We start from the raw sequence: 283,240 nt of genomic DNA on the forward strand, positions 1-283,240 counted from the left end.
TGGAATCTGCATTATCTAAATCATTGGTTGCCCGAGATTAAATTCAGTTCTAAGTTTCAACATTGATCCAGACCGGTTCTTAACCGTCTTTAGTGTTTTGTGTTTAACATTAGATTTCTGTCATTATATATAATTGGTACAATCTGATCGCGATAATAAGGTTACGGAATCTACCGAAGTAGTGTTGGATGACCTAATAAAGGACGTAAATATCGATGGTGATTTCGTTCTACTTATAAAAGAATGTCTGTGTTAAAGCGGTGTTAGCAGTCCTTCGTGTACAACAAAATATAACTTTTTTTTGAGGGAAAAATAGAAATTGTTAGCTGAAATCACTCTATTGTAAGCAACTGGAATCATCGCCCAGTCACACGCCCGAAAGCTGACTACAACAGTAAATGTAAAACCACTCCGAGTTTGTTTCTACAATGGCCAGGTGGCTTTCACCGATGCATCCACCACAGCTACGTTCACCATATAATATTTTACACGAAGATTGACTCAGCTGAGACAAAAAACAAATGTGACTGTTATTAAACAATGATGCACTTGGTGGGGTAGCAATTAATGGACAAATACGATGGTTAAATGTAATAAGGTGATAGTGTAATCAGTGTGTTTTGTATGCGAGAGGTGCCAAACTACCAGAAAGCACACTTGCCAGAGATGTAAGTATTCAAAAGGCAGAGGTTTTATATAACTGCATGACAATTGTGCTTAGAAATATGCGTTGTATTATTGAAAGAAGAACTATGATGGATCTTAAAAATAATCAAAGCGGAACCACAGCTCCGAGATGAAATTACCTAAAGAACTGTGTTAATCGTGAAATACAAACACACGTATCTTGTCGTAGGAACTCTTTGTGGTATACCTGCGATAACGGTTGTGGTATTGGTGTGGCTCAAATCACAGCAACATGAACATTTTAAGCTGCACCAATCGGTACTATTGTCGGAGCTATAGTGATAGTATTCGATTTCTCTGACGGTAATGACAAATTACTTTCAAGGCGACCGAATGCATGAATATGCACCTACTCTGAATTACTTGCGGCCTCACAATTCAGTCTAAATACGGTCAGGCAGTTGTACTTTGCAGCAATCGAGGATAAAATAATCAGTGAGACCGAATTTGAGATTGTACTGGAAGATATGTACGACCACAAATAAGAAACAGCTCGGATCTGCTGCCAGCAAAAAACCAAATAATCTTCATCCCAAAAAATGGCTATTGATCAAAAACATTAGCTACATTCACAGAGTAGAATGAAGGGAAGATGTTAGCTCTTTTTGAAAGCCCTTTGGAGCACTTCCATCCGGACTAGTCTCTACCCTTAATGACTTGATCAATTATGTGGTAAGCTCACACCTCCGTTGGCAAACTATAAAGTGAGCAACATGCAACGCTCTCGTTAGGGCTAAATATGTCGTGGAGGTAGAGGAGAGAACAAATGGAATGACCCCAAAAGGGACAAATAAGGCAAACAATTCTTCAGAAATAGCTTTAATTCTCAAGAAGGAGACTAAGATGACGAACTATACCTGCCAAATTGGCACTTTAAGACAACTTCAGTTCTCCCTTGATAACACGGTTGTTTTCCTTAACATTCAGCAAATGAATTGCTGGACCCTCTCTCCTAATTAAAAAACCTGATCTGCATTTGAATTCGACCTATTGACACTTGCGATATTCTGTGAACTTGAACAAAGTATGAAACGCAAGTGAAATACCTTAGCAACAAATACAACAAGCTGTTCAGTATTACGTGTACTAAGACTCGAAGCGAACAGGGAGCCATGCTTAATCGGTTATAGAACGTCGGACCATTAATTTAGTGGTTGCCCGCTCAAACTCCATCTAGGACAGTTTACGTTATTTGCTTTGAGTTATATAATAGTCAAACAGTTACTACATTGTAATCGAGATTCTGATAGAATTTGATATATTATAGATACATACCAATTCTATTTGACTTGCACATGCTCAGCAACATGTATATATGTCATTTTGACACCATACATGATGTGGAATATTTTAAGGGTGGGGTCATTTATTCATATATCTGAGAAGTGACAATACGAGCGGGTTATATACGTATGTAATAAGTGACATTAATAAGTAATTTGTATAATCGAGAAGGGGAAACAGCAAGGGGGAGATTGACATATTAGAGACGGTACGGTAACAAGGGGTTTGATCACATGTTGGAGAAGTAACAGTGGCAAGGGGTTATTCACATATTTGAGATATGAGATTACTAATGGGGTTATTCACATATTTGAGATATGAGATTACTAATGAGGTTATTCACATATTTGAGATACGAGATTACAAAGGGGATTATTCACATATTTGAGATATGAGATTACTAATGGGGTTATTCACATATTTGAGATATGAGATTACTAATGGGGTTATTCACATTCTTGAGATGTGAAATACCAAAGCGGTTGCATATATTGGTGAACTGAATCATCAAGGCGGTTATTCTCCATTAATTCTGAGCAGAAACTGGTGTTTAAATATTCTTAAACAAAGGAAGAAAACTCCATGAGAAAATGGTTCCGTAGAATGTTGAAAACAATGTTGATCTCAGCTTGCTGTGGTATTTGGTGTAATTATTTGACAATCGGGTTTAATAATCTAATCGATATATGTATATATATGTGTGTGTGTGTGTGTGTGTGTGTGTGTGTGTGTGTGCAAACTTTATACAAGAGAATTTCTATCAAACTCTCACCTATTGGATTAATCACTTTTAATCTGTAGCCAACATTAATGGATCTAATCACAAAAACATCTCTTTTTTACATAAGTGGTTAGTTCAAAATATTCTGTAGCCACCTGAGAAATTCAGCCGTCAATGGCAACAACACGGGAAAGAAGATATCTCACAAGACACGTCGCAACAAAGGCGTACCGATGAATTGATATTACCTGTTAGTACTAAACAAGATAATGGCTTGCACTTATTTAGTTCATTATTCCTTCTCTGCATAAAAAGATGTATACGTACGAGATATATAAGATGGGTGTATACAAATGTAATTTGTATGTAAAAAGCTCATTTTGCAGGTCCAAGATACGGTCACCATACACAGCGGAGAGCGAGCACAGGGGCGGCAAACAATAAAGCTTGAATTGATAATGTATTTTGTACTGTTATTAAAAATTGTTTTATTTGTATTATTAACACAACACTAGGAAATGAGCATGTTACCCTGCAGTTCTAGACTTATATCCGCACAGGTATAATGCCTAAGGAATTATGAATAGTGAAACTAGCTTGGGAAGAAAGATTTTTTTCCACGAAATCTCCTTTAATAATATCGGTAATAAAAACTCATGATATATAATGTACATTATAATTTTCATTTGTAAAATGTATTGCTCTCCTCCGGGTCATTCGGACTCTTCGTTTGTAAACTGCCAAGAGTTTCCAGCCGAAAGAAATCACTCACTATACGTGTCTTTTATTTAAAGATGCTATGATTTCTCTTAACTCCGTTTGATTGTTTTGCGAAATCACAGTACGCTACATACTTTGTTGACAAATCAGCTTTAAAGGGGTATGTTATTCGTAAAACATTCTTTCTCGTGAACTTCTGAATAATTTCTGTTTAGAGGCAGCAGTCAAAATAATTTATTGTTATAATTAGTTTCCCTATGTCATACATTGTGTGTCTAAGCATGTTAGAATTAAACATACTTTTATGTGCATCGAGTTTGTAATTTGCTCATCAAGTATTAGTTCAAGTTTCATTATGGAATATGTTACATAATAGTCGACAACGAGATTTTCATATATATATATTTGTACAACTTCAGGCTTGTGTGGATAAGGAAGTGTGAAACAGGTGATAGCTACTCTCCTGAATGTTCCGCATAGTTAACCCATGTTTATTTCATCCTGAAATATAATACATATCATATGTACAAAACACGTGTGAAGAAACTAGAATACAAGGAAAATGTAGACACGAACTCACATAAATAATGAACAGATGTGCCATATTTCCGGTTAATAAGGTTCTCATTATGTACAGCTCGAATCAAGAGGAAGACAAAAATACGACTATCGCAACAAAATTTTGCGGACGCAGGGATAGGTCTCCTTTCGCTCACAGCTGTCTGAGATACGGATATAAACGCAATGTTTACCAAATCCCAAAACTCAACTAAAAATAATGTAATCACTTTAAAATGTTAAGAATTGAGGGAAACATTTTTCAATAGTTATTTTTCTTAGATTGGAGGACATTAAATTCCTATATGATTTAAACCAAATGCTATTATTGTAAAGGAATAGTCATGTAAACGATATCTTCCATTCATTTCATGGACAACATAGAGAGCTTTGCAACGCTAGTATGGTTCCAAACGATATTTTGTAAATTGTTCTCTGTGTGTTTAACTTTTGTGTATGATTATTAATAGTAAGTTTTATTGTCACCAACATATTACATAGCTAACTTTTGTCCATGATTGTAGATTGTACAATGATAAGTTTTAAATAGTATCCTACCTGTATTTGAGTTTAGAACAATGTTTTTTTTTTCTTGGAAAAAATTATGATCATCCTGACTTTAGTCAACCTTTTTTATGCAAATTTAAATTTTCGTTATAAATGGCCTAAGTACAAGGCAGTTTCTTGTGTACCGTATCAGGTGGCGGTATGTATGTTGGTTGAAAATAAACAAAACTGTTTCCTTCCTACTTTACGTTCAGATGTAGTCAGACACAATATGAGAAAATCGTTTATGTAAATAACAGAGAAGTCAATATTAGTCTCTCCTCTTCTTGGATTTTAAAGACCTCTTTGTAGTCCGGTTTTAAAGATCCCCTTATGTTTGTGTCTTAAAGACCTCCTCATAGTTGGTTCTTAAATAACTCCTTATGGTTGGTTCTTTGAGGCGCGAAAGAGAATAATCTGACAGAATATCTTGACGATGTTTTAGAGCACCCGGGTGGAATGTTGCTAATTTTGTATTTTTGGACACTGTCTCGGTTAATAGTCATGGTTCTCTTTTGCCGAATCTATTTTCTATTTTGCTTGTATCTCCTTGGCTGTACGTTTGATTTAAGTTACACAAGTCCATAGTTTGAACAGATATGGTGGACTAAAGACTTTCGCAAAGTAGAAGCGATGTACAACTTGATCCGCGATCTAGATTATGACGAAATTTATATCATAAGTACGTTTAATTACCTTTGTTGCTTTCAAAGTTATAATAATAATAATAATAATAATAATTACAACAACTAAGACATTGTTGAAATATTCTCTATGTGTATGCGTTTAATATTAGGGTCATTATTGACAGTAGTAAGCATGTATTTTTGGGACTGTGTCTAGATTATTGGAACGCACAGGGTCTTCCTGACATACTCCAGGTTCTATATTTTAATCTCAGTAACATACCTTCAAATTATAACTAACGATTTATTTTGTAAAACAAGTTCGAACTTTCCAGATTGTAATGTTCCATAAGGTAATAGTTTTTATTAGTAAATGATAATTGTGACCTGAGGTCAAGCAGAATACTATATAATCTTGGTACTGGAATAATTATTCAGTTGTGCCTTAAGATATGGAAGGAACAATTGTATTATTGTTCTGTCCAGAAATTCATTTGTCTATAATTTATTTATTAAAGTAAATTTATTCGAGTTATTTTATTCTCTGGAAATACAGAGAGTTCATAACAAAATTACATAGACATTCGCTAGGATTTATTGTGAATTCGAACTTGGAATTATATGACTGTGTTTCAAGAAAAGACTATCGGGCCAATGCCATGACAAAGGCCACCACAGACACATGAACACTTTCAGCGTTAGATTTAATTTTGATTTCAACTAAATTTATTCAGAACTTTTATTATTAGGACCTGTGTATGTAATGCTGTGAATATTTTTAATTTAAATATCAAATACCTAAAGTTCTCTTTAAACGTTCACTCTGTATTCTAGGGAAATAAATTATTTGTTGAATTTTAATTTTACAAAGCTTGTTACATCTCACTCTTTTCTATTACTTATTTTAAGACTATACAGTCGTAATAATAGCAACATCGTGTATGAAAACACATGTTCCTCGTCTTTTTTGCTTAACTGCCTTATAATGTATGGATAACTAAATGAAGAATTTACGTCATGTTTCAGACCAGGATTTAAAAATGTTATCATTAGTATCACGAGTCAACAAACTGTCATGATTATTGTCATCTCAGCAATGAATTCGTGATCAGAACATGTGAAATTTACCTTGATGTTTCTAAATATAGCATATACATTCGATTGTATCCTGAAACATGAATAAAGTCAAGATATGAATAAAAAAATATAACAAAAGAGAGCTGTAGATTGAAGTCACCTGAGATAAGTAGCTAAAAATGGTGACGAGTATGCAGTACGATATTTTTCCCTCGTTTGTTTTGTATTGCCACCTAGATATTTCGATGACCTTCGCCTAATTTGACTAAATGATATACGTAGATATGTTAATATAGTAGAAACAATACAAGAATTTATTTAAGATATCACCTAACGTTGGCATATTGGGCATTTCCCAGATTTGAGCAATATTTCTAGCGATTATCGTCGTTATTACATGTATTATGTTTAATTCCATTTGCAATCGAATCTAGTTTTCAATGAACTTTTGTCTAATATTATCAACAGAATCAGCAGAAGAGGAAGCAGCAGTAGCAACAACAATAACACAAAAAGCAACAACAGCAACTACTACTATTACTGCCACTACTACTACTACTACTACTACTAATAATAATAATAATAATAATAATAATAGCAATTATACTGTTACATTAAAATACGAATGCTCGAATTGTCTAAGGCTCTAGCCTTAACCAATCGCTGCGATCTTAATTGCCGCGTAGGTTCGGGTCTGATACTCGGCCAAATTGGGCATGTGAGAAAGCTGTCAGTAGCTTCCTTCGGGTTGGGGGTTCTTACCAGCTTTCCTTGGTTCTTCCACCATCTTGCCTTTCACACACACCCTATAAAAATGACAATACTATTACTATAAAAAATGCAAATGTTATTACTTTCAAATTACTAAAATTATTGTTATCAGAACGTTACTACAAAACTAAATAATGTACGATACAAGAACTCCTAGTTAAGAAGTTTTATTGCATGATGATGAAGATGTTTCTTAAGAGCCTGAATGTCCCTTCCGCCATCTAACCAACATCAGCGGTCAATCACAGCTTAGACAGAACCTATGATAAGTCATCAATTTATATTTTTAGACTTAACTGCACACGCCTTCTATATTTCTGACCGCAGTTACGTTGAATTATATTGTATCTATGAGCAGCAATACATTGATATATACAATAATGCAAGAAGCCGTAAAGTTTATTGACTATACTTAATTTTTCAGCATCAAAATGCCAAATACGTAATGGGTAGAGCTATTGCAAAAGGGTCAATGAAAACTATCCTCTGTCTGCCCGCTTGTATTTGGCAAACTATTTCAAAAGGAATCAATTATTTCTCTCCCTTGTGTCCGCTTGACTATATATATATATATATATATATGTATATATATATATATATATATATATATATATATATATATATATATATATATATATATATATATATGCACATAGGGCCCCCAAAGTGACTCTGTGATTTCAAGAGTTCACCGTTACGAATCAGGTGAGAAAGCTTGCCTGTAACTAATCCTAGGTAGTTGGTTCTTTCCTTGGTTTTCCCGGGTTCTTCCTCCACCATGTATACAGGCCGCCATGCATAGCCTATCTTGTGCTGAAAAATGGTGTTAAAACCCTACAACCACAACAACAACAACAACAACAAAACAAATTATATAATCATATATAAATTATATAGTTTATCTTTATGTTCCCCAACGACCACTAATCATTCTCTCTTTGTTTGAAGCTATATGTCGTCGAAAGATAAAATTAGATGTATACAGTTCAAGTAATTGGATACATGCTCCATCCATTGCCTTCAACATGAACACCGTTTCGCGTTTGTTGTTTTTTCTATTTTGGAAAGTCCTAATTATTCGTGCCTGATAATATTGGGTATCCTCTCTATTTACAAAACACGAATGCATTAGTTCAGGTTAATGCGCTTACAGTTGACATTCAAGTTTGGAAATGAAAAGAAATGAGATATAACATGTTACGCAGATGTCGGGTACAACATATATGTATATTCAGTCAGCATACACAGTATCGCCTTACCGGAGTCTATATAAGTCGTACGTTCTATTTCCTTCATACAATAGCCAGGGTGTCTTTGCGATGTTGAGACTTTAGGTAAGATCATTCTTTTATTATTTGGTATGAAGTATGAATAGGTTGACAGATGTTGAATTATTTTGCAAGAAAATCAAATGTGCTATATCGCGGTAATATATTTTTTGCGATTAAGTGATATTAGTAACTGCAGGTTGGAACGAGTTCGTCCGTATTTATAAAAGGGTTTTTCTTCTTCAACCTTGGTTAAGTACTTGCACTACTTTACCATTTCGTCCTCGTTTTTATGTCATTGTTTATTACCATACTGGAATGCTTTAACCACGTAGGCATTTTACAGATATAAAAAATAGTCAGAAGACTTCATAATACCATAACAACTGGGGTCGTACATTTGAAAAAGACTATCAACCTCAAGGCACAGTTCCTGTAAAACATTATGATTCCGACATGTATTTATAAAGCAGAAATTGCCTTGCATCAATAATGAATGTGAACTTCTAAAATGTCAAAGCTTTTAATTATAAAATATGAAAATTCTTAAAACGTAGCATTTGAATGTATTTCGGGTTTACACTGAACGTTTTCAACGCATCTTTTACTTGTATATATTACCATTTTAATTACAATAAACCACAGAAACACACAACCTTTTTATAAATATTTGTCAAATCATGATTGCGTCATTTAGATTCTTTTGTTTTGTGCTATTTTTTTTTCATTGCATGAAACCCAAGATTGAAAAATATTTAGCATATAATAACTTATAACTCAGAAGACCCCCAACCAAAGCCAGAACGAATAAATGAACAGAAAAAAGTCCCAAACATAATGAGAAAACATCAGTAAACACGTCATATATGTTTCATTTCCTGAATAATTTGTAGTTGAAATTTATAAATTAAGACACGACTTCTACAAGCAGTATATCAGGTGACTGGCAGTCTCGGCCCATAACGTACTCGGCCTGCAAAGGAGTCGGCCATAACAACGTCGGATCATTACAGATTCGATCGATAATATACTCCGCTCATTAAGGAGCTGGCCGGTCTTAACTTTGTTCCTGTATGGCTTCGTAACACTTGTTCTTATTGAACACTAAAAAGCAAACAATTACTTGTTGTGGATCTTTGACAAAAATATAGCATGTTTATATTTGTCCTTATTTAATCTTAGACATAAGGTGTATGGTCATGTGGCCTCATTTACTCTGACTACTTAAATATTAATTGTTATTCTACAATTTAATACTTACATATCTTAACAAAATCAGTTCAATCTCGATTGTTAATTATTCGGTACCTGACATGTCATAAAACAATTAAACTTTCAGAAGAAAAGGTTTACTGCTGATTATAAACTTTTCTTTAAATACAACGGTTAGTATTGAGAGAATGAATCTGATAAGGCAAAGTGTGGCAAATAGATAACATTTTGACTAACTAAATAAATACAGAAGAATGAGAAATGTATGCTTTCTCTCTGTGCTTATCTTTTTGTTGTATTTTAAATGCCATTTTGACTCAGTTAACTTACAAGGAAGAGAAGTTTTAAACTTAGAATACTGGAAAAAAATATTTACTGTTGATACAAAATTTACGGCATGCATATGAGAAGTACGACTGTAAGCACGTGCCGGACCATGTCTGCAGTCACAAGTAGCAGGATAAACACGTGCTACTTTCAACTCAATTCAAATTAATATAGCGGCACGTAAGCTTTTGATTGTGCATTATAAGTTAATTAATCTGGCGCTATGATTTTTGTCCCTATATTTATATTGCAAAACAAATGACCGTTGAAAGAAACGTAAAAAGATTTTAATATAAACATATAAATGACTGATGACAAAAAAAATATTTCATCCACATTACTATTATATAAATCGTGGGACCACTAATGTATGTAAAATGACGCTCTAACCACTAGGTCACCGGACCGGTTTGTTCAAGGCAATGGTTACAATACGATATATATATATATATATATATATATATATATATATATATATATATATATATATGCAGATTGTTCTTTTACACTACCTGTATCAAGTTTCAAAGTCACATTTTCTAGTGTTTTCAATCAACGGTTGTCAGCTAATTCAATTGTGGAGCGCATTTTGTAAATTGGTGTTTATTAATTCTTTTTTTCTACACATCTATTTCATGTAGGTAAATATGTTTTATATCATTCAATATTTGGTACTTTGTATTCTCTTTACTACTTTTTTCAACACCTGACACGGACCTCATATGTAAATAATGAGCACAGTGGTACTTAAGGTACTTTATGGGGTAGCGCCCTTAGATGGTTTATTATTAACCTGACATTTAATGATATCGAGACTTTCGAAAAGCAACATTTCCTCGACTCAAGTACGTCTGCAGGTAACTCGTTCCAACGCACCTACCTACCCACCTACTTACCTATCGACCTACTTATTTCAATACTTAAACTTAATTGATCTGTTGCTAACTTCAGTGCATGGTTTATATTTCAGATGATACCTGATTAGCTAACAATGAGGACTGGCTCGAATGTCTACCTTGTTTTTACTTTATTGTCCTTGACAGCGATGGTTAGAGCAAAACTGTGCGCACCAGCGTGTCAGTGTAGAACGTCTGGGAACTATTCAAGTGTATGTGTCTTTGATAAACATGTTGGTGACAACGTTACGGCAGACGCTTTCTTTGACTTTCCTGTTGAAAATATTACAAGTTTAAGACTTGAATTCAATAACAATGAGGATGTTACTTCTCTAGAATTTCCGTTTGAAGCATTTTTCCAGTTAAATTTTGTGTCCTTGAGAGAACTGTACATTGTCAGTAATAGAACTACCTCTGCAAGAAACCTCTCACTATTCCCAATAGAAGCACTAGAACCTTTGCCGCGTCTATCAAGGCTTTCTTTCCATGTAAAGAATGCGAAAATTGTTCCGGTCAAAATGTCGTTAAGGCTCAAACTTAGATACCTAGATGTAAGTACCTCGAGAGACCTAAATTTTGAGCAGCTCTGCAAAATTGCCATCATATCAGGGTCATCTTTAGAAGAAGTTTACGCAGAAGGAATAAATGATGGTGATTTTTGGACATTTAAAGGAACGCTTGATGATGCGTTTTTCTCCTGTTTTCAAAATACCAGTCTTCGAGTGTTGTACATACCCGAGTCAAACATAAAGGTACTGGCAAGTCCAAAACTAAACCTTTACATCCCATCTTTAGAAATTCTCGATGTGTCACGAAATAATGTTTTCATCGACATAGACACCTATATAGCGGTAATACAGTTAAAACAGTTGAAGAAACTCATTGCGTCTGATGTTCCATTTCCCAAAAGTAAAATGGAGCAAACATGCGAAGATGACAAATCTGTGCGCCCTAGAGATAATCATCTCCTTTGCGAATACTTTCAGGATGAGACAATAATACGACCCTTGCAGAGTCTCGAAGTGTTTAACATTGGGGGCAGCACTGACTGTCACAAAATCAACACTTTTTATTGTGTACGTCGAAGTCAATGTCTTTTTGCCAATAACACTTTACTTCGCGAACTATACTTAGATCACCTTTGCATTATGAGAATGGACATGCTTGTTAGCGGCTTAAACCGACTTGAAACATTTGATTTTTCTTCAAATTTGTGCGAATATCTTTCTAGTCGAGCTCTTTCTGAATTGACGGCTCTCAAGACACTACTTTTAAACGGGAACTCTCTTTCAAAAATGGAGACATCTAATCCAGATGAACTGAGCATTCTGTTCCGGGGTAACCCTAACCTTGAGGTATTGGATCTTTCAGCAAATCGGTTCACTCGTCTTCCCGGAGGTATATTTACATCAAATACAAAGCTGAAGATTTTAAATCTTTCAAATAACTTATTATACAATACTGACTGGCTGTCAGAGAGGTTGGTCAATCTGCAAACAATAAACCTAAATACAAACAGTCTTACGACCATTGATACTCGAACAAGACAAGTGGTTGACGATTCTGCACATGGGTATAATAATTCGATTGGCAAGGCCGGCGGAATTCATCTTAAATTAGCTAATAACCCAGTAAGTTGCGGTTGTGACCATGAAGACGTTTTACGATGGCTGTCAGCTAAACGTCAGTACATTTCTGATATGAATGGGATTTTTTGCGCCGAAACTGGAGGTTTAATTTCGATTTATACGGACGACATTGATTCCTATAGTCATAACTGTAAGTTTCTGAGGTATAGAGGTCTTCTTGCGCTATGTACCATTCCTATCATAGTGGCCATCTGTGTTGTTTTGTACCTCCGGCATTACAGGAGCATCCTCAGAATCAGACGGATCCGTAAGCAACTCGACGAGTTTGTTTATGACAATTTCCACGTGCAGCGACGATTTATTCTGTACCTTGCATATAGCTTTTCTGATAGTGACGTTGTGTTAAGAAATATGTTTCCTGAACTTGAAAGAAGACTCAATAGGGAATTCGGGAAGAGAGACAATCTCGTGTGTATATCAGATCGAGACTTTGATGTTGGAGCAAGTATCTCAGATGAGATCATACATGCCGTGACTTCATCGTGTGCTGTACTATTCATCATATCAAAGGAGTTTGCGCGCAGTCGATGGTGTGAGTTTGAGGCGGAAATTGCCCTGTATCAAGGGAAACCAATCATCTTGGTAACCTTGGGAGACGTGAAGATCAGATCTCTTCCCGCTTCTTTAAGAAAGGTCTGTTTTAAATGGACAAGACTGGAATGGCCAGGCGTCGTAAATCGAGATAAATTGGAAGAATTCTGGAAGAAACTGGTAAAAGCCATCATTAAATACACAGCTGATGCTAAAAACACACCTGTATGATCTACAGTGGTAAACTGACAAGTGATTTGCTTTCCATGTGAGGTAAATTGAAACAGATTGTATCCCTTACATTTAGAACTATGTTTGAGTCACTTCCCTTGAGAAATAAATCTCTGCATTTTCAGGGGAATAAAGTCTAAGGTACGTGATGCACTGAAATTGGAGACAATCGGATCAGTCTAAAGTTTTATCAATATGTTATAGTTATAGTGTTCATTTAGTTTTATTTGTTACTTTTTATATGCACATTAAATAGAGTCTGCACGGATATTGCACACTTTGCTTTTGTTACGAAAATGACGTGAATCCGGAAACTTTAGTGATGAATAAAATATATATCTATTGTACCGTTTGTCTTACATTCAATATATACTCTAGTGAAGAGGCAGTATTGTTACCAGTGTAAGAAAGCTATTCGTTAGATAACATTCATATCAAACTTTCAATGTGAATAAAGTGGATTTGGTCTAAATGAATACAATAATGCATGCCTTCGAGCCCCAGTTAGTCTCTGTGCCAGATTATTGGTAAATCTCGACCTGTTACAGTAATCTGGACTGAGTTCTAACTGAATTGATGCTTGACATTCATCATTTTGAGTCACGGATAGTCTTGGCCAACGAAAAATGGCGAAACGTGATATGTTCAGTAACTATGTATGTAGACAATATTAGGACAGAAAGAAATGTATCTATTCCGAATGTAATACTTTAATATTTAATCCGTGCTCGCGGCGAATTGGTGGAGCACTAAATATTCCGATTTTGAAACAAAACTAGTTAAATAATTAAATAACTTAAAGAAACAAAACTTACCATGATATAATGTTCCTTTAATTCGTTTCGTCGCTCAATAACTATACGTGAGACATACGATAGTTTAGGATAAATTAAGTGAACATTTAGGATCTCCAAGCTTTTATGTATATATCTAAATCGACAAGACCTTCAGCTAATGAAACAAAATTTACCTGCATTTCTAGCGGCAGGTTATCCCCCACTCACCGACCCCATTGTGTTTTTGTTTGCCACCTTGTGATATATTCCTCTCGCTATAGGAGCCGGACTCGCGGCAGAAAGGTTACGTGTTTGAATCCTACCATCAGAAAAACATGGGGAGCTACCTTGATGAGTCCTCGGGCAAGGCCATTAATTCCAATTCCTTCGGCACTAAAAAAGATCTACTTGAATTACTGTGAAATACCAAACAACATCTTCCCTATATGAAGTAAACATATATTTGTCAGCAGTTTATTCGTTAATCTATAAATAATGATTTTCTTGCCTGTGGCAACGTTTGTAAAACAAACCAATTCGTATTTATAGTATGGTATCTGTTTATTACGTATTTAAATATTAACACAAAACGAAAGAAGATATAAACTCTAAGCAAAACATGCTGCTTAAAATATCTAATACAAAATGGGACCTTTGAAAGCTTTGACTTTTCTACCCTGTTAGCTTGCCTTTTTCGATGGAAATTTAGTATTTCTAGACCAGTTGCAACAAGCGTTCTTATGTCTCTTTGATCGGTGAAATGAAATAATTCGATGAATAAAAAATCATCACTTAAACCTTTCGACCCTACTTTAGCCGTCTACCATAAAGTCGAGCGAATGCAGAATTTTTTTAACGACTTCTCGAATTCGAATTATAATATACACATTTCATCACCATGATATCTAGCTCCGTTGAATTCAGTATTGTTGTTGTGGGATTAACACCATTTTCAGTACACTATATCATATACATGGCGTTAGAGGAGTAACTCTGGAGATTCCCTTAAGAGAGAATGCGAGTGTCGGAATAGAAGTGAATGTTTTCTTAATGAAGCTTAAAGTCAGATAAGCACATTGGACTGGAGCTAGTCAACAAAATGAAGCATAGTGTGTTTGATTCTGGATAACCAATGAGTTTACATAGGAGGGTGCAGTGGTCCATAATGTCGATCGCTCTATATCACAAAATACATGTACTGTCACTGTAAAGTTTGTGTGTGTATTGAAAATGTTCAATCTACGACATGATTTTCATATTCTTGACCACCCTTACCCACCCTAAAAGTCACATCCTTTCAGATTTTAACACCCTCGCCCATTATATCAGCATGCATACCACTTAAAGGTCACATTCATTCTGATTTTTGAACACGTTCATCCGCTGTATCAGCATGCATTCCGCGTAAAAGTCACATTCTTTCAGATTTTTGAACATCCTCCCCCAATCTTTATTCCTCCTAAATGTCACATTCTTTCTTGAATACTGTATCGAAGTCAACTTCCTGTATATTTCATAGGGACATGCGCATAATAAAATTAGAGGTCAATTAGAGTTATCTACAATTCAGTTTATATTATATCTGACCAACTACACTACGTAAAAGAGAGAGAGAGAGAGAGAGAGAGAGAGAGAGAGAGCAGCAAGTGTGTGTTAGATATAAAGAACAATGGTTATATTTACCGGCAGGTGGATGTTAGATTTACAGGAGAGTGGATAGATTCACTAATATATATATATATATATATATATATATATATATATATATATATATATATATATATATATATATATATATATATATATATATATATATATATATTCTCCCAGTATGAGCTTGAATGGTAAATTAATATTATGTATAAAGATTGGTAAAAGGTGATTCTGAAACGTTGTAGAACCCATTCATATACACATACAAAAATCAATGACTCTAAAAGATCTCCCAGACAGATGCCAATAGCAATTAGACAGTAGTTAGATTCACGGGAAAGCGGTTAGATGTACAGGCAAGTTGGTGTTGGATTTAAGGACAAATGGGTGTTAGATTTACAGGCAAGTGTTTAGATTCACCTGCCTGTGGATGTTAGATTTACAGGAAAACAGTTAGATTTACCGGCAAGTTGGTGTTTGATTTACAGGCAAATGTTGAGGTTTACCAGTAGGTGGATGTTAGATTTACAGGAAAGCGGTTTGATTTACCGGCTTGTGAGTTTTGGTTTTACGGATAAATGGGGGCTGCATTTACAGGCATGTGTTTAGATTTGCCAGAAACAATAAGAATTAGACAATAGTTAGATTGACAGGAAAATGATTAGATTTACCGGCAAGTTGGTGTTGGATTTAAAGAGAAATGAATGTTGGATTTACAGGCAAGTGTTTTGATTTGCTAGCAAGTGGATGTTAGATTTACAGGAAAGTGGATAGATTTACCGGCAAGTGTATCTTAGATATACATGACAGTGGTTAGATTTACTGGCAGGTGGATGTCAGATTTACAGGACAGTGGATAGATTCACTAATTTATCTATATAAAAATACCGATAGCTTAGAGGTGATCGCAGAATAATTTTCCTTGTTGGGGGGGGGGGGAAGCAAACATATATGGGTCAGATATTAAATTTTAGGAGTGTATGCCAAATATGTTTTAAGCGAAATGTGTGTGTGTGTGTGTGTAAGTGTCCCCACCCCCGTGCCCCTATGTACGGGTACCGATGAAATAGTTTGTTTCTAATGGATGATTGAGTTACGATATGACATAAACAAAGCAGCTAACCTATCTAGAACTTTAGTGTGTAGCTCTGAGACATCACCTTTTCCTTTTTATTCGAAATCACTGCTCTGGAAATGTGCTCTTTGTTGCTTTAAATCTGGAGTTGTTCCTTTGGAACGAATTGCTATGCATAAACAGGACACAAGTAAAAAGAAACAGATTCAGCTGTATAAAAGGTTAAGTAAAGCGACTCTTTCATACATTCACTGCTACTGACTGGTGTTCTACGACAAATCAACACATGAAAGGCTACATCTTGCCGAGGTAATAGGAGTAAAGCACATTGCCTAGACTTGTACCACGGTCACAGACTAATCCTGATCTGGGTAGGATTCGAACCCTCGCCCTTCTTGATGCAGATCTGGGTACTCTAATGTGGAAAGATTAATAACCTGATAAAATAAATGAAAACTAAGAAGAAAAAGAAAAGTCGATGGGTTAAAGAAGACATGCCGTTAGACATAAGATTGTAATGACATATGCGAGCAGATAAGATGAATTATAATACAAAGTCGGAATAACCTGGTGGACAAACATCAGCATTCTTAAATAAACGCTGAAAACAGATATCTATGGCTCATACTAATATATCCAGTCGCCAAATATCAAATATCAGGGTTGGTGGAGGGATGATAATGAATCTATTTTAACAGCATTGTTTTGAACCTATGCAGAGCTTTGGCGCGTGTTCATTTATTCATCAGAAATTGTTTCTCAGAAATATACTGCTTAAAGAGTGTTAGAAGCATGGATGAACATGAGAGTAATTCTGTGTTTTGTTTCGAAATTATATGAAACAAAATATTGTTTATTGACACAGGTCTTTCAAAAACATAAATTTAAATATAAATGAAGATGAAGTAATAACTGATTAGTTGACTAGGAAGTCCAGGAATTAAAAAGAATCATATAGTACTTCTGAGTTCCAAAGAGCTATCTGTAAACATAGAAAAGAGCTGTGAGTAGTTAATTGGGGCGATATATGGTCACGTAGACCTTATTTTAAAAAAGTGGACATGTACTATGGGGTCAAAATTGTTAGTCATGTAGACTTCTATGGCATAAACAGACTGGTGTGATATAGGGTGAAATGAAAATGAATAGGGTCTATATAGGTTCGAAAGCAAATGGATTGGAACGATATAGAGTCAAATGAAAATGGATAGGGTCTATATATGGTGAAGGGTTGTATTGGGACAAACACAACATATACATAGACATACATATAAATATACAAACAAGAAAAGAAACATCTATACAATAGAAAGACAAAAACAAATGGGCAAAGAGAATATACAACTTTTGTCAAAATACAGCACACGATCTCCTAACAGTTCTAAAACTTCGTACAATTTTGGGCGAGCATGGGCTGTCACGTAAGCCGCAATGATGACATTTCTAAATTCGTCGGCCTCTACAAAGTCTGGTTCTTCCTCGTAACTGACTAAGATTAGGTCTTCGCGAAGGACGTCCAATTGTTTCATATATTTAGTTTTGTTGTGAATCATCTGGAAGTAGCGGGAAAGATCGGACAAATACTGTGTCTTGAGTAAACACAGTCGTTGTTCCATTTTGCCCCACAAACAATTCAACATCACTTTGGCAAACGATCGCTTTCCTTTGTTTTTCTCCATGTGGTCTAAAGTAATGCCTTCTTGCTCCCAATATTTCTCTTTGAACATATTTTGGTCTTCGGGAGTGTGGCAGCATGAAGGACGGCCGTTGACGTCTTAATGCAGTTTGAACAAAATTATCCTCGTAGTCTTCGAAATTACCTTTTTGAGTTTGGTGACCCTTGTGATATTTTTCTGTCTTGGAATAGTCGCAAATTTCGTACACGTCTAACAATTGGTATCCCAGATCCAGAGCTTTAAACAATTCCACGATGACACAGGTTCCTGTCACAGGCATTCCTCCTGGTTGTGCTGACAATCCTGGTCTTGATTGTACGTTTGAGCACAAGTACGGCACAACAGAAGCATCAGCTTTCCTTGGCAATGGTGAGGTAAAACGGGATGATACAAGTAGGTGGGAGACAAGACTTTACATTTAATCAATCCTTCGTATTGTCGAATGTTGTCCAGGTCGATATGTTCTGTCAGCAATTTCGGGTGCCCTGCGGGAAAGTGACAATATTTGCATACTTATGGATTCAGCGAACACACGTTCAGGTATGTGATTTCTTCTCCGTTCTCATCGTCGACGTGGTACAGCAAACAGGTAGCATTCGTCCGTCCTCAGTATAAGCTGTCCCGTGGGTTCAGAAGGTCCACCAACTTGTAACTTTCCACGATACGTTTAAACTTGGGATCGGTTTTCAAACGGTGATCGTACTCGTATTCCCACATTACCACCACTTGTTATCTTTGCTGTTCTAACTTCAAGCGCCGCTGAAAAGTGGTCTGGTACAAGTCTTCCAAGGTTCGTTGCAAAACTTGATTTTTAGTGCCACGTTGAGGGTAACAGAGGGGGCATCCGTGAAATAAGCTTCTATTAAACTTGTACACGATCTTGGGGTCTTCTAAGTCCCAGCCATCCACTGAATACGTTCAGATGGTCTTTTTGCCTACCCGGGTGCGGGCATGTTGGATCCATTTGTCTGCCTTGTCGCACAAGTAATGTAGCTATCGTAGGGTTTTGACCGAGTATTGACGTTTGACAAAAGTCGTCGTTCGAGGGCTTATGACAGCCAGGCGTCTTCGTGCATGAATCGTTGGTGGTACACTAAGGAACACGTTTTGGCAATGGTGCAGGCTTCTTTCAAAGGATCTATCCCTCCGTGCTCCATGAATAATTCTCGAAATGTTTCACAGGAACGCCGTAAAAAATCCATGTCGGAACGACAATACTTTAACATTTCTTCCTGAAAGTCGAAGGATTCCGTTACGTGAGTCTGGTACCAAGCGTAGAAAGCTTCTCGTACGGTGCTGATGTTGTTGGGGCCGTAGTAGTGAGCCTCAGGCAAATAGGGTAGAATGGCGTGTTGATTGGCTTTGGTGTTGAAAAAGTGCGGAAATAGCCTTTGTCGATTTCTGTCATTCCAAACGTTTTAGGCATTTGACTAAAACTCATGGCCACGTAACTCATTGAATCTATAAACTGCACTTGTCCCCCATTCAAAATCGAAAAGGATGAGATCCACTTTCTTCTTGTGGTCATCATCTTCCTCTTGATATTTGGAAAGGTATTTTTGAATGAATAATTTGTGTTCCAAGTCCACGATTTGGTGACAAATGTGACATCGTTTCTTTCTTGAACATGCGTGTACCTTGGCATTATTGTTACGTATCATTTGTCCACAAGTAAGGAATATTCTCAGCGGTTGACAAGCACTTTTCTTCTGTGAACCTTGAGTCTTTAGATGCTGTTGGTAACAGGCAGGGCTGACAAAAGTACGCTGACAAGCGGAGTAATGCTCTTGTTCTTGTCCTTCGTCAAGACAGGGTTTAGAGACCAAACATCCCTCACATTTACCGCTCCGGTAACCTAGTGGTTAGAGCATCCGCCCCGGCCGCGGGAGGTCGTGGGTTCGATACCCGGCCGAATCATACCAAAGACTTACAAAAATGGTACTAACGGCTGGCTCGCTTGGCAGCCCAGCATTAAGAGGTTAGTATTAGGACTGGTCAGCCTGGTGTCAGGATAATGTGACTGGGTGGGACATCATGCTACATGTCTGCGACATTATGCCCCAGTGCTAGACATCACTATAAACTGCCACACTGCAGACATCGTAGCGATATGACTGAAATTTTCTTAAACCTACGTTAAAAATCCTAATCACACACACACACACACACACACACACACACACACACAGTTACTCATATTTCGATCCACAATGCTTGTGTTGCTCTCGATTGTTATAGTCATAGTCACATTTCCCACAGTAATAACCGTATACCAGGAATGCGGGGGTACTGTTAGTGGCATCGAAATATTCATTGTGGTAGTAAACGTGAATGTATTTTCCGTCTTTGAAATGTGTGCCTCAAACAACAGAGGTCAGCGCAGTTCTTGACGATGTACATTCAAGGTGTAGACAAGGAGGAGACAAGACCTCTTGTAATATTTGCATTTCAGTAATACCGTCAGGGTGTGTCTTTGGATATCCCCACTTACTGAAACAGGAGTTCTGCTTCTCTTCGCTGTTTGACTCCTTTCAATTTTTGAATAGATTACCAGGCTCTTTGCCATTCTACCGTGTCGTTATTGTCGGTATACGTTCTTCCTACCACGATGGCACGGGCTAAACACATCTTGTCCTGAGGGTTATGAATTTGGACGAGGCTCTTTTTGATGCTGCGAAGGCCGTCCACCAAAAATACCTTTTTGCGTCCGGTCCCTTGGGGAAGAGAAACGTGGGTCATGAACAGTTTTTTTCCATCGGTGATGTGAAACTTGTCGTTGGAATGTTGCACGTGTTGAATCTTCTCGATGACTTTTGGAAGGTGTCAGTTCTGTCGGGCTACTAAACTCGATCCAAACAGGTGATTTCAAACTGTCGTGATGAATGGAAAGTCTCAAGCCATCGTCTTCTTTGATATCACATTGCCGTTTCAGTGTGGTTAACAAAGAATCTCACATATCGGTGATGAACTTTATTGCATTCTCGAACGGTACGACAGACTTGAAATCTTTAAACTTCACCGTGTACGTGTAAGCCGTAGTTCTAAATTTTCTGGAGGAGCGCTCTTCCGTCTATTGAATGTCATAGTAGCTTTTAGGGCTTACTAGTGGTGGTTTGATAGTATTTTTGAGGGCTTACCAGTGGTGGTGGACTTTGGTTGGGTGTTGACTCTCTGGTTCTGGATTCTGGCTCACTTATGTCATCTTCAAAATCGATGGCATGAATCTGAGTCAAGACCTCAGCTCCTGCACGAGGCGATAAATCCCGTTTCTGCCTCTTACTTTCTTCTCCTTTCTATAAGAAATGATGTGATCGTTTCATCTTGACTGCAAAATGTCAAATGACTACATTTTAAACGCCATGGGTCCCTATATCAACGTCAAACCAGTGTCTACACTATATAAATGATCAGTGTCTTCCCTCCTATTATTCATTTTACTCTCAAACCTACCAGAAAGATGGAAGAGCCCACACAGATCGAACTTCTGATCATATATTTGCAAGGTGTGCTATAAAGGTTGTCTTCAGACAAGCCGACGGACTACTCACCCTTCTTTCGAGATAAAAGTCCAGATACTTGCTATATCTGTCAGAAAAAAAGGACTTTGGGCTATAGAGTGTTCAGACCGCCAAAAAAGTAAAAGACGTGTCATAAGAAATAAAAGTCAAGATATATGTTGTCATTGTCAATAGAAAGGACATTGGCCTTCAGATTGCCTCAAAAGACTCCAGGAGCAAGTGGAAGAAATGGGTTCCGAAAAGGAAAAAGAGGAGGTACCCTCCAAACAGGAAGAACCCCGACACGTCCAGAAATAGAAAGATAAGAACAGAAGACGAGATGAAAGTAAAGAAGAAGAGGATGAAAAAAATTGAAAGTGAAACAATTCATAAAAGGAGAGAGTGAACAAAGACGCAAAAAGTCTATGAACTTTTTAAAGTGATGTGTTGTGAATTGGATTGTAAAATTTGTACCGGAATAGACCAGAGAGAAAACGTAAGTGTCTCTTGGTTTTGATTTTTGAGAATATGGACCTACACTCACACACGTTTATCATGGGGAAAAAGGATCTGGAGTTTTAATTGATTTTAGCAAACGTAATGAGCTTTAACGGCCTTAAGCTTTTGCCACAGCCAAGGCCTACTTCTGGATTTGCTCCTGTGGATGATCTGTTATAAATCACCAGGGTGAGTATGTCAGGCGTAGTAACAGGGTTGAACTGTTTGGCTCTGGATGGTCTTTTTATCATGGGTCGTATTAAAGAAGTCTGATACATTTGTTTCAGACTCATTAACTCTGCCAAAATGTCTAAGAGTATCGTCACCGTTTGACTTTCACTGTTCTCCTTCTCTCCTAAACATTGTTTCTTCTCTACTGCTGATTCTTCATCATGTAGTTTCCTTCTTCGTGCCTCTTCTCGCTGTTGCTGTTGAAGGAGAAAAGCTTGTTCTGTTTCTTTCTGCTGCTGTAAAAAATTCTCCAATTCTTCTTTCTGTCTCTGTTTAAAATCCTCGACGTGTGGTAAGGAAGGAGAAGGTGTCGAAGGTACTGGCACCGGAACAAATTCTTGCGAAGAAGAGAGAAAATCCACTAAATCCCAATTTAAATCGGTCTCTTCTGGAAGTAGGACCGTGTTGACTTTGGTAGCCGCTGCTATACCATCGCTTCTCGTCTCCACAGCCGGTGCACTCCAATCCATCGTCGTCTTAGTTTTCGTCATATTTCAAAACTCTGTCGCATTGATAACTGCGCAAAGACGTTAATGCATCTATAAAGGGAATGTGACGTCACAGGCAGCTTTCTTCGGATTGGAAGACAGGCTCCACACTGTTACTGAATTTTGTAACGCGTGTTAGGATTGGTGAATAAACTCAATCGTCGATCCGCTCTTATGCAACAAATAACTGCGGTTCACTTCATTCCCTTCACCTGTTAGTAGTAAAGTGGGATACTATAGCGACAATGGGAATTAGCATTACAGACCCCCCCTGGGAACATATAGCGACAATGGAATTTTAACATGGAGAAAAATCGTGGGAACATATAGCGACAAGGGAAATTAACATGGAGAAAAATCGTGGGACTGTTGAGCGACAAGGGAAATTAACATGGAGAAAAATCGTGGGACTGTTGAGCGACAAAGGAAATTAACATGGAGAAAAATCGTGGGACAATCTTTCGACAATGGGAAATTAACATGGAGAAAAATCGTGGGACTGTTGAGCGTCAAGGGGAATTGAACATGGGAATAGAGTGTGGGTCTGTCTAGAGACTAGGGGAATTTAACATATGGAAATTGAACATGGTGGGTCTGTATAGCGTCAAGGGGAATTGAACATGGTGGGATTGTCTAGGGACAATGATGGTAGAGGGTCAAACACAACAGAGACAGAAACATACATACACTAGTACAAGCGTGAGATTTATATATAAAGCACTACCAAGACCTGAAATCTTGCTGGGGTGTTCAAAAATTTGCATAATTGTAATGATGCTATAAATAGCTATAATCAAGGAAATGCTCAACGACAAAATGGATGTGACTAAAAGTAACGTTAAAATGACGAAATTGTCCCAGAATTTAAAGGAAAATAAATATATCCCCGAAAATGAAGTTACAATGGTTTAGGCTAAAATGGATAAAATTAGTAACTACTTACAATATCAACTTGTGTGACGATCGTGGATAAATACCTATGTATCTGTAATCAGCTGAAATTCCTATGAAATCCCATTATCTATTTATAGCTCCAACTTGTGGGTTATTCCTTTGGAAAATCCCACTATCTTTGTATAGCCTCAGCTTGAGTGACGTTCCTGTTTATGAACTCTAGTATATATGTATAGCTACAAAATGTGGAAATCCCCAAGTCCATATTTATAGTCTCAAAATTTCCAGCGTCAGTGACGTCACTATACTGAACACTAGGGGATAAATGGCAACAGTGTTGCAAGTGGCTGACCTGAATACGCGCTACTGTAGGTAGGTAGGTAGAGTGTATCTGATAGTGATAAAGTGAGTTTTATAGGGACAAACAGAGACCAATACACACACACACACACGCGCGCGCGCGCAGACACACGCACACACACACACACACACACACACAAACACACACAGAGGCAAGAGGAAAAAAGCAAACCCCAAATATACTATCAACACAGAAGGGAGATCATACAAACCCAAATAAACTATCCACACAAACGTACGCGAACGCATACAAACCCTAAATATACTATCCATACAAACGTACGCGAACGCATACAAACCCCAAATATACTCTCCATACAAACGTACGCGAACGCATACAAACCCCAAATATACTATCCACACAAACGTACGCAAACGCATACAAACCCTAAATATACTATCCATACAAACGTACGCGAACGCATACAAACCCCAAATATACTATCCACACTCGGGAGAAGAAGAAAAAACAACCAAATATACGATCTACACAACGTACGCGAACACACACACACACACACACACACACACACACACCACAGAGGGAAGAAGAAAACCATTATACACTATCCACACGGAGTGAAGAAATAACCCTTTATATATACTATCAACAGAGAGTGAAGAAAATAACCCATTATATTCCATCAACACAGAGTGAAGAAGAAAAAGTGTTTTGAAAGCACCTAAGCCCTCACCTGCAATGACCAACTCTGCCAAACATCTACACCCCACCCCCCACTCCCAACACTACAAAACCCATTTAACCCGTTATTTTATGGCATCAGTGTGTGATTTAGGAAACATCAAGACACAAAATGATGGATGAATAGACTAACTATTGTTTACGGACTTACATGCCTAAAGAGCGTGCGTGAAGGAAAACATCCTTCCATTTCAATTCTAACTAAAACATGATCCAGAGGGATAGAGAGAGGTGAAAGAGCACAATTTCATAAAGTGTGAGTAAAAACAAAACACGCCATCCTTATTATACAATGTCAAGACCAAGAGACACTTACGTTTTCATTTCTGGTCCATTCTCTTTTAGAAGGTAGTATGAAATTTCACATCAGGTCCAACGCATCGGCTCACATTGTCAATTTTTCCATTTCCATGTCTTTTCTGGCACAAGTTCTTCATCATCTTCAATTTCTTCTTCTTCTTCTGAATCCCTCTTCTCTGTTTCGTCTTGTTTCTGTTTCTTCTCTTTTCTCGTAGGGCACTCTGAATTCCAGTGTCCTTTCTCCTGACAACGATATTAGGTATCTTGACTTTTGTCTCTCTTTCTTAGACGAAGCAGGTATTTTGGAGACATATACCCATTTACCTTTGCAGATATAGCAAACTTCATTAGCACACACTTTCGTATGACTCTCATCAAATCAACGACCAAAAGAATAGTTTTGTTGCCACTTTCGCCTGTGAATTATGCTTTCGTATGACTTTTAGCAAATATTTGACCAGCAGGTCGATCTGTGCTGACTCTTCCATCTTCTTGATCGTTTGAGAGTGGAATGAATACTCCGACGCTAAGACACTCTCCTTATATACAGGGACCTGCTGCGTATGAAACCTAGTCAAATGTAATTTTGCAATATGATGAAACGATTTCACTGAGGAAGTAAAAGACAATGATGTAGCGTATCGCCTCACACAAAACCTGAAGTGTTAGCTCAGATCCGTGTCATCGATTTCGAAGACGACATAACTGAGCTTTCATCAATGCTCTCCATTTATGCCACAAAACCACGAGTCCTGATTCACGCCAAAAGAAATTTCGTTCGGTCCATAAAAAATAGTATCACATCTGAGAAACGCAAAAACGAACTTCCAGAAAACTGAGAACGACGGCTTACACCTACAACGTGAAATGTATGAGTTCAAGTAGTGCGTAAAACTTAGTCAAATTAAATTTTTATAGTCAAGACGAAATGATCTCTTTTCGAAGAAGAAAGCAGACACCAAGCGACAATGGCGATCCGTGTCACACAACACTTTTCAAAATGTATATGATCAGAGGTTTGTTCTAGCGATCTGCACGGTTAAATTAAATGTTGATGTATTTTGCAATAAGACGGACACAATTTCCATGGGATCGCCCATGGAACCATTGTTCGTGCATTAGTTTAATTTTTTAAAATATTTTTTTATATAAATGGCCTATAGGATAGACCCAGTAAAGCATGGCCATTCTCGTCACTGTGTGAATAGCTACTCAAGTCAATTCGAAGTGAACGCGGTAAGAAAATAAGTATAGCCAATGAAATGGCTTACAACCGGTGATGCATTGTTTTGTTCTAGGACTGTGTGGCATAATAATCCCTATGTTCTTGCGTTGTTACCATTACAGTGCAGACAGACTGAAATGTGAACTTACAAGCCCTCTTTATCTGTGTTGTACCATTTCTTCTTACCACATCAAAATACTGAGCGTCACAGTATTGGTTCGCGTTTTCAAGCTGACCATTTTTTATATCTCACTTAAACATTTTAACATAAACACTCACACTCACATCGATAGAGTCAGAACAGACGTGTTACGGTATTGAAGAGCATGTTATCTTTTTTTTTCAAACTAATAAATTTGGGGTTTGTATGAAGTAAAGAACCGAAAGTACAGTGAAACTCAAGGATGATGACCCAATCTGTCTGTCTATTGATGCGTGTATTTACTTAAGAAGAAATATGACCTCTAAAACACAAAGAGATACGGCAAGCATGATTAGAATGAACATAACGATGTTTTCCTTCACGCCCGTGTAATTTAGAGTTTCAATCCTCTTTGAAGACAAACTTGGTCTCCTTTTGTAGGACTTGAAATAATAAAAAACCTGAAAAAGTCTTAAGCACTTTGCTATAGATAATTTTTCATCAACAGACTAAACAACATAAATACCGTTACAACACTAGAAAGCCTTAAATCTTCTATCAAAAAGAAATGCATCAAAAAATTAAAGATTAACGATAACTAACCAATGAAACCGAATTTAACAAAGGCAGTGACATGTGAAGAAATGTCTCTCACTTTGGAAAGGTAGGCGAATGTACTCTGTCATGTACCATCAACTTGAAAAAAAATATAAACAGAGAGAAACCTGAATTCAAAATTCAGCTGTTTTTTTCTTCAAAATTGTTTCGTTTCTTTTTTCTTTTTTTTTTTGGAACAAATCTAAGCACTAATATAGAGTGGAAAAGGGAAAATGCACATACAAGCTTTGATATTTCTGAAAAAATGAGGGGATATTCCTAACGTTCATAACCACCTATGGACTTGGACTTGTCTGTGACTTATCCACAAAACAAGATGTACATATTTCTGGTCAAGCTGCAAGTGTGTGCGTGTTTTTGAAAATGGTAAAAACTGGATATACAATTTTCTCGTGACACTTATAAAGTGAAGAGTCTGTGCAAGTGTCAAAACCCAAAGTCATATAAGTTTTGTATTTTGTACGGCTTGTAAAGATTTCCACTTTAGAAAATGTGAAGTATCACAAGTTATTATCACAAACAGAAGTGGAACATAGGGGCTTGCAAGAAAGAAAATAACCCAGACAGTTGGTGTCATCAAGAGTGCTAGAGACGGTACCCGAACTTGCTTGCTTGCTTACTTGAATTAAAGTGATTTTCGCTTTAATGGAGCATATATCACTGGTTTAATAACGCACCGCGTGATTTTTAGTTACTCCTGGGGAAGGAAAGACAGCCTCATCTCCCAGGCTTTTATGTACTCACAGACTACTTTTAAATTTAGCCACTCAGGTGTAGGACTAACTAGTCCTTAACAACCTGACTGAAAGGCTTTAAACATGAGTGGGAATAGTCTCACCACACACTCATTTTTCTGTCCGAGCGTGGTAAAGGAGGAAAAAGGTGCTCAAAAAGACAGCCATGGGTGTTAAGTACTCAACAAAACGCTAGCCCGTACTTATTTCAAATCAAGTCCCGTTTTTTTGCTAATGGACAGTAAAAAGTACCAATAATGTGTTAACCACTTGTGCAATTAGTTCAAATCTAACGAGTCTGTTAAATTTCCTACTTCCTAACATATATATCTAATATTAGTACTTAGTGTACATAAAAATAGCCATACTGATCTTATTTAAATTATTATGTCTAAGAGACATATACCAGTTTGGTCACTGTTAGGTTTAGAAAGTTAAGTTTGTTGCGGTGTTCCAATGGGTCAAGTTTGTTTCGAGAAAAGTTTAGTCAAGGAGGAATACCAAGCAAATATGGTTCCCTAGTTAATAAAAAGCATACTTTTGGAGCCCTAAAATAGGCTGTTTTTTCTGTTAGAAGGTAACACGTCTCTCTTTTGCTTTCACGTTCTTTCCCGCACTCCTAGTCTCATGATTCTTGATATCAGGAAATGCGTAGCCATGATGGGCGGCAATGTAAGCAGCGGCTTCTACCAGTTGACTGAGGGGATATCCAGTGTAGGTTTGTCTGTAGAATTGGGGAAGAACTATGACCCTAATCCCCATTGAGAAGGTCTTGGTTTAAAGGTGTCTAGAGATTTGTAGGCAACGTATTGTATGGCTCTAATAAACTACCCTGCTTTGTTGACGTCATACAATGCTTGATCTAGTCCCATTTCGGTGTACTTCTCAACGAGGGTCAGAGTCCCCCTCCTCCTCCTCCTCAACCGCCTCAATTTCCTCTCCTGGTTCTGATACTAATTCTTTAGTTGAGGTAGATAGTTTCAAATCCGCTGCTATGGTGTCTGTCGCTGTTATTGTTGTTGTGGTTGTTCTTTCAGCTGAGATTGCCTGTAGTATCGGAGTGAGAAAAGAACGTTGTTGTTGTTGTAGGGTTTAACGCCATTTTTCAGCACGCGATAGGCTATACATGGCGGCCAGTATTAATGGTGGAGGAAGAACCCGGAAAAACCCGGAAAGAACCACCGACCCACGAGAAGCTACTGGCAAGTTTTCTCACATACCCACATTAGCCGAATCCGAGACTCGAACCCACGCAGACAAAGGTGAGATGACAGTGATCCGTAACGGAGAGCGCTTTAGACCACTCGGCCACTCTGGGCCCCAGAAAAGAACGTAGTGCCTCCGATAATTACATTTGAGTTTGCCATACCGTTTGTCTAACATAATTGGCCCTTTGTTTTGCCACCAGTCTTTCCCGGGCAGGTTGTTTGTTAGGTATAGTCGGCTGTTGACTAGATGTTATTTGTGTTCTCGAGGTGGGTGGAGTGCTAACTGGCTAGGTCTGCATTTCTTGCTCCCGCTACTGTTGCGTATATTTCTTCCCTCCACACCGAGTTCTGGGGCTAATTCTTTTAATTTCGTTGTACCCAAACTTACATTATCCATATTATCACCAACAAAAAAAACCGCACAAACCTAAAAGAAACACTCACTCACTTTTTTACAGAACATTACTATTTTTAAAATCTTGATAAGCGACGGAAACGAAGGACTTAGAGTCGCACTTTCTAACCAAGATAAAGAAATCATGTGCTGATAGACTCACTTCTGTATTTTTTCTTCTAGCTGACTAACATATCATAGGCAATGGAATGTTATTTCTTTTCGAGAGTATGGGGTAGCCCTGAAATTTTTTTTTTTGGAACTTGAAGCTATAGCGATCGCTTAGGTTATAAGATGGCGGCCTCCTCTGACGACAGGCTTTCTCACAGGATAAGGTCTGCTTCTTCGGAAAAGAGAAGAAGAACTCTTTGGTGTCGATACAACTGTTGACAAAGCCTCTGTCAGGTTCATGCTGCTGCTGTTGCTGCTCTCTCTGCTGTTTATGAAGTCTGTACTTCTCCATCCATTCTTCTTTCTCCTTCTTGAATTCCTCCTTGAAGAGCTCTTCTTTCAGGTCTTCAGTGACTTTCAACATTATGATATTGTCTATCTCTTCAGGTCTCGGTATCAGACTTGTCATGACCCTATGCAAATTCACATAGGCTTCGTTCAACTTGGCTAATTTCGAGCACATCTTCGTAGGAAGATGAGTTAACAATGGATGGGCAGACTGGGGACTGCCCCGTTTTTATTGTCAAAGTGCGGACGTGAAGGAAAACATCCCTCCACGGTTTTCTAGCCGCAACGTTCAATGAGTGTCATGAGAGGGATAGTAAGAAATTAAAGAGCATCAATCAAACATTCTTATAGCCAAACAAAAGACAAAGGCATTTTTTTTTCAAAACACATTTTTTTTATTCAAAAATCACTTAACACTAACCAACAACTCAAACATTTTTTAACAATAATCCAACACTATAACATGAAACATTTTTTTTCAAATCACAAACATTTTTTCAATTCATACTCTACTTTAAACAGGGCTGACAACGTTGTGAATGAAATTGTGATTTCCACTGTTGGAAATCATTAGGACATTGATGGACGCCACGTTTCCTAGCTTGAGACAAAAGATAAGCATAATGGTCACAAAACCATCGATCTACTTTCACATCGTTTCTAGAAGAAGAACGAGGATCAAAATGAGTCACTAAATGTTCTAAGGAATAGCCCAGGCTGCGATGATGCAGAAAATACACACAGGACTGTCCACACACCAAGGAATCTGTGCCTTGTTGTTTCACATTATTGAATCGTGTGCTCTGAGCATTTCTTCTCATAAAGTCAATGATATCGTCTTCGAAAGGGGGCAATCCGTACGAATCGAAATATTCCGCACATCCTTCTTGAGGAAAGTAAACGGCTACCCAGTGGGTTCCTGGGAGATGACTGTCGTCCGTGTTGATCACATAAGCTTGATGGTTTTGAGGTGTGCAATGAGGGAGTTCATCTTTAGCACAGACGACAGGATTCCAAGAAGCAGTGTACAAACTGTGGTTCAAAAGGTAATAAAGTTCTCAGGTATCCATTTTTTTTTTCTTCACAGGTAATGATAAGTGTTCAATTCGATCCTGACTTTTTGCTTGAAAATGTCTGACAAGTAACCGTTTCTTCGCCTTGTCTCCCAACTCTGATCCAACAGAGCTTCGATGCGATGGATCTCTTGAGTTGTTAATGGAGGACAATAATGTTCACGCAATCCTTTATACCACTGTTGTAACACGTCTTCTTCCGAGATGAGACTCCAAGGTTCGTCCAGATATTCGTCCAATTTTTCTTCTTGACTCAGCATCAGGCATTTATCGTGTTGAATTTGACTGGGATGATCGTTATGACATCCATAGCAATCTTTCTTGATCAATTCCTTAATTTTTTTCTGTCAAGACTATAGCATAACAGGAAACTAAATGTGATTCTTGTTCTGGCCATCTAGACTTCATCATGATGACTTCTTCGTCTTTGTCTTGGGGTTCTCCTTCCTCAGGATCTTCACATTTCATGTCCAAAGAATCCCTACTATACAAACATTGATAAAAGTCTTCCATGACTTCTAATAGTCTAGAATGACTTCTCTCAAACTGTTGGTTTATCTCGTATTGTCCAATTCAGCATACAGGATGACGTTCACCGTATTATCTGCGCGTAGATTTTCTGCAAACTGAAATTCCACACGCATCTGGCCGGATTTTATAGGGTGAAAATGTCCCTCCTCGCTGTCTTGACTTACAATTTGTTAGAGAATCGTTTTCGAAAATGGAGTTTCACTGTAACTTTCCCTTTGGAGAATGGAATATTTTGTCCCAGATCTCCTTTTATAGCAATGTTGACAGTGTCTAAATACGACTTACTGACGGGCAAATAGTGAGGATGTACAAATTCACGGTGTACGTGATAGGTGTTTGCACCTTCCTGGTCATTGTTTGTGGTACTATCCACTTTGAAAGGAATGACACGCAGTAACGGAACAGAGGTGTGTCCCACCACGTTGTACTCCACCACATCGGAATACACAAAGATCAAATTAAGTCCTTGGTTCAGTTCTACCGGGTTTCCAAAAGCTCTGTAAAAATCCATATTACTTTTGATCTTGGGGCTCATATTGTTTGCGACCATTTCTGCATGTCCACCCAAAATTTCAAACAAACTACCATTAAATCTGAGGGACAATGTGTCCGTATCTTGAAATTTGATCACGAGACGATGAGCCACTTTATGATACTCAATCTTCACACTTTTTTTGGCTCTGTTCAGTGCTTTGCCAAAGGCTAAGTTGAACCTGTCCGCAATAGTGTTCACCACTAAAATAATAACCTGAAGGAATTTTCAAGGTGTAGATAATGAAGGCTGGATTGCTGGCTGGTCTTGTGTCCCCTAAAAACCCGATTTTGTTAATTTCTTCCTCCAATTGGGCATTCAGGATTTCCACCTCGAAAGTGTTTTGCTTTTCGGTGATGTTTTTGATTTGTGTTGGGTGAATGATTTCCACTAAAGCCACTTCCCAATGGGCTTCGTGATCTAACTGGATGGTCTGAGGTAATTTGACCGTGTAACAGCACAACGTGTTCTTGGGAAACACCTCCATGGAACTGTCACTGGGTAAGGTTAAGTAAAATTGGTTGTTATTGCTCATAATTCCAGAGTTTTGTGGCTCTCCGAGGCGATACTGGAAGTTAGAGGAGTGTCTCCGCCAAAAATGGGGTTGTTGGAGTGGTGACTGGCACTGACACTGGACACAAGGTTCCCGTTGTTCCCGTTCGAGGAGAATTTCAGGGAGGGATTAGGAAGCGGGTAACCGATGTAACTGCTCAATACAATGGTCCACAAGTGTTTGTCTCCTTGTTGCAAACTCAGATTGGCAATGGCTGCACCGATGACACAATACACCACGAAGGTTTGGCAGAAAAAGACGATTTGCGTTTTAGGCACACGTTTTCCATACCACACCCACAAGGGTTGTGTTTGTAAATCTTGCAGAGAAGAATTGGGTGAAGGAGTGATCGCAGTAGCTGAATCTGTGTAAAAGGGCATGATGGTCACTTCTTTTTATAGTGTGAAGCGTCGATGCAAGAATGAAAACTGGGTGGATATCCTTTCCAACGTACTTTGACTTCTTTGACACGTCGTTTGCCCACTTTACGGTTTCTGCGTTTGACAATGCCTTTGATGTCGTATACGTCGTCTTTTTTGGTGACACGACTTGATTTGAAATAAGTACGGGCTAGCGTTTTGTTGAGTACTTAACACCCATGGCTGTCTTTTTGAGCACCTTTTTCCTCCTTTACCACGCTCGGACAGAAAAATGAGTGTGTGGTGAGACTATTCCCACTCATGTTTAAAGCCTTTCAGTCAGGTTGTTAAGGACTAGTTAGTCCTACACCTGAGTGGCTAAATTTAAAAGTAGTCTGTGAGTACATAAAAGCCTGGGAGATGAGGCTGTCTTTCCTTCCCCAGGAGTAACTAAAAATCACGCGGTGCGTTATTAAACCAGTGATATATGCTCCATTAAAGCGAAAATCACTTTAATTCAAGTAAGCAAGCAAGCAAGTTCGGGTACCGTCTCTAGCACTCTTGATGACACCAACTGTCTGGGTTATTTTCTTTCTTGCAAGCCCCTATGTTCCACTTCTGTTTGTGATAATAACTTGTGATACTTCACATTTTCTAAAGTGGAAATCTTTACAAGCCGTACAAAATACAAAACTTATATGACTTTGGGTTTTGACACTTGCACAGACTCTTCACTTTATAAGTGTCACGAGAAAATTGTATATCCAGTTTTTACCATTTTCAAAAACACGCACACACTTGCAGCTTGACCAGAAATATGTACATCTTGTTTTGTGGATAAGTCACAGACAAGTCCAAGTCCATAGGTGGTTATGAACGTTAGGAATATCCCCTCATTTTTTCAGAAATATCAAAGCTTGTATGTGCATTTTCCCTTTTCCACTCTATATTAGTGCTTAGATTTGTTCCAAAAAAAAAAAGAAAAAAGAAACGAAACAATTTTGAAGAAAAAAACAACTGAATTTTGAATTCAGGTTTCTCTCTGTTTATATTTTTTTCAAGTTGATGGTACATGACAGAGTACATTCGCCTACCTTTCCAAAGTGAGAGACATTTCTTCACATGTCACTGCCTTTGTTAAATTCGGTTTCATTGGTTAGTTATCGTTAATCTTTAATTTTTTGATGCATTTCTTTTTGATAGAAGATTTAAGGCTTTCTAGTGTTGTAACGGTATTTATGTTGTTTAGTCTGTTGATGAAAAATTATCTATAGCAAAGTGCTTAAGACTTTTTCAGGTTTTTTATTATTTCAAGTCCTACAAAAGGAGACCAAGTTTGTCTTCAAAGAGGATTGAAACTCTAAATTACACGGGCGTGAAGGAAAACATCGTTATGTTCATTCTAATCATGCTTGCCGTATCTCTTTGTGTTTTAGAGGTCATATTTCTTCTTAAGTAAATACACGCATCAATAGACAGACAGATTGGGTCATCATCCTTGAGTTTCACTGTACTTTCGGTTCTTTACTTCATACAAACCCCAAATTTATTAGTTTGAAAAAAAAAGATAACATGCTCTTCAATACCGTAACACGTCTGTTCTGACTCTATCGATGTGAGTGTGAGTGTTTATGTTAAAATGTTTAAGTGAGATATAAAAAATGGTCAGCTTGAAAACGCGAACCAATACTGTGACGCTCAGTATTTTGATGTGGTAAGAAGAAATGGTACAACACAGATAAAGAGGGCTTGTAAGTTCACATTTCAGTCTGTCTGCACTGTAATGGTAACAACGCAAGAACATAGGGATTATTATGCCACACAGTCCTAGAACAAAACAATGCATCACCCGTTGTAAGCCATTTCATTGGCTATACTTATTTTCTTACCGCGTTCACTTCGAATTGACTTGAGTAGCTATTCACACAGTGACGAGAATGGCCATGCTTTACTGGGTCTATCCTATAGGCCATTTATATAAAAAAATATTTTAAAAAATTAAACTAATGCACGAACAATGGTTCCATGGGCGATCCCATGGAAATTGTGTCCGTCTTATTGCAAAATACATCAACATTTAATTTAACCGTGCAGATCGCTAGAACAAACCTCTGATCATATACATTTTGAAAAGTGTTGTGTGACACGGATCGCCATTGTCGCTTGGTGTCTGCTTTCTTCTTCGAAAAGAGATCATTTCGTCTTGACTATAAAAATTTAATTTGACTAAGTTTTACGCACTACTTGAACTCATACATTTCACGTTGTAGGTGTAAGCCGTCGTTCTCAGTTTTCTGGATGTTCGTTTTTGCGTTTCTCAGATGTGATACTATTTTTTATGGACCGAACGAAATTTCTTTTGGCGTGAATCAGGACTCGTGGTTTTGTGGCATAAATGGAGAGCATTGATGAAAGCTCAGTTATGTCGTCTTCGAAATCGATGACACGGATCTGAGCTAACACTTCAGGTTTTGTGTGAGGCGATACGCTACATCATTGTCTTTTACTTCCTCAGTGAAATCGTTTCATCATATTGCAAAATTACATTTGACTAGGTTTCATACGCAGCAGGTCCCTGTATATAAGGAGAGTGTCTTAGCGTCGGAGTATTCATTCCACTCTCAAACGATCAAGAAGATGGAAGAGTCAGCACAGATCGACCTGCTGGTCAAATATTTGCTAAAAGTCATACGAAAGCATAATTCACAGGCGAAAGTGGCAACAAAACTATTCTTTTGGTCGTTGATTTGATGAGAGTCATACGAAAGTGTGTGCTAATGAAGTTTGCTATATCTGCAAAGGTAAATGGGTATATGTCTCCAGAATACCTGCTTCGTCTAAGAAAGAGAGACAAAAGTCAAGATACCTAATATCGTTGTCAGGAGAAAGGACACTGGAATTCAGAGTGCCCTACGAGAAAAGAGAAGAAACAGAAACAAGACGAAACAGAGAAGAGGGATTCAGAAGAAGAAGAAGAAATTGAAGATGATGAAGAACTTGTGCCAGAAAAGACATGGAAATGGAAAAATTGACAATGTGAGCCGATGCGTTGGACCTGATGTGAAATTTCATACTACCTTCTAAAAGAGAATAGACCAGAAATGAAAAGTGTCTCTTGGTCTTGACATTGTATAATAAGGATGGCGTGTTTTGTTTTTACTCACACTTTATGAAATTGTGCTCTTTCACCTCTCTCTATCCCTCTGGATCATGTTTTAGTTAGAATTGAAATGGAAGGATGTTTTCCTTCACGCACGCTCTTTAGGCATGTAAGTCCGTAAACAATAGTTAGTCTATTCATCCATCATTTTGTGTCTTGATGTTTCCTAAATCACACACTGATGCCATAAAATAACGGGTTAAATGGGTTTTGTAGTGTTGGGAGTGGGGGGTGGGGTGTAGATGTTTGGCAGAGTTGGTCATTGCAGGTGAGGGCTTAGGTGCTTTCAAAACACTTTTTCTTCTTCACTCTGTGTTGATGGAATATAATGGGTTATTTTCTTCACTCTCTGTTGATAGTATATATAAAGGGTTATTTCTTCACTCCGTGTGGATAGTGTATAATGGTTTTCTTCTTCCCTCTGTGGTGTGTGTGTGTGTGTGTGTGTGTGTGTGTTCGCGTACGTTGTGTAGATCGTGTATTTGGTTGTTTTTTCTTCTTCTCCCGAGTGTGGATAGTATATTTGGGGTTTGTATGCGTTCGCGTACGTTTGTATGGATAGTATATTTAGGGTTTGTATGCGTTCGCGTACATTTGTGTGGATAGTTTATTTGGGGTTTGTATTATCTCCCTTCTGTGTTGATAGTATATTTGGGGTTTGCTTTTTTCCTCTTCCCTCTGTGTGTGTGTGTGTGTGTGTGTGTGCGTGTGTCTGCGCGCGCGCGCGTGTGTATGTGTGTATTGGTCTCTGTTTGTCCCTATAAAACTCATTTTATCACTATCAGATACACTCTACCTACCTACCTACAGTAGCGCGTATTCAGGTCAGCCACTTGCAACACTGTTGCCATTTATCCCCTAGTGTTCAGTACAGTGACGTCACTGACGCTGGAAATTTTGAGACTATAAATATGGACTTGGGGATTTCCACATTTTGTAGCTATACATATATACTAGAGTTCATAAACAGGAACGTCACTCAAGCTGAGGCTATAAAAAGATAGTGGGATTTTCCAATGGAATAACCCACAAGTTGGAGCTATAAATAGATAGTGGGATTTCATAGGAATTTCAGCTGATTACAGATACATAGGTATTTATCCACGATCGTCAAACAAGTTGATATTGTAAGTAGTTACTAATTTTATCCATTTTAGTCTAAACCATTGTAACTTAATTTTCGGGGATATGTTTATTTTCCTTTAAATTCTGGGACAATTTCGTCATTTTAGCGTTACTTTTAGTCACATCCATTTTGTCGTTGAGCATTTCCTTGATTATAGCTATTTATAGCATCATTACAAATATGCAAATTTTTGAACACCCCAGCAAGATTTCAGGTCTTGGTAATGCTTTATATATAAATCTCACGCTTGTACTAGTGTATGTATGTTTCTGTCTCTGTTGTGTTTGACCCTCTACCATCATTGTCCCTAGACAATCCCACCATGTTCAATTCCCCTTGACGCTATACAGACCCACCATGTTCAATTTCCATATGTTAAATTCCCCTAGTCCCTAGACAGACCCACACTCTATTCCCATGTTCAATTCCCCTTGACGCTCAACAGTCCCACAATTTTTCTCCATGTTAATTTCCCATTGTCGAAAGATTGTCCCACGATTTTTCTCCATGTTAATTTCCCTTGTCGCTCAACAGTCCCACGATTTTTCTCCATGTTAATTTCCCTTGTCGCTATATGTTCCCACGATTTTTCTCCATGTTAAATTTTCATTGTCGCGATATGTTCCCGGGGGGGGGGGGGGGTCTGTAATGCTAATTCCCATTGTCGCTATAGTATCCCACTTTACTACTCCTGTTCTCGTCACAAGATGTGGACTAATGTTGAATCATCTACCCTCCTATCGTCGATGTTGTTCCGAACGGACTCACCAATGTATGTCAAATCATCGTGGACAAACATCCGGATCACCGATACGAGCGTTTGGAAAAGAAGGATCTATATAGAGAGACAAGGCTGACTGAAGAGATTCCTCATCTACGGTTCAGAAGTCAGACGAAGATTAAGGGAGAGAAGAAGATCTATGCGATGCCCTCCATGTTAATGGAATGGTGTTGACAAAAAACCAACAGCCCTTTTCAGGGCCACTCTACTGTCTAGAAAAGATTTACTCTCTTGAATACACAAATTTTGTAGTCGATTTCATATTTTATATGTGATAGATTCATGTTCACCAATCTATGTATATGTGTTATATATCTATATATCTCTAATAAATTTATCTCTACCTAGAGTAGCCCGTATTCAGGCCAGACCCTTGTCACATTGTTGCAAATGTCCAGTACCGTGACGTCACCCCACCTGTTCCTTTCCTTTTAAACCCAACTTTCCCTTGTCCGTATACAGTCCAAATATTCTCCATGTTAGATTCCCGTTGTACGTAAACGTTCCGAGGGTGATCTGAAAAGTCGTGTCCGTAAACGTTCCCAAGGTGGTGGTGGCGGTGGGTATCCGTAATGTATTTCTCCATTGTCCGTAAAGTATCCTCCTTCACTGCTATCGTCTACCGTACTCCAACCGGTACTATATCATACAATGTGACATTAAACGCATTTGACATTTTCTGTTGAAAAAAGATTTTGTCTGTATATAATATTTTATTTATCCAGAAAGACACTTGTTCTTTTATTTAAATTCGTGCAAGAAAATATATACTTTTATATGTTAATGGTTGTGGAAATGCGTCTGGGGCTTTTTTTTTTTAAATACTCACAACCAATTATAAGGTGCATACCTCAATCAGAATGAACGAAATTATTCCTTCTTCTTTCACGCTAAATAATACAATGATTTAATATTGAATTTATTTAATTCGTTGAATAATTCCAGCTTATTCGAGCCTTGGCAAGCAAGCACAAGGTAATATTCAACTCGTTCATAAATTCAGTATGAAATCATTACCCATTTGAGATCAACTATGTGAAGTGTTCGCTACTTTGTTTCTCCTACTTACTACGCAAAATGTTTACATTCCGCACTAAAACCATTGCATACGAAATATCATAGAAAATGAGTTTCCTTAACTGAGAATTAAAATTTAAATGGTTAAAAAAATTAATCATAAAAGTTATATGCACAGTTGATAAAACGCGCAGTGTTTTGAGTGTTTGTATTTGTGCGGATCCAGGAACAACTTCACTCCATTTGGTCCACTTAAAATGCAGATACATTACACTCCTAAAGGGAGGTAACTCACTTAGAATGCTATGACTAGTTTTATTCGTTCCGGTCATTAAAGAAGCTACCAGTCTGCAACCACCTGTATGTTGACGTCATAACGCAACAACAATGGCGTGATCAACATTTAATAAATCGAAAGTGGAGAACGACAATGTTACTTCATGTGCATTGGTTCACATGATTTAATCGGCGTATTTTTGAGTTTAAGGTATTTATGTAACGTTTTCCATATAACTTACATGTTTAATATTAATGACAAATTTTGTATTAGGCTACGATAAAGGGGCTATGTTTGGCAAGGTGGGTTGGTGGAATGCTGCCGTAACGCTGGTATGTGAAAACGCACTGTTGATTTCATTGTTGCCATGAACGACCGTGATGTCACTCTAGTACTGTCCTCTAACAAATAATCGCATTATTAGATGTGTTGTAAATGTATCTTAACTTTTCTTTTTTATTTTCTTCTTTTAACCGATTCCTAGCACAGGGGCTCGCACAGGGGTTATTACAAAGAAAATTTGGAGTATCCGTCCTTGAATCAGGTTAGAACCCCCATCCCTTGATTCAAGGACGAATACACCAGATTTTCTTTGTAACGAATCCTGGTGGGGACTCGTATCATTGCTTAAAATTGACCTGTCATACATGTACTATATAATAATTACAAGGGAGGACACTTCCCTCCTTTCTCGCGCGACCCATTTAAGAATAAACGCTGTTATTTCAAGCCACATTTCGCGGAGCATAATAAATTTGTTACCGATGTTTAGCTCAGGCATTCTACTGTGTATCCCTATCAGAAGTTTGTCTTAATATTATACCTTTAAGGAATGCCAAATCATTTTCCCATGGCACCGCTCGACATGTACCTGATCGCGCCCGCTTAATATGCAAAAACAACTCCCTGATTGGAATACTACTTTCCCATTGGCCAACTGAAAATAAGTTATAAATAAATACAGGACGTCATTTTCTTTTAACCAGTGAAAGGACAGTATTCTGTTCAACGCTTTGTTCTTGCATTTTAAGCGGGCTGTAGCTTCATCTTCCACATCTACATATACATAAAATTTTCCCAAGCAATGCCAATGTGTCCGTATTTCTGAATGAGACAATGAAATCTGATCGAGTATTACATTTTCCATAGTTGTTGTTGATTGGAAAAAATGTATTATCTTGCAAGTTTCATTTTCAGCATGTTAATTATAATTTATATTGTTGATAGCATGCTTGTATCATCATAAGTGGTGATATCTTCAAAAGAATAGCTCGTAGACGAAAACACAAGTCACGTGTTTAATCAACACACACACAAAAGTAACTCCTTCAAGACCACTACAGAATAGAGAGTAACAGTTGTCTTTCTTAGATCATATCAACATCCCTTTTTCTCTAACGAAACTAATTGAGATCTAAACAAAACATCAATTTATGAACAAGTTAACAGGTTATAAAATTTACAGTTACAAAAAGTACTGGCTTTGGATTTTTTGACTTAGATAAAAATTATTGACTAGACTTTAACTGAAAATGATTTAAAGAAGACAGGATTTTATACTATGCAGTCATCAAAATGCAATGCAAATAAATTCAACTAATTTAGCTAACAATAACTGTAACACTTGAAAACATTTCTAGATCACTACAGGGGATTATTATGTCCCTCACAACTGCATAAAACTGACTCAAAACCTCACATAGTCTTTGAGATAGGTTGGCGTCTTCACTTCGTGCCTGGGTCTTATAACTGGTGTAGTCGCTGATTCCAGGCATGTCGACTCTGGTACGGGACGCCTCTGATCAGGTTCCGTTACATGCGTGTCAGCCGTTTGCTCCTGTACAGTTGTTCTTTCCAGTGATTTATCGCGGATTTGTACTGGGATTGATGTCGGTCTTATGTGTTCACTATTTCTCTTGTATTGAACACCATCCGTTGAAGTTACAATACAGTTTCGGTCGTTTGATTCTGTAATAACACCTTTTCTCCAGGGTTTATCTGGTTTGTGTCGGAAATATACAGGCTGACTGTTTTCAAGTTTTAGTTTAATTCTAGCACTACGGTCATAACTTTTCTTGATACAGTCCTTCCTAGCATCTCGCTTCTTGTTTCTGGGCGACTTCTTTTGAACCAAAGGTAGCATTGATCTTGTTTCTCTCCCAAACATCATTTGGGCCGGACTTAGACCAGTGTCCTGTCTTGGAGTATTCCTTAGTTCTAGCAGTGCTTCGTACTGATCAGTCCTAGAGTTCAGGCATTTAACCATCATGCCTTTTATAATCTTCACACCGGCTTCGGCTTTGCCATTTGACTTTGGGTGATGAGGAGAAGTCACGTGATGTTGAATGCCCCACTGTTTCGTGAACTGACTGAATTCGTCAGACATAAATTGTGATCCACCATCGCTGATGATTATTCTAGGTATTCCAAATTGTGCAAACTGCTTCTTGAGTTTGATAATAACTTGACTTGATGATGTTGTGGTGAGTAAATCAACGTCTATAAAATTTGAGTAATAATCAATCGCCAGCAAATAGTTTCTACCCTGTATTTCAAACAAGTCTAACCCAATTTTCTCCCATGGGTAGTTGCCGTCATCATGTTGCCGCAGGGGCTCTTTCTGGAGTTTTGGCTTTCTCTCCATGCAGTGTTCACAATTGTCTGCTAATTGTCTTATTTCTTGATTCATTCCCAGCCAGAAAACGGTTCCTCGTGCTCTCCTAACCATACTGTCAAAGCCAAGGTGGGCACTATGTAAACGTTCTTTAATTTGTCCTCTCCAAGCTTTTGGAATTAAAACAGCTTCCCCTTTCAGTATTATACCGTCATAAAAGCTCAGTGTGTCTCTGATAGAGAAATAAGGTCTCACTTCAGGCTTTAGGTCATTTTTGTTTTTGGGCCATCCTTCTATAATACGGTCAATCAACAACTGACAAGTTGTGTCTTTGGCAGTTTCTCTCCTGATTTCTGTAATTCGCGCATCCGGAATTTTATCAAACATTTCGACCTCACATACTTTCAGCCTAGTCAGTTCAGTGTCATCTGACAAACTATAAGCACGACTTAGTGTGTCCGCAATGATTAATTCAGATCCTTTGACGTACCGAAACGTAACATTGTATCTAAACATCTTCATTAGAATGTCTTGTAGCCGCTTTGGTGCTTGACTGAGTGGTTTCTTCAGGATGGTTTCCAGAGGTTTATGGTCGTTTTCAACAATCATTGGGCGACCATATGTGTACTGATCGAACCTCTCTAGCCCATACAATACTGCAAGCGCTTCTTTTTCTATTTGTGCCCAGTTCCTTTCAGCTGGTTTCAAAGATCTTGATGCAAACTCAAGTGGGTGTCCATCTTGCAGCAGAGCAGCTCCTAGGCCATCTTTACTACTATCAACTTGTAGTACCAAGTCCTTATTTGGATCGTAGATTGCTAACACATCTGTTTGCTTTAACAGTTGTTTCACTCTTTCAAAAGCTTCCGTGCATTGTTTTGTCCATTTCCACGGTGTGTTCTTTCTAGTCAGGTTTCTCAATGGTTCAAGAGTCTCAGACAGATTTGGCACAAATTTAGCCATATACTGTACCAATCCACAAAATTGCTTGATTTCAGTAATGTCCGTCGGAGCATTCATTTCAAGAACAGCTTTGATTTTATCGTTATCTGGCTTGATACCTTGTGGCGTGATTCTGTGTCCATGGAAAGTGATTTCAGGGCCCATATCCTTCTTTCCTTCATTCAAAACAATGTGCCTCTCTTCACAGCGTTTGTAAAGCTTTGCCAGCTTTTCATCATTGTCTTTCTGAGCTGCTATTTCATTATCACCACAACCAACGATGATAATATCATCCGCAATTGTAAATATGCCTTCAAGGTCGCTAAGAGCTTCATTCAGTTTCTGCTGAAATATTTCACTGGATACATTCAGTCCGAATGGTAGTCGAGCCCATCTGTATCTTCCAAATGGTGTTATCATAGTAGTAAGTAGACTGGATTTTTCATCAAGTCTAATATGCCAATATGCTTCTTGCACATCGAGTTTCGTGAATACTTTGGCATTATGTAATCTTGGAACTACGTCATCAAAAGTTGGAAGTCTATATCGTTCTCTCACTAACACTTTGTTCAGCGGTTGAGGATCTAAACATATCCTCCACGATCCATTGCTCTTCTTTGTAATTGCCATCTGGCTAACCCATTCAGTTGGTTCTGTAACTGGTATTAAAATGCCGCGTTCTGTCAGTAGGTCAATTTGTTCTTTCACCTCAGTTCTCACTGCCAGCGGTATGTTGCGAGCTGGCAATGCCCTGGGTTTTGCATCATCTGTGAGTCTGAGGTTCACTTCACCAAGATCTCCGAGGTGGCGTTTGACGCTTCCGATAAAATTATCGGTGTTAATTGTGACCAGTTTCAGTTCTTGAACCGCTTTCAAACCTAGCAAGCAATCTAGCTCATTTGGCACAATTACAAAAGTTACGTTATAAGTTTCATTGTTCACTGGGTTTGTCACTGTCAGAGTTGCCTCCCCTAAGGATTTCGCTGTTGACTTGTTCCACATTCTGAGATGTGACACTTTCTGTATTCTCTGAGATTTTCTGACAAATCTCTGTTGGATTGTATTTACCTGGGCCCCAGTGTCAATGTGAAATGTTACATCACAGTCATTTACAATCATTTTGGCTTTTGCCTTTGAATTGATCGAACTGTCAATGTAGTTAAGCCAGAATTCTTCTTCTGTAGCTTCTTCGGGCTTGTCATTTTGGTCAACTGTTTGCACTTTCTTGCAGCATGATTTGAAATGGTTCTTTACACCACAGTTGTTACATCTCTTTCCCCAGGCTGGACATTTTTCTTTGCTTCGTTCATGAAACAGTCCACAGAAACCGCACTTAAGTTTCGGTCTTACCAATCCAGTACCAGATACACCTGCTTGTGATCGTGGTTTCGCGTTATCAACTTTGTTCACCGAATCATGTACTTTGTCTTGTCTGATTTCTTGCACATGTCTATTTGACTGTTCAAATGCTCGGCAAGTTTGAAGACACTTGTCAAGTTCAAGTTTTTCTTCTCTCAACAACAATTCTTGGAGCTTACCACTTGTGCTGAGTACAATTTTATCTCTTATCATTCTGTCTTTTTCTTTGAAATTGCACGACTCTGCTCTTCTCCTAACTTCGGTAAGGAAATGTTCGAACGATGTAAAGTCATCATATTTCACACACCAGAACCTGTGGGTTTCAAGAACTTCATTCCTCCGTGGATTACAGTAGGCTTCAGTCTGTTGCAGAACTTTGTCTGGATCGTTTTTGTCATCTTGATTTGCCCATACAAACTGGTCATAAATGTCAGTTACCTTCGGTCCTGCACAGTGTAAAATGATGCTGGTTCTAACTGTCTTGTCTTTGTTTTGGGAACCACTAGCGGTCAAATATATTTCTATCTGTCGCTTCCATCTCTTGAAGTTTTCACTTATGTTTCCTTCGGTAATATCTAAAGTCCCAGGTGGCTTTAACGAGTCCGCCATGTCGAACGAATCAAATCGGGACGAATGTTCAATTAAATGTGATCTATTTTTGCGACCTGGCTTGGTCAAATTTTCGGAGTTTCTTCAACTCTGTGCGTTTATCCAGCGAAAATCAACGTTGCAGACGTTATCAGGATATGCGTTCACCGCTGCCACCATGTTGATAGCATGCTTGTATCATCATAAGTGGTGATATCTTCAAAAGAATAGCTTGTAGACGAAAACACAAGTCACGTGTTTAATCAACACACACACAAAAGTAACTCCTTCAAGACCACTACAGAATAGAGAGTAACAGTTGTCTTTCTTAGATCATATCAACATATATATATTACTCTATTCTGTAATTCATGTGTGTTTTAATTAGCACAAGTTTTACTTGTACCTAATTAATAAAAAAAACTTGTTGACAGGTTTTCATTTCACCATGAGTAGCATTTTCCCCTTTGTAGTCTCATTAAAAAGTTTATGATTATTGTTTCTGGCACCGCATCATCACTAAAGTCTATGTAGATAGGGTAACACGTACTAACTTTGGCTATAGAAGATGCTTCTAAGGCAGCCTAAAATTTAGGTACATGTAACAACCTAACAGCCTCATGCTGCAAACAATGCATTTCATGGTTAATTGTTTGTTTATGTGAGGAAGTTGACAGTGGATTATACAGTACATAAAATGAGACATTTTGTTTACAGTATATTGAATTTATTCAGTTTCCAAAAATCACTGAATTTCATTTTTTTAAATTAAAAGAGCTTAATAATAAATATAAATTATTTGGTTGTTGTTGTAGGGTTTCATGCCATTTTTCAGCACACGATAGGCTATACATGGCGGCCAGTATTAATGGTGGAGGAAGAATACTGGAAAACCCCAGAAAGAACCACCGACCCACGAGAAGCTACTTGCAAGCTTTCTCACATACCCACATTGGCTGAATCCAAGACTCGAACCTACAAAGACAGAGGTGAGATGGCAGTGAGCCGTAATGGAGAGCGCTTTAGACCACTCGGCCACTTGGGGCCCCTAAATTATTTGGAGCACACACCTAGCTGCTGAATCAAAACACTGAAAGAATATATTAGAGTGTTTCCATTGACCCATACAAAAATTTTGAAATGGACCCACTCAGTTTTGCAGTAAGTGAGGTATAAACCTCTTTTTGGGTAAATCCAGATGAAAACATTCCAAGAGCCACCCCGAGATTAGGGCGTATGATGTTTGCTTGAATTTAGTTTTGTTGTTGTTTTTACAAGTTTCAGCAGCACATTTAATGCAACATTGGCGATATCATGCTTTAACGCAACATTGGCTTATCATGCTTTAATGCAACACTGGTAATATTATGCTTTAGTGCAACATTGGTGATATCATGCTTAGGAAAATGTAACTAAGTGAATTTCCCAAGGATAAGCATTGCAGTCAACCTGGGTTGGCCTTGGTGAGTATTGAACCAGTACTCATCAGATTAGGAGTATTATGCCATGCCACCTAATCTACCATGTTTGCTTGAAGTCATGGAGACAATGAACATGTATGTCTTCCCTTGCTATATGTAGGCCATAATGTGAGAGAGAATCTGAGATTTTCCTCAAGCTAACTATATACATCCTCATGCATAAACAGTAGTTTCAGGAAATTAAGGTTACTGTAAGAAGTTCAGGCAGCTTTAGTCAGTTTCCTTGAAAAGAGGCCTCATTAGGAAGACAGGGAATTTTGTATTATTCTTCCCCATAAACAGAAATGTAAAACTTAGCAAAGTTTTCTTAGATGCTGTACATTGATTTTGATACATCATATACATATAGTGTTTATATAAGTCAATGACATTTATTTCTCATTCTGTGGCTGGCCTGTAATATAAAAGTATATCTATATTCAGTTGAAATAAGTCTGTTATTATTATTCTATTAAAAGAAGAACCTTTTAATAATTAATATTACTTTTAAACGAAGATATTAAATGAAGATATTAAATGCTTGGAGTTATGAAGCTTTCTTACTATGTACGTTATATATACTTCTCACAAAAAATTTAGCCCCCCTCTGGAAAGGCCACCCGTCTTATAAAGTTATAAAGCCACTGTTTGGTGCATAAGCCGTATAAGAGGAGGACCACTGTACATGAATGTACTTTCTCCATTCATAAATGAAGGTCATTGCCAAGTTTATGTCGACAACTAATTCGGTCAAAGTACACCACACATTAGTTGAATGGAGGTCATGGCAACATAGCATGTTCTGGGGAGTCCATTCTGGATATGTCATGACTGCCCTTGCTGCTAATTGGATAATAATAATAATAATAATAATAAATGTGCTGTTTTTTAAGAGGCATTTCGGTGGATTAAGTGAAACACATAAGGACTTTAGTGACATTCATTTTTCACTGGATTACCTTGAAGTTAAACCTTTGGATATTAAAACATTGCTTCTTCATTTGTGCTAGCACATCAGCACTATAGAACCTTCATTCATACTACTATTGGATCATTTCTGGGTTACTGTAAATTTAATATTACATATTCTAGGAATTTATACATTACTATGTTATTTTTATTTATTTCACATTGTTTGATTTTGGGAAATAAATTTGTATTTTCGAAAATTGAATGCTTGTTGGTTTTGACCATGTCTTGTTACATGGTTTTAGACCCTGGGATGTAACAAAGCAATGTAGGTGACAGAATCACAGAAAAAAATATTTCTGCTTTTTTGTATTGGGAAGGCAAAAGTGACTTTGCCCTATGATTTTTTAGATGTACACTGAGGGATGGTATTTTTTGGCTTCTGACACTCCATCAACCCATCCGTGTAGGACCACTTTGATGACCTAATGCTTAGAGTGTCTGCCTTGGAAGTGGGAGGTTGTGGGTTAGAACCCCAGCCGAGTCATACCAAAGACATACAAAAATGGTACTAACAGCTGTCTCGCTAAGCACTTAGAATTAAGAGGTTATTGTTAGGACTGGTTGACCTAGTGTCATGATAATGTGCTGGGTGGGACATCATGCTACATGTCTGTGGCATGATGCCCCAGTGCTATACATCACTATAAACTGCCACACTGCAGACATCAAAGTGATATGACTGAAAAATTGTTAAAGCTACGTTAAAATCCAAAATCACATCCCCACCCCCACCCCATCCAAGTAGTTGAAGTATTGTATCCCCAGGCAAGTAAGATTGCATGCAGTCTTTGCATGGGTTAATATCAACTCTTGGACATCCATAGGCATGTATTTTAATAGTTAATTGATGATTAAAACAGATTATTAATGGGTGTATAAGTATCAGCAGCAGAAATTATACGCTTCCAAATAAGGACATTTTAGGGAAAGACCAGTTCATTGTGGGGTGGTTGGGAATTTTAGTATTTTCAATTTCTGCCTCAAATAGTGTGAATAAAAAATACCTAAACTGATTTATAACCAAAAAAATCCTGCCTTGCAAGAAAATCTCATCTGCCACCTTCATCCACCCTGCCCCCATTGTATGGTTGGTCTCTTAATGTTTATATGCCCTTCTTCTATATGCCTTGCATTTTGGTCACATGGGTACAGTACAAACTGTATTATAATTCTGACTGATTCAGGTAACAAGATCAATTGCCACTTTAACAAAAAAACAATTCTACTTTTCAAACATGCAAAATGTGACGGTTCTAAAGATCGATTTGTAATTTTGAATTAACTTACTAATCATATATAGACATGCCTACCCTTACAGTCAACTTTAAACAGTGGGTAACTACTCACTTTGGTCATTCATATTTTCCCCCAGCAAATTTCCTATATAAATGTCTTGCAGGGCTGAGCAAATCCCATAGCCCGACGCCCCGGACTAGTAATTTTTGAAGTCGGACAAGTAAAATTTTCCAAGTCGCTAGTCTGGGACAAGTGCTTTTTAAAAAAGTCGGGCTAGTCCTTATTTTCGTGCTTTAATCACTATATCTGCCTTTATTTGGCCAATCATGCCCTCTGGGCGTACTGAATACTTGATTCTACCCCTCTTCGTGTATACATTTACATCCTTTTACCGCTTGACTGCATATTGGGCTAAGCAACCAAATTATCGGCAAATCAAAACACGTCAAACAAAGGAATGCCATTATGATCAATTAGCAGTGTTGTAAGCGGTTTCGTTGCAATGAGTTTACCTAGTCTCACTGATGTGTGTGTTTGTTTTGGATTTTTAACATAGCCTTAAAGAAATTAAGTCTTTGGTATGATTCTACTGGGGTTCAAACCCACGACCGTCTGCATCTGAGGTGGACACTCTAATTGGTATTAAGGGTAATAAAGGGGCAGATAATGATGCCCTGCATTCATCTGTTTTGGATTCAATAATGGACATTATAAAATAAACATTTTTCGCATATTTGACAAAATATAAGGACTGAAAACTCCACAAATTTGAACAAAAAATGCATGAAGTTTTTTAGTTGAACTCGCAATACGCCATAGAAACATGTAGTTTGAGGTCCTGAGCGAAATTGGGGCCGATCTGTTCTCAAAGATGGCATTAACGTAAGCACCTCTTGCAATACATATAAATATGTAATTGGTTGTGACCTCCAACATACCAACACTGTTGTGAACAAATCGGAAAAACCAGACCTATTCTAGGGCATTGATTTGGAGAATCCATGCTGGTTTCTAACATCTGCGCTAAAAGAAATCAACCAATTGCATGAAAATCATGCATCATATTTGCAAGCCTTTTGTTTCACAGTGTACAGTGCTGGAGGGGAAGATCTCTCCCCAAAAATTAACATTTCTTGAACAGAGCTGTCATTGTGATAATTTTGGGTTTGGTTATTGAGCTTTTAAGAACCATATTGTGCATATACAAACTAATTTTCACCAGTCTTTTCTTCATTGGTTTGAATACTCTGACATTTGGATACATGATAACACGTACAATTATGTATTGATTCACAGTGTACCATATGAAAAGTTGTTTTTGTGCATTTTTATAGAAGTTGATTATTGTGGTCTTGTTTTAAATACGTAGCCTTGATTATTCAATTGGAACAACTAAGGAACTTACCATTTAATATGGGGTGGGGTTTGCTGGGATTTTCTTTCAAACCAAGAAATTCTTTACCTTTTACCTGAAGACAAAAATGTGTTTGCAGCAGATACACGTATATTGGATAGAATTTGTTTTGTCTATAAGCAGATTTTGCAGGCTTTTGTTAGGAGCTCACAGGTTCCCCACTCTTGTAATTTATGAAAATGACGAGTCCCAAAGGTAATAGTTTTCATTATAGAAGATGTGTACATTAGACCTGTGCATGCCACAATCAGTGTACTCATTCCTCTCTATCCAGTATCTGTTCTACAACATTTTTTCACAATTTTAGAAATGCTGTATCTAAGGTTGACCAGAGGTTTGTGTTGCACGTTATTATGCTTTTATAATCTGAAGTGTAAAAAATAGCCAAGTCCAAATTCTGCCTTGCTGTTGGGAAGCATATTTTAGCAGTATACCAGGAAGTACCTACTTTCACAATAGCTTTTAGTATTGGTGTTGTATACATTACAGTCATTTTCAGTAAATGCTTTATTCATCATTGACCTGGAAAGGGTTATCAGGTATATAACTTTGATAAGTATTATATCTATACATGTGTTTGTAAGTCTGACTTTGGTTTTTGTTGTTCAGATGATAGGCATGCATACAGCAAACAACATTGACTTTACTGTGCAGTGTAGTGGAAGAACATTCTAGATATGTATAGGTAGGTGGAAAACAGATGATGGGCTCATATCTAAAACTTAAATACTTACAAAATATGAAAGTTAAGGAAGGGAAATTCAAGTTCAAGTATTACAATTTCCAGTGATGTTTTGTAAATCATTCATAATGCAGTAGTTAGTAATTAAGATGCTGGATGTAGCTAAATGGTAGTAGGGTGTGATGGTTCTAGTAACATTTTTTAATCTACTGGTTATAGACAGGATGAGCTTATGGGATGTTCTGTTGTTCATTGTTCATCTTTTAACACAAAAAAATGTATTATTGCACTCCTCCCACCTACTTGGAGGATTGCCTTGAAACTTTACACACACATTCATCCCATGCTCTAGTTGGTCTTAAATGATGATGCTTTTCCATTTAATATGGCCACCACATTGTACATCTTGAAATTCTTGTTATCGCTACTCCATCTGAATGGATTGTCACATTAACATGATGCTTTCACTAAACAACTTCTTATGATGTCTGGTTGGTGATATAATGGTGACAAGTTGACAGCCAATATTGCCTCCCATGACATGCATCCTAAAAATCTTGTTATTACAACTCTACTTGAACAGAAAGTCATATTGATATTGGGTTTTCACTAGAACACTTCTTGTGATGTCCAGTTGGGCTTAAATGAAAATGATGTTGATCTGAGAGCCGATATGTCCAATTATGTGGCCATCTTGAAGATCTTTTTTTATTTTGTTACTCCTGAGTGGGCTGTTATATTAACATGTGGTTTTTAATTTAAAAATATTCTTAGCATGTCTAGTTGGTTCTGTATGAAAAATGTATTGATACATTGTCCAATATGGCTGCCTTGGCAGCCATCAAAAAATCTTGTTATAGCTGCTTCTCCTGATCATCAGGACAGTAATTATGATGCCCAATTGGTCTTAAATGGTGCCAATCTGATGTCCAGTTTGGCTGGCCACAGCAGCAATTTTAAAAACTTTGTTATTGCTTCTCATGACTAATATAAAGTTGTTTTGAAAATATTTTCATCTCCCCCATAAATGGATGGTTATATGTATCTCAGTTTGGCATTTTCAGCAATACTTTTTAAGATACCTAATTGGTCTCAGTTGAAAATGGTGCCAGTCATGCATCATTTAGGGTTGCCATGTCTTAAAATATTTGTTGCTACTGCTTCTCCTGAATGGATGATCATTACAACGTGTATCAAAAGACTTTGAATGATGTCCATTTTGTTCTACATGAAAATGATGCCAAATAGACAACCAGTATATGTACCACAACAGCTAACTTGAAAATACTGTTACTGCTGAAGCATATCACATGCGGTTTTAAAATGAACAAATGGTCTTAAATTTCTGGAAATTCTTTTTACCGAGTGGATTGTCAATCCCTTCAAGGGATTCTTGTTTGAAATCAGTAATGTGTAGGTATCGTACATTGTATCCAGTGCATTGTTTTCACTGTTTTTGGGGAAGGGGTCATATTAGGGACAGTCTGTCAGGAGAATGTGTTGAGGATTACATGGTTTGATGTCATGTTTGTAGTGTGTGGGGAAGAGAAGGGGGATATTTTTGAGACATGTGAAAAGTGGTTTATTGTGGCCCAGACTTTGATTAAGGTTTGACCAACAGCATATATGTTTTATTTTGAGTTTCATCTGTATTGGATAAAAAAGCTTCTGTAATATATTTGTTCTGTTGGTTATATTTTTGAATGTATCCCTTCCCATTCATCTTGATGCATTAGTGAAATGGGTCTGTTAATGCTTTTATATGGTTTTTTTAGTTTACATGGTTTTTACGTGGGTTAAAATTTGGCTGACCCAGTTTTTATATAGATTATTTAGCTAACCTGGTTGTAAGCCCAGTTGAGAATTTGGCATCATCATGCATCCAGTATGCATTGTTCAAAAGCATTTGCTGTTTTTTTATCAGAGAAAGAACTTGAGAGAATTTGACCAAATTTGATAGAGGCAGCCTGGTACCAAGGTCATCATTTTCTTGTTTGTAGAAATTATGCCACTGTTTAATTAATTATGGCAGCTAATTGAAACAGGAAAACTTTTTTATGACTATATTTAAAAAACCAGTTTACAGAAATAGATCAAATTTTTGATTGAGAACATATGTAACAAGAATAAAGGATGAAATAGTTGCACATTTTTGTTGCCTACCAGCATATAGAGACAACGCTGCTTATCTCTGTCCCTTTTGGGTCTGTAGTGGAAGGGTTGAAATATTCTCTGTGCATGTTTCTATCTAAATTGTAAACATTTTATATTTTATTTCCAACAGGTTCAGGATTAAGAGGTTGGTTTCTTTGATAAATTAATGGTGGCTTTGCAGGAATTGATGGCAGGATGGCTTATCCACCACCCATATCCAACCCACCTGAGTTTTCTATGCGAGAGAAACTTCTACAGTTATATCCGAATCTTGCTGACGGTAAGTATTGTTACACTGAATAGAAAAACTCACTTGTATTCTACTCCGAAGAATGGAGAATGTCTTCTCTCAATCAGCATTAGACTGTGGCAGTGACAAAAAACCATGCTCAGTCTGCTAAAATTTCAAACTTTTGTTTTTCTTTGACTGGGTATTTAAATTTGCTGACTGCTGTCCAGTATTCCACCAAGCCAAGTTCATCGTCAGCAGAACGTTTCAGTGCTGGACAGAACATGAGATATAATCTTGCATTTCATGTTTCATTGCCAATACTTATGTTTTAACATGAACTGAACTTAAACATGTATCAGTTTCCCTTAAATATTCCTCTGTAAATGTCATGAGCAATGCAAGAACAGGTCAACAGTTCATTCAGCAATACAACAATACAAAAATCCAGCATCAGCAGATTTTATTTAAAGACATTGATCCCTTTATTACTAATTAACACCTCATAAAAATCCCACATTTGCCCTCATCCCGATTACAGCACTAAGGTAAAATCAATTAACAGCTTGTTGCATACATGCATCACTATTTGTAATCTGATTACCACACATTTGAATTGCACCAGTATTACCGTACTTACCGCATATGTTGGGACACCGTATTTGTTGGGACACCATAAATTAATTTTAAAAGTAATTTTTTTGTGCACTATATGTTCTGAGACACATAGTTTTTTTCGAGTCGTAAGTTGTGGGACACCTTTTAAATCATTCAAAAATGACATGTCAGAAATTGCAATCCAACTGAAATTTTATTTTTTAAATATAAAACTGTACTTGAGATAAAACTCTTTAATCCAATGCAGCAGCATCTCATCAACACAACCCTTCTCCTGCACACGTACAGTCTATTATTTTGGTACATGAATACTTTTTTTAACTTTCTCATACCGTGAAAAATTGTTGGAGGCAACACACCACCTGAAGTGGAAACTGCAAGAACAAAAGGAAGATTTTTTTTCAAATCTGCACTAGTCTTGCTAATTCTCACACTTTTGATGCCCATCTTATCGTCAGTCCATCCAGGAATGCGATCAAAGTACACCAGAGTTTCATCCATGTTAATGATCATATTGTCTGCGAAATGATTTGTTTCTCTTCTGGCCATCACGAATTTATCACGTGATTTTATTTTCTCCAAATCTTCTGGATGATGCTGGGTCATCGATGTTCATGCACAAAGCACTATATTGTGCAACTTTAAAAACTGTTCCATTGTTTTACTTTGTTGTCAAACTTTTTGTGAACACCTGAAAAGGAACCAAGGTTAGCTTCCATATCTCGGCCGTCTTTGTATATTCAAAGCTAAAACAATAAATCGGTACACTTAAAAGAATCTAGTAGTCGGCATCTGAGGTCAGCTTGCTTTGCAATAAAATAACCTTTGCATTGATATCCTTTTAAAAAAAATCGGCTTCCGAGTCCAAAGTCAGCTTCCAACGTCTGCTTGCTTTGTAATAAAAATAACCTTTGTCTTTGATGTCCTGTCGGCAAGTTCAAATAAGTTTACTGCTGGCTGCTAGTTGTGTTTATTTACCACCAGGGCTTATATGTGCTTGGCATCTTTAGTAATAATTAATACAAAGGTGTACTGATGTCTGCGGGTAAATATTAACGATACTTATATACCCCTTGCTGGTGAAAAGATTGTCATTTGCACTCAAGTGAACGTGTTTTAAAAAAATGATTTTTATTTACGAGATACTGACATGCAGTATAGTTCTCTTCTGGCCTTAACGAATTCATCACATGATTTTATTTTCTTCAAATATTCTGGGTGACGCTGGGTCATCGACATCTTTGCACAAAGCACTTTATTGTGTCACTTAAAAATTTGTTCCATTGTTTAAATTTATTTTCAAAATTCCCGTGAATGCAGTTGAAAAGGAACCCAAAGTATGCTTCCATATCTCGGCCGTCTTTGTATATTCAAAAAAAAAAATAAAATCGGCTCACTTCACAGAATCCATAGTCAACTTCCGATGTTGGCTTGCTTTGCAATAAAATAACCTTTGTATTGATATCCTTTACAAAATAAAGTAACCGGGGTCGGCTTCTGAGATCACATTCTTTGTAATAAAAATAACCTTTTGTTTTTGATGTCCTGTCGGTAGGTTCAAAGAAGGGGTTAACTGCTTGCTGCCATTTGTGTTTATTCACCACCAGGGCTTATGTGTGCTTGTTATAGTAAGGATAATTATGTAACCCTAGCTGGTGAAAAGACTGTCACTTGTACTCAAGTGAATGTGTTTTCAAATGATGATTTTTTTTTTTTGCGAGATATTGTCATACAATAGACCTGGATATAATTCAATCTTGATTATTTTACACCCAACACCGTATCATGCGTGAATGGCTTATTCAAGATATCAGTTGACTATTCCCCTCTTGTATGCGATTTTGTTGGCTCCAGTTTTCAGTCGGATAACATGTTCAAACCTTTGAGCACAACCACACACAATTGTTTCTCAGTGTTCATGTCAGTGAACAACATGGTGTGTGGCATCGGATATAATTGATACACTCTACGGTATGGAAGCCTACGCTACTTATACGGATTTCGTGGAAATGTTTTATTCTTTAATGCTCATGTTGAAAAAAAGGAATAAATGATAACAACTCAAGGTTAGTTTCTTTCTTTTAATGTCAATTAAGCATTTTATTTATCTATTTTACTTGGGACATATGACCAAAGTGAAAAAAATGTTTCACCATAAGTTCTGGGACAGGAAAAAAAATAATTATTTTATCGTGTCCCAATATATGCGGTAAATACAGTACATTTAGGGTCTCCAGTAGACTGTATCCCACTGGTTGCTGTAATATGGGGATATAGCACAATAGACTAATTTTTATTGTTTTTTAAAAAAAAAAAATTTTTAATTTTCATAAGCATTAGATAGTAATCAAAATTGGGATGTGATAGATGGCCTTTCAAATGATATTTTTGTCCTACCATGTAGTATGGACATGGATGTTCATAGGCAATCATACAAATAACAGTATTTGGTTCAAAAGTTCATTCAGTGAAGTCATAATTGATTCCCTCTTTATCTGTCGTAAATGTCAAAGATAATCTTGAGACAATCTAACCTTGATTTATCTATGTCATGGAAGCTTTTACATCAGTGGGTCCTGGTACATATAGTCAGTTTATTATAGACAGTGTGTCAGTATGCTTGGAAGATTGATGCTCTGGTCAAAATCGATGGGTCATAAAAAGGCATGGGTTGGAATTTACGGCCATCAGAAATGGGTAAAATTTAAATTCCACACATCAAAACCTGAGGTTCTGTTGAGAACTCCAAGTGTTGTTGATGTGGTATTTTTCATGAATACTATAGAAAATGTTGAAATCTCAGCACAGACAGCTGCACATGATACAGTAGTGCCTTTGACTTGCATTGATATGAGTCTTAAAAAACATCCCTATCAATCTATAGTTCAGGACTTGAAATTTCACATTCTCTTGAACTGAAAGCATACAAATTCTTTCTGCACAGCTATATTCACATAACTCATCCAGACTTTTGTGGTTTGGAGTAAGGAAGAAACCTGATCTGTGGGCCAAACAATCAAAGATCAATGAGGTGCAAAAAGATGTTTCTGTTTGGTTGACTGTCCGTTTTTTGGCTGACCCTAGCACTCCCCCTCCCCCCAACCCTTGGTTAAAAAGAAAATTAAAGAAAACATAATACTGAAATCGATTTGTACATCTATTAGAGGTGGTTTAGTCCAGTACTTGAAGTGCTTAGTACGTTATATATACTAATCATAAGATATATGTATTGTATAATTTTTAAACATCCAGAAATTGATTGGTGCATCAAACTGAGCTGGTTTAACCCAGTACTTGCAGTACTTAATACATATACTTAATACATATATATATATATATATATATATTAGTAGTATTATTATTATATATATGTGACTACTATAACAATGAGATATCTGGCATATAATCTGTGCTTACATAAATTTACATAAAATAACGTTATGGCTCATCAATTTCTAGGTCAATACAAATATTTTCCGGTATCAGTAACAAGCTGAAATAAACTAGTTCACACATAATAAAGTTAAAAAGTTCAATTCCTGTTGAAACAGCTAGGTAAATTTTTGCAAACGTAACCATTTTTCTGTTTTATTTGTTTGTCTTGTCTATGATTTGTATTTCCCTTTGAAAAAGACTCATTAGAGTCGAAAGCGCTCAGGCTAGCTAGATACTAGTTTCACACTGTTCGTTGTCAGTTTATTGCATTTATCTTATATCAATCCCTGACATACGTGATCCCTTGCTGGATCAACTGCACTTGAAAGGATTGTTATTCGCCATATGTTTTGTATATATATATATATATATATATTTAAATGTTTTAAACAAATCCTACCTTAAATTTAAAACCAGTGCAATAGGAAACATTTTTTTTTGCCTGACCATGATCACTTGAGACTGAAATAATAAAATGTTTCATCACAACAGTATTAGTTGTACATCACAGACCTGGACCAGATTTTGTGGATGGCTTGCATGGGAGAAGCCTGTTGTTGTCTGGATCAGAGGTCAAAGGTCAATCTGAAGGAAGAGAAATGGTTTCGGCATATTATCTGTTGAGAGGCCTCTTAAAACTGACAGGTCTATAATATGCCATTTGGGGTGCTGTTGTTATTAATTGCTTTTTCAGTTGTAAAAATGAATTGAAGTTTAAAAAAGCTTAAAGTGGTTGAATATGAATAAGAAACTATTTTCTTTAGACATATTTAGAATAAAAGAAAAAGAAATATTAAAATTTGTATAGATTGATGTATGTCCGCTCTTATTTTACAGCTCGAGAGCTTGCTCGTTTCATAAAACGTCAGAGAGAGATCGCTGACCATCATATCATTGAAGAAGAATACAGGGAAGCTTTGAACCGGTACAGCTTAGTCCTCAATTGCCTCTCCAGTTTTGACCTTGAGAATCATTTACATGAAGACGATTTTTGGAAGACACTGTCTAATCGTTCCTTATGCTTTTTCAAGTTGGAACAATACCAGGAGGCATTAGACAGTGCAGAAAATTGTATTGCAATAGCTCCACATCGGCCAAAGGTGAGTTTGGTATTATCCTAATTGAGACTTCTGGTATGTTTGGAATTGGTGCCCAGGGCCCATTTGCTTTGGAAAAAATTTGATAGATTAGGAACAGATTTTTCAGGAGTAAGTTGCCAAAATTGATAATTTGCTTGATTTTGAAAAATATATTTTAATTTATAGAGGAGACCATTTTTTGGCCCATGGGGGCCTATACAGCTATTCAGCGGACTACAGGTGGATGAGTGGTTTAAGTTGCTCACTTTTTAAGATCACTCATACCTCACCTCTGTCTGCAAGATTTCAAGTCTCAGGCTCAACCAGTGTGGGTGTGTTTGAAATCTTGTCATTAACGTTCTGTGGGTTTATGGTTCTTCTCAGTTTTTTCTGGGTTCTTCCTCCACTAATTATATATTGGCCACCTTGTGTTGAAAAATGGCATTACACCCATCACAACAACATCAATTTAGAATCAGTGACTTGCCATATTCAGGATAGTCCTTCCTGGTCATTTGAGTGACAATGTAGAAATCCATATTTTATGGTCGAATGGCCTCGAGATTATGTTCTTTTAAGGTGCATTTGATCTATATAAAACTTGCAGTCAAGGCAAGATTTTGATGTTTAATACTCTTTTGAAATTATTGTGCATGTTTATAGAGAATCTTTTCCAAGCAGAACAATATAATCAAGTGCATCCTTAATTAGTCTTGGTTGCTAGTCCATTGGTTCTTTACTTACAAGCATAATAAATATCAGCCTGGTATTGTTTTATTTTACTCATTGGCTGTAACAGTGAATGTACTTATAATCAACGCCCAGTAAACCATACTAATTAGGGGATCAGCTGGTCCTGTGCGTGTCAGAGATGTTGATTTGCAGCCAAAATAAGCTGCGATTGAACTGCTTCTGTGTTGGGAAAGTGTGCTCAAATATGTGTACATTTCACATAAAAAATGCTCCCCATGCTGTCTATCACTTGAATTTAGCATGTTCAAGGAACAAGGTTTGCACAATCTTGGAAAATGCTTTAACTTTGGCTGTTTACTTCAAAAGTGCTTGGAATTGGGGTTGGCTTCAAAAGTATTGCAAGAAAGCTTGATAGTACTCAGTAGTCTTTCACAAGTTTTTAAATTTTAAATAAAAGGTCTTTCAAAAACACCAGTTTCACTGACATACATTTCAGGATAGAAAACCAAAGATCAGTTTCACAATTTGGAAACCTGATCATTGTGAAATTTTTATTCATTGTGGGGTTGCTAATATATTAATTAAGACTTACGGATAGAGCAGTATTTTGTCGCCAGTTTTCAAATAGTGTCACCAAAACAAGTAGTGTACATTTTTCCAAGTGTTAATTTTGTCTATTAATGTAACAGGCAATGAAAATTATAAAACATGGGTTAGTTAATACTTTAATTACAACAAGCATTAACAAAATGTTACAAAGTGTTACATGAAGATCCATCGCGATTTTAGGGCTGCCCACTTGTTGAATGCAGTTTCAAAGTCTAATTTTTCACATCTGTACATGCTGATTCTCATTAAATTCTCGAGAGATGAGATGCAGAGCTTATTTCTGATGTCAGTTTTTATGAGGTTCATCTTACTGAATCCACGTTCACAGTCTACGGTGCTGACAGGTGACACCAGTAGTCTCTCAGCAGCCCCCCACCCCACCCCCCTTTATGGCTAGTTTCACAAAGCTTGTAGCGAATTGCTTCCTAAATCCCCAGAATGATCACTGAATGCTGTATAAATTTTCTCGACAAGCAAAATAGGATCTCCATTCCCATGAATGAAACTTACACGAGTCAACACCTGGCAGTATTGGATCATATATATAAGCATAAATTCCCAATTTAGAGATTCTTTCACGCCTGTATTTTGAGAAATAAATAATTATTATTAATTATGCAAAACTGTTGTTTTTTTTTTTTGCTATTTCTTGTTGCGGAATTTAAGTCTCTGCAGCCGTAACACGGGATTGATGGCAAAAGGAAATGATCAATGAGTAAAATGCTGCACTGGTGACAGATATAATTGTGATTGAGATTTTTTCCATTTGCTTTGTATTTATACACAGTAGTCGGTACTTCAAAGGTTATCAGTTTTCTATAAAGGTTCAGCAAAACTATTGTATTGGTATATGTAAAAAAAAAAAAGACAGAGGATTAGCCATACAATTAATTGTATCTATTCTATTCGCGTCTTCAGAAGTCGGTCAGTTGTAGGTATAATGCGGTAGCATGATTGACTATTGCAGCATACAGTACTCAGCCCAGATGTCAGCATAAGCAGATTATGATGTAACAATGCACTGTAAAGATGGGGTTGTCAATACAAACAAAGGATCGTTTGTGTAACAGGTTGATTCCAATGCATTGCTTAGTCAAGTTTGTGGCTTCCTTTCGTTCTCCCTTTTAATTTATCCAGTCCAAATCCATGATTGTATGTACAAATTAAATAACCAAAAAGTATGTCGCCAAAAAAATCACCAGATGGGATATTTTTGTCGCCATAAAGGTAAAAATATCGCAATTTGCGACATTGGCGAAGCCCAGGACGATCCCTGATAGAGTAACTTACATGCTAAATATACCCAGACTTGTTTGAGATTGTAAGGACTTCAGTACAGCTCATGTGTTTTATGTTTGGTACCCCACATGTCATGGTGGGGGACTTAGTCTCTCCACTTTCACTCCATTGTAAATATCTACAAAATCACCTCTGTGCCTCAGCCAGCATGCCGATGGCATATTCATCATGGAGGGGCTGGTCAACTTACTGGATTGACATTTTAACAGCCATTGAATGAAAACCACTCATGGAAGACCGAGACGTCATGAGTGATTTGCAGTCAGATATCATTATAACAATTAATGATTTTTATTTTGTTCCTATGTATTGAAAACAAAAAAGAATTCAAAAGTCTTGTATATTAGATATATTTAGAAAATGTTGATTGACGTAGCATGTAATAAGGTAATGATTTTACTTTTTTTTAAAGAAGTAAATTTATCTTACTCTTCAAACATGTACAGCTTGAGGTATGGGCATTGATATCCTAATAACAGCCACTTCTTTTTTAAAATTCCAAGAACAAAAGAGAAAACACTGGATTTACACTTAGATTTGAACCACATTTAGGTCTTTAGTTCATTTCTAGCTCTGTGACCACTCCAGCGGGAGGTTGCGAGTTCAAACCCCGAGCAAGTCATACCGAAGACTTACAAAAATGTTACTAACAGCTGCCTTGTTTGGAGATCAGCATTAAGAGGTTAGTGTTAGGGCTGTTTGGCCAGGTGTTAGTATAATATGATTGAGTGGGACATGGTACTGAAAAATTGTTAAAGCCATTTTAAAAATCTAAATCACATACACAAAATGGCTGCACAAGTACTATAAGGGACTGGCCATTCAGTTTATGGGGTTGAGTTGCTCTTTCCAAATAAGGTATTTTTTATTTCTTTCATTCATCTTCTCATGGGTCGGTGGTTCTTTCCGGCGTTTTCCAGGGTTCTTCCTCCACCATTAATACTGGCCACCATGTATAGCCTATCTTGTGCTGAAAAATGGCGTTAAACCCCACAACAACAACAATCTTTCATACATCACAGGATAAATTTCTTTCAGATAAAACAATAAATTGCAATGTTCTTGTTATTGCTACAAATCAGTACAAGACAATAGTTTTCAAGCATTTACCCACCCCCAACTTTAGAAACTTAAGTGTTCTCTCCCTACTAAAGACTTGGCTTCAGTGTTATGTTCAGCAGAAATCAAGGCAGTGGCCATTGCAAACACTGTTACAAAATGTTATCATGTCACTTTCATGTTGGAAAAGTTGCATTTCAAACACACGAAGCCATCTGATTTGGCGCATTGTACTTGACAGCACAGAGTATGGTCCTCTCATTAACAATGGAAGTTCGGTAATTGTTCTTAATTAATCTGACTTCAGTGTATTGTGAAAATGAATGCTAATGTAGAAATTTGTCAAATCTTAGATGTTTAAAGATCTTAATTTCCAGTAAACATTTAGGACATTTTTGCATGGATGTCTCCACATGTATCCTATTATTTGCTTGTTCTTGTAAGGGAAAATAGAAATACAAAATTTGTATCATTATGAAAAAAGAATAATCACAAGGAAATGATGTGTCAGTGACAAAATAGTAACGTAGATTTACTTATAATTATTTTGATGCAGATATTGAAGTATGCAATTTCCAGTTTGTGTCTTTAGGAGTCTCTGGCTATTGCGATACCCTCTCCTTCCCAGATGAAAACCTATCATTTTGAATAATATTTAGTGTGTTTCACTATGTGGTATACACATATGCAGCTACCTCTCATGGCTAAGCGGATTGAGTATTGCAGACAACACACACATGACACACAAGGTCATGAGTTTACACCCACTGGTGGGAATATACATTCTTTCTATTTCCTCCATTATGCTCTAATTTTAAATACTGCATTAATATCCTTTCAACATTCAGAACGTTTCCAAATTTCGCTTTTTGCACATGTAGGTTTATATTGGTAATGTTTTTAAAAAAGTTAATTTGGAAGATTGACGAAAAGTGGCAACATGTCTTGCATCAAAGAAGAAAAATTTGTAAGCATTAATAATCATTGTAGCAATATGTCTGAATCTAAAATTGGTGAAAAGTTCTTCACACATATTCTGAACCATGAAGAACTTTCATGGCAGAAACATCTTTTAGGCTTGATGTCAAAGACACAGAAAGTTTGCAGTCAGAAAATATTTGAAACTGATACCAAGGCATGTACGAAAATGTTCTTAGTGATATGTGCAATTAATTATGATAGCTTGTGCATTGATTTATATTGTGCAATTCTGTTTGTTCATTGTAATCAGAGATCAAAACTCAGCACTTAATTAGATTCTCATAGATGCTTATAAACACAGCTGTGACAATAGGTTGACACTTTTCACTTTGGAATACAAGAAGGCAATTATGTTGATTGCACTAAAACTATATTAAAAGAAGTAAGCCATGATTTTTATTTGACAAAACTTATTTAACTGGTATTTGTTTCTTTATGTGCTGATACCAGTAGTCATTACTGACATTTTCATGAACTGAATTATTGTTGAATACCATATTGTTTTTTTTTTTTTATAGCATGCTGAGAATTGTTTTCTGTTTAAAAAAATTAGGAATATTATATATATGAATTCTTATAAAAACTTGTGAATTTTTTTATGCTGATTAAAATTTCTGGGTAATACCTGCTGTTTTCAGTGATAAAACAAGTGATATATCAAAGTTTCATTTATAGTTTTGATTGTAATTTTTTTCATATTCAACAGATAGTGGCTTATTCTTTGGTTATTTGTAGGAAAAAAACGATAGACTCTATGCCACATCCCATGCTCTGAGCAGGTTCCCAAGTTACCAGGGCACTTGTTATTAAGGGAGAGATGTATATAGAGACAGAGTATAATTTTTGCCCAGTTTAGAATTATGTTGAATAATTCTGTATGAAGCGTTTTATTGTATTATTCAAATTGCATGCTTTTTTTGTTTATCAGGACTTTGCATTGCTCTGATGTTACCTAGAAGTATTGCTAAGGGATATGTTACAAAAGGAGAAATATCAATAAAAATTAATATCTTGTGATAAATATTGTTACACCTCTGGTGATATTGCAGAATGTTACATGAAGGAAACCAGTTGTTAGGGCAATAACGATAATGAGCTTGAACTGTCATGACTCTGTGCTTATCTTGCGGGACTTGCAACTGATAGGTTACAGGTTTAAATCCTACCATTGGACCAGCCAGGGACAGCATCAGGGGTGTATCCTTGAGCAATATACTTTACTCTAATTGCCTGTTTTTATGCTATGAAGCACTAAAATCAATAAATGTGAACATCTTCAGGGATGAGCAAATCCCATAGCCTGACGTCCCAGACTAGTCATTTTTGAAGTCGGGCAAGTAAAATTTTCCAAGTGGCTAGTCTGGGACAAGTGCTTTTTAAAAAAGTCGGGCTAGTCCTTATTTTTGTGCTCTAATCATTATATCTGCCTTTATTTGGCCAATCCTGCCCTCTGGGTGTACTGAATAATTGATTCTACCCCTCTTCGTGTATACATTTACATTCTTTTACCGTTTGACTGCATATTGGGCTAAGCGACCAAATTATCGGCAAATCAAAACACATCAAACAAAAGAAAGCAAGTGTGATCAATTAGCAGTGTTGTAAGCGGTTTTGTTGCAACGAGTTTACTCAATCTAGATCATAATGAGCAGCTCACTATGATTTTAATCCAGCGAGTCAGTGTAATTAAATTAATGAAAGGTACTTTATCGACATCAGTGTTGGTTTCCTTTATGAACTGATTAAATGACAGTAATGATTTTTTAATTTATAATTGATTATACATATGATTAACTTCCATGTGCGATATTGTGTTTGAAGCGAAACAATTACGCTAATTAATGAGCTGTTTCAGTTCGTATTTAAAAGAGAAAATTGATGTTATGATCACTTTAGAAGTAGTTGCCAAGCAAGCAAGCTGATAGTTGCTCTGAGGATAAAATGAGTTTGCTAAATTATTTTCGCAAGTAAGGTAATTTCGGCGAAGGTAAATTTGTTTGAAAATGGAAGGACAAAACGTAAGATGGATACTGAGTGTGCGGTAGCTATTTCTGAGTGTGAACGAGGATTTAGTTAAATGAACTTAATCAAGACTTCTTTAAGGAATTCCTTAAACCAAAAGAGTTTACAAATGCTAATGAACATTTCTGCAAATGGACCAGACCTTGAGGACTTTAACCCAGACACAGCTATTAACTGCTGGCTTAGTGCTGGTGCAGGTGGCAGACATATACATGGACATATTTTCAAATCCACCAGCTAAAACATATATACATGAACCTGAAGAAGCCAAATATATCACAACCAATGTTTTTGAAAAATTAAATTCATTTAAAAAATAATTATGTTGTATATTGTTTTGTTTGTTTTTTCTATGGATTAAGCACAAACGCCTCATCAAATCTTGGCAAGTGATTACCATTTTGGGACCAGTGAAAAATAAGGTGGGACTAGTGACGCGTAAGGTGGGACTAGTGAATTTTCTGAAACCACTTGTCCTGGACTAGTGGTTAAAAAAAAAATTTGCTCAGCCCTGATCATGTAATAAATTTTGTTACACTTTGTGATATTTGCGCACATTAAAGAATGGGAAATCCGATGTTCTGAAGTCAGTAAACATGAATATCTTGCAATAAATGATGATATAACCCTAGTTTATATTTTTTATTCTTGTAGGGTTATTGGCGAGCAGGGATGGCCAGTAAAATGTGCCAGGGGGTGGAAGCAGCTCTTTCTTATCTTGTCAATGGACTTCGGATACTTCACGAACAAAATCCGAAAGGGAACAATGATACAGTGTCCTTTCTGGCAGAGATTGTCACACTTATTCCACAAGTTAAAGAACCTGGTATGTTTGAGTTGTTTTTGACACATTATGTTGTTCATTTCTCTGCAGAATTTTTCACCAAAATGCATGTAATGGTTGAAGATACTGACCTTTATGGAGTCTTTTTGTGCAGATACAGGGGTGCTGCCAGGCTGCTGGATTGCATTTTCTTAAAACAAAAATAGTTAGTCATGCAGCTTCTAAAAGCCAATGGTGGGAAGGTCACACAAAGTTTTTGAAGTTACTGCAATTTATTATTCCCAGTGCATGTTTGTTTTTTAAATTGTTTTAAACAGACAAAATTAAAAGTAATGGTTTGTCAAATCAAGATTCAATCGACCATTTGGGTGGTATCTCAATCAAGCTGTACTAAGGTAGATTTAGCATTTGAATACAAGCATCTTTGTGATTGAAATCTGATATGGTTTTTGCAGAAACTATCCAGGGGTTCAGATTTTATTGTCTCTTAGAGGTGTATGACAAATTATTCGATTGATCAGTCATAACTGAATTGTATGCGGTATATCAAGCAGGAAGTTTTATGAATGTCCAAATGGTTGACCGATTTCTTTACAGTAAGATCTTCTTCTACTGTTAATACTTTACAGTATAGAGCAAGAGGAAAGCCGTCATGTTCCGACACAAAGTGAAGATGTGACACAAACTGATGACACAGAAATAGTAGGCACCTCTTCAGCAGCACTTGGAACTGTAGAGTGAAAAAAAAATCAAGAAGGAACTGAAATTTCAACACTTTTGTTGATTACCTACAGCTGGTTAAGGACCAAACCCAAAAGGAAGAATATTATGTGTTCACTGTAGATAATATAAGATAGATAATCCATTTACTAACAAACATGGTTGCACCTATGTTTTTCAAAGGCTGCATTCTTGGCTTGATACAGCTTTGCAATAAATGTGATGCCACAGCAGAAATATCCTGTTGACAAAATGAGCGAGTTGTGAACAGTTATGTTCGAACATCATAAAGACTAATTTCCTAGTTTGTTTTAATTGGCCAAAATAGCTGTGGTTCTCCCATTACAAACTTAAGTTTGTGAGAGGGAATCTAGTTCACAGAACAGCATTCACATCATTCTTAACATCAGAAACTGAATAAATTGATGAACTATTCAGATACAAGGGGGTCATATAAACATTTTCCCATTTTGAAAGGCTTTGAAGAAGTGGAGTAATGAGAAACATAGCAGAACAATATGACTCTAGTATAGTTGCTAATTGCCGTGAGGATATTACTTTATTGTCTAGTTTTATCTTGCCTTAGAATGAGAAAATATAGGTATTACTATTCTTAGGCAATGGCATCAGCATAATCATCATCAGTGTTAAGGCCATGTTTTCCAGTTCTTTTAAAGCCACTTAACTTTTCTGTTGCCATATTTAGCTGAAACTTGGGTACTGTGTTACGATATGCCATTAGTTTGTACACTGATGTGCCAAATTTCTTGCTAGTGTGACCGCAATGCAAACTATACAACGGGCTATAATTATGATTGCTGCAATTCAACTTTTTGGAATACAAACAACTTACCTATTACCTATAATGCAAATATAATATTGTCCATAGAAACTTATGGAAAGCATCTGCACATTTCCAGAAACAATGAAATCAATTATCAATCTTTAAATTTGAACTGATTCCCATCATCAGTCATCTTAACACTGTTCACAAGCAAGACTGTACATTCCAATGAACACTATTTTGTTTCTTAAAGTAAAATATTTGAATACTGTTTCCCAGTTATAGCATCCTTCCACTGGTTGCCAGAACCCAACTGCAGACTACATAGTTGAGAATACATATACTGGTAAACCTTAGGTACGTACGACTTGACCATTACCTAGTATGCACATTGACACTGTCCATGCAAAATTGTGGAAAATATCTCCATTGCTTCATGTAATTAAGATTGATGGTTGACCATTGATGATGAAACCAATTATGTCTTTATGTTCCCGACATCAGTGATTCTAATGCTTTTCACTATTTCGTTTTCTTAAAGAGAATTGTTTTTTCAGTAGACAGTATTTCAGTGAACCTCATCAATATGATTATCAATTCTGGAGGGATTGCAGTTGCATGTTTTTCATGATAACACCAAGCCAAGGCAATGTTGGTGTTATAAGTACCATTTTAAGCAGGGATAAACTGAATCAGCAAGAAGTGCATTATTGAAATTCACTTGTCAGAACTTCAGTAATTGTTTTCTAATGCTGCAAGCTAAGAAATTTCATGAGGTAATCACCACTTGGAGACATGCATAGGTCATTCTGAGTTATTAACCTTTTGCTGGCTGCGATATAAAAAATGAAAGGTGTAATAACAAACTTTTGAAGATTATTTGAAGTCAGCAATGTAGAAATAAATGTACCTCCTGGTTTCCCAGGTTCTTCCTCCACCATTAATACTGGCCGCCAGGTATAGCCTATCATGTGCTGAAAAATGGCATTAAACAACAACTACAACAACAACAACCTCCTGGTTTACCTCATGATACATTTTCAGACATTTTTATGTGTTTACGGGTGCATCAGTGTGCAAATTTATATATCCAACTAGCGATTACTTTCCCATGGAAGCAATAGGACCTCATTGATATGCATTGAACTAAAGCACTGATGAAAATGAGATTTTTTCCAAAACCCTTCAGAATTGTTACCCATAAAATGTCAGTGAATTTCCAGTTTATGCACAAAGTGGGGGATTTATAAATTAATAAATGTTCAGCAGGCAAAATGAAGATTCTATGATAGAAGTAAAATTTGATAAGTTGTTTATCTTAACATTAATGCATCTGTTATTATTTTTGTTGCTGTTATTATTATTATTATTAATTGTTTTTACTGCCACTGTCCAGACATATTATGAGATTGGTAGAATTTATACAAATTTATCTGACTCAATTCAAGACCCATATATACCTTATAGAATGTGTACCAATATTTTCACGAGGCATTTTTGCAGTTTAAAAATGAAGATTAAAGACAAATACAAATGTATGCTTGCTAGACAGGAATAGTTGGACTTAATCCTGTTGTTAGTTAATGCAGAGAAGGACATATTATGAATATATGCTAATCTGCATTATTCTAGTCCCCATATTTTATAAAATATGGAGATTTTATTTTAGAAATATATTTTGAAGGGTTCTGGGTAAAGTGGTGGCTGCGATCACAGTTGTCAAATAATTCTTCCTAGTTGTAATCATGGGGACGTGTACCACAGTTGCCTCGAAATATTTGGTGATGATTGAAGAAACTTAAAATGATTCTTTGTTACAGTTCTGGTAGAAGAAACTTTAGCAGAAATCAAATTGATCGAGGATCCCCATTTTTTATCAAGAGTTATCCAGAAACTAGCAAATACCAGCAACTGGGAAGGAGTGTGTCTTCTGGTTCTTGGAATTCATGAGTAAGTCAAATAATATGCACATATTGTCACATGATATAATAGAGAAACACGATGCATTTTCTGGCATTTATCTAGTGATAGCTTTAGCTCAAAGTTAAGACTATTTTGAGTCTGCAAAGTCCTATAGTTATCCTGTTTGCCAGGCTGTCCTTCAATCACCTACACCACTCCCTTGTTATAACACAGTTGGAGGAGTCATGAAATCACTTATATCATGGGGTTATGTGTGGATCACACTTTTTATTGTAAAACATTACTCCCCATCGCAATAGACACCCATGTGCTGAAGGTGAAAATAATTACAATAAAAATTGGTGAATAAAACTTTGTTGTGTTGAGTGTTTTATCTTTGAAAACCAGTTAATGACCTAAAAATTCAGAATGATGACACTTGTAACTTTTATTAAAAGTTGTATATTTATCTTTTCAAAATATGAACAATTCACAGCACTCTGTAGATAACAGTATGCAAAATGAGCCAGACAGTTAAAAATTACTATTGCATACTGGTGGCAGTACTTTAAGAAATAAATACAAACCTGAGAGTGTCATTGCACTTTTGCAGTAATCCTGCAAACATTTCCATGAGAACCTAAATAAGTTCTGACTGTGCTCTTTCCCATTTCCATGAGAGCTGAAATAAATTCTGACTGCTCTTTCCCATTTCCATGAGAACCTAAATAAGTTCTGACTGTGCTCATTCCCATGAGAACCGAAATAAATTCTGACTGTACTCTTCCCCATTTTCATGAGAACCTAAACAAGTTCTGACTGCTCTTTCCCATTTCCATGAGAACCTAAACAAGTTCTGACTGTGCTCATTCCCATTTCAGTGAGAACTGAAAAAAGTTCTGACTGTACTCTTTCCCATTTCCATGAGAACCTAAACAGGTTCTGACTGTGTTCTTTCCCATTTCCATAAGAACCTAAATAAGTTCTGACAGTGCACATTCCCATTTCAGTGAGTACCTAAATAGGTTCTGAATGTGCTCATTCCCCTTTTTGCAAGAACTTAAATAAGTTCTGACTGTTCATTCCCATTTCCATCAGAACCTAAATAAGTTCTGACTGTTCATTCCCATTTCCATAAGAACCTAAATAGGTTCTTATAGTGCTTATTCACATTTCCTTGAGAACCTAAATAAGTTCTGACTGCTCACTCACATATTATCAGTGGTAGCAATGGATCCAAGTGAAACGTGTACTAGGTGTATAAATGCTTAGTTTTACACATGGGGTTCATTATGAAGAAGCGAGTTACACAGATTTTAGTGAAATAAAATTTTATGAATAAATCACAGCATAAATATTTTACTAATACCGTATTTACCGTATATGTTGGGACACCGTATTTGTTGGGACACCATAAATTAATTTTAAAAGTAATTTTTTTGTGCACTGTGTGTTCTGGGACACATCGTTTTTTTTCGAGTCGTAAGTTGTGGGACACCATTTAAATCATTCGGAAATTACATGTCGGAAATTGCACTCCAACTGAAATTTTATTTTAAAAAATATAAAACTGTATACTTGAAATAAAACTCTTCGATCCACTGCAGCAGCATCTCATCAACACAACCCTTCTCCTGCACACGTACAGTCTATTATTTTGGTACATTAATATATTTTTAGCTTTCTCATACTGTGAAAAAATGTTAGAGACAACACACCACCTGAAGCAGAAACTGCAAGGACAAAAGTCAGATGTTTTCAAATCTGCACTAGTCTTGCTAATTCTCACACTTTTGATGCCCATCTTATAGTCAGTCCATCCAGGAATGCGATCAAAGTACACTAGAGTTTTATCCATGTTAATGATCATATTGTCAGTGAAATGATCTATTCATCACGTGATTTTATTTTACTCCAAATCTTCTGGATGATGCTGGGTCATCGATGTTCACGCACGAAGCATTATATTGTAAGATTTAAAAACTGTTACATTGTTTCACTTCATTTTAAAAAATGTCGTGAATACTGGTGAATAGAAACCCAAGTTAGCTTCCATATCTCGGCCGTCTTTGTTTATTCGAAGCTAAAATATAAAAAATCGGCACACATAAAAGAATCCAAGTCGGCTTCTGAGGTCAGCTTGCTTTGCAGTAAATTAATCTTTGTATTGATATCCACTAAAAAAAATTCGGCTTCTGAGTCCAAAGTCGGCTTCCAACGTCGGCTTGCTTTGTGATAAAAATAACCTTTGTCTTTCATGTCCTGTCGGTAAGTTCAAAGAAGAAGTTTACTGTTGGCTGCCAGCTGTGTTTATTTACCACCAGGGCTTCTATGTGCTTGGCATTTTTTGTAGTAATTATTACAAAGGTGCACTGATGTCTGCGGATAAATAGTAATTATACTTTTGTAACCCACGCCAGCGAAAAGATTTTCACTTGCACTCAAGTGAATGTGTTTTTAAATAATGATTTATTTTTTTTTGCGAGATACTGTCATACAGTAGACCTATATAAAAATTATTCTTGGCTATTTTGAACCTAACACTGTGTAATGCGTGAATGGCAGTTTTCAATATATCGGTTGATTATTTCCCTCTCGTTTTCGAATTCATCGACATCTGTGCACAAAGCACTATACTGCGTCAAAATTTGTTCCATTGTTTCAATTTATTTTCAAAATTCCCGTGAATATAATTGAAAAGAAACCCAAGTTTGCTTCCATATCTCGGGCCGTCTTTGTATATTAAACAAAAAAAAATATAAAAAAATCGGCTCACTTCACAAAATCCAGTCAGCTTCCGATGTCGGCTTGCTTTGCAATAAAATAACCTTTGTATTGATATCCTTTACCAAACAAAAGAAAAGTAACCAAAGTCGCTTCTGAGATCGGCTTGCTTTGTAATAAAAATCACCTTTTGTCTTTGATGTCTTGTCAGTTGGTTCAAAGATGGAGTTAACTGATTGCTGCCAGTCATGGTTATTCACCACCAGGGCTTCTATGTTCTATGTGTTTGGCATCTGTGGTTACAATTAATACAAAGTATCATTGACATCTGCGGGTAAATAGTAAGGATAATTTTGTAACCCAAGCTGGTGGAAAGATTGTCAATTACACTTAAGTGAATGTGTTTTCAAATGATCATTTTTATTTGCGACATACTGTCATACAGTAGTCCTGGATATAATTCAATCTTGATTATTTTGCACCCAACACCGTGTCATGCGTGAATGGCGTCTTCAAGATATCGGTTGACTATGTCCCTCTTGTTTGCGATTTTGTTGGCTCCCGTTTTCAGTCGGATAACATGTTCAAACTTTGGAGCACAACCACACACAATTGCTTCTCAGTGTTAATGTGAACAACGTGGTGTGTGGTATCGGACATAATTGATACACACTACAGTATGGAATCCTACGCTTACGGATTTCGTGGAAATATTTTATTCTTAAATGCTCATGTTGGAAAAAGGAATAAATAATAACAACACAAGGTTAGTTTATTTCTTTTTATTATCAATTCAACGTTTTATTTATCTATTTTATTGCAACGTGCAGTGGGGTGGGGGGAAGCACAAATGCAATACAATTTTATTTCATTTCTTAAGTCTTGGGACATAAGACCAAAGTGAAAAAATGTTTCACCATAAATTCTGGGACAGGAAAAAAAATAATTATTTTATTGTGTCCCAACATATGCGGTAAATACGGTATAATAGTAAAAAAACAAATCATAGTTCAACATTTTTGTTCTTCTGTTAGTATGTCGCTGTTCCTACATGTGTGGAATTAGTAGCATGGATAATGGACAGTCATACTGGAATTTTCAGCATCTACTTTTAGTGATGACTATTTGGTCTTAAAACTAAATTAGATCAGTCGGACATTCAGTAAGTCCACCATGTCAGCTAATTTGAAAATCTAATTATCATTCAATAATATCAGAAATGGTTTCGACACCCAGCAGTTAAAAGGAAGATATGGTGTTATTTAAATGTCTGCATCAGTCCCTTTAATGTTGTGCTGTTGTTGTTGTTGTTAAGATTATTATTATTAGTAGTATTAGCATTTATTATTATTAGTAGTAGTATTTCTATTCATTGTTTTTTCTAGGTGTTTTTCAATAGCAGATCCAGGCAATCATTAATGGTATCAGAGTTCTGACTAAGAATTATCTGAGCTTGAATTGAATGGTGTTTTGGATTATCATTTATATTCAACCATTGAAGTCTAGATATTGTCAGATTCATTTGTGGCATGTTTACCCTTCATTTTTTAACACTGTGCTTTGTCAGAAAGAACAATTCCAGTCCTGTACTGTTTAATTGATGAATAACTCTTAAAGTAGACCATCTGGTACTGAAATTGTTTTATCAACCCAATTATTCATCAAAGGGTTATATCTTGGTCTCTTGGTGCGTGTAAAGAAAACTATGAAACGAATGTGGCATGTTTACTAAATTTTGCACATAAATATTCTGAATGAACTGGTTTTTATTTTTCATTTCTAGTGTGTAACCAGTCTATATTTTATGGATACTACCTCATATCAAAGCCATTCTGCAGTTGATTGCTCATGTTGAAAAGGTTTTCTCTAACATTCATAAGTATTGCATCTAATATTATGTTTATAAACGTCTTCCCGTTTACATGATGTACAAACAAATACAGGGCCTTTGATGTCAAAGTAGTCTAAATTGATCACCTATTCTGATCACTGTTTTGCCTCTGTCAGTGTGGGTTTGATTCTCAGGCTCGGCTAATGTGGGTTTGTGATAAAGCATGCCAGTAGCTTCCCATGGGTTGGTTTTTCATCCACCTGTTTTACTGGCTGCCATATATAGCCTATGACGTGCTGAAAGTGTTGTAAAACCCACAGCAACAAGCAAATGTCCACCAAAATGTGTGTTGACATGATAACTGAACTTTTTGTAAACACAATACCTGCTACTCCAGTAATGAACATAAGCCCATTGACTTTAATCACCAGGATGGAAGCTATATCTGAGTTATACCAACAGTGACAAATGCTTTCTAGAAAGAATGCAGCTACAAATACTGTTTTAGTTGACTCTCTTCCAGTGTAAATTTATGCCATAACTGGCCCTGCTCAGTACACATTCAGATTCCAGTGTAAATTTATGCCGTAACTGGCCCTGCTCTGCACACATTCAGATTCCAGTGTAAATTTATGTCATGACTGGCCCTGCTCTGCACACATTCAGATTCCAGTGTAAATTTATTCCATAACTGGCCCTGCTCTGCACACATTCAGATTCCAGTGTAAATATATGCCATAACTGGCCCTGCTCTGTACACATTCAGATTCCAGTGTAAATTTATGCCATAACTGGCCCTGCTCTGTACACATTCAGATTCCAGTGTAAATTTATGCCATAACTGGCCCTGCTCTGTACACATTCAGATTCCAGTGTAAATTTATGCCATAACTGGCCCTGCTCTGTACACATTCAGATTCAAATGATCAAGCAGAAAAGCTTGCCTGACAGGGCCTGCTTATGGTGGAGTGTAGATACGCAGCAAATTTTTCAACTTTTTCTGGACATCTGGGCCTGTTATAGTTATTTTTTCAGTACTGGTCTTGCATTCTACTATATAACAATAACTATACCTGTGACACGTAGTAGTATTAAGTGCAGATGGTTGTAGTAATCAATGAACTAATTGCATCTCTGAAACTATGCATACATTGCAGAGTGTAAGCATGTTGCAGCTTATTGACGACTATGCAGAACTGAATGGAAAGTTGTTAATGCGTTTCATTTTCACTGAATGTATTTCAGTGGGCCTTGCAGTCCACTGGATGGGATAGCAGTGGGATGCACCTTTGAGCAGATCAGTGTGGGAAACCTCCTTACCAGTGTCTCCAACTCTGAGATGAATGGCTGGGGCAGCAAGCTGGCAGTCCACATGCTAAAGAATGGAGCTTCTAGTGAGGAGATCGGTGTTCATTTCAAGAAACCACCTGTTCATGTTGGAATTGATGTAGCACTTAGAACAGGTATTTCACTCCCGCCTTTATCAGTTATAGAATTGTTTAGATTTATACTTATTGTCTCTGCCACAACAGATTGGCTTTTAATGTTGTAGTTAAAAAAAAAGCAGAGACTATAATACATTCATTATAATGTTTGAGATGAGGCCTGGAAATCATAAAACTTTTTAGCTTAAATTGGAGCTTGAGATTTTGTATTTGCCAATCACGAAAGAATATTTTTGTAGCATCTTCTTTGATTGGTTCTGATTACAAATTTCCAATCTGAAACATAAGTTCATTCTTACAATCTCGAAACCATAAGTCAAGGGCTGATAAAAACAATACAACACTTGCATGAAATTGTAAAACCCCTCTTTAATCTTAAAGTTGGTGTCAAAACACTAGCACTTATTTCATTCAGAGGATACCATTTAAAATAATCTACCATTTCAATTCAAACCTGGTTTGTCTGGTTCAGTAAGGTGCTCATTCCACTAGACTTGAGATGTCCAACATTTTTGATTTTCCGTAATAATTATAAAGATTTTAGTGGAAATTTTACATTCTAAATTATATTGATGAAATTATAAAAAAAAATAGATAATGAGGGATAACATTTTGACAAAAGTATTATATATGGACACATGGAGGAGAGTACTCTATTTCCAACATAATATACTTGATATAGTATATAGAATTTTATTTTCTCCATGTACCCCCACCCCCATGTAGGTAACAAGAAATATGTCAATTAAACTGTCAGTAGGTGAAATCTAGTGGCAGAGATGAAGTATAAAGAAAATATACTTGATTCTTGAGGAAAACCAATGTGTCAGATTTAAACAAACATCATTTTGGCTGCAAGTTTGGAGGAATCCAAGGATCTGGAATAGGAGGAATGGTTACAGCAGTTCTGTATTGGATCTTAATTTGTATATAGAGTGTGTAGGTATGGTTAGGCTCTATCTGTGATCATAGATGTTTGTTACTAGAGCTGGGTTTCACTTGCCATGTCATATCACTGTTTATTATATTATTTAGTCCATGTTTTGTCCCACCATCATGCTAGGTCAGTAGTTTGAATGGTTTGTGAGTCACTGTTATCAAGGCATTGGTGACAATATATCACTTCATTGGCATGCCAGAATTATAAATTTTTTTCAGATTCAGGTAAATGAATGTGTAGGGAAATTCTGCCAGATATCTGGCCTGGTTGGGTTTTACTGGGTCGAGTTTATCCACCTCCATTTTGAGCATTACAACACCCAATTTTTGTCAGCCATAAAACAATGTTTCTTTATTACTGACACCCAGAAATATTAAGGGTTATTGGAAGAAACAACAATCTATCTCTGTAATTTCTATAACCCACTGATATCAAATCCTTAAATTATTGGTCTAGTTTTTTCATGGCATGTATCCAGCATTATCTTTCTTGCAGTTGATCATGCAGGGTTTCTGTCAGTGTCAGGCTGTGGAATAAGTTTTACGTCAGAAACTCACTAAAGCATAATCTGTTGCAAGAATTATATAAAAAATGGTCATTAGGTCCAGATGAAATGCTACACTTTGAAAGAAGTAGAATAAACTTTTTGGAGAAATTAGTATGAGGTAAAAAAATAATAAGTAAACAGATTCATTGGCTGAAAATCAGTGTACTAGTCATGATAATTGCTAAAATAGTGTTTTCAGCACAAAGCTTTATCCAAAAAAAAACAACATGCATCAAGTCCTGCAGGAACAGTGTCATTTTATTTTTTTGACATATCTTTGACCACTTTATGGAAGTGGTTGGCATAAGGGAGCTAAGAGTTAAAGGTACACAGCTATTAAGAACTGAGATATCAAATGTTTACATAAAAATACAATATAGAGCTTTAGTGTGAAGGAATTAGAAAATATGAAATATAAGGAAAATATGAAACAAATATAACACTAACTGAAAACTAAGTTAACAAAAGAAAAGTTGTTGCATTTCAGAATGTAAGATGTCATTTCTCTAAAAATTTAAAAATATTTAATCAATAAAATGAATTCAATCATAATTTTCCAAATGCTGGAGTATTTCTGGGTAGGCCTTTGAAAGATTAAATATTTTTTGAAAATGGGGTTATCAGATTGTCCCATCTAGTCTGTTTTCTGACACAGGCTTTCAGAAGATCTTACCTCATGCTCTAGTATATTCACTCCTCAGACTTAGATATACTATTGCATGATGTTAATCATTATACTCATGATTTCTAGCTAATATCAGAGACTTGGATACACTATTACATGATATTGTTCATTCTCATGGTTTCTAGCTAATATCAGAGACTTGGATACACTATTACATGATGCTAATCATTATACTCATGGTTTCTACCTAATATCTGAGACTTGGATACACTATTACATGATATTGTTCATTCTCATGGTTTCTAGCTAATATCAGAGACTTGGATACACTATTACATGATATTGTTCATTCTCATGGTTTCTAGCTAATATCGGAGACTTGTATACACTATTGGTCATACTTATATCACCCACACCCACATACTAATAGGTGAAGACCCACCAGAGTGTGTTTCTTGCAATGAACCATTCACTGTCAAGCACTTTATGATAGAGTGCTTTGACCTACAACCAACGCGCGATCGTTATTACATTGTGCATGATATGAAAGAACTTTTTGATACTATAAACATCACTCGTATTATAGAGTTCCTGAAAGCCGTAAATATTTACTCTAAACTCTGACTTTTATGCTATCACCTTGTGCAATTTTATGCAATATATATATACTGTCCCATTTTAATACCTATTCATCTTTTTTACATCTCCCGTTGATCGGAAAGCTTTATTTTGCACCGTTACCATCTTGCCGTTTTTAATTTCAACCATTTGTTCTTTTATATCGCTGGTCGATAAAGGACCTTTTATAAGTTTTTAAAGATTATACAAATAACACTTTGTTTGGCGCTAAATAGCCTAACAGTGCTGATGCGCCATTAAAAATCAATCAATCAATCAATCATGTATACACTATTACATGATATTGTTCATTCTCATGGTTTCTAGCTAATATCGGAGACTTGGATACACTATTACATGATATTGTTCATTCTCATGGTTTCTAGCTAATATCAGAGACTTGGATACACTATTACATTTTGCTGTTCATTTTACTATAGATTTTAAGTTAGTATTCAGCAATTCACATACACCACTATTTTTGAATGTAGCTTTACCAATTTTTCAGTTGTATCTCTACAGTGCTAGCACTGTGGCAGTTTATATCAATGTCGAGCACTCTGGGTCATCATGCCACAGACATGTGGCATCATGTCCCACCAAGTCTCGTTATCCTGATTCCAGGCCAACCAGTCCTAACACTGACCCCTTAATGCTGAGCACTAAGTGAGGCAGCTGTTTGTACCATTTTTTATAAATCTTGGTATGACTTTGACAGGATTCAAACCCATGACCTCTTGTATCCGAGGCAGATACTCCAACCACTTTGGCAACCTGATCAGTGCATACCTTTGGTAAATTGTAACTAAATTTTGAATAAGCATAATTGCTCTCATTGGCACAGTTAGCAATTACCTGCTTAATGAGTGTTCCCTGTCCTAAGCATAAATATAACTGAATGACGAACATTCGCTATTTGCACACGGCAGCAGTTTTGAAGATTTTTACAGCTCATGAGTTTAAACACCAGTGAACATTGATTCTTCCACAGAAATTAAGGGTCCCTTCTGTTGTACATCAGTTTAAAAATTTTGTTGCGGTAAATTCAAATAAACTGATACCAACAAGAATGTATAAATTTAGTGTAAGGGCTGTTCCAGTAAAACATATATGAGACCCAGGGAAGACAACTTTAATGTGGGGTACTCACCCATAGATGCAATTTAGAATTTTTTTATCATTTTAATATGAACTCTTGAAATCAAGGTACCCAGGCATATATTTTGTAATGTATGTTTAAATGGAACAGCCCTAACCAAGTAAATATACAGCAGATTGCAGTTAATCTTGGAATATAAACTTATTATTAGCTACACAAGATGTTGATACACAATGTTTATAATGTATTATTTCAAGGTTCTGTGTTGTTACTGAAGTACCTGCTGGAGAAATACTCAGCTGTCCCAGAGCAGAGAGATGCAGTTGACTCCAGTGGTAATGGACCATACCATGTGCTGATCCACACTGGAAATCTGAACTCCACAATTGGAGAGACTGTGGTGCGCCTTTTTTTGAACCATGGATGTCGATTGGATATACCAGATGCACTTGGAAAACTTCCTATCCAGTATCTAAAACCATCGGATCAGATTTATCAAATTATGAAGAAGGCAGAAAGTAAGTTTTTGCAACTAAAACAACTGTAATATATTGTACTTTGATATCAGAATGATTAGCAAATAAGGTGGGTCTTCCTTTTTTGTTATGACTGTCAGAAATTATCTTACATGGGTCTTCCCATGTTCTTATAACAGTGTTAGAAATTATCTTACATGGGTCTTCTCGTGTTCTTGTAACAGCGTCAGAAATTATATTACATGGGTCTTCCCATGTTCTTGTAACAGTGTCAGGAATTATCATACATGGGTTTTCTCATTTTCTTGTAACAGTGTCAGAAATTATCTTACATGGGTCTTCTCATTGTCTCGTGACAAAGTCAGAAATTAGCTTTGTTGGGTTTACACATAGTCTAGTACCTAGTACTGTCATCACGGATGGGGTGGGGTGTATATAAGGAAACAATGCAACACATATTTTTGGAATAGACTGTTAAACTTTTCAATTAATGCAAGCTTTGATAACTCTGAGATGGTTCTTTGGCCTGCGACAACAGCATTGTTTCTTCTTCAGATACAGCTTTTACTTGGAAAAATTGGTTTCCTTGGTCTGCAACAAGAGTGCTGTCAAGAGTTTTTCTTTTTTTTTACTGTAATGGTATTATTATGTAGAATTGGTATATGGTTTTATGTTTGAAGTGCTGAATATGCTTTATGTAAAGTTTTGGCACTATTTTGCAGTTGAAGTAGTAAAACAACAAGTTGAAACCCTAAAAGCAAGTGGAAACAGTGCATGGAAAGCTGGAAACTGCAAAACAGCGATAGATTTGTACACAGAGGCCATATCTCGGATAGGGACACATCAAGAATTTATGCACGAGGCAGCAGTTTTGTACAGCAACCGCTCAGCCGTTTATACTGGATTGGAGAAATTTGTTGAGGCCCTGCAAGATGCTTTAGCGTCACTGAATTGTGATCCAAAATGGCACAAGGTAAGATTTTGTTGGATTTCTCAATGGTGTTTTTGCAGTTTTGGATTATAACATTTATGATACAGTACATAAAGAGTTAGAGCTTAGTCCATGAGTTAGTGGTTTTGCAAAAGGAAAAAAATAAAAATTGATAATTCAGTTTTACTTTACGATAGTCTTTCCCGATGAAGCTCCCAGTGGCCATGCAAATAGTCATTCCCAGTTATGGTGCATGGCAGCCATATGAAATGGCCTTGGCCAGAGAATTGTGACATTTTATCATAACTTCTCACAGGTTTGGCTCATACAGAAGTGTGAAAGCTCTTTGAAAGAGAAACTTCTTCCCCTTTCAAAATGATGTCTAAATTACTTAAACGTGCCTCTGTAAATGCAAACACCATTGAGAAATTGAGTGCTAGGTGTGAAACTCCAACATATATTCATAATTTTGTCCCATTTTTATTTCATGCTTACATCAGGTGCTTGTGTTTGTAACATGCTATAGTCTGATAACAGCAGGCAAATTAGACCAAAGTAAAAGTGGGCTAAATGTTAAGTGATGTTGAATATCTGGTGCAATCTTAAGAGTAGAAAATGAAACTGGATTTACTCTTGAGATTTAGATATGTATCTACTCAGCTCAGAGACAATTTTTACTTAGTCCAGCCAGTTTTTAACTGGCCAGGACAACAGGTCAAGTGACCGCTTCTGTGGCCTATGTGGTTAGAGCATTGGTGGCCTATGTGGTTAGAGCATTGGTGGCCTATGTGGTTAGAGCATTGGTAGCCTATGTGGTTAGTGCATCGGTGGCCGATGTGGTTAGAGCATCGATGGCCTGTGTGGTTAGTGCATTGGTGACCTATGTGGTTAGTGCATCGGTGGCCTGTGTGGTTAGAGCATCAGTGGCCTATGTGGTTAGAGCATTGGTGGCCTATGTGGCTAGAGTATTGGTGGCCTATGTGGTTAGAGCATTGGTGGCCTATGTGGTTAGTGCATTGGTGGCCTATGTGGTTAGAGCATCAGTGGCCTATGTGGTTAGAGCATTGGTGGCCTATGTGGTTAGAGTATTGGTGGCCTATGTGGTTAGAGCATCGGTGGCCTATGTGGTTAAAGCATCGGTGGCCTATGTGTTAGAGCATTGGCCGCGAATGAGGGAGGCATAGGAATATTGTTTCACTCCAGATAATGTGTCCTGATACAAGCTTGCTTGACTATAATACAGGACACTTTTAATGGCTCCCATAAATGGCATAGTAATGAGACATTAATGTGTTTCGGAGACGATTACTGGTAGATCAGTATTTACAGGAACTGAATGGTAATAAGAGATTACTGTTTGTGTGTCAGGACCTGTTGGTTGGATATAATGGAATAGATTTCCAAGCATATTTGTAAGAAAAATGTAACAGATTTCCTTCCTTTATTAATCATAATGAAACTAACATAAATGTTCCTTTCATGTGAATTTTGTGAATGAAATCAGATTTGTTAATTTCAGGAAGTAAATAATTCTGCAAATTTCAGGTGGAAATAAGCACATGTGTAATACTTAGTTTTGTTTTTAGCTCAGCTGTCTGTAAGGCCTAGTTGAGTGATGGATGACCATGTGTACTTGCATCAACATTTGCTTGTTACTACAGTGGAGGCCACATTTTTAGTCCAATTATAATCAAACTTGAAATACCAGTTTGTATTATTAGTGACTGTTACAGGCTTGAATAGGAGTAAGATTGTGCATATTAATGAGTGATCTTGAATGTGATAAGCTGAGCTTGTCGCCACTCTAGAGGCCTTTGTTTTGATATAACTTTATGCTTACATCATCAGTCTAATGAACCAGATCCATTCATATTTAGTGAGCTGATCTTTCATTTGATTGGTCAAGCTTGTTAGCAATCTGGGGCCTTTGTTTTGATCTGACTTTTACAAAAAAAGTTGGGATAGAGACTTGTATCATCAAACAAAATCCACACATATTAAGGTTTGCTGAACTTGTTACCTATGAAATTCAGCAGAGTTAGAAATAATTCATTAATTGTATGCAAAGTAAACATCGCTTTTTTCAGTTTGTTCTTTTTAAATCCATGTGGTTTCTCTCATCCTGACCTACCCATCCCCTGCACCATGTAAATTTAAGCAGGGGAAGTAACCTGTGCTCTTGAATATAACGTTACATGTAGAAAAAAGTTCTTTAAAAAAAATGATGAAAGTCAGATATACAGCGTAGATTACAATATGTGTAATTTCAATAGTACAATGCACAAAATATAGGAAAATAATACACTTTAGGGATAAAAGGATCAAGAACAAGTATTTACGAATATTGTCAGAGAAAATATACAGTTGCAGGTACACTTGGGCATCTTTAAATATGAAAATCCCCAATATCATTTAATAATCCATGCAATAGTTTATTCCTGTAGTTGCAGACCTACTTTGCTACTTTTATTTCGTCAGACCTTCATAAGTGATGGTATATCCTATAAGACCATTCTGATGCACATAATTTAATGGGTTTATCAATAAAGACACTCATGTTCAACTTCAGAAATGAATTTTATGCCAAATGAAAACTTCTTGAAAAGATTCTTGATATTTATTTCAGGGCTATTGGAGAAAGGCAACAGTTCTCAAATGCCTGAATCAGCTAACAGATGCATACAAGACCTTTATCGATGGTTTCTTCAATAGTGTGGACACACCAGAGGATGTCAAGCAAAACTTTCTGTTTGAGTCTGTATGCCTGTTGCACAAGATTGAGGGTAGGTAATCCTTTGAGTTTCATTGGCTGGCAATTTTTTATGGTGGGTAATCCTTTGAGTTTCATTAGCTGGCAAGATTGATGGGGGGTTAATCCTTTGAGTTTCATATGGTAACAAGATTGATGGTAGGTAGTCCTTTGAGTTTCATTGGCTGGCAATTTTTTATGGTGGGTAATCTTTTGAGTTTCATTAGCTGGCAAGATTGATGAGGGTTAATCCTTTGAGTTTCATATGGGAGCAAGATTGATGGTGGGAAATCCTTTGAGTTTCATTGGCTGACAATTTTTTATGGTGGGTAATCTTTTGAGTTTCATTGGCTGGCAAGATTGATGAGAGAATGCAAAACTGGCCATTGCACACAGGTAACCACTGTACACAGATTCACTTTCTAAACTTGTTTTTTGAACAAATAATATATACCGAATATTTATCATTATTAATATTATTATTGTTATAATTACTATTATCAAGATTGTTTTATGTGCACAATACAACAAAATCATTAATTGCGTTATGTTGTTCTCTTCCAAATTTATGTTCCACACAAGATTACTGTTTCCTGCTCAGTTTAATCAGTCCTTTAAAAAAAAATCGTCATGGACTTAAAATCTACACAGATCGTATTTTTTCATGCTTTAACAAATTGCTTGGATTAGTCAGTGGCTCAGATTGATGTGATCAAAGGACAGTTAGCTTATTTCAAGTGCTTGTGACAAATAGAAAATCAAAAGAAGCTGTATGTGACTATTCTTGGTGACACATATACTGTAACTTCACCTTTCTTTACAGTCAAAGTTTGACTGTAAATGTCAAGTCCAATGCACTACATTAAGAATAGAGGAACAACTTGCAGGCTTGTATTAATATGACTTTTAATTTCACACCAGAATGTTTGTTTAAATCAATAATAATCCTTTAAGACTGACATTGTCTTTTGCCTGAAATACTACAAAAAAGGGTTTTGGGAATTTATTAGGTGAATATAGTATATTGGGGACAAAAGCATTTAGTTTTGCATAGTCACATTGTCATTACCATCATTATTATCAAAGCAGATGTTATAAAAAGTAATTTTTATTTATCACAGAACATGAGGCAAAACTGTGTTATGAAATGCTGAAGTTTGTAGAGAAGAAATGGTGGGAACCCATACTCGTCCGACTAGGCAAGACTGCAGAATGGTGGGGAATAGGGTACCTGATGATTGGACCTGACCTCAGGAGCTTGAAGGAGCGCGATTGTATGTTTACTTAATTACCAAGTTTCTTTTATATGAATTTATAATAAGTTATATCTAATTTACCATGCTCCTTTGTAACAGAAAAGAAACAAGCGAAGCTATGATTAAGATAGATTCATGTCATCTTTAACTGGAGTTGATGCAGAGAATCTGAATTCGGATCCCATCGTCTCCTGTACTGTCCTGATACAGTTTGAGCTCACAGAACTGAAAATTGTCTCTTTTGCTAATATGACTAAAATTTAAAAAGGTTTGACCATTGGTACTAGCATGTGCAGAGGCAAGATTACACAATAGATTCTTTATTGGGTGGTTCTCTGATTGTGGTATCCATTGTAATGTGGTTTGTGTGTGTATAAATATAAATATATGCTATGTTTATTCAGTGTGCTCCAGACCTGCCATCACTTTTGATTCTGCCATAATCTTATTGAAATTACCCTTTACTCTGGAACTTCAATGTTTCAGAACAGAATCAAAATTATGGAAATACGATTGTTTATGGTCAAATATGAAAACTGGCTTGTCCACGTTTAATTTGGATCAGGGTTTCATATTAGATTCTTTGGAATTTTTAAGTTTACCAGACTAACTTTACCAGAGTACCTCAGACACCTTAAATTGCACATATTTTGTGTTGCAAAACATCTGCATGATCATGCTATTGCTTTCTTTTTTGTTTAAATGGTGTGCAAAAAGTGAGCAGTCAGAACGAAAGGGACAAACCTCTTTGGTGGCGCTCTACAGTTTCATATTTTGCATAGGGTTAGGATTTTAAAGAAAAAGAATTTGCCCGGCTTTCCTCACTGGTTATACTGGCTATTTAAAAAAGACCTTGTATATCTTAGGTATAATGCAAAGAACCTTTAATTCCCTTTATTTTGGTGTTTGATTGATGGGTGTACTATGGGTTATAGAGTATACAGCTTGGCCTTACTTCAGATGTGCACCTTTCAAAAAAGTGCTAGCTCTACTTGGTCATTTTCACTTCCTGAACTTCAGAGGTAAATTGTATTAAAATGAGTCGATAACTTTTTTTACATTTTATATATTTGGTAATTCATTCATTGCACTTTCAGAAGCTGGTATTGTCTAGTCTGGCAAAATTCTTTTTCCCTATTTTAATAGCTGCTATGTATAGTGTACTTTAGACTAATTCAGGCTGACTTTTTAACACAAGGGAGCAGTCATTTTAGTTAGCAGTGTGCTTAAATCATGTAAAATTTCCAAAAGTACAATATCCAAAAGAAATATCATCCACATTACATTAATGTAGCATAGAGGTATGCCAACAATCTCTCCATTGTGACTGTTTTAAATGCGAACTACTTCACCTTACATACGTCACTCTCTTAAAAATACATATTATCTGGTGATCGCCCCCTTTAAATGTTTTAATCATGCAGAAGAATAAAATTTAATATTCCGATTCTTGGAGAAAAAAGCAGGAAGGGCAACAATTACGTTTAGTGGACATTGTATTGATTTGAGTATGTCACTTGGTGGGAAGGATGATTGTCATCACCATGGCTTTGTTTTCTTTCTCATAAGCATTACATCAGGTTGAGAGATATCAAGAAGCCCTTGGGCTCCATTGGGTTTGGAAGTTAAATTTGTGAAAATGTAGTAGAAGTAATTAAGGATAAAGTGAACTTAAACTTTTGAGCTGAACTCGATGTTTACTTCAGTACATCAGTCTTGAATCACACTTCTGGACTTTTAAATGTATGTTTTCCAGCTTGATAGCAGTACATGATATTTTGCTACACCTTGCTTAAAACTGGCCCAACTTAGGGGAAAAAGTTGATTGCCTTACTGAGAAGGTCTTTTTAGGGTTGACAGGTCTGGTATTTCTGGAGCCAGTGACCTCCAAGCATTTACTGTGTATGAACACATTTAACTTTTCAGTTGATTAGTGTTCCTGAAAGTGTTTATGCGTCAGTGTCCATGATATGGTTACCCCTGGCATGCATGGTTTGACTTTTTTCCATTTCCTGGTTCATTATTGGTTCTCCAAAATGGTTTCAGTCAGTATTGCACGTTGATTAACTATTATCAAGCAAATGACACCATCATTCATTGACAAAAGCCACAGAAATATAGGCAAAACAATACAGTAATGGAGATTTGTCTTTATGTTCAATCCTACAATTATTGACCTTTTCCCTTAAGATTGTCATTTTGACACATATACAGTCATACGATGCAAGGTGTACAGCAAGATCAGGCACTCCAGATTCAGTTTAAATTGTAGTTTTGGTTATAATTGAGGCAACATTTATGAAATATTAGTGTAGTTTACTTCACTGCCTGATAAAAATGCAAGACAAGAATTGTATTATCAAGTAAATATAGTCATAGCTGTAGGTGGAGAATTCAACCATTCTGGACTTGGGTAATTGTTATTGAGTTTTTGTAAATTATGTGGAAAACGTTAAGAACAAAAGTAACTAAATGCACATGTCTTGGAATGGTACAAATGATAAAGGTTTTCAGCATGAAATGTGATGCAAATAAGAAGAAACCAGTTGTCCCCTCTGATGGCCTAGTGGTTAGAGCATCCGCCTCGGATGCAGGAGGTCATGGGTTCAATCCCCAGCTGGGTCATACCAAAGACTTACAAAAATGGTACTAACAGCTGCCTCGTTTGGCGCTCAGCATTAAGAGGTTAGCGTTAGGACTGGTTGGCCTGGGTTCAGGATAATGTGACTGGGTGGGACATCATGCTACTTGTCTGCGGCATGATGCCTCAGTGCTAGGCATCACTATAAACTGCCACACTGCAGACATCATAGTAATATGACTGAAAAATTGTTAAAGCTACGTTAAAAATCCAAATCACACACACACAGTTGACCAGGCTCTAAATTGATATAAAGTGTTGGCAGGGACAAAGATAAGAATCATGCATATGGTTTATGGTTATTGTTTGGAGGAGAGTGCAGTTTGCTTGTATATAAGTTTGTTACTTGTACAGAACATATTTTCCATACCAATCAGGATGCCTGTATTCCGAATGATTGATGCTACCATTGACGTTACATGGAATTGCATTTTTATACTTGCACCATAAAATAGAATGGCAAGACAACACAAACTATTTTGCACAGTTTGCTTCTGTTAAATCATTATGTACTTACATCGTGATTGATAAATATTATTTCATTTACTTTGATAATATCGGCACATCATCGTGATCAGCTATATCACATGATTATGGATCAATTATGACCTCATTGGTTTGGGGGTAGTTAGAGGTGACGAACATGGTCAGGTGTGGAACCAGCAGCTCTTTTGTCAGCTGGTATGCTTTGTGGTCTTGGATCAAATGTAGATTGGCTCTTTGTTCCAGACAGGAGAACTATTGTGTCCTGAATGTGTATTGGTTTTTTATATTGCACTTCTGAACTGAAGATTTGGAATGCTTTCAGTGCTCGTCAAGTGATGAACAGACAAGTTTGTAATTTTGAGCAACAACCGTATTACTGTACTTGTTTCCCATGTAGGCAGTCTCAGATAGGAAGTTCTTTAATATTTTTAGGTAGATTTAATCTTATAATTGTTAATTGTTATTGTGTACAGTATCCTTGAATCTGTTAAATAAATCTTGTGAATAATATCAGTAGAAAGTGATCAGTATGAACAGAAAGTGGTCATTATCAATAGAACTTGATCATTATAATAGAAAGTGGTCATTATCAATAGAACTTGATCAGTATAATAGAAAATGGTCATTATCAGTAGAACTTGATCACTATAATAGAAAGTGGTCACTATCAATAGAACTTGATCACTATAATAGAAAGTGGTCATTATCAATAGAACTTGATCAGTATAATAGAAAGCAGTCATTATCAATAGAACTTGATCAGTATAATAGAAAGCGGTCATTATCAATAGAACTTGATCATTATAATAGAAAGCGGTCACTATCAATAGAACTTGATCAGTATAACAGAAAGCAGTCATTATCAATAGAACTTGATCAGTATAATAGAAGTCCATGAATGCCATTAGAAAAACTTCACAATTTGCAAACTAAATCTTCTCTAACTGATGAACCATGTGAGAAGTGGTCTTGTTATGGTCTCTGAAAAGAGTATATGAAGATGTCAGTTCAAAAGTTAATAACTTTTTTGCAGGTTTTAACATTTTCAGTTTTGTTGATTTTAGAACCACAAAATTTGTGTTCTAGTCTGATAAATCCTTATTTAATATATGCTTTCTTGTATATGAATTTTTGATCATTGCAGACAATTTAGAAAATGTTCACTGACCATTGTCATCACATATGCTGACCATTGGTTATCAAGTACATTGACCATTATTCATCAAGTATTCTTCATTATATGGTGATCTTTTTTGTACCATCTGAATCAGCTAAGTAAAATTGATCAGGGTTATTTTTCACATTTTTAATTTCAACTTTTTTACGCACTTTACAGATGATAGAACTGAGATCCAGAGACTTGTAAAAGGAGTGGCAACAGGCCTAAGTACAGAACATGTACCACTGAAAACACTCTTCCACTTCCTGAAGGTGGAGAGCCCCAAGACAGTGGCGAGATGGTTGGACCCACTTGCTATTATGATGCTGATGCATTCACCAAGTCCTGCTGCCTTCTTCAGCCTTAGTGAAGATAATAACAAAGACACAGCATTACATGCAGCAGTCAGGTTCTCACTTATGTTAGGTAATATTTTCTTGGAATGGGTAGAGCATTCAGTTTGTTAAAACAAGCCGTTATACAAACCAACTAGGTTTATATTTCACTTTTGCCTCCCCACAAAATATGAAAAGAAAATATGAAAACCCTGGTCAAGCTTAATGCTATTGTTAGACCTGAAAGCAGACCTGCCAGTCCTTATGATTTTGCTGCAGATCTTACAGAAATGACCTTAAAATACGGACTTACTTTATAAAAGCACAAATTAAGTAAATATGATTGTGGTAAAATCGAGATACTGGCCTGTCCATGTCTGATTCAGATCCAGGTTTTATTTAGACTCATTGGAATTGGTCATAGAGCCATGATAACTTTACTGCAGTACTTCAAACACTTTAAACTTTGCATATGCATATTTTATGATGCAAATTTTCTGCATGATCAAAGCTTTTTATTATTTTATTTTTAATGTGGCATCCAACAAGCAACATGTCAGGATAAAAGGAACAATAAAATGTTTGATATTTTTTTAATAGTACAGAAGAATAAAAAGGAATATTCAGATTTTGTGGAAAAGTCAGGAAGAGCAAAAATTATGTTTAATACATGTGTTGATCAGGGAATGTCAGACGGCGGGAAAGATGATTGCCATGCTGGTAATACAATTTGTAGCGCTTACTAGCCTACTGATTCAGCTGGCAGGTAAGCTTAGTTTCTTCATATCCTCGGAAACTTACCCTGGCACACACACTGATGCTGTCACTGCCTCATTCATACTCCATTCTACAAAGACTTGGGTATAATGTCTGAATAGGGCAAGCAACACAGTGACTATGAGGATAACCTCAATAACTTAGCATTCTTTGACCTGATAATGGAATGTACAAGTTAGTTTCAAAGTAGTCTTAGAGTTCCTCACTGTCTGTGAGCCAGGTTTATAAAGTGAATGGTTTATTAAACTGGGAACATAAGGACAGTTACTTCTGCTTCTTTCTACTGCTGCAGAATTATCAAAGATACAGATGATAACCAGTGTTCATTCTGATAACATCTGTGACCTGAGCAAATACAGGGTTTTATCTTCCAGACTGAACATCACTAACTATATCACGGAAATGACACTCATACCTGGTGTATGAGTCATTTCCTTGATGGATTTAGTGATGTTCAGCCCTGAGCTACCTACTTGACAAAAGCATTTCATTAGCAGGGTCCGTTGGGGACCTTGAAAATCCTTGAAAATGAATTGATCCCTCAAGGCCTTGAAAACACCTTGAAAATTGAAAATATTGTCTGGGTACCTTGAAAAGCCTTAATTTTCATGAAACCAAAAGGAATTAAATAGTTTTCATTTTACAGAATAAATAAAAAGAACGGGAAAATAAATCGCTTGCTAAGTTTGTGCTGGAACAAATTTTTCCACAACTAGTCACTGTGTAGTTGTAGATTTTGAGCTTCCGATTGTATGAAGCCCATATGTAGCACTGGTTTAAATTTGAATCATTTGCTTCGACTTGGCTGGCTGCCGATTCCAACTTGGGTGGCTAGTTGAAGAAAAATATAAAGTTTAGATTATGAGATCTTTCTCAGAGAGCTTTGCAAAATACAAACTATGCCAGAAGGAAATAGATTTGCATGCAATGGGAGAGAGAGCCCGCCATGGTCACATGCAGCTTTATAAAAAAAACAAGCACCTGTAATGGTGTGCTTAATACAGGGAAAACAAGTTTTTCAATAGAAACTGTATGTAGTCTTAATTTGGGATTGAGTAGAAATAGATGATAATTGCAATGAGCATGATAAATCTAAAAATACAGGATACAGCTAAGCTTAGTCGTAGGACTAAGCTAAACCGAGAGAAATATTAATATATCTAATTTAAAATAGGCTAAAATATCCATATGCTGTTCGTAAATAAGCAGTAATATAAAAAGAAGATATCTTTACTTTTTTGTTTATGGGGATGAGTGAAGAAGAAAGGAAGGTACTGAAAAAGACATTTAGACAAAGACAGCTGCTGATGATTACTATACATTGAAAGCAAAGATCCGTAGGAAAATATCCTGTATCATGACATCAGAATAATTTGATGAAAATTGAAAAGTATGAAATCACTAAACTTGGAGCTCTTGAAAAACAGCTTGATGACATGTTACAAGAACTGAAAAATGCACTCTAAAATATTTTGGACTTTGTAAATAATGTAGCATAGACAGAGTAAAATGAACTTTGTTCAGTGACTACATTATTCTAATACCCAGATGTAGAATGTTTGATATTAATGGGAAATATATCAATCATCATACTATTGACCTCATGTTTTATTTTTGTTTTTTTAATTATTTTGGGGCCCAGAGTGGCCGAGTGGTCTAAAGCGCTCTCCGTTACGGATCACTGCCATCTCACCTCTATCTGCGTGGGTTCGAATCTTGGATTCGGCCAATGTTGGTATGTGAGAAAGCTTGCCAGCAGCGTCTCGTAGGTCGATGATTCTTTCCGGGGTTTTTCCGGGTTCTTCCTCCACCATTAATACTGGCTGCCATGTATAGCCTATCATGTGCTGAAAAATGGCGTTAAACCCCACAACAACAACAACAACAATAATTATTTTTGGTTTTTTTTTAGAAATAAGTTTGCAAGAAATATTCCTCATATGGAGTAATATTAAATATTAACTTGTGTTTGCGTACAGTTTCATTTATGTATCCTTTAAAATTAATGTAATAATGCACCTTGAAAAACATGATTTTGAAGCTGGAAAAACCTTGAAAATTTTGAAAGAAATATGCTTCTAACCCTGCATTAGTGAACATAATGTGGATCAAAATATTTTCATTGCCACTGGTGTGAAATATATTTGCAACATTTTTCTTGCTAGATTTGGCAATATATATTTTTTTACTTGCAACCAGGGGGCCCCGAGTGGTCTAAAGCGCTCTCCGTTACGGATCACTGCCATCTCACCTCTGGGTTCGAGTCCTGGATTCGGCTAATGTGGGTATGTGAAAAAGCTTGCCAGTAGCTTCTTGTGGGTTGGTGGTTCCTTCCGGATTTTTTTCTGGGTTCTTCCTCCACCATTAATACTGGTCGCCATGTATAGCCTATCGTGTGCTGAAAAATGGCGTTAAACCATACAACAAGAACAACAACTTGCAACCAAATCAGTCTCAGCAGCAAGGAAAAAGCAGTCTTTAAGATGAGACCAAATACTGCTTAACATCAACATTTTTTATTATCTCGGTTCAATTTCAGCCATCAGAAGGTCCTTCCATTCTATAGGCATGCCAATAAAAGGGGTTGGAAGCAAGGTTTCTCCTCCTGCTTTAGTTTCTTCTTGAATGGGTTTTCTAGCATTCTTCCTTTATCAGTTATACTGGCTGCCATATACAGCTTATTTTGCACTATGGCATTAAACGCCAGAAGAACAAACAAAACAATCCTCCACCATTTATACTGGCCACCATGTATAGCCTATCATGTGCCGAACAATGGTGTTAATGCAACAAAAACAAAGCCCTCTTCTTTCCTGTTTTCCTCTGCTATGACTGACTTGCCATTAAAAGTGACGTAGGCGGGATTTTCCAAGAGATCTGGTCTTTACTTGACAAGCAATTGGTGGAATCTGAAAGCTAAACAGAAACATCAGGTCATTCGTAGACAATAGTAAGGTCAGCACGTGCATAACCAGTGAGGACTTTTGTAATGAGGGGTAAATTTAAAGTAGGTCCAGACCTAGCCAGCGCTTATTTTGACACAGCTATTCACCCTGCTTCATGCACAGTCTGTTGGTTTGACTTCTTGTGGAGAAGCGAAGTGGAGCCTGACAACAGATTTTTATTAGTGACGCCATAGCATTTGAGCTGAAGTGGGCAATACATTTAATTTACTCTTAGATCTCAGAAGATAAGGTATATCTAATAAAGATCTGAGCATATTAGATTAGAGAAATCTCTAAGTCTTGCATTTGAACACAACATTTGGTTTGAGGCATAACAGGAGCCATTGGCTGGCATGTACAGTGTTTAGTTCTGCATGATTTGGATTCATAAAGATAAGACTTGAAATAGGTAGTATGGAGGCAGTGGCCCGGATGGCCACCAAACTAGTTTGACATAAACACACCTTCCTTATGGTCTCAGTGCTTTTACTGGATTCATCAAGAATTGTTTATTCTGTAAGGCAGACTTTCTTTTCTTATCCAGGTATTGTCACAGGTTATGATGTCATCACATTATAATGGTTTGTCATTCATATAGGGAATCCAGGCATTCTTCCTTCAAAAGGTGCTTTTGCTACTGGTAGGATGTTCATGCATTTTTCTGCTTCTGCTACATATGAAAATGGGGCCTCCAATTGGCAAATGGGTGTAAAACACTTGCTTTTACCAATCATGGCCATCTCATCTCTGTCAGCAAGGGTTTGAGATTTGGGCTTAGCCAATTTGGGTATGTGACACATAAAAGCCATTAGCTTCCTGTAGGTTGGTTATTCTAAATGAAATTTTCATGGCATTTTCCTCCACCATTGTACTGACAGCCATGTATAGCAAGCATATCATGTGCTGAAATATGGCATTAAACAAAAAAACAACCTATGCTAATATGAGTAATGTGATCAGGGAACATATTTGATGGAGGTATTATTTTTTGTAAATTGTGTTTCTCCAAAAATACCGACCTAATCACATTATTGCTAAAATCTCCCAACCCATGCCACACAGACATGTATTTTTGCTGATGTATTGATCATTATAAACTGGTAAACTTTTATTTCATGGGTAGTCACCTAGCAGTAGTAAGGGGAGGTAATGGATAAGAGTTGTTTTCCCTTGTCTGTATGGGAAAGATTAAATTTTAACCTTATCAGGATCGCTGGATTTGAGATATACTGGAGTTTATTTTCTATTAGTAATGTGATTGAGTAAGTATTCTAAGAGGAGCATAATCTACTAAAATAAATGAATTGTCTTTAATCCTGCATCTTTTGATCAGATGGTATGTGACATGATGGGAATGTATATGAATGTATTTACTTTCCAGGCAGGACAGCTCTTTTGAATGATTTCCAGGCCTTTATGAGTCAGATCTTCAAGGAAAGACAGCTAAAGCCTGGTCCTGAGTTGGTTGATGAAAATGGTGACACAGTTTTCCATGCCATAGCCAAGTTTAGACCCCTACCTGAAAAAGGGGTCCTAAAAAAAGTAACAGAATTAATGCTGGGTGCAGGACTCAATGCAGCATTAAAAAATAAGGAGGGAAAACTCCCAGTTGAATGTCTGGACAGGAGTTATGATGAAGAAATATTTGATCTCTTCGTGAAGGCTTGCCACAGTAAGTTTTTATTTTCAAATAATTACAAGGACTTAATGTTCAAACTGGAGACCAGTAATGAATGTAGTGACCAGGTCTAGAGAGTTTGTTTTTCATACAACTGCCCTAGTACAGTTTGTTTTTCATACAACTGCCCTAATACAGTTTGTTTTTCATACAGCTACCCTAGTACAGTTTGTTTCTATAAATAACCTCTTTTATAATTACTTGCCATGCTTAATGCATAATATTGTTGACTTTGCCATTCTGATGTTTCTGTTTAAAACTAAGTAAACAGTTTTTATCATCTGTTTAAAACTGAGTGGACAGTTTTTATTTTGTTTAAAACTAAGTGAACAGTTTTCATATTTTATATTCATTTAAAACTGAGTGAACAGTTTTTATTTTCTGTTCAAAACTTGGTAAACTTTGTGTGTGCTGATATTTGGTATTTTTGTTTGACCCATACATGAAATGGATTATGGTACTATTGTTGCTAATTTGATTCTTACAGTAATTCGATTATTGTATGGACGTTTTTAATTTGGTCCCTACAGTAATGTGCTTATGGTATTATTATTGTTAATTTGATAATCAGATTGCTATATTCATGTTTACTATTTGTACTCATAGAGTAATCAGGTTACTATACAGTGGTCCCCCTATTGAATGGTTCTCCTGATGAATGGCCACCTGTTTTTATATGGCCAGATTCCCATGGCACCAATGAGTTTGTGCTGAAAAGAAGGCCTCATGGAGATGGCCACCCCTCTAATATAGCCAGTGGCTGGCGTAGTAAAGCGAAAACTATCAAATACACTTCTCATGAGTGGCCACAAAATGGTTGTTTATAGACAGGAATATTGGTTAACTTCATAAGTACATATATTATTACTCATTCCAGCATGCTGATAAAGTATCTTTAATCCATACGAACAGGTAAATAATTTGATTATTCTTAGTTTTGTGTATCCCTCGGATGTCAGGTTTTGTCTCTTTGATAATTACTGGCTATTATTACCACTGACAAGCACACTATTTTTCCACTATCCTCAACATGACATCCAGTCACCAGACAGAAAAAATGGTGTGTTAAATTTTGTAGCATCCCTCTCTTAGATCATGAAATGTAGTTAACCTGGTACCTGACTTTGAAAAAAAAAATGATTTTGTGACAAATTCGCTGCTTTTGTAAACACTGAACATCTTACTTGATAACTAAAAGTTGCCATTGAAGCAATAAAATGTTGCAAATGGTTCAAAATATCTTTGGATATTCACAATTTAAAACAAAAAGTGAAAGCAATTCGACTAAATAAAAGGAGGTAAAATCCTTTGATCATGGCTGAGAAATTTAATGTCCGAAAGATTCAAATAAACATTGTCAATATACATTCATCTGCAGGCAAAAAGGAATTTATGTATGTACAAAGATGATTTCAGCCAGATGCTTGGGACAAGATTTTTTGCCTGAATGTGGTTTTGCCCCGCAGTTGATCATCGTTTATTATTTGTAAACAATGATGTTGGTATTGGTTTTTTCCATACACTGATAATATTCCTATGATTTTAAATGAACATATTAAATATTTAAATATTAGTTATGCCTTTCATACTTTATTTATTACTCACATCTGTGTGAGGCCAGAAAGGCCACCTGTCTGATAATGCCTCTTTTCTGCTGCAGAAAGGCTGGCAATATAAGAAGACTATTCTTGCTTGTTAAAGTGATCACTACAAGAATCAAATAGTTTTGTTGTTTAATTTGAACCCTTCATTTGTCAAATTACATCATTTTTGTTTGTTAAATTCATTGTTACAGTCTTAAAAATACTACATTAATTTTGCATTCTTATTTGCTAAATTTTAATCAATACAAAAATCAGTGCCCAGCGAGGCAAGTGCTATTTGTTTGTTAATTTGATCCCTACATCAATCATATGACGGCATTGTTGTTCTAGAGTGGGTTCCATTTGTGTGTGGTGGTTTACATCATTGTACTGTACAAAGGTGAGACATAGGTGTATGTTGACATAGGACAGTGAGTAGGTGAGAATCTGCCTTACTGAAAACACCACTGATAATTTGATAATTATTTTGGATGAGTATTCAGCACACAATTACTATAAAAGTTTAATGGTAATGATATGTCTTTCAATTCTAGAGGTCACTACTGCTGATATACGATGGTTAAAAGAAGAGGGAAATAACCGATTCCAAGCAGGAGACCAGCAAGGTGCTTTAAAAATTTACAGCAGGGCCATTCGGATCTTTGAAAACTTTGGCAGTCAGGTTCCCAAAGGAATGACAGGGCGTGATATTGCTGCTTTGTATGGTAATCGAGCAGCAGTGTTTCTCAGTCAGAATAGATTTGTTGAAGCTCTTGATGATGCCATGAAGAGTGTGTCATATGATGGACATTGGTACAAGGTATAAGCTATTTCTGTCTTGCATTTGAATGATGAGACGATGTTATCACTTTTTTGGTAGTATTAGTGGTTACAGAGATATTAATAATTTTAAGAGCTTGGTTTGAAAGATTTTGCAAGTTAAATATTCTTCTGCATCATTGTATCCGGCAGAGATTTCGTAACATTATTGGTGTGTACTTAAAAACGGGGGGGGCGGGATCCTTGTGGCTGAGTGGTCTAAAGCACTCATCTTTACTGATCACTACCATTGTGTGGGTTTGAGACTCGGGCTTGGCCATTAGTGGGTATATGTGACTGCTTCTTGTGGATTGGTGGTTCTTACGGGAGTTTTCCTGGGTACTTCCTTCGCCATTTATACTGTCTGCGATGTATAGCCCACCATGTGCTGAGAAATTGCATCAAACACATAACAACTTAAAGCCAGTATACTGATATTCTGGGTTTACAAATGCCTTATCTATGTCTGAATGTGATTCAGAGTTTGTAACTACCTATGCCAGATTAGAATGTCTTAATCTTGTTATGAGGTACACATGTACATTCTGAGGTACACATGTACATTCTGAAGTACACAAGTAGAAAATTTATTTGATGATTGAAAGAGTAAATAGATGACCAAAGGTCTTGGCGTCTTTAATCAGGATAATACAGGAAGATAGATTGGAAGATTGAACGTTTTGGTGTATTTCAGAATAATACAATAAGATAGATGTGAAATTATCATGTTGCAGTTTAATATTACCATTATTTTCTGATTATAACAAAACTGCCACAACAATTAGACAGACATTTATTCAAGAAAACATTTTTCCAATAACGTTCCATTCATAGAACATGTAGAAGGTGCAGGAGCTGTAAAAGTTCAGTGGTTTGCATACCAGATTTTCTAAAACCAAACTTGAAAGGTAAATCAAATCACAATTATCCAACAAAAAAATTATTGCCACTGAAAACATCAGCTAAAGGTGTTAAATTATTAGAAATACAAGTAAGAAATGATATAGATATACAGTGAGAAATGATATAGATATACAGGTGAGAAATGATATAAATATACAGGTGAGAAATGATATAAATATACAGGTGAGAAATGATATAGATAAACAAGTAAGAAATGATTATCATTTGTGGCAGGATTGAAGTGATTGACTGAAGGACATGTGGCTAACTCCATAAACAAGCCTTGGAAAGTCAACTCATGATTGGAAAGTGGCATCTCTCATTCAAATCAAAATAGAGACATTGTCACTCATATACAGGACACATGCCTGTCATCTACAAATCAAATTGCAGACATGACAGTGGTGTAGTCACACTTAATATTACTAGAATAAATTCTTAGGCAACTCTGTAAGCTCACTTTTTGACTGGAAAAGCTGGAATATATACATTGTAAGGAAAATGTTGATAAAAATCTATACTTTTTTATTTTGAGTGATATTTGAGCGAAGTTATATTCATTATTAGTGGTTTACTTTGGATTAATAAGTTTCAAATATCCATTCTCATTTTTCATATATAGTTGATGCTGAAAAGATCCTTTACATATTGTGATCTTGAACTAAGTAACAGAAAAGTTCAACAGACAATGAGTTTTGTCAAATTCGACAAGTCCATTGTATTTAGTTCCAACTGAGTTCCAGTGGTATTCCAAATATACTTTGGTATTGAATGTGTTGATGTGCCTGTAGTCTCGAACATGGTAATGTGCCATTGGCCTTTATTGTAGTGGTGTACTAACAGTCTTTTGATGCGTGACAGTAATATAATCTAAAAGTGTTCTTATCTGAAGTCACTATAATTCCACATTGATATTCCAGTCCATGATTATTATTTATGAGCACTTAATATTTCCAGTGAATAATAATTTGAATGAATACTTCCACCTAAATGTAATAATAAGACTGATTCTGTCTCAGATGTTAAATGCAATAATAAGTAATTTTACACGTAAAAAAAGATTATATAAAAACCTAAGACACAAAAATAGAAACAGGACGAGGAAGAAAAGTTAATTGCCAGAACATTCTAACGAGTTAAGCAAAATAAGATCTATTACTAAATTTATAATAAAGGACATGGGGAAACATCAGGTACACTAGGTATTTACCAACATCAGGTACACTGGGTATTTACCAACATCAGGTACACTGGGTATTTACCAACATCAGGGACACTAGGTATTTACCAACATCAGGGACACTGGGTATTTACCAACATCAGGTACACTGGGTATTTACCAACATCAGGGACGCTGGGTATTTACCAACATCAGGGACGCTAGGTATTTACCAACATCAGGTACACTGGGTATTTACCAACATCAGGTACACTGGGTATTTACCAACATCAGGTACACTGGGTATTTACCAACATCATGGACACTAGGTATTTACCAACATCAGGGACACTAGGTATTTACCAACATCAGGTACACTGGGTATTTACCAACATCGGGGACACTGGGTATTTACCAAACATCAGGGACACTAGTTATTTACCAACATCAGGTACACTGGGTATTTACCAACATCAGGTACACTGGGTATTTACCAACATCAGGGACACTAGGTATTTACCAACATCAGGGACACTAGTTATTTACCAACATCGGGTACGCTGGGTATTTACCAACATCGGGGACGCTGGTTATTTACCAACATCGGGTACGCTGGGTATTTACCAACATCGGGGACGCTGGTTATTTACCAACATCGGGTACGCTGGGTATTTACCAACATCGGGGACGCTGGTTATTTACCAACATCGGGTACGCTGGGTATTTACCAACATCGGGGACGCTGGTTATTTATCAACATTGGGTACGCTGGGTATTTACCAACATCGGGGATGCTGGTTATTTACCAACATCGGGTACGCTGGGTATTTACCAACATCGGGGACGCTGGTTATTTACCAACATCGGGTACGCTGGGTATTTACCAACATCGGGGACGCTGGGTATTTACCAACATCGGGGACGCTGGGTATTTACCAACATCGTGGACGCTGGGTATTTACCAACATCGGGTACGCTGGGTATTTACCAACATCGGGGGTGCTGGGTATTTACCAACATCGGGGACGCGGGGTATTCACCAACATCGGGGACGCGGGGTATTTACCAACATCGGGGACGCTGGGTATTTACCAACATCGGGGACGCTGGGTATTTACCAACATCGGGGATGCTAGGTATTTACCAACATCAGGTACACTGGGTATTTACCAACATCAGGTACACTGGGTATTTACCAGCATCAGGGACACTAGGTATTTCCCAACATCAGGGACACTAGTTATTTACCAACATCAGGTACACTGGGTATTTACCAACATCAGGAACACTGGGTATTTACCAACATCAGGTACACTGGGTATTTACCAACATCAGGTACACTGGGTATTTACCAACATCGGGGACACTAGGTATTTACCAGCATCAGGGACGCTAGGTATTTACAGCATCAGGTATGCTAGGTATTTGCCAACATCTTTACGTTAATTTAACCTATGCTTATGGAGAGATATTGACTATGTATGACATTGTTTACAAAATAAATGAAGTTGATTTTGGACAAGAACAAGTACTCGACACAACTATACATAACATATATATAAAATCATTGAGAAAAAACTAACAAACAATACAAATGAAATACACTTAACTTTATTCTGATGACATTTACTGCATCAAATTGGATTTGGGGAGAGCCTAGAGGTCCAGTTTTCGTTCGGTGATATTGAGTGTCAGTATGGAAAAACAATAGTTCTGCATCTTTCTAATGAATTATTATTTATAAATTACTTCATCAGTGGGATTTACTTTTACAAAGTTACATGATAGAACATTGTTATTATGAAGAACCAATCAGCAATACATGGATAAGTGCATTGTTTGCTTAATTTAATTTTGCTTTCCTTTTGTTCTTGATGTCATTAGTTAGCCACATGGATTATTACCGCTCCGGTGGCCTAGTGGTTAGAGCATCCACCTCGGATGTGGGGCTTGTGGGTTCGATCCCCAGCCAAGCCATACCAAAGACTTACAAAAATGGTACTAACAGCTTCCTCGCTTGACGCTCATCATTAAGAGGTTAGTGTTAGGACTGGTCAGCCTGGTGTCAGGATAATGTGACTGGGTGGGACATCACGCTACGTGTCTGTGACATGATGCCCCAGTGCTAGACATCACTATAAACTGCCACACTGCAGACATCGTAGTGATATGACTGAAAAATTGTTAAAGCTACGTTAAAAATCCAAATCACACACATTATTATTATATTTTTTTAACATTAAGTGGAGATTATGTTTGATATCTGACAGCATGCATAGCAGAATAGCTCATATCGCCATAATCTGCTTTGTTAGCAATTATAATGTATATTCAAGGCAATTTGACACATGCTTGTTTTATGAGATGAGTTTAAAATTATACAGTTGTTGGGGGTTAATTGTAAGAATCATGATGTTCATTCATAACTTGCATATGTCCAACAGGAGATATTTGCAGTTGATCAAAATATGATTGTTGTTTTACATACATACATAAATACACACACACACACACATGAGAAGCAGATGCCAGAAAAATGATAACGGATTGTTCTGTTGATGTACAGAGTCACCTTCGTGTGGGACGTGCGCAACGAGGACTTGGCAATCTGGAAATCTCACTGCGTGCTTTGGTTAATACCCTGAAGTGTGGAGAGATACTGAATGACAAGACCATTGTGGAAATACTCATGGACATGGCACAAACTTTCCGGCTGATGCCCAGGAACATGTGTAAGTATTTTATCGATTTTACCTGTATCATATCCCTTCACCTTAAGCTGTCCATGTTCTTTGTCAATCCATGTATCCCTTTGTTGTCTGTTCTAAGTCACGATATAATAACCACTTAGAAACTATTAAAATGATGCTTCAAACCAAATTCTGTATTAGGCCAAGAAAATAAAGGCTAGGTTTGGTTGTTAAATTTTGATCTTTTTATGGTTTTATGCCTATTTCCATTTGTTTTTAAAATTGAATTACTGGGCATTTTTATTGCTTTAAGGTTTTGTTCTTGTCAGTTATAAAACACTACACCCTTTTTGCATAGCTTCCTTCACATGGTTGTGAAAAATAAAAATAACCGCAAGTTAATGAGCTGTAGAAATTAAAGGATTGGTTATATAGATGATATCTGCTTGAAAAGAATGAATAAGAGATACATTTCATTGAGTTTGTGAGAACATTTTAATAAGTAGAAAAGTCGTGAGTGAAAATTGTTAAGTTTTTCACCCATAAGATGAAATATCCTTGTTATTTTCTCATAGCAAGCAAATTTTTAAAACTTGTATGCTACAGTCCTATCCATTTATATCGACAACACTTAGTCGTTAAGCCACCTATTTCGACAAAAACGCAGAATCCGTCCCATGGTCTACTATTACTACCAAAATTGTCATGCTTATGTAGACGTCGAGATAAAAAATAAACGAACATGTCGACAGCATGGTCCCGGCTTGAACAATACCAATTTTTTCTAATCATTTTTGTCGACAAGCTGCCAGTTCTGACCCATACTTTGTTCAACAATTGATCTTGCCAATAGGCTTTAATGTCGTGGTAAAAAAAAAAAACAACAGGCTTTTGTTTGGTCCTATAAAGTTGGCCTCTCACGGCGACTTAAATAAAAGCAATGAAATCTGATCGATATTTGCATTTTCCAAAGTGATCGGTGATTAAGGCAGGTTTACTGTGCTGTGAGTTTCCTTTTTAACTTTTTTTTAGCATGTGTCAATGAATACAATATTATGCCTTCATTAATCATATCAGCCGCATATCTCTTTTTCGCTTTTATGTACTTTTTACGATGACTTCTGTAACTAAATACATGTACTGTTTAAACCAACTTGTGACATGTTTTCATTTCCCTGTGAATAGCACCATCCCCTTGGTAGCCTTGATAAGATGGGAACAGACTGCCCAAAATCTGGGACAATTTAAGTACATGTACTTGAAGCATGTAAATAACTATGCAACCATGTGCTGATACCAACATTGAATATCGACATTGAATATCGTAGTAAATGTTTTTCATATTAGGATGTGACCGATGCAATATTTTATTGCAGATTTTATTAAACAAAGGTAACAAAAATGTAATTTGTCAATATACAAGTTATTTCACACTTGTTTTGTCTTCATGTACTCCAAATTTCCATTGTTTGTTTTCTCAAAGTGTAAGTGCTACTCACTGATGACAGGTCACCCCTTTCTGATGAATTTAACTTGTGTTTTTTTTCTTCTTCAGACACCCCCACCCCACCCCAACACTTATCTCGACATCTGCCTATGTAGACAATATTTCCTCGGTGCCGAGGATGTCAACATAAACGGGTAGGACTGTATCAGGATTTACTGTTAATGGATCAAAGTGGCAAATTTCTTTCTTTATCCCACATGACTTTAGTGGTTGAGCATTTATGATCTGCTGTGTTTTGTGGTTATTCACAAAAAATAAATAAGCTAATGTAATTTTCTTTCCCAGTTCAAAATAAAATATCACATTAAGAAAAACAAACATCATCTTTAACAGGAGGTTAAAGAAATGTCTGTTTGAAAACATTCTGCAGTGGGTATAACCTTCCCATTTTTCTGACTAGATCTGGCCATGAAATTAAAGTGACAATTACAAACCGTGACAGCATTAGAGTTCAGTTACTTTTAACATGCAAATGAATGTCAATTTCATTTAGCAGTATGACAGTCAGCAAGTGTTGCCCTGTTTACAGGAAAATTATTTGCAAATGATCCCCATTATTACAGATTATTTTGTGCACTTTTCTGCAAGGCATGGGTATTACTGATAAATTCCCACTTGAAATCTTTTGGAATATAACATTGGTGAATATTATCTACACTGACTTATTCAAATTATCAGTATGATAACCAATTGTCTGATCCTGCTGTTCCTCTCATATTGAGATGGATTAGTGGTGTAGTGATGGCAATCTTCGGTAGGGTAAAACTAACCAGTCTCATGAAAGTCGAGGAATTTCAATGTATGCTAAAAATATATACTTTCTACAGAAATTGAAATTCATTTATCTGCTCAAAATAAATGTGTTCATTTGTTGTCCGGGGTTGTATTTATAATCTTTACTTTCATGAAGTATTTTTCAGTAAAGTGAAAAGTAGAACCTCTTTGACAGTGTTGAGATTAACGATGATAACATCCTTGATGTTTCCATATATGCATATTCTCTCCATTCATGTTTATTATCCAGACTTTACAGTATATATGCTAGTTTTTGTATGACTTCTTCATGTGGTGGATTTTCTTCCCATCATTTGAAGGTTTAAGTTTGAATTGTCTCAAAATGTTATGTGATTTTTTAAGATGACACTAACCTCTTTGTTATTCTATTATTTTAAAAATAAAATAACATTTTATCTGTAGTTCCTTTGACGGCCAAAATCCCAGAGATTCCTAACACATATGAGCTCCTATGGTATAGAGCTGTCTACAACTTTATCGCTAATGGCCAGTGGGATGAGGCATATGTTGCGTATCTACAGGCATGTACGAATATGCCAATGGAAGCAAATTTCCCAGTCAGCTTGAAGCCATTGTGTGAGATTGAAAAAGCAAAGCTGTACCCCTGGGTGATGCAGGTCATTCACTACTTCATTTTTTGTCACAGTAATCATCAGGAGATCTCCTTTTATCCTGGGGACACATATTTCCATGCAGTTGCCTATCTGACAATTAAAGCAGGTATGTTGTGATCACAGTTATGACAGAGATACCTAATGTTGGAATGATCCTAGGGACATCAGCTTTCCTGAATGCACCACTTTTATTCCAAATATTAATTGTAGGTTTGTGTGTAAAGAGACATGATTTCATTATCTGACTAGCAAAGTTTCATTCGTTGTCAAAATAGAATTCAAAATAAACATGAGAGTTTTTCTTAAAGCTGTATTCAGTTAATCAGCATACAGGAATAGAGTGATAGCTAAAGGATTTCTCATAATTGCTTTAGTCTGAAAAATACAAAGAAAACTTTATTTTCATAATTCAAATGGATTGAACTAGCAACCCATTATTCTAAGATACTATTAGGAATGCTATGTGATTATCATGACTTTATTACCTGGCACCTTTGTTAGACCACTAAGTATGAATGATGTGTTTTGTTAACCTGCAACTTTCTTGTTTGTGCAACTGCCGTGGCTTATCTGGTTTCAGTGTATCATGTGAATATCAATGTACTAATGGAGCTGATTTTCTCTGATGTGCAACACAAATCAAATGCTATATTCAACTGAATGTTATAACACAGGAATGTTATAAGCAAGCTTTTGGAAAAAATAATAATGTACCAATTTGCATGGGGAAATTAAATTCAAACATTCTAACCCAGAAAATGTTCTAAGAGCATAATAAACTATATTTGCTACTAATGCTTCTAAGATACTGCTCCCAATACTAATAACTAATTCTAGCACCAGTACTAACACTGCTAATTCACTAATTCTGGTACTAATGCTTCTACTACTAATACACTAATTCTGGCACCAATTCTTATACTACTGATAAACTAATTATGGCACTAATACATATACTAATTCACTAATTCTGTCACTAGTACTTCTACTACAAATACACTAAATCTGGCACTAATACTTCTGCTAATGCACTGATTCTGGCATTAATACTTCTACTACAAATACACTAATTCTAACATTAATACTTCTACTAATTCACTAATTCTGGCACTAGTACTTCTACTACTAACACACTAATTCTAGCACTAATAGATCTGCTACTTCTAACACTAATAGATCTGCTACTAATACACTCAATCTGCCATGAATACTTATAATACTGAGAAACTAATTCTGGCACTAATAAATCTACTACTAATACACTAATTCTGGCACTAATACTTCTACTACTAATATACTAATTCTAGCATTAATAGTTCTACTACTAATACACTAATTCTGGCACTAATACTTCTACTACTAATACACTAATTCTGGCACTAATACTTCTACTACTAATACACTAATTCTGGCACTAATACTTCTCCTACTAATAAACTAATTCTGGCACTAATAGTTCTACTACTAATATACTAATTCTGGCTCTAATAGTTCTACTACTAATGAACTAATTCTGGCACTAATAGTTCTACTACTAATACACTAATTCTGGCACTAATAGTTCTACTACTAATGAACTAATTCTGGCACTAATACTTCTACTACTAATACACTAATTCTGGCACTAATAGTTCTACTACTAATATACTAATTCTGGCTCTAATAGTTCTACTACTAATGAACTAATTCTGGCACTAATAGTTCTACTACTAATACACTAATTCTGGCACTAATAGTTCTACTACTAATGAACTAATTCTGGCACTAATAGTTCTACTACTAATACACTAATTCTGGCACTAATAGTTCTACTACTAATACACTAATTCTGGCTCTAATAGTTCTACTAATAATGAACTAATTCTGGCACTAATAGTTCTACTACTAATACACTAATTCTGGCACTAATAGTTCTACTACTAATGAACTAATTCTGGCACTAATAGTTCTACTACTAATACACTAATTCTGGCACTAATAGTTCTACTACTAATACACTAATTCTGGCACTAATAGTTCTACTTCTAATATAATCATTCTGGCACTGATACTTCTACAGAGATGTTTCCAGATCAGGAATTCGTGTACTTGAAAAGTGGTGATATGTGAGAACTCCCCAAAATTAGTTTCAAGTTGCACATATGAAATGTACTATGTGCATTATACAGTATTATTCATCTATTCGCTCAAACAGTGCTTGTTGTGACATACGGTAAGTCAAGACAGGAGAAAAATAGCATTTGTCACGATGTGTCCTTTTTCTTAACTGTTTTACACATCTGGTTTCTTAGGCTTGCCATGATTGGTTGTTAATTAATTTTGATTGGCATATTGGGCACCATAACAAGCATTGTTTCCTGGTTTGAACCTTGCATCAAATTTTTTTTACAAATGCATGATTATAATATGGGCTATCTAGAAGACCCAAAGTGGCTGAGTCCTACCATTGTTCATCTTTAGATGATTATTTCCTTCTGCAAGTACTGGCTGATCGTAGTGATGAAGGCACTTTATTTTTAAAGTTATGAGGTATGTCAGTTTATTTGAGCTGGGAAACTGTTAATGGAAATACCAGTGATTGATTTTATACTTGAAAATGGTATTAAGTACAAGTCCAATTTAGGTGCTGGATGGACAAAAACAGATGGCATTTAGGGCAACCCAACAACTACTACTATTACCGTGTTAGACTACATCTGGTACAACTACTGCTATTACCATGTTAAACTAAATCTGGTACTGCTACTACTATTAATGTGTTAAACTAAATCTGGTACCAATACTACTATTACTATATTAAACTAAATATAGTACAACTACTACTATTACTATGTTAAACTAAATATGGTACAACTACTACTATTTCTATATTAAACTAAATCTGTGAATACTACTACTTTTACTATGTTAAACTAAGTCTAGTAGTACTACTGCTGTTACTGTGTTAAACTAAATCTGGTACTGTTACTGTTATTATCACACAAATTGTAGTAATACCACTCATCTGCTACTGATGTAATTCAGCTACTGCTATTACTTTATTAAACTAATCTTGTAATTCTACTGGTACTACTCTTGCTTCTGTTAAACTAATAATAGTAGTACTATTTGTGTTATAACCAAACTAAGTCATTTACTACCACAAAACAACTTCTTCTTCTGTAGTGGTCAGTAGCAATGCCAACCAGCTCCTTCTCCTGGCATTGTAGGATTTTGAGTTTGTTACAGTCAGTTGTAGAGTATCATCTAAATAAAGGAGACAGAAACCTATTCGAGTTTGATTCATTCTTGAACATCCCCTTAATGTTTGAAACAATTACAGAACATCACAATGGTAATGAGGTTGGGATCAGATTAAACGCAGTGTACATTAGCAGTTAATGAATGCTACATAAACTGGCCCTTTAAATCAAACAATCTTTGGATTAAAAAATAATGTGACAATAACACTTGTAAGTTTTCCCGATTTTGTGACATGCAGAATACTAATATTAAACTAAATCAAACGGTTCTTCCTGCCACTTCTAAATTAGACTACTACTACTGCTAATACTAATATTACTACCAAACTAATTCAGTTAATGCTAATGCTACACTCCCCCTTTTGCTACCAAACATATTCTTCTGCTACTACTACTTTTAGTCCTGCTGCTGCTACTGTTACTGCTGCTATTGCTATTGCTACTACTTTTGTTGCTACTGCTGCTACCACTAATACTGCTACTACTACTACTGCTGCTACTAATACTGTTACTATTGTTGCTACTACTATAAGCAAAAGTCAAAATTGTCTACATCTAAAATGTGCTGTTATGTTGCAGGAAGTTCCAGAAACCAGAGGAGCCTCTCTTTGTTGCAGTACATCCTGGATACATTTGTCCTCCCAAAGAATGAGCAGGACCTCCTAGACAAGGATGGAAATACAGCACTCCATGTCGTTTTGCGTGAACCCTGTCAGGATGACAAGCTCAGATACAATATTATGATGCTCTTGGCAGAAGCTCCTGTCAACCCTCATATAAAGAACCTTGAGGGGAAAACTGTTCGAGATGTTGCACACAATATTCACTCACTGAAAGCAGATCTTCTTTTTATTGAAGGTAATAATCAAGGCAAAAGTAGCTGGACATTTTTCATCACTAAAATCCTTGGCTAAGTTCGATGATTTTAAAACCAGTGATTTATATTGGATGCACCACCATGAATGTGGTAGGTCCATATAGTAGTACACTTATCTGTCTACCAATCTATTCATCTATACAATTATCTAAGTTTTAATTAACTCAGTTTTCAGTCAGTGAGGCAGTGGCATTCATATTTCATGAACTTGCAGTGGTAACTCTGATGCTATTTGGGGTAGCCATGGACTGTACTGCCTTATAAGTCAGGTACTGAGGAAGCATCAGTATGAAAACAAAATTAATTACAACATGGGAGCCATACATGTACTCACGTTATGCTGAGGCACATTGTGATGTAGTGGAACTATGTGTTTATACTTTCCATTTAATAATGTGAAGAGGAACACAAGGGACATGAATAAATTCTTTGTACACAGTCAATGCACTATGGAATCTCTCACTTATCAGTTACCACTAACAAAAGGAGTTTTCTTTTCATAAAATACTTAAGATTATTTGACACATACATTACAAAGTTGTATTAAAACTTGTGCATAAATATTTTCTGTCAGACCATCAGAATTTGTCTGATTATGTGAAACACAAGTACAGTAGAACTTCAAAACTTAAAGCACTCAACACCTTTAATCAATGAGGCAGTGGTGTTTGTATTTCATGAACATGTAGTGGTCACTTGGATGCTGTTTGGGGTAGCCATGAAACTGTATTACCTTATAAGTTGGGTGCTGAGCAATCTTCATTAGCTCTATGAAATAGTGGTTAGCTGTTACATGAACTCGGACATCGGAATCAACACGGATAAAAACATAGACATATATACACTATCACTGAATGTCAACCATTATTTCTTCCTAGGTCACATACAAGAGTGTCTAGTGGGTTTCATAACACTTATGTCCATGGAAAGGGTATAGATTTTGCAAGTACATTAGTTGTTCATTCTCGGAGACATGGATGGGATCATGGATCTTTCATAAACATGACAGCCACATAAATTGTAAAGCCCAGTTGAGAAAGAAAATGCAGATTTCCTGTGTTTTTCTTAATTTTTCATGCCCATTGCACAACTTTTCTTTAATTGAGGATGATCACATTGTTGATCAGACTGTTGTCTTGTTTTCAGGGTTCCCACACTACCAGGAAATCGGGAAAAAGTCAGGAGAAATGATTAAAAAAATTCCCGACCATGAAAAGATTTTGAATTTCTCAAATATTGATGAAAGTCGGGGAAAAACGAATGTATTTTCTGCCACCACTTAATGCCCAAAACAGTCAAGTAATTGAGTCATGACTAAACTGATCGTGAGTTAAATTTATCGAGTTCTAACCAGAATATTTGGAGGGTGCAGTATGGATCATTTAGTTGCTTGCAATAAACATATATGCTGAGTCAATCCAAACGCACAGTGGATTAGATTTGTCTAGAAACTTTTATTTTCAAAGTCAGCTCGATATCTGTATCTTTCCTTGCATGGAAGGTAAGAAAACCAGTCTAGCATCACAAGAGGCCAACATGGTGGTGGCAAAGCCTAGCCGCTCACTGGATGGCGTTGCAAACTTTAAACGCTAGATCGAGTGATGAATGCATGAAATCGATATGAAAATTACTTATTTTCTCAGAAATTGTGAATATTAAAATAGTTATGTCTTTAATCTGCTGAAAGAAAAGATAAAACTACCTTCGTTGGTGAAATGTGACCTGGTAATCGAGATTTCCATTGCTAGTCGCATGAGTACACAAATCTGACAGCCCACATTTTCAAATGTTGTAGAGAAAAAAATAAAAAAATATTAAATGAAAGTCATATAATGGTTTTAGTGAGATACAAAAATGAAAGAACACAAAATTCTCCATATTTATATATTCTGAGAACAACTTGTTGTATCACGTGACTACCACGTTGACGTGCTGTCTGCTTGATAAATCAGACTGACTAGATTGTGGTTTGTACAAAAAAGTATGTTTTCATTGAATATGATTGAATTTCTGTACAACAACATTATAAAGGAGTTTGTTGTTGATTGGTGATATAACGTGACTATTGGAATTCTGATGTCGTCATTTGAAATTTGTGAAGTCATGTGACTAGTAATGCAAATGGCGAGTACTGGGTCAGGTTTCATCTATGCCATAGTTTCCTCTTGTCTGTCAGTGGATTAACGACATAACGATTATAATATTTGTTATTTCTGAGAAATAGATCATTTTTTATCAATTTCACGCAGGTATGTGTCAATATAAATTTAAATTTTCTAAGCCAACTTGACTACCAAATATCACTAGCGCACAGTGGTGGAAAATTCCAAATTTTCTATATGCAGTTGCAATGACCCTACACCCCAGCCTAAATGTCCAAATATGACAAATGGGGTTGGAAACTTGGACTAGAAAACGAATTGCTATTCGTTTTAAGCCAAATTTGCAGTCCAAATTGTTGAATATCGGAGCTGAAATGAGAAATTGTCATCCCTTGTATTATATATTAAAAAACGATACAAGCCTCTGTATTAATACAGGTTTGGGGACTGGTTTAACAAATTACAAGAAGGCAGGTTGATTTTACAGAAAATTCAGTCCTTGTTTATACAACAGTATATAGTTTTGAATTTTTTAAACGATGGATTTTTAACCAGATCGTCTTAAGGAGATTAGGTTGTTTGAAAAATCTTGTTTGGGATTTTATTGGCACAGTTAAATTCAGGGTTAAACTCTTTTTGTTACTAGACAAGATTCTAATTATTTGCATTTATTGTTTTTTTTATATACTGTAATAGTCATGTTCCAGTTGAATTGACTCCTAAAGGCATAGTTGCCAAGTGTCCCATTTTTTTCCACATTAATTTTGTCCAGTATTTTGACTCGAATAAGGCTATATGTTTTTCATGTTAAAATTCTGTTTTTTAATTAAAAAGTTTTATAAAATTTTCCTTGCGATTTTCTTTTTATAACAGGCACCCAGTTCCATTCGATTCACATATATCGGAGTATAGAGTTCTAAAATATGGTTGGTTCATTCGAAATTGAGGCTACCATGCAAATTTTTAACAACCATATTGGAATGTGCAGACAGTTGCCACTGACATTGCCTCGTCATTATAGTGTTCAATTTCTAATCATATCAAAAAGAAAAGTAGAAGATTCATAATTTTCTTCAGGAAAGAAAAGAAAACAACTGGAAGGACAACTGTACCATCCCGTTTAGATACATAGGTATACTAAATTTGGGCTCCATGTGGCAGAGTGGTCTAAAGTGCTCAACGTTATGGATCTCACTTCTGTCTGCATGGGTTCGAGTCTTGGGTTCAGCCAATGTGGGTATGTGAGAAAGCCTGCCAGTAGCTTCTCATGGGTCGGTGGTTCTTTCCAGGGTTTTCCCGGGTTCTTCCTCCACCATTAATACTGGCCGCCATGTATAGCTTATCTTATGCTGAAAAATGTCGTTAAATACTACAACAACAACAACAATTCTAAATTTTACATCAAGATTACTCTAAACTTCAGCACTGAGATAAATCTAAACTTTAACACTGAGGCAAATCTAAACTTCAGAAATGAGGTAACTGAAAACTAACTGATGTGAAACATCTAAACTTGGACACTGATGTTAATCTAGACTTTAACACTGAGGAAAGACTAAATTTTGACACTAGGGTAAATCTGAATTTAATCACTGAAATAATTGTAAACAGTAACACTGCAGTAAACTTCACCACTGATTTTAATTAAAACTTTAAATTGATGTCAGCCTAAACTTTAACAGTGATACAAATCCCAATTTAAACGCTAAACTTTAACACAGAGTTAAATCTAAACATTCGCACTGGTGTTAATCTAGACAATAACACTGAGGGAAATTTAAACTTTAACAGTGAGGTAATCATGTGTGGACAGGTGTATATGGAAGGAAGAGAAATTAACAAATTAAAGTGTTTATTATGTTGAGTCTCTGCAAAACATATTCTTTACAAGAGTAACAAGGTTGCATCTAAGATTTTGTAAATATGGGCACCTGCCCCTAATAATCGAAAAACGGGGAGTCAATGTGGTGACAATGGGGGCCTTCCAGTATAGTATAAAAATAAAAGAAATAAATTAACATTGAAACAGACAAGTGTAATAAGTGCATTAAATGCAAATCACGTTTTTTGTATATTTAAGTATTGCACACAATACAATTTAATTTTACAGAAAATTACCGTATGCTGAAAAAATTCCATGATGAAGGCATCAAGGCCATGGAGATGAAACAAAAGGAAATGGGTGACAGATTTGAAGAAATCCAGCAGACAAAGTTGCTTGAGATGCAGGCACAGGCACAAGCACAGATACAGGCTACGGCACAGGCCCAGGCACAAGCACAGGCTATGGCACAAGCACAGGCTAAAACACAGGCACAAGCACAGACACAGGCTATGGTCCAAACACAGGTACAGGCTAAGGCACAAGCACAGACTCAGGCCCAGTCACAGACACAGACTCAGGCCAAAACACAGGCACAGGCTAAGGCACAGTCCCAGACACAGATTCAGGCACAAGCACAGACTCAAGCCCAATCACAGACACAGACTCAAGCCAAAACACAGGCACAGGCTAAGGCCCACTCACAGACACAGATTCAGGCACAAGCACAGAAAAAACCCAATAAGGGCAAAAGTCCAGGTAAAGAAGGATCACCTCCAATTGGAAGCCAAGATCAGGGTCATGGGACAGGTCCAGCAGTAATGCAGCTTCCCAGTGGTTGTAATGGATGTGACCAGCTGATCAAAGAGAGTGAACTGGACTTCAAACTTGGGGACTTGGATGATGGGTACCAGAAGTTGGTCTGCATACTTGGGTTTAAACATTCAACCACTCGGCATAGGAAAGCTGTAGATAAAGTGATCAGTATCATCGTTGACAAGTTAGGAGAAACTCTCACACCAGGTAAGGTTAGATATTGACTATGCCAAACTGCAGGGCAAAATACTTTGCCTTGTCTTGTACCTTTACATGTTCTGTGGACAATTTCAGATTGCAATGTGAAATTTTTCCATCAAATACATTCCCTGCTCATTTTAACATTTGGAATTAACTCTTCTACCTTTAATATCCAGCCCTCAACAGTTTCCTTCTTGTGCCATTATATCTTATGGACAAATGGAAGAGACTTCCAAATTGCCTTCGCTTTAATTTGCTAGATACTCGAGGCTTAACCAGTTTAAACTTTTACTCAATACACGTAGCATCTTGTGGCATCATGATTGGAGTCGGCGAAGGTCATCTAGAACTCTCCCCAGTCTGAATGTAAAGTTGGTACACTTGTTGATTAAAGATCTTGCAAGATATTGATCACCTATTTGTGAATTTGCATCGATAATTGTACATACTTTTTTCATTTTGTGGATGTTTTTCTGACAGTTTCACAGTTGGTGGACATGATTTTTCTGACCTTGTAGTTGTACATTGTATTGCAGGTTCTTTGTGGTTTGTACATTTAATTATGAACATTGATTGAATTAACGGTTTCAAAAATTATTGCAGTCATTTCCCATTATTTTGTTTTTTTGTTGTTGTTTTAGATATACAATGTTGGCCAAGTCTTTCAAAAAAGAGAAGTGTAAAGTTGCCAAAAATATTTGCAACACATGCATTGCCTGTATCAGGTACTTATTGGTTTCACAATGCAGTGTTTGCCCATCACAGTCAGATGGTAACTTGAGTGTTGCAAAAAAAAAGATAGGGAGATTGATTGGGGCAAAGTCAAGTCTTCAGTTGTCTTGAGTCTCCACTTTAGGACATAAACCATAGGATATATTGGTAATGTGATTCTTCTACCGACTCTAAAATTATTTAAGCCTTGACAGCAATGACCATTTCAGCAGCAGATTAGTGTGCATTGGAGATGTTTACTTTACACTCTTCCTCGACACTGCTCCGTTTGCAGATGAGTCGTTTTACAGGAGATCATGATGCAGTTACTGACTTAGTGACAGAAATATCACTCCTCCATCATGTCTCCAATACAGAGACACAGAGTTGCATCTAAGACATGTACTTTGTGCAAATTCAGCTTTTAAAATTTTAAAAAATATTTCAATATGTGCTTGCATAATGATGAATTATGCATGCATTATTTTTCCCCCAAAAATTAGAAATTTGCCCATTTTGCTCCTACGGTGTTGTTACCATGCACCACCAGTTAACTTGGTTGCAGATTGATAGTAACCAAGAAAAGCCAAAGTTATTTGAAGGACCACTTTCTTTAGTTTAACGATTTCTACTCTCATTACGCTGCAACTCACCTCAGCATTCCTTTGGTAGCATCTATCTTCAAAGAACTAAAATGGCAGTCAACAGAGTCGGAGAAAAGCAACTGCTTGATTGTGGATGGATTTACTTAGTATGGAAAAAGACATCAGAGCAAATTCAGTACAAACAGAGCAGTTAGACTATTAGATGTGTAACATTGTCAGTATGAACTGCCATCTAAATGAAATATTAAAAATCAGCCTCCAGTTTTCCTATTGATGCTGTTTGAACAAAGTTATACATCAGTGTTTGTTAGGGCATCCCCTCCCCCATATGTAGTAGACTTGTTAGCGTTTATACCTTTTCCTTGATAACTCACGCACAACGGGGTCCACAGACATAGATTGCACTATAAGTGAGGGCATGAGTTACTGAGTGACCTCAAAAAATTGAAGGAAAGAAATCCTAACGCATTAAGAAAACCACGGGGGGGGGGGGGGGGGAGTAGGGAACTGGGCTGTTTAATGACTGAATCCTCGTTTTACAGTCCCATCGATAATTATATAATAATTGTTAATAATGCGCTTTTTCTGATGAAGTTGTTCTTTATTCTGCATAAATAACATTTATTTTCAAAATATCCAGCATGTGAAAGATCGTTTCTGCTGGTTTCAACAACCATCACGTGTATGTGAAAACATCTGTGTATTGCATCACTGCTTTCTGTTTTGTTGATTAGTCTGGTTCCTGGAGTGGTATTTAATTGTAGAGTGCCAAGTCAGGAGTCAAAGTAGCAGGGAACTAGACTAACTGTTGATACACCGCCAAACAAGATTCTTTTGTTTTCTTCTCTAAAACTAATGACATTTATTTGTGAGACAATCTTCCATGTCAAAATTCAATTTTTGAATTGTTCAATTAGTACAGAATTGATGTCGCGATTTCATTGGAAGTAATAGTTAAACTTCTTATCATCCTTGAGGATAATTGTAATCGTCAGTTCAGGAATTCTCTGAAACATGCTTACCCACAATGGTCAGTATCTGTGAAACCTAGCTCTTTATTTTACGAAGTATTTGTTTCGCTTGGTTGCCTTGCTATCTTTGATCACAGTTATGAATGAGTCGGTTAGTTTAAGGTAGTTAATTATCTTACATGCACAATAAACATTTGTAACAGTGTTCGATTGATCAAATAAAGTGAGTTCACCCAACATATGACCGGGGCCGCTAGATTTTAAGTTTGTAGGATTTGCATTCCTTTTAGTTTAACTTTTCTTCCACCACCTTTATTTGATTCAAAAGACGCAATTAATGTGATAATACAGAGCAGGCCAGCTTTTAATTTAGTGCAACAATATGACAAATACTTCCGCAAGTCAGTTATCAAACACAATCGGCACTTAAGTAGGTTCTCAGAGAAACACTTGCAGACATGTTTGTTACGGTAGATTGACACATTTTACGTTTAAATACACGTTGCATTCATGATGATTACACTTAAGAGGAACTAAAAGATAGAATTAAAACACAAATTTCACCTAATAAAATTATTTAATTGGCATTTAAATATTAATGTACAGCAGACACTAGACATAAGTTACATTTTCTTTGATCAAAATTTCCTTGAATATCTTTAATTATGGTATACTAAGAATTTTGTTTGGAAAGAAAATGTAACCAATTATACGACTTCTAATTAAAAGTTGATAGTTTCAAAATGTTGATTAAAATTTTCAGGTCCTGTCTTCCGTTATCATCCATTAAACGAGCGACATATCAACCTTTCAGTTACCAGTTTTGATTGCAATTTTCTTCAGGTTCAGGAAACAGGGATGACATTTTTGGGTATCTTCTGGTTTAAAAAATTGGATCCACGTCTGACCCTGTGTGTTATAAGTGTGTTCGGGAGTTATCAGGGTGCAGGTTATCGAGGGAGTGGTGTATTGGCAGACCATCACCACATAATGCACTAAGAGATCTTGATCTGCAATATTTTGTACTGAATTAGTGATGAAATTGAATGATTGATGTTTACACTAATGATGGTGATGCTGGTGCATCGTACATTTGATGTTGACACTAATGGTAGTGATGATGGTACATCATACAGTCAGTATTGACACTAACGTTAGTGTTGCTGGTGTTTCATACAGTCAGTATCGACACTAATGATAATGATGTTGGTGCATGATAAAGTGAGTATTGCTGGTGCATAGTACAGTCGATGTTGACACTAATGATAGTGATCCTTTTACATTGTGCGGTCAATGCTGACACTAACGATAGCGATTGTTGTGCATCATACATTAGGTTCAGTTTTAATGCTGACTGACAATATACTTTCAGAGATTAAATCTATACCAGATATCTTGTAGTAGATCTTCATCTCAGCTGTACTTTTATGCTACAGCAATGTTCAGACATTCATTGCTGTTTCAGAACTTACGGATGTTAAGGCTGGACATGTTAGAGATTTGCTGTTAGAAATGAAGCATGGTTATGATTTCTTAACAAAATTTAAAACAAGCTAAAGAATATGGATTTTCATTTTCATGTTTCCAGTCTTGTGAAAAAATGGATACATTATAATGCTCATATTCTGCTTTATTTCATTGTTGCTTTTTATGTCCTTTATGGAGGACTCATCTGTGACCAGATAGGTCCCACATTTTTCAACTTTAAAAGGGGACAGTGCTGAAATTTACTGAATCCTACATGCAGCCTCGGACTTGGGAGTTGATGTTTGTTTGTCATCCCACTTTTTGTCAATTTGTCGGTCGTGAGTTCCCCTATATGTTCGAGAATGGACATAGTGCTTTAAATTTCAGTCTCATACTAATCTCACACAAATGTATTATCACCAGTCTTAGATGTCCACCTCTACTGAATTTCATGACATCAATAAATATGCACTCAAATTGTGACATTTTACAATGAGCCTCCCCAAAATTCTGCTTTAAAGCTGAAATGTGTCTGCTCCATGTTGGGACCAGACTGAGCAAACTGATCAAATTATTCTGGGGGGTGGGGTTGCACTTGTCAGATATAAGTTTTAATTCTGAATATATTTTCCATGACAGCATGGAAGAGTGTCATCATTTCTTCATATATCAGTCATGACAGCATGGAATAGTGTATTCTTTCCACTGCTCCGGTGGCCTAGTGGTTAGAACGTCCGCCTCAGATGTGGGAGGTCGTGGGTTCGATCCTTGGCTGAGTCATACTAAAGACTTACAAAAATGGTACTAACAGCTGTCTCGCTTGGCGCTCATCATTAAGGGGTTAGTTGTATGACTGGTCGGCCTGGTGTCATGATGCCACAGTGCTAGACATCACTATAAACTGTCACACTGCAGGCATCGTAGCAATATGACTGAAAAATTGTTAAAGCTACGTTAAAAATTCAAATCACACACACTCATGTATTCATTCCTGATAAATCAGTCATGACAGCATGGAATAGTGTCATCATTTCTGCGTATATCAGTAATGATGGCATCGAATAGTATATTCATTCCTATATATATATCAGTGATGACAGCATGGAATAGTGTGTTCTTTCCTACATATATCATAAATGAGAACATGGAATAGTGTATTCATTCCTACATATATCAGTCTTGACAGCATGGAACAGTGTATTAATTCCTGCATATATCAGTCTTGACAGCATGGAACAGTGTATTAATTCCTGCATATATCAGTCTTGACAGCATGGAACAGTGTATTAATTCCTGCATATATCAGCCTTGACAGCATGGAACAGTGTATTAATTCCTGCATATATCAGTCATGACAACATGGAATAGTTTATTCATTCCTGCATATATAAATGATGATAGCATGAACAAGTGCATCGTTATAGACTTATACACGGTGTCCAGTATAACAGGTGGAGGAAGAACCCAGGAAAACCCTGGTTAGAAAAACAGACCTACTGGAAACTATAATCAATATAAAAGAGCACTTTAGACCACTCAGCCACCTGGAGCTCCTGTATGCATCTATATAATATCACATTCTTTCAACAAAAGGTCACTGTGACCTATATGTTTATAGGCTTGGGTTCAATTTTTGCATTGATCACATAGATGTTTTATGGTTTGTATGCATATTGTCATGTCTAGAATCATGAAACTATATATGGGAATGCAGCATTATGAGGACTACAGTCTCCTCATAAAAGTAGTTTTCTTTGACACATTTCATGCTGCTATGACTTTGGTTTATTTTTATTTTTTTTTGTGTGACTGTTAATGCTTTACTCATTCAAGTAGATTATCATGTACATCTCAGGACTATACCAGTAAAACAAAGAGGATCACTGTGACCATATTTTTCATATATTATTGGTTTGTAGTAAAATCTTAATGGTTTCCACACTCAGGAGTTTAACAGATGAAAGCATCTTATTCAAGCAGTTTTGCCTAGTAAGGATATCTGTTTTATTGGGGGACTCCTGGTGTAAAAGTTATTAACCTTGTTTGCTCACAGCTGGATGCAACTTGTCAACTATACTGTAAATTCATCTGTTGTAAAGTTGCGGTGCAGGAGTGTTAAGGTACATTTACATGTGCAAATAGAGTAAAATTCCCCCCAGCAAATTTATGAAATTGTCTCTATTCAGAAATTTAACAGTTTTACGATTGATCCAACCTCAATACCATGCTACACAATTTGATCTCATCACCTTGCATTTAAATTTTTTGGTAGACATTTGAACAACTGTAAACATTTAATTTTGTTCTGTTTGTTGTTTCTTTTAACCAAAATGGGGGACTGAAATTGTGCAGGTGGTAGAGCACTAGACTCACAAGCCAGGGTTTGTTGGTTCAATACCTACCCAGTCCAGCTTTGGTTGACTGCCTTGGTGTGTTCTTGAGAATGATGCTTAAGTTACATTTCTTCAGCATGACAAAGACAGTAAAGTGTTTAAAACACTGGAAACCAACACAGAATGTTAATTCTAATGAATCCTCATTTGTAATTTGAGAATTTTGGTCATGTTGATTTTGTTGATTGTTAGTTGGAACATAGATGTGGAAGCTGAATATGCTTTTTCTTAATTATATGTGTTCATATAACAGATGTGCACTATCTCCTTTCTTTATGCAGAGATTCCTGACAGCCTGACTACCATGTCAGAGTTGATGTGTGATCGTGTGACCAAAGAGCTTATTAAGGGGAAGAAGTGGAGACAAGTGGATGCCATTGTCCGAAAGTACCGAAACAAAAATGGCTCAGATAAAATGAAAAGTTTTGCAACTTCTATCGACATGGTTGAGGTGGTGGAGGACACCTCTTTCAGGAAAGCAGAGGATGTAAAGCTGCATATAGTTATTTCAATGTTGAGCAGTGGGGCTTCGCTTGGCAAGGATGGTAAGTTTGGGAACATACAACTGACCCAACTTTCAGCATGGTAGGCCCAGACCTTCTGGCCCTTTATATACTGTTTCCACACATGTTGATATGTGTTGATTAAACTTTACTTTCAAGTATACAGAATAGACCCAGATCTGCCTTCATACAGTATGCAAGCAGATCTGTTTCTGTGGTGTTCAAACTGTAGTTTAAGAAGATGACATTGCCTCAGAACTGCCTTCATGTAATGTTAAAGTTTTAGTGGAGGATTTGTGCCGTACGTGTCATTTCATGCGCACAGCATAGACCTTGATCTGTCTTCATATGATGTTAATATGACAGTCGTGACGGAAGATCTGGTTCTTTGTCATTTGTACTAGGATGCACTATATATATATATACACACCTCACTATAACACAGCTGTTGGGGTTCATAACCATAATCCACATGATGCTCTTTATCACTGTATGGCAAGAATACTCTACAATTTTATGAATCTGTATATAAGTGTCTCAGGGATAACTAATATGTCAGACAAATATGGGTTTTATACTAAAATTATGTGAATGATCAAAAATTATACATGTTTATTGGTCAGTGGGGGCTGCCAATTAATGATTCAGGTGCAGTGGTTTAAAATTTGGTCATAGAGTTCAAGTTTAAATGCCATATGTTGTTAAATCTAGAATTTTATAATACAAGGGAAAGCTGTGTTTTCTGTTTCCTTGATTTGGGATAAACTAATTTGATTTTTTTAATACAGGTTACAGGGCGGGCAGTGATATATCGAATGAGAGTTAACATTAGTATTGATCCACAGTGGTTACTAGAGTGGCAGTGATATATTGAGGGAGTGTTATAATTGGTATTATTCCATACAGGCTACTAAAATTGGTATTAATCCAAAACAGGCTACTAGTGTGGCAGTGATACATTGAGGGAGGGTTATAGTTGGTATTAATCCATACAGGCTACTAGAGGGGCAGTATTACATTGAACAAATGTTAGTTTTATATAGGTTACAAGAGGGGCAGTGATATATTGATTGGAGTGTTATAATCTGATATGATTCATACATTTTACAAGATGTGCAGTGATGTATGAAACAAGTATCATAATGTTATTTAATCCATACTCGGGTAAAGAGATGGGCAGTGATATATGGAGGCAATGTTATCATTAGGCTCCACTGTATTAGAACCATATTCTAGAAAGGCCTTTAAATAATAATGTTTTTTCATATGATTCCTTTATGCAGTGAGAAGCTACTTGAGTTGCTGTTCTTGATATGTTTACAGATTGTATGTGAGCTTTATGTATATAATATTCTTTCTAATACAGATGGAGGAGTGTTGCTTCAAGCAGCTGTAAGTGAAGGTCATTTCAAGGTCGTTGCCGAGTTGTTGAAGAGAGGTGCTAGTCCGTCTGCGCTCTCCTTAGCTGCAGGGGATACACCAATACACGCTGCTCTTATGATTGGGCTCGAAAAAGACAAAGGTTAGTTTTATCATTCGACATCGACTGCATTATGAACCTGTCTTTTATGTTCAGTTGTTTTCTACACCTTTCCAAGAACATGGTTGAATTTGTGAGACCATATCAGGGGTCTGGACTATTTCATCATTTACTTTAAATATTACTTGTTTCTGATATCACTGGCGCTTTTAATATTTATATTACAGTCATGTAAAATGCTGTGTTATTTTCATATGATTATTTCCTTTGATACTAAATTGGTTTGAAATTTTTCATGTTTTTTATGACCTTCAGATGAAGAAAAGAAAAAGAATTAAAATGACTTGGTGCCTACACATAACTTCATCGTGGTCTGCTTCTTTCAAATTCTTTCAGGTTTGCAATGAAAAGAAGTCTTCAGTTTTCAGTTTTGTATTTTTTGAACCAAAGTTTGTATCTGTGATTATTAGCACAATTTGGTTATGCAATTAAACATGTTGGAATGGTCAAATTATCACTCCAGGTTAGGCATTTAATTATACTGGAGAGGTCAAGCTATCGCTACTGGTTTTATATAATTAAGGAATTTATACCCATTGTCATCAGTTTTTTTCCTTTTCTCAACCATCTTTGATGTAACCAATAAGTCTGTTTAAAATTGGACATCAGTGCTTGAATAGTCAAAATATTTTGTGAGAAAGTGGAGAAAATATTGATAACTGATCTTTTTCAGGTAATTTCACATTATTTGATACCTTGTTGAACCAGTTTGACTTGGACCCCGAGAAGTTTGCTTGTCTTGACCCATCTCAAGTTGATGCCAATGGAGACTGCTTATTCCACCTTCTTGCAAAGTGTAAAGTCAGTAATACGGCACTTAAAGTGATAGAGACACTCTGTGCACGCAAACTGAGCTCCAGCGTTCGTAATTCAGAGGGAAAACTTCCAATAGACTATATTGTCCGGAAAAATGATAGACGGAAACAGTTCCTCCGACTAGCTGCAACTGCAGAGGTGCCCCAGAAAGAAAGCAGTTCCTCTGAAAAAGGCAACAGTCTCAATGAAAATTTGACACAGGAAGAAGTAGTAGATGAGACAGGAAGAAAAATTATGGAAATGGTGAAACCTTCCACACAGAGAGAAGCTCGGAAAAAGAAAATTGAAGAAATGATAAGACTCCTGGATGAGAGCAAGCTGTCTGTGTTTGGTTTATCAGTAAACAAACCTTCCACTTCTTCAACAAAACAAGAACCAACTGAGACAACACTGTCCATGATATCTCCACAACAGAGTAGTGTTCAGGTTAAAGAAGCAAGTGCATCTACAGGTGCAGAGTCAGAGAAATGCGAGCAGGAGGAGGGCCCTCCTTTGAAGAAGATAATGCAGGATAAGGGCGTGGAACAAGAGGCTGATCCTGAGGCAAATAAAGAGGCAGAGCCTGATGATACTGTAGATACAGGTGCTTTGGAAGAAGAGGAAGAGGAAGAGTCTGAAGATGAGGAAGAGGAGGAGGTGGAAGAGATCACAATAGATGCTCAGGTATCTGCAGATATGTCATACATACAGTGATGATAGGTTAAAAACTGTGTATTCGACACATTGGCTAAACATTTCATCATAACCTTCAATGCTGGCCTTGCTTGTTCTTTCAGAAGGACAGATTAATTAAAGATGCCTGCTAATAAACTTTCCATTAATTTCTTTCTAGAAGTTATTGCTTGTGGAAAAGTTGGTAATTTGTCACATACCCATCTTTAATAGGACATATTTGATGGTATTGATTGCCTCTGTATATTGGACCATTGATAATTGCATGTCATATTCATATCTTTGTAATGATTGGAGAACCTTTGCCCAGGTATGTGCAGCATGACTAGATGCTGTGTTGCATACCATAGCTATCTCAACTTGCCTCAAGGTCAAGGTCATGTACCATAGCTGTTTGACTTTGCCTCTAGGTTAAAGTCACCATAAGGGAAAATTGTAATTATCTGACTTGTATCATTGGGTATTTCTTTAAAATCCCTGAATATATTTGAAAGAAAATTAAACTATTGGTCTGCCTATATTTATCTTGTAAAAGAATGGGTTCTGTTTGAACTGTTCTTCAAGAGTTAACTCAGTTTAGAAGAAAAAAAACATACTGTGTTCATCCTTGTGTCTCACACTGGATAGTAAATATCTTATGAACTGTTAGAGATATCTTCATGATGTAGTATGTATTTGTGTCATTGCAAGAATTTTGGTCACACATTTGGATGTTCTTTTTCAGTTTGTTACCTTTAGAGTGGGGACGGGGTATTCTGTAATCACTTATTGATAGGTCCAATTAAATTCAGAGCATAGAATGTATACAAAAATATTGTCCTTTGGCAACATTGAAACATTTACTGTAATATTGGTGGCATTGATTGTTTACAGTTTATATTTTTTTATCACCACATTGTTTTAAAAAATGTCACATGATATTGTAATTGTTTTTATTATACCCAGTTTTTTTTAAATGTCACAGATATTCTAATTTCCAGTTCTATATGTCATAGTCCAGAAAGCATACAGGATGGCCTGTTTCTCATCACCCATCCTCCATTCATCCTTTACCACAAGTTTGTTGTCACCACCCCTAAACTGCTTGGAAGCCTGCCATGAAACTTCACATCCACGTTTATCCAATGTCCAGTTCATTCAGAATGTGAATAATGCTGCTCTGACTTTCTGTGTATGGCTGCCATAGCAGCCTGACTTGAAAATCATGTATTTGTGATTTGGATTTTTAATGTAGCTTTAACAATTTTTCAGTCATATCGCTACGATGTCTGCAGTGTGGCAGTTTATAGTGATGTCTAGCACTGGGGCGTCATGTTGCAGACATGTAGCATGATGTCCCACCCAGTCACATTATCCTGACACCAGGCCAACCAGTCCTAACACTAACCTCTTAATGCCTAGTGCTGTCTGAGGTGGACACTCTAACCACTAGGCCACCGGAGCAGTCCTTGAAATTAAATCACTTATTCTGACTGGAAAGTCACAATAATAAGTTTTCCACCTAAAGATTTCTTATGACATCTAGTTGGTCCAAAATAAAAATGGTGTCAGCACATCCAGTATGGCTGCCACTATAGCCATCTTGAAATCTTGCTGTCACTAATTGCCTGGAATAGATTGTCATATTGACAATGATATCTGCTTGATCCTGAATGAAAATGGTGTCATTCTGTCTTGTAAAATGGCCACCATAGCAGCAATTGAAAATCTTGTTATTACTAAAGTGTACATTTTTGGCTTATCCCTTGTGGTCTTTGGCTTATCCCCTATGGTCTTTGGGAATGTGGTCTTATCCCCTTTGGTTGTTGGCAATGTTGTCAAAGGTCAAATTTTTGGCTTATTCCCTGTGGTCATTGGCAATGTTGTCCGATGTCAGAATTTTTGGCTTATCCCCTGTGGTCGTTGGCAATGTTGTCAAAGGTCAGAATTTTTGCAGTTATAATCAAATTTTGTAACTACTTTGTTTTCACCAAAGTTTCTACATGTATTCTTTAGAGGACGGCATGTAATATGTATTTGAGTATTTGGGTTGTGACCCCTAGATCAGAAGAGAGGGAGACTTCTGTCGTGGTGGTATGGGTTGTGGTAAACGTGTATTACAGATCATGGAGATTTGCAGTAGTTATCGAAATTGTTAAAATGTTACCACAGAGGTGACCAGCTGCATGACTGTTGGGAATGTGAGGGGTATATTTTATCTGCTTAGAAGCCAGTGAGTGAAGATTCAGTATAATGCTATCAATTTTGATGTCAGAATCATGGATCAGAGATTGTATTGAGGGCTTCTGTTTCTGTTGTATATTGTCCATCATAAGTCATCCAGTCATCTTCTATCCTTTCCGTACCGCTCCAGTGGCCTAGTGGTTAGAGTGTCCGCCTCGGATGCAGAAGATCATGGGTTCAATCCCCGGCCAAGTCATACCAAAGACTTACAGAAATGGTACTAACAGTTGCCTCATTGGTACTCAGCATTAAGAGGTTAGTGTTAGGACTGGTTGGCCTGGTGTCAGGATAATGTGCCTGGGTGGGACATTGTGCTACATGTCTGCGGCATGATGTCCCAGTGCTATACATCACTATAAACTGCCACACTGCAGACATCATAGCGATATGAATGAAAAATTGTTAAAAGCTACGTTAAAAATCCCAATCTCACAAACATATCTTTCCATCATAATTTGCTTGATAGGACTCAGGCATCTATATTTCCTATATTTCTTGCAATGTTTCCTTACATAAAAGCTTACTTTTAAAGCTCCTGGAAGACTCTGATAATGGGTAATAGTCTTCATATTAAGTATACCTCTGTCTTTGGGAAAAAGTTTCATCAGCACATAGTAAAATGGAAAAGTTGGCATGATATTAAAGTCAGAGATAGTACACCTTGTTCTCTTACAATGCTGCATAAGCCATCTTGGTGAAAGTTTCAACTGTCATGTAAGCCAGGTGGTCTATATTGCATCTACTTGGTCCTTTTGTTCTGCATTGATTATTTTCACCACCCACCCACCGAAAAAATAAACTCATAATAATATCGTGACAGTGTGTGTGTATTGAGGGTAAAGTGTCAGATGCATGTATAAGGTAGTTTTGTGAGTTTGTACTTCTGGTTTACTATGTACCTAGATCCATTTCCCAGAAACTTTAAATGTTCTTTATCTAAATTTCAGGCACTATTATTATTTGAATTTACACTTTTCATAGGTATTTGATGATTTGGCCTGGGAGGTAGAATGTACAGCAGATGTGTGGAAAAAATTGCGAGATAAGCACATACCACCAGCTATAAAGACCAGAATAGTACGGAAGATTCACCTGCTGGCTAGCGGGGAATGGCAGCCCCACCTGTGCAAGAAGTTGAAGAAGGTGCCAACCAATCTGCAGCTGTATGAAGCCAAGGTGTCCAAAGGTATCATTGCAATATCTAGTTGTGGTTTATAAGGGCCTCACTTGATAATGTTTGTCAGAACCCAGTAATAAGTGTTGTCCATCTATCCATCAACAATTTGGTTTCTACCGCATAGCATTACTGAGAATTGTTCAACTTAAAGTCAGTTTGATATGCTGCTTTAATTGATAAGATTCTAAAATATGGGACTTCAAATGTATGTATCATGAGGCAAAGAAGTTTTCATCCCTGATTGCCCGTCGTCATATCTTTTGTTTCCATAGTTGAAGTTTACCAGTGATTGTTGAAATTTTTTAGTGTTCAGCTCAGTATTGATGAGATCCTGATTTTTTCTATTTCCACCATATCTGTTTTTCAAATAGAGTTGTGCCCCTTGATTTTTCATGTTCTGAATTTTGTTCCCACATCAAAACTAGGTTTGTTGCATTTTATCAAATTTTGTCACAACCCTTTACATTGATTCCATAGTGTCATTTACTGGTGTTATTCACAATGACTGCCAGTCCTTCTGGCTTTGGTTTTCAAAGCTGAACTCAAAATGTAATGTGTTTATGTCTGTAAGACCTTGCTTGAGTTTGATTTTTCCACATCATTTATGGAAGTTATCTGCCCCTGAGTGTCAGGCCTCCTCACATTGATTTCCAAAAAATTACTGTATTAGAGTTTGTTTGATTTTGAAAAAAATGTTTATTTGGTCCAAAATGGAAATTAGGTCCCTAAGACTCCGGTATAGCCAAGATGGTTGTCTTCAAAAAATCTTGTTGCCACTCATCCTGAATGGATGGACATATTTACATTGGACTGTCACTAAAGGACCTTGATGCCTACTGGTGAAAATACCGAACATATGACCTTCAACAAGGCCACCAGATATTGTTATAACTACTTCATCAAATCAAATGGTGATAATTTCTTAAGTGTTTTTATTTTCTTTCACCAGAAGACTTCTTATCATGTCTGAATGGTCCTAATTGAAAATGATACAAAATTTGACATACTATATGGCTACCATGGTGACCATCTTGAAAATCTTGTTATGGATGCTTCTCCAGAATCTGTAGACTTCTTGCATTAATTTAATTTACTGTAGTATCGTTTATTTTCGTGGGCTCAATTTTCGTGGTTTTGTATAAAAAAGGCATTTTCATAGGTACTTATATTCAAGGTTTTGCCTGTCAAAGTTTGCATATTAGTAGGTATTTAATTTCATGGTTTAACTTCAACAAATGCCCAAAATAAAGAGTACAAAAGAATAAAGCTATACCGATGCAAATGGAGATTACTTTAATGTTTAAAACAATACTACCACCTGTATGAGCACAAATCAGAGACCTGGCAAGTTCAATGCTTACACCGTGTTTTCGACCAATTGAATAACATCAGTCGAAGCTGATGCAGCCAACAACATTAAAACAATACTTCCATCTCTATGAGCACAAATAAAACGCCTGTCAAGATTAATCACTTTCACCATGTTTTCGTTTGAGTGTTCAGCATCAAAGGAAGCCGACGCAGCCAACAGCACTAGGTCAATCGGTTATTAAAGTACATATGAATGATCACTCACTTAAACCACTGTCCATCAAGTTGTACCATCAGTACTTTCTGACAATCATGGTGTTAACACAATGGCTTAAGAGTGGAAAAATTCACCTTAGACCCCCCTCGGTTCCTGGACTTGCTTACCAGGCAGCTAATGTTTGTGCCTGCTTCTTGTACAGACCGACTTCAACCACTAGACTTGACAGTAGATAAGGAGTATAAAGAAGAATTAAAGTCATACTTCCACGAGTGGTATGCTAAACAGGTCATGGATGCCATTATGGAAAAAGAAGATGTTACTTGTGACTATCAGTGCACAGTATTAGTAAACCTTGCAACCTCATTAACCAAGCCAGTTCACGCTGAATGGATAATTGCAGCTCATGTGACATTGATTTAAAGATCGGACCTAATTATCAGTGGTGTTGAGAAAGCTGGACTTGTTTAATTCAGCAATTTGATTGACACGATGTTGATACAGTGGCTTTGTCCAAAAATCTGTGAAGTGTGAGCTTGAATACTCTGTTGTAATTAGTGTATATACATAGTATTTCATTAATATAGTGTTTCAAGAAATATTTATAGTATTTTACAGGATTGTTCTTTTGGATTACAAATGCATTGATAAAATGAAATGTGCTTTCAGAAGGATTTTAATGTTTAAGCAAAAGGTGTACTCAAATGAAGGATCAATTTGAATAAGTATTAAATTTAATTTTCATATACTGTTATTTTGTATTATTATTTCTTTCATTTTCAGTATTAATATTGTTATTCAAACAATATTCAACCAGATGCTTTTTCTCTATTTTCTCTCTATTCTTACTAACCTCACATATTGATTTAAGGCAGTGAGTGTAAAATTACAGTTATTGGATACGTTATCGAACATGTGCATTGAAACAGTATAAAATGATTTACAATTTTTGTTTCAAAATGTTAAAATAAAAAATAAAACACACATGTAAAATCTAATATTTAATTACCAGATTACAGTATTGACCTTGATTTATTAAATAATAGTAGCTGTGTTAATCTCTAGAAATGAAACACTGTAAGAAAACGGGGGTCATCATCCTACATGGCTCATTTATCGTTGGGGATTTAAATTTGTGGTTCGGGGCAACAATGAAAACCAAGAAAATTGGCCCCCCCATGAAAATTGATGACACTACAGTAGTTCTGATTGAAAGTGGTGAAGATTTGACCAACAATATATCTGCATTTTTGTGAAGGAGTTTTGAATGTAAATCTAATTGATCATGGTGGTCAAGTCGGAGGTTATAGCTTGCATTTTGTATTGTGTTAGGATAATGTGAATGGGTGGAACATCGTGCTACATGTCTGCGGCATGATGCTCCAGTGCTAGACATATCTATAAACTGCCACATTGCAGACATCGTAGTGATATCACTGAAAAACTGTTAGAACTACGTTAAAAATCCAAATGACACACACACACACACATTTTGTATTCTGTAGAGCTTATGAACACATTGATATGTACACATATGGCTAATTTTAATTAGACATTGTATTTTCTTCCATTCCAAAGAATAGGTTGACAAGCAGCACTCAAACATCGATTCTAAGATCAAAGATCTTAGCCTATGCTTTTAGCTGTACTGGGTTGTTGATAACACAAAAGAGACTGAATGGATTGATGTTACTTAGCCATGTTGTTGTATATATCTGAAGAATACCTTTAATGATATCATGTCAGTTACTCAAGGTTTCTTTTCCCTGCAAAAATATTACTTAAAGATTTAAATAAGCTTAACATGTGGTTATATCATGACCTGGTCTGACACATGTCTAGTAATCTCTTTTCTATGATATGTTGACTTTGTCTGACACATGCCTAGTAATCTTTTCTCAATATCTTAACATTGTCTGACACATGTCTAGTAATCTCTTTTCTATGATACGTTGACATTGTCTGAAACATGTCTAGCAATCTTTTCTCCATGATATTACATTGTCTGACACGTGTCGAGTAATCTTTTCTCCATGATATCTTACCATTTTCTGACACATGTCAAGTAATCTTTTCTCCATGATATCTTAAATTTTCTGACGCATGTCTAGTAATCTCTTTTCTATGATATGTTGACATTGTCTGACACATGTCTAGTAATCTTCTTTCCTTGATGTCAGATTCGGGTCAGAGGGTATGTATTGAGCTAACATGCATCTTTGGATGTAACAAAATAGTTCTGTTTTCTGAAGTTTTGTATATATGAGTGTTGTGTTTAATGACAATCACACATGGTTACAATATTGAGCAGTTAAAAAGATTTGGACTTACCTTGGATTCCTGCATACAGAAAGTGTGCATAATTTGATACACATATCATAGAGTTTGTGATGAGATTTGTATATGTGTACAGAAATATGAATATTTGGGTATATATGTCAGTAAGTATGTGTTGAGATTTTCATTTGTGTATCTGTGTATGAAAGTATACATAACTGGGTTCATATGTCAGTCTTGAGATTTATATTTGACTACGTACAGCATTAAACTTAAGTTTTGAAATTTGGTAAGAAGATGTATGGCTGTGGGATTCTGTATCCCCTTCCAAATTAGGTCACTTTGACTCAGTTACATTTGGTTTGGGACTCTGCATCCCCTCCCAAATTAGGTCACTTTGAACTCCATTTGTTTTGGGACTCTGCATTCCCTCCCAAATTAGGTCACTTTGAACTCCATTTGTTTTGGGACTCTGCATCCCCTCCCAAATCAGGTCACTTTGGCTGAAAGCCCTTTGTTTTGGGACTCTGCATCCCCTCCCAACTTGGATCACTTTGACTGAATTCCATATGTTTTGAGACTCTGCATCCACTCCCAAATTAGGTCACTTTGACTGAATGCCATTTGTTTTGGGAATCTGCATCCCTCCCAACTTAGATCACTTTGAATGAATTCCATTTGTTTTGGGACGCTGTATCCCCTCCCGAATTAGGTCACTTTGACTGAACTCTGTGTGCCTGAATTAATCATGTATAGATTTAACTCAGCCATTATTGGCCTAATCAGTGCAGTTACAGTTAATTAAAACTACCTGTTATCTGATGTCATTATCATTAAAGATACGTATCATTTCATGAATGTTTATTGGATGTAATGAAAATGAACAATTCAAGATAATACTCAATATAAAAACTTGTCACAAATATTTTAAAATATGTACATAATATTTTTCCTGTCATGATTACCAATAAAGTAAGGAGCAATCCTAAATGTCTGTTCACTAGCTTCTGATTGGTAATGTAGTCAGGTGCAAACCTAAATGACTAGTCACTATTTCGCAGTGACTAGTAATGTTGTTGGCAGCAATCCTAAATGACTGTTCACTAGCTCCTGGTGACTGGCAATGTAGTCAGGAGAAATCTTAAATGACTGTTCACTAGTTCACAATGACTTTTAATGTACAGAAGCAACCCTGAATGACTATTCAGTAGCTGCTGATGGCTGGCACTATAGTCAGGAGAAATCCTAAATGACTGTTCCCTAGTTCACAATGACTGGTAATGTACAAAAGCAATCCTAAATGACTATTCGGTAGCTACTGATGACTGGCAATGTAGTCAGGAGAAACCCTAAATGATTGTTCACTAGTTCACAATGACTGGTAAGGTACAGAAGCAATCCTAAATGACTTTTCAGTAGCTACTGATGACTGGCAATGTAGTCAGGAGCAATCTAAATGACTGTTCGCTAGTTCACAATGACTGGTAATGTATAAAAGCATTCCTAAGTGACTATTTAGTAGCTAACAATGACTGGCAGTGTAGTCAAAAGTAATCTTAAATAGCTATTGTATCCCCTTTAAAACCTTTAGTTATATTCATTGCTTATAATTGTGTGCATCTACTTTAGGTGGAAGAATATTGTGGGAGCTTGCAATTGCTTTCTCCCCACGTTGCAGTGAGACAGCAGAACAGCGCCTGGCTGGGGAAGAGGAGGGTGCTTTTCATTCTGTCATCGGTGGAAGAATCTACTCAGAAATCATCCGAGTTTGGGATATTGTACTTGACCATGACAAACTGTACAGGTAAATGTCAGTTTGTTTCTCACACACAGACATTCGTGCACAGACATTGTGTACACACACAAACAACACCCTTCATGCAGGAATCTGGAAACATTGTTTTTCTGTTTCTTTCTGTTGTCACGTTTCTCTTTCTGCACTGTGATTTTAATACCATTTTGAACTAACTTGATAAAATTTATGTATCATTACTAGAGGGTATGTTGCAGGGTACTTATATAGTCCTGTTGTCTAGATCATGGTCAGAGGTCAGCATTTTCACATTCTCATCTCAGTCCTGTAAATCTAAAGCTGACTGAGATGGAATGAAAGTCTGTATGATTATGTATCTTTACTGGTAGATGTATGTGTTATCATAGCTGATGTTATATCTTTAAGATCACTGTAACAATCCATGTTTCTTAGCACTTTGGGTGAAACAAATGAATTCACAAGATCTGATTACAGTAGTCCCCCTCTTATAAGGCCAACCCTAATGCATCAGGGAAGTGGCCTTATAATGCGGGTGGCCTTTCTAGAGGGGGATGACAAATGTGAATAGTAAATACATATGAAGAAAGTCGCAAGTACATTTAATTTTAAATATTTAATATTTTAATTAAAAAATCACATGCATGATGTGAAATAAATGTAAAACAAACTGTGTCATCATTTTCAAAAGAATGTTATGAATAACCATTGATATAGTTTTAAAACTGTCTTTATAATTATGTTACAGTTCATATCATCTGTCACTTTGTTGGTAACAGTCTAAAAAATAAACCAGTCTCGTCACATTAAAAATATCCTTGCTGTCATATTCCCTGCATATATCGTTTAGTTTTTTGTTCTAATCTTCGACAACTTCATTATTAACATCAGCTGATTCTCCACTAAGGACAGAACACTTGATATTGTGTCGCACTTGAAATCTGTGCAACCATCCGTTACTTGCGGTAAAGTCGTCATATCCCAATTCAACTGACAAAATTGTTGCTTTTTCTTGTCATTCAAATCAGGATACAAATGTCTCCTGGCTCAAACAATCTTCCTTTCTCCGTCCATTTCACCTTCCCACTTCTGCAGAATTATTTCATTATCTTTCACGATATTGTTTATCTGAGTCTTCCCGACATTAGTTTTCTGCAAGGATCCTCGACGACAACCCCACCCCCCGTCAGTTGAATTACATTTACGTTCTCCTCAAAACTGAGAATTTTTATTTTCCTCGATGACATGTTGATCTTTTTGCAGTAAGTTATTCATGTTGCCAACTACACTAATGATAAAACAATTTTGTATGCATCTAAACAAATTGCCAAAGGAAGTGATCTTGTCACATGATTCGTTAGTCGCAGTCTGATACCTTATTGTTTTTATACATTTCTTTACACTAAGTGAGAAAGCCAAAACAGCTTCGATATGTACCATTAACATCCACAGGTGCTCGACGCAAGCTTGATGTTAAGAAAAAAAACAATCATCTAAAGGAAAAAAATCATACAGAGTGACAAAAATACCTTAGATTACCCTGTTGACCCGTTCTGACATAGGACCCTCTCTATCATAATATATATTATGATAGAGAGGGTCCTATGTCAGAACTATGTCCTATACCAGTGACTAAACCGAACATCTTATGATAAGACAGCAGTAAGGCTAATTGGATTACATGTACGTACTAGGGGTGAAACGATACGCCTGTGCCACGTATCGATACGATACACGATACACAGCCTACGATATGATACATATCGATACATGTATCAAACTGAAAATGGGATTATCACAGTACATTTGATTAATCATGTGAATGTATATGTTGAATGGTATTTTCAAGTTCAAACAGTGTCAAATATGCAATGTATCAGCAGTGAGTCACCTTGTTAACCTGTTATGTATAATGATAATAGAGAAAAAATTGAATCAAGATACAATGTCACGACTACTAACATTGTTGTTCTGTGTAACCAAATAAAATATAACAAAATCTTTGATGTGTTTCTTTATCCTTCATTCAATAAAAATGAAATGTTACAAGTTTTGTGTCTGATTCATCATGCAACAACATACTGGAACAAAATAATATATTAAAAAGTACACGTAACACAAAAATACAACAAAAATTTAAAATGCTTAGGATTAGGAAATCATAATTATGCAACCTTTTCTAAGTTGTATACTTTCCTCCTTTCTTCAGTTCAAGAAAGATCATCTTAGAAAACACAAATGATAAACTTCACTGCAGCAAACACTAATTAATTACACATAAATTGCCATGTGTGTAATTGAAGTCTATAGATGAATTAAAGAAAGTTCCTAATAACTGAAGATGATATCCTCATCAACTTAAATGCATCTTCCAGCAAATGAATAAATCTTCTTAAGTCACAAACGCAGTGTTCTAAAACTAGCTGACAATTGTGATGACTGTAAATGGCATAAATGAACTGAATTAGATAATTCTGCCTAACAGATGCACAGGACTATTACAAGTTTTGTGTCTGATTCATCATGCAATAACATACTGCAACACAATAACACACTAAAAAGTACATGTAATACAAAAATACAAAATAAATTTAAAATTATTGGGATTCAGAAATAATAATTATGCAGTGTTAAACCTGAGATCTGTTATATCAATCTATATCACACAAACACCCAACTGCAGTGTAAAAACTGAGATCTGTTATATCTATCTATAATACATACAAGCACCCAACTGCAGTGTCAAACCTGAGATCTGCTATATCAATTTACAACTTGCAAGCACCTAACTGCAGTATTGAACCTGAGATCTGCTACATCCATCTTTATCACACAAGCACCCAACTGCTACATCCATCTTTATCACACAAGCACCCAACTGCAAACAACGTTGAGCCTGAGATCTGTTATATGAATCTATAATACACAGCACCTAACTGCAAATAATGTTGAACCTGATATATGCTATATCAGTCTATAACGCGCAAGCACCTAACTGCAAACAGTGTTAAATGTAATTTCACATAAATTGTCATGTGTATTTGAATTCAATAACAATTAAAGAAAAGTTCATGATGATTGAAAATGATATCCACATCAACATAAATGCATTTTCCAGAAAATGAATGAGTCTTCTTATGTCACAAACTCATTGTTCCAAAACTATCTGGCAATTGTGATGACTCTGTAAAAGGCATAAATGAACTGAATTAGATCATTCTGTATAACATATGCACAAGACTGTCAGACTACTCGTCACAACTTTCAAAGTTTCATATTCTTCTTCAAAAAAATCAAAATATCCACATTCTCCCCAGTCAGAGAGGCTCTTTGTGCTGATACAACATCTCCAGCAGTTGAAAAGACTCTTTCAGATGGCACTGATGTTGCTGGAATAGTCAACAACATCTTGGCTAGTTTGGCCAGCAAAGGGAATAATGTTTCGTTGAATTTCCACCACATCATTGGGTTGTCACCAATATGTATACTAGATGTCTCATTCCTATAACGTGTTATCTCTGTGTCAGCCCTCTGAAAGAGGGACTTTGATGGCTCCACCTTGACCACGTACACGTCTCCAAAAAGATCTTCAAGTGCACCCTTTTTCACTGGAGGCTCATCAACTTCAACCTTCACTGTTGCTGCTGGTCTGTTAATCTCGTTCTGTAACTTGTACTGCAGGAAGCTGTGGTAGTGGGGGAAGACTAGATCGTAGTACATGAGTGAGTTCATCAGTCTTCTCTGTCTTCACTACTGTTTCACACTGTAATAAGAATCAAAATTATATAATATGTACTCCTTAAGTTAATACGAATCTTGCAATTTTATGTTAATTAACATTTTAACATTAATTCACTGGCATTTAATATAAATAAAACAACATGATTTTATCAATATAAGATCAATATTGAATATTAAGAAATATTTGTGTATATGAAGTTATGAACTTCAAACAATGAAGTTATGTAATAGTTTGTGTGTTTGCTCTATGTGTGTGTGTGTGTGTCAGTGTTTCAGAGGGAGATGGAGAGAATCGGATGACATAAGAACTTTGAAGGTGACTCTGGGGCATACCAAGATCAGTGGTGCATCTAGGGTAACCTTTGGGGACAAGTGTCCAATTTTAACTACCAAAAGAAATTTCATATATCCTTAAAATCTTGAAAGGGGACAATAATATTATGTTATACTTCAGCTGCTTCACGTAGATAACACAACGATACTCATATGTAAAGTTTTGACTTACCTCATTGACCTTCGCTGTTTGCATGACAATGGAAGCATATATTTGGATCCTTGTAGCATCGTCTACATCAGTTAGAGCCCTAAATCTTGGATCTAGGGCATAACTCTGCAACAGAAACTGCTGTGTGTCCTTGTCATTGTATCTTTTGTCTAGGTCTTGGGAGATTGCCACCTTGACTGCCTTCACAAGTGCAGAGTCACTTTCTTGCACTTCCATTGCACTAATAATACGATGTTTAAGAGGAAAAATCATTGATATTGTAGGTGCTGCTTCATCGCACAATATCGTTGTAATGGTTTTCATTGGTTTGAGCAGTTTGAGAATATCCTCTGCATTTGATACATCATCCTCTGATAAAGTTTAAGTCCGTCTCCCTCTGTCTGATTTCCTTACTTAATAGAGTAGCTACAATGGCAGGCTGCTGCTCTAAAAATCGATCAATCATATCATAAGAACTATTCCAATGTGTCTGGACATCTTGGGTAAGTTTGTGTTTAGGAAGCTGCAACAGCTCTTGTTTGGATTTCAGCAGGGTAGTAGCAGTTGTACTGCGATGGAAAAACGAGACAATGTGCCGGATCCTCCCAAGAAGGCGTGACATCTGATGAACTTGCAACCCTCTCTGGGTTGCTAGATTTATAGTATGTGCAAAGCACTTGATATGTGGTGTGAACTTTGCCTCTTGAATAGCAACATCCATGTTAGCAGCATTATCTGTTACTATGGGGAATAACTTGTGGGGCCTTTCCAGTTGCCATTCCTTATGGGCATCAACTAGTACTGCTCCTATATTTTTACCAGTGTGAGACTCGTGTAAAGGTCTTGTCTGAAGAACAAAGCTTTTCATGCACCATTCCTTATCAATCAAGTGAGCTGTGATTGTTATGTAACTCTCTGTAGCCCTTGAAGTCCAACCATCTGTAGTAATGGCCACTGATTCTGCCTCCGATATGGTGCTTTGCACTTCTTGTCTGGTGTGAAGGTATAGGTCTGGGATAACTTTCTCTGCGAAGTGTGTTCTTGATGGGATGATGTAGCGAGGTTCCAGGGTACGAATCAGATTTCTGAAACCTAGCGAATCAACCACTGAGAAAGGGCGCATATCATGTGCAATAAACATCGCTATATGCTTAGTGATTGTCTGTGATCTTTGCGATGATGGAATTAATGGAGACTGAATAACTTCAGTCAATCTGAGCTGACCAGTGGTTGTTGGATGTGTTGGCTTAGGAGTAGGAGAAAAACTGACCTTGGGAGCTGAAATCTTGTCATCTTTAAAAGGAATTCCAATGGCAATGGTTGGGTGGTGCCGTTTTAAATGTGTAGACATATTTGTGGTGTTTCCAGTATTCCTAAGAGCTGTAAAACACAGTTTGCAAACACACCTGGACTTGTCTGCTTTTCTTACTCCATTCTCATACTCCACAGGATATCCAAAATAGTTCCAGGCCAATGATCTTCTAATCGCAGGTAACTCGAGTTCAATTTTTTCGGCCTTTTGCGTCTGCTCCATTTTACCGGATGTTGGAATGACCTTGGTCACCCCGCTGTTTGTAGTTCATTGCATGAAAGCATCCCAAATGTCTTAGTGATAAAGAATAATCATAAGTTCTATCACCGGTTCCACACCCATACCGATAGTTTAGTCCCACGCAAAGAGATAAGAGTTGACACTTACATTATTATAATAATTTTTAAAAAAAAATTTTTCCTTCAGAAACTATTATTAATTTATGTCTTTGATTATATTTTTTAATTATGGTATTATTTAAAAAACAAAAAATAATGTAATTTCCTAGTACAAGGAAACTCTTATCTATAGAACTGGTCCGGGTGCAGGAACGGAGATGACTAACTGAATCTCACACGCTATACTTCCTGTGTATACAAAACAACTACCGCGACAGTTTGGTCTAATGAGCTCCTAATTTAATTATCATAACTGCTGAAGATTTATGTAGCTATTATAAGGTAGATATCGTTTTGTATCGATTCTTCACCTTGTGTATCAATATGTGTATCGAAATGGCAAAAGTATCGATGCATCGATGTATCGATGAATCGTTTCACCCCTAGTATGTACCCTTTTGTATGGATTAAAAGTTGAGTCTTTCTTGGTTTTTATGGAATAAATTTGGCTTCTCGTGAGGCGTAAATGATATAATATTAACCTTAGTGGTAAATTTACAAACAAGAGGGGGACTACTGTATGTGCTATTTTAAAGAAAAATAAATGGGAATCATTTGAACTAGCAAACATACGCAGGCCTGTAGAATTTAATGCAGTGCTGCAGCAAGTTTTTATGTGTTAGTGGACCTGAGAGGTAGAGTGGTCTAAAGTTCTCACCTTTATGGATCATTGCCATCTCACCTCTTCTGTGTGGGTTCGAGTCTTGGGTTCAGCCAATGTGGGTATGTGAGAAAGCTTCCCAGTAGCTTCTCCTGAGTCAGTGGTTCTTTCCTGTATTTTCCCCGGTTCTTCCTCCACTTTTTATACTAGTCACCATTTATAGCCTTTCTTGCACTGAAAAATGGCATTAAACCCTACAGCAACAACAACAACCTTATGTGTTCATAGGGCTGGCATCATTTAACCATATTACTACTTTTTACCTCATCTGACCATAGGGCTAGTTTTTACATTATCTGACCATAGGGCTAGTTTTTACCTCATATGACCATAGGGCTAGTTTTTACCTCATATGACCATAGGGCGAGTTTTTACCTCATGTGACCATAGGGCAAGTTTTTACCTCTTCGACCATAAGGCTAGTTTTTCCTCTTTTGACCATGTATCTAGTTTTTACCTCATCTGATCATAGAGTGAGTTTTTAACCTCTTCTGACTATAATGCTAGTTTTTACCTCATTTAACTTTGTGGTTAGTTTTTACCTCATCTGACCATAGGGCTTGTTTTACCTCACCTGATCATAGGGCTAAGAGAGTTTATGGTATGTCCCATCCAGTTTGCGTCATCCATCCAGGTTTCTCTTTTCAACCTCTACTCAAAGACAGGTCCCTTTTCAATCAGACTTAGTATGAATACTCTTTAGAACAAGCTCTACCAAGTCGTATTTGGGATGTCTCCACTAACACCTGCGTGACTACTATATCAATGAAAATGGAGAAACTATTTAATGTTTTGTGTAGTATGGGTGAGTCAGTTTTTATCACATTTGGTAGTAGTGTTTTTTTAGGTTGCAGTTGAAAACCTGTTTTTTACTTCTTGCTTGAATGACTGGGTCACTTTTCACGTATGTTTGTGTGTGTGTGTGTGTGTGATTTGGATTTTTAATGTAGCTTTAACAATTTTTCGGTCATATCGCTACGATGTCTGCAGTGTGGCAGTTATAGCGATGTCTAGCACTGCGGCATCATGCCGCAGACATGTAGCATGATGTCCCACCCAGTCACATTATCCTGATACCAGGCCGACCAGTCCTAACACTAACCTCTTAATGCTGAGCGCCAAGCAAGGCAGCTGTTAGTACCATTTTTGTATGTCTTTGTTATGACTCTGCCGGGGATCGAACCCATGACCTCCCGCATCCGAGGCAGATGTATGTATGTACGTACGGTCTCCAGTTTCTGATAATTGACTTGGATCTCATTCTGTGTTAGTTGATTTGTTAAGGTCATAGTGTGCCTTACAAACTGTACTGGTTATTAAGTCTAGTATACTTAACATACTGTTATCATAATTAAGGTTTCAATGTACTTTACAAACTTCTTTAGTTAAACATAATAGTTGCCTTCTCCGCATAAGTCTCAGATCATTTACACTTATGAACTTTTTAAATGCATGATTACACATAGTAGCAGTACATGAAATTTCACTGCACATTAATGAAGTTTTGTCTAACTTATGAATACTTTTGACTGCCATACTGAACAAGTCTTGTCAGGTCTGAAATTTCATGCTTGTCTAACTTATGAATACTTTTGACTGCCATACTGAACAAGTCTTGTCATGGTTGACAGGTCTGAAATTTCATGCTTGTTACAGATGGTGAATTGAAATAGTTGTTTGTAATAATCAGAGAAAACAATGGGACCCACCTCTTTGTTTAGAGACATAGTCTCAGATTTAAATGCGGAATAACAACATGATACCCATGAAAGAAGTAATTCATTTGTCATACAAATAGAGGAATGCACAACCCGTCATATATAAACCTGTTTTCTATATATTTCTATATAAGGAACATAATAAACATTAGGAATAAATGGAGAATTATACATCCACTGCTTGAGAAAGAAGTAGATTGTGGACAGACGAATATTGTGGGGAGGGTATTGGGGGAAGATAGGAAAAGCACACCTTCTTTTTATGGGTATCTGGTGCACTGTTCACAATGCTCTCAATATGGTGCATTTTAATCCTGTTGGAATCAAGGCCAGAAGGGGATATAGCATTTGTTGTTGTTTTTTAGTTGTCAAGCCAATCTGCATCAGAGCACCTTACTGATAACAAATGTTAAATTTATTTGACATCTTTGTATCTCCAGGCCATTTGCTTCCCACCAGGTTGGCAATTTCAATCATATAATCATAGCAGGTGCTGTATTACTATTAATAAACTATATGTCCTGGTTGGGGACAATCATTGACTGTTGTGATACATTTCTGTGCAAGTTATTTTAACTGATGTTCCCATGGCAATCAAACCTCCATAAAAGTCTGTACATTGTTGACTCTTCTAAATATTATCCTGTTGCTGAAGGGATTTTTGTGTGCACAGGTAAACACCATGTTTCTTTTCCAGGTCTATTCAGAGATCCGCCGAAAGAATCATCAAGTCTCATAACCGTGGAGAGTCTTGTATTATTCAGAAGAAACTCCGTGGCATTCCATCCTTTCAGACCCAAACCAGTACAGAACGAAGAATCCCAATGCTCTTTGCTGAAGCAGAAGTTGAAGTTGACTTCAACAACTTATCGGAGCAGCAACAGAAAAAGCTGCAGCAGTATTTCCCACCAGCAAGTTCAAATGAGACAGAGTATCACATCCTGAAGTTTTACTCCTTCAACTCTGCACTTGTCAGCCATGTTCTGCAGAATATAGACATAAAAGTGGACTTTCCATTCCGTGTCACGGATTTGGAACACGCCATCATCACACTCAAGTCCAAGGCTCCATTACTACTACTGGGTCGCAGTGGTACAGGTTTGTAGAATATGCACTATTGAGAACTATGGCATTGATACAGGTATAGTTTATGTACACTAGAGTTAACTTTGGCATTGTTCAAATACAGTTTATTTACTCTATAAAAAATATGCCATTCATTCAAACAGTTCAACAAACAAATCAACTCATTATATTCCCTCTGATGAGTTACAATAGAAACGAATCTGGTCAGGGACAGAGGGTGACTAGGACACCCCAGCCTCCACATCCAAACAGTCATTATTTTCCCTACATATATCTGGATGTTTTCTATTTTTTCCAGGAAAGACAACCTGTTGTCTGTATCGTCTGTGGTCACAATTCCTGTCATATTGGACAAAGGCTAAGGAAGCTGGTGCCCCACTCCTACCACGTACTTTAGAATACTTTCATCAGGAGGAGAAGGAGGAAGAAGGGGAAGGGGAAGAGAACAGTTTGAATGAAGAGACAGAATCAGGTTAGTGTCTTTCTCCTGAAACAGTACGATCACATTTGACCAATGAAAACTCTTGATTCCAAATTTTATTTTAGCACTAGTTTGTCTGTTATGCAGTTATATCCATGATAACTACTGAAAACTGGATATGTGAGAAAGCTGCCATTAGCACTTTGTGGGTCAGTAGATCTTACCGGGTTTTCCTCCGGGTTCTTCCTCCACCAGTTATACTGGCCGCAATATATAGCCTATCTTGCACTGAGAAATGGCATTAAACCCCAAAACTACAACTGCTGAAAACTTCGTGGTTTTGTGACAACATCGTGCTTCGATTGCTATGGATTAATACAGTGAGATATATTTTGAATATTTTCAGAACAAAATTCTTTACAGGGAGTAAGTTATTTCAGATGTCATTTATTTTAAGGTTTAACCCATTTTATACTGAAACCCAATCAGAAATGCTGTTCAGACCTGCCAACACTTACAGTTACTATATTGAAGTAAGGCTCATGGAAATGACATTTGAAATACAGACCAGCTGAACAAAAGCACACATTACCAAAACTTCAATATTTTTTGCAGTAAAATCAGGAAAATGGCTTGTTTGTGTTTGATTCGGATCTGGATTTCATTTTAGATTTTGGTCAGGGAACCAGATTAATTTACCAGAGTACCTTAGACACTTCAGATTGCAATTGTTATGAAAGGTGTCTGCATAATCATGCTGTTGCTTTCTTTATGTTAAAAATGGCATGCCACAAGTGACTTGTCAGAATGAAAGGACAATAGACTTCTTAGAAAGTCTTAATAGTACGGAAAAATAAAAGGTAATATTTAGGGTCTTGGGGAAAAGGCATGAAAGGCAACAGTTACGTTTAGTGGTCATTGTTTCTTGATTTGAGTGTATCACATGGTGGGAGAGATTATTTACATTATCATGGCCCACATAAAAAAAAAATATTTTTTTATAATGGGTTATGTAAAGATGAGAAATATCAAGTAGCCACCGCACTTTATATGGCTTGGAGTTGCAACTTGTGAAACTACTGGAGGTAATTAAGGTTCAAGTAAACTTTTCAAACTTTTGAGTTGAACACTGTATTTTGCTGCATCAGTTTCAAATCCCACTTCGGGACTTTTAAATGCATGTTTTTTCAAGCTTGACAATAGCAGTACAAGACTAAATGTAAATTTTCCACAACAACATTTGCTTTATTTCAGACATGATTTTCTTCTGTTTTAAAGAGGAATTAACACTTTCTTTATCCAATTCAGATTTTATTTTTTATCTGTATAAGTTCAGTTATGTTTGTTTTATTTTCTTTGATCACTGTTTGAAGAATGTGACCAGATGGGTCAGTTATAAAGAGAATGGAAAATGTTGTAAAACATGTTGTAAAGATGATTTTCATTGGTTGATCTTTTTTCAGTGCATCCAATGTATAACCACACTATATAGGCCACTATAATTAACATTGATGGGAAAGCAAGAAATTTTGTTGGGTTGTTGACCAAGAATTTGATTAAAAAACTTTGGAAAAAGGTTTAAAAACCTATGGAAATGGGAATGGTTTGAGTGAAAAGTTGAAAGCTATTATGTATGAAAATTGAGGATAAAAAAGTTTGTATAATAATAACAAGACAAACTATTTTAAATGTTTACTATTTAAGTTTTGTGTACAATCCATTTTCTGGACCCCCGGATCAGAGGCGCCACCCCTTGAGACCCCATTGGGGGTGGACCTCCAAACTCTCTTGCATGTTTTCATCTTTTCTGCTGGCAGACCAAAACCTTCTCTGTATTTTCATTGTGCTATGAACTGTGTTCTCTGTTCTGTTCAATTGTTTGATCTCTACACGCTAAAACTTTATTTTTATTACTTTTAGTCATAAGGTCACTCCATGACATATTGCTTGTTTTATTTTCTACCTTCCTTTTTCATAATGCTGAGGTTTTGCATAGACAGATACAGACATTTAATTGTGACTAAAATTAGACTGATTCTCAGTAAGTTTGATTGCTTATGAGACTTTTAGCTTCTTCAGGAATATGATGATAACTTTGCCTCTTTATCACATATATATAATTATCAACTTTTCTCAAGGTAAATATATAATATGACTAAAAAAAATTAAAGCTACATTAAAAATCTAAATCACGCAAAAGGTAAATATGATGCAATACCAGATTATGAAAAATTGAACCTCCTTTTGGCCTATGCAGTATGGGGGTCACTATGGTTGATTGGTTTATAAAATTTAATATTCCCCTTGAGAAATGTTTTAGTACATTATTTAAAGCAAAATATGGTATTGTTTTAACATGGTGACATATGCATACTTTGAAAATAGATTGTAAAGTAAATGATGTCATGACATTACAGTATAGTCAAACATTGAAAATCATCCAGCAAAATGAAATATGTTAGGGCTGTTCCATTAAAACATGTGGGACTCAAGGAAGGCGCTTTTAAAATGGGCATACTCACCCATAGATGCAATTTAGAATTTTCTTACCATTTTAATATGAATTCTGTGAAATCCAAGTACCCTGGCATACATTTTCTAAATACTGCCTGGGTAACATGTATGTTTAAATGGAACAGCCCTTACAAGAAATATGTAATAAAGAAACTCTACTGTTTGACTCAGAAATTTTTCTCCTTTGTTACAGATAATGACGCTGATAGAAGTGCTCAGTCTATCACGAATGATGAGGCTCAGCAAGGTAACTGATTTACCCCTGCAGTTTATTAGAAAATGTTGTCAATTGGAACATCCTTGACCTTTTCCTTCACGTGATAGAGGAACACCTTGGATGGAAGCAAGGGTCATTTTGAACTTGCCTTAAATTTTGTTGTTCTTATTAATGTGTTTACAATTGGATGGTGTTTTGACACTGACAATAATGTAGGCAATAGTTTGAAGTTTGTAATACAGTGATTTTGTTAATTTTTTCAGTAAAAATATCAGAAGAATACAATAAAATTGCTTGGATTTCATAGGTGAAAACTCATAGAATGTTATTTTCAAAGCTCATCTTTCATTTCAAGGCTGTATTTGTCACATATCTAGTGGGATATTAATCTGCCCAAAAATACACCTGTGTACTTTCTACCTTCACTTCCTTTTCACTGATTATCTCATAATTGCTTTAAAAATCAAAGGTACGGGAAAGAGACAAGGATGTCCTGATTTACTGTTGTTGTTGTAGGGTTTAACGCCATTTTTCAGCACACGATAGACTATGCATGGCGGCCGGTATTAGTGGTGGAGGAAGAACCCAGGAAAAGCCCGGGAAGAACCACCAACCCACGAGAAGCTACTGGCAAGCATTCTCACATACCCACATTAGCTGAATCCTAGTCTCGAACCCATGCAGACAGAGGTGAGATGGCAGTGATCCGTAACGGAGAGCGCTTTAGACCACTCAGCCACTCGGGGCCCCTGTCCTGATTTAAGTTGTGTATATTTGATTTGATTAATTGGTGCAAACAAGTGCCAAGTTTTCCGACCAGACACAGGATGCATTTTGAATATATATCTCATGATGAGTAGATGCTGTTGACGTTTTGATTCAAATGAATAACAGTGTATCTTAGACAAAAGTACATTAACCTCATTAAATTTAAGTTCATGAGTTCAGCGTTTTTTTTTTTTTTTAGGAAACTGCCTTTTTTTACTGTTTATTTATTGGCACTATATATATTGTGGAATTATTTTCTTTTTGGATGAGTAAATATGTACTTAATATCCATGTGTCTATTCCAAATGCGGGAGGTCGTGGGTTCGATCCCCGGCTGAGTCATAACAAAGACTTACAAAAATGGTACTCACAGCTCCCTCGCTTGGCGCTCAGCATTAAGAGGTTAGTGTTAGGACTGGTCAGCCTGGTGTCAGGATAATGTGACTGGGTGGGACATCATGCTATATGTCTGCGGCATGATGCCCCAGTGTTAGACCACTATAAACGGCCACACTGCAGACATCGTAGCGATATGACTGAAAAATTATTACTACCCAGAGGCATGATTTTTAATCTGAACTCAGTTTATAAGCTTAAATGATGTGCAACCCAAGACATTTTTTATATACCAATTCCTTGTTTGCTTGTGAGCGATGTGGTCGTGAACACACCTACCATAGCACAAGCAAAGTGTGATATAGCAAGTGAGATTCAGATCTCCATTGACACAGAAGGAGGAACTGGGGTGATAGCAACTTTTGTTGGTCTGTAAGAATTATAACCTCCTTTGACTTGACTTGCACAACTATTCAGGTTTGTAAACTATCAGGACATACTAGAACCATGATATATATATATATATCAGCAGCGGGAAAATCTAGAGGGGAATCATACAAATGTGAGTAATATTTAAATAAAAAGGATGAATAGCATATCTAAATTTTTTAATATTTTCGTTTGAAAGTCATGTTACTGAGTCAGTGTGATAAAACTTAAAATGATATTTAAAACTTTTAAGTGAAGTCAGTTAAAAAAATATGCAGCATTCTTTGTCATAGTGTTACTATTAACACTCTTTATCAGAACTACAGTATCTGAAGTTAGATTCAATGATCATGTGACACTCCATAGATTATTTTAATTTACTTTCACTTTTTCAGGTCCCAGGTGGTAAAGTGGTTTAAAGGCCTCACATTTACTAATCCCTGACATCTGTTTGCATAGGTTCAACCAGTAGCTTCCCATGGATCATTGATATTTAGCAGGCATTTCCCATCTGTGTTTTATTTGGCTCAGGGTTTCATATTAGAATTAGTGAAATTAGTTAGGGAACCAGACTAACTTTACAGCAGAACCTCAGACACTTTAAACTGCACCTATTTTTTCTTGCAAAGTGTCTGCATGATCAAACTGTTGATAAAAGAATTTTTTTAAATAGCATCCTGAATGTGATGCATGTTTAAGACGAAATGGAAGATAAGCCTCTAGAAAGTGTTAATAATTAACACAGAAGAATAAAAAGAAATATTTAGATTCTAAAAGATGGAAAGGACATGGGAGTATTTATTGGACATCACGTGCCAATTTGAGCACGTCTTATGGCGGGAGATATGATTGCTGTTGTCATATGAAATGGAAAAAGAATTTCCAAGAATTACGTCAAGTTGAGAGGTAGAACAAGCCATTGAGTTGCATAGGGTTTGGAACTAAAGTTTGTGCAACTGTACTAGTAGTAAATAAGGTCTACGAGTACATTACAAACTTTTCAGTTGAACATAATATTATCATCCCTGCATCAAACTTCTAATTATGTTTACCAGTTTTACGACAACAGTTATTGATATTTTGTTACACCTTACTGAAAACTGGTTAATCTTAAGGAAAAAGAATCATCTACCTTACTGAGACAGTCTCATCAGGTTTGGCAGATCTGTAGTAGTAATATAAGCATTGGGGCAGTGATCAAAGCACTTGTAGAGCAATGTAATCAGTAGTACAGTGATCAGAGAATTGAAGTTGTGTTGAAAGTAGTACAGCAGTACAGTAATATAGGTATGTAGTACAGTCATTTAAGCAGTAATACAGTGACCAAAGCAGTTGTGCAGTAATCATAGCAGTGGTACAATATTATAAACTGTAGTCCAGTAATCATAGCTGTGGTACAATATTATAAACTGTAGTCCAGTAATCAAAGCAGTAACACAAGGATCAGAGCAGTATTGGTACAGAGATCAAAGCACTAGAATAGTAATTAAAGCATCAGTTGAGTAATCTTAGCAGTATTACAGTACTTAAAGCAATGTAAAGTAATCTAGGAAGTAGTGCAGTAATATAAACAGTAATAAAGTGCTTAAAGCAGTAGAAAGTACTCAATGCATTGATGCAGTAATCTTTACAGTATTACATTAATATAAGCAATAATACAATGGTCAAAACAGTAATCTAAGCATTAGTATGGTAGCACATTTATATACGTAGTAGTACTATATTCAAAGTTGTTGTACACTAGTCATATATCTAGTACAATACTCAAAGGAGTTGTACAGTGTTCATATATATTGTTCAGTAATCAAGGCAGAATTGAACAGGAAACTCAATGCAGGAATGCTTTTCATTGGACAGGAGCTGAAGCTGCTGGAGTTCCAGTAGAGGAGAATGATGTTGCCCAATTTGACCATGTTCATCAGATCTTCATCACCAAAAATGCTGTTCTATGCAGTGAGGTGCAGAAGAACTTTCATGAGCTGAGTCATGCATGTGACATCGTCCGAGACCATTTCAAACGAGAGGCAGAAAATCTACCAAGCAGGCTTCAGAATGTGGATGAGTTTTTGTATCCACTGTTTATCACATCTCGACAGCTTCTGCTAATGCTGGATGCATCGATTGGTGTCCCATATTTCTTTGAAAGGAAGGAAGATGGTAGTTTGAAGGTAACATTTAATAATGGACTTGAATCATTGTAGCCTGTCATAACGTCATCCAGAAATTAATATTCATACAATGTAATTGTTTCTTCAGAATTTTCTCACTGATATGATTTGCACGTATTTTATGAAGTATTTTTACAACAAAACTGACTGTATAACAGAGTTTCAAGAAAATGTTACATTTTGCTCTTTCATTTGTTTCAATTATGTGGATTTTATGCACTGTTTGTTTTGAAACCTAATTCTATAAAGAAGTTCTTTAAACTAACTCAACCATATTGTTATGAACACAGGGTGATATACAGGGGTGGTCAGAAAATGATGGCCCACTTAGTATCTTGCCACTTTTGGATGAAGATTCAGATGCAGAGGAAGAGGAAGCATACGATGACAGAGATGATGATATGGATGATGAAGATCAGGAGACACATGTTGCTGGAACTCATCAGGTATGTTACAGTCATGAAAAATTCAATTCAGATTGGATTGCGCTACTTTTACATCCCCAAAAGAGCTGAGGTATGTTTGATAAACAGTACATGTATTTGATTTCTACACCAGAACAGCAGTCTCAGCATTGATCAAAATTGAAAGGAATATTTTTTTTTAAGATAAACTGCTGTTAAATAAATTCATATACATGACAACCATGACACTTTTGGTGTAATTGTTATGCTCTTATTTCACTGAATTACATCTTATGCTCACCTGTAATGGAATATGCTTTTCTGGTTCATTAAGAAATAAAATGAAAATAAAACAATAAAATGTTGTGTTTGTCATTTATATTGTCATCTCTTTAATTCCACTTATCGTATTAATGTGAGAATATTCTAAAAAGACTGCTGTGTAAGAATATGATAAGGGGTAATTTTTCAACCATTGATCTACCAGTACTTTACTAATTTTCTGTTTCTGGCAATTATATATGACCCATTTCCAAGATGACAGAATAGTTCCTTTAATTTTGAAACTTTGCCTTGCAGATTCATTATACCGATAATCCAATTTGTTAGCGTATCAGTCTTTACTTTCAAATTTCACCAGATATTAGGTGATACAGCGATTTACTGTTTAACATGTCGATGAAAATTATTGGAGCAGATGGGTCTTTCTAAACTTCAAAAGATAGCAAACAAGAGAAGGACAAATCAAAACCACTTTACAAATTTGTGAAGAAGAATATGAGAGTGATGCATTACAGCACACATTGCAGAATTTATGACTTAACGTTCATTTGGCAAAAGTTAGATATGTAGACTAGTTAAAGTGAGCATTGAATATAAACAGTCTTTCAGTATGTTTTCTGTTTGTATTCTGGCTATAATCCTCTTGGATTTTCCCCATTTTTGCCACGTATTTTGACCTGCAGATTTATGTTTTAATTTTTTTAAAATATATTTTATACTATGCACTGATATTATGGCATATAATATATTAGCTACGATGTCATAGACTCAGCAAAGTATGGGTAACAGTATTGGTAATAGTAATAGGTAGATTACACTTTTTATGCTCAGATTTTTTTTTCTTCCCCACCTATATTGGCAACAATTATTCTTTTACCTCTCGGGGTTGGCTTTCATGTGATTAGGTGCCTTAACAGTGGCATAGCTTCCGTAGCATAACAGTGGCATAGCTTCCATAGCATCTAGTTAGAAAATCTATATTTCATTTTTTCTGTAAAATGGTTTTGATTAAGCTAGATAGACAGCTCTCTAAGAATTACTTTTGTTCTAGTGAGACTGCTTTACAATTAATTTCATGATGCATGTACGTACAGAGATGTATATCATGGTTATTTAACTCCCCTTGGATAGCTCTTACCTTGAGAATGGTTGACGTCGGTAATTAAGGTTAAAATGCCAAAACCTGCTTGACCATATTGAGACTCAAACACGAGGTCTTTTTTAAGTAAGTCTGCAACGTCAGCCACCATATTCAGCTTCTTATAAGGATTCTTCAGAATATCACACATTATTATGAAAGGCATGTATAGAGTAGTGGTACTATACTTGCTTTGCGTGTCTTTGCTTGCCGTATGAATCTCTTGCTCTCGCATGTGCAAAAGAAAATTGCCATTCCAGGGTCATTAGTTTTCTTCTGCTTCTATGGTTTTTTTTCCTCCACAAAAGATTGTACTATGGTATCATTTGAGCCACCCCGAATACTTAATACAAATTGTACATTCTTGTAAAATTAATTTAATATAGATCAGTTGCAAATATTAACTTGTTTAGGACCACCTCTCTTTTATATATATATATATATATATATATATATATATATATATATATATATATATATATATATATATATATATATATATATATATATATATATAAATATGTGTGTATAACTGTTGTTTTGACATGTATGGATTCTAAACATTAAAACTTGCATTGTTGCTTTCAGACCAAAGTTGACCCTAGGCGTGAAGTGACATATGAAGTATTTGTAGATGAGGTGTGGCCACGAATTAAGAAGAAAATGAAGGTCAGCTATCACCCTTCCCTGGTCTGGACTGAGATCATGTCTTTCATCAAGGGATCATTTGAGGCTCTTTCCAAGCCCAGTGGATACCTTAGCAAGGAAGAGTACATAGAGATTGGCTGGAAAAGAGCCCCCAACTTTTCAGGAGAAAGAGACAGAATTTATGAGTACTTCACTCGCTATGATCACTTCAAGAAGCAGAATAGCCTGTTTGATGAGACAGATCTTGTTCATGATATCTACAAACGTCTTCGAAATATTCAGATGACTCCATGGGTTATTCATCAGATTTTTGTTGATGAGACTCAAGACTTCACACAGGCAGAACTTTGCCTCTTGATTAGGATTTGTCAGAATCCCAACCAGATGTTTTTGACTGGAGATACAGCACAAAGCATAATGCGTGGAATCTCTTTCCGATTTAGTGACCTGAAATCTCTTTTCTTCCATGCACGACAGTCTATGCAAGCCATGGGGAAAACTGGAGCTGTTGAAGTCCCGAAACAGGTCTACCAGCTAACACACAACTATCGTTCCCATGCTGGAATTCTCTCCCTTGCATCAAGTGTCCTGGACCTGCTTGTTGAATTTTTCCCAGAGTCTTTTGACCGACTCAAAAAAGATCAAGGTCTATTCAATGGTCCACTGCCAATTTTACTCGAGTCCTGCAGTTTCAGTGATCTTGCAGTGCTTCTGCGTGGAAATCGCCGGAAGACCTCACATATTGAGTTCGGGGCTCACCAGGTCATCTTGGTGGTGGATGATGCAGCTCGGGAGTCAATCCCAGAGGAGCTAAGACTTGGACTAATCTTGACAATCTATGAGGCCAAAGGACTGGAATTTGATGATGTGCTGTTGTACAACTTCTTCAAAGACTCGCAGGTGGGACAGCTTTTATAACTTCTCCTATAAAGAGATATCTTTTTAAATTGATTTAAAATTAAGCCATCAGTGTTTGCCAAAGTTCTCAGTATATTCATCATATATGGTAACTGAAGTTTGAAGCATGTTCTCAGTATATGCTTAGTAAAATTGCGCCATTTAATTGAACCGGTTTGAAATTTTGACTCAATCTGTACCGGATGCTTACACTTGCTAGCTGTTTCTTGTTAAAGCATGAGCTGTGTATGTGCATAACATAAATTGCAATTGTTTATGCATTTAGTATGACAGGATTAAATTAATGTAAATATGCCTAAGACTATTTCAGCATCAGTCTAGATGAATTGAATAAAATTTTAAATAGTGGCAACAAAACATGCTGTTAGTATTTTCATTATCAGATCCTTTCTTTTCCATCTAAAGGCATCAAAGGAATGGCGAGTGGTGACAAGTTACTTGGAACAGTTGTGGACCAGTAAAAAAGATTGCCTTCAAGTGGATTCATCCATTGCTCATGAAAGTCTGGCAGAGATAGATGAAGGTAATCCAGAGTTATGTCACTTTCAGGTCACTTTGTTGAGAATACTTTTCTGGTGAAACATTTCTTTCTATGGCAACCAAAATTATGAATAAGTTTTATCATTAAAATGAGACAGAAGAAACAAGTTTGATATACCTGAAGTGACTGCATGGACAAAATCCTTGAAGTATTTCTTTCATTGTATTTCAGATTGTTACAAAGTTCATCACTCATTTGTTTTACATTCAGTATGCTATTGTAGTTAACCAAGAATATGAATTTATTTGAAATTGGCTATTATGGTAGAGTCTCATAAAATCAACATTGCTTTTGTCATACAGTACTTGTCTTCTCTTTATGACACAACCCTCTGAACGGCAGTGTTTTCTCTGTCACACACTTTGCCTCATTTACATTACATCAGGACAACTTTAATGACCCCATCGGGGGTATAAGGCATGAAAATCCTAAGTAAGGTATTACCCCACGTATGGGGCATGATAGTATTGATTCATCACTGTCTCTGTACCCCACCTATGGGGCATGATAGTATTGATTCATAACTGTCTCTGTAACCCACCTATGGGGCATGATAGTATTGATTCATAACTGTCTCTGTACCCCACCTATGGGGCATGATAGTATTGATTCATAACTGTCTCTGTAACCCACCTATGGGGCATGATAGTATTGATTCATAACTGTCTCTGTACCCCACCTATGGGGCATGATAGTATTGATTCATAACTGTCTCTGCCCATGAGGTGTGGGTACACATTACCATCAATCAATCCGTGTGCAACAGTGTTCTTGCCAGATATGAAGGCCTATTGTTTCATTCATGGACAGACATACATACCACCATGGCATTCATCATCTGTCGTGTGCATATGTGTGATTTGGAATTTTAACTTACCTTTAATAATACTTCAGTCATATAGCTACAGTATCAGTATTGTAGCAGTTTAAAGTGATCGTATATCACTGGGGCATCATACCGCAGACATGTAGCATGATGTCCCTCCCAGTCACATTAGCCTAACACCAGGCCGACAAGTCCTAACATTAAACTTTTATTGCTGAGGGCCTAACGAGGCAGCTGTTAGTACCATTTTATAAGTCTTTGGTATGACTTGGCCAGGGTTCAAACCTGCAATTTCCCTCATCCAAGGAAGATGCTCTAACCAATAGGTTGCTGAAGCATCCCCTGTTAGTACCATTTTTATAAGTCTTTGGTATGACTTTGCCAGGGTCTGAACCTGCGACCTCCATCATCCAAGGCAGATACTCTAACCACTAGGCCTCTGCAGTGGTCCCATCTGCCATATGTTCTGATTGATGACCAACTGATCCAGCTATACTGACATGCAGTATATGACTACATTGGTCACAAATTGGTTTTCTCCAACTGCCAAGCCAGCTGGTCATCCATCAGTCTATGTATTCCGATAGTTACATCAATATTGAAAATCACTGTTCCTCTTCGTTAAGAATCAGCTTTTATTAATTGCGCCATCTGGTTGAGCCAAACGGACAGCATTAAACTGGCATTCTATTATACCACAACTTTTAACTGCATATCCTATGGACAAAATGATGCAAGTCAGTGATACAGCATCAACACTGCTCTATGCATGGACCCAATGTGTACAAGAGGAGTACAATTCCCCATCTACACAAAGGGGATGAAATGAAAATGCCTGCATAATGCTGTCCAACAGTGGAATAGATGGAATTCAGTTTTAAGACAGTAGTGGAAGAACCATCTAATCTCCATCCAAATGAACTCCTTCACCTTTTGTTATTCTTACTTTCAAGGTCAGTGCTACTGTACATGTAGATGATGACAATGTGTGTTAGTTATTTAGAATATTACCTCAGTCATCAAATTTGCAGAAATCAATAGATGTTTCTCAGGGGAAATTTGTGACCCTTTGACTGCAAAAGCCTTCGTTTCTTGACTTTGCCAGCTGACTTCTCATCTCACTAATACAAGTCAAACTTTGATACATACTGTTCAGAAATGCCTAATGTTGGCAAGAATGTTTCTGCTCTTTGCCTGACTGCCCCACCTTAATTATTAGGTGGATTGGCACGTCTTCTAAGCTGGCACAAAGCTAGTGAGGAATGTTTTATAAATATCCTCTCTGCATGACATGCCATCCTTGGCAATTTTTAGCCTCACTGAGAAGGCTGAAGTAATTTCACCAGGGATTTGGTGAGCCATATTGCCCAGTTCATTAATAGGGATTCACACTACACCATGGCTTATGCCCTGATAGTCTCTTTTAACATGGACATAGTTGCCAAAGTCATGAATAAGGCCCCTCAACACACCATGTCTAACATGATGACAGCTGCCTGCAACATGGTAAAACAAAACATTTATCTCAGCAAGGGAGTTTCTTCAAGTTCTCAACCTGTTCAATGCAGTTGCAGATTTGTTACCGCATAGCCACTTTTATATGCACCCATTACAAATGGCCCTTCTAGCCAAATGATGGCTTTTCACTAGCTACCTAGATCAGAACATTACATTCTTGACCCACAGCAAGAACTTCCTTTTTTCATTGAGTCTACACCATAAGTTGTTGCCTATTGATACACAGTTTCATGATAAGGTGGAACAGTAAATTGCCAGCCTTCATCTCCCCTTCTCTGAACCCAAAAGCATGGGCCAAAAATGCTCTATCAGTTAGCTGAGAGGGATTGTGGGCCTTTGCCATCTATGCATAAATTCTGAAACCAAAAGTAATCTAGACAGTGAGGGACATGAATTGCCAGATAGTTCCGATTTCCTTCTTTACTATGGGACAAATCATGGGTCAACAGTCTGATTGCCCTACCTAGGCTGCCACTGTTCCATCCATGTCCAGAGAAATTACTCCTTCATGACTGACTCATGTAAGGGCTGTCTGGTTTAAAAATAATAATAATAATAATAATGATAATAATAATAATAATAATAATAATAATAATAATGATAATAATAATAATAATAAAGTCTTTATTGTATGATACAATTAGTACAAAAAAACAATTTCCCTTGTGACCCACAGTTTTGTGTTGTTGTTGTTGTTGTTGTAGGGTTTAATACCATTTTTCAGCACGATAGGCTATTCATGGCGGTCAGTATTAATGGTGGAGGAAGAAACCAGAAAACCCCCGGAAAGAACCACTGACCGACAAGAAGCTACTGGCAAGCTTTCTCACTTACCCACATTGGCAGAATCCGAGACTAGAACCCATGCAGAGGTGAGAACGGCTGTGATCCGTAACAGAGAGCGCTTTAGACCACTTGGCCAATCAGGGCCCCCCAAAGTTATCTACATAGGTACAGGCAGATATCTAAAATAGAGATGGAAATAAACATTATACAAAAATGATATAATGTATTGGTGTTATAAGAAAAATAATGTATGTATTCAGTACACCAGCATGCATGATTGAAAACACACACATGCACACATGTGAACACCCAGAGATATTTTATATAATATATACAGTTATACCACAAATTTTGTGAAAAGGACTTCAGCATGTATGTTTTGGAGAGGATAACAACTGCTAGAAGGCCCTCTACTTCGAAAGTGTACAAAGCAACATGGTGGGTTTTAATGGATGTAATGATATTTTGACATAACATCACTCTGCCTCCATTCCTTGGCTGACCATCTTCTTTTCCTCCCTAATGACATGTAATTGGTCCCCCTCACCAAAATGTGGTACCAGCCCATGATCTCAGACACATTCCAACATCATGGACAAAATGTGGTACCAGCCCATGATCTCATACACATTCCAACATCAGGGACAAAATGTGGTACCAGCCCATGATCTCATACACATTCCAACATCATGGACAAAATGTGGTACCAGCCCATGATCTCATACACATTCCAACATCATGGACAAAATGTGGTACCAGCCCATGATCTCAGACACATTCCATCATCATGGACAAAATGTGGTACCAGCCCATGATCTCAGACACATTCCATCATCATGGACAAAATGTGGTACCAGCCCATGATCTCATCATACACATTCCAACATCATGGACAAAATGTGGTACCAGCCCATGATCTCAGACACATTCCAACATCATGGACAAAATGTGGTACCAGCCCATGATCTCATACACATTCCAACATCATGGACAAAATGTGATACCAGCCAATGATCTCAGACACATTCCAACATCATGGACAACATGTGGTACCAGCCCATGATCTCATACACATTTCAACATCATGGACAAAATGTGGTACCAGCCCATGATCTCAGACACATTCCAACATCATGGACAAAATGTGTTACCAGCCCATGATCTCAGATACATTCCAACATCATGGACAAAATGTGGTACCAGCCCATGATCTCAGATACATTCCAACATCGTGGACAAGATATTGATCTCTCCAAGGTCCTTTCCAGCTGGCTATTTAACTTCAGTTATCCAGACCACACTCATGTTATTCTCTCTTGGGTATTTACTTTGTGTAACTCATCCAAGTTTGAGCCTCTGTCATCCATGTTTATCATTCAGTGTTTCAGGTGTCATATAAGACTTGCTTTCTGATGGAAGGCCTTCCATATTTAGTGTCCATGATCAACAATGGCTGCCATTACTAACAAGAGCTAAACTTTTAAACAGCTTTTTCTCAGAAATGACTGAACAGAATTAAAGTTTTGTAAATGATGCAAATAATGTGAAATGTCTAAAGCAACTTCTCAGATTCCAGTGTCTTTGAGAATTTGGCTTTCAAGTTTATGTGAGTCATGTGAGTGAAGTAAGATCTACTTGGGCCTCTTGTTGTATAGCCCACAACCAGTTTGGTCCATGACTTTAATTAATAGTGTCAGCAAGTGACCAATTATTTAATTTCAAGAAAAGAAGTTACATTAGATTCAGCCTTGAAATGCAGTAAGAATGTCTTGCATTCCAGCTGTGCTTCAACAGGAAAGACGACCTCGACCTTTGCCCTTTGATTCTAACCAGCACAAGGTGCTGAACTCAGAGCTCAAGCACCTGTATACAGCCCTGACTAGGGCAAGGGTCAATGTATGGATTTTTGATGCAGATGCTGAGAAGAGGGCACCAATGTTTGAGTACTTCAAAGCAAGAAAACTTGTAAAATGTCTCACTGTGGAGGAGTTGGATGAAGCCAGTAAGTATAAAAAAAATTGTATAAGATTATTGAATGTTTGAATGTTCTAGTATCTCTTTCAGACAATATGCATAAATAATGTGCCTGACCTGAAACATCTTCTACCTTAACGTCATGATTTAAATAATATTTAAACAATTTTGTTTACTAATGTTTTCAATCTGGCACCAATACTAAAAAAATTCTCATTCTTTTCAAATATCACCTATGGAACTTGATTCTGACTGTAGCAAACTTACAATTTCTCAAAAACTAAAAAGGGTAAACTGAATGATCCTAGTTGGATTGAAAGACAATAATTTTAAAGGCACAAAATCTTTGGCAAATTAAATTGCCACTTACCAATATTAATCATTCTGATTATTGGTTGCTTTTTTTTTTTAAAGGAGTGACAAAGCTTCATTTTGATTTGTATCAAATGTTTGAGTGAAGTTTGAGCTGCCTAAGCTTACTGTGTTAAGATGCTGTAGAAATGAGTCTGCTACATGAGTTAAAAGTTTGATTTTGTTTGGAATGCACCTTCAACAGGAACTGTGGAATGAATTGGCAAAGTTTGATTCAAAGGTTTTACAGATTTATTACTATTACTGTGTATAATGTCTTAATTTTCCAGATCTGTCAGACACAATGTTTGCTGAGACATCCAGTCCAGCTGACTGGGTCCGAAGGGGTGATGACTTTATGAAGCATGCCCTGTATGAGGTGGCAGCTAAATGCTTTGGGATGGCAGGAGAGACTGTGAAACAGAAGGTTGCTCTTGCCCACCAGAGGGCACTTGTTGCTTCACGCATGAAGGACAATCCTCGTGCCATGTGTGAAGAATTCCTCAAGGCAGCAGAGTTGTACCTGGAGTGTGATCGACCTGCCAAGGCAGCACTCTGTCTTCAAAATGCAAGGGAAAGGGAGTTGGCAGCTCAACTCTTCGAGAAACTTGGACAGGTATTCTGTCATTAACCCTAATAGTGTTGTGTTATTTTTGCATGATCTTGTTACTAATGCTGATTTGTTTCTAACTGCCCCATCTGCATATGCTGAGTTGTTTCAGAACAATACAGACTGTTTGAGCCAAATGTATACAACAGCTTCAAAAAAGACAAAACCTAGTATTTATAGTCAGATTAGGGTGAATCTGTACAAAGTAATGCATATATGCACACCGATTGCTAATTTGAAACATGACAGTGAAACTAATGTTCATGCTTATCATGGCGACCACATAGGTAAAAAAGGGTTGAAATGTTTGAAATGTATTTGTTGACAATACATAAAATATAATGTACACTTTTCCATGAATATAGTTATTCAGAATGTGTATACGTAGTTTTTAACTAAATACCCTTTATATCCCCATCTCATTTTTTTTAGGTCTAAGCTAGACAGTTAAAATTTTACTTTTAATTATGTCCTTACAAATCTATATGTTAAAATATTTAGATGATGCTATATTTCTGTAGTGTTATTATTTACAAATGGTCTCCATATTTAATGTTATTCTATTCATTTATTTATAGTTCAAGAACCATGGCAACCAAAAATAATGTTGGTGTTTGAAAGGTTTAAGAGACCTTTTAAACAAGTATTGTTGGCCTTCTGATGAAACTAGCTGTGTAAAAGCTAAATGAAACAGAAATGAAAAAGTTAGCGTTAGGTCGAAAGTTCATATATTGAATGAAGGTCTTGCTTCATTATTAGATTGCAGAGACACAGAATTTCATGCTGCTATCATAAGATTGGGTTTATTAAGTAGTGGTTTATCTCTGTTTCTAGTCAGTTTACTTTTTAACTTGATTATTGAGGGTGGAGTGTAGAGCAAAAATAACTCTAGCACAAGAGAAGTTTAATGCTCTCTCTTTTTTTTATCCTTTAAATTTTTCTAGCTGGGTACCTTAGAGCCAATAACAGAGTGAACGATAGCTCCCTTTTAACTGGTAATAGTTCTCTTGTTGGTACACTGTATCCTCAAACATAAGATAAGGCTCTGTTGATAACAGATTTATTTACATACAAAATTGCCTATTGGTTAAAACATTATTTTGTGGGACTTGAATTTGCTACTGAATGGGATAGCCATGTCAGAGTGTGCATATCATCACATGATAATCATGTAGTATACTTCTGCAGAAAATTAGTCTGCAAATTCAGCATATTGCTATTTATACCACCAAACTTCCACACAAAGGCATGACTATATTATTGTTAAGACTACCCCATTCATACATATACCACCAAGCTTCCACACAAAGGCATAACTAATTTTATCTTTATTGTTGGTCTTGTGGGGTTTCACGTCATTTTTCAGCACAAGATAGGCTATACATGGCGGCCAGTATTAATGGTGGAGGAAGAACCCTGAAAAACTCCGGAAAGAACCATTGCCCCACGAGAAGCAACTGACAAGCTTTCTCACATACCCACATAGGCTGAATCTGAGACTCAAACCCATGCAGACAGAGGTGAGATGGCAGTGATCCGTAACGGTGAGCACTTTAGACCACTCGGCCACTCGGGGGCCCCCACTAACTTTATTATTGTTAAGACTATCCCATTCATACATATGGTAATCAGCATCAGCCATCTATTAGACAGCTGTGAGACTGCAGCTGTTGAACAGCCATCATATTGTTTTCATCAGTGTCTGTTGTTGACAACATGGATTCCTGCTCAATTATGCCAGTTGCAATGTTTGTACTGCTACTCCAGTGGCCTAGTGGTTAGAGCGTCCACCTCGGATGCAGGAGGTCATGGGTTCGATCTCCGGCAGAGTCATACCAAAGACAAATATGGTACTAACAGCTGCACTCAGTATGGTCAGACTGGTGTCAGGATAATGTGACTGGGTGGGACATCATGCTGCATGTCTGTAGCATGATGCCCCAGTGCTTGACATCACTATAAGCTGTGACACTGCAGACATCATAGTGATATGACTGAAAAATTGTTAAAGCTACATTAAAAATCCAAATCACACACACACACACACACACACACACATATTTCCTTACAACTTGGACTGATATCATTAGCATACACTTAATGATTGGCCAAGGATTGGCACCCATAGCCTAGGGGTTGAAGCTAATCCTTTTTTTGTTTAAAGTGCTTTCATATGAAATTAAAATAATAGCATTTTGACCATACTGCATTTCCAGGTGCGGCATAAGCTATAAAATGGCCACACTGCAAACATCGTAATGATATAACAGAAAATGTTAAAGCTAAATAAAAAATCCAAATCACACACACACACACCTTAATGTATTTCCAGGTGCGGCATAATGAGTAGTAGAAATCACTGATATTATAATCTTTACTGTAAAAGTATTTTTGAGTGAGTTATCTTGCTGAATGTTCAAACATTTATAATTTCAAAGCTTTTTAGGCACAATATGTTTAGATTGAAACATATATTTCAGTTTGAGAGGGCAGGAGAAATCTACCGTCGACTGAGGCTACCTCTGGCAAGCAGCAGATGCTACGAGCTTGTGGGGAATTTCAACCGTGCAGTGGAAGTTCTTTATGAGAATGAAAATTATGACATGGCCATCGATACACTCAGGAGATACAAGATGAAGGCAGAGGTATTGTATGCATAATAAAAAATGCATGATCTGGTTGAGAAAAAATGTTTCTACACATTATTTAATTTTGAGATGCACATAATTCATATGTTTTTGTTTTAGCATTCAAATATTAACTCATTGCCATAATTTGTACCCAAAAGTGCACAGGTTGGGGGTTTGAGGGATGCCCCTACCCCCAGTGGGGATACAGTTTTCTTTTCTTTCTTTTAAGTAGCTAGGTGTAAAAGTAAAAGTAGCCAAGTAAATCACCCAGCTCCTGGCTGGTATTTAATGCCCTGTAGACGTACAATTGTTTCTTATGTTATTTTCCTTTATGAACAGATGCCAGCAATTCCAAATTATGTAGGATTATGATTTTTTTGAAAATTGTTTATTACAATATACAGTGAAGAAATTCAGAACAATGCAAATCATTTGTGATACAATTTTAATGAGTTTTATTGTATGGATTTTAATTGAGTAATTTGATTCTTGCTGCGCAAATTTTTTTCTTCAATTTTCCTGTGATATTCATTCTTTTTCGCATTATATTTTGATTTCTTGCATCAGGTAGTAAGATCTGGATAAGTAAAAATATCTTCATCACAAAAAATTGTATCATTTATTGGATAACGAGACTTTTATTTTCAAATAATTCACTTGTGGGTTTGCATCTCGGGTTTGGCCAATGTGGATATGTGAGAAAGCTTGCTAGTAGCTTGTGGGTCGGTGGTTCTTTCCTGTGTTTTCCCGGGTTCTTCCTCCATCATTTATACTGGCTGCCATGTATAGCCTATCAAATGAACCTTTATTATTTCTTTTTTCCTCTATAAATTGAAGAAAATGTGCTTCCTAATCCTTAAATGATCTGAAAAGAGCCACTAATGGGTTCTGTTACAAGCAGAAGTTGAATGATAATGAGAAATTGGTTGTGTATGATTTTTACTGGAAATATGAAAATTTAGTATGCAATTCACCGATCACCAGTCTAGCCTGATCTCATCAGTCAAACTTTTGTCGCATCTTGACCATAGCTAAAAATCAGCATCTGTAGCATTGGATTACCTTGTGTTTAAATTGAGTTTCTTTGAGTTTGTTTAAGTATGGTGGAAGACAAGAATCAACCACAGGGAATTCATCTGATACAAAAGGTATTGCACAAAATTCCTATAAATGTCCAAAGTCCAGAAAGGATGGAAGTTACGATAAAAGTAAACCTTATCGGATTTTCCAGGATCACCGTGAAAAGGCTTGACCATTGGTTTGGTAGGATGACAATAGGTAGCTTATATTATGTACAGTACACCCAGAGTCAGTCAATCGTTCAAATGCCTTATTCAAAGGCACATCCAATGTTATAATTGATCCATTGATAGCACATGAAACAAACAGGCATATCACTTGTACCAATCAGGTTTTTAATAGTAAATGAACATTCCCTCTCATTCATCAAGTCCATGATTCCCTGAGCCATTACAATGCTTAGTGCACAATGAGTTATTCACCATGACAGAGGGACCAGAACTAGCTGATTTCTTTCCTGACAAGACCCAGCACACAGATTGCTTTTTTTTTGAGAAAGCACAGCATTTGACTGTACACTCTATGGGCCAAGGCAAAGTTCGCCTGAAGCTGAGCAACCTGTCAAATAATCTGACGTTTTTTTTCACCTTTCCTACCCCACCTTAGATACTTTGACAACAAAAATGTAAAATATCTAAAATGGGATGTGAAAAGTCCAAGGAAACTCAGGCTCTCTGCAAAGTAAATTGCTACTTACTGGATATAGATTGACTTCATGGATGTTTTCACATCTTTTTCACTGAGCACGCTTTGAATGGCAAATGTGGTCAGTATTGTTTGGGTTTTTTAGGTAGCTAGAGTAATGATATTCGAAGAAGGTCCATTAATAGACAGCATGATGATGTGATTTGAAAATTTTAAAATGTTACGGTTTGTAAAATATTTATGGTTATTAATAAGCAATAAAGTTGTCTGAATTTTGGGTTTGCATTAATTTTGTTATTTTTCCTATCTTTTGTTATGGAAATTCACTATTGTAGATATTTGCATATCAGATTTTCCTTGGCTAACATGGACCTAGGCAATATAGGGCCCTACTAGTCCTAGACCAGTAAGAGAAAAGCAAAATATCCAATCCTTACTTATTTCCTGGACTTAACAAAAGTCCTTTAATTGAATGTTTGCCCAAGGATAAGTCCATGTTAGTAGATGATAACTTGGAAACAAAATATTGTAAGCTGCCTCTCATTCCTGTCTGCTAAATTCACTGAAGAAATTACACTTGTGAATAAAGTATTAAAAACAATGTTTAATTATAGTAACACAAGGAAGAAGTTGGAAACATATCAGTGCAAAGTATTCATTTGGTTCAAATATACACCTATGCCTCGGCAAGGTAATACTCGTGCACTCTAGTTAGAATAAGAGACAAGTTAATTTTTGATGGCTTGTGACGAAATTTTTTGAGCCAAATTTTCGGAAAAAAAATTCTTTTCAGTGTACAGAACTATGATTGAAAATCATAGAGTGTCCCTAACAGGGAAATAAAACTTGCATTTCATATGTTTTAATCTAGGTTTCCAATGTAGTCAGAGAAAACCGCAAGCAAATTTGGAAGATGAATTTAGTTGTTGAAGTGATTCCTGATAGTGATAGAAGCTACATAATTATTAAAAAATCACACCCTCTGGTGGCCTAGTGGTTAAAGCATCCAAATCACATCACATCACGTATTAAACAGTATGCATCCGCTGCTGCACATATTAAAAATACTGATGTAGAAATTATCAGAATGTTGCTTCTTTTAATTGCTTTTCACCAGAGTATGGTAATTTATCATAGCCATACCATTGTTTTATTGGAGATGATGCAGGGTTCTCAATAGACATATATCCTCAAGTTTTGAAGCTTAGAATTTAAACGCATGCCATTTCTGAATCATGGAAATTCTGCCCAGTGTTTTTTTATGGCACATGTTGATTTGGTCCATAACAAATTTACTCTATTTGCCAGTGACCAACATTGGCTAGGCTACTGTTTACATTTTCGCGACTATTACTATTGAACCTTTGTAAAGTCAGTGTGGACTGGATGGAGCTAATATGTGACTGAGATCATGCTGTGTGCATCATTAAATCAAGGTTAGATCATTTTGAGATTATCTTTAAGTTTTATGATGGAGGACAAGTGTATCAATTATGATGTGATTGGACTTTTTAAAAAATTAAATATAAGCAATTGTTTGATTGTCATTCAAATAATCTACTGTGAGACATAATTATTGGTAATATGGTGGCTTGCAAAACTGTTTGTTACCAGGACAATCTTAAATTTGGCAATTAATTTTCTATCATCAATGAAACATTAAACATTTTGGTTGTTTTGATTATTATATCATTCAGTAAAAATTTACTCGATATTAAGGATTTAGCTTGTGCTTAGGAATTGCTCAAGATTGTGAAGGATGGAAATGCAGTGATATGTGGTCTCACTGTCTTTATTTATTTCTTACAAAATACTATAGGGGCTTTGGGTGGCCATGTAGTCTGAAGCTCTTGGCTTTAGTGATCACAGCCATTTCATCTGTTTCGACATGGGTTTGAGTTTTGGATTCAGCCATTGTGGGTATGTGAGAATCCTTGCCATTTAGCATCTCATGGGTTTGTGATTCTTACCATGATTTTCCTGAGTTGTTCCTCCACCAGGACACCATATATAGCCTTTCTTGTCTGGAAAGATGGCATTATATCTACAGAAACAACTAAAACATAATACTGTAGAAGTGTTTCTCTTTTTGTCAGCATGAGATAAGAAATCTTATACGTAAGTTTGTTTTTTAATAACAAAAATGAACAATTCCAGCTTGGAACTCTTGATTGGCAAAAACTGATGACTAAAGAGATTTCTGTTTTGACTCCTGAGATTTTCGTTTTGAATTTCTTTAGATTATGGGGTCAAGAGTTAATTGACTCTTCAGTTTTGAAATCTGTTGATGTGCTGTATATATTCTAAAAGTACAGTCAACCAGTAACATTGAATTTATGACATATCCATGTTATATTCAAAACAATGTTACACTGATGTGCTGTATATATTTTGAAAATACAATCAACCAGTGTAATTGGATTTATGACACGGCTATATGCAAGGATTGTTACACTGTTTTGTACCCTATATGTAAGGATGACTTTTTAATTATAGGAATATGAACGGAGAGGAGAACCCATTCCCCAGTTTTTTATCACCAACAAGCCATCTGATAGATTTAGTGAAGAGCGACTCAGCTACATGGCCGCCAATTTGTTCCACAAATACAACAATCGTGAGAGAATGCTGGATGCTTTGGACAGATTGCCACGCTGGCAGGACCAGGTGCAATTTCTCAAAGAGAAAAACTACATGACAGAAGCTGTTCAGGTCATGGAAGAAAATGGTGAGAGTATTTTTGTTTCTTTTGTCTGAACACTAAGAGGTGCCTATATATATATATATATATATATATATATATATATATTGTTACTGGTAAAGATAGTAGTGAGCTTATAAGGCATAGTTATCATTTTTGGAAGCCATATCTCAGTTGCTATATATCAGTTGCTTTAGTCACCTGGAATGTTGTGATAATGTTATATGCCAGGTCTCCTGCTTTGCCTGCAGAGGCAAAAGGCTATGTCATTATAATGTCAAATAAAAATAGCAGTCTCTAGAACCCTTTCACAAAGTTATGTAATTTCACTTTAAACCTTTTATCTATACTTACATCAAAGCCATATTCAGCTACGAAGAGCAAAACTTCAGATCCTCTGCTGCATGAGCCAGTATATCTGGGTATTTGCACTTGTGTTGACTAATCAGTAGAACAAAAATAAATAGACCCATATTTGGTGGTGCATTATTTGATTGCAGACTGTGTCATTTGCAGTTTTATTTGACTTATGAGTACATTTAAGTTCATTGTTGGACACGCTATTAATATCACATAGCTTAAAGTTAATGAAAATAACTATGCAGCATCATCATTAGACCTTTCACAGCATCAAAGTTTAAGTCTGTCATAAGAGATGGTCAAATGAGTCAAACAGGCTCATTGTACTTTGATTGGTGATTTTGTGAGCACTGCATGATGCAGTTTCTGATACTGCACTGCCAGTTACTATTTGGTGAATATATTACATATTACATGTATGTGTGCCATTTATAGGTTTCATCTTTCGGGTCTAATTTGATGTTGTTCCTTTTCTTAAGTATTAGTTTTAAATGCCAGCTTCAGCATTTGCCATAACCAGCATAGCTGAGGAATATATTCTCACACAAATTTCAGTGTACACATTGCCTTATAAACCTTGATATGTAATTTGAGTTTTGACTTCTTGATTCTTGTTTGGATTGAGTTATGGCCCTTGAGAATTAACTTAATAAAAGATATTGATTGTAACCAGCACTACTCAAGAATCATTTATAATAGGCTGATGCAATATGGTATGAACCTTGTCCAATACACTTGGATATGCCATGTATGGGTTTTGTTTGGCTTATTGTTTTTTGTTGGGATAGAGTTATGTCCCTTGACAGTGAACTTGCCAAAAGATGTTGCTTGCAACTAACACTACTCAAAAACTACTCAATCTGTGCAATTTGGTGTGATTGTTGTCTTGTATACCTGGATGTGCCATGTATGTTTATTTTTTTTTTCATCAGTTCTATTTGGTGGTAGAAGGGGGGTTATAGCCCTTGTCAATTAACTAAATATATTACTTTGGGATGCTGTTTCTAACTGTCATAGGTCAAGAAGCATTAACATATTTAAATGCCATTTTGATGCACATATTGTTTGTTCGACTTAAATATGACCTATCCGGTGGCCTAGTGGTTAGGGTGTCCAACTCAGATGTGTGAAGTCGTGGGTTCATTCCCCCAGTCAAGTCATACCGAAGACTTATAATAATGGTACTAACAACTGCCTCACTTTGCGCTCATCATTAAGAGGTTAGTGTTAGGACTGGTCGACCTGGTGTCAGGATAATGGACTGGGTGGGACGTCATGCTACATGTCTTCGGCATTATTTCCCAGTGCTAAACATCACTGTAAACTGTCACACTGCAGACATCATAGTGATATGACTGAAAAATCATTGACACAATGTTAAAAGTCCAAAACACACACACACACAGAGACTTAAATATGCTGTTTTATGGGCTTAGTCTCATCTATTCCATTTCGTAAAGAGCCCCTTGTCATGATTATCTTATGTTTCTTGCAATCGATAAAGCTCAAGAATCACCAATATTCAGATGTAATTTGATAAGAACGTTGGCTCAAAGATCTTAATGTGCCTTTATAGGTTTTGAGTCAACACCATTTAGATTGAATTATGGCCCTTATCCGTCAACTTAATATCTTTATATACATTGTTCCATGTATTCATAATAGTTCAGGAAGAAGTAAACACATTCTGATGAGTTTTTTTATGTAAGAGTTGTGACCATGTAGATCAATTACATTGTTGCACCAAAGGTCCTCTACAAGGAACACATTGTCTCTTACCCTTAAATTTGGGGAACATAATACATTTCAAATGTACATTAGAAAATAGTAGATAATACTTTATGCACTTGAAAACAATGGAGATAAACTTATTTGCTTTAAGTTTACCACTTTAGCCACATTAGTTGATGTCTGCAGTGTACTACTGCACTGACCTTAGATGCTTACATTATGCTGATGAATGTTTTATCATGTGCTCTTGTAACACTTTGGGGCCCCGAGTGGCCAAGTTGTCTAAAGCGCTCACCATTATGGATCACTGCCTTCTCACCTCTGTCTAGTGGGTTCGAATCTTGGACTCAAACAATGTGGGTATGTGATAAAGCTTGCCAGTAGCTTCCCCATTGGGTCAGTGGTTCTGTATGGGGTTTTCTTGGGTTCTAACTCCACCATTTATACAGGCCACCATGTAATGCCTCTCTTGTGCTGAAAAATGGCATTAAACCCTACAACGTCAACTTGTAACTCATTAAAATTATTGACATGTTGAATATCTGATTAATCTGACACGAGCTTTGAGCTACAAAATTAAATTTTCCAATTTGCACCTTGCTCTCATATTATTTTAGTGTTTGCTCATTATCTGCTAGCCTTTATTATAATAAAAATCCATTTTTTCTGCATTACTTTTCTTTTCAAATTGATTTAACCTCATAAATATGTTACAATACATACATATATATATATATATATATATATATATATATATATATGTATGTATGTATGTATGTATGTATGTGTATATATATATATATATATATATATATATATATATATATATATATATATATATATATATATATATATATATATAAATAATCTGCCACTATTGCATTGCTTGCATTATCTAGAATGCAAGTCCCCACATCCAAACTAAAAAAAATTTAAAAATTCTCCTATTAGTATGGACCACTAGAACCGAATAAATGCAGTCTCAGTCTGCTTCTGTCACATTAACCCATGCAAATGCCTCTTTTTCTCTGCTATGATATTGCAGATTGGCAAAAATAAAACATTTAAACATATTTTGGCAATTCAGTTATACTGTTTAATTATGTGTTAATCTTGATTGTGATTGCTAAGTTTGAGTGTAATTTGAGCTCTGGGGATATTTTTTAGTTTTTTTTTACACTTTGATAAACTTGTGGTCCTTTTATATTTTTTGTTCTCTTTTTTCTAGTGACAGGGAAAGTGTTTACATCTTGTTTATTTATCTATCGAGAGAGAGAGAGACAGAGACAGAGGCAGAAATTTTCAAAGGCCTCTGGGTAACATCTGAAACTGTACAGTAAATGAATTGATGACTTAATAATGCATTTAGTCCTCTGAAGGAGGATTCATTGTTTTCAGTCATAGCCATGGCTACAACAATGTGGCAAGCTCATTTCAGATCCATGGCACATGGAGATGATAAGTTTTATGAGAGGCTATTTGCCTGAGCCTGTGACAGAGAGGAATCAGACTTGGACTGTGTTTAGTATGCCCCCATGTTCAAGACCATTTCATTCTAACTGAAAGATGAAATTATTTAAGCTTAAATGATAGAGTTGTGTTCCAGAAAGGTAAGCAGTGCAATAGTGACAGGTAAATATTACTGTGCAGCTTTGCAGCATAGATGTGATGAATATCTCTAAAGAAAAGTCAAAGGAGTATTTTACTGACTCCTTTTTTCCAGTTTAAAAAGTGCACCCAGGGGTCAAGATACGGGTGATATATGAAAACACATTGCAGGAACCCACAATCACATACTAAGTGGAATGCCAGTCTTCTCCTACCTTGAGTTTGCCAAATACAGTTTCTTCTGCTTACCATTTTACAGTCCTATTGTAGTGAATACAGTCCTTTGTGAGGACCAATTGCTGACAGTTCTAGCTTATTGAACCCAGATATTAGGATAAGACGAACAGGAATTTGCATGAGGGATTTTGATGAATAAGTACTCTGCCTTTGAAACCTCTTTATCATTTGCACTTTGCATTGGTATTAGATTTAAGTCTGTACATTTTCTTTTCAGCTTTTATTGTAAAATAATTTTGAGGATATCAGATTTGTTCACATACATTAAAGCTGCATATTTGTGTTAATAGTGTCGCTAATCTGATATTGTTTTGCACATTTATCATAGAGATATATATGGCTTTGTGTTGGGTGTGGTGAATGGTTTTATATTGTTTATTTGCATTACAGGTCAAGCAGAAGAAGCTGCCAAGCTCCTGCTGATTTATGGCAGAATTGATCAGGCAGAGTTGATGGCTAGAAAGACACTACAAGAAAACACCATAGCACAGACATTGCTGGTGTGCTTACAAGTTCTCATGGCACGTCAACCTGAGGCACGACCTTCTTCTGAAGACTTGCAGAGGACAGTGAAGGAAGTTAAGGAGTTGTTTCAAAGCTGCAAAAATGTAGATGGTTTTGCGGAAGCCAACCTTATCCTTGCGGATCTTGCAGAAGGTGTGTCAGACCTTACAGAAAGCATGTCTCATATTAAACAAGCTTGGCAAGCTTTCCTGGACTCGAAACCCTATGGCAATCTAGCTGGTACATTGGAGTGTGTGCACTGGATAGTTGCTCACAAGAAGATCAACAAAGACAATTACATGTCCCTTGTTCGAGGATTTGATCATCTTTTCAAAGTTGCTCAGATTTTATGTTGCCCCAAAACGCCAAAAGACAAGGAACTGTTGTTGAAATATGATAGTTTCTATGGCCTATCTACCACCAAACCAGATTATGTAATTTATTACCCAAAACAGAAACCAAGATGCAAGGACATCATCAAAGATTTGATTCCATCCAAGCAGGAGAGGAGGAAACAAGTAGAAATTGAGATTGAGAAGAAAGCAGCTAATGAAAAGATTGCTCGCTACCTATTACACCGGGCCAAAGGATGGCTTCATGATGCGGTAGAGGAGGTAACAAAAATGAGAAATGAGGTTCAACAGTGCCTCTTCTACCAGGTTGGTCTTCTTTGCCCAGATAAGGAGAGACAAGATGGAAGATGCCCAAATCTTCATGGTCCTCTAAACAAAAGGACATTTGAGGAGTTGATGGAAATTGATAGAATGTTCATTGAATTGCAGCGAAACATAGAGTTTGGAGCTAGGAATCTGAGAATGACATGTCCAGCAAGTCTGACTGAACAGGTGGAGTTCTTTCTGCATTATCATGTGAACATTTCTAATGAAGATGTTAACAGTTTCACTTCCTGTGAGCAGATTCTTCAGGATCTGATGCCAATGAGCTACCATCCCTTTGTCCTGTCCAAGGGGTACCCAAGTGAAGTTCTTAGAAAAATGGATGGGCCTGTCAAGGAGTACATGAAAGCTTTCATGGAGAAACGATGGCAGGAAGACACTGTAAGTGAGAAGATATTTAGGACAACTGCTGCCAGATCTGCAGATGTGTTCCTGATGGTTGAGTTTTGTAGTCATTTGTTCAGTATAGATTTCAATTTCGACAAGAAACTGAGAGAATTTGAAACTGCACTCAGTAAGGAACAGAATCAGGACAACAAGGAAAGGAAATATAGCTACCTTGCTTTGATGACTGGATATGAATCGCGAAACAAGTCTGGCAGTAAGTGGATTGTGGAGTCCCTGGCACGCAGATTTTATGACAGTTATTATCACCTGACAAAGTCAGCTGCAGATCCCCTGGAGGCTGTAATCAAGTTTACAAAGTTTGTTGCTCTGATTAGCAAGAAGGCAGAAGAAGTCCTACCTGACCCCAAATTCTTCCTTATATGGCTGGAGTTTTACACCACCTTGTCCTTTTTTCTCATTGCCAAGGTAAATAAAGAAATGAAGAGAAGCTATTCAGAGTTGCCAGATGTCTCCTTTTTTGTACCTGCTAGTTATCTGCATTTAATGGATTTTATTGAGGCCACCTTTCCGAAGCAGGCAGTGCTGATCCAAAAAGCTGTCAACCATTTTGCTCCCAGGTATAACAGCCATAGTTTGCTTCAAGACAGGCTTGATCACATTGTCATAATGGTGTGTGGTACATCAAAAAGCACCAGTCTTATTAATGTTCTCTTCTCAGCTGATTTGGGCAATTTTTTCAGTTGCGCAATGGCAGAAAGAGTCCTTGTTCTGGCCATGACATTGGTCAGCAATGTTGGAACATTTACATCAGTAAAATCAGAAACTGCCCTCATGCAGGCTTTAACCAAGTTACAGCCTCCACAGAAATGTCCAAAACGGCTAAGGTTAGCAATTGAATCTGTGCAGAAAGCACAATGTATTCGCGATGTGGGAGCAGCATTGAGGGACCTCTTAAAGGAGAGGGAAGAAGAGCATTTGATGTGTTGTAAATGGGTACCAACAAGCTATCGAAAAGACCAAAGAGATCATGTACAGTCATCTTCTCTAACCAATGCTGGACTCCTTCCTGGAAATTTCCTGGGAGAGAACACCCTGGCAGCTATAAGCCATGGAGCTGGATTAGTGCCAGAGCTATTGGAGCTCTTTGTTGACCGCGAAGATGAAACGCAGATGTCCATCGAAGAGAAGATGAAATGGCAAATTGATGCCGCAGCTCGAGAGAAAGCAGAGGCAGAGAAGGAAGCCGGAATGAAAATCCTCAGATTGTTTAGAAGGATATCATTTACTGTCAGATGTCGTGACCTGAAAGCTAGAGTTGAAGAGTATATGGTCAAGGAAGAGCTGGAGGAAAAGATGAAAATTTTTGAGACAGCCAGAGTGACTGATATTATGTGTGGAATATGCAATGTATCCTTTGAAGGGCTTTTGGAACAAAGCATGTCAAAACAAGATGTTGTCTCTGAGTCCTTCAGCATTGGAAAAACTAATGCTAAATCAGACTTTGGAGGTAAAGGAACGACATATGCTATTGTAGGAGTGGATCAGAATTTTGAAGAACAAAAGTTTACCCCGGAGTCTCAGAATGATGTGACAAACCAGGAGGAGAATTCTAAAGTCATGAGCCTCATGAAATCCCTGGTTCACCAGTTGTATGATAGCTCTGGAGAGAAGAGTAATGCAGATATAACTTCCAAAGAAGGAGAAATAAATGCAGATGATAATGCTGCACCAAGAGAAAGAAATGCAGCTGAGTATCAGAGGCCTTTATCATATGAATCTATCACAGAAACTGGAGAGAAGGAAGGGCCTACTAAAGAAGAGTTGAAAGAATTGAGAGCAAGAGAACTAAAAAAAATAAAGGATGAACATATCCAGTCCCAGGAACATATGCAGAAACAACTAGAATTTCACTCCTTCAAAAAGCTGTTTAAAGAGAAAATTGAGCCTAAATGCAAGTTCATGCAAGAATACATCCTAAAGTATGAGCTGGGCAATCCCCACATTAGAAACACAGTGTATGCTGGCATGCAGCTAGAAATAAGCAGGATACTGTTTTGCATGACTGGCATAAATCATGAGATGAACAGAATCCTGCGTGAGAGGTCTTGGAAAACCACTCTGGTTCTGCAGCAGCTCCTTGGGGATATGAATGGGTCCTACAATTTTGTGTATCACTATGTGGAAGGATCTTACAGAACACATAAACAGGTAAGCCAAATAAAAGATTTTCAACTTTTGATGTAAAGTATGTGAGATAATTATATAGCTTCCTATCCATTGGCCTTTATCCATCATGCATTGTCTGTACTTGGCTGCCATGTGTCTTTATGCATTTTGTATTGTGTACGTGTTTTCTAGAGCATTAACCAGGTTCACATAAGATTAAAAAGTGCTCACATTTTTAACTAGGCTGGAAACAATGCTTAGAAATGCTCAGTAGTCAAAGGAAATTGCTAGAATTTTGACACAAAACCATTTTATTGAAAACGACTTAAATAAAAATTGAAGTTCCATTTTAAAAAGTCATATACTTGATCATCCTTGTATTTTACTTTAATGTTGGGCCTCATATATTCAGTATGACATCTGATTGGGTTGTTTATGTGATCATTAGTACTCATTATTTCATGTTGGGTCTCATATATTCAGTACGACATCTGATTGTGTTGTTTATGTGATCATTAGTACACATTATTTCATGTTAGTTCTCATATATTCCATATGACATCTGATTGGGTTGTTTATTTGATCATTAGTACTCATTATTTTGTGTTGGGTGTCATATTCAATATGACATCTGGTTGGGTTGTTTATGTGATCATTAGTACTCATTATTTTGTGCTTATTAGTAGTCAGATTTTGTAAAGATTGTAACCACGTCATGACCTTTATATGAATGGATGCTATTTTGACTATGACTGTTAAGGCTGATAAAAAACTTGGTAAATTACTCTGCAGTGTGAAGTGTATTTTCAAACATGATTGCCATAACTACTATGCATGCATAAAGGGGTCAAGTAAGAAATGAAGAGGTGTGTGTTGTGTTTTATAAAACAAAATTAGATGAAAGAACTCTCAAGTCCAGTGGCAAGAGTGAAGAGCACGAATAGAATGAACACTGACATTAAGAATTGATTTTGTGCTTTAGCATGAAATGCTTAAATAGGGTTTACAAAATACAAAGTAACCCCATCCAAACATTTTCTGAAGTGAAAAACCAATTTTGAAAACAGTCATTGGCAGCATGTTGCCATCATTGGCAGCATGTTGTATGGAAACAGCAAATGCCTTAAAACAGGTACCAGATCATCAATATATGCAAATGACACTGCTCTATAACACAGTAAAGTCAAACCCAGTTACATCAATTATGTCTGAAGAGTCAAAATATTATTGACATAACTGGGTCTCAAATTATCATGATTCATAAAAACCAGTAACGTCATTTAAATATGTCCTTGACCTTTATACATGTCCCATGTTTTCTGGAATGTTGCTGACAAACAGGTCTTAGTTTAAAGATTAATCATTGCTTTATGTGTACAGTTTTACTTTAGTAAGAAGTGTGTTGATTTCATAGCTATTTAAATAGAATTGAGACTCCAACTGTACATAGCAGGCAATACCAAAGAACAGTATTGTTAATAAATTACTCCTGCATGTTGGCATACATGTATGCTTTCTAAAATGAAGGTACAATATTACTCTATTTTCTCTTTTAATTCCACAGTTGGTGTATATTTTGCAGTGAACACATAGTTTTATTATTCCTCAGTAAATATAATAACCTTGCCACCTGAAAAAATGGTTTAAAAAAATATGATCTAAACCAGACAAACCCTGTGTAATGGATTTGCTGGTATCTTTGCTGATGGGAAAGAATTAAAATATACATGCACCTACTGCTGCCATCAATCTAACTACAGATATTAAATGGAAATTGATGCACTGTAATGTGTTGCTATACTCAAATTTTATTGGCTGAAGACAGGATCATTATAAAGAAAAAACATTAATAAACATGACCTCACCTAATACATTGTAAAGGAAATGATTATCTTTTTGTTGCTTTATTTTTAAATGTCTATTGAGATGCACACGTGCTGTGAATAAAATATATTTATTGTTAAGATATTTTCGTTAAAAAACCCTACTTGATTTGGACTTTACCAGAATGTGTTTTTATGGTCATGGTTTAGTTCTATTAAGCCACTGTTTTATTCAGGCAAGGTAAGATATTGTATTCCTAACAGGCTACTGAACACCTGAAATTATCAATGTCTCCAGTTAGCCATGATTATCATTAGTCCATATCAACTTTTGTAAAGTACACATGATTGTTGAATTTGCCTTTAGCACCAAAGCCACCCCAGCAGATCAGTGACTTTATCTCTGTAACACAGCTCACTGATTATTCAGAAGACCAGGTTGTTGTTAACCATTGTTTATTGATACATGTAAACAGGTCACATGAAGGATTAGCGATGGCATGTCTTTTTAACTTGCTGCTTTCTGTAATTTGTCGCAGTGCAGCCCAGAAGAGATGGATGTCATTTGCATACTGCAGCTAAGGTACAGATAAGGTCTATTGAAATAATTGTCACTTTCCAGTGAAATCAGATTTAAAAGTGAGTCTAGTCTTATAAGTATTTACAAGTGAGTTAGGATAGTTCGTCTTGCAATCGAGACATCCAGGAATAGGATTGTGATTTTAAAGGATTCATAAAGAAAAATGTTGAAGAGCGTAAAACTGTGCTACAGGAACATTTTAATTCATTTGACGATGTTTATTGTTGGATCAAAATTTATGAGGACAGGCCAACTGTTGACTGTACGACTGATGCTTACGTCATCTTGTTTTCACTAGGCAGCAATATAGAATATTTAGAATATGAAGTATTTTCTTGTGACCAGTAGCAAAACCTAACTGACCAAAAATGTGCATGAATATCAATCGGTTTGCTGATCATTTCTGGTAAAATTTCTCAGAGATGGGCATTAAAAGTTGCACTTAATTGAAATAAATGGGTCCACATTACTTCGGGCCAAAAATTTACGAGACTGACATAACGGGGTTGAGATAACTGAGGTAGAGATAAGTGAGTTTGACTAATTGTTTGAGATCTTTTAGCTGTAAGTTACATCTTTAATGGAATCTCAGTGGAACATTCTGTTGGTAAAATGAAATTCTTACACGATCAGCTGATTTGATGCATTCAATTATTGTACAGGAATTGTAGTACTCAAACATAAGAATTGCACATGCAACTTGATCACATAATTTTTAACTGATTTAAAGACTTGTATCTTCTTTGATACATAACTTTGTGTTTCCTAATTGATAATGAAAGGATAATGACCATACATTATTTATCAGCACCTGAAAATGACTGTATCCTTGGGCTGTAACTCTTTTCCCACTTAAATGCTGGGCTATAACTCTTTTCCCATTTAAATGCTGGGCTGTAACTCTTTTCCCACTTAAATGCTGGGCTATAACTCTTTTCCCACTTAAATGCTGGACTATAACTCATTTCTCAATGAAATGCCAGGTTGCATTGGAAAAGATTTTGAAGTCAAGGGCTTGAAGTCTTCACTTGCCATTATTCATAAACATTTCATCAGGAAATTCATACACATTTGAAACACAAACATTAAATATTTCAAGCACTCTGATTAACTACATCTAAACTTTAAAAATATGTTGATTATAATGCACAGAGTAATACACTTTCCAGTGTGTATTCATTCAGGTGTTATAATTTCAGTTGGTCTTTTTTCAGCGGCAAGAGGAACAAAAGGTAACCACTGCATCACAGGCAAAAATCCCTGAGTCGGAAAACTGGGAGGATGAGATTGAAGATGTTGTTGATGATCCAGCAGATAAAGTCAAATCACAAGTGTTCAGGAGCAGGCGAAGACGGCAGAGTCAGAAAAACTGAAGTAACACTGAACATCTGGATGATACCTATGTAACATTGATATTCAAGAGTGTCCAAAAAATGTAGAAGATATGCTTATGAGATAAACAGGAAAAAGTTGTAGGGAATGGTTTGCCGTTGGTATTTTCTGGAATATTGTTAATGTATAGCCATTTTAGTGTAACAGAAGCAAGGATGTATAAACTTATATGAAACTTCATTTATCTGGACAATTTTTAATTTCCAGTGGTTTTGAGGAAGGACAGTTACAAAAATATATGTTTTGTATGGTGACAATGGCCGAAAGTTGAGTGCATTATATTTTTCGCCCTTTTTTGAAATGGTTTAGTCTTTTATGCTTTTGTGTGTTGCTGACATTATTCCTGGTTTTTAAATTTCTGTTAATAAAATAAATGCCATATGTGTTTTATATATATATATGGAAGATTGATTGATCACAAATTCAGATAATGTAAAAACTTGGCAAAAATAAGTTGCCCTCCAAAATTGATGAGATGGTTGCATTATGTAGAATATATGATGTTATTCGTTTATAACAAGCAGCATGCCAGATCTGTTCCCATGACAGGACACGTCACTGATTTATATTGATGGGAGTTCATCGGAGTATTGTATCATGAATACATGTGAAGGATGATTCAGTGTTAATGCATTGACTTCAAATAAAGAAGATGTGACTTAATAGATACCAAGGATGATAATTAATGGTGTAGGATAATGTTGAATATCTGTAAACTATGACATTGTCATGGCACTACAATAATCAGAGTCAGTTTATTATATTGATTTAATACAATGTTGATGTAAATTTTGACAAATGTTTATTAAGCTGTTACATCTGTACAATATATGTCAATTGAGTTGTCCCCCTTGACAGACTTTCCAAACGATGGGACTCTACAGCATTCCCTCATTATAATGCTGCCTAATGGATTCATGTATCCTCCCATATAGTGAGGCCACTTATCATGAGGTACATTATACATATAATGTTAATATTGCATATTAAAATGAGATCTACATCCATACCCACCTAATAACAGAAATAAAGATGGGTGCTATAATCATGGAGTTAAATATTAACTAATATATTAACCTTTTGTAATAAGCTTGAACAGAGTTATATTCTGGTTTAATTGCTTAGTTACGTAAAAGGAATTGGAATGTTTGGAACAAATAATCCCGTCATAATTTAATTTTTACGCTTGACAAGGTATTAAGACTGGATGTAGAATTCTATTGATCATATTGACAGTTTGAACTCGAGTTCAACCATATGGCTGATGTTGAGCCACATGGCTGACATTGACTTGAGCCATGTGGCTGACATTGACTTGAGCCACATGGCTGATGTTGACTTGAGCCACATGGCTGACATTGACTTGAGCCACATGGCTGATGTTGAGCCACATGGCTGACATTGACTTGAGCCATGTGGCTGACATTGACTTGAGCTATGTGGCTGACTGACTTGAGCTATGTGGCTGACATTGACTTGAGCCTTGTGGCTGATGTTGACTTGAGCCACATAGCTGATGTTGACTTGAGCCATGTGGCTGACATTGACTTGAGCCACATGGCTGATGTTGACTTGAGCCACATGGCTAAGTTTTACCTATAGAAAAGTTTTGAAGCTTCATGAAGTAGAGATATGGACTAGTATTAATTCAATAAAGAACAAACTCGTTGGATGATTAATGAGATGGTTGCATTATGTAGGATATATGATGCAATTCTGGTATAACAAGCATCATACCAGGTCAGTTCCCATCACAAGACATTTTGTCACTGATTTATATTAATGTGAGTTCATTGCAGTGTGAAAATTTCAGTATTTCTGGAATGAAGTCATCATTGTTATTACAGCAGTGGTTAAACACTCATAATATTCTTGTTTTCAAACAAAATAATAGATCTTAATGAAAACATTTGTTTCAGTTAAATGATGTTAGATACGTATGATTTTGATTTTAACAAATCAGAATAAACCAGTCAAAAATGGAAGATAAAAAAGATTTTGAACATAAACTTGTTTTGTTTGTTTTCAGTCGTTAAGACAGTTGCAGGTGACAACAGAAAGATTCATTTTTTTTACATTTTCTTCATTTAAAATCATATCAAATATATTGATTCCTGACTCTAAGAAAAATTACCAACAAGAAGTATTTTTATTATCTTTTTCTCTATTTTAGTAATAGTTTCAATTATTTCATTAGTATTTAGAATTATTTCAATACAATAAAAATATTTGTTTCTGAAATCAGTGTATAGTAATAATAATGCAGTTTTTCATCTAATATTGTTGTTATATTTTGAATTAAGTTAACTTCAGATTGTAGCATTTGAACACTTCATAATTCTTAGTGATTATCACATTTGTGTTGGGTTTTATTTTTCAGGAGAAAGAGAGTATTCTGGTTTCAACTAGCAGATTGCATCTTTCAAAAATTACTGAAGGGAAAATACGTTGCATTTGTCTGACATGAATCCACATCATTTCTATGATTATGATGAAGAGTACATAAATGTGTGTGATTGTATAATGAACTATCTTTAAAAAATGTGTGCATACTCTGCCAAATTTTAGAAAAAATGTTAAGATTACATATTTTTCTCTTTAAACACCATTTCATATGCAATATTCTGAGATATCAACCGAAAAGTTGATTTATTCATCTGATGGATACATCAGTTTTCAGTTTTATTAACCTGATTATTAACAGTTGTCATGATTTTATTTCCTCTTGCTCACCATATTACATGCTTTTAGGAAAATTTCCATAAACAATAGATTTCCAAATGCTTAGTCCAGACTTTTGGTATATAATTGTTTTCATTCTACTGTTTTACTCATTGTGATAATGTTCATTAGAAAGATAAAGAACATTGCACAGTTAGGTTTTATTAAGTGGAGATATTTGTCTCTCAAGTCATGTAGTACTGTAAGATGTATATTACGTCATACATATTACATATGTGGTTGTAAAGAATGGGTGGTTAAAACAGTTTTATGGATCTCATAACTAACAATGTATGGTGAGTGGCAATGAAAATGTTGACAGAATATTCAGTAAGTTTGGGATCAGTCAATTATTTAACAGAAATATTAATATAGTGTTTTGATCATGCCAAAACACCAATGTTATAGTATTTGCATCGAGGCAAATATTGATATAAAATGGAAATGTGGAGTGAATAATTAAGAGACAGACTGTTTTATCCATTTAGTAATGGAAATGTCATTGCTTGCTTGGTTAGTTATGAATGTATAAGGAAATTTAAGAATGGAAGAATGGGGTCTTAGTCGTACCATACTTTCTTTGGTATGCATGTTGATCAACATGGCATTTAGAAATTCTATACTGGAAACGATCCCAAGAGTAATAAGCGATTTACAGTCAGATCTCATATATGCTGATCTGTTCATCTGAAATTTAAAGATATTTCTCAAAGATGCATAGTATAACCAAAGATTATTAATTCCATCTTTCTCATGTCAGAGTATTTTATTTCAGTCTGCATGGAGTTAGGACAAATAGCACACTACTGCACATGTTATTACTAGTAGTAATGAATTCCTCACATGACATATATAAAATACTTTTAATCAGAATTTTTTGGTATTATTATTGTCACAGGTTTCAAGTTTTTGCATTTAGGACTGTTTCTCCTATAGTGCATATTCGTGAAACTCAGTGGTTTATATTCATCGTGGAGGGTACTGAGAATTACAAGTAAAAGTAGGTCACAGTGACCTTCTTTTGTTGTTTCATTGGTCTTGTTGCAGTTGGCTGAGATTTTCTTAAACTGTTGCATGTACAGATGTGAAAAATAATGGGTGTATTCATTTTGAATGATACTTTCACCACGGGCAAAGTTGGATCACATTGAGCTCACTTTTACACTTGTGAGTTTGCAAGGTTTGCTAAGTATGCCCAGCAAGCGAAACACATCATTTGAAAGAATAATTGAGGTTTCTATTTCTCACTTTTTAATTATTGTTATATGTAGGTGTCACTTTTCCTAATATTCTTTTTTTATGTCACACTTCCTGAAGTCAGATTTAGGTTGAGGATAGATCACAGATGCAGACTTGACAACAAGTTAGGTTCATTTATTCCCTTTATTATTTTTCCTAATTTTCTACATAAGGTAAAGGATAAGTAACATATATGTAATTACTGGTTCCATGTGACAACTATTGGGGACAATGCTTTTCCGTATTTTGAATTATGCATATTTTACAATTTTATTCTTTTGTTAACATTTTTTAATTAGAAGTATTGTTATGGAGACATAAGTCAAATTGAAAGGTAATTGTTGCTGATCAATACATTGTATGTTACAAATGTGTACCAGTTGATTTTTTACCATTTGTTTTGCTAGGAATGAAGAAGGGAACTGATACTGTTTATGCTAGGCATAGAAAACAATTTGTTCAATAAATAAAGTTATACCTGATGCTATATTGTTATAATTACATCTTTTCAATCTGTCTCCTCCCACCCCGCTCCCAAATAAAAATTTACAAAAGCTACAATATTCAGTGTTTCTTCAAGTCTTTTCATTTCATAATCTTTAAGGTAACTCTAATGTTCAGAATCTTACGTGTAATTACATTTTGATGGTGGGGAACATTTATACATTAGAAGTTAGTGCTCCAATACTTGGAAGTTTTCATTCTTTCCTACAGAGGGGAGGGGAGGAGTACTTGTTTGAAAAACAGCTACACTTTTGTTGAAGGAAGAAGTGCCTCTGGAACAAAGTTTTCTTGCAATGCAAGTACTTGGTTGTGTTGTCATAATTTATAATTTCTCTTTATGTATCAGCAGTCTTTTAGTATTTCTAAAATGAAGTCATCACTGTTGTTTGTGGGGAGGGGGGTTAAGGAAACAAGATTGCTTTGGTTGCTTAAATCAGATTGCATCTTTCAAAGCCGAATGAAGGAAAAACACATAGGATTAGTCACATATCCATCCATCTCTTTGTATTCATTAATTAATGTTAAACGAAAAATAATTAGCTTGATGGTATAATGAACCACCTTTCACAATATTTGTGCCAGCTATGGCAGATTTAAAGAAATATATGTATTTTCACCGTAAACACCATTTTGTATGCATTCTGACTGAATTCTAAAGAGAGGTTTATTGACTTATTAGATTATTATTTACTTATTAGATTATGTAGATTTCGTTTTAACATGATTGTTGAATTATGTCATGGTGTTATTTTCCCTTGCTTTCCATACTGTAGGTTTTCAGGGAAGTTTCAAATAAAATTTATTTTTATATGACCTTTCTAAATGTAATGTTATCTTAGCTGTCTAAATACTTTGGACAATATGAATTCATGGCTTTCATGACTGAAGCTGGAGAATTTCTATATATAACCAGGTTGATTTAAATAGCTAGCAGCTAGTTTTTCATTCTTGCCAATCAATTATATATAATCAATTATAATTGTTAATTATAATAAATGTGTAATTTTTAAAACTAAAGTTAATAGAACAAGTGGATACAGATTAAAAATGATTAGCAAACTGTTATTACATAGATGAGTCAGAGATTCAATTGTTATGTCATCAAACAATTGCTTATGAAAATATTTGCAGATGAACAGGTTCATGAAAGCTGTAATTTAGTTGCTATTTAATATCACGCTGCAAACTGTACAATAAAATGGCACAAGCATACATACAAGATTTCCAAATGAACAATCCAAACTTTTGGACATGTATAAAATATTGTTTTCATTTTACTGTTCACTCCTTGAGTTAATGTTCCTTAGAAAACATTAAAAAAGAATTACATATATATTTACAAAGAATACATAATTAAAATGTATTTTTATGGTTGTGTAACTAGAATGCCATGGTGAGTTCCAATGCAAATTTTGACAGAATAGTCATCAAGTTGGGAACTATTTAAAATACCTACATAAATTTTACAATGAGGCTCATTATATCATACCAAACCGCTTGTCCTCTATGAAAATATTGATGACATAAAGGGGAATGTGCAATGAATAATTAAGAGGAAAACTATTAATTGTTTTACCTAGCTAATGATGGACTATCATGTCTTGCGCATAGTTAGCTGCTCGTTACCTGCTTTGCACATTGATTAACGAGTGTGGAGGGAAATTAAGAATGGGGTTTTGCTCACACCACGCTTCCTTTGGTATGCACATTGATTTACATGGCAATTAGAAATTCTGTACTGGAAAATATCCAAAGAATATTAAGCAAAATACAGCAAATCCTTAATGCGATCTTCTCGAGATTCTGGGTCAGCGTTGAAACTTGCTAGCTAACTGTGATTTGATGGCAAACCTAACATCTTCATGTCGTTGTTTTTAACCTCAGTCATTCCAGAAGATGTAGCGTTGCCTACTTCGGGAAGTTTTCCCTCAGTTAGGCGAGTTTCGGAATCATTAAAATTAGGTCTCCACTGTCCTTCACATGGAGATCTTATTTTGATTAGATTGGGGAGTTTAGCTCTGTGCTGCCGTTTGGATGTTGAATCTGGCCATTTCACTACCAACTACTGTGGTTATCTAATGATGTAATGACATTAAATGCGGGGACCCCGAGTGGTCTAAAGCTCTCTCCGTTATGGATCACTTGCCAGTAGCTTCTCGTGGGTCGGTGGTTCTTTCCGGAGTTTTCCTGGGTTCTTCCTCCGCCATTAATACTGGCCGCCATGTATAGCCTATCGTGTGCTGAAAAATGGCGTTAAACCCTTCAACAACAACAACATTTAATGTGCTTACATTCAAGTCACTGATGGTGGGTTGCGTCACCGTTATCTTCCTGCATTTTTTGTTATTTTTTTACCGCTGTTGTGGTTCGCACGTCAGTGGCGGTATGCTGACTAGTGTTAAGATGAAACTGGCAACAATGTTTGGACACCTTTTCTCTGTCGTTCCTGTTCATACGGACGTGAGCAGCGTGATTTTAGAATGGGCTGCTCAGTCTTCCATGGGGCTAACTGCTACTTCGGTCCAGTTAAAAGCGACCCAATGCCCTGAGCCGCTTGTGTGCTGGTCTGCAGCTGATGTGCCCAGTATGTCCCAATCCCGCCAGAAGACTTTAATGAAATAATAGGCGAGGAGCAGGGTAAGTGATGTCATGATTTACATAGGAGTTGATTTAAGCGACAGATAGTTGCATAGAGTTCTGCTCACTTTTTCATAAAATTAAGCGAAGTAGTGGAGCCGAGTGCTTGAACTATTTTGTTACTCTTAATGTACAGTCGTGTTCAGAGCTTGTCGGCTTAAGGATAATATCTAAAATTGGATTGTAAATCGCCAGACAGCCGAGTCGCTTATTTAACGAATATGCCGAAGAGTGTCTAAGCATTATAATTCCAACGAATTATTAAAATTAAATAATGAATCCTCTCAATAATAACTGAATAACCTCCAAGATTGGTGGTACTACAAAGACTGCCTAATTCTAAGTAATAATTCTCTTGAATGGATAATCAATACCCGGATGCATACAACTGCGCAATCCATAATCTCAATTGTCATGTTGGTTTCACTATCTAATCATAAATTCGACCAGCATGACCTCCACTAACATCACATTAAGCTTACAAGAATTAGAATGCAAAATCAACCTTAGAAGCTCATGAATTAATTTAATCACTTGATAGAAAAATGGCTGGTGTTTAAAGTGTAAGCTTACGATATATAAAAAAATAGTATTTAAAATATTAACTAAATATCCATTACAAACTATATTCATGAAAATAATACACATGATATAGGTACACATAACAAGATAATCCACTTTAATGCACACATTTTGTCAAGTGTCTGTATAGCTCAGTTGTTTAGAGATGTGATGTGATGTGATTTTGATTTTTAACGTAGCTTTAACAATTTTTCAGTCATATCGCTACGATGTCTGCAATGTGGCAGTTTATAGTGATGTCTAGTACTGGGGCATCATGCCGCAGACATGTAGCATGATGTCCCACCCAGTCACATTATCCTGACACCAGGCCGACCAGTCCTAACACTAACCTCTTAATGCTGAACGCCAAGCGAGGCAGCTGTTAGTACCATTTTTGTAAGTCTTTGGTATGACTCGGCCGGGGATCGAACCCACGACCTCCCGCATCCGAGGCGGACGCTCTAACCACTAGGCCACCGGAAGGGTATAGTTGTTCAGAGTAACGTGTTAATAATACGAAGGTCGTGAGTTCGATTCCCCTGACCAGATTATTTCGTTTTTGCTCCATGTTTTACTTTATTCTTCAGAACAAATTTCAAATTTCCACCATACAACGGTATGCAAATTTCATATCATAATTTAATACACACTAATTAATTTCGCACAGTACCGTCATGTCTTGACATCAAAATATTTAGGCAGACGATGTTTATATATTCATTTTAAGTCTATTTTACTTGTATCATTAGCAAAGATGTCTAACTTTTTTGATTGAGGGGTCCCGTATTTAGATCATAATCAAAATCTGACGTAGTAGATCTGAGTTTGTGTGATCTTGCATTCTAAATATTGTTTACATTCATTGAATATTATTTTACTTAAAGATAATTGGGTTCATATAAGTATGAACCAAAAAAATTCAAAAGGGCCTGGGCAGTTAGATTGATGTAAATCCAAATGACGAAAGTAAACTTAAATAATTTCTATATTACATGAAGTGACTTGATTGTTCAACGCCAGTATGCAAGATTCTGATCAACAATAGCGGTGAGGGGCAGATTGATATTTTCTTTCGAACTACGACATCTATTAACATTTAACCTTGAGACAGTATTTTTGATGGATATAATTTGTTCATTTGGTCTTTAATTTCTGAAAGAGTGCATTCGACAAGATTTTAAGAAACTAATCCCAGTTCCCCTATCCCTTTAAAAATTGAAGTACCAGTTTTCATGGGGGCCCGAGTGGCCGAGTGGTCTAAAGCGCTCTCCGTTACGGATCACTGCCATCTCACCTCTGTCTGCGTTGGTTCGAGTCTCGGATTAGGCTAATGTGGGTATGTGAGAAAGCTTGCAAGTAGCTTCTCGTGGGTCGATGGTTCTTTCCGGGGTTTTCCCAGGTTCTTCCTCCGCCACTAATACTGGCCGCCATGTATTGCCTATCATGTGCTGAAAAATGGCGTTAAACCCTACAACAACAACAACCAGTTTTCATAACAGAAGTTGCATAATGGTACATTTGGCTTATCATTGCTGCCTGATTTATTTCTAGTCCATATCTTTCCCAAAAAATGCTTCCACAGTTTTAGAAAAGAGATTTATAAGCAGTTGTGTCAGTAGTATATGATATTATTCATTATGCGTTTAAAATCTTTCTTAAGTGTAAAATTCCCAAAGTCCATTCTGCCCTGCGGTTACGAAGGACATTGATCCACCTTTTTAGCAGTATACCAGGAAGTATATACTTTCACTTTAGCCTCAAATAGTATTGGTGATGTAAAGATTATATTATTTGTTAGCAAATGCGTACTTCGTCATTGACCTGGAATAATATTTGACAAAAGGTTATCAGGCGTGAACCATTGATTACTATTTATTTATATTTATACATGTAATTGCGTATCTGACCTTTTTAATTATTGCGCAGATGTTAGGCTGGGATACAGCAAATAACGTTGATTTTTCTACAGCAATATAGCGGGAGAAAATTCCCGATATGAGATGGTATGTAGATTGCGTTAGTAGTGTGAGTAAACTAAAGACTTCTGGTTGATATTTAAGTTCATGTTTACGCAAGTCTTAGTGTTTATAGTGATGTACTTTAAATCACTCGTAATGTCATTGTTACTAACTAGGGTCATCAATACAACCCCAGGGGAGGAGGGCGTTGTGGTGTTAAAACACTTTTTAAAATACGTAATGTACTTTACCATGTTTCCTTAATATCTTCATCGGTGTGTGTGTGTGTGTGTGTGTGTGTGTGTGTGTGCGTGTGCGTGAAAATAAACCAAAAGTTTGGATATTTGAGACAGAATTTCAGTCACTTTTGACCAACTGCATGTATATTTTATACTGATTGCCGCCTGCATTAATTTCCTGGGTTGAGAAGCTGGTGTGATATGCTTTTACGCTGGTTGTATGTATTATTTTATACCATGCCATTAATGCAAAAGCACCAAAGAGATGGGATGAGCATGTTTTGTATAGGATTTTTTTTTTAACTCAATTAGTGTTAAGGAAAAGTCAGGGTATGGAATGGTCATGCATAAAGTATACATTATCATTTCGTATTTGCTGTGTCCATCGCAAGTAGTCATAGATTTGATTTGCCCACCAGCAGTTAAAGACAATATTAACTATCTCAGGCCCATTTAGGTATCTAGTGGATGTTTTACACTTTTACACATTAACTAGTTTTAGATCTTCAGTGTAATGATAATCGGTAGGAATAACACAATTTAGTCCCCCAACTGTATACAATACGTGTAACGCATCATCAGTCCCTTAAAGCAAAGTGTGACACAAGTTTACGCAGTAACTTAGTCTAAGATTGGCAGTAAAATATAAGCGAACAGTTTCCATGTATTTATGGTGTTTTTTTTCTCCGTCGTCCTTTCAAAGTTGCGTCGCCCATGTTGAAAACGCATCTTCCTGCATGTTGTAAAACACGACAAGAAAGAGGTAACCGACCTTTGCAATGAGTTGCATCCCTTGGCTTCAGAATTGAGGATCCTAGCCTAAACCTTAGCAACACTGATTGTCAGAAAGGTCCATAGCAATCATTCGGGAGGTCATGCCAAGCTTCAGATGCTATATAAGGCACATTCAGTTCCTCTTTTGAAATGGTCTCTTCTGTGATTAAATAAACATATACTTGCTCCTGGAACATAAGGAAGGACGTACCCTTCGAGGACGATGGTAGTGGTCAATTGAGTATAACTTCTTTCCTTTATTTGATCAACCTGTGTACCACTGGTATAAAAAAACGCAGCATATAAGCATAAACCGTGTCCCCTTCTAAGGCTTAAAAGCAGTTGGGAAAAATGGGGGACACAGTACAATTCAATTATTTTGGGACAATATATCAAACTATGAGTCAAAAGTGTAAGACTTGTCTCAAAGGGATTACAAATAATTGAAGCTGTGACACGTACTATGAAACTGTTCAACGTCAAGAAATAGTCACGAGTTCCATACATAGAGGCCAATGATGAGAATCAAAAGCTACATTAGCTAGGTTCTTTTATGACAGCAAAGGGACGTTTTACCCAAGCTGGAGAGCCAACGTTTGTAAGATGATTAACACAATCAAGTTACGAATGCAGCATGCAGCCGAAACGTTCACTATGATAATCTGTTTCAGTCAAAGTAATTTGTATATATATATATATATCTATATATATATATATATATATATATATATATATATATATATATATATATATATATATATATCCACCAGTCTCGTAATGTAGCCAGAGTTTGTTATGCCATTATTTATATTTAGGTGGCTGTAGAGAGACTGGGGCGCTTGAAAATCTCAGAGTTACGAACCTCTCACAAGTAAAATGAATCCAGATTGGCCTTAAGGGCACATGAATTCCCACATATACTTAAATTCTACTTTTTCCATTGCACTATTTCAATTATATCAATCAGTCGTGAATTTAGGGGATCGAAAATTGCTATTAAAATGACCGGATACTTCAAGAACTTGTGCAACTTGTTGACTGCTTACTTATAACTGAGTTCAATCCAGCTTGTAAATCGTATCGCCAGATGCTGGTTGGAATATACAGTCAGATTAGGGACTTCAGCTTAGAGAGAAATTAGAAATTGCTCTTCACACAACCTCCATATCGAGACGAACTGACCATCACTTTAGCTCACACAAATTTAACTGGCTTTTTGTTATGTTAGCAAACTGTTCTTGGATCCATTTAATTCGTATACAATGCTCGTGTTAGACCCCAAAATCAAATTTGTCAAGGGTCTTTAATCCCAAGTTATTTTGATGGTCTTTCCGTGTATATGCAATACAATAAGATCTCCTATCATGGACACACGTCCCTCTATACAAAGTATACAGACGGGTTTAGGGATGGAGGCAAGGTTGGAGCTGCTGGTGGAAGGACCATCTCCAGCCTATTAACGAAGGTTAATTTATTTTTTAGAGGATGGAATAGTTTTCTTGGAGAAGGAATTGTTCTTCTTTTATTTTAGCTCGAGATAATTTCACCTATCGCAATGTATATAATGCGACATTCCATCTGTAAATTAATGCAATAATAGTTTGTCAAGTTATTTGACAGGTGGAAAATGTAACAAAAAGCTCCACTCCTGATTAAATTGCAGCCAATCTCAAATATTTGATTAAAATTGTAACCTCGTAATAAACAAGTTTTGACATCTTTCAGATTCCCTTTCCAGGTTGAAAGCATTGTAAATTACTTGATTTGGGAACCTGTTAGCCACCCAAATCTAACAGAAAGGTCAGCTGGTCATAGAATCTGGGAAAATTATGTTGTACTTTCTGCTGTATAGCCTCATTGATATTAATGATAACGAAAAGGCAAATAAAGCAAAAACAGCTATCCTGTATCAACTGTTTTAGAATGGAAATGTTATATATATACCGATTTTAAATACTGAATAGTAAACATCTCGAAGAAACATGTGCAATGAAAACTGCACAAAGACGTTTCCAGACATGAAATCCATGAAATTATTTAATCCTGTAAAACTATATAAAAACATGTAGTAAGAGGTTTTCAATCAAATAGGGCCCATCTGACCTCCAAAGCGGCAATGATCTAAATGAGCCCTTTTATCACTTCTCTTGAGAGAATGTTAGCAATGACATAGGGGTTTCACAAAAGCACGTATTACGATATATACTTAATTGGTGCTACCTGGAAAAGAAGCAGCTGCAGCTAACAAAACAGCCACCTTATTGTGAAAATGGTTGACACCTGGACCTACTGGGTTTGTCATAGGGCAAGCGATGGCAAGATTCTTGCTAATTGTTTAACACTGAGCCCACACATCAACCAAATGCATAATGTTCACATTAAACTTGCGAGACTTTGCTATCGAGTGGAAGGAAGACTCCACCCAAACAGATTCATGTATAGACATGTGACCACTTTCATTTTTATCTTACCTTTAAAGCTTCAGTATCGATATTGATATGTGCATGTGCCAGTTAATTTTCACGAAGCTTTTAATTCATCGTTTTTCAATAAACAATTTGACCCCAATCACTCTGACAATGATTTTATGGCCAACACTTTCGACTTTGCTTTATGTTATCTGTGATTACATGCAAGAATGATATCAAAAACAAATATGAACTGGTTTTAATCAAATGAAGTTTCTGATATCTATATACATAAACGCACACACAAACACACAAAGTCAAACACAAACACACGGATGTATCTATTATATATATATATATATATATATATATATATATATATATATATATATATATATATATATATATATAGTAAGTACACTGCATCCATGATATACCGCGAGTTGTATAAAAGTCTCTCTCTCTCTGGTCGGTTTGACTTTAAAACTCTCTCTGTCTCTCTCTCTGTCTCTCTCTCTCTCTCTCTGTCTCTCTCTCTCTCTGTCTCTCTCTCTCTCTGTCTCTCTCTCTCTCTGTCTCTCTGTCTCTCTCTCTCTCTCTCTCTCTGTCTCTCTCTCTCTCTCTCTCTCTCTGTCTCTCTCTCTCTGTCTCTCTCTGTCTCTCTCTCTCTCTGTCTCTCTGTCTCTCTCTCTCTCTGTCTCTCTGTCTCTCTCTCTCTCTGTCTCTCTGTCTCTCTCTCTCTCTGTCTCTCTCTCTCTCTGTCTCTCTGTCTCTCTCTCTCTCTCTCTCTCTGTCTCTCTCTCTCTCTCTCTCTCTCTCTCTGTCTCTCTCTCTCTGTCTCTCTCTGTCTCTCTCTCTCTCTGTCTCTCTGTCTCTCTCTCTCTCTGTCTCTCTGTCTCTCTCTCTCTCTGTCTCTCTGTCTCTCTCTCTCTCTGTCTCTCTGTCTCTCTCTCTCTCTGTCTCTCTGTCTCTCTCTCTCTCTGTCTCTCTCTCTCTCTCTCTCTCTCTCTAGTCGAGTTAACTTTAAATCTCTCTTTCATCCTTTGGTCGGTTTGACTTGACCTTTACCATCATTCATAAGTCCAGAGACATCGTGGGATGACACAAACAAAAACCCTCTACGTTCGTCATTTTATAGATTTTACCGCGTATCTTCCTACGAGAGAGAGAGAGAGAGAGAGAGAGAGAGGCCTTTGGACAGTTTCATATTTAATTAATAACAATCTATTTTTAGAACATTACGATATGCTTAAGAAACAGCAACAATAACAAAACATTGAAAAACATAACAGCATGTATACCACGTACCCGAGAAACTTACCGTTTAATGTAGACACGTTTGCAACTTTGTATCATTGATAATACAAACACTGTACATGAATCCCAAGGAAACGCACACATACCATTACGCAGAACCATATTATTGAAGGTTACTTGGTAAAGTTCAATTTAAAAGTTTTCATTCACAACAAATTCTTTTTTCTCTCACTCCGTTTCCGTTATGCATGGGAACGAATTGGGGTATAGAGAACAGATACAATTGAGATGACATTATATATATATATATATATATATATATATATATATATATATATATATATATATATATATATATATATATATATATGGGAGTGTCTTTGTGCGTGTATATGTGCGTAACATGGTTACATAAATAACAAAATAAATAATCATAATTATAAATTAAATCAAATTTATGATCTGGACTATTTTCTGAGGTGTGTTTGATTATATCAATACTTAGATACAAAGACAACGATAATCAGCCGTGAAAGGTGTCTCTCATGGGTTGATTCTAAAACTAAATTCGCACAAATTAGAGCTCGAGTTTATGTCTGTCCATCTTTTTAGATGAGGCCATGCGATGATGGAGTGTTGAAGATGTTATGTAACCCAATGTTAACGTTTATGTGCACACCAACAACTCCTGTAATGGTGTTTCAATATATTGGATAGAACTCCCGTGATCACGTGCTAGTATTGAATTTGCAGTCCGCTTGTAATTTGCAAATACTGTCATTAATGTTGTTGTTGTTGTTATTTTAGGGTTTAACGCCATTTTTCAGCACACAATAGGCTATACATGGCGGCCAGTATTAATGGTAGAGGAAGAACCCGGGAAAACCCCGGAAAGAACCACCGACCCACGAGAAGCTACTTGCAAGCTTTCTCACATACCCACATTAGCCGAATCCGAGACTCGATCCCACCAGGACAGAGGTGAGATGGCAGTGATCCGTAACGGAGAGCGCTTTAGACCACTTGGCCACTCGGGGCCCCTTCTCATTAATGTAACGTTTGTTGTAGATAACTAAAAAGAAACAATTTGAGTGTCTCGTTGTGATCAGTGTTTGTAATGGATTAAGAGTCGTAAGCTTTTGTCACGTCATTACATTTTTTGGTGTGGATATTACTATACCCTCTCTCTCTGTCCATGTGCGGGTATCACTTTAATGAAAAGAAAGAAGCTCTGATTACTTATCACGAAAATTTACGCGTTCTGTCTTGTTTCAAAAACGTTTTCTATTTTAAAGGTAGCACCTTAACTGCACCACTCTAATAAGCAAGTTTCTGACAATGTAAATAAATAAATGAATATGGTGGTGTGAGGAACACTGGGATTTTTCTTCGAACCAAGACACCCTTTAAAATCTAACCTGGAGACAAATTATTTCTGAAAAATGTATTGAATGAATAGAATGTGTTATTTTGTTTATAAATCAGAGTAAAAGTGCATTTAAAATTTGAAATGGACAGCCCATGTTGAATTGGTTTTCATTCACAGAAGCCGTTTAATTGTACATTAGACATAGCCATGCCACATCTGCATATCTGTGTTTCCATCCAGTGTTTGTGCGAATAAAACTTAGCTCCACGGCTGCAAAAAGGTGATTTATAAGGAGATGTGTAACTGGAATATAAAGCAAGAGTTACGTTTTTATTTTAAAATTTGCCTTTTATACAAAATACGAAATTCAACATTCTACTCTGCAAATGGGTTGAACATTGATATACTTTCATGGTAGTTTAACAGGAAGTGGAGACATTCAAATTAGGTCCGATTATTGTTTTGGTGTATAGATTATATTTCTTTTCAGCAAATGATTACTTCATCATTAGCCTGGAATAGATTTTGGCAAACGTGTATCAGATAAAAACCATTGATAAGTGGTTATTTATATTTATATAAATATACCTGAATGTCGGATATTTTTTTAATTGCTGTTCGAATGATATACATACATATAGCAAACAACATTGACTTTTCCACAACAGTTTGATAGAAGAACATTCCAGATATGAGACGGTAGGTGGATATGAGACACGGGAATAAAATTTAATAAGTATATACTTGCAGAATGTTAGTTCAATGGCAAATTCAAGTTTCAATTGAATCAAATCTTCAGCAATTAGTAATGTGTTTAACGATGTACTGTAAATCATTCGTAATTTAGTAGTTACAGAACGAATTCATCAGTACAACCCCGGGAGATGCGAGTATGGTGTTATTAATCGCAATTTTAAAAAAAAATTCCGTATTGCTTTTTGCCATGTGTTGTTAACATTGTCTTCGTCGATTTAGAGAAGGCGATTGTATTCGGCAAATTCTTCAGGAGAATGTGTCGATAATAGGTACACTTTTCCATCTCCAATGTAATTGTTTGTGTGTACATTTGTGTGTGTGTGTGTGTGTGTCTGTATATATATATATATATATATATATATATATATATATATATATATATATATATATCGGTGTGTGTGGGGTGTGTGTGATAACAAAATAGAAGTGTGGATATTGAGATGTGCCAAACGCCATATATTTTGACTATGTATTTCGAACAGGTTTGACTAACAGCTTATATCTTTCATTCTGAGTGTCATCTGCTTTGTTTTGATGTTTGTTATGTTGGTTATATTTCTGATTTTATTACGTCCCGTTCCTGCTGAAGCACTGAAGAAAAGGGGTAAGATTGTTTTTACATCAGTTATTTCACGCATTTAATTGTTAGGACATGTCAGATTATAGTATACTTTCTCAATAGATATTCCCATCACTGGAACAATGGTACAGAAAGTTCCCAAATTTGGTTGAAGCATGATGGCTCTTCCTTCAGCCTGTATCATATTTGTAGAAATGGTCGTCTTTTCAAAAAATGGGAAAACCTTGACCAGCTTCGTTTAAGAAAATGGGAGCGGACTAAACGATAACGTATTCACAGCATTTTATTTCCCTACGGCTGTTAAAGACAGCATATATTGTATTACGCCCATTAGAGTATCTAGTGGATGTAATGAAATTGTCTATATAAATACAACTATTATAGAATTCACTTCAACAGTTTCAGCAAAAAGAGCTTCTGGTTTATGTGTGACTTTGTACACATGGGCCTGCATGCATACACCATGCACATAATTTTGTTTAAACATTGCGCACAAAGATTAATCAGATGCATGATACTCGTAATTATTTCTGTCCATCTTATTTGAAGAGACAAAACAATATTGAGGTGATGACGATGTTCTGTCAGTCATTGTTAAATTTAATGTACAAACGAATAACTTATGTGATGTATGTCAGTATTTCCCATGGAGTTCTTATTACCACGTCCTGATATTACTTTGGTTCCAGGTCACCTCGTGACTGATAAAACTTTGAATTTAAAGATACTGTCGTGAATGGATCGTGTGGTAATGATAACTGAAACCTGACTGACTGTCTCGACACGATTGGAACTTGCAATGGATCTCGAGTCTTGATCTTTTGTAATTATCAATTTGGGTGACGATATTTTAAAACCCTCCGTATTTCATATATCTATAACAATGTAACGAAATGAAACTAGAGTTAATTTGCTATCATGAAAGTGTATGCTTATGTGTGTTATTTTAAATTATCTTCTATTTTAAATTTAGTGCATTGACTGTTCAAAAGGCAATACAAAGGCCATGACCTTCTAAGGCAATATGGCGGTGGGGGGTGAGGCTGTTCAGCCATTTTTTTTTGAAACAGGAGACATTGTTTTTGGGGTACTTGTATAATGGATATAATTGATATAATTAGTTCCTTTTATCTATACACCTGAGTATGAGTGTATGTTGCAATATTTTAAGAACATAACCTCAGGCTTTTAATTCCTTTAAAAGTTAAAAGGCAATTCCATGAGGTGCTGTTTCTCATGATTTAACCTGATTACATGTACATGATACTTATCCTTGCCACATGTATTGCAATACTTTCTTTTCAGCATGTGTTCCTACTAAAATTTGCCTCCACAAGTATAAACATACAAACGTTTAAATTCTACTTCGCAGTTGGGTTGAACATTGATACCCCGTCAGGGAAGTATACCGTGAAGTACCTACTTTATCATAGGCCTCAGTTAGTATTGTTGTTGTATCGATTATAGTGATTTTCAGTAAAAGCTTATTTCATCATTGACCTGGAATAGTGTTGGACAAAAGATATCAAGTTTAAAACTTTGATAAGAATTTATATCTATGCATATACATGTATGTCTGACTTTTGCACTTATTGTTCGGATGATACTCAAAGATACGGCAAACAACATTCACTTTTCTATACTAGACTAAAGTGTGAGAAAAAAATAGAGACGAGTCAGTTCTTGTATACCTGATTAAGGGCGCAACTTTAATTTGTGCATACCTCATTGATGCATGTTAAATGGAGAATCAAAGTTGAATTTGAATTTCATCTTTTCGCAAGTATTCCGATTTGTGTTATTTACTGTAAGCAATTCGTAATTTAGTAGTTACTAACGTGGATCCTGGACACGCTTTATTTCTACTTCACCATATCCTTCGGGTTAAGACAAGCTTTCTGTCTACATAATACCATCCGTCGATGCGGCAATCTTAGGAATCTAATGGTATAATTATTATTACAATTACTTTTTATTTGTAAACAATGCGGGACATTTTGCTCACTTTCTTTTAAATTTCTACCTGTTTTCATGTGACCAGGTGTTCAAGTGTGTAAATTTTGTATTTAAATCAAATTTTTATAGCACATGACAAACCAGGCACGTTGGGTGTGAATCTGAGCACATGAAAGTGTCTCCACAGATCTGGTTTTTCATCTATATGAACACCTTTCAAAACAAAACAGAGGCAGAGTTTAATGCTCATGTATTTGGTGCCTATGACGCATGGGTCACGTGAATGTTTGATAAGAGGTTGTTATTCTTCTTCCGTAGGATATCATAGCTGTAAAACAAGTAGTCAGTGACAAGCATAAATCGGGTATTTTAATTTCATTTCATTTTACGAAAGAAAAGAAAGAGAAGTCAGCGCAAAACAGACGCATTTTCCCTAAATATTCACAGCAAAAGACAAAGTCGGCACAAGCGATCAACTTATAAGATATACTGAAATGGCCAAAGCCTGGCTTGTCTACCTTATTATTACTTGATGTGTACACGCTATCCTTTTTAATCTGTAGAAATGTACTTACTTTAAAGACCAAAGTTGTCAAAGGTAAGTAATATATAAACAAGGCGCATTGAACCATTCAACACATTTAGATAAATATACTCTTTCGGCACATTATGTTCGATCATGTTTAGCATTGCATTTAACTTATGGAACAAATACGTTGCAATGAGTAGTATGAAAATGGAGTGCGCGATCTGTGCAACCTGTTATTTTACATAAAAAGGGGAATGTAAGAAAAATATGATATATGTTAATGGTGAATGCGCAGAATCCAGCTTTTTAGCAGCGTCATCATCAGCAACATGCAATGCCTGCATTCCACCGGAGAACGTTGTCAGTGGATAGTTGTTCACAATGTGTGACATGGTCTGAAGAGTTCTGCATCAACATGAAGAGTTAGCGGCCTGGCCCCATCAGAGATGGTTGACTGCACAACGACGCTGTCCTTTCCTAAAGCGGTTCAGTGTGGTCCACAGATGACGTGAAAGGTTGAAGACAGGAGGGCAGATAGATGGCTCAGCTATGAGGGAGCGGTTTACAAGATCGTTTGAAGACCACTCAGCGCTCCATGACGAAATAGCTGTCATATCCTCCGGCAACGGACCAAACTAGATTGGTTATCTCGAACTCAAGCGTACTGCTGCATGTGAGGTGATATTTATGTCCAGTGGAAGTTTCTCACTGGCATAGACCTTAGCCAACATGTTTTTGATCGATTCCTGTCCACTCAGATGTGGAGGAGGAATGTTGCCAAGTACTTGCATTCATGGTAAAGGAGAAGGACCAGAGATTATGAGCATTGTTTGTTTGAGCTGGAAATCAATTAACTTAGTATGGGATGATCGAGCCCAGTCAGGAGCGCAATACTCGGCTGTCAAATAACAGAGGACTAGTGCTGATGCATTGTGTGTTTGAGCACTAGCGCCACAGGTTAAGCCAGCCAGTTTGCGGAGTAGGTTGTTTCAAGTGCTTTAAGATTTGCTGCAGTTTTCTTCAGTTGGTTGTAGAAAGTCAGAGATCTGTCCAGAGTCCCACTTAGGTATGTTGGTGTTAGGTCGCGTTATATATTGGTGCCCACTGAGGATGATGAAAACCTTACGGTTCACATTTGACTTTTTAACGTGAAAAATGCTGAAGACTGTCTTTGTTGAAAAAGTCCTTCATATCCTCTAGGTCCTGGTTTAGTATCCCATCAAGCTCAGCAAACGAGCGACTTTGAGTCCCGATAGTAATGTCATCTGCATACATGAATTTGCGCGACTGTGTTACGGGTAAGTCATTGATATATACATTGAACAAACTTGGCGAAAAATGACCTTTGTGGGAGTCCAATACCTGATGCCTCCACAAGTTGCAGCGCACTCTGAAACGCCTTTTGCGAAGGAACCGTTCAACAGTCTCACCTATCCAGCTCGGCAATACTCAGTGCACTTTCAAAAGCAGACTTGCATGACAGACCGTGTCATATGCGCGGTTAAATCTAGAAGAAAAAAGCCTCCAGTTTAAGATTCTTATGAAACCCGTTTTGAACATATGTAGGCCATAAAGTTATACGACTACGTTTATTATTGTCACATTTGTTTCCAATCAATTTAAGTAACAGTTATTTTGCTTTTGAGGAAAACGCTGGTTATATCTGTCGCTGTTGATACTCTATCTAGTGCAATTATTCATGGTTTGTCATTGTGAGCGTCGTCTTAAATTGTAAATAATTTATATTTTATTTCCAATAGGTTCAGGAGCAAGAGGTTCATTTCTTCGACAAAGTAGCATTGACTTTAAAGGAATTTAAATGCAGGATGGCCTATCCACCGCCCATATCTATCCCACCTGGGTTTCCTATGCGGGAACTTCTTCTACAGTTATACCCGGAACTTGCTGATTGTAAGTACTGCAAATAATGCGATTTCAAATTCTGCTTAAATGAGTATCACCTCTCATGTTTATATCGCCTAGTTGTATGGCAAAGTGAATTGATAGCATGGCCCTTTATTTATTAGTAAATAACATTTAAACGTTCATAACAATAAATATCTGCACCAATTTTGACCCCAATCTGGTAGAATGAAATTTTGGTATATGGGATTTTCAAAGTTGTACAAATTACGTCATTCTATATATAGCTGTAATTACTACAATTATAGAACACACTTCTTAACCTTTTACATCACATAACTTGATAACATTTTTCAGAACTTTATGCGAAACTATACTAGCGGGTCTACGTTTCAAAATTTTACAAACTATGCTGATCGATTGTGGTTATTGTTTAAAAGATGTTGCCAAAGGTTGACAGTGAGCTACATGGAATGAAGAAGGTTGATCTACCCTTTTATATTGCTACAATATATACCAATTATTAATATTGTCTACTCCAACACTTCTAACCTCTTCCAATTTTACAAGATCATAGTTTATAATGATTTCAAATTGCTACCAATCCACCATTACAAGAATAAATCTGCAAAATTTAATTTGGCGAAAGTAACATACCATACTGGCCTTTTAATATTTGATAAAAGACACCGTGCCGACACATTTGCATCAAGCGACAGACACAAACCTAGAAACAGTTATTTTTATAACGCATACAACCAACATGACTGAATGGAATCTTAATGGAAACTATGGTACTGACAAAGATGTTATATCAACTTGTAATGCATACAGATATCAGTCCGACGAGAACTGTTAGGTCGTCTTTGATATTATGTGTATCTCACCAGACTATAAAGTCAGGTAGACTTATATTGTGTCTCTTCATTGCATGTAGATGTGAGACATGGCGATGCTCATGTAAGCGGTATCAATGTAAACACTATAAATATTAGCAGACGACGTTAGGATTCACGCTGAACTAAAATACTGGAATAACTGGTTTTTGTAGTCACTGCCACGGGCGAAGTGGTAAAATATGAACAAGAAAGAGCATTGTTGGTCGAAATGAAGGTTTAAAAATGTCGCTTAAGACAGTTATATTTGTGTAGCTTGAATTCCAATAATATAAAAAATAAACGCAATAGTCATTCAATTTTATGTAAATATTGCTTTAAAATCTGTCCAAGTTTGCATCAACCTAATTATTTTATGACTTTGTTATTGTTAAAGATAGTAAGCTCATGAACTAGATAACACTAATAATGGGTACCACACATTGCCGTAGATGTCATTAATTCCTACGTCTACTTAATGAAATAGAAAAAAAAATTTGCTTGCTCCTAATAGTCGTTGGCCTGAAGCCATCAATAGAGTAATATTGTGCTAGTGATTTTGATACCAATACATGGAATTTCAAGTCCGTGTTTTCAAGCTAATACTTTAGCTCTAGTTAATGCATTTTGCACAGATTTTTGTAAATGTGTTTACCACTGACCAAGAAAGACTTCAACGGACTTGAACAGGATGTTTTGTCAAGTCAAAGTGTTGCTAATACAGATCGACTTGCCTTTACGTTTCATTCCAAGCCATAATTTATGACTCTTCAAGAAACTGGAATATAAGTTATATAAGATATATCTATTCTACTCCTTTAACATGATAAAGTGCCAATTGATGTATCAGTTGCTGTCTTTCATATTGATATTCAAAGACAATGTTATAGAGCAAATATTGCACTTGCATATCATTTATGGGGAGTAGCTAAACTTTGTTTTAAAATAGCGAAATCAAAGACAACTTACCAGAGCTATAATTATGTTTCCAGTGGTCTGAGATAGAATGCCGAACATTTCAATACTCGTGAAGGTTTGGGGTTATATATATATATATATATATATATATATATATATATATATATATATACTATATATATATATACTTATCCTTGCATGCATCTGGGTAAAATTCCGTCTCCTTGAAAGGAGAGAGCAAGCTCACTCTCTCTCTCTCTCTCTCTCTCTCTGTGAAATTCGTTTTGAACATATTTGATATTGATACCGCCTTCCGAGCACTCTAATTAACTGGAAGAGCTTAAAGGAAAGGGTTTGAGGAGGGTATAATAAATCAGTTAACAAACTGAATCAAAGAGTCCTAGTTGCGCGACTACATTGCAATGGATATCGCATCCCAGACCCATGAAAAGTTAACTCCTGCTGTCACGTACCTGTATATCTTTGCAACATAGAGCAGGTAGCCTAATTTGGCAATAACAAACAAAATAGTTCTTTTCTTCCTCGTTTAAGCCATGCAGTCACACGCTCAGCCGCCGTTTGTCTTAATTTCCTATCCACTAAAGACACACGATGACGCAAGGTCTAATTCCTATTAACTATTAACGAGTAGGGCACATCATTAACTCTTATCATGGTCAGCACTTTCCTCAGAAACATTTCCTTAATGTTGTTAAAGTCAATTGATATTGTTTTCATACTCTTTGTATAAAAGAAAAAGTCATCAAGCAACAAAGGGCTCACATAGGAATTGTTTTCTTCTTCTTGTAATGGATTCCGCACTGACTTGAGTTTAATGAACTGATATCAGATATTTAGACTGTTGCGTTTGTTTACCTTCCTCCTGATATTTTAAAACTCCATTTGCAGTAGAGTATCTCGCAGTTTATTCTCTGATTTATTTGTCGTATGATCTGTGCACCTCTTGTTTCCGCTTACGGACGCCTGGGATTATATGAGTTTTATCAGTCATATGTGATTTCCAGAGAAACAGCTTCCCTTCTGTCAGACGACTTCTTAGAATTAGGAAGGTTCATAATGTCAGGTGATTTTATTGCTTTCAAAATTCACGCTTTCTATCTACTGTGTCAACGATACTGTGATATTAGTTAAGTGAAATTCAATTTTGGCAGAATTTTGTTTTATGGCAAGGCTTGCTTGAAGAACAGAGGTTTCCTGCCATCAACCTTGATGTAGCACCTACTCTCCAGATGCCGGGAACGTTATGTTTGATAGCGGTCTATGAGAGAAATGAAAAATCTAATTTATATAGATTAGATCAATGGAACAATGGAGCTTTTAAGAACAAAGAAAACTGTATTAGCATTTTCTTTGGTTACGATAGCTCAATTTATTCATGACAAGGCGATTGCTTTGAATAACTTAATCAAATTACTTGCTCACAAGTGCGTGGAATTGAACGTCGTTATATTCGTTTGTAGAGACCTATGATCGTAACTCAGTATTCAGTTTTCAGTACGACAAACTCAAGAAAGTAAGAACCTACAAAACTGTTGCTTTTAAGTAAACCACACAGTTTCATTCCCATAAGAGTAAAGAGTAAAGTTATTCAGAGTTGTTTGCTTCGATTTTGTTGCAGCATTTTAGCACATTATTGGATATATCATGCAAAGAATCGAGCAAGGGGGGGGGGACAGCTAGGTACCTTTTCCAATAACATACTGCTGACGCAATATACCTGGGTTGACTTGGGTGGGTGCTGAACCAGTAATGCTTTTATTACGAGTCCAGAACTCTAACAACTGTGTTACCAATACTCTCAAACAGAATACATGCTTATGAAAGCAAATAACGTATTAGGTATTAAAATGCGGTATCAACATAACTGACAGTGATCTTGTTATAAAATTCAGTGACAAGCAACTACATTTACAATTTTACAGTCCAATTGTAGCTGAATTTTCCAATTACAATGTCATACACGTTGCATAATAAACTGTTTGCCCTACTTTTTTACTTACTATCTGTCATTCAAAAGCTGACAGGTCAAATTTACTTTAAGTGAACGAATGGAAATTGCTTCCGCTGAATAACTTTATTACAGGTAAAGGTAAAATTCACTGTGACTGACAGAAGAGAATTGATTTCTGCACATCAATTTCAGGTAATTACATAGAAGACTACTAAACAGGAGGCAGGCGCATACTATGCCATTCACTACACTGTCTCTTCTCCATTGCTCGTTCGGTTGTACCCATGTCTTAATATAATACAGCATAAAACCTAATATTGCTGAAGTTTAATAACAACAAATTATTGTCTATGCTCGGAATCGAAGGACCGTTATAGTTTAACTTTACATGGATTGATGACGTACTTAAGTAGATTAAATGTTCATCTCTTACAGTAGGAGGGCTTGCTAATTTTGTAAGACATCACAGAGAGCTCGCCGAGAAGCATGCCCTTGAAGGAGAATATACTGAAGCCTTAAACCAGAACAACACAATACTCCATTGCCTGTTCAGTTTTGACCTCGATCGTTTACATGAAGAAGACTTTTGGAAAACAATATCAAATATATCACTGTGCTTCTATGAATTGGGACAATACCAGCTGGCTTTAAACAGCGCATCGTTATGTACTGGAATGGCTCCGCATTATCCAATGGTGAGTTTTGTGTTCTTGTCACTGGGGCGTTTTCCAGGATGATTGGAATTTGTGTCCTAGACCCACCAATTAGGAAGAGAGAGAGAGAGAGAGAGAGAGAGAGAGAGTGAGAGAGATGCCACTATCCTTATCAATTTATCGATATGCGTATTCCTTTCCTTAACGCAAACATTTAAGTTAATTCTTAGTTAAAAAGTTATCGGCTAGAATAACAGCTGCTGGTATCTTCACATGCGAGACCCGCAGTTGTTAGTCCTGAGAAAAACCTGAAAGGACATTGACAAAACTGATACAAATATAGTTAATTATATACTATGTATATTGATAAGAATTGTATTACTTGCATGAGGTGGTTGAACTGTCACTATAAGTTGCTTCAGGTTGCTGTTATAGCTAAACATGAAGGTTCATTTGTTAAAAGAACCACGACTGGTATGAACGTGTTAACCATGATAATGACAATTCAAAAGAGAATTAATAACAAAGCAGAAATATTACTGAACATGGGCTATGCATGTATGACCGTGCTGAAAAAAATCGAATACACTAAAACGAATACAATTACGTGGATATTTATAAAATACATAATGTAGGTTATAAACGTCCTGCAGATTACAAGTTAGAGCTAATTGTAAATATAATTAGTTTATTTCAGCCATCGACTTGGTGCCTCCACGAAACGGTTTCTTATGATGTTTTCATGGTTCTAGAAGGAAATGATACTGATTTGACATTCATTGTGACCAACATAGCAGCTATCTTGAAAATCTTGTTTTGTCTACTCTTCGTACATGAAGTGTCAAAGTTACATGGTGTTTTAACGACAAAATGTCTAATGATGTTCAACTGTACCTAAATTTAAAACAATTCTGATCTTACATGAAATATGGTTGGAGTAGTAGCTATTTTGAAAGTCCTCTCGTTGTAACTGGATATTATTTTAAGCTAATATCGTCCCTTAATCTGGGACAGAGTGGCATACCAATTATTGTAGATTACGCAATTGCCCTTAAATCAAATATGCATCAATATTTTGTATTTTACAAGCTGCATAGCTGGTATATTGAAATAATTTTTACAAGAGAATATTTTATGCTAAATTTAGGAGTAGGGTTAATAATAATTTATTTGTTAAAGCTTATTATTCAGAGTTTTATATTTTGTATCAAATAGTCCCGAGCTGAGATAACGTTGTTGTTGTTGTAGGGTTTAACGCCATTTTCAGCACACGATAGGCTATGCATGGCGCTCGGTATTAATGGTGGAGGAAGAACCTGGGAAAACCCCCGGAAAGAACCACCGACCCACGAGAAGCTACTGGCAAGCTTTGTCACATACCCACATTGGCTGAATCCGAGACTCGAACCCACGCAGACAGAGGTGAGATGGCAGTGATCTGTAACGGAGAGCGCTTTAGACGACTCGGTCACTCTGGGCCCCCGCTGAGACAACGTTGAAGACATAATGTTAAAGACGTTGCATTGCTGATGTTACCGTGTAGTATTGAAATGTAATACATTACGTCATATTAGGATGTTCTGATGTTAATTAACACGTGTTAATAGCATCTTGTGACATTAACAGAATGATATGACATTAATAAGACATGAACAGGGGAACGAAATGGATGAATGGTCTAAAGCTATCGTCTTAACTGATCATTGCCAGTTCACCTGTAATCGAGTGGGGACGAATCTTGGGATCAGACAATGTGGGCAAATGAGTATTCTTGCCAGTAGAGTTATGTGAATTGGTGGGTCTTACTGGGGCTGTCATTGCTTCGTCCTCCACTAGTTATACTGGCTGTCCTGGATACCCTATCTGTCATTAAATCTCAATGCGCCAAAGACAAACAAAACGTGAACATATGTGTTAGATATTTTTATATCCCAAATTGTACAGCTAAATGTTGTGTAACATAATGAGAAACATTATTTTCTGACATTAACAAACACGAACGTAATGTGATGAGACTGTACACCTTCAGTGATATTCTAAGTGTTAAGTTCCATACTGTAAAATGAGATGTTAAACCATTAACGAACATGAATATTGTGTGATAAAGATTATTGCACTCCTATTGATATTGCTAAAATAGCGGAAGCACGGTGTTCTGATGTTAATAACATCATCACCAAGCGATACATATTGTTATACCTACGGTGATATTTGTAGGCATTATATTTTATAACAGGAACAGAGAGGCTATGTTGTAAATTCACATGAACATCATGAGATACATGTTGCAAGACTGTAGCTTATTATTCTTTCTATCATTTAGGGTTATTGGCGAGCAGGGATGGCCAGCAAAATTTGTCAGGGATTGGAAGCTGCTCTTTGTCATTTTGCTAATGGTCTTGGAATTCTTCATAAACAAAATCCCAAAGGGAATAATGACACAGTATCCTTTTTGATGGAGATTGTCACACTTATTCCACAGGTGAAAGAAACCGGTATGCTTATGTTTGTTACTTTACAGACCTGTTAAATGATATAGGTTCGTTGTAGTGCCAACATAATATTTCACAAAAATACTTGGCATGGTTCAAGGTGTTGACATTTAGGCAGTCTTTGTTTACAAAGATGATGTGCGCCAGGGACCTGTTCATTTATTAACCTTGAGTACATCGCTGTTGTGCTGGATGATGATATCCTAAGATGTTTGAAGTATCGGTATGACTAGATGTGATCATACAACATTAAATATAGGCAACTGTATGAGAAAGAGAGAGGTAATTTCATATTAAATTCCACGGGTTTCAACGAAGTGTATACGTAGAAAATAAAGCGATTAGATAATGTTCATAATTGCCCTGAATAACAAAGAAGATCGTCAATTATGATAAAGGTGACATGTTGTAGTTCTGTGCATGCAGTCTATAATCGGAATAAATGGTGTGGCGTTGGTATATCTTGGTATATCAGCAAAATATATGATATGGGGTACAAAAAATGCCAACATGTTTACTCTGCTAACGACGAAAACAGCTGTCATGAATATGTTTAACAAGTCAAAGGAAGACATAACATGACTGCATTCCTTATTTAATTAATTAACGGATGGTATAATAAGACAGAGGTTTCTAAAGCCTCCGAAATTGATTCACAACAAATAGAGAATTCATAGTATGCACTTGCTATGGTACTTCTTCCAATTACCAATCGACATATTCATCCCTGTTCACATGACATTAAAGTAAATTCATTAAGGAATGCATTTAAAAATGTCCGTATATCTTGTCCCAGGTTATTGTGAATGTTATCTAGTTACCTAATGAAGTTATCCCAAAAATATGTGATGTGTAACCTCCTTATTGCAAGGGTTGGGTACTTAATAGTACTAATTCAGTGTCCTTTTTGCCGAACATCAGAGTGTCTAATGTTGAGTTGGAGATTGCATCATCAACATCAGCAATGCTTATGTCCTGTGTTCGAGATATTTTGCTGAATCCGCATAACGTCTGTTACTGAAATATTGTCATATGCCTTGAATTTGCCTTGAATTTGTACCCAGGGAGGCTCAAGTGTCTTAGGCCTGTATGACTCAGATCAGATGTCATGCTTTTATAGCCTGGATGTCTTGTCTTCTTCACCATTAGTGGTATGATTATTAATCAAAATAGTGAATGATTGGTATATATATGTATGTATGTATGTATGTATGTATGTATGTATGTATATATATATATATATATATATATATATATATATATATATATATATATATATATATATATAACAAATTAAAAAACTGGCGAAATATATCATTATCTTCATATTACTAAAAGTGTTGACCTTTGAAGATGAAAGCAATCACCGGTCGTTACATGTTAACTCATTCCTGATACCAATTCACTAGCAAGGAACACTATTGTTTCCATAAGGAGAATTGTTTATATCGTTAACAAGTATTTCAGTGAAAACCTCTATGTTCTATTGGAATAGTAGCAGTTACGCTAGTTTTAAAATGAGACATTGAGTTGTGTAGATTAATAAAAGGTCACCAGACAATAAGAACGCTACTAAGGGAATAACATTTGATTTGGAGATTGCCTGAAAATGGATACCTTCCTTTTGTGAAATTTACAGTTCATCTTCTTCTTTCTCTTTTTCTTCTTCTTCTTCTTCTTCTTCTTTCTCGTCCTCTTCTTCTTCTTCTTCTTATTCTTCGTCTTCTTCTTCTGCCTAGGTTTTCAGATTTTAGCTGATAATTTAAGAATTTGTATACAAAGGGTGGGAGTATGGGTTTGGCTGAGCTGTGTTCGTTAATGAATTCGTCCTAGTTTGATTGGTATGAAATGGAGTCCAGCAATTGCTTTAAAACATATGCGATGATTCAATAGCTGCAAACTATTATAACCTTATGTTCCAGGTGCTGCTGTTGTAGGTCAGGTTTTAGCAGATATTAAATTGCCTGAGAACCCACAGATTTTATTTGAAGTTGTCCGGACTTTAGCACATACCAGCTGCTGGAACGGCGTGTGTCTTCTGGTTCTTGGAATCCATGAGTAAGTCATATGATAGACACATATTGCCGCATGATATAATATATCAACATATTGCATTCGTTTGCATTTATTTGGTGATAGCGTCGTCTCTCAGCATCAATTTGTTTGTTTCAGCAACCCAAGGATCTACCAAACGTTGTTGAATTTCCGGCAAATGTTGGTGGGTAGCTTTACGCTGGTGGGACGTAGTTTGATTTTCAGTCATCTTTGTTAATAATTAGAAGTAATACTTAGAAGAGTGATACAAACGTCCACGCTTGATGACAATTCCAGTGAAAAATGTAATCCCAAGTCTGTGACTTTAATATAAGCTTGACCCCAAAACGAGATAAAAATTTGTCTTGCCTTCATTTTACACCAAAGTTTGTGTCAGTAGAATGCATTAATAATCAGATTTATGGGTCAACCGTTTTTTTTTTTTTTTTTTTTTGGTTTTTCATTCAAAGAAGAAGCTAGAAAGTTAAAGAAATAAGAGATGCTCTTTTGAACCCTTGAATGCTAATTCCATGATCATAAGTTTTATAACTTACAATGATGTCCTTGTAATTCCCACAACAAAATCAGATGTAATTTATAAAAATATAACCTTATAAAAATGTGATCCTTCATGAGTTTAATCAGAAGGCGTTTTACAATTCAGGTCTAGTACTAACAAAAGTATTCATTTTATCCAACATTTCATAAGCAATGAAAACAGGAATTACCCTTATCCATATTAAAAATACCATCCTCATATCAGATAGAAAGTTCTAGAATATCTATAACTAGATTGAACATATATCCATTCTCAGCAACACATCATGGGCATATGCGCAGCAAACCTTTTTTCATGGGCACCAATGTTAATCGATCATGATTTAAATCACTCTTGAAGCCTATTTCAGGCTCTAGAATTCTACGATTATGACCGTATTTCTCAAGTCATAATATCTTCATTACATTGTAAACTGGGTGTTTCTGTAATCTCTCATTTTCTATTTGACGTATTTATTGTCCTGTTTTATCTAAATTGGCATAATCTTATTACATCCGTCCCATTCTTACAGTGAACGTAGGCATTAGGTATTGATACTGGCATCCATAGCATTGCCTCGTATCATCAACCTGTTTTATTTTTTAATGTTCCCAGAATGTCAGTGTGAATATAGTATCCTTCCTATGAATACGTTCAGTTTTCGGAGTTATCGCCCCGTTATATATCATCATCATCATCATCTTCATCATCATCATCATCATCATCATCATCATCATCATCTATCTTTGTTTCCAATTCCTTTCTGGAACTTTTGCTTTGCATTAATAATAATGCAGCAGAATAAAGAAAAGTCTGGGCATAACAAGACCGCATGGATGCTCACTCCTTCTTGCCTCTCTTATATTGGCTGTACGTGTAAGGGCGGATGCCCATATTGTTGTCTGTTGTGCTTAGAGATTTAAGACCTTACCAGGAATCTAGTCACATATAGCGGGAGAAAGATAGCTTCCTTTTCCTCCTTGTCCCTTCGATCCCAGAAGGGTATGAGATCTCTCGCTGTGTCCCTTGGTACTCAGAATGATGATTCTCCACATTTACAAATCACAGTATTAGTACTCAGAATAATAATTCTCCATATTCATAAATTCGAGTATTATGTCCCCAGTAGATTATGGGATCATTCTCTAAGTCCTCTGGGGTTGAATCCTAGGAGAGATCGTTCTTTGTGGAGAAATATCAAGAAGCCCTAGGGTCCCTGAATGCCGTTTAGGTCTTGATAGTGGGCACGTACATACGTAGAAAATATTCTGTGTGAGAGTGAAGATGGAGCAGCACCCTCATATATTGATTAGGCTATTGAAGATGACGAGCATATAGTGCCATACTGATGGTAAGGAGCAGTGATGGTGCTGTATAAGTTCTTAGGAAGACTCATCTATCAGATCAGATTTGCCTGACCGATCTTAATAGTAATATTCATTGATCAATGGAACCCCACCATCGGTATCGAGACAGGAATTATGTAGATACCGAAACCTCCGTGTCTCTATCTTGTTGGAGACGGAGACGGCAGATAATCTTCTAACTAAAGAAGGGATCCAAATCGACATCTACACCAGCCTCCCCTATTTTCTCGTTTTATCTATTTCAGGGAGGTGAATCTCAGTTGTCATTTCTTGAGCCATGCAATAGCCTCATAACAGTTGATGGCTACGCACTTAACACTGTTTGTACGAATGAGGCCAAATAATATCCAGGACGGCTGTTTTTCGTCTTCCATATTATCTAAAAAGAATCAGAAGCATTCTCAGTCTTCTGGAAATGCTAATGTAAGGGCAAGTCCCATCACTCGCTGTGAGTTGTTGCGGTAACAAACCTTCTAACAATCCCTTATATCCAGGACAAAGGAGACACGTGGAGATAAGAGGTCCTGGTGTAAACAGAATATTCCATTGGGTTTGCTGGTCTCAAGTCAGTTCGCCAAGAAAAGGCTTAAAATATTCTTCCCCATACCCTTTATCTCCCCAATCAACCAGATACAGAGAAAAAAAGGAGGAGATATATGCTTTGGATACGATGGTAAACCTAATATACTGAATTCTCCACCCATCCAGTTTGTATCAAATCCATCGATCTTCGAAGCCATGAAATATCCCAGTCTGGTGGCTGCCTCACGCCCGGACCACACTGTTACCCTTTCCAGGCCCTTCGACTACGGTTAACGTGTTCTCCCAAAGGTTTTGGAGCGGCCAGAAATTCATAAGGCAAATTAAGAGACGGACTATCCCTCACCATGTTACGCTGTGACAACTAGTCGTCGGTCAGCTACACAGTGAGCTCCCTTGGATGATCCTTTAATCCGCCTTCCGCCGGACGTTGGATCGTCACAAGAGTAATTTCGAAGAGGATCTGGACTTGTGCTGTTTAGACACTGGAGGCGATGGAATATAAGGTTGGGATCCTAGTCACGCTAGCCTCACGTGACGACCTTTATCCAGAAGCCTACTACAGTGTTCCTAATGTGGAATTTCGCAAGTTTCTAATAGAAGGAATTCGGTAATTGAGGTTTTAGCAGAACTGATCTACCTCTGGCCACTTTAGAGGTCGTACTGAATGCCAGTGAAAACCGTATGCGGGCTGCTCCCTTTGAGGCATAGACACTCCTTGGAGGTCTCTTTCCGTCCTTGCTATCACAATGCCAGATGAAAAACAGTGCATGTTTCTCGTATCAGATCCTGGTTCCTGGCCAATCAAAATCATCATGAGGCATATTGATTATGATTGCCACTTGTGGTCTTCAGTTGATATATTTTTTACGGACATATCATCAGTCAATTAAGCGGCTAAAATTAAAGTCTCCTTCTTGCCCGTCTCTGACTGGACGCAAGGACCCAGGGAGAAAGTTTGCAAAATCCAATCTCTTCTCTAAAGAGTCGGTGGAACTGTCCTAAAAATTCATTTCCTCTCTTGCTTTGTATTCCTCTTCCGTTGATTGGCTAGCCAGGTTAGTACGGGCATCGTGGATGATATGTGGTTCCATTAATAACTCAGTGAAGTTATATCTGCTTTGTTTCCAGGAGCTGATGTCTTTTATAAGAATCCCTTTCTTTCGCAGCAGTCAGTATTCATTGAAATAAGGGATATGGTGCACGTATTTCTACAGAAGAACTTAATAGAAAGGGTAGAAAATGGTCAGTTTCTGGCCTTCTGCTCCCATAATTTCCTCTCATCAAAAACGTGGAAAGTTTTGCGTTTTCACCGATCGTTTTGTCTTGAAACTGTTTTTGCAGGTAGATTCATTCAAAACGGAGATTGCCACCTGAGTTAGGAACGCTGTATGTTACAGCAACCGGACAGTCTCCGAAAATATTTAGGATGCAGATCTTTACTTCCAAAGTGTTTCTGCACATTAGAAATATTACCTGATTGGGAGGTTTTCCCATTTCGAGCCGTGCAGTTTGACGTAACTAATCTCCTGGGGATTTTCTCAAGGTGAAGAGATTTGCCACTTATCTAAGGTCTCTGTGCTAATCCCTTCTCTAGTTGTTTACGTGGGAATGTACGTCCCCGCCAATATAAAACTAGTCTTTGTTCTCTTGGCGTCTTTTCAAGCCAAGACCTTATTGTCTACTGGGCTTAACCTATGTTTCATGCAAACCTTGATCTCCACTGCGGACCTCGTTCTTGTAAAAGGATTGTACTTGCATCCTCTGAGCGGTCTCCTTTTGGTGAACTGTAAGCACACTGGGACTCCCTATCAGCTCCAATACACTACTGAACACCACACATACCAGTACACAGATGCACCAGGCTCGGGTTAGGGTGCTCCAATTGTCCCAGAGGTCAGGACATTTTATTTTACCAGCAGTGGAGTAGCATACTAGTTGGTATACATAATTATACCTGTGATACCTAGCATTAATGAGTGCAGTTGGGTATAACAGTTGTAACTATAGTCAGGTACAGTGTAACCGTTGACTTCCTCAACTAATTTCACCGCTGATACTATACATATGTTGCAGCACAATTAGGCTGGAACTCAGTACTAACTATGCAAACAGAGATGGAAAAGCCAGTGTATTTCATTTTCCCTATATGTATTTCAGTGGGCCTCGCAGTGTGTTGGATGGGGCTGCAGAGGCATGCACCTTTGAGCACATCAGTGTAGCAAATCTCCTTATCAATGTGTCCAACTCTGTGATGAATGACTGGAGAAGAACGCTTGCTATTCACATGCTAAAGAATGGGGCTTCCAGCGATGGGCTCGATATTCGACTGAAGACATCATTCGGGATTGATGTAGCGCTTAGAACAGGTATTTAGCAGATATATTTACCAACTCTTGCGAATCTGTTGAAATTAGTGCTAAAGCTCAAGAACAAAATATATTTTTTTATATTTTGTTATTTGAAAAATCCAGTGTGTAGAGTTCATTCAGTAGCGTGTTTGATATCAAACCTGAATATCATTAAACGCTTGCGCTTTTAGTTTGAGCTGGAGATTTTGTGGCAGTCAATCGCACGAGGCTATTTTGTATAACATCAAGATTTGTTGGCTCAGAGTGAAAACATCGAAGTTCAAAATCAAGGTTGGAGTTTTAAAATATCCAGACCACTAGTAGTGGTGTACACAGGTCTAAAAAATCATTTGCGACACAATTTAATCAATAAAATAAATTGTATAAGTCCTCCTTACTCGTGACGTAAAACAAGAACATATTAAACGAAGGGGATATGATGTGTAACAATCAAAATTTGGAATAACACATAGTTCGTCTTAAGCGCATTCCGGTGAATATTACACTTGACTTGAGGTGAAGAACTTTCTTTCTGTCAACGTTCTACATTATTTTGAATAAATTATAACATTTTTAAACACTAACTATATACATTTTAAAAAGAAGTTTTATGTTTGGACATTAGGGAGAAAAGTACATCAGTACAGACGTAATATTTAAAGAATGGTATAAAGACTTTATCTTACCAAGATGAAGAACAAGGTATAGATGAGAATAAAAATACGAGAAGGGTTCTCAAAAGGCGGCATTTATAGTAGCATTCATATATGTATGACAGTGGAATGACGTTTTCAATTTGAATATACATTTTAATGAACAGTGATATTTCGAGTTCCTTCAGGTTGGTCAAGTTTCTTTGAATTGCTCTCGTTGGTGAAACGAGGGGTGGGACCATTTTATCACACTTCTATTTCGAATCATCTCTGAGATAAAGGAACGATAATTGGTATTGCTATTGACTATCATTAGAAGGTGATTGATGTCATTTTGCCAAATTTAGAAGTCCTGTCTTCAAGGTCAAGATCACAGGTTAATATTTTATGCCTTCGATAAAAACATTATATGCTGCTCCATTACTTTGTAGCAGACTGAGATCACTTGATTCAATTTGGCAAGCATTTTTATTGTCATTATCAATTGTGTAACATACCTCACTATAGATCTGATATTCAAACTCATGTATACTTGTTAATATCTTCTATTAATTTTCTAAATTTTGTTTCCTTATTCCTTATAAATCTAAAGGAGTTTCAGATTAAGAAATGATATTAAATATCATTGAGTTTTTACAGGAGACTCGCTCACCTCATACCACGATATTGTTTTTCTTCAAGGTTAAGGTTATTGGACAATATTTTAGCTTTACAATACAATTTCTTCTCTGCCTCAAAACTTATAACCAGTTTGAGATTAAGATATGAAATGTACTTTGACGCTAAGACACAAAACATGTTGTCACTCACTTCAATGTTTGTTACATGCCATATTTTGGGATTTTACCTTCAGGGTCAAGGTGACGTGTCAGTATTTCGTAATCTGGTCTCCTCTGTTATGAGCTATTTAAAGGCACTGTATGAAATTCGGTATACATATCGTCACTATAAGTTGTTTAATGTACAAGGAATAACCAAAACATACCTTTGTTTCTCATTTTGATGGTATCTCTTGTATCACATTCCAACTTTGCATGTTCAAGGTCAAGGTTACTGATCATTGTTTCCCTTTTCCGCAGTTCTCCTCCAATGCCCGATCACAACTATGAATGTCAGATTCTATCATTTTATACTTTTGGTGACATTACCAATATAAGCAGAAGATGAGATGTTGATGGTTTAGCAGTGAAGTCATTTTGGAACTTGATCAGCATAATATGTATATGATGATAATAAACGTTATTGAATCAGTGTTTTATTATTTATACCTTTATAGATAATGTTGCTACGCCGCATGAACGGAATGATAAAGATCCTACGCTGTCGAACGTCAGCCGGATAAATGTAACAAACATGGCTGAAAACCATTTTGAAGAGATTCAACAAAAAAGGATGTCTGAAATGCAGTCCCAGGATAAAACAATTACACAAGTACAGGTTAATGCCAAAGCACAGGCTCAGGTAAAAGCCAACAGTGGCAAAAAACCAGTTCAGCAAAGGTTACACCGTTCTCTAAAGAACGGTAAGGGTCACGTGACTGGTCGAGGAGAAGTACAATTTCCCTATAATTGTAATAGATGTGAAAAGCTCATCGAAGATAGTGAACTGGACTTTAGCCTTGGAGATTTGAATGATGGGTACCATAAGCTGGTCAGAGTACTTGAGTTTGAACATGCAACTCCTGGGCATAGGGGCGCTGTAGATAGAGTTATCAGTATCATCGTTGACAAGTTAGGAGAAACACTCGCCCCTGGTAAGAGCAAAGTTTGATTATGCCAAACCACACGACAAAATACTTTGTCTTGTTTTGCACCTTTACATGTCTTGCAATCAATTTTAGATTGCAAGTTAAAATTTCTTCATCAATTATATTCGCTCACTGATTATTTTAATATTTAGAATTTAACTATTTCCTTTCGAATCAGTCCACATCAATGCTTTCTTTTTTCTATATAACATATGAAAAACTGGATGAAATTCTTTCAAAACGATTCCCATTTCCATTGCCAGATTTCTACCCATATACTGAATGCTTATCCAGTTTAAATCTTTGCTTGATACAATCAGTATCATATATCCTCGAGTTTGGTATCTGTGACGATCATCTGTGAATTTCTCCAATCTGAACGTAAAGGTATTACAGTGTTGCTGATTAAGGTTCTTGCAAGTTATTGCGAATTTTATTTTTGACTTTGCGTTGATAATTGTAAATAATTTCGGATTTTCTGAACTTGGTTTTTCTGACAGCTTCCCGGTTGGTGACATGATTATTTAAATTTGTAGTTGCACATTCTATCGATATTCATCTGCTTGTCGACTGACAATTCATTGTTATACTTTCGAAGAATGGGTCTGTACTGGATGTGTTGTTAGAGATCCTTCTTTTCAAATGCATTTATCGTGACAGCAAAGTTCAGACATTCAATGCTGGACACGTTAGTGAAAGGTCAGTGAAAATGCGACCTGGTAATGTTTTGTAATGTCATTCCGTAAATTTGAAAACACATTATACTAATTAAAGAGAATATGGTTCTATATTTTCATGTTTTAAGACCGTTGAAAAAGAGTTATAGTATACCATTCAGTCTTTCCAATTGTGTGTCTCATTGTAGGGACACGTGTATCAAGATCGGTACTCGATTTTTCCACATATGTTCCTCTCCTTTAACTGTAGAGGGAGACAATGCCCAAATTTACATATTTCTTGATTTCAGTGCTATTTGGTACATCTTACAATCATCGTATGAAGAAGTTCATATTGACAAATCTTTCGGCTTTTATGAGTTCTGCCTCTATTGGTCATTACCAATAATGGCCTTTTAGATGTCCTAAAATAAGTTTAGCATCACTCCTCTGATCAAACTACACGAAGTATTGCCATAAACATTTCCACATTCCAAAGTGTAGTTCGTCCGGAAAGGAAATGATTTCACTTGGACTTCAAATATGGCTACCTCAGTTGATATCTGGAAAATAGTTTCATTTTTCTTTCATAACGTGGTCATATTAACATAAAGTTTCACTTAAACTTTTTCTGACATCAAGTATGGCCACCATGTCAGCTATTTTGAAGACCTTGGTACAGTTTCTTTTCTTGAACGGAAAGTCGAGGTGACACGGGGTTCTGTGTAATTTAATTTTTATGAGCGTTCCAGTCTGCCATCTTGAACATTTTTTTATTCTCTTCTCCTACTAGATGGAAAATCATAGTTTTCACTAGAAATCTTCTATAGTGTCTTGCTATCCATAAAGGAAAATGAAGTCAAGTTGATGTTCAAGATCGACACCTGTCAGTCATCTTAAAATATTGTTTGCGCTTCTCCTTCCAAACGAATGGTAATAAGGTTTCACCGTAGTGGTGTCGGTCTTACATCCCACAAGTCCGCCATGGTTCTCCATTACATACATATATGATTTCCAAAATCAGCAATTTAGGCCAACTGCGGTTTGCTGCATTGATGTTTCTTTAGAAAAATATGTTGTTTTATATTTTGTCGGCATGACACAGGCAATGATGTTTTAAAGTGCCGTGAAAACCAACACATAAGTTTGTTTAATTCAATTGCTTCATCATTTACAATTTGAGAAGACTGATTATATTTGATGATTTTGGTGATCTTTACCTCCAAAATATGGAAGATGATATTTGTTTTTCTTAATAACACTTGATCATGCAACAGATGTGCGCCAAAATAAATTGTAGATGGCATTTATATTTTCTTCAAACAGTATGAAAACTCAAGACGAAGAATCATCTTTTTAGTGGAGGGGTATCCTGTTCATCGAACATATTACCCTGTGCTCAAGGGTCCACACTTATTAATAAATTGAAATCTAACTATTTTTGGATAAATAATTAACAGATAGTGACATGGATAATGCAGATATAGTCGTCATAGTTTGGACATATTTACACGACCTGCCGCTTTCACCATAAGAAGGCGTACATAACACAGCTTAGCATAAAACTTCGCACTTCACTGTTCACTGTTTCACTTTGCAACTAATTTACATTCCATATTGAAGTCCTTCCCAAAAGTCACCTCAAAGTGCATACACATCAGCACCTATGTCACCAGGATTTATCTGCTTTGAGATGTTGAATCTTTTTGTTAAAAACATTAAGACGACTTTTTCTGCTTCACCAGGGCATAGCCTTTGTTTTTTAATCCGTCCATCTTTATGTCTAATTCTCCAAAACCTTGCCAGGTTTGTATAGTGTCGGACTCGTAATTAATGGGTCATGGTCTCGATACCAACCCAGAGTAGCCTGGCCTAGCTTCTTTGGCGTGCCATTAGAAAAGAACTTATCTCCAATTACTTTGGTTATGCTATATTACATAATGTATTGAAATCAGTGTTAAAGCCAAACAGCCATCTATCACACTCTGTAATTTGTTTTGCTTTCAGGCCCATTTTACAGTTCTAGTATATCGTTAACTACAAATATTTATTAAATTTATTCCATGGGCATTATAACACATTGTTATAAATCATAAATTACTATGCAGTAACTACTCATCTACTTTTTTATGCAGAAATTCCTCATAGCCTTATTGCTATGCCAGAGTTCATGTACGAGCGAGTGATCAAAGGGCTTATGAAGGGGAAGAAATGGAGTCAAGTGGACGCCGCTGTCCGAAAGTACCGCAACAAAAATGGCTCAGACAAAATGAAAACATTTGCATCTTCCATTGACATGGTTGAGGTGGTAGAAGACACGTCTTTCGGGACAGCAGAAGATGAAAAGCTGCAGATAGTTATTTTATTGTTGAACAGCGGGGCATCGCTTGGCAGGGATGGTATGTCTGGGAAAACAGAATGCACCCAACATTCAACAGGGTAGACCCAGATCGCCCGCCACTTAATTTAATGTTTTCGCAGATCTGGATTTATGTTATTTTACCTTTATTTTTATGTGCACATCTCCGCTTTCACATACTGTTCTAGAATACCTGTGTCTGTGGCGTTAAATCATAGTTCAAATGTATGGCATAGACTCAGACGCATATCTGCTTTTACATAATGTCAGTGATGGCCTGAGAACGAGCACAGTGGTGCTAATTGAATGCTATTACTTTATTATAAATGGCGCTGCAAGGAAAATGCATAAATCGAATTGAAGTATAGCGAGCTTAACCTGTTTATATCACTGACTGTAAAACAGCACTTTGGGTTGGTAATCACAAGCCGCCGCATGTACTTCATAGCAGGACAGGATAATATTCTAAAATGGGATGAATTCGTGTATGTGGGTCTCGGGGGTTGGGGTGGGTGCAGGCTACAATTAAACGATTCTTTAAATTTTAGTAATACGGTCGATGGTCCAGAGCCATACCATGTGACATAACGGAAGGTGAAAACACGACGGAAAAGCGGTATGAGTATAGGTCGATTTTCTGCCTCCTTGATTTCGATTGGATGAGCTCACACCATTCAGATATTTGTGTGCATGATTGAATTTTTATATGCTCTTACATGAAATTATTTCTGGCGCTAGTTGAACATTTCTAGGATATCCATCATCAAGACAATTATATAGTTGATGGTGTAGTGTCATACTTCAGAATGTGACAGTCGATCCTCCTCAATTCGGGGTTTGGGGGTGATTCATTACCTCAGCAGTTTCAAATTGTTGAAATGGTCACAGAAATTAGAATTGTATCTTTTAGTATGAATTAGTACCTACTCCTTTTTTCGACAGAGTAAAATATTCAGTAATGTATATAGAAATCGTTAGATAAATTGAAGAATCTTGATTTGTTAGTGCAATGTTTGTGCATTACTATGGTTACAAAATAATTACAAGAGCGATTGTATGCCATTTGAGAAATATTATATTATAAGTATGATTCATTTGTGATCCATCATATCAATTTGACATCTTAACTTAAGAGACAACCATCTCCAGATGGAAAACAATGTGGTATTGATAAACGTGTGTCATTTATGTCTCGTTGTGCACGAGAGTTATACAAGTGACTTTGACGGTAAGTAAGGCTATTAAACACCAAAATTTGTTCTGAAGTGGATCTCTAAGTTTGTTACAGAACATATAAAAGGTACCAACCAGAGTGAAACTAAATTATATTTGATTCTTGATAGCTGAAAATTAAAATCACTCGGAGCGGCATTTACGAGAAAAACTTATTTTATCTCATAGCTACCTCTCTGCATGATTTTAATTCTCGGCATATAATATAATATAATTTGCGTTGATCCATACAGGTTAAATGATGGAAAATGATATATTGAGGGAGTGTTATAGTTTCTCACCACTGTATTAGAACGATATTGGTGTCATTTTGCACAAACGATGTTGAATTATGCGTATGACTCTTTCATATGATTCCCATATATGATCAACAATAACTTGTGTTGGTGTGCATTATATTGTTTATCTATTCAATAGTAGCTAAGAATAGTATTCTTGCTGATGCAGATGGAGCAGCACTTGTTCAAGCAGCCCTAAGCAAAGGTCATTTCAAGGTCGTTGCAGAGATTTTGAAGAGAGGTGCTAGTCCATCTACTCTCACCTTAGCTGCAGGAGATACACCTATACATGCTGCTCTTATGATTGGGCTCGAAAAAGACAAAGGTTAGTTTTACCATTTCTCATTTTCTATATTAGGTGCTATAAACAAGTCCATTATATTTGGGGTTGAAAATTAGTTCTTCTAAATCTGTCCTCCCTGGTCAGTATTTTATACGCCAGTCTTTGCAATGGTTTGAGTTTACGGACACTTGTCAGTGACACTTTCAATTTTACAATGAACATTAGTTGCCTCTGAGATCAAATACTTTTGAATATTTACATTACACACATTCCAATAATGTAATAACTGCATTAATTGCATGCTAGGACTTCCAGTTCATTCTTAATTGGTTTAAATTTTAACAATTATACGTGAAGATAAGAACGTCAACATAAAAAATTGAACTAACGTATTATTTTATTTTAGTCTTTCATTGATTTTGTCTATTAGCAATATTTGCTGATGCAAATGTTTGCGATGGAAATAACAAGGCACCATTAGCAGAATTCATCGTTGTAAAATTTGGATTACATGTTATTAAGTTAACCTTGCCTGGCTGTTAATTCATGTGTGAAAGCATGCCATGATCACAGCTGGAATAGAAACATTTGATAATTGATATTTGGTAAATCTTTATAGATGATTATTATTGTATATCTGATTTTTACAAAACGTATTAAATTGTGAATAAAGCTATATATGTAGATATAGTAAATATATGCAAAATATTAATCATGGCCAATTAATTAAAAACCTTTCGTGTAGCACAGTCCATTGGAAATGTTCCAATTGTTTTGTTATCGAGTAACAAAGAACATTAACTCCAATTGCATATGTGATGGTATCATTATCAAAAATGGTTCAAGGTAACGTATTTTGTATTTGGTCCTACTTTGTGTACCTCTTAATTGATTGGTAATACTTTCTCTACCCCTTAATTGTATTTGGTCATACTTTCTCAACCTCTTAATTGTATTTGGTCATACTTTCTCTAGCTCCTAATTATATTTAGTCATACTATCTCTACCTCTTAATTGTATTTGGTCATACTTTCTCTACCTCTTAATTCTATTTGGTCATACTTTCTCAACCTCTTAATTATATTTGGTAATACTTTCTCCACCTCTTAATTGTATTTGGTCATACTTTCTCTAGCTCTTAATTGTATTTGGTCATATTTTCTCTACCTCTTAAGGAAGTCGTTTATACTTGGGAGTATTCACGCTGAAGACCTTGGCCCATTTTTCCATTTGAAGTAGTATCCGAAGCAAATTAAACTGATTAAAACAGGAAGATCTTACTTGTTCCTTGCACTTAAGAACAAAGCGGATCCTGTTGTGATGACTGTGATGGATAATAGGCACAACATACAATGAGAAAGCCAACAACCGGATAAATTTATTATGCATATCGGTTTACGAGGTTAGGACAGTTGCCACTAGCATACCTTTTATGCACACCTTTTCTCTGTCTCATTGAACAGCTGTTAGATTTGAGGCTCTCAAGTTGTTGCATCAATTACCTCTTATCTGACAAGGCCCAGTCTTATAAAAGCACGGTGGATCTTTATAAAAGTGATATACACTATTCGTCCGCTATATAGTTGTGGTATTGTCAAATTGTGCTTCTCTAAACGGTTCCGTGCACAAATTGCACAATAAACTCATAGGTCCTTCATGTTAGGAGGCCTAATATAAGGTTAACTCTTTGATAAGTAGATGCAACGCACCTGAGCCTCATCTCATTTCTCCTAATACGTTATGATCGAATAATATATTTGAAGAATAATCAAGTTTGAACTAAACTGTTTCTTCGATATTATTTAGCATAACTAACTATGGTCACACCCACCCTAGCTTTCACTATAGTTTCATCACTAGAAAATCATGCACTTCTTCCTCAGGAGTAATTCTTGATTGATATGATCTGGCACCAGTGCTACTATATAAGGTGAATCTACTATAGTCTAACTTCTAACTATGCACGTAAATTCCCAGTAAGCATTTACTTAAAAAGGTTAAAAAAATCTTGTTGACATCTTCATCATCTTGGAATAGCTAGATTTGCAAGATACCAGGTCTCTAAGTAAGTATTATTAAAAGAAATATAGTTTGCGCCAAACATTTATTGATCCATGCATTCATCATTTGTTCTTTTGTCTTCATCGCAAAACTGAACAAAATGCTAAAATATATCCCTATGCAACCTTATACACATATACTATCAACGGTCTACATGAGCCTTTTGCAGTCAGTAGTTCTAGTTATTCAATGTTTTTATGCTTCTGTCCTTCTGAACTTTTCAGCTATCTCTCATAACATTATTTATGGCATAATACTCCAAATGTCTCTTATTCTGCTTAAAAAGGTATTGGTACGAGTTATTGCTTCCGTATTAAATACTCATAATTGTTAAGAGCGATGCTTTTCAACTTTGCTTTTTATCAGATTCAAAGTGATATACAGTGTGCCTTTTGGAATATGTACTTGAAACTGATACGCAGAAAATGCAGTCAAATTCTTATATTTATTGTTGCATATCACTTTACCAGAAGCTAAATTATCAATTAAATAAATACCCAAACAGAACAAATGCACATAGTGTTTCCATCTTCCCTATATTGTTTAAAAATCAAACTTTTCTTATGACATTTTCATATCTTGGGCAAATCCATCAGTCTCTTCATAATGTTTGGTGTGATGAGGGATGCAGATGACTCCATCTTCTTGTTACTTAATTAAATGTGGTCTTTGGTACCAACTATCTGATAATATAACATACACAGATACTGACGGAAAACTCATTTATTTGTATGGGCGTCGATGTTCTTGGATTTGACAAACATTCCGTGGCTGCATGAATTCGTGTTTGTGACTGAATTTTGTTTTGTCTTTAAAGGCTGAAAATCGTTCATATAAACAAACCACAAAAGCATACGATCATTACAAATTCACGGCACCTACTACAGTAGTCAGCTGCATATAAAGACCATCCATATTTAAAGGACAAGGTCATACTCACTTATGAATAATTGTTTCAGTTCATAAATATCAATGTAGGTTGTCATCCAATTGCCAAACGCTTGTTTTCAATCATGTTTGATGTATCGAATCCTGTTTAACTGTGATACTTTTTCAGGAAATCTCACACTATTTGAGACATTGTTGAGACAATTTGACTCAGAGCCGAAAGAGTTTGCGTGTCTTGACCCATCTCAAGTTGATGCCAATGGAGACTGCTTATTCCATGTTCTCGCAAAGTGTAAATACAGTAATACTGCGCGGAAAGTTGTAGAAATGTTATGTGCCCGCAAACTGAACTCTAGTGTTCGTAATTCAGACGGAAAATTTCCAATAGACTACATTGTTAAGAAACACGATCGAAGGAAACAGTTCCTTCGACTAGCTGCAAATGCACAGGCATCCCAGAATGAAAAGCAGATAGTACATGAGGTAGCAAAAAACGATACAGAAGCGGTAAAACATTGCACACAGAGGGAAGCTCTAAGAAATAAAATTGAAGAAAAGATAAGGCTGCAGGAAGAGAGCAAGATGTCTGCCTTTAGTTTATCAGTCAACAACCTTCCTACTTACGGAACAAGGCAAGAACCAGGTGAGACAACACAGTCTTTGATTTATTCAGAACAGAGCAATCTTCAGCTTAAAGAAGCAAGTGTATCTACAGGAACTCTGTCGGAGGAAACAAAACAGGAGGTTGAACTTCCTTTCAAGAAAATAAAGGAAGAACAGGGTGTGAGGCAAGAGGGTGGACATGCAGCAAATCAAGAATCAGAGACTCATGATGCTCAAGATATAGGTGGCATGGAAGCAGAGGAAAAGGAGAAGGCTGAAAATGAGGAAAAGGTTGAGCTAGAAGAGATCCCTATTGATGCTCAGGTACTAGTAATGTTTATAAGATGTGTGTTAGACGATTACCTGAACATTGTATTATGACTCTCAGTGATGATCCTGCAAGTGGTCACTTCAGAAGAAAATATTAGTCAAAGATTTCTGTTGATGTGCTTTCTGTTATTATCATATTTAAAGTTATTGCATGAATGTGAATATTTTATAGGACCATCTTAAATTGGACTGGGCATGATTGGTCGTATTTACTTCCAGCCATTAATATTTTCTTGTTTGATCCATACCTCTGCAATGATCGGAGAGATGATCATTAAACATGGCCATATATATATAGCCAATAATCAAAGATCTATAAATGGTATGTTGTAAATCACGCCCATTCTCGTTGTTCTAAGGCCAAGTCACATCAAGGCAAATATAGGACTAAATTCTATCCTTTCCTGCAACGTTACTTTAATGAATGTTTCACCAGATTTATATTATGAATACACAGTGCCATAAACCATGTCCATTTCTCCTGCTTCAAGGTTAAGGTCATGACAAAATAAATATAATCAGTGGCCTCTATCTATTTACAGATATTCATTTTGAATCAATGAAGATATTTTAAAGAAATTAATCTTTTTTCTGATGTCATAGTATCTTACGTATTATCATGGAACACATGCAAGATAATGGCCTGTTTCCTTATCCAGGCTGTCAAATAAACATCCACATATATTTTAATGGAACATTACCCAAATCAACAGTAGTCATGTCCCTAGCCCATAATTTAAAGCTACTAGTAGCGAAAGGTTCACAAGGCTGGTACATTATTCCTGCTTACCTTTGCATAGTTTGTATTTAAATTCAGTAATAGTAATAAACTTTATATATGTAGCCATAACAAAATGATTTATATGTTATGCATTTTACATTATGATACATGAATCAATATTTGAAGTGCAGTGGGTTGGACTGTACTGTGTCCATGTTTGTCCAGTGTAAGTTATCCGGCTATCATCCATCCTCTACATCACCATTTGCTTGTTGCGTCGATATTTTTCAAACATTGTTTCCTCACATTAAACGTAACTTTTAAAGCCCTTGGAAGACTCTGATTGTGAACAAGTGGTTATGTTTATTGATGCATTTTTCTTTGGATAGAATTTTCGTTACGGCTTTGTGAATGTATCTTGTTGTTGTAATTATTGTTATTGTAGGGTTTAACGTGCCATTTTTCAGCACAGGTTAGGCTATACATGGCGACCAGTAAAAATGGTAGAGTTAAAACATCGGAAAACCCCGGAAAGAACCAACGACCTACAAGAAGCTACTGGCAAGCTTTCTCACGTACCCACATTGGCCGAGCCCGAGACTCACTCACGCACACAGAGGTGATATGACATTAATCCGTAACGGTGAGTAAATGTAAGTAACTTCGACCAAAAATACAGGTCAAGAGATATTATGAATTGGTTTTGTTTTTACAATACTATATGTATCGTCCGAAGACAATGGTCAATTGTTACGTGTGCCAGTTGTTCTATATTGCATCTTTTAGGCGTCTTGTTTTGCATTAGTTCTTTATACCAACTGAAAGAACGAACACATAAAATATTATGGCCAGATGTGTTTTAGTGTAATTAAGGTGTCATATGCGTCTATATGGTACTTTTGTGAGTTTCTACTATTGGTTCATTGTTTACCTGGATCTTACTCATATAATACCTCGTTAACATTTACACGAAAGCCTAACGTTCAACACATATTATTAACACGTTTATTTACGCTTTTTCTAGGTGTTTAATGGTTTGGCTTGGGAGGTAGAATGTACAGCTGATGTATGGAAAAAATTGAGAAATAAACAAATACCACAGGACATAAAGACCAGGATCGTGCAAACAATATACATGCTGGCTAAGGGGGACTGGCAAACGCAATTGTGCAAGAAGGTTAAGGAGGTGCCACCCAACCTGCAGCTTCATGAGGCCAAAGTGTGGAAAGGTATCATGCCATTAACTAGTTGCGATTAGTATGGCCTCAACAGATACGTTTGGTAGAACCCAATAATAGTAATATTCTCCCTCTCTATCAATAGTTTGGTTAATTCTGTACCCGAATACAAGAATCCAAGGCAAACCCAAACTATATTTTCTCCACGGTACCATCTATTTGCATTCCCCTTAGAAACTATTCATTGATTTTAATTGTATGTCCATTTTAGGTGGGAGAGTACTGTGGGAACTTGCAATTGCTTTCTCCACACGCTGCAGTGAGACAGCGGAGCTACGTCTGGCTGGGGAAGAGGGTGGAGCTCGTCATTCAGTCATCGGTGGAAGAATCTATTCAGAAATTATCCGTGTCTGGGATATCCTACTTGATCAAGACAAGCCGTACAGGTATATGTGAAGCTTTTGTGACGCACAGAGATGCATGCTAGTCTGTAGAATTAAATGCAATGGTGCGAATAGCTTTTACCTCATATTTTCATAGGGATCCATAATCGTATTGGCATGAGCCTGCATTCTACTTGCTTTCTCCATGTATAACATTGTATTTCCATCTTCTCAAAACTGTTGGTCCCGTGGTAGGAATAATCATTAGGATATACGTTACCACACTTTGTATTTTGGATGTAAGCCTGGCAGCAATAACAAGGAATAGTGAACCAGCTTTGATCAAACCTGGGTGGAGCGTTTCATCGGATGAGATATATAAAAATATTATCGGGGTGGCTCCCAAAGGCACTGGCGTGACTGCCTTAGCAAATGTTTGGAAAAACTTATTACTTAACATTTTATCTATGATGATAGAACCAAGTTTCAATCAGATATGCTTGTATGTGTGTTTGTATGTTTGTATGTATGTATGTATATGTGTCTGTCTGTCTGTCTGTCTGTCTGTCTGTATGTATGTATGTATGTATGCATGCATGCATGCATGCATGCATGTATGTATGTATGTATGTATATATGTATGTATGTATGTATGTATGTATGTATGTATGGGTTTCAGAGCATGCAGGCACAACAATAACTACATGGTACCGATTAAAAGGTAAATTTATCAAAATTGTAAATAAAATGAAGAAATCACCAGGACAACAAAGCCTTCTAAATTTGAACATGAAATAATAAATGACCAAAAGTAGGAATGTTAAAATTTTTAAAGGTAAATAAAAGTTCAGAGAGAGGTACACAAATATAAAATATTGGCAACATAGTGGGCTTGACGTTTACTGGCTCACGGGTAGGTTACTTTGTGCTGAGGCAATTGGAGCAAACTACTATGCTGAACAATGCACAGTGGTTGCCGACTTTGGCTGCTTCATTTATATTCTTTCAGCCAGAAATTAGCCAATGGGCCTGTGACTGGCGTTCGATTTGTCTCATGGAGGTTACTTCCCATAGCAAAGGTGTGTCTGCCTTAGTAACGAGGTGGTTAATGGGTCGGGATTCTGTACAGACCAGTTATCACAGGCTGTTATGGTTCAGCTCTTTGGAGAGTACATAAATCTCATTCCCTATTCCATACAATTCTCTGTATTGTGGATAGCTCAAAATGTTTTCATGTTACTGATGGAATTATTGTCTTTAGGTACAACACCATACATATTTTACAGGTCTGTTCAGAAATCTGCAGAAAGAATCATCAGGTCTCACAACCGTGGAAAGTCTTGTATTATTCAGAAAAAACTCCGGGGTATTCCATCCTTTCAGACCCAAACCAGTACAGAAAGAAGAATCCCTATGCTCTTTGCTGAAGCAGAAGTGGAAGCTGCCTTCAACAATTTATCTGAGCTGCAACAGAAACATCTGCAACAATATGTCCCACCAGCAAGTCCAAATGAGAGAGAATTTAACATCCTGAAGTTATACTCCTTCAATTCTGCACTCGTCAGCCACATTCTTCAGAATATTGACATAAAAGTTGACTTTCCTTTCCGTGTCACTGACTTGGAACATGCTATCATCACAGTTGGTTCCAAGGCTCCATTGCTGCTACTAGGTCGCAGTGGTACAGGTTAGTAGAATTTACACTATAGAGAGCTATAGTATTGATTGAAATATAGTTTATGTACACTACAGCTAACTATGGCATTGGTTCAAATGCAATTTAGTTTTAATCACATGCAGATACATTTTGTTTGACTACCTCATATTCAGCTCAAACATAACACTGCGCTTAATATAGGCTTTGGACATACGGTAATACGGACATACGCTATGGTACCAAATGACCTCAATTGTGCACTTCCACTGAAGCAGCCCAACATGAAGTGACTTTGATTGGCAACCAAATCGGGCAGCAATGCTCTGAAGGCAATGTTATACGACTGCAATGACCAGGTTCACGTGAGTCTCAACTATAAGCGTATCTGCAAAGGCTCAGTAAAATACCAAGACTGATAATCACAGACATTGATGATAGGTAATCTGGAGTAAGGTTTGAATTCAAGGATACGAGAAAGAAGTGTTGCTTAATGAGAGATCATGTAAACATAATGTAGTTTTATGCCTTGCGACTATTGTGTAATGAGCATTTGTTGTTAGCCTTGGTGATGCATATGTTGGTCTATGACACCTTGCTTAACGTTTGCACTCAATCTCTTTCTAGTACAGTGTTGTTTTCATATTCATTCTAATTTGTTTGTGAATATATCTTGTTAAGTATGATGCGTATCAAAATTAGGCCCTTTTAACATGTACTTCATGCATTAATAGTTTTGTTGTATTTTATAATAGCTTCATTTGCATGTTTTGGTTGAATATTCTGGCAGACGTGGTTGCTGATGGCTCTTGTTGATTACAACATCATTAAACCATAATTCGGTAGCTGTAGCTGGTTATTCATGACCCGTGAACAAATTCCTGATTATGTTAACCAATGTACATATATATATATATATATATATATATATATATATATATATATATATATATATATATATATATATATATATGGCTTATCTCTTTTACTAGGAAAGACAACTTGTTGCGTTTATCGTATGTGGTCAGAATTCCTGTCGTACTGGACAAAAGCTAAGGAAGCTGGTGCTCCACTCCTACCTCGTACTATTGATTACATTCACCACGAGGAAGTGGAAGGCGAAGAGGATGTGACGAATATTATTGAAGGGACAGGATCAGGTTTGTGTGCATTTCTCTTGAGAATGTACGATCTCATTTGATCAACGAAATATCTTGATTTCATCCTATTTTAGCACTGTCTGATTTGTAACATCGATGGTTACAGGAATAATATCCATACTAAGCTGCTGAAATCTTTAGAAAGTTTAACTGTCATATATAAAAATCGTGATACAGTGAGCTTATACTTGGATGATTTCTCAAAAATAATTATCTGCAATAAGTTAGTTATGTCAGATGTCATTAATATTAGGATTAAGGTAATGCTATAACGAAGCCCACTCATAAAGACAATCCAGTTATATTATGAGAGAATGCTGTGACATTGGACAAGCTTACATTACATGATAAATTCTCAAGACATTATCTAAGATGTAAATTATTTTAGAAACCATTAAAAGCTCTACACAATCATAGATATGACAATTTAATATTTTCAGATTTAGAAATGTTCAGTGCAAAGTACAGATAAGAAAAGTAGTATATTTTACAAATGTTTAAATTCATGTGAGTTGCGATTTTCTTTTGTTTGAAATATTAATGTTACCACAAATATTTAAGCATATGAAATATGGAGAATTGTTTTCATATAAGATGGAAAAACATCGAATTCCATGGAATTTGTCAAAGTTCGTAAAATGCGTATTAGCTTTACCCACACGAGAATCGGGTGCTAATAACACAATAACCCTTATTGGAAAGTCAACGACATTGTTCATTTTGTTTCAGGATTTTCATTCCATATTCAATTTCTAAAGCAAAAATATCACCGTTTGGGGTATCCATTTCTGCAATAAACGTTTATAAAATTATACACATGCATAAAACTATATATTTGAAAAATATGAGTTCGTATGATTTCTAAACGTGAAAGTGCGTGAAAGGTAAATTGTTCCATATTTCGGTGCAGTGGCCATTAGTCATGATGCTAGTAAATGAATTCTTGAATCTCCATGAGTTTTGCTTGTTTCAGTAATTCACGGATGGAGACACAAACACCTATCCAAAAACATAAATTTAACAGTGTCTTCAACTTCAATTAATATTGTCTGGGTTTTGGGTTTTTTGTACTAACTTTATTATTACTCTTCTGCTTAAACGTTTGAGTCTGTAACTAAATACTGCAAAAGACATTGACGCTAAATCAGCTATATCAGATCAAAAAAAAAAAAAACGGAAAGGTTCATCTGTCTGTGGAATGAGTACCCCTACCTCAAGACAATGAACACACGTTACGAGCAATGACGTTCTGAACTGGGGCCCCGAGTGGCCGAGTTGTCTAAAGCGCTCTCCGTCACGGATCACTGCCATCTCACCTCTGTCTGCGTGTGTTCGAGTCTCGGGCTCGGCAAATGTGGATATGTGAGAAAGCTTGCCGGTAGCTTCTCGTGGGTCGGTGGTTCTTTCTGGGATTTTCCCGGTTCTTCCTCCACCATAAATACTCGTCACCATGTATAGCCTATCTTGTGCTGAAAAATGGCGTTAAACCCTATAACAGCAACAACAACGTTCTGAACTGTCCAGTTGGCTTGAAAAGCCTTGACTATCATCAACATTTGAGTAAACTAATCAATAAACCATTAATATCAAATTGACTCTGTCAAAACAAATTCATTACCACGCTCCACATCAAATTGACTCTGTCAAAACAAATTCATTACCACGCTCCACATCAAATTGACTCTGTCAAAACAAATTCATTACCACGCTCCACATCAAATTGACTCTGTCAAAACAAATTCATTACCACGGTCCACACCACCAAAAACGACATTTTCTAAAGAAAAACTGGCTATAGTTTCAGACTCGGCATTAGCAAAACTGATATGAATCTATTCCTGAATTTTGCATCACTGCATGTAAAAATATTGTTCAGCATAATTTGTTTCAATTTTAGTCATGCTAACATATCGCTTGTATACCATTATCTGTGTTTCTTTCTCAAGGAATACCACACCCGAAAATCATCAGGTTTTGCACAGTAAGACTCTTACGATTATACATATACATATATTGTTTCACAGTAGGTTTGGATGATTATGTTGAGGTGAATATGAATTATTCACATTGGCTCAAGCAAAGTGGAATTCAATACGCTATATTTCAATATTCATTACGTTTTATATTTACCTAGCAAAATGTCCTTAATTTGTTTTTATTGCATGATTTAACGCAAAACACTGATCTTGTTTAAAAACATTGGCAGTGCCAGGTTGGATACAAATTAATTTCAAAAGAGGCAATGACATAAAAACCACAGTAATGTTGTAACATTATAATATAACAAAATATCAAAAGTCATCCAATAAAAACAAATTTTTCAAAGGAGTCATGCAACAATGGAAATTTAATGCCTGATTTAGCAATAATTCTCACATGTTACAGATGTAAAAGATGATGGCGGTTCGCAATCCAGCATGGATGATGAGACTTATCAAGGTAACCATGATCTATTTATGCATTTCACCAAGGTATCCATGATCTATTTATGCATCTCACCAAGGTAACCATGACCTATTTATGCATTTCACGACACAATGTTTTTTGCAACAGCCTTGGCTTTTTCTGTTGCATACTACGTAGACATTTTGAATGCAAATGATAGCTATTTTAACTTTCCCTCAAAACAATGGTTAATAATAATAATAATAATAATAATAATAATAATAATAATAACATTTTTGATGTCACCATGACTGGAACACATATCATCGCTAATAACAAGGTAACTATTTGTTCATCATTGTTTAAATACTAATTTCTGCATTTTGTTTCTCAACAACATAAAGGAATAACGGTTAAATAAATGGCACTTCATTGCTGGAACCTTACTGAACTTTATTTTCAGCACGAATCCTTCAATTTAAGTTTCTACTATTCATATGTCTTGCGGGATAGTTATCTGACAACCAATTTACCAGTTTATAAGTATAATTGATTACCTCCCAGTCCCCTTAGAAATCAAAATTTTAGGAAAGATACAAAGATGTTCCGGTTGAAATATGTGCAATTGGTTATAGGAAAGAGACAAGGATGTTCCGCTTGAAATATGTGCAATTGGTTATAGGAGAGAGACAAGGATGTTTTGGTTGAAATATGTGCAATTGATTATAGGAAAGGGACAAGGACGTTCCGGTTGAAATATGTGCAATTTATTATAGGAAAGAGACAAGGATGTTCCGGTTGAAATATGCTCATTTGATTTGACTGACGCAGTAAAATAAAGTACCATGTTTCCTGAGCAGACAAAATGCTCATATTTTAATAATACGCCTCGTGAGCAGTTGTGAGTTTGTACATCTTGATTCAAATGGAATAATATTAAATAAATTTAATAGTACATTAGCATCATTAGATTTGTGTTAGTCTTCTGTTGAGCAGATTTTCTACTCTAGCATATTTTTTGCTGTCTATTTATTGGCAATATTTTTATCGTAGAATTAGTATTACCTTTTGGATAAATTAAAACGTTCGGTTTAACGGTTCCACTGCCAGTGGATCATGTTGTTTGCTAAGTGTATGGACGTCTTTCTAGAGACACAATGTCTAAATGTAAACATAATAGAGAAGGTTGTTGATGATGTATACATGTATATACTGGAAACTTGATAACTCCTGAGCCATGGGTTCCATAAACACCTACGGCAACATAAGGAAGTGGATGAGGTTGCGAGTTAGACACAGTCTTCATTCACTTTAATAATAACTTTCATTCAACAATAAGAAGAAGAATCACATTTCAATTTACACGCAAAGAATACCAAAATAGGTGGCATACTTTAACGATTGATATATATATATATATATATATATATATATATATATATATATATATATATATATATATATATATATATATAATAATAATAATAATAATAACTTTTTTGATGTCTGTAGACTATTTTTCCAAACCGCCCCCTTTCATTACCTTCGCCATTTCAGTTTTAGCGGGGAGAAGGGCTTACGTTTATCAATGATCCAAGCATTAGTACAGTAACCAAACACTCAACTAAACCGCAAGGACAAAGGGACAAAATCTAAGTGGATTAATAATGATTGGACTGCATTACATCATTAACATTAAGCATAATAGTATGTGGACCCAAGTTAAGTTACTGTCAATTCATGTGCATTACGCATATTGTACTATTAGCATGCTGTGTGGATTAATACAATTGTATGCATGTAGAATAACAGACAATTATAAAACGTTCATGCTCCTGAAAATGTTATGAAGTATATTAATAGTACACTGTCTAAAGATGTATTACTGTATTCATAGTAATATTCAACATAAACCTCAAAACATGCTCTCGTTTCGCTGTTCAGGAGCTGCTGGTGTTCAAGTAGAGGAGAATGATGGTTCACGTTATGACCACCTTCATCAGATCTTCATCACCAAAAATGCTGTTCTCTGTAGAGAGGTACAGAAGAACTTTCTTGAGCTTCGTCATGCATGTGACATTTTCCCCGACCATGTAGAACACGAAGCAGAAAATCTACCAAGCAGGCTTCAGGATGTGGATGAGATCTTGTACCCATTATTTCTCAACTCTCGACAGCTACTGCTAATGCTTGATGCATCAATCGGTGCCCCGTATTTTTTTGAAAGAAAGGAGGATGGTAGTTTGAAGGTAACATTGAATAAATGACTTGAATCATTATCTCATTGTTCACCCAATCCATTCATAATGCCTCATGTCATCTATACACGCATCTCTATCTTACATGTATGTTACCAGGTCCTCTTACAACGCTACTAGCTAGATGTGCATTCTTTTCTGCTTGACATGGTCAAGTTTGTCGAAATCATTTTACACGTATTGACATGTTTTGGACCACACAAATTACAGTCGATCGTATTTAAATAATACCAAAAGCACAGGGTGAAAATTCAGGCTCTCATAGAATAATAAAAATGTCCGGACTTGAAATAAACTATAGCTACTGATTTAAATCCTATTGAATAGTGGAAGGATAATTTTCATAGGAATAAACCTGATATTCATGTGTTGTCGTTGACTTAGTGGATGTACATTTAGTGTTGGGAAAGGAAAGGGAGGAAGAAAGGATGTAACGTTATCAGCCCAATATATCAGAATAATGAGACCCATTTTTTGGATACAGTCAAATACAATGAGACATGGACACTTTTCAAATATGATTATAGTGATATATGGACATTGTCTAATACGGCTATAATGATATTGACTCATATGATTTCATGACCATGCATGTGGGGATAGCGTTTTCGATACAAAGTCTTAATCACGTCAAGAATGAAATTTGAAGCAAATGAGAATTTTAATCTCTAGTTTGTTTCATTCTGGATATTTTGTGGACTGGATATTTGGAACTCAGATTAAACTCTACTTGCAAGCTCTTACAGCTACACTTGCCTTACTGTTGTGTGCAGGGAGACATACAAGGGTGGTCGGAAACTGATGGTCCCATGAGCATCTTGCCACTTTTGGATGACGAGTCAGATGCAGAGGAAGAGGACTCATACGATGACAGAGACGATGATATAGATGATGTAGATCAAGCGATCTTTGTTGCTGGAATTCATCAGGTATGTTACAGACCTGCAAAGTTAACGTCAGAACGGGTAGCTTTAATTTTACAGCCAGATAAATTTGCACAAAAAGCTTAGCTTGTTTAAAATCGGGTACTATTGTAGCCTTGCGTTTTTGCTCAGCGTGTATCCATCAACATTTGTTTTCATTACATTCGAAGAAAAACTGAGATGACTATAAGATGAGTATTATTTTTCTTTCTCCAGAACTACAATCCGAGTATTGATCAAGCATGGAAGGACTGTTTATTAAGACATGCTATGCTAAATTTGTAGATTGCATACATATTAGCAACGAAGGTCATGTACCTAATAGTTAATTATTATAACGATTAAGTTCAATTAGGTCAAGCGAGAATATTAGCTGTTTAAAAAGAATTTGCATAACTATAGTGTAACAAGATAACCGGGTGGGATTTTCGGATTCACAACAGAACACTATTGACGATGATATAAATAAAATGTTTAATAATGGATGACTTGAATGAGCAAATAAATTTGAAAATGTGCGTATGTATATAATCCAAATTTTGGATTTAATTAACATAAAATCACACAGATTTAATGATGAAAAATACAAATAAATTAATTTAGCAAATATAAAGACAAGCGATGAATGGTTCACAACCATTAGAAAATGAAACGATGGATATAGTTTACTCAGGTAGTGAACGATGTAAAACTTTACTCTTGTAGTAAAATGCATTCACTCAGGTAGCGAAATTATGGTGACAAACACAGAGGGACATATATACAACTTATCTTTACAGTCCCAAAAGATACACTGGGTTTTACAAAATCCTAAATTAGCCCACCTGCTAACAAATTACATGCATGGAGATACAATCCGTCATCAGTACACTGTTTCAGCTCCCCGGCTGCTACAACTCAGCTTCACAGCTGCTAAAGACTCCGAACAGTCGGAATACTTCGAAACACTCGGAACACTCCGAACAGTAGAGCATCCGGACATTAGACACTCCGGACATTCCGGGCATTAGACACTCTGGTCACTTCAGACGCAGACATTATAAACATATTATAGACATTATAAAATATGGCATGAGGCCATATTTACCTTACACCTGAAATCACACTCTCGTGAAAAACGTTATTGTGAGCTAGTTTTTTTATTATGTAGGTCTATAAAAGGGAATCTATATTGATCATAATAACGTGAATATGATATTACCATTCAGTGATTGGATAAATGACATATACCGTAATCATATAGTTAAATACCAAAGGTTCTGCTGGAAACTATTTTCAAATTACATAGTTTAAAAGATGCAGGAAAATTTGGTAAATACTAGAAAAAGTAAAAATGAAATTATGAAGTTTCCAGAAAAATCATAAGAAAAAGATTTTTTTTATCTCCATACTAATATGTGATATGTTCTATGCGATAAAGCATTTTTCCCAATCATTTGTTTTAGTTTTATATTATGTCTGTGTTTATTCATTCATTCTTTTATTATCCCTTCAGTGGATATGAAGCTTGTTGTACATTCACCCATGAAAAATGTTATGTAGATGTATTTCAGAAATTATGACTGAAATCTGCTGAACACAAATCTCGTAATTTACTTTTCACCCAGGAGTGACTTGTGCATTTTATGTTATTCATGTCGTCACTTCTTCAATGCAAATATATTGACTACACTCATACATAATGTCATTTTGGGTTTATGTATTGGACTACACTCATACATAATGTCATTTTGGGTTTATGTATTTATGTATTGGACTACATTCATACATAATGTCATTTTGGGTTTATGTATTGGACTACACTCATACATAATGTCATTTTGGGTTTATGTATTGGAGAATAACTTAACCATAACGAACTATGCCAGTGTGACCAAACGTTCAGACTTTAGTGATGTTTGTACCGTCAGCCATTCGATTCTTACATCCTTGTCCTTATTACATATATATGAATTCAATTTCGTTTCAACTCGTCACTAATACAGTTTTTTGTTGACATCTCTTTGAACCGTAATTATCAGTGACTGCAATCATGAACGTTATATGCCTTGCTCAATAGTAAACTTTGTTGAGACTCAAACCCAGGATTATGGTATATGTCTGCATAGTGAGCCGCCAGTTGCACATCAGTGGTTTTCTCCGACTTATGGAGGGTTTCCAAATGATACACTATGCCAACATCTGAATCATATGAAATGCATAATACAGATTGCGCGAACTTGTAAACTTTCTTGTTATAAAACAAACGTTAACGGTATTTATATTATCAGGACCAACACCAACAAAGTGGTTATTGTTTTGAAATGAATTAATTATTTGCACTAAAACCGACGTTGTTGCTTTCAGATAAAATTGGATCCTAGGCGTGAAGTGACTTACGAAGTATTTGTAGATGAGGTGTGGCCACGGACTAAGAAGCAATTGAAGGATAGATATCACCCTTCCCTGGTTTGGACCGAGATCATGTCTTTCATCAAGGGATCATTCGAGGCCCTTTCAAAGCCCCGTGGATACCTTAGCAAGGAAGAGTACATAGAGATCGGTCGGAAACGAGCCCCAAATTTTTCAGGGGAAAGAGACAAAATTTACGAGTACTTCATTCGCTACGATCACTTTAAGAAACAAAACAGCCTCTTTGATGAGACAGATCTTGTTTATGATATCTACAAGCGTATTAGAAACATTCAGATGGTTCCTTGGGTTATTCATCAGATCTTTGTAGATGAGACTCAAGATTTTGCACAGGCTGAACTTTGCCTTTTGATTCGAATCTGTCAGAATCCGAACCAGATGTTCTTGTCTGGAGATACGGCACAAAGCATCATGAAGGGAATATCATTCCGATTCAGTGACCTACAATCCATTTTCTTCCATGTACAACAGTCTATGCAAGCCATGGGAAGAAACGGAACTATCGAAATCCCAAAGCGTGTTTACCAGCTAACACACAACTATCGTTCCCATGCTGGAATTCTCTCCCTTGCATCAAGTGTCCTGGACCTGCTTGTTGAATTTTTCCCAGAGTCTTTTGACCGACTCAAAAAAGATCAAGGTCTTTTCAATGGTCCTCATCCAGTTTTACTCGAGTCGTGCAGCTTTAGCGATCTTGCAGTGCTTCTTCGTGGAAATCGTCGGAAGACCTCACATATTGACTTCGGAGCTCACCAGGCCATCTTGGTGGTGGATGAAGCAGCTCGAGAATCAATACCAGAAGAGCTTAGACATGGACTGATTCTGACAATCTGTGAGGCCAAAGGGTTGGAGTTTGATGACGTGCTCTTGTATAACTTCTTCAAAGACTCACAGGTTGGACAATGTTTGAAAACTTTTAAAATACAGAAATATCTTCTTTTCAATTAGATGCATTACAAAGACTGCAACATATACTAGATCTTTACACATATTGACAGAAAGTGATAATCGAAAAGAAGTGATTTAAACGAGCTAATCTGAAACCCAACTTTTAACGCAATCTGCATGGTAGGCGTGTATCTGAGAACCATTCATATGTAAGACATGGGCAATCTTTCTATAGAATTTACTTCAACTTGTGATAGTTTCGTATGGTGTAGCGACGGTTCTATTTGTTGCAAAGTATGTTTTTACCCCTTTACTCATTCTACCATGTTGTGTAATTTGGCAAGGCACATTACTCCAATTAGCGCTAAATAAACTATATGTGTTGCTTTGCCATAATGCAGCAATGGATGCCAAACCAAAACTTCTTATTATGACAGGATTATGTTAGTAAAAACATACTTTAGTTGTTTATATCTGACAGTTTCAGAAGAAACACCATAGGAGTAGAATAACGTTGTTTGGCACTGATACATATATATACGTGACGAAAATTGCTGATACATATCTGTAATTGACGAAAATTGCTAATGGAACTTGATGCAATGCCTAGGCATGTGCATGGGGTACTCTAATAGATTCTATAATGGGAGCATAATTTAACCAGACCAAATTTGTTACTGTCCTCTGGTCTTCAAATAAAAATACTCTTACTGCATTCTTATACTTGATTTGTTAAACGTAATGAAGAAATATCGTTTTTTGTTACAATAATACAGATTCATGCTGCCTTCAAGCTGTCACAACATATATTCTCGATTATTTGATCATGAATACGATGGTTTTAATACCATGAGATAACAATGTATTTATGATGTCGTAATATAGGATTGTAGGTATCTTTGAATTATAACACAATTTAAATGCATTTCTTTCGAAACATTGTAAACCGTTCAGCAGCATTCTAAATGAAATGACTTTAGCTCCAAACATTGACACAACTCATATATTTGTTAAACGTTTCACTATCAGACCCATTTTGTTTACATCTTTAGGCATCAAAGGAGTGGCGAGTGGTCACAAGTTACTTGGAACAATTGTGGATCAGTAATAAAGATAATTTTCAAGGGAGGTCATCCTTCACTTGTGAAAGTCTGGTAGAAGTAGATGAAGGTAAACCAGAACTATCTCCCTTGCAGATCACTTTGTCAAGAACACTTTGGTTTTTTTTTTTTATGAACATTCCTTTCCGTAGCAACAAAATATTAACACCGTTTATCACTTTGATCATCAAGAATTTTTTTTTATATACCAGAAGTGGCTACATGGGTAAACCAGTTGACAAAAGTGTTTATTCCATTTTTCTCTGAAGTTATTACAAAGTTTACAGTGTTTTACCGTTCAGTATGCTGTCTTAATTAATCGGTTTGAATCATGAAGGTAACAATTTATTTAATTATACAATTATTTTGTTATGGAGGATTCCCTTGAAATCTGAACTGCTTTTGTAGTGCTGTATTTGCCTTATCAAACACAGCCCTCTGTAATGATTTCTCCAAGCTGTTATGCATGTCAATCCCTGCCAAGTTAAATGAATCCACCTGCCAACTGCCATATGTGAAAAATGCCCAATTGTCGCTAAGCCTAACACGCTTCGTTAATGTGATATGCATCGTAACAATCACGAAGAGCTTGAATTCAAGGTCACGTGGATGAAGCACGTGCTTGGTAGGTGACACTTGTATTTGAGCAATGATTCGTTTTCGTTGATTATCTAGTTATCTAGTTATTACAGCATCTTATATGTACACATGATGAGGTGGTACTACACTCAAGTCTATTTCTCACTATTTGGTAGTAATGCAGACGATGTTACATGAAACAGAAAGTCATGTGGCATCGTACCATTGTTATAATGTTCAAGCACTCCACTCTGCCACTAATTTGATAAACAGTTTTAAGTTGTATATTTGTTCATTTAAAGCCTGTATTATACAGTTGTTTGTTCTTCCATATTGTTCTCATATACAGACTGATTTACATTAAAACTTTACAATACCCCTTATCAAAATGCATATTTGTTCATTTAAAGCATGTATTACACAGAATGTTTGCAAACAAAATCTTTATTCATAACTCAGGCATAGTATGTAGAATCATTTTCGTTGGGGTCAAATTAAATTTGAGATGGAACATTTATTTAAATATTTCCTTGTCAATATGTTTGGATTATACTCTTCTTTGGGATTATTGAAGACTGATTCAACGCCATTGTAGATCATGCCAGTATGGTACATTGAAACATTCAAGAATATTGGAAGTCATTCGGAATATTTTATAATTTTTACTTCTAATAGAAACATTTATGATTATTTTGGATTTAATTTGCAGCACTGTTAATGCTTTTATATTTTCGGTTTGTAGGTTTTACTTCTTTTTGTTACATAGTTTCATAACATTGTCATTAGTAATATAGAAGAAAAATTCTAAACAACTTTTTCAGGATATTCTCGAAATAATTTGACAAAGTTTGACAAATGATTCTGTTATAAAGGTCTTTAATTTTGTTTTACAAATGATGCGATTTCGTGTCATATATGACTGGCGTTACCAAACCAACTTTAGTGACTTATGCTAAAACGAAACACCTGAGAAGAATTTCTCAAATTTGAAAGAAAGCATGCATACATAAAGGCATTTCATATCATGTCAAATTATACCTACCCACCATCAGACACGGCAACTAATACTAAATCAACAATACAAAATTCGGATGACTTTTATTTTGCAAAAGCTGCGTAACAGAATTAATACAATTTGATTGAAATTATTATAGCGTGAGGACTGCACAAACGACTGAACAGAACGTCGGATTTGCATAAAGTATGTCAGTCTACCATAGCAAATAAGAGATAAACCTTAAAGCAACCAAAATTACTGAACAGTTTTTGACCAATTTAGACAGTGTTGTCCTCACATGAAGGCCTTCAATTTAAATCCATTACGTAATATGGCTATTGTTAATTAAAATAGAAACATATTTAAATCTCAGGAAGCATCATACTAAACAAGATTTCTTGGACAACAGCCGTTGTGTTAGGCTAAGAGGTAAATGAAATGCCATCCCTGTTAATGATCTCATTATCACCTGGGCAAGTTGTTTTACTAATGTCTTTTTTAACTGTGGCTGTAATTAATAGCGGTAACAAGTTTCTGCTGGTGTCTTTACAGGGAAAAGGAATTGAAAGATAGAAAAAACTTGAATAGTTATGAGCTTTTATACTTGGTTAAATGTATTAGGTTTTAGTATTTTGAGTTTGATTCACAGAAGAAGAAAGCTTTGTATAGCGTCTTTCAATTTGTAACATGTGTCTGAGGAACGTTTTATTCACTTTAGTTTACCCTAGTACGAAACTATACTGTATCATGGATTGCAGATTAGATACTAATTGTAGAAAGAAAATATCAGATTAATAAACAGTTGTATTGCTGATAAATATTTAAGGTCTATTATATATACATTGTAGACAGAACATGAGTCCTTATTTTGCAGGTCTGGCAGACTCAATATCTGCTGAGACGTCTTATCCATCAGTTCACATTGGCCTATTGTTTTATGCCCAGAACGTGTTTCAATTGTGCCTGTAATAAATATTGTAACAAGTACTATAGGTGTCCTTAATGAGAAAACAGTTGTACATCAGAATTAGCCATTAACCACAATATGACTGTCTTGCATTGCAGCTGTGCTTCTGCAGAAGGGACGATCGAGAACCTTAGCCTTTGACCCAAATCAGCATAAGGTGCTGAACTCGGAGCTAAAGTACCTGTATACTGCGGTGACAAGAGCACGTGCAACTCTATGGATTTTCGATGCAGACGCTGAAAAGAGGGCGCCAATGTTTGAGTACTTCAAAGCAAGGAAACTTGTCAAATGCCTCACTGTGGAGGAAGTGACTGAAACTAGTAAGTTTTGAATTCCTCTACAAGCTGCAGTCCTTTAGGATCGTTGTGAAATTAAATATGTACTTGATTCTCCAGCTGGTATTAAAGACAGTAACAGTTCACGAAAGATATTCAAACCGTATGGGCTTGAACATGTCTTTTGACTATTCTGGTTTGACTATTAGGTGAGTGTTTTAATTATTGTGCCTAAACTAAAAGCTCTTGTATAAAACATGTTGTTTTGAAACCAAATAAGACTAAAACAAATGTTATAAACTAATTTTCAAGATATAGCAATGTTTGCCATCTTGTCATATGTCACTGATTGAAAACAATTATACATTATACAAGGTTACGGTTTCCGAGACACTAAACACGATGAACTGGATGATCGGAGTTAGATCTGCATTAACATACACTCATTTTACATACCCACGGTCATAAAAAAAACATAAATTGATAGTTCTCTTATGTTTGCTTAAAAGTATTGGGAGTTTTGAGTTTTCATCAGGAAATGAAAGAGTTGTTGATGCATCATTGAGTGTATGCTATGTACTTTAAGGAAGTTTGATTTAACTTAGTTTACTGTAGTACTGAGCTTTAATGTATAAGAAATGCAGACTTGATAGGAACTGTAAAATGAATTGACAGATTGGTAATTAACTTTATTGATGCTAGACACAACCTGCGTCCTATTTTCCAGGTCTGTCAGACACTATGTTTGCTGAGACATCCAGTCCATCAGACTGGATCTGTAGGGGTGAAGAGTTCATGAAGCTTGCCCTGTACGATGTGGGAGCTAAATGCTTTGGAATGGCAGGAGACACAGTGAAACAGAAGGTTGCCCTTGCCCACCAGAGGGCGCTTCTTGCTTCGCGCATTAAGGCAAATCCTCAAGCCATGTGTGAAGAATTCCTCACAGCAGCTGATCTGTACCTGGAGTGTGACAGACCCGACAAAGCAGCAATATGCCTTTTAAATGCAAGGGAAAGGGAGTTAGCAGCTCAACTTTTCGAGAAACTTGGACAGGTATCATATCATTGAATACAAGTGACTCAAAACAGGCACGAAATCATGGAATTATGGTCTTGCTTCATTCTAAAGTTGGCTTAAATCTCCGAAGATGTATCTTTATTTGTATTTGCCGAGGAAATGTATTTGATAATTTAGCAGATACATACCAGAACCTTTGGAGTTCTCAACATTGCTGGTGCTGCCTTTTGAGACAAACTTTGACTTCATAAGTTTGTATTGTCTTCTGTTCAACCTGGGAGCCCAAGTAGTTCCGTAGGTAAAGCCTTACATTTGTAGTCGAAGATTCGCTGATTCTACAACTGTCTAGGCCAGCCTGGAGCTACTGTATGGGTGTGTCCTTGGGAAACGCGCTTTGCTCCAATTTCCTTGTTATGATGCAATCACTATTGGGTCAAACGTACCACTAAAATTGACCAATCAACTTCCTGAAGAACGTATGCATAAAGACTAATGAAATCCCATACAATGTCGGTGCCTAATTTTCTTACATAAATCATTAATGTCATAACTTTACCGTAAAACATATTTATTAATAGGTTACCATGGTAAATGTAAGAAAATGTAATAATTTCAAAGTTGGTTAGGCCCAATATTATATTAAAATGTGTATTTCACAGTTTGAGAGGGCAGGAGAAATCTACCGTCGCATGAGGCTACCTCTAGCAAGCAGCAGATGCTATGAGCTGGCGGGTCATTTCAACCGTGCAGTGGAAGTGTTGTATGACAATGAAAATTATGACATGGCTATAGACACTTTGCGGAGATACAAAATGAAGACAGAGGTACTTTATACTTAAGAAAATAAAAAGGAAACGACCTAGTTGAGAAGAAATACGTTTAATTACACTTGAATTTTTAGATCCGAATACGAATGAATTATATGTGTTTAACATGCAAAAGACCAAAACCGATTTGTATAATTAGCAGCAAAACGTACAAGATTTTTTGTAGAAGAACATGCGGCGTTTTGTCATTTAGAGGTACGCTTGTTTCTTATTATTTACACTTTATGAAGAAACACTAGTCATTCCAGATTTTGTAGACTTATTATGAAGTTTGTTCTATATGATCTGTATTGTGAACTGCAATGAAGAAATGTTTGGAATACTAATTTATTTGGTTGAATCAGAGGTGTCTGTATGGATTTTAATGAGCCGCATTTTTTAATTCACTAGTAAATAATTTCAATCCACTAGTAAACAATTTTAATCCACTAGTAAACAATTTCAATTCATTAGTAAACAATTTTAATCATCTAGTAAACAATTTCAATCCACTAGTTAACAATTTCAATTCACTAGTAAACAATTTCAATCCACTAGTAAACAATTTCAATTCACTAGTAAACAATTTCAATCCACTAGCAAACAATTTCAATTCACTAGTAAACAATTTCAATCCACTAGTAAACAATTTCAATTCACTAGTAAACAATTTCAATCCACTAGTAAACAATTTCCCCGTTATATTCATTATTTTTGCACTATATTGTGATTTCATTATTAAAGAGTAAGAACCGCATTATTTTTCATATCTGCATCCCCCAAAAGATTAGATATTTAGTGGATAAGCACACCATTCTATAAATAAATTATAAGTATATCAAAAAGTTCTGTATGTATCTGTCAAATATTTATCACTCTATGAAACATAATTCTCTCTGTCTCTCTCTCTCTGTCTCTCTCTGTTTCTTTCTCTCTCTGTCTTTCTCTGAGAATGTGTTTGTTCGTAGGTAAGGAACATTTTTGCACAACAAGACGTTTAGGTGTTTCTGTCCCACATAGAACACTTGTTTACCACAGACATTATAAGGTATATGTCTATCAATCATTGAATATATTATTGTATGATTAATTAATACAAATAGTATAGCTACACATACTCTTAGTTGCAAATAAGTTATGATTTCAATAACATATATTCTCTCTCTCTCTCTCCACTGTCTTGCTTGTGGTGTGATCAGAATGTTTGAAATAACTTTGCTCATAGAAAATTACCTTTGATTTGTCTCTTAATTGGATACTTTATACAGCAGGTCTATTGCATGCACATTATTGAAGGGAATCTGGTCATGAAAGTTAAATTCTACTGTATAACAACTTGCAATTATTTACTATTAGAGATAACACAACTTGTAACAGATAAACAAGCGCAACGTTGCCTCCTTTTCTTGTCTGAGTTGGAGACTTACCCCAAATTCGAAACAAATTATTGAAACTGCACTGGTTTATTTCGCGAACACAGACGGGTATAGTTTTACAAACAAAATCCAAAGAACAGAAATGCGAATAGAATTCTTTATTTGTAACAAAAACACATTACTGTGAAATCATTCTTTACTGAAAAGGAAATATATAATGCAACTTAGTTCACCATTTCAACCCAGCATTACTCTTCCTGTGCGCATCGAAGCAGTATCAATAGTTTATTATGGGCACATACGTATATTAAATTATGTTGCGGACGACTGCTGAAAAAGTATAATTTTTAATATTACACAGGTAATCGTATAAGGATAACATTCCTTTTTCTTTACTATCCAGCTAGTTAGATCAGTGATGTTAGTTGTGGAAAATTTATGTTAAATTTAACGTCTTACACTGATAATACCGCCAATGTATTGGTGAAGTATTGGTGAAGTGTTATTGCCATGGGAAACACCATATGCTGTGAGAATGCAATGAATGCAGTGGGTCCTCACTATGTTGATCCACATTATAGTTCGGTTCGGATCCCATAAGACGGATGAAGTTAATTTCGATTGCAAAATTATTAAAGTACAAGACGCTATCACACTTAAAGTGATATATTTATGATTACTCTCGACAGCATTATGCCTTGAGATTTATAATGTCTTGCATTACATGGAAAATATAATTCAATTAGTATTGCATGCTATATCTGAGACTGTGTTGTTCAGCTCTTCTTAGATAGCTATATTTTCTAAATATATCTCGTAGTTCAACGATTGTGACAGGCATATACTCTGTTTCGGTTTATCAAATAAAGATCTTGTCTACTGAACTTACTTCAGCATTGTCAGCGTTGTTGTTTTGTTGTAACAATTATCATATGTGCCGCTGACACGTAAGTTTGGCCATTGCGTTCCCGGTAGGTTAAGCAAAACAGAGTCTCAAAGCGCAATATAAAAAGGTGTGGACTCGTCACAGGCCCTATAATTGAATGATTGTCTCATGATTAGTCCCTAATACCACACAGTTTGTACAAAATATATGAAGTCTGGGCCCGAAATAAGAAAAATGAAAAGAGCAGCAACAACGTTTATAATCATCCTCCAGGACTCACTTGTAGACCAGACTCAATAGAATTTTACCATCATATGTTGCCAGAAATGCAAATAAGTTCGGTTGTAGTATGTCAGTTTCTTCTCAGTTAGCAATTAATTAATTAAAGCATTAGACTGAACAATTTGTTGGTGGGTGAATTCTATATTAGAGTTGTTTTGATGAATAATGATGTCATTAAATAAACTTTTGAAAGAAAACCCCCAGGTAATCATACAAGTATAATACTAATAATAAAGCAGCAGCAAATCTGGAACAGAAAGTATCACATTACCTGTTGCGTTTAATAAGTAGGTATATCCAGAGTTTCTTTTCCTTTTTTGTCATAACTTATATCTCTTTTTAGTGTTCTTATATTAAATTTCACAACTATATGGCTATTTTGTTCATGTTTATACAAATGTCTAGCATCAGCGGTTATTATCTCAAGCTCTCTCTGTATGGATAACCATTAAACAATATAAATGTAACCATGATAATGATACATTGCCATGCATGTGTTATAGCAGAAAATGTAATACTGTGGTGCAGTATGGGGATCAATAACTGCTTTAAAAATAGAACCTCAACTAATGCTATACTGGGATTAATGACTATACCCCTACTATAGTGGGGACAGTGCTACAGTGAGGTTTACGGTTATTGCATGACAAATCCTGCCAGCCTAATCATATTCATAGCAGTACCTGTGTTTGATTAAAGCTGATTTTGAGGTGTTATACAAGTATAAGGAGATTCACGAAACATTTATGTTATACTGGAGACAGTATTATACTGGGGTAATCTACATAGAGGGATGGAAACTGTATTTAATTACAGGAATACGAACGGAGAGGAGAACCCATTCCCGAGATTTTGACCACCAACAAGCCGTCTGATAAGTTTAGTGAGGAGCGACTCAGCTACATTGCCGCAAGCTTGTTCCACAAACAGAACAACCGTGAGAGAATGCTGGCTGCTTTGGACAGATTAACATGCTGGCAGGACAAAGTACAGTTTCTCAAAGAGAGAGGATACCTGACAGAAGCCGCTCAGGCCATGGAAGAAAATGGTGAGTTTAAAGGGCCCATGTTACTGATAGTGGGTGTTCCAGCAGTATATACAACATTTTTAAAGCCATTTAACTTATGTATTGTTGATTCCTCTAATCAACTGGGCTCTTAAGTTAATGGTATTATTTGCATGAAGCATGGCCAATTGTATACCAAGACTTGCCTCCAGATACTAAAAGCTATACCATTATAATGTCACAAATGAGAAACACTGTCGTGTGGAACCCATGCACATGAAGAGTGTGGCTGAATTAGGACCTAATGTACACGCTTACATATAAGTCATATCCTACTGGAAACTGCACCATTGGTAGCAAAAATACGAGAATAAATCTGTGTCTTTGCGCTTTGTTTGGACAAACCAGTGGAACAAACAACACGTACCCAGATTTGCTTTTCCATTATGTTACTGCTGAAAAGAAACTCTGCTGCTTTCAGCTATACTAAATTTATAAGCGAGTATATTTGATAGTTCAGTTAAGTGTTGAAATTGTTATTCGTATAGCTCAATTTAAAGTTAATGTGAACAGCTATACTATATCAACAGTTCACAGCATTGGAGATTAACCTTGTTTTAAGAGACTTCTTATCAAGTCTGGGTGCAAGAGGAAGTGATCTCTGTTCACATATAATTGTTTAATTGTCAGTGCCCTTAATGCATGTTTGAAACTGTATGTTGAGGGTATATCAGCAAACTATTTTATATGTAAAATGATGTGGGTCACGAATTCACGAGGAAAATAAATAATCAATTATCAATATAAGAATTTAGAATATTGTGCTTTCAATCTTTGGTAAAGGAAATAATTGCATCATTTGAACTTTGCTGGGTTATTCTGAGAACACATGTTAATAACAATTGTGACACTAGACTGACAATTGCTATTACGTGGATGTATTATTATCTATTACACTTTCCAGAACCAATCTGACGCATGTTGCCTTGTTTTACCTCCAGTTTTATACGTCCACCTCGGCAAATTCGTGTTACTAACATTGCTTAGGAACCGTTCAACATTTTCTAATGGAATTTGGTGTACATATTATGTCATAAACCTGAAATTATCTTTTATGGGTTTTCCGTTGTTTATTCCACTTTGGGTGGAGTTACGGACCCTGAAAATGAACTCCTCGAAGTATGCTGCTTGTAATCAATACTACTCAATAACCGTTCACATTCTGTTGCAATTCTGCACGAACATGGTCTCATATAATTGGATGTGCCTTGGATGTGTTTTGTACCATCAACTTCATTTTGTGGGAGAGTTATGGCTCTTGACAATGCTTTCTTTACATGGGATGATTCTTTCATCTGGCATAGTTCAGGAACCATTCAATATATTCTGATTGCAATTTGATATAAACATTGTTTATAGACTTGCGTATACCTTTTATGGGTTTAGTCCCAGCATAATTATTTTGGATGACTGTATGGGAAAGTTAAATCTCTTTACAATTAACATAATGTCTTCGCATCGTTTTAGTCTAATCCGCTCCTTTTTAGACAGAGTGATGAATGTTGCCAAGCACATTAATGTCTTCACATATAACCAGATAATGTTGTTTTCCATCTGTAGAATTCAAGAATCATTCATATTCCGGGTGAATTTGTCTTAGATCTAAATGTGCCTATTATGGATTTTATCGTCACGCCATGTTTTTAAATACAAGTATATAGTCCTTACCAATCAACGTCATATCTTTAGATGTGATGGTGCTTGTAAACGGTAGAGCTCAAGTACCATTAAATATATTCTGATGAGTGTTATCTCGCATAATCTGTTTTTACCAGCGTGGAGGCCATACGTATCAACATCATATCTGTTGTGTTCTACCTAAGATAAAAAGGTCAGGGACACAGCAAATAAATGTCAGAGTTCATATTTGTGTAAATGTAGTTATTTTTCTCATTATTTCAGCTCTAAAATAATTAAGTATATGTTGTTGTAGGTGTGAAATTAACCTCACAAATTAGTTATACTTATTGCCTTCCAATCTGTTACATTACAGCTCAGCTAACTAAAATGAACCTTTGCTTAACTGATAGATATATTACCTAGTTTTCATAGTGCGTTTGCCTCTGGAGTATCGATCATATTTATTAAATCCTAGTCCTGGTACACTCGGATGTTTTATTCAAGAAGACATTGCAATTTGGCGTGACTGTGCCTTTGTTATAGTCTTTCAAATGTAATTTTGGCAATTCATTTTCTTTTTGTTTCGATTGAGTGTTCATATCAGTAGCCACTGCTACATTTTAGTGTAATCTGAGCTCATGTCATTCTGTTTATTTCATTGATAACAGTCAAATTTTTTTCTACCGGTTGTTATTTCTTATTCCTTCTGTATTTCTCTCTCTCTCTCTCTCTCTCTCTTTATATATATATATATATATATATATATATATATATATATATATATATATATATATATATATATATATATATATATATATTATTTATGGATATTGTTTCAGAGTAAAAACAAATATGTGAGGTATGGGAAGGGGTGGGAATTAAATGGTTAGATGGTCCACTGGTTGGTTTAGCCTGAGCGTGATGTGTCCACATGGACAGAATTCCATTTTGTTACCTTTAGTGATGATGGGTGGGACATTGCAGAAAGTCGCCACACGTATAATTTTTAGGTGTAATGTCCTTTTGACCTCTCGTGTTCCTTGGAATGTCGTCCCACAATTGTAGTAATGATGATAGTATTGAGAAGAAAAGTAATAATAATGATATTTCTTTGGTTACTAATTGTATAAGACCCATGGATCCATGATTCTTGATCCAGTGTAATTACTGCCAGTTAGGATTTTGTCCTGAACCCTTTCGTTTCGTTTGGATAAATAGTATCAGAGAGTTATCCTGCTATGAAGTAATAACACCCTTTTAAGTGCTATGTGCCAGTCTCGTTTTCAGGCTAATCAAATCTTCTTGAGAATTTCGTTACGATTTCGCTCAAATAGCTCTGATGTGGACTCCTTGTCAAATTGATTTCCCCGGATTTCATTGAACAGCAAACAGGCACCATTTACCAGTCAATGGGGTCCCATTAACAATCTGGGAATAGAGGTCGTGTCAATACCCCCTTAGTGTAGAAGCTACCGAACAATCGTGATGGGGAGAGGAGGTTGCTTGGTACTCGTCCTAATAAGTAAGGGGATCGATTCGACAGCCCCTACTTCCCTATTTTCCCGTTCAGTCTCTACAGGATGTGTTGACACTGTTTCCAGGAGTTTGCCAGGTATCAAGTTATAAGATCCATTCGCTGGTTGTCTCCTTTTGCCAATTCCCCGGGTGCTGTTATATTCCTGGGCTCCTGATGAAGACTCTAGAGGCATAGTAGCTTAATAACCTACACACATCGCCTTACACGTTTAATTATGTTTATGCCTTGCGTCGTTGATAAGCAAAATCATTCAAGCATAACAACGTTCTTCTGGAAGAAAGATTCCATACGATGATCACCGCCTCAGCTAGGAAGATCATAATGCCCACTTACTGGGCAGTCTCCATCAACATTTAGGAGGCATACATTGGAACCTATACTAAGTGTCCCAACCGTATCCCAGCATACAGTAGTGAGCATTCCTGCCGTGATGGTGTATTCGTGGCAGGACATGCATTACTGTTATTCAAATGTAGCTCTGGTGGGTGGGCTAAAGCTAATTTTATTTAATAAATACGTATATGCCACAATTGCAAAGATCAACTTTCCTCACTAATAATGAGGTCTGAGGATCAAAATCATAGATGACTCGGCATCTACATAAGCCTATGACATAGGATTAAAATGGAGTCTGTTTTAATTATGCTCCACTGATTAAAGATTTCTATATTAATTTAAAGATGAAATTGGTTTAGCTTGGACGAAGTAACTCGTGTCTCGTAGTGGAAAGCAATGCATTAGTGACAGGTATTACATAATTAAAAATTAATTCTATCCCCCAGTTATATTTAGCGTTTTGATCTCCATTAGTGACTCTGGTCAGTTAAAGCATCAACAAGACACATAAGAGTTGATGCTCAATTTCCCACTTTAAAAAAGAGCTCCAGGTTGGAGTACATGGGTCAAGATTTTTAAGCCATAAGACACAAATTGTGAGAATTCCACAAATTCAGATCTTCATCTTTACATGGGATTTTGTTTGTACTGGTGAGACCTTGAAGGAGTGAGATCAAAAGGGATTCAAATCATCATTAGTGAAAGCATGTCCTTTGAATGCCTATATTCTCCTAAGATTTGTTTTTAGTGTGATGAGTAGCATTTTCTGCAATCACCTTATGCGAACAGCACCGGTTTGTTGATTCCAGCTCTTAAGACAGACTAACAGAAGTTTTCATGAGCCTAAAGCGTTTTTGATAAATATGCTTTCAGTCTTTTGAAACTCTGTCCAGATATTTCGGAGACCTCCTCAGCATTTGTACTCTGCATTGGTACTGGACTTAAGTCTTTAAAGTTTGCTTTATTTTCTGCTTAGGCCATAAAATTAATTAGGTGCTGTCAATTGGTCAACATACATATAAATTGCAATTTGGCTAATATTATCTGAAATATAATTTTGCACCTTATGTCATTAATTTGATACAGATTAGCTCCTTTCTTATTGGTAAAATACATATGAAATTTGTTTTGGTCGAGGTCAATGGCTCTATATATTTTGCGTTACAGGCCAGGCAGAAGAAGCCACCAAGCTCCTGCTGATTAATGGCAAAATTGAACAAGCAGAGGCGATGGCCAGAAAGACACGACATGACAATACCATAGCACAGACATTACTGGTGTGTTTACAAGTTAACATGTCCCGTCAACCTGGGGAACGGCCTTCTACTAATGACTTGCACAGGATAGCAAAGGAAGCAAAAATGTTGTTTGATAGCTGTGGAAACATAGATGGTTTTGCAGAAGCCAGTCTTCTCCTTGCAGAACTTGCAGACGGTGTGTTAGAACTTACAGAAAGCAGCATGTCACATATTACAAACGCTCACAAAGCTTTCGTAGAGTCAAAACCTTATAGTAATCTAGCTGGAATATTGGAGTGTGTAGAGTGGATAGTTACTCGCAAGAAGATCAACAAAGACAGTTTCATGTACATTGTTCATGGATTTGATCATCTATTCAGAGTTGTTCAGATTCTTTGCTGTCCCATGACAGCAAAAGACAAGGAACTGCTTTTGAAATATGACACTTTCTATGGACTATTCACCGCTAAGCCGAATCATGTAATTTACTGCCCAGAATTGAATCCAAGATGCAAGGACATCATCAACGATTTACTTCCATCCAAGCAAGAGAGTTGTAAGCAGGTGGAGATTGATATTGAGAAGAAAGCAGTTAATGAAAGGATTGCCATCTTTCTATTAAACAGGGCTAAACGATGGCTCCAAGATGCAGTAGAGGAGATAACGAGAATGAGAAATGAGTGTCAACAGTGCCTCTTCTATCAGATTGGTATTACATGCCCAGATATGGAGAAACGAGATGGAAGATGTCCAAACCTTCATTGTCCTCTTAACAAACGGATATTCGAAGAGGTGATGGAAATTGACAGAATGTTCATTGAATTGCAGCGAAACATAGAGTTTGGAGCTAGAAATCTGAATACGATGTGTCCAGCAAGTCTGACTGAACAGGTGGAGTTCTTTCTGCATTATCATGTAAATACTTCTCATGAAGACGTTAATAGTTTCACTTCCTGTGAGAATATCCTACAGGATCTGATGCCAATGAGCTACCATCCCTTTGTCCTGTCCAAGCGGTATCCAAGTAAAGTTCTTAAAAAGATGAGTGAGCCAGTCAAGAATTACATGAAGGCCTACATGGAGAAACGATGGAAAGAAGACACTGAAGGTGAGCAGATATTTAACACATATGCTGCAAAATCTGCAGATCCGTTCCTGATGATTGATCTTTGTAGTCATTTGTTCAGTATTAACTTCAATGTTGACAAGAAAATGAGAGACTTTGAATGTGCACTCAGCAAGGAACAGAACCAGGATAACACGGATAGGGACTATAGATGCCTTGCGTTGACGAGAGATCATGAATCACAAATCCAGTCAGGCAGTAACTGGATTGTGGAGTCACTAGCACGCAAATTTTGTGACAGTTACCATCATCTGACAAATTCTGCATCAGATCCACTAGAGGCTCTATCCAAGTTTAGCAATTTTGCAGCTCTAATTAGCACAAAGTCAATGGAAGTCATACCGGATCGGAAATTTTTTCTTATTTGGCTGGAATTTTACATCACCCTCTCTTTTTTTCTCATCGCCAAGGTAAATAATGAAGTGCAGAGAGACTCTTCAAAGATGTCAGGTATATCCTTTTTTGTACCAAACAGTTATCTGAATTTGATGGATTTTATTGAGGCTACCTTCCCAAGACAGACATTGTCCATCCAAAAGGCTGTCAGTCGTTTTATTCCCAGAAAGAACAGTCTTAGTTTGATTCAAGACAGACTTGATCACATTGTCGTAATGTTGTGTGGTTCATCAAAAAGCACAGGTCTCATTAGTGTTCTCTTCTCATCGGGTTTGGACAATTTTTTCAGTTGCGCAATGGCAGAAAGAGTCCTTGTTCTCGCTATGACATTGGTCAGCAATGTTGGAACATTTACATCCGTAAAGTCAGAAACTATCGTAATGCAGGCTTTGACCCAGCTACATTATACAGAGAAATGTCCAAAAAGGCTAAGGTTGGCACTTAAAGCTGTGCAAAAGGCACAGTGTATTCGTGATGTGGGAGTAGCACTGAAGGCCCTCTTGAGGGAGAGGGAGAAAGAGCATTTGATGTGCTGCAAATGGATACCAACAAGCGTTCGAAAAGATCACAGAGATCATGTTCAATCAGTCCCTCTAACCAATATCGGATTCATCCCTGCAAAATTCCTAGGTGAGTACACCCTGACAGCTATGAGCCGCGGTGCTGGATTAGCGCCAGTGTTGTTAAAGCCTTTAGTGGACCACGAAGAAGAAACACAGATGTCCTTGGAAGATAAGATGAAATGGCGAATTGATGCTGCTGCTCGAGAGAAAGCTGAGATGGAGAAAGTTGCAGGCATTAAAATTCTAAGATTATTTAAAAGCTTGGCGTTTGCTGCCAAATGTCGTAACCTGAAGGATAGAGTTAAAAAGCAGATGGCCAGTGAAGAACAGGAAGAAAAGATGAAGCTGTTCGAGACAGCAAAAGTGACTGATGTTATATGTGGAATATGCAATGTATCCTTTGAATCGCTTTTGGAAGAAAGCATACTAAACGGCGATATGTTCTCTGATTCCTTCATCCGTAAGAAGACCAATGCTAACAATGTATATAGATTTGACCTCGAACACAAAGTGGCATCAGATGTTGTTGTGGTAGTAGATCAGAATTTTACAGTCCCAAATAATGATACGACAAACCAGGAGAAGGACGCAAATGTTGTGAACCTCTATGATAGAGCCGGATATATCAGCAAAGGACATAGTGCTTCCAAAGAAGGAAAAATAAATATAAATGATAATGCTTCCCTTGCAGAAAGCAATGGAAACACGCATCTTAAGTATTTTGCGTACGAATCTGTCCCAGAGAATGGAGAAACAAAAGGGCCAACCGATATAGATTTTACAGAAAGGAGAACACGGGAACTAAAGAGAATAAGGAATGAACATATCCAGTCCCAGGATCATCTTCAGAAACAAATAGAATTTTATTCGTTCGAAAAGCTATTTAAGGATGAAATTGAACCTCAAAGAAAGTTTCTGCAAGACTACATCCAGGAATATGAACTATGCAATTCACACATTAGAGACACAGAGTATAAAGGCATTCAGTTAGAAATAAACCGGATAATTCAGTGCATGACTTTCATGCATCGTGAAATGAACAGAATTGTGCATGAGAAGTCTTGGAAAACCACTACGTGGCTTCATCAACTCCTTGGAGATACGCTTGCTGCCTACAATGCGGTAAAACACCATGTGGAGGAATCTTACAGAAAATATAAGCAGGTAAATCAAAGAATTGAATGTTAAGTTTGATAAAACCAAGTGAGATTATAACCGTTTATATCCATTGTTTATGAGGAAAAAGTAAAATCCCAAGGATTATAAGACAAGAGGTATATCCCAAGGCTAAAAGGTCATTCACAATTGCTCTAGTATACATCTGCACATGATAAACCATGTATGTTTTACCAGAAATATTTAAAAAGAATAGTGCTACAAATGGTTGACATTTGCATGTATTGATGATCTGATATCTGATCTATGGCAATTGTTTCTAAAGAGCATGATGCAAGTGACCTACATTCCCAAGGAGTGTCCTTCGTGACATATAAGGATGGAACTTTTATGCTAATGATCCTTCTTTCATTAAGTCGCAGATGAGTTTTAAGTCAAGAACATGTACTCAAATATAATTTTCTATGCATCTTTAGGAGCTGCGGTGGCTCAGTAGCTAGGGTTCAGGAACCAGACCGAAACGTTATGGTTAGAATCGAACCAACCTGTGTCAGCCATCCTTCGGCAGGCCACTTTGGTCTATACATTGCTTTCTTTGCAGTGTGCGAATACCGTTCTGCTAAACAAATACAATAATGATCCTATTAACATAAACATTTATTGAATCCTATAGTTGTAAAGCATATTATTTTATTCACTACTTGAACTTTATTATTTTGCTCATGAAAATGTTATAATTTTAATTTTTTTAAGAGGAACGATGAACGACGAGTAGCCACGGGATCGCAGGTAAAAGTCCAACAACAAGAAGACTGGGAGGATGAGATTGAAAATGTTGTTGATGAGCCATCAAGTAAAGTCAGATCACGCGTGTACAAGAGTAGGCAAAAAAGACGGACTCGTAGAAACTAAATTAACACTGAGCATCTGAATGATTCATATTTAAGAGCAATTTATGATTCATATTTAAGAGCAATTTTCCAATTTATTTTACGAAAAGGCTAAAGACTCATGCTAGAATATTTAGTGTCTCCAGACAAGAAGCATAACAGAATAATTACAGAAGGCATATATTAAGGTCAACAATATAAAATGTATATTGTTTTGTGTTGTCAATATTATGTAGAGTTTGATTTGTGTCAAAATGAAAATTAAATACCGGAGCTTTAACCATTCTAATTTATTAATCAAATTTTTTATTATATAAAACGGAAAAATATTGTATAGAATAACTTGAGAAAGGTATCTTCTGGAACATTCCTTATTTATAGCCATGTTTAGAGAATTTACAATTTTATTAAATAATGTAAAAGAAACAAGGACGTAGACACTTATATAAAACTTATGTTACCTGGACCATTTTTAATTTCCATTGATTTTCAGATTTCACTATGTTCATTCTCTAAAGAAAGGAAAAAGAGTTACAAACATTTATTTCAGGTCTTTGTGGTTGCAAGAACCATAAATTGAGTGTTTGTCAGCCTTCTTTGACTGTAGATGACATTTTTCGTGGGATTTATATCTATATACAATAAATATCATGCGCGTCTTATTTATTTTGAAGTCATTGATAAAAAAATCTGGTAGAGATAATCTACTTTCTAGTAGTGTATATTGACTGAATATGGAGTAAGATGCAATGATAATGCATTGAATTTAAAGAAAGAAGCGCTGACTTCATAGACACCCACACTCATGCCTAGTGATGTCTGATAATATCAAATATCATTATACCATGATATTAGAAAGGTATTACAATGATCACGTTGAATATATTCTATTGATTTAACACAACAGTGATGATAATTTACTTCAACGTTCTTATCAAAAATTTATTTTTTAATATATATATGTATGTGCGTGTGTGTGTGTGTTTTCATTTCTACTCCTTCGTGTTTTAATTATATTGTGCACTCTCTGTCATCATATGCAATGGAAACTTAGAAAAATTACGCAATTACACATTATAGCGTGGATATATTTTTTCTTTCATAACACAAGTCATTTATTAGTTGATGTGATGTTTGTGTGTTTAAGAAGAATGCATGTTACAACTTGTGTTGGGTCCGCAGTTGTTTAACAATAAATTCTTGTAAGTTATATATCCAAATTTTGTCATTTTTACGTATATACATTATTCGTTTTTTTAAAAATGTTATTAATCATTATTTGCTATGAGTAGCCTTGTATAGCTCACCTTGTCCAAGCTCAGTAACAGTTTTGTAAACAACATTGCTTTTCTTCTTACTGAAATATAAATAGCATTATCTTAAAATGAGCGAAGGATATTGTGTTTACCGTGATTTTTATTTTAAGTTTAGTAACAGACCTTCTAATTATAACCAAGTTTTTATTTTGTAAATATTTGGAATTTTCTTCAAGAATGAAATTTACAACTAGGTAATTAGTTGTTGTTAGAAAGTGACCTAGGCCAGATAGTGTAGTATACATTATTGTTTACTGGAAACGTTTTGATTCCCTCAATAACATCTGGTTGAGAAATGAGTTTTAATTTTGTGTCCCCTACTTTATTTCAGTTTATTTATTCAAATTATTTATTCACTGGGAAAAACGAAGTGTTCATATAAAAAAATATTATTGGAAATAGAGACTTGGATATATAGTGAAAATCAAAGAAGGATATATTCTTGGACATTATTATTGTGATTCAATAAAAACTGTTGGCACCTCATTACTATTCAGGCTATCAGAGGCACATCAACACTTTCAGAGTTGGATTTATTTTGGAATACCACTAGAGCTTGTGTTATACGTTCTAGGATGATGTGGGAATTAACTCGTTACACTTTAAGTTATTTTTTAAATTAAACTTTGCATCACGTGTTGGTTTTCGCTCTTTCCTGTTACTTTGTTTGAGACTATGGAGTCGTAACAACAGAATATTCATAAAGTTTGGGACCAGTCAAGATATCTACAGAACTATTTAAATGGAGTTTTCATTATAACAGAACACAAATGTTTAAGTTTTTGTGCAAAGGCGAATATGGATCTACATTGGAAATATGGTGTTAATTTTCTGACACAGTTAATCATTAATTTCCTTTGTTTGCTTCTTAAGCTACAAATCAAGTAGGAAAATGAGAATGTAGGCTCATTCCTTCCAGACATCCTTTAATATGCCAAATGATCATTTTTACACTTATACATTTTTCACAGGCAACGTTCAGAGCATTATTAAGCGATTTACAATAGGACCTCTATTTATTTGAATTAAAACGTCTTCTCTCAAACAGGCAGAGTTACTACAACCAAATGTTTCTCACTGGACCTCCCATTTATCAGAGTATTTATTTCAGTCTCCAGGAGTTTGGACAAAAAGAGCACTTCTGGTCATGTTGTTGCTAGTATTACTGGTCACGTGACATATATAGAATACTTTAAATCATATGTTGTTGGTGTTGCCATTGTTGATATCAACATTAGGTGTTTGCGTTTATCTCAGTTTATCTGATACAGTTTGTACAGTCTTGAAACTTGATGATCGTATTCATCGTGGATTGTACTGATCATTACAGGCAAAAGTAAGTGAAAATGACCTACTTTTCAAGCTTTAGTGGTCACATTACTGCAGCTGGCTCAAATTTACCGACACTGTTGTACAGTCATAAAACATGATAGGTGCATTCACTTTCAGCGATACTGTCACCATAGGCAAAATTGGGTCACAATGAACTACCTTTTACTCAAGTGGGTTTGAAATGGTTGGAGAGTATTCCACGGCAGACTAGACCTATCATTTGAAATAAATATTGAGCTTTCTTTGTCTCAGCTTCCTAAGTATAATTAGATGTACGTGCCACTTTTCCTGAGGGTCTGCTTTAGTGTCAGACATGTTGGGAGTCATAAGTAGGTTTAGGATAGAATACTGAACCTTCGTAGGATAGACAACAGTTACAAGTTCATTTATTCATGTTATTGGTTTCGTAATTTATACATAACATCAAGGATAAGCAGCATATAAATGACAACTGGTTCTAAGTGGCAACTGTAGCAGACTTGCTACATTTTGCCTTATATTGAATTTGCATAATTTAGGCTTGTATTCTTTTGACAACAGTTTTTAATTGGAAATATCTTTACGAAATCGAAAGTCGAAATGAAAGGTTATTTTTGCTTATCAGTACATTTGGTTTTAAACAATTCTGCATACATATCAGTTGACATTGTCCAATTTGTTTTTTTTCCTCTAGGAATTAAGAAGGGGACAGTGATATTATTTATGGAGGATGCATTAGTATGGTTTGCTGAATAATAAATTTATATATTTTATGCTGTTTTGTTATAATTATATATTTCAAGCCGTCTTATCCTACCACTCTACCTAATAAAGGCTTTTAAAAGCTACACTATTCAATGTTTACTCTATGCTTTTAAACTCATTATCCTTAAAGCAACCATAATGGTCAGAATCATATTTATGCCAATTGTGGTGAGGAACATTTACACATCGGAATACAGTGGTAGGCTTGGGATTTTTCCGTTTTACAGAGGCGCGGAGAAGAGTACTTGTAGCGAACTGGGCACGACGGTTGCTGAAGGAAAACCTCCCTTTATAACAACAGTCATTCTACTTTCAATGTAATAACTTGCTCCTGATGTCGTAATTTAGAATTTCAGCTCGTTATACATCAATTCTATTTCTTTTTAATTTGCCTTATCTGTGCGATAACTTCAATCATCTTTCCAAATGTAGTTATAAAAACAATACTTCTATACAACAACATTATTTTGACGTCAATGACCTAGACTAAACATTGTAGGTACATTACATTTGGAGTACAAGTGAAACTTGTTTATTGAGGGATGAATAATGTCATCAGAGAATGACGGAATAAAAAGGATTTTTCAAAGTATTTATTTCCACATAACATAGCTATATGAGACGTTTTATGTCTTGCACTTAGGTTAATGAAACAACCTAAGAATCAAAATGCCAACGGCCATGATCACTGTGATTTAACGAACAAAATAGGCTTCTACACATGAATTTCAATTATTGACTGGGGCCCAGAGTGGCCGAGTGGTCTAAAGTGCGCGCTTTTTTTCATCACACCTATATATGGTATATAGTCTCACATTCGGTCTATGTGGGAATGTTATAAGATTGCCAGTGTTATCTTGGGTCAGTGGTTCTTACCGTGGTTTTCCCAGGTTCATCTTCCACCAGCTATATTGGCTGCAATGTATAGTCTACCATTTGACGAAAAATGGCGTAAACCCCACACAACAACAAGAAAGTTGTTAACTACGTACATGTACCAAGTATCTGTTGAACATGGTAATTCAGATGGAAGACAGTAGTTTTGTTATCACGCTTGGTATATGAAGCTTCTCAGAAGTTGTGGATCTAGCGTCAATACACAAGATATAGTAAAACGAAATGATATATCCTATACTCCTGAATTTTTTTTCGGCCTGTACAATGTCGGTTCGTTCAGGGCAGTATAACAGTCCATGTGGCTTAATGAGAGGCAGTGGCAATGGGCCTTGAAAAGGAAATGACTACAATGGCAACTGAGGAAGTGCCCTTCCAATGTAATCAAGCTGGTGTTCCGAGAATTTGGATCAGTCGTATAATATGAGGTTAAATTCAGCACTGAACGTGTGATTGATGAATCTGACATACAAACTTTGTACATAAAGCCATTTTATGCTTATAATAGGGAAGCCTTTACATAGGAGAATTGGATATGATCCCTCGTTTGGATGAGGCGAAAACACAGTCATTATACTTCACGCATTTTTCGTTTCTAAGATCATATTTTGCAGTAAGATCATTTTTGCTTGCGTAATACTTTAAAGTGATATCACCAAAGGTCTCTTTTGACAATAGTCTTCTTTTGACAATAATCTTCGCACTTTATCCCTTCAAATATTGTTTTCAGATATAATCTAATGTAGACAGTTTTATAAATTGACAATAGCTGAGACGTGTAAAGTTTTACAAACAATTTGGAAAGTTTCATTTAAATGAGAGCTAGTTGTAATACATAATTTTCTAAAGTTTGTCCTCTGAAAATTCAGAATAGCGACCTTAATTTTTGTCATTTCATCGAAACAGGCGTTTAGTGACAATAACCAATAGTTAATGTAAAACACCGGAAATTGTGTGAGTAATGTAATCACTACAAGAAACGATGTGCACTCATAAATCATAATGCCTACACACTTTTATCACCTTTTTATAAGTTTGGTTGATGCAACCAAAGCCCTATTTTGAGTTTCTCGTGTAACCAAACAGAATTTACAAAATTATGATATTATTGGAAGTTAATTTAATGGCTGGGTACCATGTAAATTTAAAATTAAATTCTTTCACTGTTACAACAATTATAAATTATCAAGAGTTTAAACTGACGAAGACAATACATATATGAGGTCTTTCACAAACATATTCGACAAATTAAAATCCTGAATTAATTTCAAAAAGAAAAAAGTACTAGACAAACGCGCAAATTATATAAGTTTTCTCATTCAACATTTTGAGGGTCTGGATAGTTGCGGCAACTACTCTCTCTCGGTTCTAAATTCATGACATTGTATTTGTCTGCTGCAGAGGCAAGATGAATATACCATACTTGATAATTTTCCCTCTGCATGTTCAAATATAATGCGCAGATTAAAGATTAAGTCACGATTGTTTAGTTGTTATTCTTGTTGTTATTGTAGGGTTTAACGCCATTTTGCAGCACACGATATACGTGGCGACCAGTATTAATGGTGGAGGAAGAATCCGGGAAAACTTCGGAAAGAACCACCGACCCACGAGAAGCTATTAGCAAGCTTTCTCACATGCCCACATTGGCTGAATCCGAGACTCAAACCCACGCAAACAGAGGTGAGATGGCAGTGATCCGTAACGGAGAGCGCTTTAGACCATTCGGTCACTCGAGGCCCACCGATTGTTTAGTAAGTGGTACACTACATTAACTGGACCTGTGCGGCAAATTGTGCACATCTTATTAGCAGTGTCAATCGGTTTTATGTCAAAAACGTTTATAATAGTAATATGCAATAAAATGTCGAGAATGACATGGCATTGTTTGATTTATTCATAGGTAATGTGTGCATTTGAGGAATTAATGTAGACCTAGTAGCGTTGTTTGAAACTGACTGCATCACATTTTGCCGATAAAAGTGTAAGAATCAAGCAGAATAGTGGGTTATATCATACAAACCCAATAGAGCTAATTTTGATTATAACAGTGTGTTTTAAGCATTAATTGTGCTAAACTTGACAAATTGAAACTTAAAGTACTTAATATTCACGGATTGTGTTGCCCACCTTAAGTGTTGCTGATTGCTTTGGCACTCTGGGCAATTACAGCTGATACCATTATACCGATATGTATAATTGTTTCTCCTTCAAAAAATATACAAATAGTATTTTCCGACTAATAATTAAATGTTCCTTCTAATAATTATATGTTCCACACAGACCGGTTTACTTTTTAGTCATTTAAAGTGTTCTAAGTGTCAACTATAATCCTGTTATGGAGCCACTAGATGATAAATGTGGACTCTAAGTTTTGGTTATGGCAAAATACAAGCAGTTATAGTGCTTAATCTGGCTTCTATCTACACCTGTCTTATCGGTTTATTACGGCATTATAGCTAGCAAATTTGAAAGCCAGCCCAGCATTTGAAAAAGTGGATAGTCTTGTTTAGTGTTGCTTACGCAGAATATTGTATGATTCTGAGAGGTTTCACTAAGGGACAGGCTTTGCCGCTACAATTTAAACCCAACCTCGTATGTCAGATAACGTCAGAAAAATAAAGAGACATCCTCAACAAAACGTTTCATAGGCTATGAATTTATGACGAATACTTCTAATCTCTAATCACTAGATTTTCTAACTAATTGTTTACATTTTGCACTATTAAATGTCTCGAAAAAAAAACTCTTTCAAAAATGAGGTTAGATCGAGAATAGCCTTTCTGAAACTTTAAGCAGGTTTCAACTTGTGGTTGCAACAACGTTTTCAAGCTTTGATGGGAGGGAATATTCAGCGATGTATGACATTATATGTAATGATTCATCAAACGTAAAAGCACGAGTTATTACTGCCTACGATTTTATTGATTTTCTTTTCATGGACGAAAAGACCCAGTCTATGGTAAACATTCCCTTCTCCAATTAGTAACTGGAGGCCAGAATTGAAAAGATGATTTAAGTCAGATTCTTTAGTTTTAGCCAGCTTTCAGAATATCTTCCTCGTTTTGTTTCTCCTACTGTGCTAGTAAACATGTGATAGGAATCTCAACGCAATTTGCCTTTATTCCTTTTCTTAATCGCTGTTTTTACAGCGAAACATACACTTTGATGATGTTTGAATCATTGATTGTGTTTTGTGTTCATTTGCTAAATTTGAACAGTTTGCACCTTGCAGAGCAATGAGGTGATTGTATTAATCATTCCACATCGAAGTATAAATGTCACTGTATCACCTTCTGTGTTTGTAGTTCCGGTTATGCCGTTTCTGTAATTGATTTTCTTTTAGAGCACTAATATGTCTCAGAATGTTGGTAAGTGATGAGACAACAAGACCCCATGGGATATTCATTCCACATGTCTGTTGTTGTTGGTGTTGTTGTTATAGGGTTTAACGCCATTTTTCAGCACACGATAAGCTATACATGGCGGCCAGTATTAATGGTGGAGGAGGAACCCGGGAAAACCCCGGAAAGAACTACCGACCCACGAAAAGCTACCGGCAAGCTTTCTCACATTTCAACATTGACCGAGCCTGAGACTCGAACCAACACAGAAAGAGGTGAGATGGCAGTGATCCGTGACAGAGAATGCTTTAGACCACTCGGCCACTCGGGACCCCCATCACATGTCTGTCGTTTACATGATATACACAAACGAACCCGAGTTTATTTCCTAAGAACAGATGCATTATTAGAACTTTATATAAGGTCGCCAGAGGAAGAAGAAACGTTTCGTTTCCTCCTCTTCATTTCAGGACAAACTCGTCAGTTTCAAAGACCCGTCTGGACTGCGTCCCGTCTTATGGACGTCACCATTGTAAGTGGAGGAAGAAAAAGGAATAATTTCCGTGGATCGTAATTTGCCGAAAGCCTTATGAGTTTTGTAATCTTGTTCCGATGTTTTCAGTGTATGTTACAGCTACACCTTCTCTTCCACCACCAAAGGAGGAAAACTGCCTGTGACTTGGAGTAATTTGCATCTTTTCAGCAGAGTTGATCAGGACTTTCTCAAGCAGGTGAAGTATTGGTAACCTGTTATAGAAGGGGCACAGTAGCACACTCGCCCCCGCATATCTGATGCTGAATATATATAAATAGAGTTTGGGTTGTCAAATCATATTAAATCTTTAGCAGACAGGTATTACTTCTGGCATTTGGCTTTGAGTAAGCTAATATCAGGTTTTATTTGACGGTTTGGACACGGAACAGGTCGATACCCACTCGTTCGCCTAGAGAAGGGGATCGAATCGGTATCCCCACTCCTACTCAATGTATCCCTTAATCCCTAAGAGATTTATACACACCTTTCTCATCCGCTCACCTGACAATGAGTTTTATGTTTCCTTCGCTGACAGCATGTATGTATCTGCCTCGGATTCAAGGTTGCTCGAACACGGCAAGTTGTGTACATGCTCAAGTCTAGTACAAGAAAATGGATGTCTGCCACCAATCTGCTCCAAGATCGAGAAGTGATTATTTGTAATCCCGCTACCCACATACACCAACACACCCATACATTCCACCGTCCTCATTTATTGGATACAGGACTAATCAAAACATGTCAACTTCGAGTAAGAGAGCAGGGATAGGCAAGTCTCATCATAGGAATGAGTTCTGAACGACAACGCTCTTTGTATTCGTGATGACTCAAATGGGTTCACATAACAACCTATTTCAAACCCATTCCCAACTCTTTTCCCCGGGGTTCATCCTCCTGTTAACACAGAACCGCCGCACAGACTCTCATGTGTTATGTAAGTCTACATTTTTGTAACTCATGGTACGTGATTTTATTTAATTTCGTAACTTTTATTCATGGGTGTAAACTGTATGTATCTTTTGTTATAAATTGCACCTGACTTGGTTCTCTTAAGAACGAACATTGCATAGGATCTATTCATATATGTTTGCATACGCGTTGACCATCAGTAGCAATAATCTTAATAATACGGCTTAAAATGGCGTCTATTATCAGTGACTGATGGAATATAGACCTTTCGAGAATAATTATGTGGCTTTCCCATTGGTTGATAGAGGTCATGTGAATATTTTTAAGTGGACAAATGCAATAGTGTATGTAGTCAATATGGATCTATTCTATATAGGGAGACAATTAAGCATTTCAGTTTCATTTCATTTTATGGAGTCATTCACGCTTATTGCGCTGCTGACGTAAGTCTGCAGACGTGTTTTTTTTTATTGTACTGATATATTTGTCGAGAGAAAAATATTTGTTGGGACTGTTCAAAGGAAACGGAAAGTGCTCATTATTTGTATTGTTATATTTTTCTGGAACTGTTATAAATTATTCGAAGGAAATCTGGACAATGCAGTCTTGACGACGTCACAGTTCTTGGAGGACATTTCCGGTTTCGAAACTCATAATGGACTTTTCAGTCGTTCAGGACTATCAAAACCATTTAAAGGACTAGCTTGGATTCACTTCATAATACTGATATCTTGGATAATTAAATTTTTTGTTAAATTGTACAAAACTTGTTGATCTTGTTTTTGTGTTACTTACGTTTTTGACCATAGAGTCGTAACACATGCTTAACAAATTACAATATTGGAGCGTGGTCGAGGAAGAATTTATTCCAATTTTGTTTACATGATTGAAGGCTTTATCAAGCTGATACTAATTAGGGAACAGAAACATCACATCACATCTGAGTTGATTTGAATTCTAAATGTCAGGTTTTGTACCCCGATACACAGTTTGTAAGACTAAAGTTAAATATGTATGCATGGAAAGTGACGAGGAAGAGATGAATCATAATTATGTATAAATCTGAGTCAAGATATCTGAGCAAGTAACGTTATTAAACAGGTAAGAACTAATAAATCAAAGGAGAATTGTTTTTACAATGATGACAATAATTACCTAAAATAACTATGTTGTTTGGAAACGACAGGAATACAAGACTGAATCAAATATACAGATATAAACCATACACTCTTAAATAATATAATGCTTAAAGCCAGTCAAAAAGAGGGAATGGAGGACCTGGGCTTGTCTCCCATTAAAACCCTTGGAAATAAAAGCTCCATTTCTAATGACAATAGCCTCTAGTGAAGACTTCGGTTCGGCTGAATCAACCCTGGTCAACCGATTTGACTACTTCGTGTGTTTTCTGTATCAGGGTCAGTATAAACAAGCGCACGTAGTTAAAAATTCTCTCTCGCCCGTCCAAAGCTAGGTTTCGAATCATAATATGTATTTTCCCTTTCAACAAATTCCTTTAGAAAGAGTATTTCAAAAAGCAAATCACAGCCTCGATTAGGAGAGCCATAAAACCATAGGACTAGGGATACGGTGCCTTTAGATACTCATCGTTCTGCCCCACAGGATGTACCTCCAATTTGTCTCGGCCAGAAGGTACTTCAATTTCGAACTCTTCAGTCAGTCCTCTACTACCCACGCAAAGCTTTTACCAGGGTGATGAGGGTAATCGAAGCTCGCTTGAGATTTAAAGGGCTTCTCTCATCATGTGCTTTGACGATTGATTGATGCACAACGTCTTCATAGATATTCCTCCGGAGAATCCGTACAACTGTTTTGATTGAAGGTGACCTGTCTGGGTCTCATCGCCAACCAAGGGAAATCGAAATGTTTCCCTTCTCAGTTTCCCATTATGTGGGATGAATTATCTCAACAATCATGCAGCGAAACGAGTTCCATCATATCAATCAGAATTTTTCCTCATAGCGGTGCCTATATTCAGGACTTCGCTGTTGACTTTCCAAGATATTTGAACTCCTGGAATATCTTGTTCCAATATCAAGTTCAAATATCTTGGTTCCATAATCACTGAAGAGGGGTCAAGAGCAGAAATTTTGTCAAGAGCAGCACAAACAATGGCAGCTATGTCAAAGCTAAGACCCATCTGGAGAGACAAGAATATCTGTCTGAAAATTAAAATCAGACTATTGCGAGCTCTAGTCATCTCAATCTTTTCGAACTCATGTGAGGCATGGACCCTGACAGCAGAATTACAACGAAGAATCCAGTCACTTGAAATGAGATGCTACAGAACCATCCTTGGCATCTCTTTCATGGACAACATCACAAATGAAGAAGTGCGTAACACCATCAGGCGCGAAGTAGGCCTTTATGAGGACTCCCTCACCACCGTCAAAAAGAGAAAGCTGAAATGGTATGGCCATGTCACTAGAGCCAACATTCTATCCACAACAGTTCTGCAGGGCAGCGTCCAGGGTGGCAGAAGGAGAAGTAGACAGAGAAAAAGTGGACTGACAACATCACAGAATGGAGCAGGAAAAGTTTTGCGGAGACACAGGCATTGGCACATGATCGAGACAAGTGGAGGGAACTGTCAGATATTCAGCATCACAGTGCCTCAACGACCACACTAGGTCATGTGACTGATGATGATGATGATGATGATGATGATGATGACTTTCAGAATTGATTCTAGCTGGAGACTGCATTTGCTCCATTTCTAGTTTCAGTTTCTAGCTAACTGGAGACATCGAAAACACCCGTTGTCGGCTAGGATTTCCTCGGGTCCCGATTTTTGTCCTTACCTCATTTTTTGGACAGATCTATGCAGCTTTCTGACTGAAGACCCGATTCTCATCCCCAAACTGTACTACGTCCTGTAGTGAGACTAAGCAGATTTGAGACTAGATGTTTACCGGCAACCAGTGCACCGTTTAGTTTCGTGAAATTCGGAATCATCCACTATTGGGCAATTGTGAACGAGGAAACTTTTAGAGCACGCCATATCTGAGCTAAATGAAAATTCCAGTTCACAGACTTCCAGAAAAGACGGCGTTGTCCTCATATAGGGGCATCTGTACCAGTCGGCAGCAGAGTCAAGTTTACATATTATGATGTCATTAAATGATCTCATTGCTATGAGATTGAACAAAAACAATCTCCTTCGTTATGTTGTGCCAAATTAGAGGATTTACGTGGGGGATGTTTTCAGACTGAAGTAGAATAGGCTGTTGACTTTCGCCTTCCCATTTTTCAAAACAATTCACAGGTTCTCCACCAAGTCAGAATCTCCACGTTGCAGTACATCTAGATATATCCATTTGGTCCCATATGATGTTATTCTGGGATTGGGATTAATTCGATGTTGTGGTAGACTGGCCAGGCGTTTATCACAAATTCACACATGCTCATCTCAAACGATCGATCGGGCAATCCAGGTTTACAACAAGACATCAAGACATGCAACTGCATTGCCCAGGCTTGGAGGCAGTCCACTTCTAATGTTTAAAATGTCAATTTGAGAATTGTTTGCAGCTGGCACAGTATCAAACGGGTTGATCCTAGTTGTCCTTATTTAACTGTTTGCCGCTATTATTCTTTACCGTTACTAGTAATGGAAATGTTTTGTATCTACTGTTAAAAGTCATCTTACGGATCTTTCTAATGCTGTCAAGTTTACTCTGGGTTCCACATCAGTTAGTTTGAGCTGCAGACCGGTGCCTTCCTCCGTAATGCCTCGATCGAACCTTTCTAAATTCTTTGTAATTTATGTCAATTTTATGCTTCATCAAAGGCATTAGATGTTTCGTAGACGTCGATTTCATTCAGGAACAAATCCTGGCTCTGCTCTGGATGAAGGTGGCTAGGACCTTTTTTCTGCGGAATAACATCCGGTCTTTGCATACTCCGTCGGAGTAATGACTATGTAACAGAAACCCCATGGAACCTGATCAGCTATGTTGTGTGTTTTGCCTTTGACCTGTTTGTCCATTGGCACGTTCAATTCCTGGACTTTCTCATAAATGATGTATGGATACGCATCTGGAGAAAATGGTTCTCCAGCAAGGCCATGTGCCTATACCACATAAGTGTATAATGTGGGTCCAAGCAGTCGTCCCAGCTGAAGACGTGCAGGCATCAGCGGCATAGATACTTGTTACTACTGATTGTATTATAGCTAAATATCAAGCCGCTGAGTTCATTTACCCAGATACAGCGGTTTATTAGCCCTTGGTAAGCATTAGCAGGTCAAACTTTGGGAAGGGACATTTCCTATCTGATGTTCATCGATAGGGACCCTTTTCACAGCCAATAGCTCCAAATACGATTTCTGAGTTGCATCGCTCAAACTTGAAAGTGTGGCTCACTTTAGCTTGAAAGTGAATGCAAGCAAAATTGAGCTTGGTTATGTGTTCACAAAACTTGCCATGTCGGTCACGTGTATATCGCAAATTGGAATTCCTTGTACAAAAAGAACGGTTTATGGGTTTTTAAAAGCGTTTGTCTAACATACATACACGTAATCCAATTGGTCAACATCACGTACCATATATACTCGTGCATGACTTATGCTTCTCTGATAAACCTTCATTACAACTCACAACTTATACCCTGGTTTGCCGGTGCATTGGCAAAGTCTGACCTGGATCCATACTATTTGAAATAATGGTTTCAAAATGCTAATATTATATTATTATTAAAAATAAATTGTTCAAAGCACATATTATTAGCACACCAATAACAATACCTCTCCAGATCATGTCGACAATTGACTTTATTCGTCTTTCCACTCATCATCTTTTTAGCATTTTCTTCTATAAGAATTCTTAGTTTCATTCTTCAGCTTAAGTCTGTTTTTTTTATGTCGAGTAGTTTACCAAGTTGGAAACCTACATCTGAGCTATATTCTGTTCCGAAGTATATCTGGTTCATGTTGTCGTCTTGTCTTTTAACCCAGAAAAGACCTTGCAACCTAACTTAAAAATAGCTACAATCTACAGAAGCATTGATCCTAGTTTTCTAGCACCGGTGAAACATGTTCCTTGTGCAGGCATGGTGATATCAAATATGAATCATGTATTAGAATTTGAAGTGATTTTATATTATAATTGGAAGTGACCTTATAAAAGAACTGACTAGAAAAACCAACATGTTTCACATATAACAATCTCGTTGTCTATATGTCAATAAAAACTTATTTTCTTTTTCCTGTCAAGTCATTTAACGGTTCAAACCATGAAATTAACGTACAAACATCCCATATAATGGCATACGTGACACGTGTCGAACATGTGATCAAAAGATCTTAATTATAATTATATTCGTAATATTCGAAATTTATTTCTAACAAAATATTACTGCTTGGTCAATACATGTTTTCCTAGTATTCTGTCAGTCATGAAAAATGAAAGCATTTTAATATCTCACAATTCCTAACTAGAGCACAATGGATTTTACGTATATTCCTTACTGAAGTAACCTATTGCAGTAACGGTACGGTTAAAAAGTACCTGAACAAAATAACGCCGTAAACAGATATTCGGATAACCTCTACTGTCAGTTATCTGGAGAGCCACCATAGTTTGCGTAAATTGACCTTCTGCAAGGCTATAGCATGCTCGGACCATATATCTAACGGATAACATTACAGATTGCCTATAGTTCCAAAGGATGTTAGTACATATTTACATTACACATATCACTAGGTATAATACTGAACGTCATTCTCATAAATTAGTTTCATATTCAGAATGTGTTCTCTGTCATAGTTTCTTCTTAAAAAAAGAAGTAATTGATACATACCACATTTTAAACATGATATGTTTGGGTGTTTAAAATCTAATACAGCACAACTAAAATTAATTTTATTTTTAAAAGATTACATTACTTGCTATATTTATTCAAATGTGGGTGGAGAAGCTTTGCTAACATTTTTTTTCTAATTGTCTAATCGTCAAAAATAAAATCTGTCTGCATTAATGTTAGTATGTATACCATAAATGAAATACAACTTTCGGTCTACCTTTACTCGATAGATTAAGCTAGTGTGTATAAATAGGTCACTTCCGCGTACATCCAGAGGAACCAATCCTTTAGCATATGTGGTGTCAACGTCATCATTACAAGCCAAAATACACAATTACTTCGTTTGTCCACAACATGTTAATAGTTTTTCTTTCTTTGACAAGTAACTATAGCAATATTAAGGAATTGTTAAAGAAGGATTTGTCGAGTCGAGGACGTTACTTAATTATCTTTCACAGCACCCCAGGTATTATCAACTTTCCTGCTCTTCAAAGGTATTACATGTCAACGACTCAGTTATATTTAATATGCGTCATTAAAAAATAAATCACGTGTAACCACCTTTTCGCTCAAAGTCTAATAGTTTGCTTGTTGTGTCAGGTGTACTTTGCCGGTGAGTCAGAAAATGCACTATGTATTCCAATGTAATTCAAGACAAGGTGGCCATTCTTAAAGATTATCCCTATGGAGTCAATGGGAATTCAACACTTTAACATTATGTACCTTTTCAGAGTGAATCTACACTTTACAAGTTCACAGGATAAACACGCTGGTCCGTCTTTGGTCAGCAGATAACATAATGTTTACAACATCTGCATACTAAACATTTAGATGTCGCTTTGAGAGGGAAGGGTCGTATAACGTTATGCAAGATACTTACCAACACTTACACCTAGTGTCAAAAACATGGTCTTATTTACGAGCATCCACATATACTGAGTAACCACACATGGAAACGTCACCTACCCACTGGACATTACCCAGACATAATAACCAATGCCTAGGCATACCAGCCTATACATAGTGCTACGGACCACGACTAACACTTACTAACCATGACTTGAACATAACAGCAAGCGTCCAGACCTCCTGAGCAGCACACATTTTTAGGGAGGGATGTAAAGAAGGAGGAACAGTAAGGAAGGTTAGCACCTATAACAGATAAAATGCAACCATACAACCGACAGATTAGTGAAGGTTACATGGTATGATTACGCACACGGCCACCAACGAACAAACATGCCATCACTCACACCTTTACTATTACACGTATACATACAGAAGTCAGTGAAGGAGCATATATAGGGATTAATTTTTGTATTAAAAGTAAAGATACTGAAACATAACACAAAACACGCAACGAATCTCTCCAAGTAAAAGACCAACATTTTAATTCATTATAGGTATTACAATATAAAACTGTCGAACACAATAACAAGCTCACATATCTTGATTTACGTCGAACTGGACTGTGGCGAATATGCGGGTTTGCATTCTGTTTACAACCCCACAAGAGCATATGCAGCACAAATATATTGCTCCTTACGTTGGGTTTAACCAATATGAGTAATTTTTGGGGTGGGTGGATAGTACAAAGGAAGTGACCACATCTTTCTGCGTTTACCAATAACCGTGGTTTAATGTCAACCTCAATCAGGTAAACATAACAGAGACTATTCTTGATGGAGAAAAACAGCACCCTATGGCAAATTATATTGACTCGATTAGGCGAAGGGGGCAATGTATTTCGAAGTTATTTCACTATCCTATTATGTGGTGTTTTAAATTACCTCTCCGTATGCCTGAAATTAAGCGTTATTACTCGCAGGATGACAACCAACGTGCTCTTAATCTCTTTAATACCCTCGCTGAGGTTGCCTCGGATAAATAGTTCATGTTTACCGGGGTGGCTTAAACCTCAGGCTTCCAGGTTGTTGTTAGCACAGTCAGCGCCACTTCAAAGGCTGTATAATGTTATGGACAACAAAATTCCGCCAGTAGCGAGGCTACAGGATTAAATGCGTCCCATTGGTATCGCTAAGACTTTCATAATGTAGGTGGTATAATATTCAGCAGCGATAATGACAACATCATCGTCTTGTAACCTCCATGAGAAATGATGTGACAAAATCCAGTTATCGCTTGTAATTTATGCAAATGAAGTCTTAATGACTCATAATAGCAAGTTAGATTCGAGTCTATGTTTGCCGCCTGGGACACCATTAGGTGCATAGGTCACAACGTCACGACAAAGCCAATGCGAGTTTCAGTCAGTCTAATCATATTTCGATTTCACGCTAAACGAATTGATGTCGACAGGAAATACAAACACGTGATGGAAAATTATTTGCAATAGCACAGGACTAACATGTACTGTAAATAAGGAGATGGTTAGAGAATGCAAACATATAAATATTGATCACTGACAAACGTATCATGGGTCAGAATCGTTTCTTTCGGGTACGGAACGCAGTCTAACACTCAGCTTATCGGACAAGAAACAAATCGTGTGATCTTCAACAAAATATGTTCCTTAGTATTATGGTTATAGGTCAGAAAAATAATTACAAACCCTACTAATAGAATGCACGTTGGTTGTAACTTACGATGAGTGTTTTTGGTGGGCGTAGTTAAAGACTCCCGTTTCCGGACTTGTGCATGCTGGCATTGATAACGTAAAAATTTGTTCACTGAATGACATTTTGAAATTTTTTATCACGTCCAGACCTCCGTTTGTATGCCGATTAATGGTTCTTCTTCACAGCATAATCAAGTCCAATCCAGGTGATTGTGTACTTAGTTATTATGCTCACACATCATATTACAGCTCCAAATTTTACCGGGATCAAGACGATTGTATTCTCGTTTATATTCTGCGTGCATATTAATGGTCCCATGATTAAACGCTATTTACTGTGTCGTCGGCGGGTGTTCCGAAACTGCACGCTTGACGATGCTACACGAGTTATTCGAGATCCACTTCAAGAATATAGCCATCTGACGCTTCTGATACAAATGAATCGATTGTGGGCATACTAACTGACGTTACACTACTTTCTGGTAATACTTGCATCATGACCTAGCCATAGAGGTATTATATATCACGTATTGACTAAAGCTACTTGGTGACTTATCTTGTTTTGAAAAATTAATCAGCATACAAACGGAGGTTTGGACTTAACAAAAAGTACTTCAAAATGTAGTTCAATGAACACATGTAGGGTGTAAAATTGTCTGGCTTTTTCCGCTGTCCTATGATTGAAATACCACCATGAAATCTTTATCGGCAAACAGGTGAACATGGTTATATGTAAAGAGTTCAATCGGTTATTAGTTATCACGTATTGACTAAAGCTACTTAGTGACTTTTCTTGATTTCAAATATAATTATAGATTCATATCTTTCTCACCAATTTAATTGCATACACACATTCATTTGACAAAAGTCTCACAAACCGTGATTCTTATTTCTTCTCTGTCTGCCTGTCTGTCTTTTTGTTGGTCTCACTGCATATGTTTGCCACTGTCTATCTGTATCTGTCTATGTCGCCTTCGTTCTATCACTCCTATCTCCCTCCCCTCTCTCTCTCTTTCTCTCTCTCTCTCTCTCTCTCTCTAAAGATTGCCCATATGATCAATTTTAAACAAAATTCGACATTCAAATCAGAATTCAGAATACTGTCTTCGATATGTTTTTTTTTGTTTTTTTCGCATACGTATAAGCTCTGTCAGACATTGTATCGAGTAACTAACATGGAAATAATCCTCTCAGCCACATTACACTACCCTAATTTGTTAAGTATGCGAGTTTGTGGGTTTTTGGGTGGACTGGTTTGAGCAGGAGAATAAAACCAATAACAGGAGAGCGAGAAAAAGGACTATGCAAACAAATAAGGATACATCGCCCCTTTTACGTCTAGGAGACCCTAAGATAAATGAAACGCATTTTCCGATATCTTTGGATATATGTCTTGGGAAGGAGGTAGGAGTGAGCTGGGTATCAGTTATTTTGGGAAGTCATTTTAATCAGTTTGAATGAAAATGAACGTTAACGTTCTAAACTCATTCATGTGATGAGACTTGCCCGTTCATGCTCTTCGACTCGAATTATTCGCTTCTGCGTGATCCTCCATACCATTGATATTCCGCCATGGAAGCCCTCCTCGGAGAGAGATGTAGTAGTGGATTTTGTCTGGGTCGCAGATTCTCAACGTAATGTCCCAAAACGCCTCAAAAATATTAACTATTAGAAACGCATCGGTCTCAAACTTAGAGGTCGTGGTAGTCGCCATGATTCTGACAACCAGATCCTTTCCACACATTCTTCGCGTGCTCGATTAATTTTCTTCAGAAAAATGCGAGGCCAAGTTGGTTATAAATTGACTCCAGCAAAAATCTATATGTAATTTTTAATATGTTTTAGTTGGGAAATCGCCAACGATTTTCATAATAAGGTGAGGGTTGAAGCCGTGCAAATTATTCAGCACAATTATCACGTTTATTTTATTCAGGGGAGATGTGCAGCTTGCTGTTATGTTCTCTGTGGGCCACTGTAGGTCGACCCCTAGCTTATCTCCACAGATATGTCAGTTTTCTGCTGCCTGAAAGGCCTTAGATATGTCGTGGATCTCGACCTAATTTTGTAACCCCTCGCGAGTCTCTTTCACCAATCACCTGGATGAATGTGAAGAGGGCTTTCAATCTGCTGTATAACATCGGCTTTTATCTATTCACCATCGGAGTGGACGAATATAGAGCAGAATCCAAATGTAACATTATCATCCGTATTTAGTGTCTTGTTTTTGTCTAATGGTTTGACGGGGTCTTTCACTAACGTGTTCACGTCCTTGAAATCCGCATTAATGATGAATGGAATAGGCATCTGGATGTAGTGATTATCCAGTAAGGAAACATACGTCTTTAAACAGACGTGCCGGCATAGGCGGCATACATACGTTTTACTGTTGATTCTATTATGCTTAATTACCGATCGGCTGAAGTTACTTATTCAAATATAGTGGCTCATTTAGCCCTTGGTAAACATTAGCAGGTCGACCTTTGGTGGCCTCACTTCCTAGTTGATGGATAATTCATAGGGGCCTTTCTCCCAGCCAAAGAAGCTATCTGTCATGTCTGAGTTGAATCACTCAATGTTTGCAGTGTTGCTCGGTTTAATCGGAAAATCAATGTAAGCAATGTCGATCTTACGTAGATGTTTACCGTACTTGCCTGGCCCACTCGTAACAGCGATTGCCCAAGTTTTGTTAACAGCCATTACTGATCGCAACATAATGCAGTCTGTCTTTGGATATACACCGTTGAAGTGTGTAGCTGGCTTAGGCAACCAGCTACTGAACCCAATCAATTTGCATGGCTGCTCTTCTTCGCTCCTAAAATAACCAGTCACTTGAACGACTTTTTCTAGGCTGAACAATTATATCGAAGACATTCTTCTTCCCTGGTTAAACATCAGCCTCCTTAGGTCCCTGTAATTATCTCCTTGTCGATGACGTCATTTCACTAAGATATGGCAAAGCGTCCGCTTCTAACCGTTGATTTCCTAGCAGGTATTTGCAATCACGACTTCTCAACCCTGCCACTCTATAAAGACAGGCATGTCTGGAGCCTCTTCCCTGTTTGTGGATGGCAAAGGATGCTCAATCTTCCGCCTGAGAGTCGAAACGTGCTCCATTGTTTAAGACTGGATGTGGTGCTGGCCGATAAACCAGCATTGTGGCACGTGCTCTTTCAAGTGCGTTTTCGATCTCCGCCATAGCTAGCTTAAAAACCATTTAATACAAGTATGTAACGGCACCTGGGGGAGATATGCAGGTATAAAAGAAACGGAAAAAGCTTGCCGTAAGTGTTCAACTGCCACTCGACGCACCTCTCTGGAGACAGGCCAAAACAGTTTTGTACATCTACCTTATACCACTAGGGTTCCTGTTTATGCACCAATTAAATACTTGCACCAATTAAATACTTAGTAATCTGATTTACAATTTTTACCAGCCTATTTAAGGATTCAATTACATTAATTCTGTGTCAGTTATTATGGGAAGGATTTTTTTCAAAACGATGTGCGTACTGTAAACAAAAGATCAGTATACTTCTGAATTAATTATTTGTGCATTCCCTGCAAACAAAAATAGTCCTTCACATTTCTTCTTTGCTATTACCATCTCAGTGTAGGCCTGAAGACTTATTTGTTATTCAAACTAAACCAATATCAATCGAGTAAACACATGCAAAGACGAAGCCAGTATCATACCGAATATAGTCATATATGACATATGCCTAACGGAGAAATCTTTATTAGAACTAACAGAATAGCTGTGTCAGCTGATGCATTGTCAATATCAACTATGGATATATATGCAATAACGGTTCTAGAGAAAACATAACATCGATACATCACTTCAAATGGGAGTCACGCAATATATATATATATATATATATATATATATATATATATATATATATATATATATATATATATATATATATACATATCACATCGTGAAAAGACTTTATGTTTATTTCCTCTAATTATCTTTTATATTGTCTTCTTGAAGGATTCATATTCAGTTTATTATTATTAAATAATTTGTAACCTGATTAGACTACAGACATTACATTAAGGCCTGACTATAGTTCAAATAGATTAGAATAGAGACACTACAAAACGGCCTGACAATAGTTCAAACAGATTAGACTAGATACATTAAATTATGGCCTGACAATAGTTCAAATTGATTAGACTCGAGAAATTACATTATGGCCTGACAATAGTTCAAATGGATTAGACTAGAGACATTACAATATGGTCTGACAATAGTTCAGATTGATTAGACTCGAGAAATTACATTATGGCCTGACTAGTTCAAATAGATTAGAACAGAGACATTATATTATGGCCTGACAATAGTTCAAATAGATTAGACTCGAGACATTACATTATGGCAGGGCTATAGTTCAAACAGATTAGACTAGAGACATTAAATTATGGCCTGACAATAGTTCAAATTGATTAGACTCAAGACATTACATTATGGCCTGACTATAGTTCAAATAGATTAGAATAGAGACATTACATTAAAGCCTGACTATATTTCAAATAGATTAGACTCGAGACATTACATGATGGCATAACAATAGTTCTAATAGATTAGACTCGAGACAGTACACTAAGGCCTGACTATAGTTAAAATACATTAAATTAGAGACATTATATTATGGTCTGACTATATTCAAATACATTAGACTATGGACATTAAATTAAGGCCTGACAATAGTTCAAAAACTTTAGACTAGAGGCATTATATTACGGCCTGACTATACTTCAAATAGATTAGATTAGAGATATTCCATTAAGGCCTGACTATAGTTCAAATAGATTAGAATAGAGACACTACAACACGGCCTGACTATACTTCAAATACATTAGACTAGAGACATTACATTATAGCCTGACTATAGTTCAAATAGATTAGAATAGAGACACTACAAAGCGGCCGGACTAGAGTTCAAATAGATTAGACTAGAGAATGTACATTAAGGTCTGGCTATAGATCAAATAGATTAGACAAGAGACATTAAATTATCGCCTGGCTAGAGATCAAAAAGATTAGAATAGAGACACTACATTAAGGCCTGACTATAGTTCAAACAGATTAGACTCGATACATTGCATTATGGCCTAACTAGAGTTCCAATAGATTAGACTAAATACATTACATTAATTCCTGGCTAGAGTTCAAATAGATTGCACTAGAGATATTACATTATGGCCTGACAATAGTTCAAATGGATTAGACTAGAGACATTATGATATGGTCTGACTATAGTTCAAATATATTAGGCTCGAGATATTCCATTATGGCCTGACTATAGTTCAAATAGATTAGACTAGAGACATTACATTATGGCCTGACTATTGTTCAAATAGATTAGACTAGAGACATTATAGTATGGCATGTCTATAGTTCAAACAGATTATATAAGAGACATTGCATGATGGCCTAACTATAGTTCTAATGGATTAGACTCAAGACATTACATTATGGCCTGACTAGAGTTCAATTTGATTGGAATAGAGACCTTATATTAAGGCCTGACAAAAGTTCAATAAGATCAGATTAGAGACATTACATTAAGGCCTGGCTGGGGTTCAAATAGATTAGACTAGAGACATTACAGTATTGCTTGACAACAGTTCAAATAGATTAGACTAGAGACATTACAGTATGGCCTGACTATAGTTCAAATAGATTTGACTAGAGGCATTCCATAATGGCCTGACTATAGTTCAAAAAGATTCGACTAGATACATTACATTAGGGCCTGACTGTAGTTCAAATAGATTATACCAGAGACATTACAGTATTGCTTGACTATGGTTTGAACAAATTCACTAGAAACATTAGAGAATGGCCTGACTATATTTCAATTAGATTAGACTAGAGACATTACATGATGGCCTAACTATAGTTCAAATAGATTAGACTCAAGACATTACATTATGGTCTGACTAGTGTTCAATTAGATTGGAATAGAGACATTACATTAAGGCCTGGCTAGGATACAAATAGATTAGACTAGAGACATTCCATCATGCCCTGACTATAGTTCAAATAGATTAGACTAGAGACATTACATTATGGCCTGACAATAGTTCAAATAGATTAGATAGATTAGACTAGAGACATTACATTAAGGCCTGACTATAGTTCAGATAGATTAGACTAGAGACATTCCATCATGCCCTGACAATAGTTCAAATAGATTAGACTAGAGACATTACAGTATTGCTTGACTATGGTTCAAACAGATTCACTAGAAACATTAGAGAATGGTCTGACAATAGTTCAAATAGATTAGACTCGAGACAGTACACTAAGGCCTGACTATAGTTAAAATACATTAAATTAGAGACATTATATTATGGTCTGACTATATTCAAATACATTAGACTATGGACATTAAATTAAGGCCTGACAATAGTTCAAAAACTTTAGACTAGAGGCATTATATTACGGCCTGACTATACTTCAAATAGATTAGATTAGAGATATTCCATTAAGGCCTGACTATAGTTCAAATAGATTAGAATAGAGACACTACAACACGGCCTGACTATACTTCAAATACATTAGACTAGAGACATTACATTATAGCCTGACTATAGTTCAAATAGATTAGAATAGAGACACTACAAAATGGCCGGACTAGAGTTCAAATAGATTAGACTAGAGAATGTACATTAAGGCCTGGATATAGATCAAATAGATTAGACAAGAGACATTAAATTATCGCCTGGCTAGAGATCAAAAAGATTAGAATAGAGACACTACATTAAGGCCTGACTATAGTTCAAACAGATTAGACTCGATACATTGCATTATGGCCTAACTAGAGTTCCAATAGATTAGACTAAATACATTACATTAATTCCTGGCTAGAGTTCAAATAGATTGCACTAGAGATATTACATTATGGCCTGACAATAGTTCAAATGGATTAGACTAGAGACATTACGATATGGTCTGACTATTGTTCAAATAGATTAGACTAGAGACATTATAGTATGTCATGTCTATAGTTCAAACAGATTATATAAGAGACATTACATGATGGCCTAACTATAGTTCTAATGGATTAGACTCAAGACATTACATTATGGCCTGACTAGAGTTCAATTTGATTGGAATAGAGACATTACATTAAGGCCTGACAAAAGTTCAATAAGATTAGATTAGAGACATTACATTAAGGCCTGGTTAGGGTTCAAATAGATTAGACTAGAGACATTACAGTATTGCTTGACAATAATTCAAATAGATTAGACTAGAGACATTACCGTATGACCTGACTATAATTCAAATAGATTTGACTAGAGGCATTCCATAATGGCCTGACTATAGTTCAAAAAGATTCGACTAGATACATTACATTAGTGCCTGACTGTAGTTCAAATAGATTAGACCAGAGACATTACAGTATTGCTTGACTATGGTTCGAACAAATTCACTAGAAACATTAGATAATGGCCTGACTATAGTTCAAATAGATTAGACTAGAGACATTACATGATGGCCTAACTATAGTTCAAATAGATTAGACTCGAGACATTACATTATGGCCTGACTAGTGTTCAATTAGATTTGAATAGAGACGTTACATTAAGGCCTGGCTAGGGTTCAAATAGATTAGACTAGAAACATTCCATCATGGCCTGACCATAGTTCAAATAGATTAGACTAGAGACATTAAATTATGGCCTGGCTATAGTTGAAATAGATTAGACTAGAAACATTACAGTATGGCCTGACTATAGTTCAAATAGATTAGACTAGAATCATTACAGTATGGCCTGACTATGGTTCAAATACATTAGACTAGAGACATTACAGTATGACCTGACAAAATTTCATATAGTTTAGACTAGGGACGTTACATTATGGTCTGACCAGAGTTCAGTAATATTAGAATAGAGATATTACATTAAGGCATGACTGTAGTTCAAAGAGATTAGACTAGAGACATTAAATTAACGCCTGGCTAGAGTTCAAATAGATTAGAATAGAAACACTACATTAAGGCCTGACTATATTTCAAATAGATTAGACTCGAGACATTGCATTAAGGCCTGACTATAGTTCAAATATATTAGACTAAAAACATTACATTAAGGCCTGGCTAGAGTTCAAATAGATTAAACTAGAGACATTACAGTATGGTCTGACAATAGTTCCAATGGATTAGACTAGAGACATGACAGTATGGCCTGACAAACATTCAATAAGATTAGAATAGAGACATTACATTAAGGCCTGGCTAGGGTTCAAATAGATTAGACTAGAGACATTAAAGTATGGCTTGACAATAGTTCAATAAGATTAGAATAGAGACATTACATTAAGGCCTGGCTAGGGTTCAAATAGATTAGACTAGAGACATTACAGTATGGCTTGACAATAGTTCAAATAAATCAGACTAGGGACACATTACAGTATGGTCTGACTATAGTTCAAATAGAATTGACTAAAGGCATTTCATTAAGGCCTGACTATAGTTTAAATAGATTAAACTAGAGAAATTACAGTATTGCCTGACTATGGTTCAAACAAATTCACTAGAAACATTAGAGTATGGCCTAACTATAGTTCAAATAGATTAGACTAGAGACATTACATGATGGCCTATCTATAGTTCAAATAGATTAGACTCGAGACATTACATTATGGCTTGACTAGTGTTCAATTAGATTTGAATAGAGACATTACATTAAGGCCTGGTTAGGGTACGAATAGATTAGATTAGAGACATTACAGTGTGGCTTGACAATAGTTCAAATGGATTAGACTAGAGACGTTACATTATGTTCTGACAAGAGTTCAATAATATTAGAATAGAGACATTATATTAAGGCGTGACTTTGGTTCAAAGAGATTAGACTAGAGACATTAAATTAACGCCTGGCTAGAGTTCAAATAGATTAGAATAGAAACACTACGTTAAGGCCTGACTATATTTCAAATAGATTAGACTCGAGACATTGCAATATGGCCTGACTATAGTTCAAATAGATTGGACTAAAAACATTCCATTATGGCCTGACTATAGTTCAAATAGAATAGACTAGAGACATTACAGTATGGCCTGACAATAGTTCCAATGGAATAGACTAGAGACATTACAGTATGGCCTGACAAAAGTTCAATAAGATTAGAATAGAGACATTACATTAAGGCCTGGCTAGGGTTCAAATAGATTAGACTAGAGACATTAAAGTATGGCTTGACAATAGTTCAATACGATTAGAATAGGGACATTACATTAAGGCCTGGCTAGGGTTCAAATAGATTAGACTAGAGACATTATAGTATGGCTTGACAATGGTTCAAATAGATCAGACTAGGGACACATTACAGTATGGCCTGACTATAGTTCAAATAGATTTGGCTAGAGGCATTCCATAATGGCCTGACTATAGTTCAAAAAGATTAGATTAGAGACATTACATTAAGGCCTGACTGTAGTTCAAATAGATTAGACTAGAGACATTACTGTATTGCCTGACTATGGTTCAAATAGATTAGACTCGAGGCATTACATTATGGCCTGACTAGAGTTCAATTAGATTAGAATAGAGACATTACATTAAGGCCTGGCTAGGGTTCTAATATATTAGACTAGAGTCATTACAGTGTGGCTTGACAATAGTTCAAATGGATTAGACTAGAGACATTACTTGGCAGCCTGACTAGAGTTAAAATAGATTAGACTAGAGACATTCCATTATGGCCTGACTAGAGCTCAAATAGATTAGACTGGAGACATTACAGTATGGCCTGACAATAGTTCAAACAGATTCACTAGAGACATTATAGTATCGCCTGACTATAGTTCGAATAGATTTGACTAGGGACATTACAGTATGGCTTGACTGTAATTCAAATAGATTAGACTAGAGACATTCCATTATGGCCTGACTATAGTTCAAATAGACCAGACTAGAGACATTACAGTATGGCCTGACAATAGTTCCAACAGATTCACTAGAGACATTATAGTATCGCCTGACTATAGTTCCAATAGATTTGACTAGGGACATTACAGTATGGCCTGACAATAGTTCAAATAGATTAGACTAGAGATATTACAAGATGGCTTAACTATAGTTCAGATAGATTAGACTAGAGACATTACATGATGGCCTGACTTTAGTTCAGATTAATTATATTACGGACACCTTGATAAAGGGTGACTAAAGTTCGAAAGGGTAACTTTACAGACACCACAACATGGCCTGATTATAGGAATAACGGATGACATTGCAGACACTACATAACGGCCTGGCTTCGAAAAGATTACATTATATGTTCATTGGTTGTTACATAACGTATTATATTGTACCTCACTATGTAACGGCAATGTCATATTCAAAATGTTTTCCTTATCGTAATTTCTTCTTTAAAAGGGAGGCAAAATTACATATCACATATGAAAATTCGTCCTGAATATCTAACACACCACAACTACAATGAATTAGAAATGTTGCTTTAGGGTCCAAAATCTCAGAATATTAATTACTTGCCCGGGTATCTAATAACGCTGTTTCGTACTATATTCGTTTATAAACAGATGGAGAAGCTTTTGAATCATCAC

The 283,240-nt window shown here is 36.3% G+C and overlaps 3 protein-coding genes across 5 annotated transcripts; all 3 read left to right on the top strand.

The window, feature by feature from the left end:
• Positions 1-8,192: 8,192 nt before the first annotated feature.
• Positions 8,193-13,451, top strand: LOC149786978 (toll-like receptor 4). The gene is made up of 2 exons (XM_089977524.1): positions 8,193-8,324; positions 10,768-13,451. Exon 2 carries the CDS (start codon positions 10,789-10,791, stop codon positions 13,102-13,104), a length of 2,316 nt encoding a protein of 771 aa, XP_089833650.1. The 5' UTR covers positions 8,193-8,324; positions 10,768-10,788; the 3' UTR covers positions 13,105-13,451.
• A 26,074-nt stretch (positions 13,452-39,525) lies between these two features.
• LOC149786979 (TPR and ankyrin repeat-containing protein 1-like) lies at positions 39,526-181,379 on the top strand. Of its 2 annotated transcripts, none has more exons than XM_089977525.1 (35): positions 39,526-39,654; positions 52,996-53,145; positions 57,985-58,247; positions 65,544-65,715; positions 68,998-69,127; positions 74,880-75,097; positions 79,166-79,426; positions 80,107-80,357; positions 82,942-83,098; positions 84,186-84,338; positions 88,784-89,032; positions 94,045-94,335; positions 96,479-96,744; positions 101,372-101,537; positions 104,200-104,517; positions 108,233-108,511; positions 112,743-113,477; positions 119,900-120,163; positions 121,488-121,643; positions 122,335-123,140; positions 126,354-126,558; positions 131,984-132,158; positions 141,137-141,537; positions 141,824-141,997; positions 144,654-144,707; positions 148,068-148,378; positions 148,669-148,824; positions 150,791-151,750; positions 152,174-152,291; positions 157,220-157,441; positions 158,055-158,380; positions 160,855-161,019; positions 165,226-165,457; positions 169,757-173,103; positions 176,679-181,379. In XM_089977525.1, the coding sequence occupies exons 2-35, from the start codon at positions 53,061-53,063 to the stop codon at positions 176,835-176,837; spliced, it is 12,225 nt and encodes a 4,074-aa protein (XP_089833651.1). In that variant the 5' UTR covers positions 39,526-39,654; positions 52,996-53,060; the 3' UTR covers positions 176,838-181,379. The 2 variants fall into 2 exon arrangements, with proteins under 2 accessions (XP_089833651.1, XP_089833652.1); XM_089977526.1 differs by lacking the exon at positions 39,526-39,654 and adding an exon at positions 50,625-50,714.
• An 11,759-nt stretch (positions 181,380-193,138) lies between these two features.
• On the top strand, positions 193,139-258,576 carry LOC149786980 (TPR and ankyrin repeat-containing protein 1-like). 2 transcript variants are annotated; one of them, XM_089977527.1, is made up of 25 exons: positions 193,139-193,225; positions 198,108-198,258; positions 202,411-202,670; positions 204,952-205,123; positions 207,043-207,178; positions 211,760-211,968; positions 213,880-214,356; positions 217,142-217,405; positions 219,046-219,201; positions 222,278-223,035; positions 224,787-224,991; positions 225,212-225,386; positions 226,610-227,010; positions 227,970-228,137; positions 230,523-230,576; positions 232,467-232,771; positions 233,518-233,709; positions 236,050-237,009; positions 238,056-238,173; positions 240,745-240,966; positions 241,649-241,974; positions 242,598-242,762; positions 246,105-246,336; positions 251,015-254,334; positions 255,040-258,576. In XM_089977527.1, exons 2-25 carry the CDS (start codon positions 198,174-198,176, stop codon positions 255,196-255,198), a joined length of 9,519 nt encoding a protein of 3,172 aa, XP_089833653.1. In that variant the 5' UTR covers positions 193,139-193,225; positions 198,108-198,173; the 3' UTR covers positions 255,199-258,576. The 2 variants fall into 2 exon arrangements, with proteins under 2 accessions (XP_089833653.1, XP_089833655.1); XM_089977529.1 differs by having other exon boundaries at positions 233,554-233,709.
• Positions 258,577-283,240: the final 24,664 nt, after the last annotated feature.

The sequence above is a fragment of the Sinohyriopsis cumingii genome, chromosome 12, assembly GCF_028554795.1.
Source record: "Sinohyriopsis cumingii isolate HCF-2022 chromosome 12, ASM2855479v2, whole genome shotgun sequence".
Classification (NCBI taxonomy): Eukaryota; Metazoa; Mollusca; class Bivalvia; order Unionida; family Unionidae; genus Sinohyriopsis; species Sinohyriopsis cumingii.

Bases quoted from the DNA above. Each gene is read 5' to 3' on its own strand.
- LOC149786980 (XM_089977527.1), top strand. From the start codon at position 198,174: ATGGCCTATCCACCGCCCATATCTATCCCACCTGGGTTTCCTATGCGG. The intron at 228,138-230,522 runs GTTTGTGTGCAT...CACATGTTACAG, and splicing joins TATTGAAGGGACAGGATCAG to ATGTAAAAGATGATGGCGGT. The intron at 230,577-232,466 runs GTAACCATGATC...TTCGCTGTTCAG, and splicing joins GGATGATGAGACTTATCAAG to GAGCTGCTGGTGTTCAAGTA.
- LOC149786979 (XM_089977525.1), top strand. From the start codon at position 53,061: ATGGCTTATCCACCACCCATATCCAACCCACCTGAGTTTTCTATGCGA. The intron at 123,141-126,353 runs GTATCTGCAGAT...CACTTTTCATAG, and splicing joins AGATCACAATAGATGCTCAG to GTATTTGATGATTTGGCCTG. The intron at 152,292-157,219 runs GTAATCCAGAGT...CTTGCATTCCAG, and splicing joins TCTGGCAGAGATAGATGAAG to CTGTGCTTCAACAGGAAAGA.
- LOC149786978 (XM_089977524.1), top strand. From the start codon at position 10,789: ATGAGGACTGGCTCGAATGTCTACCTTGTTTTTACTTTATTGTCCTTG.